We start from the raw sequence: 226,189 nt of genomic DNA, 5'->3' as shown, positions 1-226,189 counted from the left end.
GAACAGCAATTCATTTTTATATATATAAATAGATAAATACATAGATCTTTGGTTTTCGCGCGTAGACATTATTAAAAATATAATTATTATCATTGCATTATTGCCAAAGCGTCGAATACTTTACATTATTCCCCTGCCTATTCGCGGATAGCTTAAATAGCTATTCCAGCTATGCCTGGACGATTAGATCAGCTCACGGGCTCAACCTGAGAGAATTTGCTAACACTTTTACTAGTCCATACCATCTTGTGAGTCCGGACGCGTAGGTACCACCACCCTGCTTATTTCAACCGTGAAGCAGTAATGCGTTTCGGTTTGAAGGGTGGGGCAGCCGTTGTAACTATACTGAGACCTTAGAACTCATATCTCAAGGTGGGTGTCGGCGTTTACCTTGTCTTGTCTATACGTTCCAGTAACCACTTAACACCAGGTCGGGCGTCAGCTAATTCACCCATCTACGCATTAAATAAGAATGGAAACATGATAAGGCTTGCAGTCGATAAAGTATTAAATAGTAAATGAACACTCGCTCAGGACTACGGACAGCTTGTGGAAATGCTCAATTTTTTTTTTTTTTTTTTCGTTCCTACCTACGCTGATAGTCTTGAGAGGCTATTTCAGCTTCGCCCTAGCATGTAGGTGAGCTCACGGGGCTCAAGACGGAATGATGCTAACACTGACCCTAGCAAGAGCAGAGCTTCGCAGAATCTACCACCGGATCGGAAACGCGACCCACGGAGAAAATCCAGCGAGAAACTCAGTGGGCTGTGTCAGTGGGTTAATTCGCTCGTCGAGCCCTTCGTCGCAAGCGACGGGTTCGACGACGACGGCGACCGGTGCTTGTGGTACCTAAAAGCACCGTTAATGGATCGGGAGGATCCGTAATGACGTGTCAATTTTGTTGAGCGAAGGACTTGTTTTTATAGCGCCAAAAGCAATTATAGTTCTATCAGTAGCAACACGATTTAGTACGTGTCATGGAATCATTCAAAGAATCGCAGGTCACGCTATTACATTATAAGATCCTATTATGCAATAATAAACCAGAAACAACGATAGCCATGTGGAATTCGATAAATATTGTAATGAACGTCTGAGAATTCGTTTAAAATAAAGTTTTCACTGAAGATTAATTGCGCTCACATTACGAAATACAAAAAAGCAGACAGCATTAGCATTATGGAATTTAAAATGTGCGAAATTGATTAAGTTGTCAGTAGTAAATGTGGCTACGTTCTTAAATATATGTGTTTAATATATTTGTGTGTGGTTATATAATTACGGTTATACGGTTATATAGCTATGGGCTATACAAAAGTTAAAATAAAAAAGTATTTATTCTGGATCAAGTCTGAACTAGCGATTGTTCTACAAATACATTTTTGAGTTAAGCAATTTAATTTTTTACTGGTGGTAGGACCTCTTGTGAGTCCGCGCGGGTAGGTACCACCGCCCTGCCTATTTTTGCCGTGAAGCAGTAATGCGTTTCGGTCTGAAGGGTAGGGTAGCCGTTGTAACTATACTGAGATCTTAGAACTTATATCTCAAGGTGGGAGGCGCATTTACGTTGTAGATGTCCATGGGCTCCAGTAACCACTTAACAACAGGTGGGCTGTGAGCTCGTCCATCAAATGTAAGCTATAAAAAAAAATTGTATATGGTTATATAATTACGGGTATGCGGTTATATAGCCATGGCCATGGGCAAGTATTTATTCTGGATCAAGTCTGAACTAGCGATTCTTCTACAAATACATCTTTGAGTTAAGCATTATTACAAAACGATATACATCTGTTCACCCGTGATTAAATTATGAGTTACTAACGACCCGCCTTTGCTTCACTTCGTTAACTGTAATTTATTATTGATCTTATTGAATTTTCTATTATACAAATTAGGGTCCTGGCAGTAACAAACACGATAAATAAAGAATGTAACATTAGAAGTACTCTTTTTTTTTATTGCTTAGATGGGTGGACGAGCTCACAGCCCACCTGGTGTCAAGTGGTTACTGGAGCCCATAGACATCTACAACGTAAATGCGCCACCCACCTTGAGATATAAGTTCTAAGGTCTCAGTATAGTTACAACGGCTGCCCCATCCTTGAAACCGAAACGCATTACTGCTTCACGGCGGAAATAAGCAGGGCGGTGGTACCTACCCGCGCGGACTCACAAGAGGTCCTACCACTAGTTATTACACAAATTATAATTTTGCGGGTTTGATTTTTATTACACGATGTTATTCCTTCACCGTGGAAATCAATCATGAACATTTGTTTACATATTTCATTAGAAAAATTGGTACCCGCCTGCGAGATTCGAACACCGGTGCATCGCTACATACGAATGCACCGGACGTCTTATCCTGCCACGACGACTTCGACTCGCAAATGTTTTGAACAATTCGTAACATAAGCGTTGATTTTGTGAAACTAAATAATATTATATTGTATTGACTGCGTAATATTTAACGTTTAATTATTGATGATTCTCAATTATTTTCAACTTAAATAAACCTTATCGATACCAGTTTATCACGCAAGGTGACTTTTTGTTCGATAAACCATTTCATTACTTGCTCTGGGGACGCAAAAGCGCTAACCTCTACAAAACTGGTTCTTGGAAACTTCAAATGCCTATCTATTAAAGTGCATTCAAATTCTTTATAATTGTATCCTTGTAAAGAAATCTTATTTAGATTCATTCGCTTTTTTTTTCCTACCTAAGCTGATAGCCTTGAGAGGCTATTTCAGCGTAATCTTAACTAGTAGGTAAGCTCACGGGGCTCAAACCGGAGAGATGCTAACACTGACCCTAGCAAGAGCAGTGCTTTGCAGAATCTACCATCGGATCGGAAACGCGACCCACTGAGAAGATCTAGCAAGAAACTCAGTGGACTGTGTCTGTGGGTTAATTCGCTCGTCGAGCCCTTCGTCGCAAGCGACGGATTCAACGAGGATGGTGGCCGGTGCTTGCGTTACCTAAAAGCACCGTTAATGAATCGGGACATTTACGAAGTAGCTGCACTGGAGTTTTTAGGCCTCGCAGCTCGCGCGCTTGGGCAGCTTTTGGCAAATCCCACCCCTTCGGACTGAGCGCCTACTTGTCCTGTTGAAAGTAGCAAGTTCTCCGGGCTACCAGTAATCCCTCAACCATAACCATAGTGTTCTTTTGACGTCTGAATCTCTTCCGGAATGTAACTGTCTAAATTCCCACTTATCGAAGCTGATCAGAAAAAAAACACCCATGATAGATATGCTAATATTGTCGGAGCGTTGATATTGTACATGACATAAATACGAAGATGAACTTTTATTAGCAAATTTTCATAAATTCATTGGGTATGTTATTTTTAAATGTCTGATTTAATTATGCTCTATTAATATCACGGTGTTAATTAAATTTGTATCGAGCTCATATTCGTCTTTCGTGTAGGTTAGAAACAGTCTAATGAAAACGAAGTTATTATTTTGAAATGGTAATCCTTTGCTTCATTTTTATTCTAGTCAAAATACCTTCATCAAATCTCCTTTTTCTTCTTACCCTCATCTCACATTATTTGAGGTCAGCCAACATATCCTCTTATCATCCTGTATAGGGATTTCCCATGAGTTTTGCGACCAGACGCCTGACTGACTTCAGCCCTTCTTGGGCTCTAAGATGCTATATCTCCACATATCTATTGCAACGAACTATAGTGAGAGGGATTTTTCTGTTTCTTCTTTTGGCGTTTCTTTTACTTCATCCGCTTTTCGATCTATGATTTGCATTTATTATAAACATTTACACAAATATTTAGATTATCATTTAACAAAAGATAAAAATATTTACACTTATTCGTTAAAATACTCGCACGAAATACGAATTAGTGAGAGAATATAATTTAAATTGTCTTTTCTTTGTTTGTTGTTATGTGTTAAGAAGACGCTTAAGATGGATTGCTTGAAAAAAGACGCATATATTCAGACAAAGACTGTTTCAAGGCGAATTTTAAAATAAAGTAGACTAATTAATAACCAAAGCATGCTGTTTCGACTTTATGAACGATTCTCATACACCGCGCACGTATTTTTTCATACCAAAATGAAGTGACGATATCTAAAGCACATTAACATTTCAATCAATTAATTTTATTGATTATAATTATTATGATAGGTCCTCTTCGATTTTTAGCTATAAAAAACTACATCCGCATATTCATTATGTATTTAAAACATTTCAATACAGATATATTTTCGAAGTTTGCTCCGTTTATTGCAGAGAAAAATTTTAATTGCGCTCAAGAAATTCCTTCGTGTTTTCGGCGGAGCAATAAATTTGATTTATGGCGGGTTTCCCCAGTTCTCGTAGAGCACTTTATAAAAACAGCATTCCATGAGAATTTCTTGTTGGAGTGAAAAAAAACCGAAGTTATTTGTTTTTGTATGAACTTTTAATTTTTTTGTTGCTTAGATGGGTGGACGAGCTCGCAGGTCACCTGGTGTTAACTAGTGATCACTGGAGCCCACCCACTTCGATAAAGCGGCACGACACGAGAACCCTCTCATCGTGGCCGCCGGTAACTACATTCCCGATCCTGCGGACAGAATGGAAGGCAGTCGACGTCGCCCAAAACACGTCATCTCGAATCCTCCCGATCCACTAACGGTGCTTTTAGGTACTTCAAGCACCGGTCACCGTTCTCGTCGAACCCGTCGCTTGCGACGAAGGGCTCGACGAGTAAATTAACTCTCAGACACAGCCCACTGAGTTTCTCGCCGGATCTTCTCAGTGGGTCGCGTTTCCGATCCGGTGGTAGATTCTGCGAAGCACGACTCTTGCTAGGGTTCGTGTTAGCATCGTCATCAGGTTTGAGCCCCGTGAGCTCACCTACTAGCCACGGTTACGCTGAAATAGCCTCTCAAGGCTATCAGCTTAGGCAGGAAAAAAAAAAGGAGCCAATAGACATCTACAGCGAAAATGAGCCACCCACCTTGAGATATAATTTCTAAGATCTCAAGTATAGTTACGACGGTTGCCCCACCCTTCAAACCAAAACTCATTACTGCTTCGTGGCAGAAATAGGCAGGATGGTGGTACCTACCCGCGCAGATTCACAAGAGGTCCTACCACCAGTAATTACGCAAATTATAATTTTGCGGGTTTGATTCTTATTACACGATGTTATTCCTTCACCGTGGAAGTAAATTGTGAACATTTGTTGAGTAAGTATTTCATTAGAGAAATTGGTACCCGCCTCGGATTCGAACAACGGTGCATCGCTCAACACGAATGCACCAGACGTCTTATCCTTTAGGCTACGACGACTTAAGCTGATAGTAATAATTTAGAAACGTAATTTTGTAGACGATAAAACGAGATTAGAGCACAGAAACAACAATAGGGCATTACCGTCAATATTGACAAGTGAGGTCTGTCAAGTGTATAGATGATGCAGATAATAATAGTCTCAAGTGCTATGATGTTATTGCTGACAAAACAGTTAAGATCCATTCTCCCGTGCTACTTATGTAACCGATTATCTTTTTTATTTATTTATTAGCCATTTTGACGAGCTTTATTGTTATCAATAATGACAAATTAGAAATAATTATTTTTCTTTCCAGAACATTAATAACCTAGAAAAATAAGGTGGAATAAAAATAAATGTGAAGTAGTTTAAAACGAAAAAACATGTTCAAATTAGTATTTTTTGTCAACGACTAAGAATTAATTTCATTTTTTTAATCATTCTGTTACTGGTCAGGATATTTCAGGAGCGAAGTTAAAAATTATTTTAAATTAGGTGTTATAAAGAGAATCGAAGATCGAGGTAATGAAAAGAATGCGATAAATTATGCTGGGATAGATCTGGACTACGTTTGAGTTTTATCTAAATCTAAATATCGACGAATCTCGAAATAAACAACTTAAATAAGTTCAAGAGATCCAAAGAACTGATACAAATTACATTATGCCAAAAACATGCCTAGCACAGCATCAACGATGTCTCATTTAAATATTATCTGTATCTTACATTAGAATTTAGCATTATGTATGTATATCTAAACCCGTTTAATTTTGTTACAGTTCACAGAATGTTACGCAACATGATATTTGAATAATAACCTAGAAGACAATAACACACGAGGAATTCCAACAAAAACAACTGAGGACTATAAAAATGGCGCCTAAATGCCTAATTAGATGACAGTAAAAGTAATATGGCGTTTTTAAAGACAAATATTAATAAAAGTCAACATTATATCGTTTATATTCATATGAATTGTATTCAAATGTATTATGGAATAAATGGAATTTGGCGACACTGCTTGTTTTGGACGATTTTTAACTACCTGTTGAATAAATTTGAAATAAATCGTCTGTGAATATTGCTTTGTAATATAATAAAATAAATAGAGTCCGGCGCCTGCATGTCAATGCTTATGGAAATTAGATGTATTAAAATTTTAAAATAGAACGTTGCGGTCGCGTGATAGTTCTGGATAAAATGTATCGAATTTGTTTTTTGTAAACACTACAATACTTTAAATAATTTTAGCATTTTCTTGAACAATTTTTGTATTTTTCTTACTGGATGGTGATAACATTTTCGTTCTAAAGTTATTATTCAAAAATTTAGGCCGTTTTTAGATAAAATTTAATTAAAATCTTTCAGTTTACATTCACAAAAATGTATTCTGAATTGGGATAAATAGATAACCATTTTGTTTAATTCAGGTCGTTTGTCAAAACAATTGGCAAGTTGGTTACCGTCAATCTTAAATCGAGTATGAAATTGATTAGAAGTGACATTTGTAAACGTATTTAGATTTAGAATTCAAATATTTTTAAATAGTAAATATTTCCTCATATTTATCCAACGTCAATATTTTTATTTTGAAGGAGGATATTAATTTGTAACGTATATTTTTTTATTACCAACGACATATACTTACCAAACCGGGTCTGGCCTATATAATAAAAAATGTGATAGGCGGTAGCGAAGATTATTTTCGGGTTTGAATACAAAAAGTATAACCCAAATGAAAGTCAACCTTAATCAAAAGTAAGGTCAAAAAAAAATTAATTGAAATATGAAATGTTAGCAGGTTTTGAAAGATTAGCGATAGTTAAATTTCTTTGCATGACAATAATTAAATATATTATCTAATAGGGGTTAAAGTATAAAATTGCCGATTTGTACTGAAAAAATTTAAATTTTTTTTCATTTAACTTATTTATCACGTAGAAAATTGTCCAAATCACAAAAAAAAAAAGGTAGTCCGTTGGAGCAAGGTCTGACGAATACGGAGAGTGACTAATGGTTTCTAATTGCAGTTACTGTAGAGTTAAAACGGTTTCTCGTGCTGTATGAGATCTCGCGTTATCATGGAGTAATAATGGTGAAGATCGATTCATGAGTCCGGGGCTGTTTCACTGCAAGTTTGCTATCATTGCTCGGAGTTCGGCACAGTAGACATCTGCCGTTATTGCTTGACCAGATCGGAGAAAGCTATAGAGAATAACACCATGCAGAGACCATCAAACAGTTACCATTACCTTTTTATTGGTAAGCTTTGTTCCTCATTCGGAACACAGATCGTGTGCTTTGTTGACGATAATGTCTTTTGTCATTTTCTCTTAGAAGTTCTAATATAAGAAAAGTGTATAACGAGTATCTACGCTAGAAGTGTACAAGCGTCAATGTCTACAAACTGTTAATAGCACCACCTTAGAGTTAAGGACATTATTTATATTGTGCATATTTTTTTCTTTTCTTTTGTTATTGCTTAGATGGATAGTCCCACCTGGCGTTAAATGGTTACCAGAGCCCATAGACATCTACAACGTAAATGCAGCCAACTTACCTTAAGATATGGGTTCTAAGGTCTCAGTATAGTTGCAACAGCTGCCCCACCCCTCAAACCGAAATGCATTACTGCTTCATGGCATAAATAGGCAGGGTAGTGGTACCTACCCGTGCGGACTCAAGATGTCCTACACACCAGTAATTACGCAAATTATAATTTTGTGGGTTTGATTATTACACGATGTTATTCCTTCACCGTGGAAGTCAATCGTGAACATTTGTTGAGTACGTATTTCATTAGAAAAATTGGTACCCACCTGCGGGATTCGAACACCGGTGCATCGCTACATACGAATGCACCGGACATCTTATCCTTTAGGCCACGACGACTTCAAAGCAGTTCAAAGCAACTACAACATCCCCTTCGGACGATAGGATAAAGATTCATTCAAAAACATCCCGCCGCAGACCACTTCTATTGATGGCAACCATAGAGTTTACGGTCGTTAAAGTTTGATTTTAAAACAAATCGTTCCACGCATCGTTGCCAAAAAAGTTTTATTAAGAATTTAATTTTTATGCTGGTGCTAGGACCTCTTGTGAGTCCGCGCGGGTAGGTACTACCATCCCGCCTATTTCTTGCATGAAGCAGTAATGCGTTTCGGTTTGAAGGGTGGGGCAGCCGTCGTTACTATACTTGAGACCTTAGAACTTGTATCTCAAGGTGGGTGGCGCGTTTACGTTGTGGATATCTGTGGGCTCCAGTAACCACTTAGCGCCAGGTGGTCTGTGAACTCATCCACCCATCTAAGCAATAAAAAAAATTATTAGCCATACTTACGTCTATGTAATTCAGTATCAATATAGCATTTTCATCCCTCTTCACCATTATTTGTTACACGAATTTTCAATCAATATCGTATAATTTAGAGATTAAAATTTGTTGGTTTCTAATTTTAGACACGAAATATTGTTTGTGTTTCGAACACGACCTCGGAGTTAACTTTGTGATTGACTAATCTTAAAAAAAAAATATCGACAAAAAATAATCGGGTAAAATATTGTCATTGGCAATTTTTCAGGACACTCGGACCCCAAAGACGTCATCAATAGACATCAACCCATCGAAAAGTACTGCGGTGCTATTTCAGAGGGGAAGCTCCACACGGATTTCCTCCCGGATTAGGAGGAGGAATCTCACACCCCCGATTACTCTCTTTAGACAACCCATACCCTGGGCTAGGAAGGTCAAGTACCTGGGCGTTACCCTGGATGCATCGATGACATTCCACCCGCATATAAAATCAGTCCGTGACCGTGCCGCGTTTATTCTCGGTAGACTCTACCCCATGATCTGTAAGCGGAGAAAAATGTCCCTTCGGAACAAGGTGGCACTTTACAAAACTTGCATAAGGCCCGTCATGACTTACGCGAGTGTGGTGTTCGCTCACGCGGCCCGCACACACATAGACACCCTTCAATCCCTACAATCCCGCTTTTGTAGGTTAGCTGTCGGGGCTCCGTGGTTCGTGAGGAACGTTGACCTACACGACGACCTGGGCCTCGAATCAATTCGGAAATACATGAAGTCAGCGTCGGAACGATACTTCGATAAGGCTATGCGTCATGATAATCGCCTTATCGTTGCCGCCGCTGACTACTCCCCGAATCCTGATCATGCAGGAGCCAGTCACCGTCAACGCCCTAGACACGTCCTTACGGATCCATCAGATCCAATAACCGTTGCATTAGATGCCTTCAGCTCTAATACTAGGGGCAGGCTTAGGGACCCCGGTAACCGTACTCGTCGAACTCGACAAAGAGGTCGACGTGCAACCTAACCCATGCATCAGCCCGCTGAGTTTCTCGCCGGATCTTCTCAGCGGGTCGCGATTCCGATCCGGTAGTAGATTCATTCGCGAAACAATTGCTCTTGAGTTGTTAGGTCTCCTTCGGAGGCGCTCGGGCGGTTGTTAGCAAATCCCGCCCCTCTTGGCTGAGCCTTTGCTCGCCCACCTGTCCTGGTGAACTGGAAAGGCCTACGGGCCACCAGTAAACTTTCAATCATATAAAAAATAAAAAAAAAGTCATCAGTGTGTTTAGTGTGAGTTTTGTGACGTTCTCGATAATGTAAAAGTTAATGCTTTGTATGGAATTGTAACGTTTGCCTAAGTTTGCCGCTAGGGGCGCTGTTCCAACTGCATACCAATTTGAGTTAACTTTTACGCGATCGAGAACGTTAAAAAACTCGCACTAAACACACAAGTAAATGGTTAATATAAGTAATCACGGATAAAAGAATTATACATATGATACATATAATCCCTGGTAAGTAATATAGGCTACCTTTATTTCTATTGCAGTACACGACGCAAAGTCACGGGCGGGAAGCTATGTAGTTGTTAATAAATAAATTATATTTTTGCATAACAATAGCTGTGTTTAAAATTGTCAAAACTTTCCCACGGGGACTTTATAAAGATTTGGACTTTCACAAAAATAAAAACGTATGGGTGGGTATGTTTTGTGAGGAATCCGAAATTTCCGGACCAAAAGACCGATCGTCTGATAATAATGTTTAAAAACAAAAATTAATAAGAAAAAATTAAACAGTCTCCACGTTGGTTCGTATTTTAAACCTGAGTTTTCTGTGCCGAATCATTTTCCGGTCTCGTGTTATTACTAATCTCGTTATATCTACCTATTTCATTAACATATTTAAATGTTTCCTTGTTTATAATAATATTGCGTTCGAAAATATATTTTGATCGGTACTAAAAATGATTATTTCGCTAGAAAAAATATGAGATATAACAAAAAAAAAATAATGGCAATCATTGGCGCCAAGCGAAAATGACTTGTTTTCCAAATACCAGCAATCTATAACTATGTGTGAAGAGGTCGTTCGGAAAAAAAATTAGATATCTGTAACTATATAACGACAATATATTAATAATTCACTAGTTGCACGATGTTGTTTACACATTTAATTACAAAAATGTAATACATTTAATTTGTATTTCCGGCTGTTATCAGAATTATATGTGACCCGATATTTCCTTATATGCTCCAGTAGCCTCTTAACACCAAGTGAACCGTGAACTCATTTATCCATATCTTCTTCTTCTATATCTTAATGTATATAAAAATGAATTGTTCGTTAGTCTCGCTAAAACTCAAGAACGGCTGGACCGATATGATTATTTTTAATCTTGAATTATTCGTGGAAGTCCAGAGAAGGTTTAAAAGGTGAAAAAATATCAAAAAGCTCGGAATTATATAGAAACAAACAATTTTGTTTTTCCTTTGATGTGTCCCCTTGATGTGTCTTTTATTTATCGATTAGGGCACTACGAAGTGTCCCGGGTCAGCTAGTAAACAATAAAAAAAGTCCGGTCTACTCATCCACATCCACAAGAGACGAGAACGCACGAATACGTTTTCAATTCAATCATCATATAGCTTTTTGTTTCTATAATGAGATTCGTTAAATGTCCGGTGTTTGAAAAAGTATTATCAAAGAATTTAAGACCGAAATAAGTTTGATTTTGCATAATGTGCTTATAAGTGCTTGGTTTTTATTGGATATCACATGACATGTTTATTATTAAGCAGCTGCCCTTGAGTTGTTAGGTCTCCTTCAGAGGCGCTCGGGCGGCTGTTAGCAAATCCCACCCCTCCTGGCCGAGCCTTTGGTCGCCCACCTGTCCTGGTGAAACTGGAAAGACCTCCGGGCCACCAGTAATACCTACTTGTTTAGAAAAATATATGTTATTATAAAATTTTTGCTAATCAACGCCATAAATCAGTGCAACACATCAATTAGAAAGCGTATAATCGATTTTGAGGTAATTGTTGAGTTTTCCGCGTGCAAATCGAATCGAAGTAAATGAAAAATGTGTTATTTAATATAAAAATGTGTTATTTTTTTTTATTTACCTTTTATATAGTGTACTTCTCTTCGGCCTCTCAATACTGGTTTTATTCCTTGCTCCGCGTATCTCATGGCGTCCGATGCCCTAAGCATGTTATAACGGATTATTCCGATCCATTGACGTTACTTTTAGGTACCTCAAGCACCGGTCACCGTCCTCGCCGAACCCGTCGCTTGCGACGAAGGGCTCGGCGAGTAAATTAACCCACAGACACAGGCCACTGAGTTTCTCGCCGGATCTTCTCAGCGATTCTGATCCGGTGGTAGACTCAGCGAAGCACTGCTCTTGCTAGACCCAGTGTTAGCAACGCTCCCAGTTTGAGCTCACCTACACGTCAAGGAGAAGTTGAAATAGCCTCTCGAGGTTATCAGCATAGATAGAGAAAAAAAAAGTGGGCTGTATCCATAGGTAAGGTTCCATGTCGAATTTTGAAGTCGTCGTGGCCTAAGGGATAAGACGTCGGTGTTCGAATCTCAGGCGGGTACCAATTATTCTAATGAAATACGTACTTAACAATTGTTCACGATTGACTTCCACAGTGAAGGAATAACATCGTGTAATAAAAATGAAACCCGCAAAATTATAATTTGCGTAATTATTGGTGGTAGGACCTCTTGTGAGTCCGCGCGGGTGGGTACCACCACCCTGCCTATTTCTGCCGTGAAACAGTAATGCGTTTCGGTTTAAAGGGTGGGGCAGCCGTTGTAACTATACTCGAGACTTTAGAACTTATATCTCAGGGTGGGTGGCGCATTTACGTTGTGGATGTCTCTGGGCTCCAGAAGCCACTTAACACCAGGTGGGCTGTGAGCTCGTCCACCTATCTAAGCAATAAAAAAATTTATCGTAGTATTCGACGAGCTCGAAGCAACGATGACCGCTGCTTGGAGTTCCCAGAAGCACCAAGAGTTGATAGCGCACAACATTTTTCTTCATCAAGAAAGTAGTTCTTGAAGTTAAATAATTTAAGTACTTAATTAAAAGTAGGAATACGTCCAAAGATGACCATTACATGATTGCGTGACTCGATATGAGTACACCAGGGTTTCTATCACGTCCTGAATGTTTGCCTTTAAGTTTTCCTGTGCCTAATGTTAAATTACTGCGGGTCAAGGCCATCTTTCTTCGTAATGTGACCGAAAAAAACTAAATTCCCAAGGAAGACTGACTACAGATAACATAATTTTCACACCTATATTATACAGATATTTCTACGTTAAGGATAACTAGATTCTAATCCAGACATGGTTTTTCCGGCTATTCTCAGAACAGTTCTTATAATAGCGGGGCTTATGATTGTTTACAATTTGAATTTATATCTAAAACCAGACTTATCCTCATATCTCGCTTAAATGGCGATTTTATATTAAATTGCTCTATATTAGTTGATGAATAAACAGCATGATTATTACTTGATTAACATAACTAATTGCCAACATCCATCTCACAAAATGAGTCTTAAAACTCAATAATATTGTGTAACAGCTATTCTACCCTTCAAATCGGAAGTAATAGGTACCTATGTTGTGATAATGGTACCATAGATTACTTATACTTAATATATTCGAAATGGTACCGTAGGTACATGACTCTACACGCCGCGCTAAATAAATTAATTTAATTATTTAACCAATTTTTTTAAATATTTGTATTATTATTTAACCAATTAATATTAGGAGATTTTCATAAATTACTCGAATGTTTTTGATACGTTTCTCCTTGTAAAACATCTGCCTGCGGGATTTTAATACTGGCATATTCATATTCTGGGCAGGCCATGCGTCTTCTTGAGGCAATATCGACCGGGAACACGCTAATGTTTAAAACGAAGCGTCTTTAAAGTAATGTGGCGCACGAACGTAAAAAAATGTATCTGCTATTTAGTCATAAATTTGTCGATAATATTGAGTTAGCGAGAATTAGAAAAAGAAATTATGAGCTGTTCATATACTAAGTTAAACATATGCGAAGCTTTCTTTTAGCACTTTGCGGATTATCTAGAATTTGCGGATTATCAGTCTGAGGGAGTTCTTATAGAGTCCCTTCTTTATTTCGCCGTAAAGTCGTGTTTTATGTAATTAACACCACAGTTGAAACAATATAAATTTTATTGTTGTAGCGGCATAAACAATTCTAAGTAATTATATTACATTAGTTATTAACAACATTATAAATTATTTTTTACGTTTTAAATTTTCGGCGGTAAAAAGGTCCCGTGTCACAGACTATATTCTTTTTCCCACCTTTTTTTTTTTTTTTTTTTTTTTTATGGTTGAAAGTTTACTGGTGGCCCGAAGGCCTTTCCAGTTTCACCAGGACAGGTGGGCGAGCAAAGGCTCAGCCAGGAGGGGTTGGATTTGCTAACAGCTACCCGAGCGCCTCCGAAGGAGACCTAACAACTCAAGAGTAGCTGCTTCGCGAATGAATCTACTACCGGATCGGAATCGCGACCCGCTGAGAAGATCCGGCGAGAAACTCAGCGGGCTGATGCATGGGTTAGGTTGCACGTCGACCTCTTTGTCGAGTTCGACGAGTACGGTTACCGTGGTCCCTAAGCCTGCCCCTAGTATTAGAGCTGAAGGCATCTAATGCAAAGGTTATTGGATCTGATGGATCCGTAAGGACGTGTCTAGGGCGTCGACGGTGACTGGCTCCTGCATGATCAGGATTCGGAGAGTAGTCAGCGGCGGCAACGATAAGGCGATTATCATGACGCATATCCTTATCGAAGTATCGTTCCGACGCTGACTTCATGTATTTCCGAATTGATTCGAGGCCCAGGTCGTCGTGTAGGTCAACGTTCCTCACGAACCACGGAGCGCCGACAGCTAACCTGCAAAAGCGGGATTGTAGGGATTGGAGGGTGTCTATGTGTGTGCGGGCCGCGTGAGCGAACACCACACTCGCGTAAGTCATGACGGGCCTTATGCAAGTTTTGTAAAGTGTCACCTTGTTCCGAAGGGACATTTTACTCCGCTTACAGATCATGGGGTAGAGTCTACCGAGAATAAACGCGGCACGGTCACGGACTGATTTTATATGCGGGCGGAATGTCATCGATGCATCCAGGGTAACGCCCAGGTACTTGACCTTCCTGGCCCAGGGTATGGGTTGTCTAAAGAGAGTAATCGGGGGTGTGAGATTCCTCCTCCTAATCCGGGAGGAAATCCGTGTGGAGCTTCCCCTCTGAAATAGCACCGCAGTACTTTTCGCTGGGTTGATGTCTATGCGCCATTTTCGGAACCACTGTCCTAGGGCTAGGGCTGCGCTCTGAAGCTTCTTCGCGATTAGGGACTTATTTCTACTAGAATAGTAAACAGTCGTGTCGTCGGCGAATAAAGCTAAATGGGTCGGCGGCGACCGGGGAATATCGTTGACGAATAAGCTAAATAGGAGGGGTGAGAGGACAGAGCCTTGCGGGACTCCAGCTGTGAGAGGTCGTGAGGAGGAGCGGGTTCCCTCGACTCGATATCGAAAAGAGCGGTTCGACAAGAAGTCCCGTATGATGAGCACGAGACTATCCGGCACGCCCATGTTGAATAGTTTGAAAATCAAACCATTGTGCCAGACTTTGTCGAACGCTTTTGCGACGTCGAAGAAGAGAGCTCCCGTGTATAACGGTTTTGGTCGATTAAGCCCCACAAGAATGTGCTCCGTGAGGCGGTGCACCTGTTGAACGCATGAGTGATTTGTACGGAATCCGAATTGTTCATCGATGAGAATGCCCTTGGATGAGACGAAATCTCTGAGGCGCTTGTAGAGCAGACGCTCATACAGTTTGCCTAGAGACATGAGGAGGCTAATCGGGCGGTAGCTCGTCGGATGATTTTTTGGTTTACCGGGTTTATGTATGCCGATAACGTCCGCTTCTTTCCACACCGCGGGAAAGATACAGTTCGCCATAGCGGCATTGAAAATAGATGCCAACATCACGATGAGTTGGACGGGTAGAAGTTTAATAACGCGGTTAGATATACCGTCGGAACCGGGAGCCTTGCGAGGACGTAGGTCTTTGATCAAGTCTTTAACTTCCATCGGGGTGACGGGTGGTAACGTATCCGAGGGTGGCAAGGAGGCTCTGCGTTCTACCTCACTGTCTACTAATTCTACATGAACAGGGTCCACGGATTGAGTGCTGGGCGTGCACTGGGTTTGCAATGTATCGGCCAGCAGCTCTGCTTTTTCGTCATCATCAAAGGCCGCGAGTTGGCCTGAGGGGCCTACGAGGGGGGCATAGTTACTACCGTATCCGATTTGAGAGTACGAGCTAAGCGGTAGTAAGACCTTTGGGAGGGCGCGAGTCCTTCTAAGAAATCAGACCATCTGGCATCTCGGACTTCGGCGATGCGAGACTTTACGTCGCGTTGTAGGGCACGCATTCGAATACGATTTTCCGCGGTAGGATACCTGTCGTAGGCGCGTATCGAGGCGTTCTTAGCTCTAAGGAGTTCCCTAATATCGTCGGACAATTTGAAGCGGTGAAGGAAGTCCTCCGCTACAACTTGTTTCGATGACCTATCTAATGTCGAGGTGATGTGTGATGTTAAGATGTCTATGGCTTCAGCGGTATCCTGAGGAGACGGGGTAGAGTCCGGGTTAAACGGGAGCGATGGTGGATCAGATTCAGCCAGGCTGATGCCCAGCGTGTGCCAATCCACCACAGTCCTCGTGACGGGAACGGAATCGGGAGCGCGACCGAGCTTCATGACGACGGGACGGTGGTCTGAATCTAACTCTGAAACTACTTCGATCGAGTGTAAGCGCAGAGTTACGTTTTTTAATAACGCTATGTCGAGTATATCCGGGCGATGCGCGATATTTAGCGGGTAGTGAGTCGGGGTTAACGGAGCGACGATATCGAAGGCGAGATCATCGACTAACGCGTCAAGCCGCCTGCCATTCGGGGTTGTGGTGTGTGAGTTCCACCTGATGTGTTTACAATTTAGGTCGCCCGCCAGAATGACAGAGCTCCCCATACCGAGCAGCGCCTCAATATCGCTGCTTAGAACGATCTTATCCGGTGGAAGATAAACGGACGCGATAACGATCGGCGCGTGTCCCGTCAGTGAGATTCGGCACACTGATGCTTCGATGTTAGCGAGCGCGGGAGGATCGAGCGGGACACAATGCAGGGCTCTTCTATAGTAAATAACGGTACCACCACCACGGGCAGAGAGCCTGTCGTTCCTGACCATGTTATAGTTCGCGATTTTAGGGTCACGGCGCGCGGGCTTAAGTAGGGTCTCCTGCACTAAGAAAATGTCAATTTGATGGTCACGCAAAAAATCACAAACCTGATCACGTTGATTTGCGAGACCGTAAGCGTTAAAAAATCCTATTGTTACGGATAAGGGTTTTATTCTACTAATGTACGCCATTGATTACCGGCGGAGTGAGGGGAGGACGTACGTATTTAACGACGCGTATACGTCAGCGTATTCTTGCACAACGGCGATGAAATGTTGTGCAGTGGAGGCGGCGCGAATGGCGTCACCCAAAGCGTTAACACGCTCAAAGTTGATCGACTGAAAAAAGTCGATCGCTAGAGCGAGATTTTCGGACGCGGTCGGAGGGCAGGTCGCGGGGGAGGGACGCATCGCGGGGGTGGGACGAGTCGCGGGGGAGAGAGTTGTAGCCGTGTTCGTGTACGGCAACGGTTTAGCCCAAGCCGAGACGCTGGGCACCGACGCCGGCACGAAAGCAGGCTTAGCCTTCGGCACAGAGGGTACCGTGGCTTTGATGTCTGGGCCGGAAGCTCGGAGGCGGTTTTGACGGGCGACGCGGCGATTTATTTTTGGAGCTCGGGGGCATCCACGGTAGTTCGCGGGGTGACCTTGTGTTCGGCACAGGACACAGCTAGGCGGTTCCGTCGCGGTTTTTTGGTCGCGAGCGCAGAGGGCCGTGGCGTGATCGCCCAAACACTTAACACATCGGGGGCGCGCGTGACAGTTACGGGAAGAGTGCCCGTACAGTTGGCAGTTATGGCACTGACTAGGAGTGCCTTTTTTATGGGGACTTCGACGGCAATACCGGAGAGCCTACAGACGGTCCGAATGTTAAAAATTTGCTTACCCTCGGGGGTAGGCTGGAGGGCGACTAAAACCATATTGTATGGCTCCCTACCGCGGCCGGTGTGCATGCGGTGCACGGAATTTACTGGTAGGCCTTGTTCTATCAGATCTGCCTTGACGAGATCGGCATCTAGCTCCTTCGGGATTCCACGTATGACAACGCGGAGTTCGCGCTCCTCCTGGAGCGTATAAGTGTGGAAACTTATACGCTCCTTTCGGAGGTAACTTGAGAGGGCCCTATGGTCGTCGGGTGTCGTTACTTTTATTTGAATCCCGTTGGCGAGATTACGGGCGCTGGCAAAATTAATATTTTTGGCCTTAAGGGCCAGGGAAACTCGGTCCCAAGCTGCCTTCTCTTGAAGGATAACCGGGGGAGGGGTCTGAGTTTTAGATTGCGCCACCGGTCGCGGCGACGGAGTGGCACGGGCTGGAGGCGCAACGGGAGTCTGAGGGCGGGGGCGCGACGCGTTCGCGGCTTTGCTAATTTTAGCGGCCGCGAGAGCTCGAGACTCCGCGGCACGCTTCTTACCCTTTTGTACCAGGGTGAATCCATCCGTCGATGAGGCGGGGGCGAGGTCGACCTCCATCTCCGAGTCAGAGTCGGAGGACGAGGAGGCGGGCGCAGGTGACCTACAAGCAGGAGTTTTGGAGGGCGCGACGGAGGCCGCGGATGATCGCGCTGCTGGAACGGTGGCCACGGCGGACGACGCAGTAGTTTTACTCGCCAGTATAGGCGACGCGGGAACGGCAGGCACGACGGAGGCTGCGGTGCTCGATGTAGACGCTTTGCACGCAGGTACAGGCGACGCAGGAGCAGCGAGCACGGCGGAGTCTTCGAGAGAGCTCGCAGTGTGATTGGCCTTGAAAGCCAGAAACTCTGAGGCGAGCTGTGGGTGACGAAGTCGGAGGAATTCCACGAATACAGCGTCCATGATCGCTGAGTACCCAGGTGGGGCGGCCCCGGGTCTTGAAAACACTCGCCTTGCGGCGAGGCCCCAACTTCTCGGACCTGAGCGGTTCTATTGAACACAGGTGGCAATGCGACGCGATTACTACAGGACAAAGAAAAAGCACAACAAAACAGAAATTACAAAAAGAAGCAAAACAAATAAATACTTGCAGGAAAACACTTTGTCGGCAAATGTTCCACGAACACAAAAATAACTAAAACAAAACAAATAAAAGCTTCCAGGAAACACACTTGGTCGGCAAATGTATCACGAACACAGGCCGCGCGAACAATGGCCGGGCTAACAAAAGCCGGGCGAACAAAGACCGGGCGATCGAGTGGTCGATGAGCACGTCCGCACGTGACGGGTGCCTCTATCGGAATGTTTTTCCCACCTCTCGTGCGTTCCGGCTTACGCATCATAAAAATGTGCGTTCATAAACGCCACAAGTCCATGTGTTAGGACTGTGGAATGTAACCCATAAAACGTCTCCTCCGTCAGACTCCCGCTGAGGCAGTCATCGGAAATCTCAGATGAGGGGAACCGGTCTTGAGTCGGCTTAATCGATAGATCACTTCCTTATGTTTACTTCCACTGTCGCATAATTAAAAAGAGTGCATAAATTTGCGATTATGATTTTATTGCTAGTGGTAGGACTTGTTTCGAGCCCTCAGAAGCTTGTAGCGTCCTTTTTTTTCCTACCTAAGCTGATGGTCTTGAGATCATTTCAGCGTAGCCTTAACTAGTAGGTGAGCTCACGGGGCTCAAACCTGACGACGTTGCTAACACTAACCCTAATAAGAGTAGCGCTCCGAAGAATCTACCACCGGATCGGAAACGCGACCCGCTGAGAAGAGCCGACGAGAAACTCTGTGAGCTGTGTCTGTGGGTTAATTTCCTCGCCGAGCCCTTCGTCTCAGGCGACGGGTTCGACGAGAACGAGGACCGGCTGTAGCGTCTTATGTACTTATATAACAATATAGTCATAGATTCCGCTTTGAACTGTAGAACAGTATATAATCTTGTAACTGAAACTTTAGCGCCATGTTCCAAGGTGAACAGAGGTCTTTACTTTGTCTATGAGCGGTGATTGGTTAACACCAGATGGACCATGTATACCTCCTCAAAGACATCCACAGGGCCCTGAAACTTAATAATTCGTTTGCATCGAAACTAGCGACATCTTGTAGCGGATGCCCCTAAACTTATATGTTGTTAAAGTTAAGGCATTTAATTATTGTATAACTAAACACAGAAAATAGAAAAATAATAAATCATACAACTCTTTATTTGTTATAGACAAATTGAGTAAATTTTATCAATTTGTGGTTTCTGAAAATTTACAAAATCCTTCATTTAAAATTAAAAATATAGGTTATGTAAATTGTTACTGCCATCCACAGGAGTAATGAGAAACTAAATGAAGTGAAGCCATCTAGTGGCCGATGCCCGTAAACATTTCTGTTGAGTGCTTGAGTTGCATAACTAAAACTAATTTATGTCTATGATCTATAGATATCCACTTTAATAAGAGCTACGCCTGATTCAATTTCATTGAGTTGTTATTTATTAAAATGTTGCTATTTAAATCACACAGGCGTTAGCCTTGTTTCAAATGGTTAATCTTGTACACAGCTCCGAGTATGGTGGCAAGTTCAGTATTTTCGTGGTATTGTTTACGAGTAAATGCCACTGTCCTATTTCTTTCGCGACGTCCGGTTTGAAAAAAGTTGTTGAACCTCAGCCTCAGCCTTGGTCTGAGTACTCGGGTATTACTGTCCTTGTTGTCTTTGTTTTGTTTTTAATTTTTTGGAACGAAGTTCCTTATCGCGCGTTGTGAAAGGGGTTTTTTTTTTTTTTTTTTTTTTTTTTTTTTTTTTTTTTTTTTTTTTTTTTTTTTGTTTTTTTTTTTTTTTTTTTATTGCTTAGCTGTGTGGACGAGCTCACAACCCACCTGATGTTAAGTGGTTACTGGAGCCCATAGACATCTACAACGTAAATGCGCCACACACCTTGAGATATAGTTCTAAGGTCTCAGTATAGTCACAACGGCTAGACGGAAAAAATTCTTACGAAAAGTTGTCACGACACTTTTTTAGATCCGTCATTCTGACCAATCAACGTGTAGGCGCTTATCGCGTGACATTGCTCGTATCCGATTGGTCCGCGTAATGAGTACAGTTTCTCGAGATAGCGTTTCAACAATAGTAATTTAGTTCATAGTATTGTTTTTTTCTTCTTCATAATGCCGTAATTTATTATTATAACTTTAAAAAAAATTACAATTCCTTCTTTTTTTTTTTTTTCTTTCCTAAGCTGATAGCCCTAGGGGCTATTTCAGCGTAACCGTGGCTAGTAGGTGAGCTCACAGGGCTCAAACCTGATGACGTTGCTAACACGAACCCTAGCAAGAGTCGTGCTTCGCAGAATCTACCACCGGATCGGAAACGCGACCCACTGAGAAGATCCGGCGAGAAACTCAGTGGGCTGTGTCTGAGAGTTAATTTACTCGTCGAGCCCTTCGTCGCAAGCGACGGGTTCGACGAGAACGGTGACCGGTGCTTGACGTACCTGAAAGCACCGTTAGTGGATCGGGAGGATCCGAGATGACGTGTTTTGGGCGACGTCGACTGCTTTCCATTCTGTCCGCAGGATCGGGAATGTAGTTACCGGCGGCCACGATGAGAGGGTTCTCGTGTCGTGCCTCTTTATCGAAGTGGAATTCCTTCACTAATTAATCGAAAGGAACTTCGTTCCATCCGGATGTCCCTTGACACCTCTGAAGTTTTTATTATTATTAATAGTATTGTTAAATCTCTAATAATACCTAGTCAGGTCATAAATTCTGTCACATGTTTAATGTAAAATAATTGAAACAAGTTTATTCACTATGTAACCATTCATATACCAAAATGAACTTAACAAAACATAGATTTTTATGACACTAAAGTTTATTCAAAATGACCTCCGTGATTTTGAATACAGGCCTTCAATCTGCGCGGCCAGTCGTCTATCGCAGCACGAACGAGGTCCATGTCAATATCGGCGGCTGCCTTAATCAAGGATGTCTTGAGTGACTCCAAATTGGGATGAGGCTTTGAGCACGCCTTTTCCTCCAAGTGTTGCCATATCTTGTAATCTAACGGATTCAAATCTGGACTGGAGGAGGGCCAGTCTTCGTGCCGGATGAAGTCGATTTCACGCGTCGCCAGCCAGTCTTGTGTGCTTTTCGCTCTATGAGCTGGCGCCGAATCTTGTTGGAATACCCAGTGCCTGTTATTGAACATGGTATGAGAAACAGGTTCCACAAGGTTCGTCGGGACTGTATTTTGATACACAACTGCATTCGTTTTTACACCTTTCTCACAAAAATGTACCTCTGTTAAGCCCCAATAAGAAACTCCCAACCATACCATGAGCGAGGATGGAAAATGACCTCGTTGGACACGCGGAATACGGTTGCTTGCTTCTTCACTACTGTGTGCGTACACCTTATCATTTTGTTTGTTGTAGCACTCTTCTACGGTAAAAATTTTTTCATCCGAAAAAAGAATTTCCCGATATTTTTTTCCCGCGTACCGCTTCAACAAAGCGCGGCATCTCTTCAGTCTCAGGTCCATTAGAGGAGCATTCAAACGATGTCCTGTTTTTCTTCGATGTGCCCGAAGCCCTAAGTCTTCATTTAACACCCTTTTCACCGTGGTTCTGCTTAACCCCATCTGAAGGGACAACAGTTTCTGCTTACGTTTGGGATTTCTTTGAATTCGCGCCTTCACAACTTTTATCACTGCTGGAGTCCTAACAGACCGAGGGCGACCACTTCTTGACCTGTCATCTACACTAGAGTCTTCATTATATCGTTTGATGGTACGATAAACGAATCTTTTGGTCATATTCAAATTTTTCAGTATGTTAAAAATTTGAATTGGCGCGTAACCGCAACGATGCAACGCAATAACTGCAACACGGTCTTCTTTAAGCGTCCACTCCATATTTAAAAATGAGTAAAATTCTAAAAGTATACATTTTTATTTTCATGAACAATTCAAAATTTGAATTCAATAAACTTTTTTGTGGCCAGCATTCTAAAAGAAAAGTTTTTACTGTGTGACAATACTTATGACCTGACTAGGTATATTAATGTAATGCACGCTGTGATTGCCTCTAATTAGAGTTGCAGTTATCAATTGCTCTATACATGTCAATGTTATTTTATGTCTTACTGTAAACCCTGTCGGTAATCCTTAAATAAATAAATAAATAAAATAGGAAAGCCAGCACGAATATTTTCTCTACACTATTGTAATAAGTCACAGAATTGTGTTCTAATCTACCTATGTATTGACACAGTCGGATCTTCTCAGTGGGTCGCGTTTCCGATCCGGTGGTAGATTCTGCGAAGCATTGCTTTTGCTAGGGCCAGTGTTAGCAACACTCCCTACTAGTTTGGTGAATGTAGAATAACTTCGAGGTTACTAGAATAGGTAGGAACTAAAAAAAATTTACACATAAAAACTGTTTTTTTGGCAAAAGTATCCAAAAATGAATGCAGTGCAGTTTGAAATTTCAAAGAAAATATACGATTGAGCTAGAATAGATTTAGGTTTGTAAAAATCTTAAGAATAAAACGATTATTCTCGATCGCGAGGTAGGGAAGTTTAGGAGGATTTTTTAGCGGGAACGCCCTCCAAAGATGTTTTAACTGTTTATGGTCTTTATGAATTCAGGAAACCTGGACTTGATTAAAATGTTTTCAGCCTACTTTCGCACATAACTTATTTATTTGAAAACATACTTTTCGAGCTCTTTTCGATTTACATGGTCACGGAATAAAAATCATAAATAGTCAATGATTTTGAATAATTGTCGTTTGGAAAAAAATTTGAATTTCGTTCTAATGTCGTCGAAATTATGACAACCAATGAGAGAGAGAGAGAAGTTTTTTTTTTTAGTTTAAAATTCGACTGCTTTCAAATTCGACTTGTAAATACTTTGTTTGTTTGATTACTATTGGAATTCTAAATAATTTGGGGCCAAATTTTTTTCAAAACCTATACTGTCGCCAAAATCAATGATCATCAAAATCAAAATCAAAATTTGAATTTGCCGCCACTTTTGCAGTAAATTATTGGCAACTCTGAAAGAAGGATAATTTGAGAATTTAGGGTTTGTAAAAATACTGATGCATTAAATATTACGGTACAACAAAGTCTTTTCATTATTAAACAACATTTAAATAGTAAAGAAAGATTTCGGTCCAAAACATTATAATAGCTTCCAATTTTCACTTTGATGGCTTTGTTAATCGCCATAATTGCCGTGTTTGTATTTCAGATAACCCACATGTGATCACAAGCATAATAAATGAACCGGAGCTTTGCACTGTTTGATGCGTATTTTGGGCTGGAGGCTTCATCATCCTTAGTAGTGGGTGGTCAGGCTGATTGATATCCCGAAATGAAAACGCGGTTTTTACTGCCGAATTTAGATGATATTAATGTGGCCAATAAGATTTAAACAAGACGACGTCACAAGCCATACAGCCAGTGAAACAATCCAATTACTGCATGAAATATTTTCAGTCGTCTTCTGCATGTGATTGAGCAAAATTATATTTCTTCTAATGTAGTTTTTGTAATGAAAAGTCCATGTTATCAAGCTCCCGACCACGTACAAGAGGATATTATGCACTGCATCAACGAAATTCAATCACAATTATGCAAAAAAACACGGTCTTCAAAAATCGCGCTAAAAGAGTGTGTACGTACCGGCAAAGCCGTGACGGCCATTTTCTAGATGTGCTATTCCAAAAACAACCTTATCCAACCTACTTTATACTAAAATAATAGTCTAAAGATTGAAAACCGTGCTTTCAACATAATATAAAAACGTGCGTTAATTTTGGATCGCCCTTTATTTTAAAAGATAATGAGTACATAAACATAAAATATAAAACTACATCAAAGTCAACAATATTGTTCCTTCAAGACTTTCCTCAGTATTTTCCCTGATGGATTTTTTGGTATGCTCTCAACGAACGTAACGCTTTTTAATCTTTTAAAAGCGGCCACTTTCTCACTAACATAGTCTAGAATGCGTTTTTCGTCCACTTTTGAATCCTTGTTGAGAACCACGAAAGCCCTGGGAGACTCTCCCGTGATTGGATCTGGTACTCCTACAACGGCCGCGTCGTACACATCAGCATGCTCTTTGAGGACTGCTTCTAACTCAGCAGGAGCGACCTGGTAACCTTTCACCTGAGATTTGAAAAGAGTGTTTAGTATGTTTATGCAAAACATAATCGGGTCATAGAGCATAGTTTCTAATATAGGATATAACAGCCGTAGTTATAATAGTACTGTTGTTGGAACTATACTCCGCTAACTACTTTAAAATATAGGATTCACGTCCATTTGCATTGGGTCTCTTAAATAATTGATGGAGAATTTCGATTGGCCGCTTATGTCAATTGGTCTTAATATGAATGCCGCCACCTTAAGTGATGAAGTCGAAGTCGAGACCTCAATCATATTGCGTAAAAACTGTTCTACCTTTCAAATCTTAATTTATGGCCACTTCGTTAGAAATAGTCGAATTCTTGGTACTTATACATGCTGGGTCATAACATTGCCTAACACGAGTTTTATTTACGCGAATTTATTAACTTTTGCGACTGTGATGGCATTTTTTAGATGGACGTTATTCGTGGCGATATATATCCATCACTTCGGTTTTTTTTTTTTTTATCGCTGGGGAATCCATTTACGTATACCCGGTCGAGAGGGGTAATAGACCGGGTTATGTCGGACTCCGGCGCCTCCAGAGAAGAAGAGGGAGAAAAGGAAGACCAAAGTCCTCCTCTTCTTCCAATTCCTACCGGGAGACTACGCCTTGAGAAAGGCGCGCGAGGCGCTGCGCGGCGTCTACCACGCAGGACCCGCCCCGCAAAACCGACTACCGACTAAACCCCATCGAGCTCCACCACTCCGACTCCACGAAACCTACGGTACCGCACAATGCGCGCCGCAGGCTCGCCGTCGCCGGTACCCATCCTGACAATAGGACGGGATCCAATCCCCGGGAAGATCCCGCAGGACTTCGTCTCGGGAGACACCGTGAGTGGCGCATAGGAGCTACCTTGCGCCGCCTCACCACGAAACCGACAGCAGATATCCACCACTTTGGCCTGAAGTCGGACAACATGAAGCTTCGCGTCAAAGAGATGATCACAGCCTTCCGTGTAGAGCTACTTAAGACATTTTGGATAAGCGAGAAGAGAATTATGAGGCTAGATATGAAATTAGGGCATTAGGTAATAAAGACGGTTAGTGGTAGGAAGCGGCTTAGCTGTGACGGGATTGCTAATATTCCCGAGCGACGATGACTATTTGCCACCAGATCGGCATCAATGGGCCATTTCGAAAAAGCGACGCGTAACGAATACCATTTTGACATGGCCGCCAGAAACTACATTCCCGATCCTGCGGACCGAATGGGTAACAGTCCACGTCGCCCTCAACACGTCATTTCGGATCCTCTCGATCCAATAACGGTATTTAAGTACCCCAAGCACAGTCACCGTTCTCATCGAACCCGTCTTGTGACGAAAAGCTCGGCGAATAAATTAATCCACAGACAGAGTCCACTAGTTTCTCGCTGAATTTTCTCAACGTATCGGGATTCTGATTTGGTGGTAGATTCTGCGGAGCACTGCTCTTGCTAGAGCTAGTGTAAGCAACGTCGTTAGCTTAGAGCCCCGTGAGCCCACTTACTCCTTCGGTGAATCTAGCATGACCCCTCGAGGTCACCAGAATAGGAAAAAAACACCTGGCGGACCTTGTGTTTATCTGCCTACAAAAGCACTAAAAAACCTGTGCTACTACCAACAAATGATGGGATTTAATTGTCTACGTATCGTTAGATTACCTTAATAAGTTCCTTGAGTCTGTCGACAATGGTGACAATCCCATCTTTGTTTACACGGGCGAGGTCCCCACTCCGGTACCAGCGTCCGTCAACAAACACCTCCTCGTTTGCTTTTGGGTTGTCTTTGTACCCTCGCATGACGTTCGGGCCCTTGATGAGTAGCTCGCCGACCTGTTGGTAAATCAATTAAATTAATTGTAACTAAATGTATCTCCCTCAAATTGTAGAATTGGGACCGTGGCGCATAAAATAAAACTATTCCATTGCTGCATTTTTATAGCACTTTTCCAAAATCATCTTTAAATAATTCAAATTTAACTCGCACTTTCTTACGTTAAGTTCATTCAACCGTCTTCGCCATCTTGCTTTTCTCTGTCATTCTTTCTCCCTTTCTTTCCGTTTTCTCTCACTCAAATCTTAACGCTCCGTTCCACACTGTTTTCATACGTTCCGTTCTTACTAATCCTACATTGTTGCTATAAAATGTATTTAGGAATGTCAAACGAAAACGAACCTCAGTTATTTTTTTACTGTTTAAACTCGCAGTTTTTGTAATGTCTATATTATGTTATTTCTGACATTTCGAATACTTTACCATTTTTATTTATGTCGTGAAAACCAAAGAAGGAAACACCAAAAAACAAAACAATTTGAGAGCACATTTTAATTTAACGCTAGGCCACGACTCGCATTGCTGACGTCCATAGCGACGATAACCACTCACCATCAGATGGATCGTATGCTCGTCTGCCTTCACGGGAAATAAGAAAAAGGTTGTGCCCACAACAACAACAACAAGGTACAATGCCCATCGTACGACGCGAGCTCAATTTTAATCTAGCTTTACGTGAAACATACGAGCTTCTTATGTAAATCTTTTGACAACGGCATTGATGTGAAGTCGAACTTCAATGCGGCCTATTAAAGGTGTTTTATACCTCATCCGGGCCTAAATTCTTCATGTCTGCATCAACAACTCTGAGCTGAACATTAGGCACAGCACAGCCCACATCAGAGTAGTTCCTCTCGAAGTCTCTCGATGCTAACGTCACCAGGGGACTGGCTTCAGTCATTCCATATGCTTGGTTGAACTGGATATCGGGCTGGAACCGACAGACAAAGGATAATTAATCTATTTCTCCGGTAAGAGAACCTCGTCCCATCAGATGTTTAATTAATTTGTTCGTGATTGCCCCCAAAGTTATTTACAACTTAAATATTAAGCAAACCAAAAAATTTTAAGACGCCCAACTTTTATTATAAAAAATTTGAATTTATGGACTCCATAGGAACACTGTCAGAAAAAACACATTTATTAGTGAATTTTTGAACTCTTAATGAAAACGGAGACGATAAAAATTCGAATAATGTGATTAGGTATTTATCAAGCTAAGCAATAAAGTAATGGAAAGATAAGTATGAAGCTAAAGGAAAAATGATGACTTAGTTACATGACACGTAACATAGACAAGCAAATGTATGAATAATAATAATAGCTGGGAACACGCATTAATAATAACTGGGAAATGTGTGAATGATGTTCCCAAGATGTTTACCCGCGCTTTCTCTAAAAAATTGTGGATATCTGCTTCAGGTAAGGGCGCGGCGCCCGAAGTTACCACTTTCAAATGCTTTAAATGATCCCTCGTAGCTGCAGGATGCGCACCGAGGAACAAAACTGAAAAGCATTAAGTTTTGAGGGAAGTGCGATATTGATTTTTGCGATCTTAGATCTTAGAGTTAGAATTAATTAGTGTTGCCCTTAAAATACCAGAAATAATTTTTCAGGTTTAGATAACCTCTTTTTTATTAAAATTTCTTCCCCACTTATTCGCTGGTAGCCTGAGGGGCTGGGTAGGTGAGCTCACGAACTCAGCCTGAGAGAATTGGCTAACACTAGCCCTAGCAAGAGCAGTGTTTCGCAGAATCTACCACCGGATCGGAAACGCGACTCACTGAGAAGATCCGGCGATAAACTCAGTGGATTGTGTTTATGGGATCTAGCTTCATAAATATTGGTAAATTAAAGGATCTTTTCAAATTAATCTGCTCAGCAATCTGTCCTACCTGAGTAGCTAAAAATTACCCTGCGATACAAAAAAAGAAAATCACAGAAATCAGTATAAAAATCGTGCTTCCGAAATGAATGATATGTCTTTGATTATGATAAGAAAGTTGAGACTTTTGTATTAGTGGTGGTAGGACCTCTTGTGGTATAGGACCTCGGGTAGGTACCACCGCCCTGCCTATTTCTGCCGTGAAGCAGTAACGCTTTTCGGTTTGAAGGGTGAGGCAGCCGTTGTAACCATACTGAGACCCTAGAACTTATATCTCAAGGTGGGTGGCACATTTACGTTGTAGATGTATATGGGCTCCAATAACCATTAAACACCAGGTGGGCTGTGAGCTCGTCCACCCATCTAAGCAATAAAAAAATTACTGCATGTTTCAAGTAGATATACAACTTCTTCTTCTTCTCAGTCCTGTCACTCTTGACAGAGTGGTTGTGATCGTCATGTAGTGTTGGAAGGGTAGTAGTGTAGTAGTAGTGGCGGTATAACCATAATCCTGGCCAGTGGTCAGAAGAGGCTTCAGAGGCCTTGGGGTTCAAATAACCTCAAAAAGTCTGGTGCAGAAGGCAAGGGGAAACCACTGCAACTACTTTCCCAAGAAAATCGTCATGGAAGTAAACATTATAGATACACAATAGACGACGCATTATCGCTGTGGTTATTCAAAATTTTAAACTCTGACAAATATTGTGCCTCTAATCATAACGGTCAGTATCGTTTGGGTATGCAATCAATATTACTAGTAGGTGGAGCAAGGTACATCAATTCCATCGGATGTTTCAGCAGCGCATCCAGAAAGGTCCGTGGTTGGAAACTCGGAAGTGTTACCAGTTTCAATCCGACCGATAGCTTGTGCATCATCACAATCGAAAGGCCGTAAGTGTGGAACAACGGTAGGAGGCCCAGCGTCGAATCCTGGTTTGTTTCTAGAAAGGAAAACAAAAGATAGGTAATTATCAGTTTACGCTTAAACGTGTCGAACACCAATCTACATTTGCCTCTAGTAACTATGCAATTTTCAACGAATACTAATATTCCATTACCACCAATCCCTCGTCAAAAATGACTAATTTAACTAATTCGGATGTTATTTTCGTGCCGCGCTAATGTTTTGAAATAAGTTTGAAATTGTTAATATTGTTTTTATTTTTTTATTGCTTAGATGGGTAGACGAGTTCACAGCCCACCTGGTGTTAAGTGGTTACTGGAGCCCATGGAACATCTACAACGTAAATGCGCCACCCACCTTGAGATATAAGTTCTAAGATCTCAGTATAGTTACAACGGCTGCCCCACCCTTCAAACCGAAACGCATGACTGCTTCACGGCAGAAATAGGCAGGGCGGTGGTACCTACCCGCGCGGACTCACAAGAGGTCCTGGTCTGGTGGTAGGACCTCTTGTGAGTCCGCACGGGTAGGTACCACCGCCCCGCCTATTTCTGCCGTGAAGCAATAATGCGTTTCGGCTTGAAGGGTGGGGCAGCCGATGTAACTATACTGAGACCTTAGAACTTATATATCAAGGTGTGTGGCGCATTTACGTTGTAGATGTCTATGGGTTCCAGTAACCACTTAACACCAGCTGGGCTGTGAGCTCGTCCATACATCTAGGCAATAAAAAAGAAAAAAAAGAAAATCAGTAGTAGTACTCTAATGATAATTTAACAGCATACCCGCAACTGACCTGTCGTATATTCATATTGCCTCAATTCGGTGTCCTGTTGCGAAAAATTAGCAACTTTATTGGTGTGCGTTAATTCAACTGCCTTAGGGAGTCCGGTCGTGCCACTTGAATAAACCATAAAAGCGATATCATCCGACACCCTTTTAACCTCCTTTAGAATTTCAAAATCAATGTGCTTATCCTCTGTCAGTTCTTTAAATGATATTGTCCCTTCTGGCTGTTGACTGTCGATATTCACAGCAATGATTTGCAGATCCTTCTTTGATAGTTCTAAAGATTTTTTGACGTTGGGAACCAAATCTGGCAGGGTTATCACAATCTTAGCGCCCGACGTGTCCAGCTGTCGTTGTATTTCGTCTAGAATTCGAAGTAGTTATTATAAAAAAAGGATGCGTGTACTTATGTACGCGCGTAAGAAGTTATACTTTTTTTTTTAAATATTAAATAATTGATAATAAATATTTAACGTTAATAATTTAATAATATTTAGTATGAATTATATTAAATAATAATTTTGTCATTTATATTACTAAAAAATGAATGCTAATAACACTTTTTTTACGAGTGTACTTGCGCGAAAGTTCACCTGCGGCTATATTCAGACTCGCCAAGTTACGTCGGTCGTATTGTAATGAGCGATTTAGTAGGCAACTTCATTCTGTTAATTTTGTGTCACGGTGCGCGCGCATCGTAAAATTTCACTCTCATCATTTTTTCATAACGCGCCTAAAGAAGTATACTAGGCTGCACTAAAAGTATCGGGAATGGAATATTTCCACTGTTCCTGTCATATTAAAATCTTTTTAATTGAAAACTCCTTGGTTTTAAAAATCGAATACCATTTATTTATTTAAAAAAGATTCTCGGTCTTGTCACGAGGTTTTGTCAAACTTGTTTAGTCGTTGAGAAAATGGAATTGACTCGAGAAAATTCAAGAGCGATGATTTATTATGACTTTCGAAGTGGTTTAACACAAAAACAGTGTGTTGACCGGATGATTTCTGCATTTGGTGATGAAGCCCCATCCAAAACCACAATTTATCGCTGGTTTGCTGAGTTTCAACGTGGACGTGTCAAGCTCAGTGATGATCCCCGTCAAGGTCGTCCAAAAACTGCAGTCACCCAAGAAAACGTTGATGCTGTGCGTAAGCTGATTGAGGAAGATCGACATGTGACATACCGCGAAATTCAGGCAACTTTAGACATTGGCATGAGTCAAATACAAATAATCTTGCATGAACAATTAGGTGTAAAAAAGTTGTTTTCCCGATGGATATCGCATTCGCTCTGTGAAGAGCAAAAAGCGGCTCGCGTTACTTGGTGCGTCAGAACTCTCGAAAGATTCCACGCAGGAATCTCAAATGCTGTATACAACATTGTATCAGGTGACGAATCCTGGATATATGCGTACGAACCCGAAACAAAAAAATCAGTCACGAGTTTGGGTGTTCGAAAATGAGTTAAAGCCAACAAAAATTGTTCGTTCACGGAGTGTTGCAAAAATAATGGTGGCCACGTTTGTCTCCAAAACCGGCCATGTTACGACTATTCCTCTTGAGGGACAAAGAACTGTTAACGCAGAATGGTATGCTAGCATTTGTTTGCCACAGGTCGTTTCTGAACTCCGTAAAGAGAACTGCAACCACCGCATCATCCTCCATCACGACAATGCGAGTTCTCACATCGCGCACAGAACAAAAGAGTTTTTAGAGCAAGAAAACATAAAATTATTAGACCATCCGCCGTACAGCCCCGACCTAAGCCCTAATGATTTCTATACTTTCCCTAAAATAAAGAATAAATTGCGTGGACAGAGATTTTCATCACCTGAAGAAGCTGTGGACGCCTACAAAAGGGCCATTTTGGAGACCCCAACTTCCGAATGGAATGGTTGCTTCAATGATTGGTTCCATCGTATGGAAAAATGTGTCAAATTTCGCGGAGAATACTTCGAAAAGCAATAAATACATTTTTAAATAGTAATGTTGTGTCACTTCGTTAATTCACGAAATTTTCAGTGCCGCCCTCGTAACTTCAAAAACAATGTATATTTTTCCACACTTGTTTTTATTTTATCAATTATTAGCGAAGCGGACATGTAAATTATAATGTTATATGATGTTTAAAAACTAAAAACTCGGATTTAAATAGCAAACCGAAGCAATTGTTGCATTTATTGTCTTTTTTGGAGGTCCTTAATGCGTGTGCCAGTCTTAAAGTCGCAGTAAATATCTTTCAAAAATTCAGTTAAATACAAACAAATATACACAACTATTTATTGAGAATAATAAAAGTGTAATAAAATAAGAAATCGAATAAATTATCATGTCAAGACAGAGTAAGTAATTAATTTTCTCCCACTTTTAATTCTTATCACCATAAATATGTTATGTATTTCTGATGACTTAAACAATAACAGCTTAATTATACAACCATTAAGCTGATTTGATAATAAGGTTGGAATTTTGATTGTTTGTGTTTATCGGTAGGCGATGTCGCAGGCCATCAGATTTTAAATGGTTACTCTAAGCCCACAGTAACAGCTAGAATTCCGTCACCTATTTTTACCATAAAATCAGTCTCAATACCAGTAATTACGGAAACTTATTCCCAAACAAAAAAATTAAATACTCATTTTGTCTACACTAGGCCATCGCACTCATATATGTGAAGTGGTGCGCAGTTACCATTTCCTTCGTGCGGAGTCGGCAGGTTGCTTCATCAGCCAGGTTCCTTCCAGCAAGCAAATTTAACTTATTAAGACTCTTAAATACTTTCATGAATTTCTAACTAACAGTGCTCGAATGCTGTGTTCGACGAACTTATTTCTGTCTAGCTCAGTGATGGGCAAAGTATGGCCCGCGGAAGTATTTAATCCGACCCACCAAGAGTCCATCCATCCTAAATACTCTAGTCAACATTTTGGCGCGTAAAATAAAATCTGACGTTCATAATTTAAAATCTTCGAATTTTGAATGAAAGCTGCAATCCGTCAGGGGTGTTTTGAGCTTTCATTATCACATAATTAACTTGCCATCATTATAAGCACGGAGACTATACACTATTCCGTGATTATAAGTATCTCGGCATTCTGTCACAGGTATTAGTTTATTTATTGGAAAATAACCATTCCTTTCTCTTATCTATCATACGCCTCACGTCTCACACGCCTAATAAGGCGTAAAAGGTATTTTGTTTATTAAAAATGTTTAATACAAAAAAAAAATATAATTCGGCTCTGCTCTAGAATTTCTTAAGCTTTGTGACCCGCCATTAATAATGTTTGCCCACCACTGGTGTAGCTCAATACGGCCAATCAACAATTGTCAATTTGTGTAACCAAAACCTCATTCAACTGAAAATATACTCACATGGCGTGTAAATTGGGTTTATAGTTGTGACTATACCCCCAGCAGCTAGTACGCCAAACACGGACACAGGATACTCTGGAACGTTCGGTAGAAGTATTGCGATGACGTCACCGTCTCTTAATTTGAATTTCTTTCGCAGATTGGCACCAAGAGTACGCGAACATTTGTAAAGTTCTTCAAAGGTGTAGGCGCGGTTTGTGACGCCACATACCTGTGATATCAGATTTGAAGCTGTATAAACACAACAAATAGATCCTACAATCACACTTAACGATGACTCTTTACTGGTGGTAGTCTTGTGAGTCCGCACGGGTAGATACCACCACCTGCTTAATTCTGCTGTGAAGCTTTAATGCGTTTCGGTTTGAAGGCCAAGGCAGCCGTTGTACAGGTAAAACTGAGGCATTTTAGCTGTTGTTTTAAGGTGGGTGGCGCATTTACGTTGTAGATGTCTATGGTCTCCGGTAACCACTTAACATCCATCAAGTGGGCCGTGAGCTCGTCCACCAATGTAAGCAATAAAAAAACATGCATAATGCTATTCTTTCATAGTGGAATTCGTTCGTAAGCACGTCTTAAATTAGTTCGCATTTATTTAGAAAAAAAACCTAATGACGCTCACAACAATCTTAACTTTTTAGTTTTCATTACATTAGTAAAGTTTAGGTCCGATCGTCAAAGGCATCGACTTTGGCATATTGCACACGACAGAGCCGAACTTGTAATGTTATTTAAAATGAATGACATTGTTTCTTGTTTCAATTGTTTGGATCGTGTTCAATTATTTGCTACTGGTATTAAAATTAAATGGCCATCAGGAGATAATTGTAGACAAGATTATTTATCAAATCGTAAGAAGACGCTGCCATGCTTTGCTTTCGTGAAATGTGTGATATACAGTATCAATTATTTAAGGTATTTCGTATTTTGATCGTATTTTCCGAAATTACCAAGAACTGAACCTGTCAAATTTCGAATCGGTCGAATAAGCTCCGCATGAACGCTTGTGGTGCATTATGAAGCAAAGCAAAACAAACGTGGTGGTGGGACTGGTGATAGGACCTCTTGGGAGTCCGCACGGGTAGGTACCACCACCCCGCCTATTTCCGTCGTGAAGCAGTAATGCGTTTCGATTCAAAGGGTGGGGTAGCCGTTGTAACTATACTGAGACCTTAGAACTTATATCTCAAGATGGGTGGCGCATTTGCGTTGTAGATATCTATGGGCTCCAGTAACCACTCAACATCAGGTGGGCTGTGAGCTCGTCCTTACAACTAAACAATTAAAAAAAAAAGGACATACATTATATAAATTAGGTGTAGTGTGGTTGGATTGAAGATACTGTAAGCTTTGTTTTGTTCGCGGATATCGCACCGTCTCCTTCGAGGCGGCGTGTGTTTTGGCGGGGACGCCGCCATGGGAGCTGGAGGCAGAGTCGCTCGCTGCCGACTATCGGTGGCGCAGCGAGCTTCGTGCTCGGGGCGTGGCGCGTCTCCCCGAAAGTGAGCTGCGGGCGCGGAAGGCCCATTCTCGGCGGTCCGTGCTCGAGTCGTGGTCGAGGCGATTGGCCAACCCCACGTGGGGGCTACGGACCGTCGAGGCGGTTTACCCGGTCTTTGATGACTGGGTGAATCGTGGCGAAGGACGTCTCACCTTTCGTCTGGTGCAGGTGCTGACCGGGCACGGATGCTTCGGGAAGTACCTGCGCCGGATAGGGGCTGAGCCGACGACGAGGTGTCACCATTGTGGACACGACCTGGACACGGCGGAGCATACGCTCGCTGTCTGCCCCGCTTGGGAGGTGCAGCGCCGTGTCCTGGTCGCAAAGATAGGACCTGACTTGTCGCTGCTTGGCGTCGTGGCGTCGATGCTTGGCAGCGATGAGTCATGGAAGGCTATGCTCGACTTCTGCGAGTGCACCATCTCGCAGAAGGAGGCGGCGGGGCGAGTGAGGGAAAGCTCTCCTCACTACGCAGAAACCCGCCGCCGCCGAGCAGGGGGTCGGGACCGGGGTCGTATCCGTGACCTGGCCCCCTAAGAGCTAGGGGTCCCACCCGTTTTGCGCGGGGAGGGACCCAGACGTGGGGTGGCGTGCTCTGCACGCTCACCCGCAATAGGAAGCCGGGTGATGGTAGACCGCGTTCCCCCGACCGCTCTGGGGGAAGGTGTAACGCGGCGCCATCAAAGCGGGCTCTCGGCCCGCTGAACGAGGGAACCGGTGGTCGTGTCGCTGGCGGCCACCGGTCCGGCGTCCGTGGGACGGTGGGATGGATGTAATGTGCTCTGCGTCAACCCTGTCCCGCCGTTTCAATAGCCCCGACTGGGCTCCGGCCCGGTCCGAGGTAGGGCGCCGGTTGTGAGCGACAGGAGTTTTTAGTGAGGTTCAACTCCCACATACCCCACCTGCCGCGCGGGTGGGGATCCGGCGATTTTCTCCTGTGGAAAAAAAAAAAAAAAAGCTTTGTTTTGTGAGGCGCGGAACCAATCTCCCACAATGCTCTAGTCGAAATGGCGCTCAGAGAATTTAAGTTTTCAACGTATAAAGCGTTCCACTAAATGCAAATTATGCAACTAATTAGTTTAACTACTGTTATTATAACGAAACTCCTTTTTTTTTTTTCCATCTCTCTGGTCGTTCTAGGTAATCTTCGAAATGGTTGTATACTGTCGCATGCCTGATCTAATAAGAAGTGATTTGTATACCTTTATTTTAGAAAAAATATTTAAAATTTCCACGTCGAAAAAAAACCCATCAAATCGTGAACAAAGTCAAATTCAAAAAGGGAATGTTTCTTTTTTTTTCTAGCTATGTTGATATCCTTGAGAGGCTATTTCAGCTTCATCCTAGCATGTAAGTGAGCTCTCGGGGCTCAAACCGGAAGTGTTGCTAACACTGGCCCTACCAAGGGCAATAATTCGCGGAATCTACCACCGGATCGGAAACGCAACCCACTGAGACGATCCCGCGAGAAACTCAGTGGGCAAAATTTTATGCTAAAGTTGGTTACAATTGGGATATCACAAAATGTCCTTCAAATAGCCAGTAAACAAAACACAAAGTGCAGTAGTTTACTTAATTCGGTACAGTTTTGTACTTCTGTTGAGGGTATCACATCAGTTTTTTTTTTATTTCTGTCCGTCATGGCGTCCATCAATAGTGTTGCCACATGGAAATCCGATAATTGTATTAATTTTATAAGTCGATGACTGACTACACAATGTAGGGCTTTAAACTTCATTAACCAATACATTATACAAATAATTTAATATAACAATAACAATAGACAACGAACTTTAGACGCTTATTTAAATTTAGAATCGGAAAATTAAAATAATCACTTTCTCTTCATTGATCTTATCTTAACGTAATATATTACGTTAAGTACACTTGTATGATGCGGTAAAAGATAATAAACAAATTTCAAGACGTTTATCGAATCTTTTATTTTTATTTTTTTATTACTTGGATGGGTGGACGAGCTCACAGCCCACCTGGTGTTAAATGGTTACTGGAGCCCATAGACATCCACAACGTAAATGCGCCACCCACTTTGAGATGATATAAGTTCAAAGGTCTCAATATAGTTACAACGGCTGCCCGACCCTTCAAATCGAAACGCATTACTGCTTCGCGGCAGAAATGGGCAGGGTGGTGGCACCTACCCGTGCGGACTCACAAGAGGTCCTACCACCAGTTAGAATCACCTTTTTATCTAGTAATTGAACCTGTACATTTATCTCGTCAATTAAAAAAGGTAGGCGCTATCATTAACGTATGCTATCATCGCTATCAGCTTATATCAGTTTTGCACTAGAGACGGGAGAACTTTTGGTTAGATGATAACTCGAGGCCACCCAACTCGAGATACAGATTGAAGTTTATTTGTTTTGAACAATATCTGTCCCATCTATAAAACTTGAATCCATAGTGCCATCCATCTACTCGTTTTGGAAAAATAAAAATACAAAAAAAATCCAAAATTCTTTAGTAAACGCCTCCTGTGTTTTTATTTCTTTGGGTGATCCCGGTATCCACGTGCGAGATTCGAATCCGGGCATAGTGACTCAATGCAGCAACAAATACAATTACTCGCTACAATTTTGTGGGTGGCATCGTAGATGTCTATGGGCTCCAGTAACCACTTAACACCAAGTGGGCTGTGAGCTCGTCCATCCATATAAGCAATAAAAAAAAAAAAAAAAATTACAATGGCACAAGCAAAGTCTTCGTTTTCACAAAAAAAAAAGGTGAAAATATTCTCATTATAATAACTCATACCTTTGTGTGTTGTAATTAATATTTTCCTATATAAATAATTCATAACATAATAAAAACTTATCTATTTGATAAAACAAGATTACAATTTAATTGTATCGGTACGTATCGTAATAGTATAGAGGCTCAATTTAGGCATTTTAGAGAAAGATAAAAAAAAACAATATTCATTTTCATTATCCATTTTATACACAACTAGCGGCCCGCTCCGGCTCCGCTCGGGTCTTTAACCAAAATTTCAACGATATTTGACGTTGTTATATTTCTTTAAATAAAAGAACACTTATTGCGGCATATCTATAATAGTTAGACATATGCTGTCGCGACACTTTTTGTAAATAATAATGTGTTCTTCAAAGTCGTAGTATATTATTTTATTCTATCATCAATAGTTTTCGCAGGGCACGCGATGTAAAGAATATTTTAGGTAATTTTTTTACACTTTGGGTTACATTATTGGAGTCTAAGTAAGGATCCCTAATTCATTCAAAAAAGATTATAAGCCTACTTATGTCACTCGGGAATAGTGGAGCTTCCAAACAATGAAAGAATTTTTCAAATCGGTTCAGTAGCTTCGGAGCCTATTCAATACAAACAAACAAATCTTTCCTCTTTATAATATTACTAGCGACCCGCCCTCGCTTCGCTTCGGAAACATTAAAACATACATGAAACAAAAAAAAAAAAAAAAAAGTTGCCTATGTTCATCAGGGACAATGTCGGCTTCTAATGGAAAAAGAATTTTTCAAATCGGTCCAGTAGTTTCGGAGCCTATTCGAAACAAACAAACAAACAAATCTTTCCTCTTTATAATATTAGTATAGATAGTATAGAAGTATAGATATAATATTAGCCGGGAACAAGTCACTCACGGTCTTCCGAATCCCAATCACGGTTCCCTGTACTATGGAAACCACTGACAGAAATCTATACTAATATTAGAAAGCTGAAGAGTTTGTTTGTTTGAACGCGCTAATCTCAGGAACTACTGGTCCGATTTGTCCGAAAAATTATTTCAGTGTTAGATAGCCCATTTATCGAGGAAGGCTATATAACATCACGCTAAGACCAATGCAAGCGGAGCACCAATAAAGAATGTTTCAAATCGGTTTTTTCCCCTTTTGAGAACTTCCACTGCGTGCGCTGCGGAAACGGTTAAAGTTCAGTTAAAAGTTAGTTAAAAATTATGTATGGCAGAATCATTCCCCTTTAAAAGATCTAAAAAAAGTCCGCGACAGCATAATATGTTTATAGGCTGGCTCACTCTAATCTTTTTTATGCTAACCGAATTTTTTCTAAGCTATAGCATTATCTGTGAAGATGTTTTTATAAAGATGATATTAATCCTTATTCCAATAAATACGTTATTCATTACAAGTATTTAGTTTTAAGGCAATTTGCCCTCACTTCGCTTCACAAATCACTTCAAGATAGGCTTTAAAAATCATAGATTTTTCTGGATTTCTCCAGGATCCCATCATCAGATCTTGATGATTACAGGATCATTCGGGAAGTCTACGCTATCGAACAAAAAAAGAATAAAGAATTATCAGAATCGGTTCATGCATTCTCGAGAAATCGGTGAACATACATAGATATAAAAATGGAGGTGGATTTAGTTATTGCGTCACAAAAACTCGAAAGAAGTGTAATTCGATAGCAAAAAAATCTAGACTGGAATACCACCTTAATTCATGTCAAAGATCACCGATTTATAAAGAATCAAATTAAAGCTTTATTTCGTAGTGGTAGGACGTCTTGTTGGCTTGCACGGGTACCTGCCGCCACCCTACCTGCTTCTGCCGTGAAGCAGTAATGCGTTTCGATTTGAAGGGTAGGACAGCCGTTGCATTATACTATAAATCTGAGACTCAGTACCAGTGTTTCAAGATGCGTGGCGGTATTTACGTTTTCAATGTCTACAGCCTGCGATAACCACTTAACATCAGGTTAACGCCAGACTTTTGCTATACAAAGCACAGGTACGGCCTCGCGTGGAGTATTGCTCCCACCTCTGGGCCGGGGCTCCCAAATACCAGCTACTTCCATTTGACTCCATACAGAAGAGGGCCGATCGGATTGTCGATAATCCCATTCTCGCGGATCGTTTGGAGCCTCTGGGTATGCGGAGGGACTTCGGCTCCCTTTGTATTTTGTACTGTATGTTCTATGGGGAGTGCTCTGCGGAATTGTTCGAGATGATGCCATCATCTCGTTTTTACCATCGCACCGCCCGCCACCGGAGTAGAGTTCATCCATACTACCTGGAGCCACTGCGATCATTCACAGTGCGTTTCCAGAGGTCTTTTTTGCGACGTACCATTCGGCTTTGGAATGAGCTCCCCTCCACGGTGTTTTCCGAGCGCTATGACATGTCCTTCTTTAAACGAGGCTTTTGGAGAGTATTAAGCGGTAGGCAGCGGCTTGGCTCTGCCCCTGGTATTGCTGAAGTCCATGAGCGACGGTAGCCACTCACCATCAGGTGAGCCGTATGCTCGTCTGCTTACAAGGGCAATAAAAAAAGGTGGGCAGTGAGCTCGTCTATTCATCTTAACAATAAAATAACTAAATTTAAAATTAAATGCAATTTTATTTTATTAGACGTCCGCACGTAAAATTTTCATTATACTTGTGCATTTAATAAAATATGTTTAATGCATCGCACAGTGTCATAAATTTCATAATTCAATTTAAAGGCTTAATTATTATTTGGTAAGTCGTCTAGTTATTATTGTATGGGAACAACATTTCTTGGGGACTCATAATTTGTCATTCCTAGTAGTGTGTAGATTCGTCAAGTAGGTTGTTCGTATTGTTGTTGTCTCTAATAACTACGGAGTCGCTGACAGATTGTCTCAGTGAAACCTGTCAATCCAGTAAGCAGCATGTAATCCTATCTGAATTCTACTCAGTACGAATTAAAAAATATATATATATTAAAAATAATTACCACAGCCGTTTTCGTTGCCCATTTATCCAGATTTCTAAACACGTATTCGTGTATTGTAATATCGGGCACCTCTATATCCCGGTAGGGAGAATACACTACATTATCGGGAGTCCATACATTTTTTCTGGCAACACAGAAACTACGACGAATAATTTTAGAGAACATCTCTTTAATGTTTTTTTTTTATCACAAGTTATCGCACTTAATAAAACTTTTACACACAAGAAACACTTGTTTTATTAGTTTTACTACAGCTACGTCCTAGAGTCTAGACTACAGCTACCTACGTTCTATATATCATCAATTTATATCTAATATATTTTTTTCGATAACTAAAGACGTGTTCGAAGCAACGCGCGTCGCTGTTGTATGCATAGGTCTCATACATATGCACTAACTACGTCATACCCTGAAGGCTTTGTCAAACAGAACGCGTACTTAGCGCGCGTCAGAACGCTAAACTGACGGCGCGCTATGACGCCGAGATGTGTTGTACCACTGTGGTAACATACCGTCAAACAGAGCCCCAGTGCTATAAGTACGCAATGCTCTGTCGCGGCGTTAGGACGCTTTGACGTCAGGCGTTGTAATTTTTTACAAATTTCATTTTAGCGTCCGAGTGAATTTGTATTAAAATACTGGATAATTCCCTAAAAATTGATAGAACTAGTTAGAAAATAGTCATGCTTATACAATGTCACATTTGAAACACTCGACATCTTAATACTTTTAAATTTTCACTGCTATCGAAAGGCACTATAATTTGGCGAATGCGTTGCGTCAAGGAGCGTTGGGCTCATCTAGTCAATTTGTGTGACATGAAAAGAGCGCGACGTTAAAACGCAGCGCTAAGTACGCGTTCTGTTTGACGAAGCCTTGAAGTTTTAGCGTATTCAAGTTCAATAACATTTTAAACACTCATTATATAACATTGCGATTACATCAGCGGTTGAAGTTCGATTAAATTCACTGGCAATTTAATATTTCGATTCAATTCACGCATTGGATATTCTGTTTTAGTTTTATCGTTGTTTTTTTTTCTATTTTTATCGTATCGATTAAATTAATTAGCAATTTAATATTTGCATTTCATTCACGTATTGGATATTCTGTTTTGGTTTTATCATTGTTTTTTTTTTCTATTTTTATCGTATCGATTAAATTTACTGGCAATTTAATATTTCGATTTAATTCACGTATTGGATATTTTGTTTTGGTTTTATTGTTGTTTTTTTTCTATTTTTAGCGTAGATGCGAAATTACCTGTTTTTAAGTTTTTTTTTTCATGTGATGCCTAACTAAAATTCATCAGTGGCCACTAAACAAGATAAAAACCGGTCTAACATAGCAGATAAAGGGGATGTTTGGGATCTGCCTGTTTAAATATAGATATGTGTGTGATATGTATTTTCGCATTTGAATGCGAATTTTTTGATTAAATTTTTTTTATTTGTGTATTTAGAATTGAAATTTTTTTTTTGAAGTGAAAACTTCTTTAGAATCCTTGTGATTTTAAACCGGATGCAACGGAAAAAACGACAGGTAAGAGACACAAATACAAAAATGAGACAGAAATATACATACTATTTAATACAGCGCCATCTGTGAGATTTTTTAATACTAACGTGTGTATGAAAGCTCTTGTAGTGAATTTTAATTTAGGATTATACGTGAAATTAAAATATCAATTCACAGAGGGCGCTACCTTACAATTATTTACTAATGACAAAATTTTACATATACTAAGACGTTTAGGATAATTGTATTTTGATTTTGGAAGGTTTCACTTCTACCACGTGTGAATTGCACACATGTAATTTTTTATTGCTTAGATGGGTGGACGAGCTCACAGCCCACCTGGTGTTAAGTGGTTACTGGAGCCCATGACATTCACAACGTAAATGCGCCACCCACCTTGAGATATAAGTTCTAAGGTCTCAAGTAAGTTACAACGGCTGCCACACCCTTCAAACCGAAACGCATTACTGCTTCACGGCAGAAATAGGCAGGGTGGTGGTACCCACCCGCGCAGACTCACAAAAGGTCCTACTGCCAGTAAAAATGTATCGCTGGTTGCGGTGAGACATTCGCAAAACCCGTCGTGTCAAGAATGAATGTTTTCTGTTACGGGCTTTTAACTTAGATGGACAATTAAAGCCTCTTGATTTACTAGTCGAAGCCTTTAGCTATCAAACTTAGAATTGGCACACTCGGAATACACGAATACACTGATGATTGTTTGAACAAGCCACGTGGTTGTAATCTTAGATAATAGCCTCGGACATGTCTACACATTTATTGTTCTTTTTTTCTAGTAGTTGTGTTTTTTTGCGACTCGGAATGGTAACGGTAGGCAGCGGCTTGGCCCTGCCCCTTGACATTGCTGAAGTCCATGGGCGACGGTAACCATAATCACCATCAGGTGGGCCGTTTAATCGACTTATTACAAGGACAATAAAAAAAGAAGCTGGTTATTATAAACACCGTCATTCAAGACCTCGTTGGAAGATTATTTTAGCTTACAGTGTAGTAGTTTTAAAGAAAAATAATATTACATAATAAATAAAAAATATATTTTAATTAATTATTATTTTTTAAAATAAAAACATCAAACAAAAGTGTAATTATGTAAATATAATATCTGTTTCATTCGTGTAATCAGATTATAAAGATAAACAGCCGCTTAACAACGCACAACATTTTCAAGTATTTTTTAATGATTATATTGATAAAGAGTAAAATATAAACTAGTAAAAAAATAATCATGTATTTCTCAATGATCTTAACGATGGTGACTTCGACAAAATCCTGTGAGAGGGACAGAGAGAGAGAGTATTATTTATTGTACACCAACAAAAGAAACAATGTGAAATATTAAATACAAAAAAAGTACAATTGGCGGTCTTATCGCTAAGAGCGATCTCTTCCAGACAACCATCAGGTGGAAAAGAATCGTTTGGAAACTAATTACACGCGGTGTATCAATCAATTGAAATATATATATATATATATATATATACAGTCAAACCTGGATAAGCGAGAGTTCAAGGGAGCACAATCTCATTCTCACTAACCCGAGTTTCTCGCTAATGTACTCTCTGAATTTCATTTCGCGATTTTCCGAATTCAAACACATTCACTATTTTAAGTTTATCACTTAATGACAGTACTTCAATTTTCCGTTTTGACATGATGCAGAACAGAACTTTCCTTCGCAATTGATTAACGATAAACTGAGTAAGTCCGACAAATAGGACGGTACACAGGCACACGTGTCCATTCGAAAAGAATGCGATAAAATTACAACGTTATTTAGTTCCACGAAATAGAGTAGGTTCAATATTGACGAGAAAACAATATAAAAACAATGGTAGGAAGTTCCACGAAAGTTAAGAATGAGTCATAAAATAGCAGATGTTAAATTTGTAATTGGTTTTGTCATTTGTTCCTCCTAAATAATATAAATAAATAAAGCTCGACTGTCGCTTATAGAGGTGTAGATAAGTAGGAGTCTCACTTACGGAGGTCCATGAGGGAAAAACGACTCTCTCTTACAGAGGTTTCTGTTTCTCGCTAATAGAGGTTTTGGGAGCTTAAAATGACGGGTCCTGGCTATTACTCTCACTTATAGAGTTTTCTCACTTATTCAGTTCTCACTTACCCAGGTTTGACTGTATATGTATATGCGTCTATCTTAATAGAGATCTTGACTCGAAAGTACTTCTTTGTTTAAATCAGTCTTTTAAAATGTGTGGAAATTTTAATTAAAAGCCAATGTTTCAATATTATGACTATTACAATATGTATATGTAATATAGAAAAATATATTTTGATAGTTGGCAGAGTTAGTTGGCACAATATACAAACATCATCGAAAAATATTTCAGTCGTGAAGTATTCGATGTGCCGGATATCATACATAAGAGATTAAACTATAATATATTAGTAGCTATAATACATAAGAGATTAAACTATAATATATTAGTAGCTGTAATACATAAGAGATTAAACTATAATATATTAGTAGCTATAATAATATCTTGATTCGCGAAAACCGAAGATAATACTAAATATTTAAATAACAATGAAACGAGAACCTCCTCATTTATTTATTCGAAGTTGATTAACAGTTAAATCGTTTGCAAGAAACCATCGCGCCCGCCAATAGCAATGTACGTGGTACGAAGCTAACGCAAATTTTCTTTACTAACATGCACTTTTCTTCTTAGTGCGAGTTATTTAACGTTCACGATAGCGTAAAAGTTAGCCGAAAGTATGTGCAGTTGAAACAGCGCCCCTAGCGGCAAACGTACGCAAACGTACCAATCCATACAAAATTGTGTTAACTTTTACGCTAGCGAGAACGTTAAAAACTCGCACTAATCACACAGAAACTTTATTTTTATATTGAGGAGTAAAACACATAAACAACAACAACACCCTTCTAAAACTTTAAAGTCCACTTTACAAAGCTTCGAAAAGTTCATCGAAATCTTTCACGAAATTAACAATCCTGTCTCATCCTGTACACATGATATAATATATTTAATTATCGTACAAATATATTTTATATTAAAAATAGTAATTTGATCTGCTTTTGTTAGCCATTTAGTCTTCAAGCGCGATTCCTCTTCTCGACCACCACCAACCAACATCGATCATTCGGAATATTATGAATTATTGGTACATCATTGATTTCCCTCAGGGTCACCCTCGATTCATTTTCGTATAAAAAAAAATCCATTACACGCTGCATCAACCAATTCTTCGCCTAGCAGCAATATTGCTCCTTCAGAACCTTCCTCAGTATCTTCCCCGAAGGACTTTTAGGGATGCTATCTACAAACTTAAAGTCTTCTATTCTCTTGTAAGCCGCTACCCGCTCTCGGACGTAGTCTTTCAGTTCTTCAGAGTTATCGTTGAACCCTGGTTTTAGGGATATAAATGCTTTAGGGGTCTCCCCTTTGGTTGGATGCGGGACGCCTATGACCGCAGCGTCGCTGACGGATGGATGAGAACGAAGGACGGCCTCCAGCTCGGCCGGTGGCACTTGGAATCCTTTGACCTAGGAATGTGAGTCCAATTTTAGACGGTGCTCGTTTTGGGACAATATTTGCTAAACTGGGATTCAAGTGGGACCAAATAGGATCGTCTTTTTTTATCATGATACCAGCAGTTGTACCTATACTGAGATCTTCGAACTTATATCTAGCGGTAGGCAGCGGCCATGCTCTGCCCCTGGCATTGCCGAGATCCATGGGCGACGGTAACCACTCACCATCAGGTGGGCCGTATGTTCGTCTGCCTACAAGGGCAATAAAAAAAACCTATTTGCTAGTAGCCTAAGAGGTTATTCCAGCTACACGCGGATGGGTAGGTGAGCTCACGGGCACAACCTGAGAGAATTTGCTAACACTAGCCCCTAGCAAGATCAGTGCTTCTCAGAACCTACCACCAGATCGGAAACGCGACCCACTGAGAAGATCCAGCGAGAAACCCAGTGAGCTAGGATCGTAGCCTTTTTAAAGACGACTTAGTTTATTGCTTGCATGGGAGAAAATAAACTTGGGAATGGTCATATGGGAGTTTGCATTATGACAATTTAATTCGTTGTACGGAGGTATCGAACAGAATTGTATTTAAAAAATTAAATAATTGCTAATGGAGGAGTCATCTAAAGGTATATCTATACTAATCTATACTAATATTATAAAGAGGAAAGATTTGTTTGTTTGTTTGTTTGTTTCGAATAGGCTCCGAAACTACTGGACCGATTTGAAAAATTCTTTTTCCATTAGAAGCCGACATTGTCCCTGATGAACATAGGCTACTTTTTTAATTTATTTTTTATTTATTTTTTTGTTTCATGTGTGTTTTAATGTTTCCGAAGCGAAGCGAGGGCGGGTCGCTAGTGGAAACTATACCTATTTCTGGATAGTTGGTCTCTGTCCGATTTACCTGGTTTTAAGTGGTTACTGGAGCTCATAGACATCTACAACGTAAATGCCGCTGCCCACCTTGAGATATGAGTTCTAAGGTCTCAGTGTAGTTACCACGGCTGCCCCGCCCTTCAAACTGAAACGCATTACTGCTTCACGGCAGAAATAGGCAGGGTGGTGGTACCCACCCGTGCGGAATCACAAGACTTCCTACCACCAGTCCTACGACAGCGGCATTTACAGTGCGGTCGTGAGTCTGTCTGTGATGACAAGTAATACCTTGATAAGTTCCTTGAGTCGATCAGCGATGGTCAGCGTTCCCTCCTCATCCACGTGTCCCAGGTCTCCGGTCCTGAACCAGCCGTCCGCGGTGAACACCTCCTCGTTAGCTCGCGGGTTGTTCTTGTATCCTCGCATCACTTGCGGACCGTGCACCAGGATCTCGCCAGTCTGGGATGCAAAATAAAGTAATCTCATTATCACCGACATTTACAAAGTCCAATACATTTTGATATTAATTGAAGACATGAGTGGATGAAGGGGTTATGTATCATTTATAAGATTTTTGAGTTTTTACATTGAATGAAGGTGTTATATGCCCATATTCGACCTTAAAGCTTCACGTTTAAATGCTATTTTTAGAAAATGCATGTGATGAAGGAGCTATGTCCGAAGAAATGTACAAGTAACAAAATGTTTATTGACCGTTTTCTCAAAATTAACAATTTTTTTTTAATTTTTTATTGCCCTTGTAGGCAGACGAGTATACGGCCCACCTGATGTTGAGTGGTTACCGTCGCCCATGAATTTGTATTGTATCATATCCCCTTCATCCACTCATGTCTTCAATTTTGATTAGTTTTAGAAAACGCGTTAGACATTATAGCAAAAAATTGGGGCTAAAAGACTAAAGTCCAGGTTAAAGTCCATATTAGAAATCTTTCATCTGGCGGTAAAGTGTCTTACGCGTCTGCACGGGTGAGTGCCGCTCTGCCTATTTCTGCCTTGAAGCATTAATGCGTTGCCATTGGGAGGATGGCACGACTGTTATACTTTACATTATTGAGTCTTACTTAAATTAGGAAGTCGTCGTGGCCTAAAGGATAAGACGTCCGGTGCATTCGTGTTGAGCGATGCACCAGTGTTCGAATCTCAGGCGGGTACCAATTTTTCTAATGAAATACGTACTCAGCAATAAATGTTCACATCGTATAATAAAAATCAAACCCGAAAAATTATAATTTGCGTAATTACTGGTGTTAGGACGTCTTGTGAGTCCGTACGGGTAGGTACCAACACCCTGCCTATTTCTGCCGTGAAGCAGTAATGCGTTTCGGTTTGAAGGGTGGGGCAGCCGTTCTAACTATACTTGAGACCTTAGAACTTATATCTCAAGGTGGGTGGCGCATTTACGTTATAGATGTCTATGGGCTCCAGTGACCACTTAACACCAGGTGGGCTGTGAGCTCGTCCACCCATCTAAGCAATAAAAAAAAAAAAACTCAAGTTGGTTGGAGACTTTCAGGTTATGATGTCTATTGGTTCAGATAACTACTTAAAACCAGATGAACCGTGAACTCCACAGATCTCCTTCTCTCGCTATGAGTTATGTAAAATTTCTTGTGACCCTAATAATAGATGTCTATGGGCTCCAGTAACCACTTAACACCAGGTGGGCTGTGAGCTCGTCCACCCATCTAAGCAATAAAAAAATATAAAAAAAGTTGCACCAAAATTTTATCACAATCAAATGATTAGTTTAAAAACTTACAGAGGACAAAATATATGAGATGTACCTATGTATGTACATTCGGACAAACATTTAATATATGCATGTAGATCAGGGGCTCCCAAACTTATTTTGTCTACTGTCCACTTTGAGAATAAATTATATTTTAGCGCTCCCATTTTTTCACCAACATAAAAACTACTATAGCGATAGCTCAGTCGGTGTCTAAGAGTCCTCCTAGATGAAATTACAAATAGCCTACCAAGCCTCTACACAACGCCCCCATTTTTTTCTGGGTCTCTTACCGCCCTCCTTTAGGATTGCAGCGCCCACAAGGGGGCGTTGTCGCCCACTTTGGGAAAGGCTGATATAGAGAGATAGAAGACTAGAAGGGACATTTTGAGGTTTTCGAGTTAGAATGTTGAAAAAAAATGTTGCATCGTGAAATTACTGTCTCGTCTAGAAATTACCTGATTAGGTCCGATATTATTGAGGTCGTTGTCGACGATCCTGAGCCGAGTGCTGGGTATGGGAGGTCCAGTCGCATCGTAGTTCTTCTTGCAGCCTTTAGGAGTCAATGAGATCGTAGGCGATGTTTCCGTCAACCCGTACCCTTGACGGAAATCAATTTTTTTCTGAAATAAAAAGTGTATTCGTTACTTACTATATTAAAGTGAAACTTTTACTTTTACTTTCTCTCAAACTTTTTCGTCTGTGTGTTGCATGTCGCGTGACGGTCGGCCGCGGAGTAGGGGTAAAGTGAAAGGCGCTCGTCAGCGCAGCTAAGGTCAATATGGCGGCGCCTATAGTTCGCAGCAGCTGACCGTGTAGTGTATAGACTACTCATCTATATTACTTGTTTGTGCCAGTACCCCACGCTATTTTGTTTGTTTTTGTCAGTGTTTAATGTAAATGTTGTTTGTCAGAGTTAAATGTCTATAATGTGAAAAAAAGTTTCACTTTTACCACACAATCCTTTTTTTTAAGTGAGCATTAAGTAGATAATGGTTATATGGTACCACTTGGTTAAGTATATCACGACCTAAAAACGCCGTTAAACTTGAGACATGAGGTTAGAGTATTATATTATTATAACAGTTGTCCCGTCCTTGTCACTGGAACGAGTGTCGGTATGCAGTTGGAACAGCGCCCCTAGCGGCAACCGTAGGCAAACGTTCCGACTCCATACAAATTTGAGTTAACTTTTACGTTATCGAGAGCGTTAAAAAACTCGCACTAAGCACACAGAAGTCTTACGTTAGCTTTCTCAAAGAATCTGTGAGTGTCGGAGGCGGAGAGAGGCGCGGCGCCCGACACCAACACCTCGATGTACCGAAGAGACTTCTCCGTGGCCGCCGGGTGCGATGCCATCAGAAACACTGAGAAAACGACCTTATTACAATGAATTTATGCTCTCAATTACTAAAGCTTAATGAAATGCAGATTATCCATGTACTAAATGCAGACTAACCATGTTGTTTTTGACAGTTGAAAGCAATGTAGACTTTATGACGGGAACGCGAGGAGTGAAGTTGTGTGATTTGTTTTATTTTGTCTATATAGTGTTTCTTCATGTTTAAAATGTGTAATAACGGCGGTTTATTAACTGTTTAGAATCTGTGAAAGTGCACAATTGTGGGAAAATGAAACAAAGCAGGTGGACGTAGCTCCTCAGGATCCTCCAATAAATCCACTGAAAAAGTCTCAGTAAATGACCACCTTTTACTGAGATTATATTTCATCACATATCATTTCATTTGTAAATTTAATTCGTTTTTAATAATTTATGTTATGTCGCGAATAGTTTCCTTCGTTTTTTATTATTCATAAACGGTAAATAATTAAAACGGCGAATTTAAAAAAAATATGACTTGACGCTGGCTAATGCACGAACCGTGCCGGAGCTAAAAGACAAAGAAGAAGAAAGCAATATAGCAGCGCGCTTGCTCATTGTATGGTCCACAATTCTGCTTATTTCTACTGATTGTTAACAACGCGTGCAAAGCACAAATGCTAGTCAAATTTCATGAATAATGATGATTCGAAAATTGAAAGCATCCAATAGCACAAAAATTAGTAATTTCTTGGGTGTGTTTGAATACGGGAAACATATACACACAATACAAACACACTCAGGCGTCGAATAGCCAATTCGATTACACTTTATTCTGATCAGGAATATAATTTATATTATACCCAGATAATGTTAGGTTACTAATTGCTTAGGTGGGTAGACGAACTCATGTCCCACCTGATGTTAAGTGGTTACCGGAGCTCATAGACATCTACAAGGTAAATGCCGCCACCTACCTTGAGATATAAGTTCTAAGGTCTCAGTTTTAACCCTATATCGACTGCCCCACCGTTCAAACCGAAACACATTATTGCTTCAAAAAAGATAAAGGCAGAGTGGTAAGCTCCCGTCACAAGACGTCCTACTACCAGAAGATTTCTACCACCATTTAAAAAAAAAGTCAACATATAAGCTTCATCTCCTGTCTCCGACTTTTAAAACTAGCACAAAGAAAATGTGACTTACTTAATGGAGGAGCAACAAACAACAGATTAGTTTTGTAGCCTTCGATTGCTTTGAAGTAGTCTTCAGGAGTGAACTTCTTCACGGTCACCAATTTCGCTCCTTGGGCCATCTTGTGGAACATCAGCACTGATGCAGAGTAGATGTGGAACAGAGGTAGAACGACCAGCACCTTGTCCTGATGTGTTTCTGGAGATCAAGAAATATGAGTCCTTAGTTTTGGTATATTAATTATTTTCCGACTAAGCCACTGAGCAACGGAGTGAGACACCTCAAAAATCGGTTGTCTGTAAAGTCGGTTTACTAACGATAGTTGAACGTGACAACGTCATAAGAAAATACTGATGGAATGGTTTCATTTTTCAATTATCGCAATTATCGTTGCTATAAACAATTGACACCACATTCACTTTTCACTGAGCTTCATACTTGACGAAAACATGTAAATGTATTATTGTATAGCAGCTGTCCACGCGGATGCATCGCTTACTCAAGTAGGAGAGAGACAAATGTCGAACGCTGCCAAACGCGGAGGCAGATTGTGCCTCTTTATGGCTCGTTGCGCGCTCTCGCTTGCAGTTCAAGCCTTAAATGGAACGCCTCAGAGCGAGGTCACGCCGCATGAGTCATGTTTTTTCGTGCGTGCAGCCGGCTTCATCGAATTATAAGACGTTGTCACGCCAAAAACTCTCCAACTGTATGTTTAAGCGGTATTATTGACTATTTAACTATTGTAAATATGTACTATAAGATCTGGAAAATACTATCATTATCCTGCCCTTCTCCCAGTCACCTGGGGTCGGTGCAACATGTTTTCTCTTTCCATACTCTTCTATCATATACCATTTCTTCGCTCACTCCCTTCTTACCCATATCGTTTTTCACGCAATCCATCCATTTCTTCTTAGGTCTATCTCTTCCTCTATATCCTTCCACATTCATAGTTAACATTCTCTTACCAACCTCATTTTCATTTCGTCTCATAACATGTCCATACCATTCCAAACGCGCACTTCTCAGCTTCTCGGTCACAGGTACCACTTTCAGACTTTCTCTAACATATTAATTCCGTATTCTATCCATTCTCGTTACTCCACACATCCATCGTAACATTCGCATCTCTGCTGCATGCAATCGCCTAATATACTAAAATATACTAATAATATCTATACTAATAATATCTATACTAATAATATCTACTAGAGGTCCCGCATTAGTCAAAATTCGACTATAATTAATTGGAAATGTAAGTTTGTACACTATTATGATTGTATTTTATACTTCTATAATCACAAATTTCGCCAAGACCACACTATAAAAAATATTAACAAAGACAAACAATATTTAATCTGAATTTGACAACAGACGTCAAGAACAAAAGTTTGACAATAAATAGTATGCATGCGTGTGGGCGTCAAATACATGGTATGTATTGTGTGTAATGTTTTCTTTATTGATTTAATGTATCTTTTATGCATTATTTTAAAATAATATTAGCATTGTGCACTTCTTCTCTATATTATCTATAAGTGTGGAAAATTTCATACTCCTCCGTCCGCGCAATTTTCGTAAAAAGGGATACAAAGTTTTTGCTTCACGTATTAATATATAGATACTAATAATGTCTATAGTGTCTATACGTATAATATTTGTTTCGAATTCATTCAATAAATATATTTTTGGATACACCTTGTAGTTCTAAATACATTTATAATATCACTAGCGACCCGCCCTCGGTTCGCTTCGTGGACTTAAATTTATTATTGATTTTATTAAATTTTCTTTTATACAAATCTGAACCTGAGAAAATATTGTAATATAGGATATTGTATAGCGAATTGTATGTAGTACCACCATGAGGATCCAATAGCAAAGATTTGTTGTAAAATGTTCAATTCAGTTTTTTTACATCCTCTTTGACGATATTTGCAGCACGCATTCTGTCAATGTTTTGTCATAACCATAAGGTTACATTAGAAAAAATAATATGGTGATTAAGTTTTCCAAATTTTTTTTTTTTTGCGCGCACGTTCATTAATATATATTTTTTTACAAGAATCTTCTAACAATAATAAACACGACAAAAAAAAGAATTTTAAATAACTTGTTGACTACGTTCTAAATTTATGCGTATACATACATTACGCAGATTTATTTTTTTATAGATGGATTACGTTACACTTGGTTAAACAGAAGGCGGTGAGGAATAATAAATTAAGTTTACATTAGTAATTGGCTTGCGGTGCAAATATTGGTTATTGAAACTACCAAAGTATCATAAAACGTTTTTAATTTATTTGTATGCTTTGAAGATGATAAATATACTTTAGGAAAGGGCTGGTGAATGTCACTTGTCTGTTAAATAAATCGATGTTAGTCGATTCTAGCTTCTATCTTTTCGATATCGATTGATAAATTTTGTAACTGATATACTACGATGATGAGACGCAGCCCTGTCCATCGACAACTACGACTACTCCGCCAAGAGTATCTGACTAGGAAGACGAAGAAGAATATTATTACGTAATCTGGTTGACAATAAAACTATTATTTTAGTAATAATACCTAGCCGGCGTGTTGACGGAACTGCGAAAAGTGTATTTGTGAAAGCGAATTAGTGGCGTCATCAGAAGAGGAAATGGAGGAGCTGCTGCGACGTCTGGTTATAGTTAGCGAGGAAATGGGACTAAAGATCAACCAGTCCAAAACAAAGATCATGATCGTGGATAAATACGGCACCCTTAACGAGAATAATATTCTTGGCCAATACGACATCGTCAAGACTTTCGTGTACCTCAGCTCGATTATTTCCAATAGAGGTGGATCGGAAACCGAAATAAGGCGACGCATCGGAATGGCCAAATCCGCTATGAGCCAGCTAAACAAAATATGGAGAGATCGAAACATACTCAAGAAGACGAAAGTGCAAATTGTTGAGACGCTCGTTTTCTTAATCTTTTTGTATGGGGCTGAGATCTGGATCTTGAAAGAGTCTGACAGGCGTCGCATAGACGCGTTTGAGATGTGGTGCTGGCGGCGCATGTTGCGCATCCCTTGGACGGCTTTCCGGACGAACGCTTCCATCCTCAACGAGCTAAAAGTTGACCAGAGGCTATCCCCCAAATGTCTATATAGAGTGCTCCAACACTTTGGTCATATAGCAAGAAAACCCTCTGACAACCTGGAGAGACTCATAGTGACGGGTAAAGTGGATGGAAGACGATCCAGAGGCCGTAGCTGAAAAAGATGGAGTGACCAAGTGTCTGAGTATCTGGACATGAGACTGAGTCACGCACTTCACTGTGCCACTGACCGACACAGGTGGCTAAAAATTACAAAAAAAGGTCACAGGTGGGCGCATCACGATGCTCAGCAATGAGCGATCGACTGAAGGAGGAGGAGTAGGTATCCGCTTAGCTTGTAATTTATTTTTCTATTATTATTTTTAACTGTATTTTCCTGGCATTTAGAATTGCTTGTGTCAATTTCAGGTCCATAAAATATCACTGGATTTGAAGTTCCATTGGTACGTGAAATCGCGAACCAAAGAACATAATATATGTACATAATAATATGACATATACACCAAGACGCATCCGCTCAAATGCGTCCAGAGCTTCTTTTTTTCCTACCTATGCTGATAGCCTTGAGAAGCTATGCTAGCGTAACCGAGCGAGTAGGTGAGCTTTCGGGGCTCTAGCCTTGGGGCGTTACTAACATTAGCCCCAGCAAGAGCAGAATCTACCACCGGAAGGAAATGCGACCTACTAAGAAGATCCGGCGAGAAACTCAATAGGCTGTGTCTATAGGTTACAAGTAGCACAATCTTGTCTATTCCCACCGCAAAGACGTTAAGAAACTTCGAATTCATATATTTTTTTATTTTTTATTGCTCAGATCGGTGGACGAGGTCACAGCCCACCTGGTGTTAAGTAGTTACTGGAACCCATAGACATCTACAACACAAATGCGCCACCCACCCTGAGATATAAGTTCTAAGGTCTCAAGTATAGTTACAACGGCTGCCCCACCCTTCAAACCGAAACACATTACTGCTTCACGGTAGAAATAGGCAGGGTGGTGGTACCTACCCGCGCGGACTCTGGTGCGCTGGTGGCATTCACATATATTAGCTCCGTACCGTGAGATCGTTGATTTTTCCACATAAAAAGTACAGTATTCCAAATTATGAATAATAAAAAGTAGTGTCAGATGGAAACAGTTGAAATAATACCAATTATAAAATCTACAACCGAAGTAAGTCCGTAGCACCGTCCAAGGCAATATCAACACTTTTGAAATGCCAAAGTCAACCCTCATCTTACGAAAAGCTGCACCATCTGGCCCATGACTCACACGTGATTTCCTCGAATCTTCGTCAAAACATAATTTAAAATGCTACCACAGTTGCCCGTGTGCCAGTTATAAAAACTACTCAAATATGGAACATAAAAAAAAAACAAAAAGAGGTTAAATCATAGTCAGCTGGTCTCTGAAACTATCATTCCTTGATATATGATATAGGTACTATGATATAGAGACAAACATGCATATGATTCTATGCAATCTTATTAAATTTCTAGAATTGAAACCTGCAGACAAAGAGCAAACAAACGTAAAACAACTGTTTTTACGGTCGAGGTAACGCTAATCGCTTAGCAATACAATAGTCTCTTGTAATTAAAAAAAGTCATTGGTAGTGTCTAATAATAATGTCTCATAGCGGATGGAAGAAGACCACGACATAGAGATCCGACACGTTGGGCTGACCACATCTGCACTACTCTCGACACCATTTGATTTTTTCCTGCCTATGCTGATAGCCTTGATAGGCTATTTCAGCTTCGCCCTAACATGTAGGTGAGCTCACCGGGTGTGTTAGCAACACTCAAACCGGAGTGTTGCTAACACTGACCCTAGCAAGAGCAGTGCTTCGCAGAATATACCACCGGATCGGAAACGCGAGAAGATCCGGCGAGAAACTCAGTGGGCTGTGTCTATGGGTTAATTCGCTCGTAGAGCCCTTCGTCGCAAGCGACGGGTTCGACGGGGATAGTGACCGGTGCTTGTGGTACCTAAAAGCACAGTTTATGGATCGGGAGAATGCGTAATGACGTGTTTTGGGCGACTCGACATCAGCGACTCGGCGGCAGATAGGACCAAATATCGTAGAATGATCCAGACTAAGCTCTTGTTGCGAGGAGGTGGTTACGACCCTCAGTATTGACAAAACCGAAGCGAGAAGAAGAAGAAAGTATCTAATGTAATGTTATCGCTTAAAATGTAAACGCTTAAAATTTCAACGCAATCTCGTCGAAGCTGATAAATGCTCGTAAACACACGGACAGATAAAACTTACCAGTAGTCTCGTTATGGCACGCGATCAACGGTTCATTAACCTGTTCACAATTTGCAATCAAATTCCTGTGAGTAAGTTCGACGCCTTTTGGAAGGCCGGTTGTTCCACTCGAGTACGGGAGGAAGCAGACGTCGCTTGCACTCCTCCTGACCTCCCTCAAACAGGATTTGTCCACGTGTACGTCTTCCGTCAAATCGTTGAAGAGTACTGTTCCTTCCGGTGTCACCTCCCCATTTGTTTTTATGGTTATGATTGGAAGATCTATTTTGGCCATCTTACAAGCCTCCTTTATAATGGCCACTGTCTCCGGCAATGTAACCACAATTTTGGCTTCAGACAATACAAGTTGCCTTTGGACTTCATCTGAAAATTTGTATGGGATATTGTTGAGTTAAATCAAGGATTTTTCTCATTCATACTATGATTATATCCAGATTCGCTGATCTCGAAGCTCTGTAATTTTTGAAGCGACCAATGGAGCCTTCGAGTTGATGTCTTTGTGGTGATCGTGGGTTTATAGGCTTCGATGATCGATCGCTCCACACTAGGCAGCATATGAACTCATCAACGCTGTGAAGCCAAAGACTACAAATCTTTGCCTTTGAGGATCATGCTTCTATTATTTTCGTGAAATAATCAGAACGAACAAGGATGAGCAGAATATTTGCTGTCGAATAATTTAAAATATAATCAGATATATTAAATTACTCGTTTTTTTTGTTGTTTACGGAGCTGGAAGTAACTTACGCGCCGTATAAATCGGGTTTATAGATGTTATAATGCCTCCAGCTTCTAATATTCCCATGGTCACAAGGGGATAATCTGGGACGTTTGGTAGCATCACGGCTACGACGTCTCCATCGCGGACTTGGAACTTCCTTCTAAGGTTTGCTGCGAACGTGTTAGAAAGTTTGAAACCTTGCTCGTATGTGTACCCACGGCCTGTGGTGGCGCAGACCTGAAATCAAGTGAATGGTTATCATAATTTTATTCGCACAGAAGCACACCGCTTTCCTTATATCAATCGGTAAGGCGGGCTTCGGATAGCCTGCCGACCGAGAGGTCTGGTGGTCGTGGCGCCGACGACCGCCGGTCCGGTGTCTTGAGGGGGAGGGTGATGGGAGAGATGTGCTCTACACTAAACGATTCACTTTCCCCCCTTTGCCTTTTCATGAGTTCTGTCTCATGCGAGGTTCGGACGTGGCTTGTTGAGCGACAGGAGGTTTTAGTCAGTTCGACTCCGTCATGCCCCGCCCTCCATCCCCAGTGAAGGATGGAAGTCCGGCGATTTCTACCTGACCAAAAAAAATATATCAATCGGTAAGTATTGTGAGTATGGTCTAAGTATTAACTGATCTATATTTTAAATAAATAGGGATAGTCGCTGCTGTGTGTTTCATTTCTGTAATTGGGATACGTATTCATGATCCATTCGGTATTGAGCTAAGAATGTGAATGCCGAAAATCTTGACACATGAGGTTGAGGTCTTTACTGCATAGCAACTGCCAAATACTTCATACCAGAATGAATGTTTAGTCTGGTACTAGAGGTAGCATTAGGGTATGCTGCTACCTATTCCCTGGTTTTTACTCATTTTTAATTCACGAAAACGGTGCTGTTCTAAGACGAAGTCTAAGAGTCAATCTTTAGACCAGAATACGATTCGATGTATGTACCTTCGACAGCAATATTAATTATCGCATTATAGTTAATATTAATCAAAGTTATAATGACTGGAACGGCCTTCATAAGAATGGCTTCATAAGAGAAGCAAAAATAATTCATGTTAATTAAATTCTATTTTTACAGCAACTGATTAAGTTATTACTGTTTGATGATTCAAATTTCCATTAGTTTAATGCAATCGTGACTTCGTATTCGAATCGTACAGGACTCATTACAAAATTGCAATAGGATTGTATAATCTGACGCGGTCACAACGGAAAAACAGCGTTGGACTGTTTTTTATAACACAGGACAATCATATGTGCGAATGAACATATTGAACAGAATTTTGAAGTCATCGTGGCCTTAAGGATAAGACGTCCGGTGCATTCGTATGTAGCGATGCGACGGTGTTCGAATCCCGCAGGCGGGTATCAATTTTTCTGGTGAAATATGTACTTAACAAATGCTCACGATTAACTTCCACGGTGAAGGAATAACATTGTGTAATAAAAATCAAACCCGCAAAATTATAATTAGCGTAATTATTGTGAGTCCGCACGGGTACGTACCACCACCCTGCCTATTTCTGCCGTGAAGCTGTAATGCGTTTCCGTTTGAAGGGTGGGGCAGCCGTTGTACTATAAAAACTGAGATCTTAGAACGCATGTTTTAAGGTAGATAGCGGCATTTACTTTGTATATGTTTATTGGCTGCCGTAACCACTTCATCTACATCAGGTGGGCCGTGAGCTCGTCCACCCACCTAAGCAATAGAAAAAAAAATACGGCTACTTTTAAATAATTGCAACATGTTTGAAGGAACTGCAGTGAACAGATCGCCTTTTTTTTTTTCCACAGGAGAAAATCGCCGGATCCCCACCCGCGCGGCAGGTGGGGTATGTGGGAGTTGAACCTCACTAAAAACTCCTGCCGCTCACAACCGGCGCCCTACCTCGGACCGGGCCGGAGCCCAGTCGGGGCTATTGAAACGGCGGGACAGGGTTGACGCAGAGCACATTACATTAGGAGTGGGTGATATAAATCGTATATAGATTCAATATCTATATATCGCAGCAATATCGTTGAATATCGCCCCGCACGAAATCTATATATCGATATCAGCCGATACACGATATCGCTCGATGTGATGCGCATCGGCATAACGTACCGATTCGTGAATATCAGCAATATTCGTTTGGTTTGTATCGAATCGGCCAGAGTGAGTGAGCGCACGATAGGGATATCATGTGATGAATGAAACAGAAACAGGCTTTATCCATACAATTGTAAACCTTATATTTAAGTCCATATGTTGTAGATTATTCTTAGCGTATCAGCAGGATACAATTTAGGAAAGAAGTTTCAACTTTCGACCGTAACTTGAATGCAGTATTAGCCTATTTGCATCGTTGAATTTAATTTCACGGGCTTTGACCTTGAACTAGAATTTTTGGACAAGTGTTTATAAATACTTAAAAGTTTTTTGTGTTTGATTTTTAAAGTACACATTTTTCTATTTTTAGTTGAATCCAAATAATTGAGTTTATTTCTTGTGTTTGTATTAAACTTTTGAAATTTACACTCTTTTGGTATATTTTGTAATCTTAAATTAAGGCACAAAATACTAAAAACTGAAAATAATGTAGCCAGTCCTAAGCCTGGTAAAAGCATGAAGGAAAGTTTTTTTGATATTTTTATTTTCATGTCCTTTTTATTACTTTAAAATCATATTATAAATTGATATCAGAAAACCAACCGTATAACGTTGACTTAAATCTATATCTACTACGATATTATATCAGCGTATTAGTCTAGTCAACAAGTTCAAAAACGTGTTAAATAGACATAAAGCTCCTAAAAATATGTACGATAGCTCATTGGATGCGGAATGATGTCTACAAAAATGTTTTTTAAGGCTTATTAGCACATAAAAAATTGCGATTGTTATAAACAAAATAAGATTTAAAAAAAAAAGGAATTTGGTTTTTCCTTAATAATTTCTAAAATAATGGTATTTAAGGAATTTTGAAAAAAGATCCTGAAAGAGGAGGAAATTTCCAATAAAAAAGTCCCAACTCCCGGAATTCTATCTCTATTATTTATAAAAAAAAAATAACGCTGAAAATAGCGCTCCGCGCGGTCGCTACGGCATAGGCGCGCAGTCTAAAAAGCCGGTATATCGCCTAAAATAATTTTTTTATAGTATTAAATAACAATTAAAAAATTTGAATAATTTATGGTGTAATCTAAACACTTGAAGGAAAAAAACCTCGGTGAAAAAAAAATTTAACATCGATTTATCAAAAATTTACACCATTGTTAATTAACTAACTTTTTTCCAATCTCTGTTTTTATAAATTACGGTATAAAAGTTACAATAATTCATCTATAAATTTTTCCCTTCGTGGAGCTCTTATCATTTAAGTACTTAATAAAGTTAAGCAAAAAAAAATTTTTAATCTTTATTATTTTGATAATTATAATTTTTTTTAATTAACAAAAAATTTAATTTCTAAAAAATGTTATGAAAAAAATTTTTTTTTCGTAATATCTTAATATTGCTGTTTTTGCATCTACCATAGGTTTTAATTAACATTTAAAAAAAAAAAAATTTACGCTATTTGTTAAGAAATTGTTTATAAATAAATAGACTATTTTGGGATTTAAAAAAAAAAAAGAATTACCGTCTTATTGTATAGGTGAAATAAAGATTTAGAAAAAAAAAAAATCTTAAATAAATGTTTTAATTGTTTAAAATTTTTTTTTTCATATTTCAATTGTTTAAATAATTAGTTAAGAAATTATTTTTTTCTTAAAAAACATCATTGACTCTTTTCAGCGGATTAACAAAGAAATACATTTTTTTATAAATAATTTCATTGTTTATTAACTTAACAATTTGTTATAAAAAATTAATATTAATCGTTATATTTTTTTTCGAAAACTACAAAAAATTATAAAAACAACCATATATATAAAATATAGAATTTTTTTATTTATTTTTTACAGAATTTTTAGATATTATATGATAATGAAATTACAGCCGTTACATAATTTGTCAAGCTATAAATTGTTATAACTTTTAAACTATAAGAGATACGGTAAAGGACACTCAGGTCATTTTTATAAAGGATTTATTTATCTTTAAAATAAATTCAAAATCGATCCTGTAACTATTGTTTATCAGTTATAAGCATTTGTTTATAAAAAATTATGATTTCTTTGATATTTTTTGGAATTTCATAGCTTATAATTTGTTGAATAATATAGATACAGCTACGGACCCAAAAACTTTTTTGTTCTATGATAAAGTATCTTTCTAATTACGTATAAATCATAGAAATATATAATTTTGTTTAAATAATATACTAGTTTTAATTTATACTTACCTCATTTACATTCTGCTATCGATCAGTTTTCATTTATTTATCAAATGCTTATAACAACTGATAAACAATAGTTACAGGATCGATTTTGAATTTATTTTAAAGATAAATAAATCCTTTATAAAAATGAGTGTCCTTTACCGTATCTCTTATAGTTTAAAAGTTATAACAATTTATAACTTGACAAATTATGTAACGGCTGTAATTTCATTATCATATAATATCTAAAAATGCTGTAAAAAATACAAATTTTTTTTTTCTATATTTTGTTATGTATGGTTGTTTTTATAATTTTTTGTAGTTTTCGAAAAAAAATATAACGATTAATATTAATTTTTTATAACAAATTGTTAAGTTAATAAACAATGAAATTATTTATAAAAAAATGTATTTCTTTGTTAATCCGCTGAAAAGAGTCAATGATGATTTTTAAGAAAAAAATAATTTCTTAACTAATTATTTAAACAATTGAAATATGAAAAAAAAAATTTTAAACAATTAAAACATTTATTTAAGATTTTTTTTTTTTCTAAATCTTTATTTCACCTATACAATAAGACGGTAATTCTTTTTTTTTTTTAAATCCCAAAATAGCCTATTTATTTATAAACAATTTCTTAACAAATAGCGTAAAAAATTTTTTTTAAATGTTAATTAAAACCTATGGTAGATGCAAAAACAGCAATATTAAGATATTACGAAAAAAAAAAATTTTTCATAACATTCTTTAGAAATTAAATTTTTTGTTAATTAAAAAAAATTATAATTATCAAAATAATAAAGATTAAAAATTTTTTTTTGCTTAACTTTATTAAGTACTTAAATGATAAGAGCTCCACGAAGGGAAAAATTTATAGATGAATTATTGTAACTTTTATACCGTAATTTATAAAAACAGAGATTGGAAAAAAGTTAGTTAATTAACAATGGTGTAAATTTTTGAAAAATCGATGTAAAATTTTTTTTCACCGAGGTTTTTTTCCTTCAAGTGTTTAGATTACACCATAATTTATTCAAATTTTTAAATTGTTATTTAATACTATAAAAAAAATATTTTAGGTGATATACCGGCTTTTTAGACTGCGCGCCTATGCCGTAGCGACCTCGCGGAGCGCTATTTTCAGCGTTATTTTTTTTTAATAAATAACAGAGATAGAATTCCGGGAGTTGGGACTTTTTTATTGGAAATTTCTTCCTCTTTCAGGATCTTTTTTCAAAATTCCTTAAATACCATTATTTTAGAAATTATTAAGGAAAAATCAAATTCCTTTTTTTTTTAATCTTATTTTGTTTATAACAATCGCAATTTTTTATGTGCTAATAAGCCCTTAAAAAACATTTTTGTAGACATCATTCCGCATCCAATGAGCTATCGTACATATTTTTAGGAGCTTTATGTCTATTTAACACGTTTTTGAACTTGTTGACTAGACTATATCGTTTCAAATCTCAAATATCATGAATCGAGAAAATCTACTAGCATCCATCAATATATAGATTCAGAAAATATATAGATTCAATATCCGATATTGATACTCGATATATAGATACGATTCGATACGCGGCAAAACCGATATTACCCACTCCTACATTACATCCATCCCACCGTCCCACGGACGCCGGACCGGCGGCCGCCAGCGACACGACCACCGGTTCCCTCGTTCAGCGGGCCGAGAGCCCGCTTTGATGGCGCCGCGTTACACCTTCCCCCAGAGCGGTCGGGGGAACGCGGTCTACCATCACCCGGCTTCCTACTGCGGATAAGCGTGCAAAGCACGCCACCCCACGTCTGGGTCTCTCCCCGCACAAGACGGGTGGGACCCCTAGCTCTTAGGGGGCCAGGTCACGGATACGACCCCGGTCCCGACCCCCTGCTCGGCGGCGGCGGGTTTCTGCGTAGTGAGGAGAGCTTTGCCTCACTCGCCCCGCCGCCTCCTTCTGCGAGAGAACAGATCGCCTTAGTAGTTTCTCAACGATTTATTATGCTGTTTTTTTTTTAATTGTAGTTCATGACTCACACTGACGGATCACGGGACCTAAATCCGTTTCGCAGTTGTGTTAAACCTTTTTTAAATAAATATCAGACATTCGAAGTGTGGCTGACGTTCTTGTCTCTTTCTGGCAGAAATCGTCCATTAAATGCCGTTTTTTAATTCAATGCATGCCATTAATGGCAAATGTTTTAATTGCGGTAATTATCTCCTGTAATTTACAGGCAACGGCAGAATAACAGCGATAGTTTCACAAAGCTGAGCCGCGGCCTTTTTATCTCCACTGTGTTAGTATAATATATTGTAATATTGTTTAGAATTAGGATTTTGATGTCATATTAATTGAAATTTTATTTGTATTTGTATTATGGAGTAAATAAATGCAATTATTATTATAATTATCTAATCTTTGGCGATCGCCGGTTTCACCAACCACGTTGGGGGGGCGCTTGAAGAAGATCCCTTTATTGATCGCCTAAATCTCTATATATAAAAATGAATTGCTGTTCGTTAGTCTCGCTAAAACTCGAGAACGGCTGGACCGATTTGGCTAATTTTGGTCTTGAATTATTCGTGGAAGTCCCGGGAAGGTTTAAAAGGAGAAAATATAAAAAAGCTCGGAATAATATAAAAACAAACAATTTTGTTTTTCCTTTGATGTGTCTTTTATTTATCGATTGAGGCACTACGAAGTCTGCCGGGTCAGCTATTATAAATTACATACCGCCATAGTCCTCTCGGGCCATCTCTCCAAGTTCTTCCATACATATTCGTATAGCGTACTGTTAGGTATTTCCACGTCTCTGTACGGAGAACTTATCTCATTATCAGCACTCCAAACGCTTTGCTTACGAATTAACTTCGAACTTTGAACCCATTTTGTTAAAGATCTTTTTATGAAATTCTTCGACAACATTCTCCAGACTTTGTTCCTATGATAAATAAATAAACATATTATCAAAAGATAATTCTTATCTGTTACCTATTTAAATATGAACCTTACGCTTAACGAAAATATGGAGCGCGTCTTCAAAGTCAGAATTAATATATTACTGCAAACGACAGTTTCTTATATAAATAAAAGATAAAAGGAATAGTGAAACAATAACGCGAACACATTTGCCTTTTTAATTATTTTCATTGTTTCATTATTCAGTCGTATCACTTTCAAAACATTATAAAACAAAACGTTAATTCAGAATTGAATGACTCATGCAGAATTTACACGAAATGCGTTAACAATAATAATGTACTTTCGCTTACTTTGTGCCTTAGTGTAAATCCTACAAAATTCACTTAAGCTAAACATTAACCTAAAAATGTAACTAAGCTACCGTTAATTACACTGCCATACTGACTTAAATCTACCATCATAGCAATAACAAATGAATGAAGTTGTCCCATTAGCGGGTTGATCGAAAGTATTATAAAGAATGCAAAGGTTAAGTAAGCCCTTTGGAACCAGTCAGACGAGAATGCATCTTAATATACCCACTTAAATAATAGAAATATACAGATTCTCGATACTCGACTGCTCCACTATTCAATTACGAATGAATAAAGCAAGTATTAGCCAAATACTCGAACGAAAGAAATGATAGTGAAACTACAAAAATACCAACCTCAGATCACGTCAAGCAAATAACAGACAACTTCCAAACAATTTAATATTTGATGCACTACTTGAAACAGTTATAAAACACATATAAGATTAAAATGGTACAATATTGAAACAAAAAGTAAATATTGTTATCACGACGAGCCGTGCGGCTCACTCTGTTTCAATCTTAGCACTAAACAAACCACAACAAAAAACAGTGTACTACTATGAATGCGTGCGATATATTTTTGTCGACCGTCTCGCACGATATCACGTTTATCAACAACAACAAAGTAGTAGATCTGTGGACGCTTTGGCATACTTTACAGAAGTATTTAAAAGAAACCAAACAAGTTTTATATGTTACTTTTATTCGTTAGCTATAAGAATGAACTGAACAAACATTAGATGAATTTAGGTAAACATTCGGCTACATTAGTAGTATTTACTTTATTTAATCAGAAGCCGGTTCCGCGGTGAGCTTGGGTGCTTTAAAATGTGAATTGTGGTTTATAAGGTACTCGATGATGACCGGGACTCTGTGGTCAGCTCTAGTGCGAATATCACGTGGTTGTCATCGCGGTCTATTAAATATTATTCTTGCATGTTATTTGTAAATATTTCCTTATTTGTGAGTGTTTAACATTTATTTATTTAGTTTAGTTTATGTTTCTCGGTGTTGGTAAGTAGTTTTATATTCTTTAAATATCATATTTTCTTACTTATTATAAATTAATTCTTTTTTATGGTGTACCCTCACTTATAAAATGTAATATGAATTCTGACAAAAATAAACCTCCCGATCCGGGGATACCAGAACATGATTCTGAATCCCGGGATAGTGAATCCCTAGGATCTCCAAGTTTTTCAACATTGACAGCTCCTTCCATTCGGTCAAGTTCTTCCTCACCTATTCCTGACGTCGAGCTATTACCAAATGAAGCCTCATCGCGGAAAAGAGGCCCAATCGCAGATGATCAGTCCATTAGACACAAAATAACTAGGATTGAAAATTCGACAAAATCATCGAAAAATAATCAACCTTCGACCCCGGCATACACTCGTAAATACCTATCATCAGATTTGGGACCTTTTGCAGTACATGTTTCTAAGATTGAAAGTGACCCCTCTTCAGGAGTATCAATCCACCCTGTAAAATTTGGTCAATTCATCTTTAAACATAACATTCCACATATCAGTAAAGACGGAATTAAAAAATTAGGCGGTAACAGGATAGTTGTGGAATTTACGATCTCATCTGCTGCAAACGATTTCCTAGAAAATAGTCTCCTACTTGAAAAAGGCTATAAAGCTTTTATCCCGTCTTATCAGGTAACTCGTATGGGAATTGCCAGGGGCATTCCCACAGATTTCTCTAATGAAGAGATACCAAACTATATAGATGTTCCATTAGGTTGCGGAAAGGTAGTTAAAGCTAGGAGGCTTAATTATAAAGTTAGGAAAGAGACATCCTACGAATGGCGTCCTAGTGAGACAGTAGTTCTGACTTTTGATGGACAGCGGCTCCCTCGCTACGTTTATTGTTTCTATAACTCTATTGCCATAGAACCCTATAAATTTCCAGTGATACAGTGTTTTAACTGTTGTCGTTACGGCCATGTTAAAGAAGCGTGTAGATCAAATCCACGTTGTCATAAATGCGGCGGACCACATTCTAGCAATAGATGTTATATTAACGATGACTCACTGTCCTGCATTTTTTGTTCAGGCACACATTCCGCTTTAGATAAAAATTGTCCTGAGCAACAACGTCAACGCGAAATCAAAACACGTATGTCAGAAGAAGGAATATCTTTTCAGGAGGCTGCAAAAGGCATTGCCGCCTCTCAACGTCCATACTCAGAAGTTCTAAAACAAGCTCACGTTACAAGAGTGCCCACCCAAGATCCAATAAATCACATTGAGACTAATTCTTACAGAAAAACCGTTTTTTTAAAACCAAAACCTAGAGCCCCAATTCAAAGGGGTTATGATAAAAAAGCACATGAAAATATCATTCGAGAATTTAATATACCTACTCCTGAAAACGGTTGTGCTCTGCAGAGTTCTAAAACTATTTCCAACTCTACAGATGTCTCTAAAATATCAGATATCCTTGATCTACTACAACAAAGGCTAGTTACCTATGTATCCACCAATCAAAGTTTACCGTCCAACGTTGCCGAAAAACTATTCGAAATTACCCAACTTTTAATCAATCAAAACGGAAACCATTCTACAATGGAATATCAGGAGCATAGTTCATAAAAAAAATGAACTATGCTATCTGATTAATAAACACGAACCATCAATAGTCGCAATATCTGAAACATGGCTTAAGCCGTCAACGCCTTTTTATATTCCACAATACGCCACTTTAAGGCACGACCGCCCGGATGGATGGGACGGCGTGGCCCTATTATTCAGAAACTGCGTAAAATATATTCAAATCTCTTTACCGTCAATTGAGAATGTTTACATGCTAGCTGCCACTGTGTATTTCAAATCTAAAACTATTACATTACTTTCTATCTATATACCGCATCCTACTATTTCTATCATAACTGAACTTAGTAGTATAATTAACTCCCTTCCACCCCCAATTGTTATAGTCAGCGATTTTAATTGCCACAATACTCTGTGGGGTTCATACCGAAATGATAGACCAGGAGAAAAACTCTGTCAAATACTAGATGACGGTGATCTAGTTATTTTAAATGATGGCCGACCCACGCGTAAAACTTCTCCTCTTCAAAATCCTTCCGCGGTCGACTTGTCCATTTGTTCACCCTCTCTTGCACCTCTTTTATCATGGAACATAGACCAACACACTTATTGTAGTGATCATGCCCCCATTAAAATTTCTTTCCCCTCTTTTGGAAAAACTATGAGCCCTCCCTCTCTTTTTAAATATCGATTGAATGCGGCCAATTGGAGTGGCTTCCGAACCTGTGTGGAAAATGAAATAAGTTTAAAAGAAAGCGTCACTAACGCCAATGCACTCGAATGCTATGAGAATTTTGTCGATGTTCTACATTCTGCTAGCTCAACCAACATTCCATTTAAAAATATATCATCCAGAAAAATTCCCTCTCCTCCATGGTGGGATCAACAATGTACGGAGGTAGTCAAAGCAAGAAAATATGCTGAATTAAATTTTAATAAAAATATGACATTAGAAAATTATATCTCATTCCGTAAAATTGAAGCCAAAAGTAAAAGACTGCTAAATAGGAAGAAACGCACGGGTTGGCAATCTTTTTGCCAAAACGTTTCACCATCTACGCATCCAACTGTAATGTGGAACATGCTAAGAAGATACAAATCTAGCAAACTAGCCATCCCATCGCCTAAAACAAACTTAAATAGCTGGACCAAAGAATTTTGCAATAAGCTAGCCCCAGCTTATGTGCCTTGGTTTTCTGAACTCCCCATGTCCTATCATTTTACCCACTCTACTGATCTAGATGTTCCGTTTTCTATTGCAGAACTAAAAATGGTATTAGGCAATTTAAAAGATTCTACCCCAGGATTAGACGGTATCCCTTATTCCTTTGTAAAAGAATGCCCAGATAATGCTCTTTATCATCTCCTAACTATTATAAATTCATTTTTTGACACCGGTTCCACCCCGCCATCTTGGAAACACCAAATTATCCTCCCAGTCCTAAAACCTTCAAAAGACCCACTACTATCATCATCATATAGACCCATAGCCCTTCCCTCAACATTATGTAAAATCACAGAACATCTTCTGAAAAATAGATTGGACTGGTTTGTAGAGAGTCAAGGTATCCTCTCTCCCAGCCAATTAGGGTTTAGAAAAGGTAAAAGTGTTATGGACTGCCACGCGCTTCTAATATCTGACATCCAGATTGCATTTTCCAATAAACACTCGGTCATATCAGTTTTCTTAGATATAGAATCGGCCTACGACAACGTACTAATTTCGGTGCTCAGGAACAAACTGTTCAAGCTGAGCATTCCCTGTAAAGTAGTACAATTTATATGCAATTTACTGGTAGAACGTAAGATCAGCTTTCGTATAGATGGCCTCTTATCTACAGAAAGAACTGTGTGGAAGGGACTCCCTCAGGGTTCAGTTATTAGTCCATTATTATTTAATATTTATACTTCGGATATAGGCTCCGCTCTCACAAATAACTGTGAAATTATTCAATACGCAGATGATATCTGCATCTATCGTGTGCACGAAAATATCAATGAGGGTTCACTTGATATAAATGCTTGTTTGGACTCTGTTGGCAACTGGTTATTGGACCACGGCTTTGACGTAGCTCCAATAAAGAGTCAAGTAGTATTATTTTCAAGAAAGCGTTCTCCCCCTAATATAAACATCGTATATCAAGGATATAGTATTCCACTAGTAACAGAGGCAAAATTTCTGGGTCTAATACTAGACGCCAAGCTTACGGGTTCGGCACACGTCGATAACACAGTAAAAAAATGTGAAAAAAACATCAATGTGCTACGCGCACTATCTGGTACATGGTGGGGTGCCCATCCCTATAGTCAAAAACTCCTTTATAATGCTCTAGTTCGCAGTATTATAGACTTCGGCTCAATTTTCCTGCAGACCTCAACTAAAAGTATTCTGTCTCGATTAGACTCAGTTCAGTTCAAAGCCTTAAGAATAGTGCTGGGTGCAATGAAATCCTCCCCAACTCGAGCCCTACAGGTCGAAAGTGCAGAGCCGCCCTTAAGCCTGAGACGACAGTATCTTTCAGATCGATATACTCTCCGTTTAGCTCAAATACACCCTAATGCTATTATATCAAAATTATCTGCTCTTCAAAATTGTATGACTTCAAACTTCTGGAATAGTAGGGAACAGCCCTGTCTCATTAAAAGTGTAAATTATATTGATAGCTTCCAATCTCCCTTAATTCAATCCGACACCCTCCCTATTTTCAAAATATCATTTAAGGCCCTCTGCCATTCCCCCACAGTTTATCTAAACATAGGTTTAGAAAAAAATACAAAAAACGCCAACTTAAAATTTTTAAACATGGTAGAAGAAAAATGGCCACGGTGGAATTTATTTTTCACCGATACCTCGAAATTAGTTTCAAATGGTAACACTGGTGCTGCCTTCTATCACCCAAACGCAAATCATTACAAATTGCACAAACTACCCCCAGAAACCTCAGTATTCACGGGCGAGTGTATTGCATTGATAAGTTGTCTAAAGTTCATCATGCAGCACTCAATTAACTACTCCGCGATATTCAGTGATTGTTCTAGTGCTATTCAAGCCATTTCAAAGAATCCGATAAAGAATTGTTTAGAAAATCCGCTAGTTTGTATAATCAAAAACCTGTTGTTCACCTGTCATCAAAACAACATTAAAGTTGAAATAGTTTGGATCCCTTCACATACAGGAATTCTTGGGAATGAAACTGTGGATCAAATGGCTAAAGAAGCAACACATAGTGGTGATTGTGAGTACTACGCGAATGTAAGTCGTGATCTTATTCATAATATTAAACTTAATCTCGTATCAGACTGGCAAAAGCAATGGGAAACCTACAAATATCAATATTCTAAAATAAATCCTAGTGTCTTTATCAAACCTTGGTTTTATAAGTTCAAAAAATTCAACAAGCAAATAACTAGTGTACTTATCAGGCTTCGATTGGGTCACTTTTGCTCACCACAATTTTTATTTAAGCTAAAAATTAAACCTTCTCCTATGTGTAGTTGCGGTAAATCTATCGGTACTTTAGATCATATATTTCTGGAATGCGCTCTTAATGTTGAATGCCCACCACTATATTGTTTACTAACTAACAATAACATCCCGTTCCCAGTTAATATGAACTATCTCTTAACATTCCCTAATCCTAAAGTTGTAAATGCATTAGCTTATTTTATTTCCCGCAATAACATTAAACTGTAAAAATATTTACAAATTTTTCTCCAGTTCTTATTCATCTCATCTATATCTATCTATATCATTGATATTCTATCTACCTGACATTGGCAGAGTAATTCGTAAAAGAAGAGACTCGAGCCATAAAAAAAAAAAAAAAAAAGATGTCCGGTTTTTTTTGATAACGCCATCTTGTTGTGTCTTTAAAACGGTTAGTTGCCCTCAATTAAGAAAAATAGTATTATTATTCGCCAATAGATGTCGGGAAGAGTTGATTATTGAAAACACGAATAAAACAACATTTTCTGAAAATAAATCGTAGCTAGATCGATTTATCGCCCCCGAAATCCCCTGTAGGTACCTATACTAAATTTTATAAAAATCGTTGGAGCCGTTTCCGAGATTCAGATTATATACATATATATTAATATACAAAAATTGCTCGTTTAAAGGTATAAGATAAGATATTATTATGTACATAGCCTTGATATTTATTTTATGTTTGAGGTCACCGAGCTTCGAATACGGCACTCGGCAATTCTCGTTGATGGAAAACGTATTTGCACCGCATTCGTAATTGAATTAGGGTTACTACTATTATCAGATATAATGTTTTGTATATTGCGAAATTTGAATGTTGAATTTTTGTATATTTTGCCGAAAACAACAGACAGGCGAAAGTAGCGCGAGGTGACTCCGGTTACCGTTCTCTTTGAACCCGTCGCTTGCGATGAAGGGGTCGGCGTGAAAATTAACCCATAGACACAGCCCACTGAGTCACCGGATCTTCTCAGTGGGTCGCGTTTCCGATCCGTTGGTAGATTCTCCGAAGCACTGCTCTTACTAGGGATGGTGTTAGCAACGTTCTCAGGCTAGACCCCCAGGAGCTCACCTACTCCCTCAGTTACACTAGTATAGCCTCTAAAGACTACCATCAGCTTAGGTAGGATTTTTTTCTAAGGTGGTAATACTATAAGACAGTAACGACTGCACAGATAACAAAATAGGTCTAAAATCAGACGAATACATACATTTTTAACTCGTGAAGTGAATTGTGCAGGGATCTAATCAATCCCATAGACATCATGATGGGAGTACCACATGGGTCGGACATCTGTATTTTTTTAGGAAATTGCTCTTTAGTGTTTTTTTTCTTCTATTTACCTGCAACTAATATCAACAAAAAATACTATCATGTTGTTTTGATATTTATTTATAAATTAAACATGTGGATAAACATTAATTAACAGTCTATTAAATTTTTTACAAGATTATTGAAGACGTCTGTTTCATTACATGGTTGTGCCTGGAGAAAATTTGCGTCTATTGATACTTACTATTGGTCCAAAACGACAATATGACCTTGGTATGCTGGTGACGAGTGATGGTTGCGTTTAAAAAGAACTCCTGATGTAGCAACAAAGATAAAAAATATATTTAACAATCGAACTTGATATTGTGAACTAAAGGCGTCTCTTGCCCATGTAAATAGCGCCCGTGTGTAATCATTACCCTAGTGCTTACCAGAGAAGCGCGCTGTAAAAATGGAATAGGCACAAATGTAACAGTTTCATTGAAAGTGCCGAAGCTAGCGCCTCCGATCCGGTAGTAGATTCACTCTTCAGTTGTTAGGTCTCCTCCGGAGCCGTAACTGGCAACGTTTACATAATCCTACGACTCCTGGTTGAGCCTTATATCACCTGTCCTGAAAAGGCCTTCGGGCCAGTTATCCTTGAATCATAAAAAAAAGCAGGCGCCCCGACTGACTATGATATATTCGTATACAACAAATACCCCGCAATATAGTCGCCTCTGTTACGGACAACCCTAGAGACGAAATGGCGTTTACACACGAAGTTAGCAACAAACCGAAGCCGTTACCTACACTCCAGAGTAGCTACGACACTGTGGTTTGAAGTTATCAGCGTAATTTTATCTATTGTATGAATGTTACTTTATGGATTGCGAATTAAAATTTTATATTTATAATAATCAAGGACAGCGAGTTAATGACACCCAAGCTGTTGTGTTGTGAAGCGGCATAAATTGGCGTGACGTCATTATTTGTTTGTTATTGTCTGACCGGTAAAGGGTAAAAGTAATATACATACATATTATATGTGTGTAAGTATAATAATATGTTGTTCCCTCACAACAAATGACTGTAGAATGTGGTAGTTGTGGTACCTATTTAGACATTTTGAACGTCTTAACACAATGATATAAGGGTGGTCATAGGACGGCATTGTAATTAGATTCATTGTGGGAGTGACACGTAATACATACGTTTGGTTAAATCTAAATTATATACCTACGTTTAATAATTATTTTAAGGTACGTATATTAGTGTTCATAGATAAAAAACGGTGGTATATGATGACGAACGAACAATTTTTTTTCCAGATTTCATCTGCGCTACATACAATAGATAGATATAACAGACAGTGTATTGGGCGGTATCCATAGATAATACACATACATGTTAAGTTATATCGGAGCCATTGTACATTGCACCTGAAAAAAAAGTCCTTGAACTTTCGCGTGTCATATGTATAATTAAAACTTAATTTACTTTTAAATTTGGCGTTTTCCATTGTCATTATAATTCGACAGGTGAAAGGCTATTTGATTTAAACGACATTTCGCTTAAAACGCGACATTTATCTTTGTAATTAAAGGTGCGTTTTATTTTGTATTAGCATCAACAGTTCGATGTTTTTAATTGAACTTCAATTAAGTTTACTGTTATCGAGTAACACTTCCGGCCTCACATAATATGTGAACCATTATTTAATCATTATTTTATAATATAATTAGTGATTCTATAATCAAGTGAATAGTTGATTCATACCGGCGCAATAAGCCCTTTTGTTATTTAAGTTATTAATTTTGATATTATTAAAATATAATTGTACGTAAATAATCAACAGAATAATTACGATAAACAATTGTTATCGAGTAACACTTCCGGCCTCACATACTTAATATATGAGCCATTATTTACAAACTAGTTCAGGTACATCCTAATGTTTAGGTAATATAATATATAACTTATTGATGTTTTATAAATAGTAATTTTGTAATCAAGTAAATAGTTGATTCATATTTCTTTATACTTATAATATTTTATGGCGCCTCCCGCTTGACAGCTTCCGGCGCCGCGGCGTAATAAACCTTTAATGTTATAAAATTATATAATCCGATATTATTAAGTAATAATTAATAATTGTACGTAAATTATCAACAGAATAATTAAGATAAACAATGTTTAATATTACCTATTAAGTTTGTATTAAAGTAGGTCAAGACGATTGTATAAATACCGGCGGTTAGCATATTTCAACCCCTTTTTGTACTCTACCCGTCGTAACGTGCATTAAAGAGAACTTATCTTCGTGTCTCAATTATCGCCGCCACCCTGATAATCCTTCAACATTACTCAATTCAAATTATTATTATTTTTATTGCCTTTGTAGGCAGACGGGCATACGGCCCACTCGATGGTGAGTGGTTACCGTCGCCCATGGACTTCAGCAATGCCAGGGGCAGAGCCAAGCCGCTGCCTACCGCTTAATACTCTCCACAAGCCTCGTTTGAAGAAGGACATGTCATAGCGCTCGGGAAACACCGTGGAGGGGAGCTCATTCCATAGCCGGATGGTACGTGGCAAAAAAGACCTCTGGAAACGCACTGTGGATGACCGCAGTGGCTCCAGGTAGTATGGATGAACTCTACTCCGGTGGCGGGCGGTGCGATGGTAAAAACGAGATGCCGGTATCATTTCGAACAATTCCTCAGAGCACTCCCCATGGAACATACGGTACAAAATACAGCGGGAACCGAAGTCCCTCCGCAGACCCAGAGGTTCCAAACGATCCGTGAGAATGGGATTATCGACAATCCGAACGGCCCTCCTCTGTATGGAGTCAAATGGAAGAAGCTGGTATTTGGGAGCCCCGGCCCAGAGATGGGAGCAGTACTCCACGCGAGGCCGGACTTGTGCTTTATAAAGCAAAAGTCTTTGTCCGGGCGTGAAGTACCGCTTCGCTCTGTTAAGGACTCCCAGTCAGACGTTATCCTCTTGAACAAAAGCCAATCCCGCAAATTATAAAAATTAAAAGTGTAGACTGAAATTTATTTCGACCCGTAAATCTCAAACGAACTTTTTTATAGAAATATTTATTTATACTCCCGAAAATAGCGTAAATATTTATGAATGGGCGGTAAAAAATTAAAGAGCCTCCAATTAAATTTTAGTTTCAGATTTTACTTCGATTATCTAGAACATTCCGAACTCCGTACCTACTGTGGGTATGAGGATATCTTTAAAAATAAAACAGGTAACAGAAACAAATGCGTTTATTTCTTGAACATTTTAAATGATGTCAAGTAAATCATTTCTAAAGTATAAAATCATTTAAAATACACGCAAGTAAAACAAAATAAATGCACCACAAATACCTAAATTTAAATTTCAAATACAAAAATACTATGAAATTTTCATTTTATTTAAAATTTAATAATAAAAAAATAATTAAATCTAAACCTAATCCAACAATAATAAGATTTAAAAAAAACAATCAATAACCTATAGGTACATAGATAACATAATTTAATTTGGCCAAATAAAAACAATTGGACGGAAACCTGTTTGACATTACCCTCACCATAACTTTTTGCTGTAAAATACAGAGTAGAGACGACTCATCCCATACTTTAGAATGGTTCTCTTATTTAAAAAAACAAATGGCTCATATCTTCAATATCAGAAACTCAATCTCGTCACGTCACATCTTTTTTTTAATTTATTGCTTAGACAAGTGGACGAGCTCACATTTCACTTGGAGTTAAGTGGTTACTGGAGCCCATAGACATCTACGACGTGAATACCGCCACCCACTTCGAGATATGAGTTCTAAGATCTGTATAGTTACAACGGCTGCTCTACCCTTCAAACCAAAACGCATTACTGCTTCACGGCAGAAATAGGAAGGGCGGTGGTACCTACCCGCGCGGACTCACAAGAGATCCTACCACCAGTATAAAATCTTGGACATTCCCTCAACTGCAACGGTATTGTTTGCGATCTACGCATACATCTTCTTCAAGTCCTTCCTCAGTATCTTCCCGGAGGCTGTCTTTGGTATAGCATCAACAAAAGCCACCTCCTCTATCTGCTTGTACACGGCCACTTTGCTAGCAACGTGGGCTTGTAGCTCTTTCTCCGAAATGTCGTGACCGTTTTTACGGATGACGAACGCTTTAGGCGTTTCACCGTAGAACTCATGTGGGACTCCTATGACGGCGGCGTCGGCCACGGCCGGGTGAGAGCGGAGGAGACTCTCCAGCTCGGCGGGGGCTACCTGCATACCCTTCACCTGCAAGTTTTGTAGTACCAGAATATCATCAGTGACAGTTTTTTTTAATCTTTTGAAATTTTAATACAATCCGCTGTACTGTTTATTCACTTGAGACCATTTCTTACATTACTTCTCTAAATTAATTGGGACAAAATTTTGTATTCTTTATTTTTTATTGCTTAGATGTGTGGACGAACTGCCTCACCCTTCAAACTGAAACGCATTACTACTTCACGGCAGAAATAGACAGGGTGGTGGTACCCGTTCAGACTCGCAAGAGGTCCTACCACCAGTTGTTGTCGGATGTGTTTATATCCTTTTTTTATGTATAACGAAATACAAGAATTTTTATTTTTTTGCATGCATAGGTCGCCGAAATCACCATAGTTTACCTGGTATTCAACATGTCTCCCACTAAAACATTGTTAGAGATAATGGAAATTCCATTAAATTTGTCCATCAGAATGGGGAACAGTAGAAGCAGCCAATTAGTTTAATAACTAATAAGTTAAGGGGAACAGTAGAAGCAGCCAATTAGTTTAATAACTAATAAGTTAATGCTAGTTCTTCCTAACTTCCCGCAAAATTATAATTTGCGTAATTACTGGTGGTAGGACCTCTTGTGAGTCCGCGCGGGTAGGTACCACTACCCTGCGTATTTCTGCCGGGAAGCAGTAATGCGTTTCTGTTTGAAGGTTGGAGCAGCCGTTGTAACTATACTTGATACCTTAGAACTTATATCTCAAGGTGGGTGGCGCATTCACGTTGTAGATGTCTATGGGCTCCGGTACCCACTTAACACCAGGTGGGCTGTGAGCTCGTCCACCCGTCTAAGCAATAAAAAAAAAATTCTATCCGTACTAATATACAGTTTTAGGGTTCCGGGCCTCAAATAAAAAAAAAGTAAGCCGTCACGGGACGCCTGGCAGATGTGAAACATCGAAATTATTTTTTAAAAGTCATATGCAGAAAAGAACAGATTGTGATAGAAACTAAATACATTATGTTATAATGATAAAATAAAATATTACGAAAAAATAATTTGTTTTCAAGTAAAACACAGGTTATGTGTACTGTAGTAAACAACACTGTATACACTATGGAGTATACACTATAGGTATCCGAGCTCATTGTAGCGAGAGATGGCTTAATGCCGGATCGAGTGGGAGAGAATCGCACAGTCGATTGCGCATGGCGACGCGTCGCCACACCGTACACACTACTGCATATAGACTGTATTTATACCATCATATAGCGTGGCGACGCGTCGCCACGGTATGCGTCGCCACGCCAGAAATCGGTTTTACGTGCGGCTATAGATGTTTCACATAAAAAAAAACCGTTATAAGGTCGCTTTGTTGTCAGCCTATCCGAAACTAAAGACCGTTTTTCTTAGGAACGCGGGTAGGCGTACGTTTTTGAAATTAATTTTACCTTAATGAGTTCCTTTATTCGATCAGTGATGAACAGACCAACGCCCGGCTTATAATATCCGAGATCACCGGTCTTGAAGTATCCGTCTTCCGTGATTGTATCCTTAGTCGCAGCAGGGTTCTTGTGATAGCCCTTCATCACTGTAGGACTCTTCATGTACATTTCGCCTTGCTGCAACGGGAATTTAAAATGAAAAGCTAAATTTCAATTGCGGTTGGAACAACAGCTTCACGGGAGCAATAGGTAATATTCTGAATACGATCTCGGATCTGTTAATATGAAAACTATCAGAAACAAAAACAAGGAGGCAAAAAGATAGGAAGTAATTGTTGTGGCTATCATAAATACCGACATAAGCCTTAAGGCCTCGTTAACGACATTTAAAAGATAAGCCTACATGTATAATAATCCCGAATAACAACATTTGGAGCGCTTTAGTTAACCGAGTAACCATACTATTTATTCCCTCTGTCTCTAGATCCTTATAAATCTCAAGGCAATGTCAAGAAAGACTTTTCATCTATTTAATTTAATTAATCTAACAAAGAGCACTTGGTTGATTTGTGATATAAATACTCACTACTTCACGAATACCAATATCGAATCTGAAAACCGATTTTCACCATTCACCATCGAAAAATTATTAGTTTATCGATTCTGCTGTATTAAGTAGTGGCTATTCTTATAAGATAAAATTAATATTTCCTGCATAGACAAAGATCAATCAATTTTGATTTTTATAATCTCTGCGTTTTCGGCGCTCCATTGTAGTATAGAACGATAGATAGTTAATAGTTATTTCGCGGAATCGGTGATCTACCATTGATCCTGTTCGCAAATGCGTCACTTTAGAATTGCGACAATTTTTACATCCAAAGTCGGAGTTTAACAATTTAACTTCAGTATTTATTATATGACTAGCTGACCCGGCAGACTTTGTAGTGCCTCAATCGATAAATAAAATACCTAAACTTTTGTATAAAATAAACCTAAAACAAACAAAAAGAATCCGTCCGACGCGGCGACGGGGGACACATCAAAGGGAAAACAAAATTGTTATTTTTATTTAATTCCGAGCAATTTCATGTTTATCCGAGCAATTTCATGTTTACCTTTTAAACCTTCTCTGGACTTCCACAAATAATTCAAGACCAAAATTAGCCAAACCGGTCCAGTCGTTCTCAAGTTTTAGCGAGCCTAACGAAAGCAGTTCATTTTTTAGGTAGGGTAAAACCCCCAGAAGTCAGCCCCGCACCAGTACTCAGCCTTTATAGGTTTTATTTTGGTATAAATAGTGTTGAAATGGACTTACACCATTGAAATAACGTTTAATCAAATCTATGTTCTCTTGTTGGTTACTGTGCACATCTAAGAACCGATAGCGTGACAGGTTGATCCTCTGTACTCGTTCATTTCCACTGCCGCCAACGAAAGGACAGGATGTGTCACTTTTGCTATTTTTTTCGTAAGGAAACGTGTTCGAGGTTTTGGTAAGTTTTTCTATGAATTTGTTGTAATTGCTGGTAGATTTTTATGTTATGTTGTTGTATAATGTTTTTTCTACGATAACATTGAGCATTAGAGGCATTTTATATGTTTATTTCGTTTCAATTTAGGGGGCCGACTTCTGGGTTACGATTTGTTAAGGTTGATCCAGAAGTCAGCAGCAAGGGGCTGACTACTGGTTTTTTACGATTTTCTTAGAATTCGTCGAAATTAACACAGAGAATAGTCCTTGTTATTTGCTTTGGATTGAATATAACTCTTAGATGACCAAAATATTATTTTACCAGTAGTCAGCCGTGTATAAAAGTAAAATATATGCTGAGGGCTGACTAATGGACTATTAACTCCTATAGTCGGCCGTTAGTTCTATTGTGTAATATTGAACTTTAATGCATTTTAATAAGGATCAAGTTAAAATCTTATATTCTAGAGTTTCATAATGTCAAAACGACCAATCCACCAGTACAAAGAAGAGCAGTTGTCATAGGCTATGGCCGCGATCAGAAACGGGATGAAGATTAGAGAAGCTAGTCGAGTTTTTAGCGTACCACGAGGGACTCTACAAGATCGCCTGCATTTAAGAGTCCCAGAAGCACCTCGTAAAATGGGATCAGACTTAGTACTTACCAAAGACGAAGAAACTGCCTTGAAAGACTGGTGCATTGCTTTGGCAGAATGTGGCTTCCCTTTAAATGTGATGATCCTTTATACCGTCAATAATATTACTTCCCAAGAAAACAGACCTAACCCATTTGTAAATAATAGGCCAGGGAAGAAATGGAACTCATTTCTTAAACGAAATCCGGAGTTAAGAGAATCAAAATCGCTATCGATGTTTTAAACAGAGCAAAGAATAGGGTCGGTACTGAAAGCCTAAATTCTACAGTAAATTCAATTAGCCAGGCCGTCCAAATCGATACCTCAAGTTCTATTGATTCTAAAAATAGCGTCAGAATCAGTTGAAATTCTTCATGTTAGTTTGCCAATTATAGGGGATTGCACATTGGACAATAATTTCATTAATTTAACCGAAAGTAAAGTACCCTTAAATGACTTCAAATTCATAACAGACTTCGAAGTCTTGCAAGAAAGTCATGAAGTCCAGGAAACAGGAGCATCTGAATTTAATACGCAAGAAGATATAAACTGCGTCGAAGCATGTTCATGAACAGAAAAAGAACGAAATATTGATTAAAAAGCAGAAAAGAATGAAAGCTAAAAAAAGACTGAAGAAGAAAGACAAAAGAAGGAAGAAGAATTACAAAAAAGGAAAGCTCAAAAGTTTTTGATGTCCAAAAAAGTATAAGTAAGAAGAAAAGTACGACATGCACAGTAAACAGAATAAGATGCGATTCGTGTGAAGAGGAATTGACTAATGACACAGATATAAACGACTTAAAAAATATTGGTTGTGACAATTGTCTTGCGTGGTATCATTTAAAATGTACTATATTTGCAAGTGAAGACTATGAAAATGTCTATAATAAAGAATTTGTATGTCCAACGTGCAATAATAAGTAAAAGGCTGACTATTGGGTAAGACATGGCTGACTTGTGGAGAAATGAGGCTGACTACCGGTAAAAAGTGCCATATTTTGTTTAATATTGATTTTTTATATAATTCTAACAAAATTTAAAAAAAAATTGTATCTCTTTAGTAAAAATAATAAACAAACTTTCTGTAAAAAAAATTTTTTTCGTTTAAAGTCTTTTATTTTTAAAAATACAGGTGAATCAAGTTAAGAATCCCACTAAAAGGCTGACTACTGGGTGTTTTACCCTAGATGACACAGAGCATGCTGATATAACACGTTATCAGCCAGCGTAAATACCGAAATAGCGTAGTCAATTCTGTAGTTCGATGAATCTTTGAAAACTTATGTAATTTTGGGAATGGCTTATAGAAAAGTCCTTTAGTTCTAGTTAAGAAGGAATGTGGTGGACATGTTTTATTGGCGGATAGTGTAGTGATTACACGGAAACCTGCAGTAGAAAACCACATTATACAATACAATAGCTAGCCATTTAGATGCTTGTAAAATAATCATTAGGTGCCTTATTTAAAATAGATCAAAAATCCATTATCTAGCATAGGAACGTTCAATGGGCAATATCATTGTTGTTCTTATGTTCTAACTCTTCAAAGTGGTACTTTTAAAATGTCAAATCTCTTATGGATCACGATATTTTGTCTTCTTCTGCACTTAGTTATAATGGATTTTCCTGGAACGAGTTCGGACCCAAATAAATATGTAAGTTTGATGAATGATAATCGAATACTGGCTTACTAGCGGTAGGACCTCTTGTGGGTCCGCACGGGTAGGTACCACAGCCCTGCCTATTTCTGCCATGAAACAGTAATGCGTTTCGGTTTGAAGGATGGAGCAGCCGTTGTAACTTGAGACCTTAGAACTTATATCTCAAGGTGGGTGGCGCATTTACGTTGTAGATGTCTATGGGCTCTCCAGTAACCACTTAACGTCAGCTGGGCTGTGAGCTCGCCCACTCATCTAAGCAATGAAATAACTTAAAGGACGATGTTCATTTTGTTGCTTCTCCGAAAGCTCTGGACTCATGGTTAAAATTCCCGGAACTGTTTGGAAATCCAAATACTTGATCCCCTTGAAAACTTCAAAAGCTATTCCCATATATTTATCAACGAAATAGTATGTTTGTTGACTATACACGTCGTTGACTATACACGTTGATATATTATATTTATTAAATTTGGAATCATGATATAGGATCTTGATCTCTTAGTTCTAGAACTGTGACAGATAATCGTGTGAAATTAATTATATTTTATTCATATGATCTCAGCCTCTAAAACTACATATATTATTAAAAAGGTTTTGAATATTCAACGAAATCTTTGTCAAAAAAAATATGTAACAAGTATCGCAATACGTTAGATTTCCAATTGAAACTTCACCCGAAAGCTTAAATAATTGATAGCTGACATTAATACTTACAAAAAATATATATTGAAAAATAGACCGCCTTCCACCATTTTTTACAACTTCGTGGGTGGTGTTCTTACGTGTAGCTTCTGTTTGCGCACGTTTAAGAACAAGACAGGCTACTGTAGCCATATTAGAGCGCATGAGAGGTGCGGACATTAGCTTTTAAGTTATTAAACTGAAAAATTTGGTCGCCGTGGTCGAAACCGGCTTGAAACCATGATGATCGAAATTCAGCTAATTTCTTAAGACGTATTTCAGTTTCAAAAAACACAACGTATGCAGCTACCCAACTATATATCAAAAAGTGCCTGACTTTACATAGTAATTTCATTCTCTCTATTGCATCAGGGTCCTTATATCGTGCAATTGAAAAATTACGAGCCGTGTCGAGGATCGAAATCAAAGAACTTGACCTCTCAAAACGTGAAGATTATATCAGATAACAATATCTGCAAGTTGTTTATTAACGTCACTTGTTTTGTTGCGACGCGTATCAACGAGGTAAGATTATCTATATTACATTGGAATTAGAATGCCTATAATATTTTGGCTTAACCTTATCTTAATCTAATGCTTTAGTTCTGCAAACAGTTGAGAAAAATCGGTCGTATAAACCAATCTATAAGTGGGGGCTTAATTAATTGACCTTGTAATCTATAAAAGCGATTCACTGAAGTCCTTTTTACTAGCATTTGTGGGTAGGAAGGTTAAAACTCCATCTGGTTTTAAGCGACTAATTATAGCCACAGATGACATAATATGAATAACCCTGCTCATCGTAAGAGAAGAGGTAGAAGTATCAGTTGCATCAGAACAATTTGAACCTTTCCCAATCTTAACTCCCGCTCTTAATCCACCCAATCCTATCTCAAGGGTTAAGTGGGTTAATAAGAAAATGATTAATTATAGTGACCGCGGCGAGGATACCATTGCTGTACCCTCTGGTAAGATCTAAAAATAAATAAACGAAGAAATAACCGTGTTCCCATTTTAACCACTTTGAATGTACAGGATTATGGATTTGGCACCATTAAAAGCACACGGTCTAAAACGGGTTAATCAATCTAAATTCTGTAGGCAGGATAGTGGGAACACCCTACTTCTTGAATCCTGTCTAAACTTTAAAAGTTAAGTAATACCTTTAGTAAAATTATTGTACAAGTTAAGGTGCATCGTCCCAAAATTATCACCGAACTTTTCAAACTAGAGTAGCGGTCTTTGAGTTTAATTATTTTAAATGAAAATCATTACAATTCGCATTCATAGTGCCTTCATTTATACAGATAAAGATACAGGTATACCTCGTGAAAAATGATCAGGGCAAAAAGAATTTAGTGTGGAACTTTAAATTGGACAATCCCTGTCAGCACTTCGCGTTCGGCGACATACTGCAGAACAGTTTTGGAGCAACGAATTGTTATTTAAAAAAAGTGAGTGCATGATAATCATGATATCATGAAGCTCTATGGATAATTTACCTAGTCAGGTCATAAATTCTGTCACATGTTTAATGTAAAATAATTGAAACAAGTTTATTCATTATGTAACCATTCATATATCAAAATGAACTTAACAAAACATAGATTCTTATGAAACTAAAGTTTATTCAAAATGACCTCCGCGATTTTGAATACAGGCCTTCAATCTGCGCGGCCAGTCGTCTATCGCAGCACGAACGAGGTCCATGTCAATATCGGCGGCTGCCTTAATCAAGGATGTCTTGAGTGACTCCAAATTGGGATGAGGTTTTGAGCACGCCTTTTCCTCCAAGTGTTGCCATATCTTGTAATCTAACGGATTCAAATCTGGACTGGAGGAGGGCCAGTCTTCGTGCCAGATGAAGTCGATTTCTCACAAAAATGTACCTGTGTTAAGCCCCAATAAGAAACTCCCAACCATAGCGAGGATGGAAAATTACCTCGTTGGACACGCGGAATACGGTTGCTCGCTTCTTCACTACTGTGTGCGTACACCTTATCATTTTGTTTGTTGTAGCTCTCTTGTACGGTAAAAAGCCCTAAGTCTTCATTTAACACCCTTTTCACCGTGGTTCTGCTTAACCCCATCTGAAGGGCCAACAGTTTCTGCTTACGTTTGGGATTTCTTTGAATTCGCGCCTTCACAGCTTTTATCACTGCTGGAGTCCTAACAGACCGAGGGCGACCACTTCTTGACCTGTCATCTACACTAGAGTCTTCATTGTATCGTTTGATGGTACGATAAACGAATCTTTTGGTTATATTAAAATTTTTCAGTATGTTAAAAATTTGAATTGGCGCGTAACCGCAACGATGCAACGCAATAACTGCAACACGGTCTTCTTTAAGCGTCCACTCCATATTTAAAAATGAGTAAAATTCTAAAAGTATACATTTTTATTTTCATGAACAATTCGAAATTCAAATTCAATAAACTTTTTTGTGGCCAGCATTCTAAAAGAAAAGTTTTTACTGTGTGACAATACTTATGACCTGACTAGGTATATTAGGAACAATCTTAGTTTTCTGCAATTTACGATTTTATGACGGATCACTAACTTCATCCGAGATACTTTAAATGAAGTCCCTATTACTAAGGCCAGTAGGTATTTCAACGGTGTAAGAGGTTAAGAGGCAATGATGCCGAGTAGTTTCGGATAATAAATTGTAGGTACCTATTATGTTCCAACTCGTTTGTTTTTTTAAGGTCCTAAGGCCCGGCGGTTGGCCAGAGGACTTAACTTATATCTGACTTAGGATATACCTCGATCGGTCTTGGGCTAGCTGCTTTACTTTGGCCCATTAGCTTCATCTCTGCTACCACAGTGCGCTACCAAGTCTGCTTGGGACAGCCTACTTTCCACTTGCACTGGGGGTCCACTAAAGCTTGCCTCGGGATGAATGTGGTCTTTATTGAGACTATGGCCTATTCATCTCCGTTTGGGACGCATGAACTCACTTGTCAATTGTCATCTCTCAACACGCCTCCCACAGGCGTCCGTTGAAGATCTTCTCAGGCCATACGCTCACATATCTAGTACTTACGATACGTATACAGATACGTGCGATATCTTACGATATGAAATGATTTCTATTTATACACTGGATGTTACTTGCTTTACGATATTCAATTCTATAATATTACTAGCTGACCCGGCAAACATTGTTTTGCCATATATAAGATTTCTAGGGAATTTCTAGTGTAGAAAAAAAAACTAACTTATTGTAAGTGTGTAAGGATGTGGTAGATGAGTGAAAGAGGTATATAGTGCTGTGAACGATGAGGGAATATATAATAAAAATAACAAAACCTCATTCAACCACATAATACCTCATTATAACACAAAAAAAATGTCCAAATAAAAAAATATATGTTAGGGGTGGACAACCCTAATCACGTAGGGGTATGAAAAATAGATAGTAGCCGATTCTCAGGCTTACTGAATATGCATAAAAAATTTCATGAGAATCGGTCAAGCGGTTTCGGAGGAGTATGGGAACGAACATTGTGACACGAGAATTTTATATATTAGATTTTACCTTATTTTTACAGTCACACATACATACACACATACATACATACATACACATAATTAATAAAAGAATACATGTTTTTCAGGAAAACTATCACAGCGCCATAAACCTCAAGGAGATGATAGATAAATTTTTTGGAAACTCCTTTTTTTACGGCGAATTCCAAGTTAAGACGATGTTTTTGGCTCGCGAAGGGAACTTGGGCTGTTTCAGCTTACAATACGAATTCAAAAAGAAAGAAAATTAAAATGTTTTTTATGCTACTATCTATTATAAATTTGTTTAAATGTTAAATGTGTGTAAATTCTTTATCCAACCGTCCTTAAGTGAACTGAACGAAGAATTGTTTTGAATGCACTTTCAGACACCGAATCGAAACTGTTAAATATTTCATCGAAGTGATTTCTATTGAATTGTGTAATTTATAATCTAAATATGCTATCCAATTAACGAATAAAATTAACACTTGCTCCATTGTACGAATCATTTCAGCAGCGAATCCTAAGAAAGAAGAAGAAAGTGGTTCGATTTTTTCCTGATTATTAAATGATTACCGGAACGTATTATTAATATTATTTATACACGATATTTATCTTTGTAATTAAAGATGCGTTTATTTAGTACTAGCATCAACAGTTCGATGTTTTTAACCTAACTTCAATTAAGTTTACCGCATTAAAACAGTTGAACAAGTTTGTTTGCTAAGATATTTTTTCCAAATTTTAAACTTTAAACGGCTTCGCTGTAAAGTTGTGAAAAAATGTCGCTCATAACAGTCTTTCGCCCCTCGATATGATTACTTATGTTTTAAAATTGCTAATTACTAATATAACTACACTAATGTAACTTTGTGCCAAGTGTCAAGTCAATCGGATGCATGGTTCAGTAGTTATAATGGAACATCCGTAAAAACCAATGCAAATTTATATATTAGTATAGATTCATGTGAACTCACTTCGCCGATCGGTATAGGTTCACCAGTTACAGGGTCAGCGAATTTCAGCTTGAAATTGACCATGGGCATTCCACACGCAGAGTAGTCTACATTAGTGGAGCCTTTGAAGGTCGACGTGCCCAGTGACGTTGTTTCTGTAGCTCCGAAACCTTGATTGAATTCGATGTTTTTCTGGAATTTTAAAAGAAAACATTGAGAAAACATAAGCTTAATGCAATCTATACTTAGTCTGGCCATAAATACTGTTACAATTAAAAATAAACAAAATATTACATTTGAATTTGGAATCTGTCATTTTTATATGATTGCTCATTGAGTTTTCTCATTTTGGCGCCAATACATTGTACAATAATTTTGCGATATTAAAATGGAGTGGGGTGATAAAGAGAACCGAATCGCTGTGATTGCATTACACAAAGTAGGTACGGAGCCAAATGCAATTTTTAAACCTCTCCATACGCTTGGTATTAGTAAAATGTTTGTGTACCGGGCTATTAATAGGTGCAATGAGACCTCCTCTGTTTTTGACAGAAAAAGATCTGGCAGTCCACGTAGTGTTCGTACGAAAAACGTGGTCAAAGCAGTCAAGCAGAATTCGAAGAAATCCTGTCCGAAAGCAAAAGATTTTATCTCGGGTGATGAAGATAGCACCTAGAACCATGTCGCGTATTTTAAAAGATGACTTAGGACTTGCATCCTATAAAAGACGTACTGGTCATTTCTTAACTGATAATTTAAAGAGAATAGGGTGGTAAAATCGAAACAACTACTGAAGCGGTACGCAAAGCGAGATCATAGAAATTTTTTGTTTCCGTATGAGAAAATTTTGACAATTGAGCAACATTTTAACAAACAAAATGACAGTATTTATGCTCAACGCTCTAAGGAAGCTTCCCAATTAGTCGACAGAGTGCAACGTGGGCACTATCCGACTTCAGTGATGGTTTGGTGGGGTTTTAGCTATCAAGGAGTGATTGAGCCATACTTTTGTGAAAAAGGTATCAAAACATCGGCACAAGTGTATCAAGATACCATTCTTGAGAAGGTAGTGAAGCCCTTTAACAGCACCATGTTTAATAATCAAGAATGGTCCTTCCAGCAAGACTTGGCGCCAGGTCATAAAGCTCGGTCTACGCAGTCTTGGTTAGAAACGAACGTTTCGGACTTCATCAGAGCTGAAGACTGGCCGTCGTCTAGTCCCGATCTTAATCCGCTGGATTATGATTTATGGTCAGTTTTAGAGAGTACGGCTTGCTCTAAATGCCATGATAATTTGGAGTCCCTAAAACAATCCGTACGATTGGCAGTGAAAATTATTCCCATGGAAAGAGTGCGTGCTGCTATTGATAACTTGCCTCAAAGTTTAAAGGGCTGTATTGCAGCCAATGGAGACCACTTCCAATAAGCTTTTTATACTTTAAATTGTTTTTTAATTATGTATTAAACTAACACACTCTAAAAGTAATATATGTTATTTGCAATAGATTTTTTTTATTTTTAATTGATCAGTATTTATGGCCAGACTAAGTATATATAAAAATGAAGTGCTGTTTGTTAGTCTCGCTAAAACTCGAGAACGTCCACTACCGATTTGGCTAATTTTGGTCGTGAAATTAAATAGAAAATAACAATTTTTTTTTCTCTTTGATGTGTCCCCCGTCGGACGGATTCCTTTTGTTTGTTTTAAATTTATTTTATACAAAAGTTTAGGTCTTTTATTTATTGATTGAGGCACTACGAAGTTGCCGGGTCAGCTAGTTTAATTTAATTCACTAGCAAGAACACAAGAGAACACAGAAGCTGAAGCTTATTACCGGTAGTAGGACCTCTTGTGAGTCCGCACGGGTAGGTACCACCACCCTGCCTATTTCTGCCGTGAAGCAGTAATGTGTTTCGGTTTGAAGGGTGGGGCAGCCGTTGTAACTATACTGAGACCTCAGAACTCATATTTCAAGGTAGGTGTCGGCACTTACGCTGTAGATGTCTATGGGCTCAGGTAACCACTTAACATCGGGTGGGCCGTGAGCTCGTCCATCAACCGAAGCAATAAAAAAAGCTTTCAATGTTTTAATTAGCTTTATGTGTGATTAATCGATTAGCGAAGTGTTTTAAATAAACAAAAATAATCCATTCGGAATTTCAAAAAAACCACATGAATGTTGAAAAGAGATCCACAAAAATTACAATTATTGGTCAAATTGGAACATTGATACATTTTTTGATGACTAAATTTTATGAAATTATTCAGTCCATAAATATAGGTGAGTTAGTTTTGAGATTAAATAAATTAATTTAGTTCATGGCAATAAGCACAAATATTATTTAGACTGGTTACGCATTAAATCTGGCAATACTCACTTTACTCTTTTCCAATATGGCGTCGACATCTGAAGCCGCCAACGGCGCGGCCCCACAGATTATATTACGAACGCTGCGGAAATGTTCTGCCTGTACATCTGGATGTTTACCCAACAATATCGCTGAAAACAAATTAGTAAGTCTTTGATTCTAAGACAGAGGCAACAATACGATATACTTAACTAAAATTAGTTGAAGTTAACCTAATGTTTCTTTAATGTTAAAATTATTGATTAACTATTAGAGGTACAACACATGGTCGGTATTTAAGAGAATTTCTAAATAAGATACCCGCGTTTTTCTGCTATAAATACGAGTGGCCATTATCGCACCATTCAACACGTCACTTCGGATCCTCCTGATCCACTATCGGTGTTTTTAGGTATTCTAAGCACCGGTGACCGTTCTCGTCGAATCTGTCGAATGCGACGAAGGGCTCGACGAGTAAATTAACTAATAGACACGGCTTACTGAGTTTCTCGCCGGATCTTCTCAGTGGGTCGCGATTCCGATTAGATGGTAGATTCAGTGAAGTACTTCCCTTGCTAGTGTGAGCAAATTCACTAGGTTCAGCTCAGTGAGTTCGCCTAAATGCTAAGTGAAGTTAGTATAAATCCTCGAGGCTACTAACGTGGGTAAGCAAAACAACGCACCATTCATTCTGGCTTGAGCAGCCAAAAGTCGGTAATGCTGACGTCATTATTTTAAAAAACAACATGGCATCAGCAGCGCCGCCATAGGTAATGTAGATGTAGCCATGAAATTTTAAAGCAATTCATATCGTAGTGGTTTAAAAAGCTACATCTGTAAAGGCAGTGAGCTAGAGTTAAACTACTCACCTATAGGAGGCACTATGTATAGTAAACTAACATCTTGGTTCTTCAGTACATCGAAAAAGAGATTGGCCGAAAACTTTGACATTGTGACCAGTTTGCAGCCTTTAGACAAATGCCCCATTAGACTTATCACGAGGCCATATATGTGAATGAAAGGGAGGATACATGGAACAATGTCTTGATTTGATAACCCTGAAAATTTAAGGTTACGGATTAGATTTTGGTCTATTAATCTTAGACGGTAATCCGTGTAGTTCTAATAATAGGTTGGGGAAAAAGTTTCTTCGAATTTTTTAAGTAAATTCCCAAGATTTTTTAATATAGTTTTGCATTTTTACCTTTTTTGTAGTAAAATATTAAAATGAATCTAATTTCTTCATTAGATTCACTCATCTTGACAGTATGAAAAATAAATAAAAATCGCACATTTTCCTAATTTGAATTTGGAATTATCTTCTTTAAAATTTAAACCCTTAATGATACCATAACCAGCCTGATACAAATAGTATATCCAAACAGATTTTATTACATGTTGATACGTACTATAATCCGAAAAGACTTTTTCCCCAACCTATTATTAAAAGCCGGATAATTTCTAATATTTATTTTAGTAAATTCTAATAAAGATACATTTCTCAAAAACTGTGCAAGCTGCCAAGGAAAATAACAAACACCATATTCACAAGAAAAATTACAGGACTATCATCCAGTATTGGCAAACTGTTACATTATTCTGAAGTAGATGTTCACGATTCACTTCCACGGTGAAGGAATAATCGTGTAATAAAAATCAAACCCGCAAAATTATAATTTGAGTAATTACAGGTGGTAGGACCGCTTGGGAGTCCGCACGGGTAGGTACCACCACCCTGCCTATTTCTGCCGTGAAGCAGTAATGCGTTTCGGTTTGAAGGGCGGGGCAGCCGTTGTAACTATACTTGAGACCTTGGAACTTATATCTCGAGGTGGGTGGCGCATTTACGTTGTTTATGTCTATGGGCTCCAGTAACCACTTAACACCAAGTGGGCTGTGATATCGTCGACCCATCTAAGCAATAAATAAAAAAACCAACCAACTCACCTGTCGCCAACTGAGGAAAACAGTTTTCTTTCATATGCATACAGACCATTCCCGCAATAAGGTTCCTGTATGTGATCTCTACACCTTTAGGCATACCCGTAGTTCCACTAGAAAAAGGTATGCACGCAACGTCGTCGTCTTTCTTTTCGATTTTGTCTAAAACACCGTTATCTATCTCGGCTTTTTCAGCTAGTTCGGAATATCTGATTGTGCCGCTAGGTATCGGTGAGCTTTGATCGTCGATCAGGACTATTTTGGCATCGCTTTTAGCGAATTTCAAAGCTTTCGTCACGTTATCGTAGCATTCGGCAGCCGTGATGAACAGTTTCGGTTCAGTTATTGCCACTTGATGACCGATGTCCGCTGTAAGAGGTAAAATTATTTATAAATGTCCATTAGTATTAGAGATTGTTGAACTTTAATTTGATGGACTGGTTTTAGCGAATATTATCCCACAGACGATAAAATAAGACAAATAAATGTTCGTCAGTATTAGAGATTGTTGAATTTTAATTTGATGGACTGCTTTTAGCGAATATAATCGCACAGACGATAAAATAAGACAAAAACAACATTTTTGTCCATTGTTCTCTATGTGAGAACCTTCTAAGAAATAAATAAAATATAAGTTTTACATTTCGCAATTACAATGATATGTAAAATAGTGTATCTCATTATTCAAATACAATTCAAAGATATTTTAAACAAATAACATTTAATTATGGCAACACTTTGAAATTAAATTTCTCTTAAATCTTGATTTCTTAAAAATCCCTATTTACTTACATTACCTAATGCAAAACATACCATCCTTACATCTTTCAAAGCAATCTAAAAGGTGATAAGATATTATTCGCTGCAAATAAACTGTTAGGTGTAATAATTATCAATACCGCCTTTTATGACTAACACGATACCGATAACATTTACTATGAAAAACACGTTGATACAAAGTAAAAAGATAAGTAAACACCAAGTTCTCTTATTTGTCATCAAATATATATGTAATTACTAAAAGTCGTGGTAGAACTGTAACTTTGAAATTTTTTCTCCATAAATTACATAATATGACATGCTAATATTTGACTTTGCGTATCCCGTTGTGTTTCTCGCCGGATCTTCTCAGCGGGTCGCGATTACGATCCGGTAGTAGATTCACTCGCGAAGCAGCTGCTCTTGAGTTGTTAGGTCTCCTTTGGAGGCGCTCGGGTAGTTGTTAGCAAAACCCACCCCTCCTGGCTGAGCCCTTGCTTGCCCACCTGTCCTGGTCAAACTGGAAAGGCCACCAGTAATCCTTCAATCCCATAAAAAATATTTGCGTATTTTAGCAAGTACTATTTGCTTGGAACAAGCAAACCAACATATATCATATATAAATAATTTTTTTTTAATTTCTTATATACCTACATTAAGTAAAAAGAGTGTCGGAAATGGATAATTCGTTTACGGTTCCAAATTGTTTTTTGTTGTGTGTTTTTTTTTGTTTGTTAGTTTGGCACAACTGTTTTCCGTTTTGCCGCCGAGTTTGAGTTGCATCTGTTATTTATATTAAACCCTGTACTGTTCTTAGTTATATGATGTATAGTGTGTACTGCGAATGTTATACTGGATAAAAAAATCGAACATAGAGTTTGTCTGACACTAAAAAGGCTTACTGTGAATAGACTCTGTCAAAATTTCCCACTGAGTTTCTCGCCGGATCTTCTCAGTGGGTCGCGTTTCCGATCCGGTGGTAGATTCTGCGAAGCACTGCTCTTGCTAGGGTCAGTGTTAGCCACACTACGGTTTGAGCCCTGTGAGCTTACCTACATACGTTAGGGCGAAGCTGAAATAGCCTCTCAACCTTTGTAACTAAAGTTAACATCGCAAAAGTGAAGGAAATAGTAACTGAAAATCCCCGTTCAAGTTTAAGAGAGATAGCCGTTGAACTTTCTATGTCTCACAAGTCGAACCATAGTATTAAATAATCACTTTGGCATGAAATATGTTGCCGGTCGGCTATCCCCAAAAGACCTGATGTTTCTCCAAAAAATTCAACTGCATAAGAGTCGCTGAGGGCATGAGTAGTACGTGTCAATCCAGATCGAACATTCACAAAACGTATTGTTACTGATAACAAGACGCGGCCACGAGTTTGCAATGCAAACTTTTTTTTTAATGATTGGAAGATTACTGGTGGCCTGGAGGCCTTTCCAGTTTCACCAGGACAAATGGACGAGCAAAGGCTCAGCCATGAGGGGTGGGATTTGCTAACAGCTGTCCGAGCGCCTGCGAAGGAGATCTAACAACTCAAGAGCAATTGCTTCGCGAATGAATCTACTACCGGATCGGAATCGCGACCCGCTGAGAAGATCCGGCGAGAAACTCAGCGGGCTGATGCATGGGTTAGGTTGCACGTCGACCTCTTTGTCGAGCTCGATGAGTACGGTTACCGGGGTCCCTAAGCCTGCTCCTAGTGCTAGAGCTGAAGGCGTCTAATGCAAAGGTTATTGGATCTCATGGATCCGTAAGGACGTGTAACATGCAAACCAGTCAGCAACAGTCAGTGACAGTTCGGAGAGACGCCCTCCAACTGAACTGAAACCGAAAAAAACACACCAAAGTTGATCAAAAGTCAAAGTCATGTTGACTGTTTTTCTTTGATTATCGCGGTGTTGTAGGTACATTCGAATTTTTGCGGTAAGGTCAAACACTAAGTAAATAATATTATATTTGAGCGTTATGTGGCGTAAAAGAGTGCAAATTCGATGAAAAAGGGCAGATTTGTGGAAAGAAAATTCTTGGAGTTCGCACAACGATAACGCGAAAGGCCGTCATAGTGAACGAATTTTTGACCAAAAGCTCAACAAATACCATCGAGCAGCCGCCTTATTTAGTAGTCTTCTTTTTTTTGCTAAACTAAAATTTCCACGTGTTCGTGACACCGGTTTTCATTCGGTAGAAGAGATAAAAGAGAATTCGCTGCGAGACGTGAACTCAATTCCGGGAAAACCGCTTAAAAAAAGTTTTGATAATAGGATTATTATTTGGCGTTTGTGTGTTGTTTCTGAAGGCAGCAGAAGAAGGAAGCATACTTTGAAGGTAATAAAACAAATTTGGATGAATAACATTTTGTGTACTATTGACCTTTTTTCTGGTATTCTCTTGACAGAATAGAATTTCAATAGATTGTGTGATGAACTCACGGTCCACAGACCAACAAGACTACCACCACTTACCTTAATAATAAGATCGAAATTTTAACTATATTGGACAGCGGCTGTTCCACTCTTCTGATCGAGGCGAGTGAATGCATGATGGCAGAATTAGGCAGGTTACGATCTTACAAGACTCCCTACCATCACCAATAACTAAAACTTGGGATTTGTTTGAGTTTTATCATTATTAGCTATTACATTATTATTACTTTGTGGAAGTTGTTCGTGAATACGTCAAGTGAGTAGTTCAAATATTCGTTCAAATAGTGAGCTACCAACAATATTCTAGACCTTACTGATGGTAGGTACCATCACCCTGCCTATTTCTGCCGTGAAGCAGTAATGCGTTTCGGTTTGAAGGCTGAGGCAGCCGTTGTAACTATACTTGAGACCTTAGAACTTATGTCTCATTTATGGCGCATTTACGTTGTAGATGTCTATGGGCTCCAGTAAAAAAAGACTATATAAATGTGATAGAAGATAAAGTTCTTAGGGGTTCGTTCTTTGCAAAAAATTTCATAACCACTCCCGAAGCAGTATGAGGTCGTGAGGGAGAAACGAAACTGGAAACTGCGTTTACAAGCAGAAAGCAATATAGTAATTTGTATTTTTTTATTGTCTTGTAGGCAGGCAGACGAGCACACGGCCCACCTGATGGTGATTGGTTACCGTCGCCCATGGACTTCAGCAATGCCAGGGGCAGAGCCAACCTGCTGCCTACCGTTTTTGCAACATTTGCAATTTAAAATAAATACTCCTTATCTTAGTATATACTATTACTATATATTACTATATAATATTATATATATAATAATATTATAAAGAGGAAAGATTTGTTTGTTTGTTTGTTTCGAATAGGCTCCGAAACTACTGAACCGATTTGAAAAATTATTTTTCCATTAGAAGCCGACATTGTCCCTGATGAACATAAGCTACTTATAAAAAAAAAAAAAAAATTTTTTTTTGTTTCATGTTTGTTTTAATGTTTCCGAAGCGAAGCGAGGGCGGGTCGCTAGTTATTTTATAAACTGATTATCGGCAGTCAATTCAAGCGATTTGAATACTAGCCTGCGTGGTTAGTTATAACACTTAACCAACCCACAACTATGTATTTACGCAGTAGTTAAAACTCCAATAAACTCCATAATGTAATCGAGTCTAAACAAACGTTTAACGAAAATTAATGTACCGAATGTTCTTTTTAAATACACTCCATTATTAAAAGTGTTCTTATTTAAACACTAAAGTAATTTATGGTATAATTTTAAAGTAATTTATGGTATAATTTTAACGTACCTACTTACATACAGTTGAATACAAAAACACCGAGACCTATGATATCATAAAATTCATAATCTTTACCACATACAACGAAAAATGACGAATATTGCCGTATGCTTGTGAAAATCTTTTAATACGATGTAATCTGTAAACCAAAGTGCAGAAAAAATTTTTTTTTTTTGGCTAGTTTAGGTAATAATGATATAGATCAGCCTTTCCCAGCGCATGGGACTACGCCCCCACGCCGCCTCTTTCCTTAATCATCGCCGTAAAAGTCGTGATCACCCTTCTTATCGAATTACCAGTAGCCTAGAAACTTCTGGTTTTGTCGGCCTGGTAGGCGGGTTCACAGTGCTCAGCCTGAGAAACTGGTAGCATCTGACCTACCAAAGGCAGTACTTCGCTCACTCTACCACCGGATAGGAATTGCGACCCACTGAGAATTTGCATTGATTATCTAAAATATTATATTAGAGTGATACCTAATTAAAACACAAGATTAACTATCATCACGTAACTATTCATTCTACTAAATTTATTTCATACAAGTAAATGAAATACACTAATCATGCAAAATTGCATAATTTTTACATGTATGTTTGTGTTCTTATGTGTTTATTTTCCTGACATAGTAAGAGTTACAAGTCGCCATCGAAAGTAAGAAGTCAATGTATGAGGCGATGAGTAAATTAACTCTCAGACACAGCCCACTGAGTTTCTCGCCGGATCTTCTCAGTGGGTCGCGTTTCCGATCCGGTGGTAGATCCTGCGAAGCACGGCTCTTGCTAGGGTTCGTGTTAGCAACATCGTCAGGTTTGAGCCCCGTGAGCTCACCTACTAAAGTTAGGGTTACGCTGACATAGCCGCTAGGGTTATCAGCTTAGGTAGGAAGAAAAAAAAAAAAAAAAAAAAGTAAGAAGTAAGAATATCATTAACATTGATTGATTGACTCATCAATTAAATATGCATTATATTATATTATAATTAACTTACAGCACTAATGGTCAGGTCGTGATAAAATATCAATGGAACCACAAGAGAATTAAAAAATCATCAATATCGATAAACCTAGAACAAAGTTTTGAGGTAGCACACGCATGAAAGAATACAGACAAATTGAGAACCTTCTCCTTGTTTTCGGATGAGTTGTTATAAAAAAATACATGGAAACGAGACATTCCCCGATTAATCATGGTAATACAATAATCGGAAGAGGGCCAACCCAGCTCTAATAACAGACTATTAAGCTTTGAGATTTATCGATACATCTGTTATAGAGCACAGACATCATTTACCACGATATATTGGACAATTTTTACAAGTATAAGAACATCCAGTGAAATGTTTTGCGACGAGTGCTGTTGGACGTATGTCGGTAACTCTTGGTTGCTGTTGGTTACCCGTAACTCTGTAGTGGTTCAAAGCGGCCAAATGCGTGCTGATCTAACACCTTAGCAAGAATTCAAGAGCTCACCTTCCTTGTAAAGAGGATTGACAGTTGTCAGTATACACCCAGCCTGCATTGTCCCGAAAGCAACGACAGGAAACTCGGGACAGTTCGGAAGCATTACCGCGACCACATCGCCTTGATTTAACTTCAACTTCTTCAGCAGGGAAGTGGCAAATGCTGATGTGTTTCTCTGAAGCTGTGTGTATGTGTACGTCTTCTTTGTTTCCGAACTTTCCTGGAATTGTTAGTTCTAGTTAAATTTCTTTTTTGTAATTAGCTGGGTAGATGAGAATACATCATCTTATGATGAGTGATCGCCGTGACTCATGGACCAAATGCGACAGAGGTCATCGAGCCCTTGTCTGCAGCTGTTTGACTGTGTATTTACACGATAGAGGAGGACAAATTGATAAAATAGATCTGTCCAACGACATTGCGCGCCATGTGGCGTGATGATTCAACATTATTCAGACAGTATGGCCGGTGCACAAATTGATAGCAAAAAGTTTAGACCTAACCTTTTCGTTTTCCAGATGGGTTAAGGAAACAAATGCAGAAAGCGGTCATTCTTCACACGGCATATATCGTGAAAGGGAGAACCTCACTTTAGAGCCATAAGACTATAACAAATATACTTACTGCATGTTTTACTTAATAATCTGGTATATTCTTTATGGTTCTATTTTTTTTGCTCATATGGGTGCATGAGCTCACAGCCCACCTAATACTAAGTAGTTACTGGAGCCCATAGACATCTAGAACGTAAATGCGCCACCCACCTTGAGATATAAGTTCTTAGATCCCAGTATAGTTACAACGACTGCCCCACCCTTCAAGCTGAAACGCATTGTGGCGGGTAGCCATCATACAACGCAAGATATTTGACAGATGCCTGAATCTCGCTTACGACATTTTCAAGATAAGTTTGCATAATATATACAAGTTCCGAACAACAACATTTGGACCGTCGGTCTGCCGAGCAATATCACCCGCTCGGAGGAAGATCTTCCCTCCGTCGTTAAGCCTTCCAAACTGGTGACCCCGACGTGATCACATCCAAGAGATGTCTAGTTCGAGTGGAAGTGATACAGAGAAATCGCAAGTTAACACGCGGCCACGGCGACACGGTAAAATGGCGTCTCCGATCGCAGCGACAGACTTAGCAACTATTTCGTCGCCACCCTTTACATTCACGTATCCCACCTTTTTGGTCTGAAAAACCAGCTATATGGTTCGCCCAAGTCGAAGGACAATTTGCAGTGATGCGTATTACCGATGATGCGTCCAAATTTTACCACATCCTGAGTACCTTAGACAGGCAGTATGCAGCTGAAGTTGAAGATATTCTTACCGGCCCACCTGACCACAATCGACTCAAAGATGAGCTCATCAAGAGACTGTCAGTGTCGCGGGAGAATAAAGTTAAGCAGTTGCTCATGCACGAACAGCTCGGTAGACCGACGGTCCGAATGTTTTTTTTTTTTTTTTTTTTTTTTTATGATTGAAAGTTTACTGGTGGCCCGAAGGCCTTTCCAGTTTCACCAGGACAGGTGGGCGAGCAAAGGCTCAGCCAAGAGGGGTGGGATTTGCTAACAACTGTCCGAGCGCCTCCGAAGGAGACCTAACAACTCAAGAGCAATTGTTTCGCGAATGAATCTACTACCGGATCGGAATCGCGACCCACTGAGAAGATCCGGCGAGAAACTCAGCGAGCTGATGCATGGGTTAGGTTGCACGTCGACCTCTTTGTCGAGTTCGACGAGTACGGTTACCGGGGTCCCTAAGCCTGCCCCTAGTATTAGAGCTGAAGGCATCTAATGCAAAGGTTATTGGATCTGATGGATCCGTAAGGACGTGTCTAGGGCGTCGACGGTGACTGGCTCCTGCATGATCAGGATTCGGGGAGTAGTCAGCGGCGGCAACGATAGGTCCGAATGTTGTTGTTCGGAACTTGTATATATGTAAGCTTATCTTGAAAATGTCGTAAGCGAGATTCAGGCATCTGTCAAATATCTTGCGTTGTATGATGGCTACCCGCCACATTATTCCATTAACATTGTTTTGTGTTTGTAAACATAGCGTAAATGTAACTATAGTTTCTTTATTGTGAACTAATAAAAATTAACGACTTCATGTTTTTCAGATAAAAAAAAAACAGATAATTGTTAATATTGGTAGCAAGCGTTCCTTCTCGGGCTACATTGTGATACGTTAAGATAATTATATATTTTATTATATATTTCCCTAAAATTTAGAAATGAAGTATGAAATTCAATATTTATATTCTTGAATACCTCCCGTCCACCTGTGTGTTCAGTGTGAGTTTTTGAATGTTCTCGATACTGTGAAAGTTAACTCTATTTTGTATGCAGTTGGAACAGCGCCCCTGGCGGCAAACGTTTCAACTACATATAAATTTAAGTTAACTTTTACGCTATCGAGAACGTTAAAAAACTCGCACTAAGCACACAGGTCGTTAGTTCTTACGCCCGTTAACAGCAATGAGTAATAAATTTCAAAAGGTGGTAATCGTATATTAAGTCAATTAAAACTGTCCTATGCACGTATACGATCTGCGTCTCCTCAAGTACTTCGGACACGTGGCCCGACAAAATCCTGAGAACTTGGAAAAATTAATAGTTGTAGGTCACGTGGAAGGAAAGAGAAGTCGAGGAAGATTGCCAACCAGGTGGACGGACATTGTCAAGGAGGCCACAAACACCAGCGTCCCGGGCGCCATTAAGCAGGCCGAATGCAGGCAACATTGGAGGAAGCTGGTGCAAAAACTGGACCAAGGTGGTCACGACCCTCAAGTAATGAGGAAGCGACAAAGAAGAAATACACGTATATTATTTTAAAAGACCGTTAAGTTTCTCTATATATAGCTGAGCGGTTGACATCATCGCGTATGCCAAAAACGCAGAGTAGAGATGTAGGCACAAATTCAAAGACAAAACCGTGAATAGAAACTTGATTTCGTACAAAAGCAGTGTAAAAATTACCACAAATAGAACGGCTCTGTTTTTATCGTCTATTAGAGAAATTAGGTTTTAGACGTTCAACAGAGTACATGTTGATTCTCTTAGTTTGCCAGTTAGCGCATGAATAAATAGGTCGATCAAATTTTTTAAATAACAAACACTGTGCTACTCTCACTTTCGATAGAAAACAGTCAATGAACTTGTTTTGGGTCGAAACAGTGAATAAAAAAATTGTTTAAGTATAATTGTTCTAGATCATTAGAAAACGTTCAACTCGATTAGTCTCTGAGATAACAGAAGGCATACGTGGCTTGTTATTGTAACTATACTGAGACCTTAGAACGTATATCTCAAGGTGGGTGGCGCATTTACGTTGTAGATGTCTGTAGGCTCCAGTAATCACTTAACACTAGGTGGGCTGTGAGTTCGTTCAGCCATCTAAGCAATAAAAAAGAAATTGGCTTATTGTCTCGTTAGTTAATTGGATATTGAACAAGCAGCAGCGGTAGGCGATCATATTATTTTTTCCCTACCTATTTTCTAGTAGTCTCATGTGCTACACGCGGATGGGTAGGTGAGCTCACGGGGTCAACCTGAATGAATTTGCTATCACTAGCCCTAGAAAGAGCAGTGCTTTGTGCAGAATCTAGTACCCGGATCGGGATCGCAACCCACTGAGAGAATCCGGCGAGAAAATAAGTGGTCTGTGTCTATGGAATTGAACCTAATCTAGTACCAGACTCGAGACGGATTCTCGGTCGGAGTTACTATTTTTATTTTCTATCATATTTCACCAAGAACTAAGCTAATATTATCTAAATCGCTATTTTGTCAAACTAATAGTTTTTCAAAGAAAATATTATTTTTTGTTGGGCCAGTATAAAATTCTGACATTTGGTAGAACTGTCAAAAAATGCAAAAAAAAAATATTTTTGGACAAAACTACAATTAAAAACAAACATCTCGATTAGTTATAGTTAGGCAAAAAATCATTGGTTTCAATTTGGACCATTACCATAATTACGGGACACCCTGTATATATGTATGTATGTTATTGCACACGGTTCTGCATTATTCTTCCACTGCGCAATCACGTGTCTCTGTCTTGGAGCAGCATCGCCGTTAGACTAATGCAACAGAGTTTTCTCTGTTTGAATAAAATTTTCATTTATTTCTTGTAACAAAAGATATTGATTGTTTAGACTTACAGGTCACCAGCTGCGAGGCCAGTAGCTGAAGGTCATTGAAACATAGCGTCGTTCTAAAGTCCATGGCAGTCCATTCGGAGAATATTCGATTGTTTTAGTGTAGAAACAGATACGAAGATACAATACGTTTTTTGTCTCATGTCTCAAAGTCAGGGACGATGTAACACCGGGATTAAATGCTTATCTATCCTTCTACAATACTATTAAAATCGACTTCTCTGTTTGTTACTGTACTGTCTGTTATATATTACAAAAGCCTTTTAACAGTTAGCTTCGTATAACAATTCCACAATCAAACAGTGAGGATGAAATTTCGAAGGTCAGCCACAGATACTGAAGGCCAATGACCTCAGTGATAGTCGATTACGATAAAAATAGCCTACGTTAGGCATACGTAAAGTTTATTATGTCTTAGTGTGTATATAATTCAGCAGTAAGACCCATATTTTGGTTCGTTCTTGTAATATACCAATGAGGGAGTCCGTATAGAGTTCCTTCTGTATTTCGCGGGAAAATCGTGTTTTGGATCACTCGTAATTAACACCACAGTTGAGACAATAGGAGTTTTATTGTTGCAGCGGCTTACACAGTTTTAAGTTGCATCATTATATTTTCGTCCCATGTCCTTTTTAAATTTTTGGCGGTAAAATCTTCTTTTTCCCACCTCTCGTGCGTTCCAGCTTACGCATCATAAAAAGGTGCGTTCATAAACGCCACACCAACATATCTGATTCTATCCATCGGGATATTTTTGTTGTTGTTATCAAAATTGTATTAAGGTAGCTACTAGGAGTCACTTTGAGACATTAAATCAAAGTCTTCCGCCTTCAAACTGAATTGCGCTACCACTGCGCGCCAGTAATACAATGTTTTTTCCCCTACCTATTGGCTGATAGCCTAAAAGGCTATTCCAGCTACTCCCAGACGGGTAGGTGAGACTACGGGCTCAACTTGAGAGAATTTGCTAACATTAGCCCTAGCAAGAGTAGTGATCCGCAGAAACTACCACCGGATCGAAATCGCGACCCACTGAGAAGATCCGGCGAGAAACTCAGTGGGCTGGGTCTATGGGTTAGTTCGCTCGTCGAGTTCGACGAGGACGGTGACCGGTGCTTGAGAGGCCTAAAGCACCGACAGGACATGTTTCGGACGCTGGTGGCTTTGCGTTGCCCCGTCGCGGTCGCATTAGTAGAATGGTGGTACAGGCTAGCGATCCGCTCTACCAGTACACATATACACAGTGGATGAAGTAGGCAGGGCAATAGCTCCGACCGACCGATAACTACGTCAACACTTATTCCATACTATGTCTTTATTTATTTGCCTTCAACGCACCAAGCGACTTTTATGACGCACGCTTAATAATGAAAATTGAATTAAATTGTGATAGATCTAATTAATTTGTGTACTTGTTAGCGTTATATTTGTGTTCTTGTTGATTTTGATATATTCTTATTATTATTAACTAGCTTGATTATCTCGTTTTTTTTTGTAAGCAGAATATTGTATAAATTATTTTCTGTTATTATAATCATTATTGTAAATCGACGATTTTTTGCTGCTTATAAGACTATAGTGGTAAAAAAGCATCAACAACAAACAGCAGTTAATTAACTATTTTGCTGCGGATCCTGGTTCAAAACTGATAGAATTTGGACACAAAAATAAACAAATTTTAAGTATCATAATTGCTTACGGTAATGTTGTCAAAAAATATTGTTTTATAAAAGAAATAACTAAGTTTTATACATGACAAAAACAGATACATAAAAAAACCGTGATTTTTAGTCAGGGCTAACCATAATTAATACAAACGTCTTAAACATGGCCCCTTTTATAGATTTCCAAAGTACAAAAAACAGCCATTGTTAAGTTAATCTCACAAGGTTTTACTCGTCGAATATATTTTTTGAAAATCGCACCTATTATATTTTAATAATTATTTACAAAAATAATTGAATTCGCATTTAAGTTTCTTGGCTCACGTAATGTATGTACATAATTATGTACAATTATTGAATTAAGACAGTACATTCGACTCTGGATTTAGAGTTTCACCTTCTCAGACAAGTGCTAATTTCTTATCTCTTGTAATTTGGGGTTATTCCAGTTTGGGAGGCACTTTTTATTCTAGTTTTATCTTGTAATCTTTAGCTGGTATTTAGATTTTGTAGGAGTCGGCGCCGTTATCGAGAACTTGTTGTCAAATTGTAGACTTGTTTATCCGGTTATTCTTGACATATAAAATAGCGGTGTGTGAATGTTAGTTTTAATAAAATATATAAACCACATATAAAATAAATAACATATAAAAGTATATCTAACTCTTTATTCCATTAACATTGTTTTGTATTTGTAATCACAGCGCTAAAATGTAGCTATAGTTTTTTTACTTTATTGTGAACTAATAAAATTTTACCAACTTCTTGTTATTAAGATTTTAAAAAAAACAGAAACTTGCTAATAGGTATTTGTAGCAAGCGATCCTTCTCGGGCCACATTGTGATACGTTAAGATAATTATATATTTTATTATATATTTCCCCGAAAATTTAGAAATGAAGTATGAAATTCAATATTTATATTCTTGAATTCCTCACAGTCCACCTGTGTGCTCAGTACGAGTTTTTTAACGTTCTCGAAAGCGTAAAAGTTAACTCAATTTTAAAGGCAGTTGGAACAGCGCCCCTAGCGTAAACGTAGGCAAACGTTCCGACTCCATACAAATTTGAATTAACGTTTACGTTACCGAGAGCGTTAAAAACTCGCACTGAGCACAATGATGTCAAGCACTTATCGGAACAACAGACATCTTTTTTTTTCCTACCTAAGCAAAACAGCGTGGGTTGCATGTTATCAATAGTTATAAATATTTTATGAACAGATATGAGTAGAAGGGTTATTTTGATAATATCCTGAAAAGCACCCGACGCTTTTTTTTACAATAAAACCTTTTTTTTCTTACACTATTTTTAATTCAAATTTATTAAAATTTATATTCTGTTTTTTTAGTTGGATATTCTATAAAAGCGTATTTTTTTTGTTTTTTTAAACTTTTATTTATTTCTCTATTTTTATATGTAGCGTTGAAAGCTTACGGCTGTCTTTATAGGGCTTGTACCGAGCTCAGAGGTTTCACCGACTAAAATTTGTAAAATACGAGATTTCTCCTCTTTAACAAACTGTTTTGTTATTGGTACAATGAATTTGTGTTCATTAAAATTCGCTCGGCTACTGAGGCGAGACGATACGATTAAAATGAATTTAAAAACATACTTTCGCTGAACTCTACGCGTTTTTACGTCCTGTTAACTTCTCTGTCTCTCATTAAGACGAACTTTAAATAAGGACAAACAATCCGTCTAGGATACTTTGCGGGATCTAATAGAATAGTAGGTGTGTTCAGTTTGAGCACGCATCAGAATCCGACGAACTAAGAGCAAGCGCATATTATTATTATTAAAGTTTAATCTATATATGTGAATAAACCTTATTTTTCAATAATTAAGTAACTTGTCTCTATCGTGAATATTTCTAGTCTACGATCGTTTACTGAGGTGATTATTTTTTAATCGAGAATCAATTAAAATAACATTTATTTTATATCAACACGTTTGTTTTAGCACATAAGGCATCGGAATAGAAAAGATACTCCTTTTAAATTACTTGAAAGAAGTTATAGAACACTTACGATGGCAATTAGATTTTTGTAACTTCCCGATTCTTTCCACAAATAGTCGATGAATCTTGTCTGCGGCAAAACTATATCGGGAATCGGTGAGGAAACGATAAATTTGTCAGAGTCCCTAAACGCAGAACTTAAGCACAGTCTCCTTTGAAAGTTTACAATTTTTAGTTTACGTATTAAAAGTTTTCGCGCCATATTTGATGAGGACATCGTGAAAGCGCGCGAATCTCACGAAGGTTGAGGAGCGACTAATGTTATGAGCATAGATAATTAATACACTTAAATAAAGTGAAACTACTTTGTTTCAAGGCACCGCCAATCTTTGCATCGCTGATGGAGGTTTCGCGTTAACCCGAGTTTCTGGCTTAAGCAGGTACAGAAATCGTTATCATCACTCATTGATGTTAAATAAATAATACAGTAAACATGCAGTGGATAAATGTATATGTATAATATGTATTCTATACTAATATTATAAAGAGGAAAGATTTGTTTGTTTGTTTGCTGGACCGATTTGAAAAATTATTTTTCCATTAGAAGCCGACATTGTCCCTGATGAACAGGCTACTTTTTTTTATTTTTTTTTGTTTCATGTGTGTTTTAATGTTTCCGAAGCGAAGCGAGGGCAGGTCGCTAGTCATTAATAAAAATAATTCATACTCTTAATTATAGTCGAGAAAAAAGAAAACAAATCTTTATTTTTTATTTTTTTCCGTTCTTATATTTTCTACATGCTTTTTTAGTTCGTAACTCACACTGCCGCTAGTGGTGGAAACTTCGGTATCTTGGTAAACCGCCACAGTAGCACGATTTATAAAAGTAAGGATGAAATGTGTGCAAAGATTTTAGCACACTGAGTTTCTTGCCGGATCTTCTCAGTGGGTCGAGTTTCCGATCCGGTGGTAGATTCTACGAAGCACTGTTCTTGCTAGGGCCAGTGTTTGTGACACTCCGGTTTGAGCCCCGTGAGCTCACCTACACATCAGGGAGAAGCTGAAATTGCCTGTCAAGGCCAGCTAGTGAGTCTGAGTCGTCGTGGCCTAACGGATAAGGCGTCCGGTGCATTCGTGTTGAGCGATGCACCGGTGTTCGAATCTCAGGCGGGTACCAATTTTTCTAATGAAATACGTACCTACTCAACAAATGTTCACGATTGACTTCCATGGTGAAGGAATAACATCGTGTAATGAAGATCAAACCCGCAAAATTATAATTTGCGTAATTACTGGTGGTAGACCTCTAGTGAGTCCGCGCGGGTAGGTACCACCACCCTGCCTATTTCTGCCGTGAAGCAGTCGAGACCTTAGAACTTATATCTAAAGGTGGGTGGCGCTTTTACGCTGTGGATGTCTATGGGCTCCAGTAACCACTTCACACCAGGTGGGCTGTGAACTCGTCCGACCCATCAAAGCAATAAAAAAGAATAAAAAAAAAAAAGCTTACCATAGGTAAATAAAAAGTGCGCTTAGACGATGTACCTACAAGTACATAAGTTCCACGAAATTTTAGAAAACATACATGGTACAGCTGCTATTTATGACTCATTGCGAAATTCAGAGTTATTAGATAATATGTAGTAAACATAAATAAATAGTGACCACAATGTGCGAACAGGTACGACACGATTAGAATTATAAATAAGCAGCAGTCAGAGTTACACATAGAAGCGCATGTGTAAATATTTGGGAATCCTCAAACCTCTCATTTAGAAGCTTCTATTTCTCATTTAAAGAGATTTTAGAGGCTAAATTGACGGGAACAGGCAAATACTGCCACTTAAAGAGCTCTTGCTTACCAAAAGCTCTTTGAGTCATATCGCACACGACTGTATTACGGGAAAAATACGTAGGATGGTAGAAACCGTGACAGAAACATAACCTTTTCTCTACCTAATCGTTGGTAGCCTAAGGGACTATTCCAACTACGCGCGGATTGGTGGGTGGGCTTAAGGGCTCAACCTGAGAATTGATCCTAGCAAGAGAAGTGCTTCGTGGAATCTACCATCGGATTGAAATCGGGACCCACTGAGAAGATCCGGCGAGAAACTCACTAGGTTTGCAACGTAACAATAATATTCTGCTTTCTTTACAGATTAAGATTAAGTAAGATTTAAAATGCTTTAGTAGCGCCTGAGACTAAGGTTTGTTCAGTAGTGTTGGTTAGTTCTTGAGCTAAGGAATATATCTGGTAACAACGACAAAAACAATCAATGTTAACAGATTGTTATTTGTTTACCTTTGACTTTAACCCCAACCCGACGTGCAGATTTAAATTATTGCTCTCTAGTTAAAGCAGCTAACAAAAAATGTACATTAAAATGTAATTTTAACTTTACGAGGTAGGTATGTAATCTTTTGAAAGCAAAAAAAACCTCACAATGATATCGTAAAAAAGTATTTTTTGTTGGTAAAATAAATTTATGTTATTCTTTTTTTATTTTTTTTATTTCATTTACTTCAGATTTTGCATCCTTATTACACTCATTAACATTTCATTTATACTAGAATTAAATAATTAATATATAAATAAATAATAAAAATTTAATTATTTGGTATTTCGTTGCAAAGATGCAAAATTAGTTTTGGATCAATGGGTAAAGCCGATCACAGTTGGTAATGAGCAGAGAATTATTTTATTTTTATTGCTTGGATGGAGGAGCTCACGGCCCACCTGGTGTTAAGTGGTTACCAGAGCCCATAGACACCTACGACGTGAATTCCGCCACAAACCTCGAGAGATGAGTTCCAAAATCACAGTTTTTAAAGTAAAACGGCTACCCCACCCTTTAAAATGTCCTACTACCATTAAAAATTAATAATAACAAAATAAATTGCGGACTTAACTAGTTTTAAGAAACTATTAAACATACATATTCTTTAAATTATATGTTTTTTTTTTAATTAATTAAATAGTTATCGCATTTCAAGGTCTTTGTTATTCACAGCATTGATGAGTGTTGAAATTCGTGACAATAAATTAGAAGTGTTTTGAAGTTAACCATTAAAATTATGATCATAACCAACACTGACATTTGAGTTTTACACTGATATATAAAAATATAAGCTAAAGTATCCGTTTGAATAAAGCCAATCATGACGTCCGTCAATTTAGGACAAGTGAAGGCTAATTGCTTAAAAATTGGCAATTAAAGACTCGTTTTTATTTAAAAAATTTCTGTAATTAGGGAGTCTATTCCTCGTAATTGTTTTCTTATCAAAGAAATTAAAAAAAAAACTTCTTATTACTTACTCGATATCATTCCTTCATAGTAGGTAGGCAGCGGCTTGGCTCTGCTCCTGGCATTGCTGAAGTCCATGGGCGACGGTACCCACTTACCATCAGGTGGGCCGTGCGCTCGTCTGCCTACAAAGGCAATAAAAAAAATAGTGGAAGTTGTTCTTGGGCGTTTGTTAAAAGCGTGCTTCATTGGAAAGATTGATACCTTCCAGAGAATTTATGGCTTAAGCACATTGCTTAATACAATTATGTCGTGTGGCTTTCTTTCCCTTTAGGCCACAATGAACTTTGTTGAATATTATTATTGGCCGTCTGTTCCAAACTTTACCAGAATAATTTAATAAACATAAATAACTGGGAAAGAATCACGCATAGTCATCCGGTCCCAAATTAGGATTTCCCGTGTTATGGGTACCAGAGACTGACATACGCACTTATATAAATTTAAATATATACATAATAACATTTAGGTAATAAACACCCAGACAAGGAGCAAGCAAACAGGGTCGCTAGCTACTATACCACCGACTTAATCAGTTGTTAATCGATATTGACAATGAATGGTCATTAATTATTGGTACGTCTATTGAAAGTATAAAGTATTTCTTTCTTAAAATATAAATCGTGTTTACTTGGAGACGAAAAAATAAAATATCACTCCACGAACTTCATACATAGCACAGGAAAAGGTCAATGTAAATAAAAAAAACAATTGTTATGTATTCTTTAGTATTTATAAAACTTAAAAAAAAACTTAACAATATTGGTCCCAACAGTTATATAATGCAATCAATTTCATTCATAAAACCTGTTAATAAACCGATTTTCTTATAATTTTATCAGACTAGTTATAATATTGCAAATGATTTAAGTAACAAGGCACGTGGTTTATTATATACAGACATCAGCGAGTGATTTTTTCATACTGGCAGCTCCGATTTTCAATAGTATTTAAGATTTTTATGCGGGCAACACTAAATGGGATTGACATGAGCCAGACCACGCGACTCTGACTATATCAATCCGATGCATATATTTAGTTCTGTACAACCGTTAAATCCAGTACTGTTGTCTGATCTCTCTGGTAAGCTATATATCGATATTCGGATAATCGGAATTTATATATCGAGGGATGAAAGGTAATTTGGTATTAAGGTAAGATAATTTTGGTATTAGTATGTGTAGTATGTGTGGTAGTAGTATAGTACATATAAGTCATATATTTTGTAATAATAGAGGAGTATTAAACCGACACTCGTGTTAAACGGCTTAAACGACGAAAGGGAAGAACTTCCACCGAGCGGGTGATATTTGCTCGGTAGACCGACGGCCCGAATGTTGTTGTTCGGAACTTGTATATATGCAAGCTTATCTTGAAAATGTCGTAAGCGAGATTCAGGCATCTGTCAATTATCTTCGTTGTTTTCATTCGAACAAGAGACTCCCTTCATGTTGGTTTAATACTACTTTTCTTATTACAAATTACATGACTTATGGTGACTACACTACAAGTATCAAGAATACTGTTATACGGATTTCTCTTCCTTCTAAAAGGAAAATATCTTTTAAAAAAAGATTTTAATAATGAAATAGACTTAAAAATATTTACGACGACAATGACAGCAACCGTGCTGTGTAGAATTAGGAATAGGACTGACTGGATAGGGAGGGGATTGTTCTCTAATAAAGGATCATGAGTGCTGATGCTATTCGGGAAAAGTAATGATGGAAGCAAAGCTAGAAACCAGAGGATATCATAACAATTCGATGTTTTTAATTGAACTTCAACTAAGTTTACCCCATTCAAAGAGCTGAGCAAGTTTTTGTGGTTACGTTATTTTTTTTCCAAAGTTTAACATTAAACACGAGCTTTTTCTATTACATACAAAAACAATTTTTCCATAGTTTTTTTTTTCGGGTCAGGAATCACTAAAATTACCATCAATCGGCCTTCGATTACGAAAAATATTTTCAATACACCCTGTGACCGAATAGTTTCTCGCATTCGTTGACTATAATAATTCGATTTTTAACAAACAAGTGAAAACATTTCTTTTGTTTCGTGTCTTTGCACTAGCTTTGGTGTTACCAATAATAAAATAAATTGAACAAAATAGTTTTATTTAATTCAAAAGAAAAGATTGCGCTTTCTTTCAACAGATTTCCTTCTTTTTTGTTCGTTTAACATCTATTGATGAGTAGCAGTTTTCATAAAATAAAAAAAAGGGCAAAAGAAATATTATGAATTGATAAAACGAATCTAAATATGAATAGTGGTTTCAGTGATTATGACCGAATTCCAACCAGTGGATGAACGCTAGTTATAGTTAGGATAAATCAAATGTAAAATATCAGTATAATATCATGGAAAAACGTTTCAATATAATCTGCAAATTTGTAAAAAAATTTTGTTGATTACAAAGTCCTTACCCTATCTAGGGGTGAAAGGCTCCCCTCGATATGTGTGTTTGTAAAAAAATATCAATATAAAAATATGTTACATTGAGTATTACATACGCAATTTAACACAATATTCAGCCGACAATTAAATTCATATAAAAATATATATTTAATACTAAAAACATAATATTGACTTAAGACCACATTAATCATTCATAATGGCGTAAAAAATTTAACCAACTTATACATATAACTCTGAAACACAATTATTAATCTTATGATAATTTTTAAAAACTATAATTATGTATATAAAATGATTATTATTAACATCTTATTAATAATATTATGTCATAGATATTCACATATCGTCCTTTCGCATTAAAAGTGTACAATTTCCAAAAATATTCGAAATTGAGTTAATAAGCGGAATCATTTGGTATCACCAGTATTTTTTTCATAAATACTGTCAAAAGAGCGTAGTTTAGTTTTAGTTTTTTTAGTTTACCTATCTTTTACTACTATTAACAAATTTAATACATAATTTTATCTTACTTTAAAAGACAGATACATAAAGTAAATTGTAAAAAAAAAAAAGTATTGCAAAGATGATTAATATTAAAAATATCACATGTTAAACCTTTAAAACGCTCTCCTGTAAAATTTGTAAGTTTTGAGACTATACAGTTTTAATGCGAGAAGACGATATGTCTTCAGCTATGGAAACTGAAAACTCTGTGAACTTCTTTTTCTCTATTTAAAGACCTAAAGCTTATTATAATACAAAGGAAGACAAGGCAGACAGTCATAAGGGTCATTTTTGTTGAGCACGCGGGAATCCAGCAAAATCCTAACAATATTTTTCTTTCAGCTGCTTCCTTAGGATCTTACCTGCCGAATTCTTGGGTATTTCTTCCACGAACTGGACTTCCTTGATCTTCTTGAAGACGGCCACTTTGCTGTTGACGTACTCTAACAACTCATCAGCGTCGAGGGTCTGACCCTGTTGAGGGACTATAAAGGCCTTCGGTACTTCCCCCGTTACCGGGTCCGGTATGCCCAGGACCGCGCAGTCTAGGACCTTGGAGTGCGTTCTGATGACGGTCTCCAATTCAGCAGGCGGTACTTGGAAACCTTTGACCTGTATAAAGTAATTATTAATTGAAGACATGAGTGGATGAAGGGGTTAAGTACCATTTTTAAGATTTATGAATTTTTAGGTGTTATGTGCCTATAAACCTGAATAGACCTTAAAACTCCTTATTTAAAGGCTATTTTTATAAATTGCATGTGATGAAGGAGTTATGTACGAAAAAAAAGTACAAGCAACAAAAGTTTGTTGTCCGTTTTCTCAAAATGAACAAATTGTATCATAACGATATGCGATTAACTAATTTCATGAAAGCTTCAGGGTAGCTGCGTTATCTTTTTTTTTATTGCCCTTATAGGCAGATCAGCATACGGCTGACCTGATGGTGAGTGGTTACAGTCGCCCATGGACTTCAGCAATGCCAGGGGCAGAGCCAAGCCGCCGCCTGCCGTTGAGTACTCTCCACGAGCCTCGTTGTGTGACTTGTTAGACAAAATGATACATACCTTGATGAGTTCCTTCAGTCTGTCAGTGACGTACAGATATTTGTTCTCGTCGTACTTCCCAATGTCTCCGGTTTTGTACCAGCCATCCTCCGTCATGACCTCCCTGGTGGACTTTTCGTCTAGATAATAACCGGACATCAGGTTTGGGCCGCGACACCAGATCTCGCCTTCCTGCGGATAAAAAAAAGCTACATTTTAGTAAATTGCAAGGTTCTAGAACATGGGCGCCACCTGTCCTACGTCTATGGCAGTGTTACGCCGATAAGTGTAACGCCATCTATCGTTGAATAGCAGAAACGAATATCAAAAGAACTAGTAAAATCGAGAACGCTCGAGAAGTGTAACGCCATCTATTAACAAATAGCGGAAACACATATCGAAACGACTGGTCTTGCCGTGAATGTTCTCGATAATTGTAGAGATTTCGTGTCGACTATTAAAGCGTTGCAGAGATGACACGAAGGCAGTTAGTAATCGGATCTACTCGAAGCGAAACAGTGAACGGATCACTTGAAGCGAAGCGGAAGAAGTGAATTACGAATTGTAAAGGGTTCTAAGTGGGGAAGTTTTATTTATCCCGAACCCCAGCGCGTAACAGTACTATAACAAATGCCTTCACTGGTATGCGAACGATGGCTTTACGAAGTTAATCAGGCTAACTACAACTTCAATTACGAACAAATAAGGATACAATCCATAATCTTTATTTATACTAGCTTCAGAGCGACGATCAAAATTCTACCATAATCACTGATAGCTCAGGGGTTACATTTGATGTATGTATTCTCTTTTGATATTGACAATTTGGAGAAAAATTTTGAAGCAGTTGCTCTGGAGTTTAGGTCTCCTCCGGAGGCGCTCGGGCAGCTGTTTACTGGTGGTAGGACCTCTTGTGAGTCCGCGCGGGTAGGTTCCACCACCCAGGAATAGGCACCTGCCGTGAGTAATGCGTTTCGGTTTGAAGGGTGGGGCAGCCGTTATAACTATACTTGAGACCTTAGAACTTATATCTCGAGGTGGGTGGCGCATTTGCGTTGTAGATAACCACTTAACACCAGGTGGGCTGTGAGATCGTCCATCCATCTAAGCAATAAAAAAAGGCTAATCCCACCCCTCCTGACAGAGCCTTTGCTCGCCCACCTGTCCTGGTGAAACTGGAAAGGCCTCCGCGCCTCCAGTAAGCCTTGAATATAAAAAAAAGAAAGAATATTAATATGGATGTGTGAGCCCTACCTGCCCCACGCCCAATGCTTCCTGCGTGTTGAGGTCAGCTACCTTGACCTCGCAGCTGCCGAGCACGTGTCCGACGGCCGCGTGGTTCGTGTCATCATTCCTACCGACAGTGACGGCTCCATTGGTCTCGGTCAGGCCGTAACCTTGCCGGAATATTATGTTTTTCTGGAAGTAAACAATATCGAGTGGTTGAAAGTCTATTTGGTTTGAGCGACATTTTTGCAAATTAACAAAATTAGCAATTAACGTCCATAAGTCGAGTGGGCCAGACGGCATCCCTGCGGTGGTTCTAAAAACGTGTGCCCCTGAGCTGACGCCTGCGCTAACGCGTTTGTATCGCCTCTCTTATTGCGCTAACAGGGTTCCGTCTTCATGGAAGACCGCCCACGTCCACCCTATCCCCAAGAAGGGTGACCGGTCGGACCCATCGAGCTATAGGCCTATCGCGATAACTTCCTTGCTTTCCAAGGTGATGGAGCGAATAATTAATATACAACTCCTGAAGTATCTGGAGGATCGCCAGCTGATCAGTGACCGACAGTACGGTTTCCGTCACGGTCGCTCAGCTGGCGATCTTCTTGTATACCTTACTCACAGGTGGGCTGAAGCCTTGGAGAGCAAGGGCGAGGCTCTTGCTGTGAGCCTTGATATCGCGAAGGCCTTCGACAGGGTCTGGCATAGGGCACTTCTGTCGAAGCTACCATCTTACGGAATCCCCGAGGGTCTCTGCAAGTGGATCGCTAGCTTTTTGGATGGGCGGAGCATCACGGTCGTTGTAGACGGTGACTGTTCTGATACCATGACCATTAACGCTGGCGTTCCACAAGGTTCGGTGCTCTCCCCCACGCTTTTCATCCTGTATATCAATGACATGCTGTCTATTGATGGCATGCATTGCTATGCGGATGACAGCACGGGGGATGCGCGATATATCGGCCATCAGAGTATCTCTCGTGGCGTGGTGTAAGAGAGACGATCAAAACTTGTACATAAAACCAAATAATATTTTTTACAATTTTTGTCTGTCTGTCTGTTTGTTTGTTCCGGCTAATCTCTGGAACGGCTGGACCGATTTTGACGAGACTTTCACTGACAGGTAGCTGATGATATAAGGAGTAAATTACTTACTTACTTTTTAAGACTAGCTTTGCCCCGCGGCGTCACCCGCGGTACGACAATAACCGCGAGTAGCTTCGCGGGTAGCATAGCTAGTACTAAATAAAATGCACCTTTAATTATTACAAAGATAAATGACCTTTCACCTCTCGGTAGACTAATTTGGCGATCGTAATAAGGGTCTCCGATACGACGTGTGTACTCGTCATAATACGATTGATTGTGGTCGTGGTAGTGGTGTGTTTGTTTGGTGGTGGTATATTCAGCGAAACACTGCTCTGGCTAGGACTAGGGTTAGCTAGTTCTCTCAGGTTGAGCCAGTGAGCTCACCTACCCGTCCGGACGTAGCTGAAATACTGGAATAGCCTCTTAGGCTACCAGGGAATAGGTAGTGAAAAGAAAAAAATAACAATTCAAGAGTGTTCTGTAGCAGGAAGCGGCATAGTGTCAACATAACAACAACAAAAAACCTAAATGACGTGAGGACGCTTATCTGACACGATGAGGTCATTAAAACTACACCACGTGTAAAAAACAAACATTATTTGATATATGTCATTCAATTTATTGCATACAATCGATTATGCGGTGAATGATTAATATTAGAAATATGGTTTTGATATCGGTAAGCCCAAGAAAAATAATAAATATTTTTATTTTTATTGCCTATTGCCACCAGCCCCCTGGTGTTACGTGGTTACTGCAACCCATAGACATCTACAACGTAAATGCGCCACACACCTTGAGATATTAGTTCTGTTCTAGTATAGTTACAACGGCTGCCCCACCCTTCAAACCGAAACGCATTACTGCTTCACGGCAGAAATAGGCGGGGCGGTGGTACCTACTCGTGCGGACTCACAAGAGGTCCTACCACCAGTAAATGAATTATTCGTAGTAAAGTATAAATGAATTATTTGTAGATGCGGGTAGGTCGGAAAACAATTGCCACTTTAAATCTGATCTCGATACATACTTTCTGCCAATTGAACTCTTTTTAATTCAAATAATTAGTCTTGACATTAATTACGGTGACACATTACACGACCCCCACAGGCACAGAGATTGATGTGAACTGCCTAAAATACGCCTCTGAAAATGTTGTTCTAAATAAATTATATCGTTTCTCACAATATAAATAGTCACAAAGTGTACCGAAACAGAACACCGAAAACTCAATATCATCATTGCGTCTACCAAGGAGCGAAGCCAAATGAGATATAGTTTAAAATCTCCGCCGCCTAAAGGATAAGATGGCTGGTGTATACATATCGACGATACGAAAATGTCGGTGTTCGAATCCCGCAGGCAACTACCGATTTTCCTAACAAAATACAAACGGATGACTTCCACGATGAAGCAATAGGATCTCTTAATCAAAATCAAACCAGCAAATATTGTAATTCGCATAATTCCCACACGGGCAGCTACCAAAACCCCACTTGTTTCTACAGTGAAGTGATATAGCGTTGTGGTTTGAAGGGTGCACAACCGTTATACGATACAATTTAGACCTCATGCCTCAAAGTGGGCGGCGGAAAACACGTTACGTCTATCCATTAGCTCCGTCAACACTTAACGCAAAATTTTGACCAAGCGGCCGTGAGCTGTATGCTTAGTGCGAGTTTTCTAACGTTCTCGATAGCGTAAACGTTAACTCAATTTTGTATGGAGTTGTGGCGGTAGCCATCATAGAACACAAGATATTTGACAGATACCTGAATCTTACTTACGACATTTTCAAGATAAGCTCGCATATATACAAGTTCCGAACAACAACATTCTGACCGTCGGTCTACCGAGCAATATCAATATCGCTTGGTGGAAGATCTTCCCTTTGTCGTAAGCCCCAAAGAGTTAAAACGTTTACCTGCGTTTGCCGCTAGGGGCGCTGTTTCAACTGCATACAAATTTGAGTTAACATTTACGCTATCAAGAACGTTAGAAAACTCGCACTAAGCACACTGGTTCACCCGCCCATGTAAGGTGTGGCCAGTTTAAGAAAGATCAAGATAGTTTAAGATACCAAAAAAAATCCTAACGTATCCCTTGCTCCCAGGTTCGATACTAGTTTTAATATAGTTCTCGCCTAAGCTAATAACAATAAACATTATCATCAATCGACGAGCGATACAGAGCTACAAGTACAACAAGACTTTGGACCTTTCATAATTCGATAAGATATAATAAATTGTTATATTATCATCAATACGGGCGCAACGTTATTAAGATAAACTCAAGTGCGAGGGGTCGTCCTATCTGGACAGCGTGTCCGGATAATAACGTAATCGATGCCCACTATGATAAAAAGAAAACTTTGATCCCGAGAGTTTTTCATATTAATTGATTAATATAACGGACATTGTTGTGTCCAAATTTCATCGAATACTAACCCAACTCATTGGTTTTATGGCGATTCTTGGTGAGCATAGTAATTCCAGTAGGACCAGCCCTATGAGACGTTAGGGTTGACAAAAGCGGCTTATTCATTTTCTGTCATCTTGACAAACAGATAACTTTGTTTCAGTACAGTCCATTCAGTCCATTTCTTAGATGATACGTCCCAGGTCGATTGGTATAAATTATATCACAATACACCTGCGACTTTTATAGCTTTATTATTGCACTTTTCTCTCGTATGTCAATCTAAGCTAGTGAGCATGCACGGTTAACTATCATAATTTTTTTTTTTTATTGCTTAGATGGGTGGACGAGCTCACAGACCACCTGGTGTTGAGCGGGTACTGGAGCTCATAGACATCTACAACGGTGGTGGAACACCCGCGCGGACTCACAAGAGGTCCTACCACCAGTAATTACGCAAATTATAATTTTGCGGGTTTGATTTTTATTAAAACACGATGTTATTCCTTCACCGTGGAAGTCAATCGTGAACATTTATTGAGTACGTATTTCATTAGAAAACCCGCCTGAGATTCAAACACCGGTGCATCGCTCAACACGAATGCACCGGACATCTTATCCTTTAGGCTTAAACACTTATAAACTGAATAAGGGCTTCGACCTCATGTCCCAAGCCACACCAATGTAGTTATCACCATGAACTCCTGTAATCTCTTGACCACAGCCGTCTACATTTGAAGCAAAAAGATACAAAACGTTATTCATTTTGTTTCTATTATTTTATTATCGTCTGCCAACTTAATTGCTCAATGATAAAAAGAAATCGTTACGTTCGTTTTGTTTTGTCTGCTCACGAAAATTAGCTTTAATTATAAACTTAATATTGACATTTTGAATTAACATTGTACGTTATAATCAAATTATTAATTCAAGGCTTTCTTGAATGTGTTGTAAGCTTTAATTGTAAATGATAAGAGATGGAGTAAGACAGTAAGGGAATGGTGGCCAAAATTAAATCGTGGATGTGTCGGAAGACCTATGGCCCGATGGACCGATGACATAGTCAGGACGGAGGGATGGAAAAAAGGGGAGACCTATACCCAGCAGTGGGTATTAAAGGGCTGAAAATTAAGGAAAAAAGTATTGTTGTAAGCTTATAAGAAAACGATGTCAGATGGTCCCTAAACGATAATCAAGAATAGATAACAAAGAAAAGTACTAAATTTGAAATTTCAGTCAGTGCATACTTCATACGATATTTTTACTGTACTATCCGTGCCCTTTAAGGGAAGGCTGTAAATTTCAACGTCACCATTTAGTTAACTAAGATTAGTTACAGTTAACTGTTTCCATAATGTTAGGCGTGTAAACAAATTGTCAACGACGCTGACGTCATCATTTAAACAACACCATGGATCTAGCCTATCCGTCATAGACAATTAAAAGCCAAAGGACGCTGCCTTTGCTTTACATTGCCTGTTCACGAAATACAATACTTACAACAAATTGTTTTTTAATGAATAACTTTATAGACAGTAAGTAATTCATTGCAGTTTCGACTTCGATAGCTGAACCCAACTGAATATTTTCATTTTATTTTTATTTATTTTTTTATTGCCCTTATCGGCAGACGAGCATACGGCCCACGTGGTGGTGAGTGGTTACCGTCGCCCATGGACTTCAGCAATGCCAGGGACAGAGCCAAGCCGCTGCCTACCGTTAAGTGCTCTTCACAAGCCTCGTTTGAAGAAGGATATGTCATATTCGAAACTGTTTTGGAGAAATTCGGGTGATTTATCAACGTTTGACGGTAGTTGAATGATTAGAACTCACGTTCTTTTCCAATACAGCCGCAGCATCCGCGGCCGAGAGCGGAGCGGCTCCGCTGATCATGCCCTTGACGGTCGCCAGATGTTCAGGTTTAACCGCCGGATGCTTACCCAGGAATACCACTGCCGAAAATAAACATACTACAGTTCTCAGTTTAAGTTTGATTTTGGATCAGATCTTAATTATAATCCAACGACTATTGAATTTGGTTAAGTTAATGCGAATACTTCTCAATATTCCATTGAATGTAAATGATGATAGGGTATATTGTGAGGACGACGGAAGAAGCTACCGTCCTCTGAACATCGAAGCACTCACGTTTTAGTTAAGTTAATGCGAAGAGGCTGCAAATCGGTAGGCAGCGGTTTGGCTCTGCCCCTGGCATTGCTGAGGTTCATGGGCGACGGTAACCACTCACCCCCACGTGGGCCGTATGCTCGTCTGCCTACAAGGGCAATAAAGAGAAAAAGAATAGTTCTGAATGTTCCGATTGTAATTAAAGTACGTTGAATGTAAATAATGATAAGGTATATAGTGAGGACGACGGAATAAGCTACCGACCTCTGAACATATCTACCAAGAAGCACTCACGCATTCTGGTTGGAGGAATATGGTAAGTTTAACAACCAAACGTACTTTATAAGGTAAACCATTTTAGTTTTCGTAGCTTAGTTTTTGTTTTAATTGCTTAGGTGTGTGGACGAGCTCACGGCCCACCTGGTGTTAAATGGTAATCGGAGCCCACAGATATCTACAACGTAAATGCTACCACCCACCTAGAGATATGAGTTCTAAGGTCTCAGTATAGTTCCAACGGCTGCCCCGCCCTTCAAACCGAAACGCATTACTACTTTACGGCAGAAATAGGCGGGGTGGTTGTACCTACCCGTGCGGACTCACAAGAGGTTTTACCATTAGTTGTTTAAGCCAGTATCGTTTGCTGTTTGAATGACGGCAAAAACGTTTTACTAATGTGAGACTTAATCGATCAGCTCCTACTATTACAAAATCCCTCCTATTTAATACCAACATATCCCCTAATACCTAATTCGAGCCGGTATATGAAGGTTACGATAAACATACCAAACATCACGTACATTTCGCACTTACATTGTAAATTAAGCAACGTCGTTCACAATACGGCGTCTATGAACTCCGCAAACAACTTAGAATCATTATCGTGAACTGTTCTGGTGTAATAAAGCAACATTGCAGGCATTACAAGTCAAGTCACGTAATGAGAGACGTGTCCACGAATACCATTGGTAACACATAATAGCCATTGTTAACGAAAAATGATTGTGTTGAATCTGTTCGCCTAACTACCACCCTGCACCACTAAATGGCCTCCATAGACACAGCCCATTGAGTTTCTCGCCGGATATTCTCAGCGGTGGTAATGCTGCGAAAGACTACTCTTGCTAGGGCCAGTGTTAGCAACACTCCCGGTTTGAGCCCCGTGAGCTCACCTACACGTCAAGAAGCTGAAATAGCATCTCAACGCTATCAGTATAGGTAGGGGAAAAAAAAACTAAATGGCGGGAGGCATTGGGTCGGCGGTGGCCCATAGCGTCATCTGTCTACAATGCTAATAATAAAGGCAAAACTGGAACATACGTTTTCTAAACAGTTTTAACTATAATAAAGGCTGTGTAATTTATCTTACCCATCGGCGGAACAATGAAGAGCACTTCCGCCTTGTACTTCACGATGGTCTGCAGGAAAAGATCCGGTTTGAAATACGGCATCGTGACTAATTTCACGCCCTGCGCCATTTGGTTCATCATTAGGGAATTGAAACCGAATATGTGGAAAAACGGCAAGATCGCTGGCAACACTGACTGGTGTGTTGCTGCAAATAAAAAAGTTACGTCTCATGACTAACCTCTGTTATCAATTCGAATTTATACAATAAATAAATTCGCCTTAAAATACAACCGCCTCTATCGTCGTCGAAGCGATCTCTCGAAGCGACAAATCGCATCTTTAGAATTATAAAGACCCAACTCGAAAAAATGTGTTTTTTTGGAAAACATCGATTAAACTTCTCAAACCGAAAAAAACGTAAAGGAAGGGGACGGAGTGAAAGAGACCGATGTATAGCTTTGTCCCTTTATAAGCTACTTCTGGTCATCTGATTACTAAGAGTCGCTGAAAAGGGTCGTTCTAGGTCCGTTTTTTAATTAAAGACGTAATCCGAAAAATTTCGAAATGGGTCTCTATAATTCTGCGTGGTATAAAGGTGCGAAATACTTTACTACATGTGTTGAAAACTTTACCGGAAAAAACTTAATATTTCTAAGACGACAATAGTAAAAACCATATTGTACATTTTTCATTGCACGCAATGTACAACATACAAAAAATTAAAATGAAAATCGAAAAAATCTAAGCATTGACATTAAATTATGATCCTGCAAAAAAGACCACTACTTAAACTTTGCTTCGGTTTGTCTTAGGAATAATAACTTCTTACCGGGTGCTAAATACGTTAAAATGTTATACAGCAAACATAAATTGGGTTTTAAAAACAAAGAACACTAAAGATTATAAATAAATAAATATTTACTAACAATCACGCCACGTTAACTGGTCCCGCGATAAGTTCGTAAAGAACTTGTGTTACAGGTACCAGATAACGGAAATAAATGTAATATTTTTATTATACACATACATATATTTAATATACATCCATAACCCTGGAAAAGACATTTATATTTATCATACAAATATCTTCCCTTGGCGGGATTCGAACCCGCGACCCCCTTGTGTAGTGACCATGTCACTTACCACTACACCAGACGGCCGTTGATTTTCAGAAAAATATCTATTAGTGAATGTGGATGCAGTTACGGATGCCGCGTAAGATACAAATATTTCTACAAATTACAATTACAGTTCTACGACCGATTTAAATCTATATATGTATATCTAAAGAAAATCTATAGATAATACTGAAAACTACACAAGTCTATACATAAAAGCGATTTTTGTATAGATCATTATGCAGAGATTTATTCAAACTACTTGGGCGCTACTATATTATGTACCTTATTTAAAACATTTACGCCATTTTTAAATGTTACTTTGTTTGAAACCCAAACCATGAGTTTCTTGCCCACTCTTCTGTAGTGAAACTGCATTTTCTGTAAAGAGCTTATTTGAATAAAACTTTTTTCGATTTTAAAGCACGTCAAGAATTATTATTATACTTAAAATCGTCCCTATTGCCAATATAATTGTATAGAATTTTTTTATATAATTGTATAGAATTGTATAGAATTTTTTAGAATTTTATTTATTGTTTTAAATACATAAAGAATTAATATTAAACGAATAGGTTATTAATGATCGTGCAATCTGCCTTTAGATTGCTTTGTAAAATAAATTTGAGATTCAAGAGAAAAATTGTATAGAATTTTAACACAATTTCAAAAACAAATGAGCGAAGGCATTGAAAACAAAAAAACAAAGCCACTAATATGCATATTTATATTTGAAATTATAATATCAATTAGTATAATTAATTGAATCATTCAGTTTACTTGTTAAATGAATACAAAAACGATTTTTAATTCATTAAATGTTATTGTCAATTTATCTTTTATATTAATTAATTAATTTTATTGAAACAAATGAAAGACAATACGAATAATGCTTGTGTCTAGAATTATTTGCGTGAAAATTTAAAATTTATTTTAATTTCGATTGTACGTATGTAAATTTATTTAAATAATAACGTGAAAATTCTTTAGTCGCATCACAATGTGTTATTATCTATAGGTTTGTTTCAAACATAAACTAGAAATAAAATATTAAACAGAAAGTTCCACTATTATTGATCGTAAGTGTTTGTAAAAAAAAAAGGTGTTTTTAAGCCGCGCAATCGTCATACTTTCCTGTTTGTATGATGGACCAGCCATTACACAATTGAGATTTCGACGGTGGACCTCATGACGCGAGACGAGTGGGTCTGCGTGGTCACCTCCTTCGAGCGAAGCTAGCGACCGTCACACTAGTCAAATTTGACGTTCAATTAGATGGAATTGCTGAAGTCCATGGGCGACGGTAACCACTCACCATCAGTTAGGCCGCATGCTCGTCTACCTACAAGGGCAATAAAAAAATTTGCTTCGACGGAGGTGAACATAACAATCCGATTAAAGATGTGGATCATGGGCGCCTAAAGATAACGATAAACCAAACTGCACTATAAAAAAATATTTTCATACAAACTCCTAAATTAATACTTAGTATATCTAATCTCAACACTGCATCGTTAAACGTAGCATATTATATTTCAAAATCAATAGAAACTTAACATTTTTAACCTATAAAAAGTTTTTAAGCACGTAAGCTAAAGACTTACCGGTGGTCTCTTCTATCACAACGATCTCCGGGTCTATTATCATTTGGTTCAAGGCGACAACGCCTCCGTGATCGAGTACCACGGCCTTGGGGAAGCCCGTGGTTCCACTGGAGAACGGCAGGATCGCGACGTCTTTGGGACCCCTCTGCACGGACTTCAAACAGTCAATGTCGACGTTGAAGTCTTCGGCTAGTTCGGCGAATTTTATCGCGCCCTCGGGCAGACCCTCGTTGTCAACTAGTATTATAGGCACGTTGACTTTCAACTCGTCCAGTGCCTGTTTTATGTTCGCGTATGACATTTTGGAACTGACGATAGCTTTACAATCGATCAGCTCCAATTGTCGTTTTAATTCATCTACAAAAGAAAACTATGTTTCATGTTTCAATTTTAACATGGGCTTAAGTGTACCAGTTTCGAAGACAACTTAAGCCGTTAATGCAATAATTATGCAATAATAAGACGTCTATTTTCAATCGTATAAAAAAAAAAATAAGTATTGTGTCGACAATTTTATTTCCTTCAAATATTACTTTGATTAATTCTTCTAAGATCTTACAAGTACTTCATTTTAGAATCGCCCGTAACTAGGATGCCCATAATATCTGATTTAGTTAATCATAATTAACTCGCTAATTTTTTTCGTTTACAATATAATATTTATTCGCGTACATTGCCTTTTATCGTTCACTAAGCCAGTCGTGAAGACACCAATATGTACGATTTTTTTACTTACGAGACGTGTAAACTGGGTTCATCATGCTGGCAACACAGCCAGCCTGCAATATGCCCAGCAATGTACAGGGATATTCTGGTAAATTCGGCAAGATAACCGCCACTTTGTCATCATTCTTCAGTTTCAGTTTCGATCGTAAGGACGCTGCGAATGTTACCGACATCCTGTGCGTTTGGGCGTAAGTGTACCCGTGACCGGTCAGCGCGCATACCTGGGAAGAATCAAATGGGTCTCACAGCATTTCGTGTGTCAACTCATAGTACTTGATTGAGTTAACCAAATATTTATCGCGAAATGAAGCAATGTGTTTTTTATTGGTAGTTAATCGGTAACAATATCGCAATGACATAATATGAATGCCACTGCTTATTTTAAGATGTTAAATTAAAATCTTAATCATTTAAAATGACTCAAATTATTCAACCGAAAATTCACGATTGCTTGCTTATCGTAATAGACAAGAAGGTATCAAAACATTCTATTATCATGATTTTATCATGTTAGTTTTTGCTAGTGACGTGGGGAATTCTTGAGAATTATCTTAGGACTACACTTTACACCATAATGGGTTTTTTTTTCGTATTTCCTTCCTTTCCATACAGGCTATGGTGTGGATAAGAAAATACGTATCTACTAAGGGTATGCTAGCATAATACATCCAACTAAGCTATGTAACATTGTCTAGTAAATTCAATAAATTCTCACGTTACGAAACTGGGACGATTTTTTTTTTCTTGTTTGTAAGACTATATTATGTCTCTTACGATACATTCGAGTGTTATAAGTAATTATAGTTAAGAACTACCAGTCTACACACTTTTATATATTTAGCATAAATGGACAGATCAAAACATTTGCCTATTGTATATTGCCGAAGTTCACAAAACGCATGCTTGCCGAATATACTGAACCGACTGACTTGTGTTGGCTCACAACGTAGGATCGTTAGTTCCGCAAAAATTTATGCGAATTTATAATTTTACTCTAGCGTGATTGCGAACAACAATAATCTTAGTACCAGTATTAGATGATCCAAAGTTGGACCAAAGGTGAACCAAAGTTATCGACATTTTATTTATTTATTGATTATACTGGTGTTAAGTGATTACTGGAGCCCATAGTCAAGTACGTATTTCATTGGAAATATTGATACCCGCCTGCGGGAGTCGAACAACGTTGCATCGCTAGATAGGAATGCACCGGACGTCTTATCCTTTAGGCCACGACGAACGATAAGCTGAAGTGACAATGGACTAGACATATTAGCCGTATAACCGATAACCGTTGGGGTAAACGTGTTCTTGGGTGGATACCGCGAATTGGCAAACGTAGTACAGGACGCCCTCAGGCTCGGTGGAGTGACGATCTATGCAGGGTGGCAAAAGCTGGATGAGAGAAGCCGAGGATCGTGCTGAGTGGCGTGCAATTGGAGAGGCCTATGTCCAGTAGTGGGCTGCTATGGGATGATGGTAATGCTGAATGATCTTAGGATTTTCGAATTTCACGAGTCCGAAGCATAATTAAAACTACTTTTACGCTTTAACCTTGCGTTTTTAATTGTCAATATTTTCTATTCTAACACCTGGAATCTTGCTATCGTGAAGACGAAAACCTTACGTTCGACTATTAGTTGATTTTGTGTAAAAAATATTAATAATTAATGGTCTAGGTTTTTTTAAACAGACGCCTTATTATTAAAATATATGGACTCAATCTTGAACAGTCTAATGTTAATTTAATTATTAAAATCTTAATGATATTCGATTTGATTACAGCAAATTTTTACAGTTTAACCTCATTCAAAACGCATTCAAAATTTATCAAAAAAATAAATAAAAGTCTACGTTTATCTGGACAGAGTATGAATGAACTAGCAGTAATTTAATAGTTTGTTGAGTTCAGGTTTCATCTTGATATCCCAGATGAATCCCAATTTTTAGTAATCATAAGTATCCTGCTAGTTAATAATCATAAGTTCTGAATAATAATTTAATTGGCAAAAACTAAAGGTTTTTTTTTATAATTCATGTACGCACACAAAGTTTAGAAAAAAAGAGCAGTACAATTTCAAAACATTGTATTCGTCAGTAGCACGCGTGTCTTTAGTGAATTGTCTTATCTTCAGTTAGCCTTATCGGCTTAAATAATGAAGCCTGAAGTACCGAAAATATTAGCCTGATAAAATTCACTTAAAAATGGACTGTTACTGATGGCTAAAAAATGTATTATTTTCCGTACCTAATCGTTGGTAGCATAAGGGGGGCTATTCCAACTTCGCGCGGACCGGTAGGTGAGCTCACGGGCTCAACCTGAGAGAATTGCTAACACTAGCCCTAGCAAGAGCAGTGCTTCGCTGAATCTACTACCGGATCAGAATCGCGACTCACTGAGAAGATCCGGTGAGAAACTCAGTGGGTTGTGTCTATGGGCTAGTTCGCACGTCGAACTCTTTTGACTCTTCTGACGAGTTCGACGAGAAGGGTGACCGGTGCTTGAGGTACCTAAAAGCACCGAGAGTGGATCCGGGGGAACCGACAAGACATGTTTTGGGCGACGGCGGCTTTGCTTTGTCCCATCGCCTGGGTCGGATATGTAAAAATGTAAATATTTAATTCCACTGTATTGTGCTGGTGTGCACAGTGGTCAAAGGCGGTGATAGAGGGAGCGCCTTTCTATTTGGTTGCCCAGCTGTGACCGGGATTAACTATCCCCATCGCCTGAATACTAGTCCCACTCCTTCCCCTCATATAAACTTGTCTAAACGCATCTTACACTCTATACCAAATGTCACTTTGCCCTCCTGCCTGCTTCGGTTGAGTTCTGTCTAATACATGACTAGGTCGCGGGTTGTAGAGCGAAAGATATATTTTAAACGGTTCAGCTACCACCACCAACTCAATGATTTTATATTGAACCAACAAATTTATTGATGTGCAAAGGCCTTCAATAAAGAACTTGAACCAAAGTCCACTTTTTTTTCTTCAATTAAAACACACAAGGCAGCAGTAATTAAATACACAGCTTTTGCAGAATCAAAATTAATTAACCACAGTAATGTATTGTAAAATGAAGAACCAATAAACTAATGTGTAAATTTTCTGTAGCAAAACGTCCCCTGGAGTTCCAATGACAACTAGTTTTAGGTAAAGAACTGCTGCATGTATGCATGCATACTACAATTAAATCTATTTTTTTTTTTCTAAACCATTTTTTTTTTTTTTTGCTTAGATGGGTGGACGAGCTCACAGCCCACCTGGTGTTAAGTGGTTATTGGATCCCATAGACATCTACACCGTAAATGCGCCACCCACCTTGAGATATAAGTTCTAACGTCTCAAGTATAGTTACAACAGCTGCCCCACCCTTCCAACCGAAACGTATTACTGCTTCACGGCAGAAATAGGCAGGGTGGTGGTACCTACCCGCGCAGACTCAGAAGAGGTCCTACCACCAGTAAGAAGACAGATTGTATACCAAGCTCTCTAGCTAGGCATTGAATTAACAGTCTATGGACATTGAATGCTAACACCCACCTTGAATCACCACGTTTAAGTCACAATTAAAATGTGTAAAAACTGTCAGCAGCTTTTAAGCTGGAACAAACGACTAGTTGACAGCAGAAAAATGTAGAATCTTTAAATCTACCCATAAGAACCCACAATATTTCAACCCAGTTTTTTTAATTGTATCTGTATTCATTACAATATTTACTTATCCATCTAATTGAAGTTATGAAAACAACTCAAACAATTGCAACAATATACTTTTTAAATGATTGCACCACAGAAATTAGTTTGGTAATTAACTGAAATAAAATGCTTTTTGTATAGCTTCTATTTGGTTATTAGTTTTTCCAAACCCATCTATCTTTTAATAAAACTTGATAAATTTCTAAACAAAATATTAATTTTAACTCAAGATAATACACAAATACTTGGTATTTATGTCTTCAGGTTGATTTAAGATGAGCATGTTAATGTAGCAACGGAATGTGAATTAGTCTTCCTTCATAATATAAGTATTGTTATATACTTACTGTAGCAGTCTTGTCGGGCCATCTATCCAAATTTTGCCAAACAAAATCATTGATCGTCATATTTGTTACAGGAATATCCTTGTAGACAGATGTCAGAATGTTTTTTTCTACTGTTTTTTGCCTTATACTTGATGTTGCAGTTGCATACTTATGTGTCTTCAACAATTGTTGTGCAGTACGTCTCAATGTATTCGACATTTTGATCTACAAATAATATTCATATATTTGCAGGCTTTAGGTCAGGGGAGCTTAATGTTAATAGTCTGTCGGTTTGAGCCCTCAATCTTGTGTCTCAAGGTGAGAATTGACTGAGTTTGATAGTGTCATATCTTCAAGTGGGCAATGAACTCATATTATCTAATAAATAGTTTTAAATGCTACTGGTCAACTGTGTTGACACATCAAATCGGTATTAGAATGTGTAATTTTTTTATTTCTTTATTAATAGTTATGATTGAACAGTCGACTTCCTAAAGATGCCGAAATTATTATTAATTAAAAATTAAACAAAATCAGGTAAATTTACAGTTGCATTCTTAAACAATTTATTTGCGACATTTACAGACAAAAGGCTCACAGACTTAAAATTAGTAACGAATATACATGAATGTAAATTTTAAAAACATTTAACTAAGCCGCTATGCAGGTTTTATTATATAGAACAAATAAATTAACATACAGTGTACAATGATAACGAATTATTACTTATTGTAAGAAAATATTATCAGGTAATTATGTAAATTAAATTGCCAAAGGTAAATAAAGTTACAAAGGCTTTAATATAAAATTCACTGTCCTTATCGTATAGAAGTTCGTGCATAATGTATTGAAGATACTTATTATTTATCGAAGAAATACGACTATGCACGCTCTGTTGTTAATGATTTAATCAACTTACCTTACGTCTCCGTTACACGACTGAGATAGATTAAAAACTTTACTAAATAATGGTTTAACACTGTTAATTCTACCGCCGCTATTTAATAGCAGATTCATATGTTCACAAAATATTAATATAAATCTTATCGATGCTTATTGTAGTATTAAGTGACACGCCTTTTTGTATATATTTTTTAATTTTACGAAACAATGCGTTGAACTTTTGCGCCCTTGGACTTTGATATCAAACATCGAACTTTCACTTGTTTTGTTTTCAACTTGTAAGTGCCCTAAATGTATTATCTATGGTGCCTAGCATAGCTATGACATAATTAAACAGGTGCCAGTGCCGCCAGTGCTGCCAGATGACCGTGTGAATTTCCCCCAACTTTTTTCGAAAACCCCCCGAATGTAGCCTTTTTGAAGAAAAAAAACCCCATAACAAATTTTACTTATTTTAAAGAAGAAATAAAAAACCAAAAGGATTCTTTTATTTTTTAATCAAGCTGCCCCTATAACTTCAACCATCTCTAAACAATTATTACAATCATATTCACTTTCGTTATTATTATATATAGCATACATACACGTTTTCGAAGTTAAAGATATTTAACATGTCCGATGTGGGAACAAAATTTATGCATCTATTTTGCAGTGAAAATCGAATCCTGAGAACCGCTTCGGCAGTTTCTATTGCCATTGGGTTGCATAATTTGTCCTATATAATATTGACTTGTGAATAGTATAGTAGACTATAAAATTATTTTAATAGTAATTGCGAATTGTGTTTGTGGATGAATTATTGATACTCAAAAAACCTCCGAAATTTCTCCCAACTAACTCTTTCCCCCCGAATGTCCCTCAAAAGAATCTTTCCCCCCCAAGGTCGAAAAACCTCCCGAATTTGCAGGGACTTCCCTCATCTGGCAACTGTGACAGATGCCAACAAATTTTGTTTGAGTAGAATTTGATTTTTCTTACAGGAAAGGCGAAAGCATTATACTGTACAGCCTAATCTTTTTTATATTTAAAAAATGAAATGGAGCGAAACAAGGTGAAGTAATTAAACGGGGTGAAATTAAATTAAATACGTGAAATGGGACGAAAAAAGTGGATTTTTTAGAAGAACTCGTGACGCCACGATCAATAACTTTGAGACTTAACTAAAAGATAATTTTATAATTTTGTTTTGTTAATGGAAATTGGTATCTGATAGCACTGAAAGAAAATGATGTGAATCCAGAGATGCCGAATCTTCAACAGAATACATTGTAAATTGGGGGAATAGGGTCCAGGGGGGTAGGATAGGGACAAATCTGGGTTGTCACAATACCAATATTTATTGTTATTATATTCTATTTCTCAAATACTGAATTGGACGTTCTACGACCACTAGACATTCTGCGACCAGATGATTTTATTTAATATACCTATTAATTACATACCTATTTATGTTCGATTATAATATTTATAAAATAAAAAAGACAGTTTTTCTGAAGTTCTACTTCTTTTGGCCTTAGTTTGATCCATACATATATCAGGTAGGTAGTTAGTACTTACCTACCTAAAAACTAAACACTGCTAGTCGTATTGTAAAACTCTATTGTCCCTCATACATGACCATTCTCCCCAAAACAAAGAAGAATCAGGTCAAGCTAGTTTTTTTTATTTTTTATGTATGTATAATTTCCTTAGAACTATATAAATTATGACATCGTACATCAAAATTTACACCTCCGGAATCATTTTAATCTCAATTTTATTGGTATTACCCCAAGGAAAACCGTTGCCAATTTGTGTTAAAATTAGAGTGTCCCAACTCCCCGCAATCTACCGTGTTCCTACTTAATGATTGCATGTGTGTATTGCGTGGTAATTCTGAATTGTCACGAACTTTACTTTAGAAGCATTGAAGAACTGCAATAACCATGATAATCCCTACAAAGCACAAATGTAAGAGCTTTAGATATAATTTTTCAAGGTAATGATCCCATCAGGTTGATCTGAAGCTTTCGAAGTCATTGTCTACTAGTTCGATGTCACTTTTATGTAAATAAGAGGACAAGGTTCCGGCCTACTTGATAGCTGATACCGGAACCCCTGGCCCCTTAAACAAATCTTAGTTGCGAATATCCTACAGTTCAAACTGCGATCCATGGAGGAAGAATGAATCCGAATAATTTTTAATAGTAATATAGGAACTATATTAAATGTGAAATTACCGGTAAAATGGGGCGATTAGGGATTGAGAGGCGAATCGGGAAAAAACCGGGAAAATCTTTCGACGCTCAATATAAGTTTTATATTCGTTGCAAAATCTTCCATTTTTTGTAGTTTAATAGTAGAATGTTGAAAGTTCACAAAACAACTCTGAATATGCATGATAATAGCTGCTAACTTATAAAAAATCGCGTTTCAAATTAACTTTCTGTGGTGGTCATTATTTTAGTGCTAGAAACTTTGCTCTCTTTTATTTATTTGATAATAATAGAAGACGACTATGATTTATAAACGTTATTTAGTATTTGAACCAGCATATATATTAAAGGTAAGTCTCAGTTGTTATTGGTTTTAATGTATTTGATTAAATAAAAATACATGTAAAAATCTGTTGTTTTTGGGGATATTCGGGACGTCTTAGGTATAAATAACAACGAAAAAGGGGTCAATTGGGATGAGAATACGTGAAATGGAAACGACCTAAGTATAAATAGGTACAGGTTTGTAGGGTTGTCTATGTAGTTATAACAATATTTTTTAAATTTGTTGGTAAAAATCTGGTTTATTCGAAGCGAAATTGGGAATAAGTCTTTAGTTGAAATAGATAAGCAATTTAATGTAAGTAAGTCGATTTTGCAGAGACATGTAACAAGATCAATGAAATCTCAAGGTGGACAAAAATGTCTAAGTAATACATAATAAAATATTTAATATTTGTTCAGAGTGGGGGTATTCATCTGATTAATCCATGGAATAACCGACACACCTAATCTCTTAACCCAGATAGAAATATCAGCCCCTAAGTACTTACCAAGAACGGAGAAATATAAACCGTTTCTAAGAAAGCCCACTATATATGTGTATATATATATATATATATATATATATATATATATTTAGTTGTTAATGCACTGTCGATTGCACTTATAATTGAGGTGATGTCTGCCATGTACTTTTGTCAGTTTTTCAATTTTTTTTATTGATGATCACTTTGTTGGTGCAACTAAATAAATAAATAAATTAAAACTATATATAAAAATAAAAGTAGTGCCAACCCTAGCAAATTTCTCATTTCATCCCAATTAACCGCAATTTTCGGGTAAATAGGGATTACACCTATTTTTGCATTTTTTGCTTAAACTGGAATGCTAGTTGCATAATTTTAAATTAGACAACAAAGATGCCCCCAAGACTCAATCATTTTGATCCTGATATAGCATTATATACATCAACAACTACCTTAAAATTGCTCATAAAGTTGGAATTTGTCCCTAATCGCCCCATTTTACGGTACTTCTGCAGCACTATGAGAACGCAAGCATTGCAGATGACAGTGACGTTATTGACATCAGTGACAGTTCCGTGCGTTTTTGCGGCAAAATTTCAAAACTTTTTAAACAATTTATATTTATGTATATTATCTAGGTATATTATGTATAAAAATGTTTAATAATCAAATCTTTATCGAATTTATTTATTGTTCTCTTCAAAATACTGTTTGGCACAGCACAAGTTGAGACTGACTAAAAGAATTGTGCCAAAATTACAGTATTCCTTTACAATCTACGTATCGAAATGTAAACGAATGCTTTTGAAAGCCCCTAAGCTAAACTTTAAACAAATTTTAAATTAATAAGGTGTGCTAATTTATGTACCTATCTAAAAATTAAATAATCGAACTTTTTTTACAATTCTATATGGATTATTTTATCAAGGGATCGGCAGAACCTGAACAGGAAAAAGTAATTAAATGCTATTTTTTTTTAAGTTACTTTTAATTTTCAAAATGATTGATTATGAGAAGAAAAAAAACAACCAATGTAGAATAACATTGACTAGTAAGCTAAAATATTTTTGGCAACATTCTATAAAAAGCCAAACAATTAATAGATCAGTGTGATCTCTTATACGCTAAGGTGTTCCATGTAATATGAATTAAAGAATTCTAATTTTGAACTTGCCAGCAACTCAACCTTGTAAATACGAACAAAAAGTATTTATTGTATCCAAATGTAATATGTACAAACTAATCAGTGTCGATCTTTTATGGTTTAAAATAAATTATTTTAAAAACTAAACGATTGATTCAAATTTAGTTTTAAATTTTTTTTTAACGTTAGTGTACTTCACTTACTTACCCAATAATTGTTTTGGAAACCCTTGATAGAAAAAGAAAAAATTAAAACATCAAATTTTTCAAGCATGTACTTATTTCAACTATTTTTAAATGAGAATTGACGGACAATTTACATATTTTAATAAAGTATTTATTACTTTTTTCTAAATAGAACAAAAATTATAATTAGTAAGTTGGATGAATGAGATTTAACTTGTTTTTCTTACCTTACACTGGCAGTCGCAAGCAGTTAAACAGGCGATCGTCGCCATCTTTGATATTAGGTTTACCGTGAGCGCCAGTGAACATAATACAAATTATTAAGACATTCGTAAACTGAAAATATGATAGCAGATCCAACCGATAAGTTCTTTTAATGGCACGGCGTGTTTTTCAGAACGTCGATAACAAGCAAAACTAACAATAATAACATACTTATTTTAGCTTGGTATGTTTATTTGTATATAATCCAATCTTTGCACTTCATTGAAACAGGATTCACGACCTTTGGTTGACATGAAAATTTGCATCAAGGACCGATAAATAATAAAATAATTTTATAACTTCACTCTGGCATGATTAAAAAAACAGAAATTATTTGTTCGGTTTGCTTTTTTAGCGGGCTTATTTAGTTTTGGCCTGTACTTAGGCGTACGACAAAAAGACAATTACGTTGAACATTTTCAATTTACGGTTTTTTTTTCTTACTTTTGTAGGCATTATGATGACCAATACTATCGACTTAAAATTTAGACGACGAATTTGGATAGAACATAGTTGTTTAATCAAAATATGCAAGCGAGTAGCTGACTTGCATCTTATGTCTTATTCAGATTTATTTCCACGGCCTTGTTTGGTCCAACTTTGAATTTCGATTCAATGAACAATGGAAGTAATTTTTGTGGTATGTGTTGCTCCACTGAAACAAAAAAAAAAACAAAATGTTAGATTTTTTATAAAATTTTCGAGTTTATTTTTATGTCGTATTTTAAATACGTCTGTCATTAATTTTATTAATAATGCGACTAGCGTAATTCATATTATAACAAATCATACGAAAGGATGTTGTTTTATTTTTGCCTAGTTATGCTAGTAGCCTCGAAGGGTATAACCCTTCACCGGACTTCTGAGCGAGCTCACAAGACTTAGCCTGAAGCCTTTGCTAACACTAGCTCTAGCAAAAGCAGTGCTTCGCTGAATCTACCACCGGATCGCAATCGCAACCCACTGAAAAGACGCGGCGTGAAACTCAGGGGGCTGTGTCTGTGAGTTAATTTCCACAATGAATTCTTCCTTGCACTGTTAATTTACCATTTAGCGGTAGGAGGGGCTTGGCTCTGCCCCTGGCATTGCTGAAGTCCATGGGCAACGGTAACCACTCACCATCAGGTGGGCCGTATGCTCGTTTGCCTACAAAGGCAATAAAAAAAAAAAAAACAAAATTTAAAAGTTCCATACTATTTCATACCATGTAAAGTCGTGGCCTAAAAGATAAGACGTCCGGTGCATTCGTGTTGAGCGATGCACCGCTGTTCGAATCTCAGGCGGGTACCAAATTTTCTAATGAAATACGTACTTAACAATTGTTCACGATTGACTTCCACGGTGAAGGAATAACATCGTGTAATAAAAATGAAACCCGCAAAATTATAATTTGCGTAATTACTGGTGGTAGCATCTCTTGTGAGTCCGCACGGGTAGGTACCACCATCCTGCCTATTTCTACCGTGAAGCAGTAATGCGTTTCGGTTTGAAAGGTGGGGCAGCCGTTGTAACCATACTGAGACCTTGCAACTTATATCTCAAAGTGGGTGGCGGCATTTACGTTGTGGATGTCCATGGGCTCCGGTAACCACTCAACACCAGGTGGGCCGTGAGATCGTCCACGCATCTGAGCAATAAAAAATAAAATTTCGAGGAGGGAAAAAACTCACATCCATTTACTGGAGATTTCCGATTTCCACCTCAAACAACCTTTTACCGCCTTTCAGGAACTTCTCGGAATCTTTGCCGTGCTTGTTTATGTATTCCTCGAGTCGGATCAGCCACTGCGCCCAGTGCTCCCTCAGCTTGTCGGTGGACAGGTGGAAGACGTCCGCCTTCGAGCCGTCCGTGTACGCTATGACGAGCAGCGCGTCGCGGACCTTCATGTGCTTGTAGTTGAGGTCGTTGCAGACCGCACCGAAGTAGGCGGCCAGCTGCACCGGGTTGTCGTAGGTCAGGGCTATGGACTTCCTCGGCTTATCAGACTTCTTCCACTCGATTAAAGTCGGTTTGTCTCTGGAAATTCGAAATTTTAATTTATTTAATGCACGATTACAGATTCATATTTTGTCTTTGACGTTTCCATGAACGAGTGCCGGTCACTGTCCTCGTCGAAGGGCTCGACAAGTGAAATAACCCATAGACACAGTCCACTGAGTTTCTCGCCGGATCTTCTCAGTGGGTCGCGTTTCCGATCCGGTGGTAGATTTTGCGAAGCACTGTTCTCGCTAGGGTCAGTGTTAGCAACATTCCCGGTTAGAGCCCCGTGAGCTCACCTACACGTCAAGGAGAACCTGAAAAGGCCTCTTAAGGCTATCAGCATAGGGAAAAAAAATGAATGAGTAGAGTTCGGATATAGACATCGGTAATGTCAGGGGAAGACCGCATCGATCTTTTCTATTGAATACTCCTAAGTGCTCTAGTTTGTTTTTATTCCGCTAGGTACGTATGTACGGAGGTCTCGTAATTGGAGCCCATAGGCATCACAAAGTGAATTTCTCCCTAAGCCTTGAGACGCGAGGACATAAAAACTCAAAAATAAAACAAATTTACAAAAAAAATTATACAAACTCCATTCAGTTTTATATTTATATAGAAGTAATCTTTTCACGGAATAGCGTTAACGCGCTGAGTATTTCACTGTAGCCATTGTAACGAAAACTACAACTTCCTAAACAAAGCTTTTTGTTTTGTTTCTCGTCGATCATTCAATATTAAAATATTATTATTAACTATGAAAAATAAATTCGGGTGGATCGTGATAATAACGTACAGAAATTGCAATAAACCAAATCCAGATTATAATTTTCCTATTATCTACATCAACTTGACGTTTAGCAGTTACTGCAATGCTTTGATATAAAAACGCTGTCCATCTTTAGAAGCGAGACTCGTTTAGCTAATCTATCACGACCCTTCGAGTTCACTAGAATAGGTAGGAAAAAAAAAGAAGCGACAAAGACATTAAGGCGTTCGGGTTCAATGACCAACAACGGTCAATGACAAACAACTGTTTATTTTCTTTCTATAATGCTTCATACATTTTAATTGAGTCAATTTCAAAGCATTATTCATACAAAGCAAATTAATTATGTAGGCTTCATGATTTTTTTTCAACTATAAATATGTAGGTATATATACAAGCCAGTAGTACACTTGCGATAACCTTGAGACTTTCCTTGACATTACAATTCAGTTATTCCGAATCTGTAATGTCAGCGACTGATTATTTTGAGCGATAGCCAAACAGAGATATAATACAACAAACAGAACAAAAAAAATTTTTTTCGCATTTTCTTCCAGGTACAAATTATACCGTAGTGTTTTGGACATTACTATGTTCTTTTTTCTCCTACCTACGCCGAAAGTTCGGTTTTCCTCCCGCTGTACAGGAAAGAAAGTCTAACTTTTCCTCCCGCTGTACAGGGAAGAAAGTCTAAATTTTCCTCCCTGGGTACTGACATGTGCGCATTCGCGTTAGTGTCTACGTCTGCTCTCACGCACCTAAAATTCTCCGCCATTGTTGTGGTCGGGTAATTTGTAATATTGTGTTTAGTCTAAAAGTGAAATAAACAAAAGGCAATAAGATTTAATAGTGAAGTATTAAGCAAAGATGAGTTCATCAGACAGTTCTTATTCAATTAGTAGTAATTTATAGCCTGGTAGGAGAAAAAATATGTACTATTTTATTATTCCCTACGTATTCGCTGGTAGCCTAAGGGACTATTCCACGGGTAGGTGAGTTCACGGGCTCAACTTGCGAGAATTTGCCAACACTAGCCCTGGCAAGAGCAGTCCTTCGCACCGGATCAGACTCGAGACCCATTGAGTAGATCCAACGAGAAACTCCGGGACCCGTGTCCATGGGTAAGTTACTTATGTTTTTGTTATTACGTACTAAAATTATATGAAATTCTATATATTCGAATCTATTCTATAAATTTCCAGTGACACCGGGTAGAAGCGGCCCGAGTCCAGACCGTACTGGAATCATTTCATCTATTCCCTCGTCATTGTCCGTTTTATTATCGTGTGCAAATTGGTAAATTGGCGGTACGATTCAATTTTATATATCAACTGGTAGGGTCGCTCAATTCAATCAAATCAATTATTTATCTGTTTGAGACGTACTTTCAAATAGACGAACGACGCTTTCTGTAATCATTAAAGATTGACGGAATTGCCGCATTTCTTTCGATTTTTTTTAAGGGAATTTATGACCTGGTAACTAAGACCTTTTAGGTCATTTCTTATTTTAATTTATATTCTTATTTTTATGAAAAATGATAATATGGAGTGAAATGAAATGAAGATGATTAATTTGAGACATTAATCAACTGGGATGAAATAAAATGAAATGAGAAGAGATGATATGGGACGAATTTTAATCTCAGTAAAATGATGGTCATTTACTGATATTTTTTCAGTGGAATTTTTGGAGGATCCCGAGAAGTTACATCCAGCGGCTGTTTATTTTCCCACATTTGTGCATTTTTACAGATGTTAAACAGTTAATAAACCACCGTTATTACACATTAAAGGGTTGATGGTTCCTTTCTCGAGTACTGAGAAACCCATGTCTATTAGATTTTATTCGATGAACAAAACGGACATATTACTACTATTACGTTTTCGACAATTTTAGGCCTATTACACTACCACAAACTATGAATGTACAAGAAACGATAAGAAATACGAGAACTAATAAAACATTATGTATTCAACAGTTCAATGACATATGGATATCAGTGATAGTGTGAATCGGAGTGAAGTGAAGAAGTGGCAGGCGCTTCTCAACCTAAAGTATTCCACCTAATTTTTACGTAATTTACTAACAGAAATTAAAATTTTTGTGGCCGTGAAAATCGTTTCAGGATACAGTAATCAGCACGAGTGGTGAGCTCTGACCGTGACATGCGCAGAATTACATTATTGGGTCTGTTTGGGGGCACGAGGCGAGAACGGGGGTGGCGTCGGCCATTTGGATTACGTGATTGGATCGTCCAGCGTCGCGTCACAAACCGTCAGTTGTGATTCGTTCCTTGTGTTGTGCAGCAAACTACACTTTCGTGCGATTTTATTAGCCACAAATTTTGCATTAACCTCATTAAATTTTTCCAGACACCAACTTCTTATGAATAGTTTACTATGAATAAATTTACATTTAGCAACACAAGTATATACATAATAATATATTATTTAATACTTTTTAGTAAACGTTGAGGGATGAATTGACTTATCGGAAGTCGGATATAAATAGGGTTACATATTTCTGACTATAATACGAGCGAAGCCCCGGACAAAACCATTATAAAATTACTAATCCATTTTAAATCCTAAATTGAACGAATTTAATATAATTAAAAAAAGGGTAATAAAGGAGTAATCCATTTAATTTTACCCAAGTGTACGATGCGCAGACGACCCCCCCTCTTTTATCGATAGCTCACGACTCGTGCCTCCTACTATAATTATTTATTTAAAAATTTTAGTTTGCTGAGTGTCGTTAGGGCGATTTTCGTTTGTTTATTGTTTCAAAACTATAGGTATATGATTCATTTGTATTATCATGTTATGATCACCAATATCCCAAGGTCACAGGAATACGGTATCGCACCTTGAATGCTCCATAAATAATTATCTAAACTATTCAGGTGTATTTATAGTTAAAATCTAGATATAAAAAATTCTGCAGGTATATTCAACGTCAACGCAATGTTTTATTTATCGTATAGATTGTGACGAATATTTATCACGTATACACATACCTAGATAATGGTTGATCAAGAATGTTGCTTTGGGGGCGGGGCCCCACATATAAACGTATGAATGGTTTTTTTGCAAATTAAATTGTTTGGTGGGCTGTTCTACAATTGATTTGTTATTTATGTGTTTAACCTTTAAATAATAATGAATAGTCAATATTTCGGTTATGCATATTTGCAATGCTTTCCAATTGTTTTACGCTTCAGATAAAATACCTAAATATTATGTGTTATTTTTATTATGGTTTATGATTTTCCTGAGCTCATACTTCATAATGCTGTAAAGAAACTGAGATGTTGAATATCTGGCTTGTGTCTCCAATCTTCAGTTTTAAAGTTAGTTTTTTAACTGATTTTAAAACAATCACTGAGTTAACTTAATGTTATCATCTACATCAAGCTGGTAAAAGGAAAATTTTTATATTTCGTTTTCCTCATTTTATGAACTAGGGGGATAATCAGTGCATTGCAAAAATAAATAATAAAAACCAGGTACAAAACGATCATCTGCCACAAAAATATAATCATAAACATACTTATTTCTTTATATATATAAATATTTAGGTATTACACACACAGACAAAAAGCAAATAAACTTGTCAAAAGTTGGAATTGAACACACAGCCCTCAGCCCAGCAGTCAGGGGACTAACTTCTGTGCTACAGACTCAGTGAACAATTGAAAAGAAATTACAATGTGATTACGATTATTAATTTAAAGCAAAGGCTTCGATGTACATGTTTTCAATTTATTTGGTGAACAATGTTAAAACTACTGGTTGCAATTTAAAAAAAAGGACTTACTCATAATCAGCAATGGCATCAAAAATTCCCCTATACTTCAGTACGGGGTGTACAACATTCGATTCTATGGCTTTTGGAGAAGATATACTTTTCAACACATCTGCTACAGACACCCATACGCCCTCCACTTCCTTCTCTATACGAAGCTGGCTACGAGGTTGAGTGAAGTAATCCTTTAAAGTGTTGTGAAACTTGGTACCGACTGCCATTTGAGCTGAAACAGTTAAAATAGTATAATTATCTTGTGAAACAGAAGACGAATTTAAATTACAAACAAATAATGCAATGCAAGTGGAAATCTTTGTGCTATATTATTTGCCACATGGTTTGGACAGTCACATTATACAATAAAGAAAGACTTAAAAAAAATACAATAAGTTTTGAAACTTAAAGTTGGTCAGAGATTAAAACTATATGCGTGAAACACTTAAATATATTACTAGATTACATTATTTTTATATCAAAGAGCTTTTTATATCGAACTTCCAAATAAAATTGATTGTAATGTCGTGAACAGAACTATAAGCCATTATCTACTGTTTAATTATTGTTTATGTCACCCAAATACTGAGAGAACACATTAAGATGGCAAGCGTGCCAGAATATGAATAGATTGCACAAGTACCTTTAAATTGCTTGGTTTAATGAGAGCTCAAATTCAATGAGGGTTGTTAAAAATGATTTTCTGTTCATTCAACCAAATTTTATTTTCATTAAGTAATTCGTCCATTTTGTAATAATAAAATAATACTTTAACAGATTGCATGTTTTTGGGGTGTGTTATTTAAATCTGGTGGTAGAACCTCTTGTGAGTCTGCAAGGGTAGGTACCACCACCCTGCCTATTTCTGCTGTAAAGCAGTAATGCGTTTCAGTTTAGGGGTAGGGCAGCCATTTTGTTTTATATAACATTATTTATGATATTTTTGTTGCCCTTTTATTTATAGTTTTCCAATAAATTATGTACATAACATTACAACTAGAACATCTCACAGATACATGTCTAAGTCTATTAGCAAGTTTTATTTTTAACATGTCAACAATCAATGTAAATCATCCACACAGCAACCGGTAGCTGCACCAACTATTTGTTTGGCTTCATTATGCAGATATTTATAAAAGAAAATCAAATCAGTGCCAAGCTACAAATGATGATAATATTTGAACTTTGATTGTTATTGTTTTTGTGTTTATATATATTTTGTACCAATATGCTTAAATTATGCAATTTTGTTTATTTCCATAATAAACTCATCTAATAAAAAATGATTTTGTCACTCATGGGAATTTGGAATCTCGTCATAATCGATTTGAACAGATGAACCATATGGTTAAAGATATTTGGAAGTTGTAGTTCACAGATAGCAGAATTTGTTAGGTATTCAAATGGAGGCATACAATCATGTTTTATTTTTATTAATGACTAGCTGTACCTGTCCGCTTCGCTGGGCATTTAAAATTAACATTAATATTTTTCACCTCGCAATGGGTGTAGGGAGTCCAACACTCATATAAATATTAGCCTATCCATTAAGTACATGTATTTTCTACATGGATATCAAGTTTCAAGTCAATCAGATGCACGGTTCAGTAGTTATAACGGAACATCTGTAAAAACCACTGTAGATTTATATATAGTATAGATTTGAAATTTATATAAAAACAAAGTTAAGAGCAATATGAAGTATACATGTGGTATAAAATTATGTCTTTAACATTGTTGAGATTTTTATTCTGCACAGATTAGCATCATGATCCTGCCTACTCCTGCTATTTTCTATTAAAGCTTTACCTTATTGTGTACTTTAATCTTATGAAATTTCTGTGAAATGTAAAATATAAAATAAAACTCATGTAAAAAGGTCCAAATAATGTTAATCATTTTTTAACCAAATCATTATTGTTGTTTGTACACTTTTTGAATAAAAACTTGTTTTGTGAAAGCTGCCACAAAATTAGTAAAATTCACTTAACAATAACAGTTTCACTTACCTTGGTAGAATCTATTAAATTCTTCAACTCCCATTTCGGCAATCCTCTCTTGTTTCCACTTCTCCAAAGCCAACCTAGACTCTTCAGTCATTGTTTTGTTTAATATTAGTGTCACCGATGGGTATTGTTCAGCATAATCATTTCTGTGGTGTTTTATTTGCAAGATTTTATCTTCACTGGGATATCCAGGTTGCGCTGGTGAACTTTTGGCTGTACCACATACTACAGATGTTTTTAAGCCACGTATAGCTGTGTTATTTAAAAGAACTCCAAAAATATTCAAACAGTGCCTTGTATTTTGCCACATTTTGTTATTTAATCCTTGAATCACTGTACTGTGTGCAAACGGTCGAATCACAGCATTATTAATGACAAATTTCACCGTATTTTCTTTAGTCGTTCTGTTGTTTTGTTGCGTAGTATTTTTAGCTGTAACACAAGCGATAATGAATGCGTGTGGGCAATGCGGCGCCGAACCGTAACTGTCATAGGATTTAATTGGCAAGATATCGAATTCATCGAAAGTTGTCAATGTAAGCAACCATTAGGACGGCCAGCAACAATTACTTGGCCATTGAGTGTATGGAAAGTAGTTGTCACAAGGTTAAAATTTAAAAAACGCAACGAATACCTTCTTTTTGAATTCGCTGTTTCTTTTGCTTGCTCGTTTCTAATAACGGACCGAATAATTCCTTATTTTCTTTATTGTACAATTTAATTTTTTCTGCCGGTTTCAGTACAGAAGTGGGCTGTACCACTTTGTTTCTGACAAATTCTTTACTTTTACATTCGAATGATATAATCTGCCCGATTTTGTTAATTGGTCGAAACATTACGACATAATGTATATTTTATTGCTTTAATATATTACTAAACAGATAAGTACATACGGACAGAAATGTGTAATTTGATTGGTGACTTCGTAATACTTCGTATGCTTTTTACTTCTCTCAGTTTTATCATAAATTCTTCGTCGGTTTTTTTTCGTTGTCAATTGTCATTTTTATTAAATGTCAATAATGTCTGTTGACAGTTAACAGCCAACTTTGACAATAGAAGGAGTTTTGAAAATACGAGTCTGTGTCTGTGCTCTATAAAAAGTTTGGTTAATGGAATAAAACTATCTCAGATTTGTTCGTAGTTTATTTAAAATAATGGCTAATAGCATTGGTTTGGTGGATTTACATGATTAAAATGTGGAGTAAATATAAAGAAGAATGGAGTAGTTGTAAATTGTATACTTGAGTATTCTGAACTTGTATATTATTTTTAGTTTAAGGTTAGGAGATGAATTGAGGTAGTACGCTGGTTCATGCTGTTTTTGGTTTAGGATCGGCGTATTAAAACTATTAAATATAAATTGCTTGAATTTTATTACATTTAGCGTGCGTTTTTGCAGCGTTTGTAGCGATTTTGTGTTATTAAATTATGTCCTTCTTCAAACAAGATTAGAAAGAAAAGCTGTTTCAAGGGGTAAGGTCCATAAGGACATTGTTTTAAGTCCACAAACGACGGTTTTATTTATTTATTAATTTTATAAATGATTGAAGTATTACTGATGGCCTTGAGGCCTTTCCAGTTTCACCAGGACAGGTGGGCGAGCAAAGGCTGAGCCAGGAGGGATGGGATTTGCTAACAGCTGCCCGAGCGCCTCCGAAGAAGACCTAATAACTACAGAGCAGCTGCTTTGCGAATGAATCTATTACCGGATCGGAATCGCGGAGTACGGTTACCGGGGTCCTTAAGCCGCCTACTCCTAGTATTAGGGGTTAAAAGAATGAAATTGCCGATTTGTACTGATTTTTTATTATTTCAATTTTAAAAAAAATCTTGTTTTTGAAAAATGAATTTTTCTAATGAAATACGTACTCCACAAATGTTCACGATTGACTTCCACGGTGAAGGAATAATATAGTGTAATAAAAATGAAACCCGCAAAATTATAATTTGCGTAATTACTGGTGGTAGGACCTCTTGTGAGTCTGCGCGGGTGAGTACCACCACCCTGCCTATTTCTACCGTGAAGTAATAATGCGTTTCGGTTTGAAGGGTGGGGCAGCCGTTGTAACTATACTTGAGACCTTAGAACTTATATCTCAAGGTGGGCGGCGCATTTACGTTGTGGATGTCTATGGCCTCCAGTAACCATTTAACACCAGGTGGGCTGCGAGCTCGTCCACCCAACTAAGCAATAAAAAAAATTAACATACTTATTTAATCAAAATATCTACCATTATTATCTATAGATTGCTGCCATCTAATAGGATGGTCATTTATGTCTTTGCGATAGAACTCCGGTGATCTACATTCTACAAACTGTGTAAAAGCATTTTGTACTGCCTCCTGGGAAGAGAACTTTTTTACTTTATCACGTCGAAAATTGCCCAAATCACAAAAAAAATTGTAGTCCGTTGGAGCCAAGTCTGGAGAATACGGAGGGTGACGAATGGTTTCTAATTGCAGCTCCTGTAGAGTTAAAACGGTTTCTCGTGCTGTATGAGGTCTCGCGTTATCATGGAACAATAATGGTGAAGATCGATTCATGAGTCGGGGCTGTTTCACTGTAAATTTTGCTATTATTCTTCGGAGTTCGGCACATTAAACATCTACCGTTATTGCTTGACCAGATCAGCACCATGCTGAGACCACCAAACAGTTTACCTTTTTATTAGTAAGCTTTGTTTTAGGACACTGCTGCGGCGTTTGACCTGGGGTCAGCCATTGCAACGGCAACGATAAAGCGGTTATCATGACGCATCGCCTTAACAAACGACATTAATCTGTTAACCAGCACTAAGTAGTAAGTAGTACCTTTTAAAATAAACACAGAGTAAAGTATTACATATAAAAAGCGACTTAATATTATGATAAAACGATGGAAGTAATTTTTGTGTAGTTACAGTTTATTAAGATATCCATTCCTCATCAGCTAATACAACCATGCATGTCATTGCGATGAAACTTGGTACAGTTGTTATTGATAATCCAGAGTAAGTTTATGTTTTTTTTTATTACTCCTGTAGGCAGACGAGCATACGGCCCACTTAATGGTGAGTGGTTATCGTCGCTCGTGGACGTCAGCAATGTCTACAGTAAAATGTTATGATACCATCAAAATATATGCAGACAGTGTGCAAAGTGCGAATTTTTTAACGTTCTCGATAGCGTAAAAGTTAACTCAAATTTGTATGCAGTTGGAACAGCGCCCATAGCGGCAAACGTTCTAACTCCATACAAATTTGTGTTAACTATTACGCTATAGAAAACGTTAAAAAACTCGCACTAAACATCAGAGCTTAATTGGATTTAACCAAATTGATCTATGCCAATAATAGATAAAATTATTACCTGTAGTTTGTTATTAAAAAATGTAGCACCACGAAAACGATACAGCTTTATATTAAGACTAGCGACCCGCCCTCGCTTCGCTTCGGAAACATTAAAACACACATGAAATAAATAAATAAAAAAAAAAAAATTAAAAAAAAGTAGCCTATGTTCATCAGGGACAATGTCGGCTTCTAATGGAAAAAGAATTTTTCAAATCTTTCCAGTAGCTTCGGAGCCTATTCGAAACAAACAAACAAACAAATCTTTCCTCTTTATAATATATATATATAATATATATAATATTATATTAAGACTAATTGTATCGTTCATGAAGAATTATGAAAAAGTAATACGACCCTGGTTCTTGATTACCATCTCGCCTGACAAGCCTCCATTGGTAGCTAATAAAGACATTCGGATACTCCCGTTAGGTATCCATTCCATTAAGAATATCGTTATGAAGGAAGGCATTAATTCGCGATGACCCACTTAATTGGGGCGGGCTATTTAATAATTTGGGAATGACCTTCGTAGTATTTTGTTTCGCGTGCGAAAGATCGCACGGATCAAAATAGAACTACCTAGATAGTCCAGAATGATAATTATTGGAATATTTATTGTGATCATCACGTTTTAACATCCACGCCTAATTCATATTGTTGAGCAAAAGTTTTTTTTGTAAGTTGCTTTATCTAGTATTTATTACAACTACTTTATAGTACACTCCTGGCTGAGTTTTTTTTTATTGCTTAGATGGGTGGACGAGGTCACAGCCCACCTGGCGTTAAGTGGTTACTGGAGCCCATAGACATCTACAACGTGAATGCGCCACCCACCTTGAGATATAAGTTCTAAGGTCTCAAGTATAGTTACAACGGCTGCCCCACTCTTCAAACCGAAATGCATTACTGCTTCACGGCAGAAATAGGCAGGGTGGTGGTACCTACCCGCACGGACTCTCAAGAGGTCCTACCACCAGTAATAACAATAAAAGTAATTAAACTGTTATAGTAGTTCTTTTTAATTAGGTCTATAACTTGAACTTAGACAAAGAAAATGTTAAAGACGTCATCTATATTATTATACTAATACGTGAAGTAAAAACTTTGTATCCCTTTTTACGAAAATTGCGCGGACGGAGGAGTATGAAATTTTCCACATTTATAGAGAATATAGAGAAGAAGTGTACAATGCTAATATTTTTTTAAAATAATGCATAAAAGATACATTCAATCAAAAATAAAACATTACACACACTACATACCATGTATTTGACGCACACACGCATGCATACTATTTATTGTCAAACTTTTGTTCTTGACGTCTGTTGTTAAATTGAGAATAGATTAAATATTGTTTGTCTTTGTAAATATGTTTATAATGTAGTCTTGGCGAAATTTGTGATTATAGAAGTATAAAATACAATCATAATAGTGTACAAACTTACAATTCCAATTAATTATAGTCGAATTTCGACTACAGCGGGACCTCTAGTTAATGTAATTGTATGTAAACTGATCATAGTAATATGAATTTTATGCACACACATTGTCAATAAAATTAATTAAGAAAATATAATAGTACCTAAGTCTTTTAGATACTAATATTAAAAAGACGGAAATTAAGTATTCCGTTGCCACAAAAAATTACTAAAATAAATCTCCAAGCTGCGAGCGCCGGACATTTTAATTAAAATTCCACTCTCGCGGTGTGTGCCCTGGACGATTTAATTTTTAAAATACCATTTACCGTCTTATCGCTGCCCGGACAAACTTTCATTACGTTTCAGCGAAGTAATTACTTACTTGTTTCTGTTAATTAAATAAGAGCTCCAGTTTTGAATAAACTCTACACTTTCTTGCTTTAAAAACTGTTTCAATTTACCTACCTAAATTCATATTCTGTGTGTTTTTGTTATGTGCAAATGATACATTTTTAAAACGCGTTTTCTCTAAAACTTTTTAAACGTGAAACCAGACTCCTATAGAATTTGGCAGGTTTAATACGCACAACAAGGCAATAGATTTTAATATTTTTTAATTTAGACTTGGCGTTAGCTTAAGTTTATCCCATAGCTTTGTGCATAAGCTTTAATGTTGGTATTTACCCAATGATATGCAGGCGAAGTAAAATGTCCCTTAGAAATAAGGTGACATTCTACAAAACTTGCATACGCCCCGTCATGACCTGTGCAGGTGTAGTGTTCGCTCACGCGGCCCACCCTCACCTAAAATCATTCCAAATTATTCAATCCCGTTTTTGCAGGATAGCCGTTGGAGCCCCGTGGTTCGTCAGGAACGTCAACCTCCATGACGACCTGGACTTAGAGTCCATCAGTAAGTATATGCAGTCGGCGTCGATGCGCCACTTCGATAAAGCGGCACGACACGAGAACCCTCTCATCGTGGTCGCCGGTAACTACATTCCCGATCTTGCGGAAAGAATGGAAAGCAATCGACGTCGCCCAAAACACGTCATTTCGGATCCTCCCGATCCACTAACGGTGCATTTAGGTACTTCAAGCACCGGTCACCGTTCGCTTGCGACGAAGGGCTCGACGAGTAAATTAACCCTCAGACACAGCCCACTGAGTTTCTCGCCGGATCTTCTCAGTGAGTCGCGTTTCCGATCCGGTGGTAGATTCTGCGAAGCACGGCTCTTGCTAGGGTTCGTGTTAGCAACGTCCTCAGGTTTGAGCCCCGTGAGCTCACCTACTAGTTAAGGTTCCGCTGAAATAGCCTCTCAAGGCTATCAGCATAGGTAGGAAAAAAAAAGTTGGTATATAATAATATGAGTTATCTAGCCCCTGAGCAATACCATGTATACAACCTATCTGCTTAGTACTACTAAGAAACAGATCTTAGACAACAGAAATCTTAATTCTTCAAAATTTATCTATACTGACGTATTTGCCGATAGTTGGGGAATACTTTATTGGAAAATAATTTTATTTTTAGCATAATATTATAATAGTACTTAATAATTTCAATAATGTTTTTGTGTTAACGAGTCAGGCGTTTTGGTGAAAACTGACTTTGTATTTAATGCAATAAATAAATAAATAAAAACTGAGTTGTTTGTTGAAATTTACTATACTTTATTGTAAATAATACATGATGCTAAAACTGTCTTAGGTTATTGCGAGTTGTAGATTTTAAATGAAGTATTTTGACCGTTCTCATTTTGATATAGATAAGTTACTCACTGGTGGTAGGACCTCTCGTGAGTCCGCACGGGTAGATACCACCACCCGGCCTATATCTGCCGTGAAGCAGTAATGCGTTTCGGTTTGAAGGGTGGGGCAGCCGTTGTAACTTTACTGAGACCTTAGAACTTATGTCTCAAGGGGAGTGGCACATTTACGTCGTAGATGTCTATGGGCTCCAGTAACCACTTAACACCAGGTGGGCTGTGAGCTCGTTCACCCATTTAAGAAAAAATAATAATTATGTAGTGTCTTTATCTTAGAAGACGTTCTTGAACACATATGGGGTACTTAATCGTATAGATAATGTGGTGTTTAGTTGCGGTTAGATCGGAATGCGACATTGTCGTGTTCCAAGTACCTCCAACGCTGTACTTATCTGTCGCCGCATTGCATATTCAAACTTTAGTCACACTGAGTTCGTGTCACGTTCGTCCTCTCCAGCGAATTCCCTGGAATTTCATGGCGACTCAATTAAAACTTTCGTTCGGTTAAAACTAAAGTCAATTTCGCTTGGATGTCGGATACGCTTCTTAGTTTCGTGTTCACAGCGAATTCGGAATTCCTTGTTTTACTTCAGCTTCTTTACGGATCCGTGTATGTTCATATATGAACCCCTGTTTTAGATTTGTTGAAGAAGATTCGTAGCATAAATAATAGGAATAATCAAATATTTTTTAATTTCAGGATTGAGACCGGTACAGTTTGATAATGCCTATGAAATCATAAGGAGCAATGTTGAAATTTTTATTTATGTTTACCTACACCATTCATACTTCATTAAAAATCGCCGTGCCAAGCTAGCTTGTTCACAACATAAAAATTAAGAAAAAACCTGTATAAAGAAAATACAAGCTCAATATCGATTTGGAAGTTTTATTCAAGAAACCCAAGCATCCAATAATGCATTCATACCCAAAGCGAAGATGGGCGTAGCGATATTTGAAGCTTTTTTTTCACATATTTTAAATTTCCCCAATCAGGGATTGTGGAGTATTGGATTACAGAAAAGTCGATTTGAAGTTTCCGATGGAAATCCCAGTTGTACTTTGGTCGAAGGCGCGTGGCCGCGACCCGAGGTACCCAGTCTCAAGGTGACCAGGATAGGGACATGCTGGATGCTCAGGTCGTACAGCATCTCTTGTGTAATTTGGAATTTCAAAATCCAATAGCTCGTTACATAAGCAATGTAAATATTATAGCCAAACCATTGATAAGTCATTATCAGTCTATAAATATAACGGGTGTCTCAGAGTGTTTTACGTTTTTAGATGTTAAATAAAAAACAACAATATTTATTAAAACTCGTTTTATTTCTTGTTAAATTAAAGAGCAGTTTTTGAAGTTTATTTATGAAAAAAACAACCGTTTGCAAATGCGCACCATTCACTTGTTCACACTCATTTAACTTGAAGCTAAAATTTTCAATCACTCGCTGGAGCATCGCTCGTGGAATAAGAGTTGACTTCTTCCGTGATTCTTTGCTTCACAAAACATTCAAGCTGGGTGGCAATGGATTGTAAGCTTTACTTTTTAGGTAGCCACATAGAAAAAATCAGCTGGCGTTAAATCAAGGCTCCTCGGTGGCCAGTTGATGTCTCCTCGGCGACTTATCACTCTTCCAGGGAATAAGTCTTGAAGAGCAGCTAATGAGTCATTTGTAACATGAGAAGTGGCTCCATCTTGCTGGAAAAAGGTGTTGCGGTTTTAGCCATACTGGTTTTGCATTTATGTAGCCAAAAAAAGTCCGGATCATATGGCAGTATCGAGTAGTCAATTCAAAAACGAAAAACATTCTGAAACACCCTATTTAAGTATATAAACGCAGCATGCATGATGCAGCGGCATCCTTATCTAACCTTTCAGAAGTGCCGCCCCAATGTTATAATGATGTTTATTCATTTCAAAACAAGGTCCATTGTTTTGAACAAATTTATTGTATTACGGAGAACGAACAATTGAATTAATATCTTACACGACAGTAGGATGTCCGGCTTTTTTAAAAATCTTAATGCCCAGACATTAGAAACAAAAGATTGGTATTGATCACGTAAAGAAAATTATTTGTGTGCCATGCTTAACAACACATCATTTTTCCTAAGAAAAACATAAGACAATTAGCTTGTAAAGCAAATTACTTGAACAACTGCTTGTAGCATAATAATATGATGTAATCATTTTACTTGGAATAACCAAAACTATTTGCATCCATGTTCATGTTTACTGAGTAAATTTCCATGAATATGTATTGTATTTTGTACATATGTAATGAACTAGTAGCTTGAATTAAATGAATCAACAATTTTAACGTTTATAGAAAAAAAATGTTTTTCTAGTCTACCGCATGTAAGATTGAGGAATTGTTCGAAATGATACCACTGTCTCGTTTTTACCATCGCACCGCCCGCCACCAGAGTAGAGTTCATCCATACTACCTGGAGCCACTGGGATCATCCACAGTGCGTTTCCAGAAGTCTTTTTTGCCACGTACCATCCGGCTATGGAATGAGCGCCCCTCCACGGTATTACCGAGCGCTATGACATGTCCTTCTTCAAACGAGGCTTGTGAAGTGTATTAAGCGGTAGGCAGCGGCTTGGCTCTGCCCCTGGCATTGCTGAAGTCGACGGCGACGGTAACCCCTAACCATGAGGTGGACCGTATGCTCGTCTGCCTACAAGGGCAGTAAAAATATTTTTTTTTATTAATATTTCACGTGCCAAACTCACACATTGTTTCTCTTTTACTTATTTATCAGCAGGATGCATGTTTCCCCCACCATAAACAAATTATTTATCTAATTATGTTTCATAGTTGACTGGAATTTTTGATCGAATTTGAATACTATTTCCTATCTAATTAAAATCTTTATTTCTAAAAATCACGCGTAAAATCATAGTTGCCAGTGTGAACGAACTAAAAACTTTAAATATAACATGCAAATTAATTATAACTAAAAAGTACTGATCTTCTTACATATCTTCAGCAAGATTGTCGTTAATTTTTCATAATTGCAGCTTAAATCAAAACGCGAAGCTGTATTTCGATTGAAAATGACCGGTTCTAGAATGAAGTGGTTTTCACGGGTTTCATGAACGCTATGACTTGTAACTACACAACTTTTAACGGGAGTGACTTGACTGTGCCTCTTGGCATTACCAGTATACAACAGCGACGATGACACCTCATCGATTAGATGGACCGTATGGTCGTATTCCATTGGAAGGCAATGAAAACAGTACTAAATGTCCATATGACCTTAGAACTTATATCTCAAGGTGAGTGGCGCGTTTACGTTGTAGATGTCTATAGGCTCCAGTAACCACTTAACACCAGGTGGGCTGTGAACTCGTCCACCCATCTAAGCAATAAAAAAAATATTTTTTTATTGTTAATTGTTATGCCAATAAGGGTCACGTGGCCGTGATTGGTCAAAAAAAAAACATAAATCTCAACTCAAAAGTAGTGTAAACTAAAATGGTCTAAGACGTAGGCCGCAGTTAAAACGCTGACTTTGCACAAACGCTGCGCATCCAGCTCATGCTGATTCCTGGTACAAGGTCTCGTATATATGACTATATAACTATACTGAGACCTTAGAACTTATCTCAAGGTGGGTGGCGTATTTACGTTGTAGATGTCTATGGGCTCCAGTAACCACTTAAAACTAGGTGGGCTGTGAGCTCGTCCACCCATCTAAGCAATAAATAAAAATAAATAAAATATGACAGTTCGGTAGTCTTTATTGTCCGCAGTGCCAGTGGATGGAGGTAGTTTTTTTCAAAAAGAAGTCAGTGATAAATTAAAGAGCGGACGGTTAGCGTGGTATGGACATGTGATGCGTAGAGAGAAGATGCATGTGACTAGGAGATGTATGGAAGTGGTAGTGCAAGGTAAAGGGGGAAGAGGTCGACCGAAGAAGACATGGATGGGGTGTATGAATGACGATATGAGAGAAAGAAGAGCGAGTGTTGAGATGACGGCTGATAGAGGAAGATGGAAAATGGAATAGAAAAATTCGCTGTGCCGACCCCACCTAGTGGGATAAGGTGGATACAAAGAAGAAGAATCATCGCCTTGCCAAATATGCGGCGTATGCGCTTTGTTTTGATTCGTTGTTACGTAGACTTTATGAGGTCCACGTATTTCTTATTTTCTTGACTCGCTTACTCACTGCCAATATATATATGTCGTGGTTAACGACTTTTAGTAATAATAAGACGTTGTTTTGACTATTATTCTAAATGATGAAATGTTAATATCACAAAATGCAGGGTAGACTCCGTTCATCCGACTCCGACATTCAGTCCGTATCAGACGGTCCGTCCGTCTTAGTCAGTGAGTCTCTGGCAGTCAGTCAGTCGGTCTGTCGGTATGTGGAACGAAACTGTCGGTTTACCCTGTCATTGTGAAAGTTGTGTGTGTTGAGTTTCAATAATTATTATTCAAAAGGTTTTATTGACTTTTTATAAACTGAGCTCAACTAAATACGAGTGATGGCGGAAACTACCGCTTAGCCATCCCTGACGTGCACCGACATATATATATTTTTTTATTGCATAGATGGTTGGACGAGCTCACAGCCCACCTGGTGTTAAGTGGTTACTGGAGCCCATAGACATCTACAACGTAAATGCGCCACACACCTTGAGATATAAGTTCTAAGTTCTCAGTATAGTTACAACGGCTATCTCATCCTTCACATCGAAACGCATTACTGCTTCACGGCAGAAATAGGCAGGGTGGTGGTACCTGGTGGTACCTACCCGTGCGGACTCACAAGAGGTTCTAGCACCAGTTCAATCCTACCACCAGTTCAGATAATTATGCAATATCTTCTAATTAAAAAAACACAATAAACTGATTCGAAGTAACGTAAATATTGAGACTGCTCGTGGACACACATTTAAACGGGTTAACTGTTGGTTAATAAACTATGAGTGCTTCGTCATAGATTACAGTTTGCATGAGGTTTTTTTGTAATTGCCCACGCAAGCTGATGAGAGATTTATTCTAGTAAGTACTTTAGCTGTAGAGATGAAATTTGCAGTATTTTCTCGTGTGCTCAATGTTTTTGGCAGACAGTCTGTAATACATTCTTGATATTATTATGATAGGTATGGATGGATGCCGATGTTACAATTCTAGATCTATGAATCTCTGGGTCAGTGGAAAATTTCGGCGCTTTTTTTTCAGTGCATTCTACGGGTTGTTCAAATGAGCAAGGAAGTGAATGAGTGAAGAGATCAGCTGATTCGGGATAAATAAAAATTCTACTGAAGTATGTACAAATTAAAACTGTATTAACATTTACTTACAGAGCACTTTGTAATTGTTAATTCCCTTCTTCCCCTTCGCTTAAGGTGATCCGTTCGCTGTTTCGCTTTTATAGTCGATCACCACAATTATCGAGAACGTTCTTGACAGGTCAAGTAGCTTCGATATGTATTTCCGCTATCTGACAATAGATGGCATTGTACTTTTCAAGCATTCTCGATTTTGCTGGTTCCTTTGATATTCGCTTCCGCCATTCGACAGATGGCGTTGATCTTACCAGCGTAATACTAATATCTAGAACTTTACCATCTGGCCTTGGAATTAACTTCATAGCACGATTATTCCCAACGAGACTTCTTAAGCAAGGCTTGAAAATATTCCTCAATAGAAGACCGCAGTTTGTTTGTCTCTTTATTATTGCTAATATGCATGAGTGACAGTAACAAGTCACCATTAGCTCGACCGTGCCAAAAACTGTGACAAGTTTAAAAAGGGTCATGTGTGCTGTAATCAGAGAAACGGCACATTTATTGAAACCTATTCTATGAGTTCTAAGAAAATGTTGTAAATGACGGTTAAAATTAAACTTTTGCGTAACATTGCGCACGGAATTCCAGCTTGTGGGAAACAGATGTAGATTGTATACGAATGGAAGTCAAGGTTTCACAAAACAGGAAGCATAGTACTCTGTATACAATGTGATGATTGAATCTATGTTTGACCGAAAATATTGCTTCTTAATTTGTAAAACTTGTATCTATTTTTTTCTGTAAACGAGCCGGCCAGCTCACGGGTCATCCGGTGTTAATGGATAGCCGTAGATAAATAGATAGATAGCCAGTAGATAGATACAGTAGATTACTCGTGGTAGGACCTCTTGTGAGTCCGCAAGGGTAGGTACCACCACCCTGCCTATTTCCGCCGTGAAGCAGTAATGCGGTATGAAGGGTGGGGCAGCCGTTGTAAGTAGGTATATTGAAATCTTAAAAAACTCATATCTCAAGGTGGGCGGCATTTACGTTGTAGATGTCTATGGGCTCCGGTAACCACTTAACTCCAGGTGGGCTGTGAGCTCGTCTACCCATCTATGCAATAAAAAAAGATAGATAGCCCGTAGATATTAAAATTTTTTTGACAAGTCATTTGAGATATGAAATTGAAGTTTTATTAATTGCAAGGCATTACTGCTTAACAGCAGAGATACGAATCCAACATATGCAGACTTTGATGACGCCCCACGCTCAGAACGCAACAATATGTGTTCTTCCAGACGAAGCTCAAGGTATTTTCACAATACTTCGGAATTACGTAACTTTTTATAAGAAAAAAAAGCAACTGTCGGACTGAAGTTACAAAATTATTTTCGATACAACGCAGAATCATTCACGTTAACGTAATGTCAAAGAATTGAAATATTAGTTTAAATTCACACCTAAATTATTTACAGTCGTCGGTGCAGTCTTGTCGACATTAATAGGTCAACGTTGTGGCACAGTGAAGCAGGTCAAACACGGGTCGAGCAGACTTCCAAGTCGGGAACAACACTTTAGCGTACGCCCTTACCTCATTTACAACATTTTTAATGTACTCTGGTATTTATATCTAAAACAATACTATTCAACGGCTTACAATTTTTTTTATTGCTTAGTTTTGTGTACGAGCTCGCGGCCCACCTGGTGTTAAATGGTTACCGGAGCCCATAGACATCTACAACGTAAATGCGCCACCCACCTTGAGATATAAGTTCTAAGGTCTCAGTATAGTTACAACGGCTGCCCCATCCTTCAAACCGAAACGCATTACTGCTTCACGGCAGAAATAGGCAGGGCGGTGGTACCTACCCGTGCGGACTCAAGAGGTCCTACCACCAGTAAATCCATTCTGTCACTTTCTTAATACTGCGGAATGTATAAATATCAATGTAGCTTCGTGACGGACGGTTAGATAATGTTTAGTATTATAGTAACACTTTAACAATGGAATTTAGATTTTGCAGAAGCGGTAAATAATATTATTTGATATTCAAATCCGCTATCGCTGTCCGCTTATTGATATAGATTATAGAGTTTGTAGCGTTTAACTGACACTTCAATGTAGCTAAAGTTTTTGGATGTAATTGTTATTGCGATCATACATTGCATGTGAACTACTACAGTGAAAACTTTTGGATATTGAAGTTGTAACTAAAGCTAGCGGCGGTATTTAGCATAACGTCGGCTTATTGCAAGAAGTCATTATGTGACATATTCAATATTTTGGGAAAACGGCATTTTAGTTGGAATTAGTTAGTGGTTATGTTGATTAGCCCATATTATCCTTCATACATAATTACAGTGAGAAAAATTGAATGTTTTGGATTGCTTGATATGTATATTAATTAAAACAAGTGAGAGTCGGTAGTCATATAACATTATATATTATTTATATACTAAAACTAAAAGTTAATGACTTCTTGCTACTGTAAGTCGGTTTTATATGTGAATTCATTATTTCTTAAATTAAAATAAAACAACAAAATACTTATCAAACCTTATTGAAATAAACAAAAACTAATAATAACATAATAATCAAAAACAATTTTTTCATAACAGTTGACGTAAGAACTTGCAATAGCTAATATTGCCAAGTATTCACGACAACTTCGCAGTCTCAAAAGTTTTACATAATAATTATTTTTATTTTATTGCTCAGATGGGTGTACGAGTTCACAGCCCACCTGGTGTTATGTGGTTACTGGAGCTCAAAGACATCTACAACGTAAATGCGCCACCCACCTTGAGATATAAGTTCTAAGGTATCAGTATGGTCACAACGGCTGCCCCACCCTTGAAGCCGAAACGCATTACTGCTTCAGGCGGGCTTGTGGTACCCACCCTTACGGACTCACAAGAGGTCCTACCACCAGTAATTACGCAAATTATAATTATGCGAGTTTGATTTTTATTACACGATGTTATTCCTTCACCGTGGAAGTAGATCGTGAACATATTTTGTTAAGTACGTATTTCATCAGAAAAATTGGTGCCTGCCTGCGGGATTCGAACACCGGTGCATCGCTAGACGAATGCACCGGACGTCTTATCTTTTAGGCCAGGACGACTTCAATAATAAACTAAAATTAATTTTCTTCTCCCTGTTAGTCAATCACTCATGTATTCATTCAATCATGTATTTTTTAATGAAAATTAGGAACTGAGCTTAAACACCATACAAAAACATAAAACAAATAAAAAAAGATCTAGGTTAAAAAAAGCTGTATCAGAAGTTTCTTCTTCAGGAATATAATTTGGACCTTCTTTATCAGGTATATTATTATACCAATGGTGTAGCTCTGCAGGCTAGGTCTTTAAAATTGGAAACGTAGTCATACCTATATTGAACAATGTTAGGCCGGTTTTTCCAAGCTTGAAGCATTTAACCTTCAAACACTGTAGATTCTCTCCTACAGCTGCAATTGACTTATTATACATTAATTTGTTTCTCAGCTCGTTTATGTTCAAGATATCAGAGTGGCTCATAGATTCATACGGCTTCTTTGCTGCTTTTTTCTTGTTTAGCTTTCTGTTCGATCTAGTCAATCTTAAAACATTACAGAGGTCTATCATAGAAAAAATTGGCATAAGACGCATTTGATTCTGGATAGAACTATGTATATTATCGACCTCCATATTATGTGTATGGCCCAATTCTAACTACTTATGTTCAATCACCTCAAGGTGGGTAACTTGAACTAAGTATAGCATAACTAAGTATGTATAAGCATAACAGAAACTGATTACGTTTTTGCATCAGCTCGCTGAGTTTCTCGCCGGGTCTTCTCAGCGGGTTGCGATTCCGATCCGGTAGTAGATTCATTCGCGAAGCAGCTGTTCTTGAGCTGTTAGGTCTTTTTCGGAGGCGCACGGACAGCTGTTAGCAAATCCCACCCCTCTTGGCTGAGCCTTTGATAGCCCACATGTCCTGGTGAATCTGGAAAGGCCTCCGGGCCACCAGTAATCCTTCAATCCTAAAAAAATATAAAAAAGCCTGTCTGGTGTTACAGTGATTACTGCAGCTCATAGAGATCTCAACGTGAATGCCACCACCCAGATTGAGACCCGAAATCTAAATCTAAATTGTTCCGTATGCTGCTTCGCTTCGATGGTGGTACCAACTCGTACGGGCTTGCCATACGCCATACCAACCATCCTATTAGTAAATACAAGTTGGCAGTCGTAGTCCACTGGTATGATTCTCAGATAACGATGTTGCCTGTTCTCCAGTGTATCATTTAACGTCTTCTACACTCGTGGAAAGAATGATGCTATTGTAGGTCAGGTGTTTGCTAGGTTGTGCGAAGGTTATTCGGAACTTCAATTGCTCCAACATCTTGCTTCCTCGTCCTTGTTTGAAACATTTATTTCGTTGCATTTTGTCAGAAATCATTAACTTCTATAACAGGCGTGGTAATCAACGTATCTCGCCGCAAACTGAGTGAGCGAGGCAGTACTGTTTCGTCCCGCGCAAACCCACCCTCACCCGCGTTCGTCGGGTTCGTCTTATGCCCCGTGTTCCCTAGACAAGCTGTTTTGTCGCATTTCACCAAACCCTATAGAACTCACTAAACTACAACCGAGAAACCTCGTAGCCTGCAAGAAGTTACTATGTTCTTTTAATCGATGTTAACTTATTAAAATCATGCCATCCACAAAATGGAAAAAATAATGAAAAAGAATAAATGATTTTATGGAAATCTTAATATTATGATTTATATTATATTAATATCGATAAAAATCATTAAGATTACTTATTGTGCATTTCTGATGAAATGATTCATTACAGAAACTAACTAAATGTAAATAATGAATTTTATCGAAATACAATTTTAAGTTATATTTTACTACACTGTTTTGATAAAATTAAATAGATGGTGAAAATGAGTTCTGTAATGTAATGTATGCTGTTTTCAAATAATTATCCATTTAATAAAAATAACTAGTGCTGCTTAGTGAATCTTTGTAAATGCCTGACTTCCAAAGTTGCAATTATCAATTTTCTACCAAAGACGTAACGGCTAAAATTGGCCAGCTAGAAATTAGTGTGTTTTTGCATTTTGTAGAATATGAAAAAATGAGCCCATTGTAGATAAAAACGCATTTAGTGATTTTTTGCAGTTAATGAGTTCTTGCAATAAGCCGACGATAATAGAGTTCATGATCTCATAGTATAATGGTTAAGCGTCTGATTTAAGTTTTTGACGTGACAAGGTCTTATAATTCGATGGAGCCGGCTGCACGCACGAAAAAACAAGACACATGCGGCGTTACCTCGCTCTGAGGCGTTCCATTTAAGGCTTGAAGTGCAAGCGAGAGCGCGCAATGAGCGACAAAGAAGCACAATCGGCCTCCGCGTTCGGCACCGTTCGACATCTGTCTCTCTCCTACTTGAGTGAGCGATGCATCCGTGTGGACAGCTGCTATAAATAAATAAATAAATAAATAAATAAATATTTACTAACAATCACGCCACGTTAACTGGTCCCGTGATAAGTTCGTAAAGAACTTGTGTTACAGGTACCAGATAGCGGATATAAATGTAAGATTTTGTTTATACACATACATATATTTAATAGACATCCATAACCCTGGAAAAGACATTTATATTTATCATACAAATATCTTCCCTTGGCGGGATTCGAACCCGCGACCCCCTTGTGTAGTGACCATGTCACTTACCACAGACGGCCGTTAAACTATACAATAATACATTTAATGTTTTCGTCAAATATGAAGTTCAGTGAAAAGTGAATGTGGTGTCAATTGTTTATAGCAACGATAATTGCGATAATTGAAAAATGAAACCATTCCATCAGTATTTTCTTATGACGTTGTGACGTTCAACTATTGTCAGTAAACCGACTTTACAGACAACCGATTTTTTTTCTTTAAACAATCTTCATTGAATTGGAGCGCGTCATCACTGTAAATGCACACTTAACCTACAGTTCATCATGTTTACGATCGTATACGACGTTCGTTTGATTGAGCTCGGATTTTAATTAGCACTCGATGGTCGACCGTAATAATTGTACAATTTTATGGCCCGTTTTAAGTTACGTTACTGAGAAACACATTATTTTTCTTTCCTATTTTCGTTCCATTTTTCCTCGTTCCAATTTTAGATTGTGAAAATGAAAGCGGTGACGTTTTTCCAGTACTTGGGTGTTCTAATTATGACCTAGAAGGATACCTGTGTCGCGTAGTGGAAGTGTGTGGGGCGACGATGATGATAAAGCGTTGACATTTGACATTTAACGAATTTAGTAAATGAAATAATGATTTTGTTATTTCTGTGAATATATTATCGGCGGCACGGCGCATTGTAACCTCGCAGAGGTTTGTACGACCATCTATGCCAATTTTTTCCGCTAAACAATCCAGCGCTGCGGCATGAAAGGGTGTTATATATAAAATAAATAAATTTTCGACCTTATAACCCAGAGACACAGCCCATTGAGTTTCTCGCCGGATCTTCTCAGTGGGCCGCGTTACAAGGGCTGCCCCACCCTTGGAACCGAAACGCATTACTGCTTCACGGCAGAAATAGGCAGGGTGGAGGTACCTACCTACGCAGACTCATATGAGGTCCTACCACCAGTAATTTCGCAAATTATAATTTTTGGGGGTTTGATTTTTATTACACGATGTTATTCCTTGACCGTGGAAGTCAATCGTGAACATTCGTCAAGTACGTATTTCATTAGAAAAATTAGTACCCGCCGGCGGAATTCGCACACCGGTGCATTGCTCAACACGAATGCACCGGGCGTCTTATCCTTTAGGCCGCTTCGACTGCGCGTCACTCACATTATGATGTCCATGGTCTCCGATAACCAATTAACACCAATTGGACCGTCAGCTCGTTCGTCCGTCTACGCAATAACAATAAAACAATTGAAAACGTAAATTTCAAAGCGGCTTTAGTCACTAAACAAAGACAACCAGTGCGTGGGCCATGTAGTCTCTACTGTATACAAATGATAACTGTCATCGCCGCGAACGATGGTATGTGTCAATGACGTCACCACCCTGTGTCGCAAAGAAGGCTACTCGTGATCATGTCGATACGATTGCATCATTCTTATTAGACGCAAACAGTGTGGGAATTCAGAATTCAAACTTCTTCTTTTTTAAGTATGGCAATCGGCTTCTTCAGACGTAATCGTTGCCAGAGTCGAGTTTAGAAAAATCTTTAATTAATAGATATTAAATTCATCCGTATTCTGTTAAATGAAAATGAAATGTAACAAAATGAAGTTAAGTTGATTAATTTGAAATTAATTTACATACAATGAAATTAAGTTTCAGTAAAATGTGTTTATTTACAGAGACTTTGGGGTGACGAGACAAGGGTGATCGCTTAACGTGGGCCGTGAGCTCGTCCATCCATCATAACAATATAAAGAAATAATAATAAAAACAGAAGTGTGGTGTCGTGGGACACCGGACAGAAACGAAGATCCTTATTATAAAAATATTAATTTTAAGTTCTATTCGCGGTATAAAGAAAATAATTATTCGGGTATACATTTTTTATTATGATTTTTTTATTGATAAAGATAAATAAAAAGTACTTTACAAAGTTATAAACTTTATTTTATTCACAATGATTTATTAAAAATATATATAAGTTATATTATAATATACAATGAAACAGTTCAATGAATAATAAAAAATGTGAGCCGTCACGGGACGCCTGGCAGATGTGAAACATCGACATTATTTTGTAAAAGTAATATGCAGAAAAGAACAGATTGTGATAAGAACTAAATATGTCCTATTGATAAAATAAAATATTACGAAAAAATAATTTGTTTTCAAGTAAAACACAGAGAGAATCGCATAGTCGATTGCGCATGGCGACGCGTCGCCATACCGTACACACTACTGCATACAGACTGTATACACCATTATTTTATAACTAGTACAAAAATTTTAAGGACATATTAGGGAAGACATTATTATCATATATGTGACGGAAAAATCTCATAATACCTTTAAATAGCAAAGTTATTATCATTTGTTTATTGTAAAAAATCTCACTGAAATCATGGACATATTACTTTACAATCCATTCATTAGTTCATTGAACTTCATTGATGGTATTCCATCCTACTCATTCGCATTCGTACTGTCGCACTTGTGACGTAGATGGCCTTAGACAATAAAATGAAACAAAAGAACATGTGATGTAGTTACCAACTTTATTTAATTTTCTAAATTCTAACCTCTCCTTCATATTCATCCGGGCTTAGGACCGGCAAAATTACCTTTTTACAATTAATTAAATACGTATGTGATTAGAAAACAATAAACAAATATTACAATAAAATAAGGTATTCTGTACTAAAAGAAAAGAGAAATTTTGGCATATTTGTGAAGTTAGAATCAGGTGCTATTTACAATAATTATTTACATAGGTATTATTTACTAAACTTACAAGTATTTCAATTGTCCTTCGAAATGTCCGCCACTATTGTTAATACACAGACGGGCTCGTTTCATCAAATTGTTTTTAACGAGAGAAGTACGCTTCTCTGTCTTTTCACTTCGTGAATAGCGTCCAATATGCGCTGTCTTAATCATTCGAGCCTAATTCGCTCGCTTCTGTGCACACGTCTCTTAATTTCACTCCACAAAAAGAAGTCCATGGGCGTTAATTCTTGAGAATTCCTGTAGTGATATGGATGTAATGCAGCCTTATTAATAATCTTCCAGGCACAGGACTGGCTGATGTTAAACCGTCGATCAGCGTCATTTGTACTCCGCCGGGGAACCTCTTCAAAATACGCTAGTAGGTACATCGTCGTACAGATTTTGTGACAACGCCGGTCTTCTTTGTTCTTGACGTACGTAGGTGACCGTGCGTGGAATGAACCGTGATCTAGTAAACGCTGGTAAGCATTTACCACGGTTCGCACATTTGGCTGTCGAGCGTTTGGGTGTCTTCCCTGTACATACGTACAGCTGCACTCGCGTTTTCTCCACTCAAAAAGTACGCACGAAGCATAGCTACATACTCCCGTGATGTGAACTGATAAGCCATCGCGTCAGGGAAAACTTAAACAAACAACTGTTGCAACGAAAAAAAGCATGCGCACACTTCCGATAACAATTTAGCACTGTTTTTTGTCGTTGTTGCGTCGGGGCACGGCGCGGGCGCAGAGGGACAAGGGGTGGTTGGTGGGCTTCGACTTGAGTTTCCCGGAATTTATCAATGGAGCAGCGCCCCGTAGGTACCCAAACCCTGCCGCACGTACCTACTATCGGTCATTGATTGATTTTTTTTATAATTATTTAGCATTTACCAGTTATTACGTATTTTTGTGGACAGTTTTGAGACTTAGTGTTTTTTATTTTTTAACTACACAAATATGATTAGTTAAAGATACTTAGAGCCTAGTTAAATTTTTTGTACTAATTAAAAAATAGGGGTGTATAACTAGTCAGGTCATAAGTACTGTCACACAGTAAAAACTTTTCTTTTAGAATGCTGGCCACAAAAAAGTTTATTGAATTCGAATTTCGAATTGTTCATGAAAATAAAAATGTATACTTTTAGTATTATATTTTACTCATTTTTAAATATGGAGTGGACGCTTAAAGAAGACCGTGTTGCAGTTATTGCGTTGCATCGTTGCGGTTACGCGCCAAATCAAATTTTTAACATACTGAATTTTTTTAATATAACCAAAAGATTCGTTTATCGTACCATCAAACGATACAATGAAGACTCTGGTGTAGATGACAGGTCAAGAAATGGTCGCCCTCCGTCTGTTAGGACTCCAGCAGTGATAAAAGCTGTGAAGGCGCGAATTCAAAGAAATCCCAAACGTAAGCAGAAACTGTTGGCCCTTCAGATGGGGTTAAGCAGAACCACGGTGAAAAGGGTGTTAAATGAAGACTTAGGGCTTCGGGCATAACGAAGAAAAACAGGACATCGTTTGAATGCTCGTCTAATGGATCTGAGACTGAAGAGATGTCGCCCTTTGTTGAAGCGGTACGCGGGAAAAAACTATCGGGAAATTCTTTTTTCGGATGAAAAAATTTTTACCGTAGAAGAGAGCTACAATAAACAAAATGATAAGGTGTACGCACACAGTAGTGAAGAAGCGAGCAACCGTGTTCCGCGTGTCCAACGAGGTCATTTTCCATCCTCGCTCATAGTATGGTTGGGAGTTTCTTATTGGGGCTTAACAGAGGTACATTTTTGTGAGAAAGGTGTAAAAACGAATGCAGTTGTGTATCAAAATACAGTCCTGACGAACCTTGTGGAACCTGTTTCTCATACCATGTTCAATAACAGGCACTGAGTATTCCAACAAGATTCGGCGCCAGCTCATAGAGCGAAGAGCACACAAGACTGGCTGGTGGCGCGTGAAATCGACTTCATCCGGCACGAAGACTGGCCCTCCTCCAGTCCAGATTTGAATCCGTTAGATTACAAGATATGGCAACACTTGGAGGAAAAGGCGTGCTCAAAGCCTCATCCCAATTTGGAGTCACTCAAGACATCCTTGATTAAGGCAGCCGCCGATATTGACATGGACCTCGTTCGTGCTGCGATAGACGATTGGCCGCGCAGATTGAAGGCCTGTATTCAAAATCACGGAGGTCATTTTGAATAAACTTTAGTGTCATAAGAATCTATGTTTTGTTAAGTTCATTTTGGTATATGAATGGTTACATAATGAATAAACTTGTTTCAATTATTTTACATTAAACATGTGACAGAATTTATGACCTGACTAGGTATATACCATCATATAGCATGCGTCGCCACGGCATGCGTCGTCACGCCAGAAATCGGTTTTACGTGCGGCTATAGATGTTTCACATCAATAAATCAAGCCTAATTATAAATTATGTTCTATCATAGAAAACCGTCATCACGTAGTCTATAGATTAAACACTGTAAACCCATCATACTAAGACTATACTTAAATAATAAAAATCTTACGTTACGGACGTTTTTTCCCGATTAGGGTACCCCTCCGCGTCGTCCCATAAGGAACTTCGTTCCAATAAACTGTTATTACACATAATTTAAGCTTGAAGAAACAGCAAATTTACAAAATAAAACAATTCACTAAGCTTCGTTCTCCGCTTTTCCGCCAAAAAGTCAATTTAACCTAGGTGTGTGGCTTCATTTGCATTGTAGATGTCTATGGGCTCCGGTAACCACTTAACACCAGGTGGGCCGTGAGCTCGTCCACCTATTTAAGCAATAAAAAAATACGTATTCACGGGTGACCTCCACTATGTTCGAATAAACATGATTTTAATAAGAAAAAAATACATTAGGTATATATGAAGCAGTAATGCGTTTCGGTTTGAAGGGTGGGGTAGCCTTTGTAAGTAATAATGAGACCTTAGAATTTATATCTCAAGGTGGGTGGGGCATTTACGTTGTAGATGTTTATGGGCTTCAGTAACCACTTAAAACTAGGTGGGCTGTGAGATTGTCCACCCATCTAAGCAATAAAAAAAAATATATATATATATAAAAATTGCGTAAATATGCAATACTGTTAAGATTTCATTTTCGGACACATGCCCGAAACATTTATGGTTAAAACTATATGACGTGGACACGGTAGGTAGTAGGTAACTCTAATAAAACGCATAAAGCTCGTTAATGTATTAGTCTACAAAAAGACGGCACTGTGAACAAAAAAATAGACAATACTATACACCTATAGTATTCTTAACAATAGGTTATGTAACATTTAACGAACAGCCACCCACATCAACACGAGCTATTGGTAAATAAAACTTCGTCAAACATTACGCAGTACAACGCAAATGTAAATAAAACCATAAAAGTGCACGCTAAAAGTGCGTCTGTTTATTTTACTTACAAAAGAAAACGATTGATGTATGTTCAAGAAAGGGGAAGCTCTCGGTTTTATTAACACAATGAAGTGTTACAAAAAATGTAGCGAGCACCTAACCGAAGACCGAAATTGGATTGAATCCGAAAATATACTGATCCGATGTACGCTTATGTGTAAGGAATAAAGTTGGTTTTTCTGTAGCTCTTTGTTCGTTAATTGATTTCGTAACGTTTGAAATTGATAAAGAAGGATACAATGCTCCTTATGTTGCTAAAAAAGTTTTAATTATAATCAATGATTAAAGATTTATCATTGTGGACCTTCTTCAAGACTCGTTTGAAGAGGGACATATCGTGCGCTTAAGAAATACGATGGAGGAAAGTTAAGTTCAAGCCGGGTGACGCGTGCCAGAAAGATCTCGGTAAAAATACCGTGGATAAATGCAATGGTGCTACTTACTATGGATGACTTCTGTTAAAAAGCAGACAATAGGATCATCTTGAACATACGGAATAAAACACATAGAGAAGCGAAGAAACTCCGTGGACCCTGAAGAACCAAACAATCCATGAGAATAGAATTTTCAGAAGTTCAAGATTAATAAGGAAACTTAAGCTTCACGTGAGCGTTTATCTCTCGCCAATATATATACTTAAACTAATTAGGTGGTGTAGAACAGGACTTCAAAAGAATGGGTGTCAAAACTGGAAAGAGAAAGCTCATGGCTATATGTGCTTGGAGAGACATAGGTACATGTTTGGAGAGGCAGACTGGGTTAGGGTAAAGTAAGGGTAGCTCTGGGCTGTAAGGCTTAATATGAAGGTGATGATAAACGAACTTTGGATATTCCTAAATAAAATTTGTGTATTGTGTAAGATCTGACGTGAAATATTGTTAAAAAAAGAACATTCATCAAAAGAACCCCAAAGGTGTTTATGTAAACAATCTTTGACAGTGAGATTTATTTACTCTCAAAAATCTAGCAAAAGTAGTCCAAGATAGGAATGGCAAGCGGATAATTGGGACGAATGAAAATTTCTTTGTTTTCTTCTCTCTTTCTTCTTTTTCTTTGTGTTCTTTGAAATTGGTGTTGGGGGCCGAAACTGTTTTCTTAAGCCACTGCATTGATTAGTAATCAACTAGACGCATGTAAGAGCATATTTAAATAATTCAGTAAATGCTATATGGATTTTTGTTGCTTAAGTCAAACATTATTCTGTGTCATGTTGCATATACATAGTTGCAATTGTTAGTATTAACAATTGCAACTATAAGCAAAATGACAAATAGTAACGGTGCTTTTAGGCACCACAAGCACTGGTCACCGTCCTCGTCGAACCCGTTGCTTGCGACTAAGGGCTCGACGAGCGAATTAACCCACACACACATAGCGCTCAGTTTCTCGTCAGATCTTCTCAGTGGGTCGCGTTTCCGATCCGGTGGTGGATTCTGCGAAGCACTGCTCTTGCTAGGGTCAGTGTTAGCAACACTCCGGTTTGAGCCCCGTGAAATCATCTACACACATTAGGGCGAAGCTGAAATAGCCTCTCAAGGCTATCAGCATAGGTAGGGAAAAAAAAGAACCGTTCTTTAAGTATAACGGTGTTTCCGTGTGGAGAGTTATAATACGCCGCTTTAAGCGGTAAGGACCGTATGTGTTAGAAATACTGGGCAACTTCTGGCATAAGACTGGCCGTTCTTTTTGAAATATTCGTGTTTCAATCAATACTCTCTCCTTGAGATGTCTAGATATCAATCAAGAGCTTATTGGTAAAATAGTAGAGATACATTTCTTTCTAACGTGACATACCTACATTTATATATGTGTATATAAATCTCGTATTATGTCTTCCTTCAAAGGAGACTCTAAGGAGAATTTATTGCAGTTGCTTACCAATGATACTATATAAGCAACGACGTGTGTCAAAGGAATGCATATAAACATATCGCTTAATTAATGAGTTACGACGTAAGCGGAACATATTAATAAGCCTCGTAACGTTTCAATAGTATTCATGGATGCGTTTAATTGGTGCATGACAATTCTGGGAGCAGAATTATTACAGCCATTAATGTAAGGCTTAAATGATGGTAAAGGTTAGATTTATTTATGAATGCCGGGGTATGATGTTGCCTATTGCATAAATATGCATTGTTTTTGTTTAATTTTTGATTGAAGCAGATGGTTTCCAAAATTAAAGACACTACAATTTGAGGCATGCTCATGATTTGGTAATTATTGGGTATATATTTTGCAATGCGTCAATGGCATGGAAAATATCTGATATAATAATATGATGTCCGGTTTTCACTACCGTTATACTTCTTTACTCAGCATACTTAGAGTACTAGCTGTATTCTCATTGTCTAAAACTAAAGCTTTAACTTAAGGCGATTGCATCATGATTTGCTAATAAATGACCAAGAAATGTTGATTTAATATAAAACTGCAAGCTATATCATATTACGATGTCCAGACGCTGCGATGTAATCCTAATAGACTAGCCTGTAATTTTTTAGGACATAAATATTTACGCAAAAAGTGTACAGTAGAGATCCAGGAATACGGCAATAAAACATCTTTTTTTTTTTTTTTTTTTTTTTTTTTTTTTTTTTTTTTTTTTTTTTTTCTATTTATTAAAAAAAAAAAAAAAATCTATTTATTAATTATAATGCTCTCTAATTTGACTGTGTAGTTTCTAAGTTTACTGGTGGTAGAACTTCTTGCCAGTCCGCACGGGTAGGTACCACCACCCCGCCTATTTCTACCGTGAAGCAGTAATGCGTTTCGGTTTGAAGAGTGGGGTAGCCGTTGTAACTATACTGAGACCTCAGAAATAATATCTCAAGGTGGGTGGCGCATTTACGTCGTATATGTTTATGGGCTCCAGTAACCACTTAACACCAGGTGGATTGTGAGCTCGTCCACCCATCTAAGCAATAAAAAAATAAAAAAAGCGGTTACAAAGTTTAGATATCAATTTTTTTCTTTGGCTTGTACCAAAGAAATCAAATCAAGGCTGTATTCTTCACAAATCAAAACCGTATTATTCGCAAATCAAAATGTATTCTCCGTTCAATCTGGAAGGGCCAATTTTAGAGATTTATATTGACAAATGAAACCCTAGCCTTGTAGAGCAAATGGTTAGTCGTAATGAATCAACTTGCACAATACTTGGAATAAAATAAAACGAGCAATTAATCCCAATGCTGTATTTAGGTCATGAGTGAAATATTTAGGGTGATAGGTTATCGGGTTTTGAGGTTGCGTATTATGAAATAGGTTAACGTATTAATTCTAGTTGCAATCATTGTCGGCTAAGCGCATTAGAGACTATGATGGTAATAATTTTACCGCTTTGATCCTACTCTATAGTAAACTTCGATTTTTTTTTGCTTTAAATACCTTTTTGCACCAAGACGCAAGCGCGGTTATCGAAGGTCATAGATATCAACGTGGATGCTGCCACCCAGGTTGATATATTATTAGGTTGAAGTTTGTTGTTTTGTTTAAGGTCTCATATATCTTCCAAGCCGGATCGCTTGACTGCTCTGCGGTAGAAATACGCAATAATGTTACTTATGCTATTTCTCACATTTAATTTTATTTTTTATTACTTAGATGGATGGACGAGCTCACAGCCCACCTGGTGTTAAGTGGTTACTGGAGCCCATAGACATCTACAACGTAAATGCGCCACCCACCTCGAGATAAGTTCTAGGGTCTCAAGTATAGTTACAACGGCTGCCCTACCCTTCAAACCGAAACGCATTACTGCTTCACGGCAGTAATAGGCAGGGTGGTGGTACCTACCCGTGTGGACTCACAAGAGGTCCTACCACCAGTAATTACACAAATTATAATTTGCAATCCCATTCACACTGATAAGAGAGGTGTTAGTGTTGATTGTCGTAGATTATATAGAAGATGGAGCGAAGTGGTAGGGAACAGTACGTTTCCTACCGACAGGAAACATAGCTGACACAGAAATAAAAAAATAAAATTCAAGTAATTGTTATTAAATTGCCCTAGTTAATATTTAGGCAGCTTACAAACGTATCGTATGAGATTCATTCGCTAACAATTTGTAGTTAACGTGAGTACAAAACAAATATTAAACGTTCACACGGTTGTTTACACTCTAGTTACTATTGTTTGTTAAACAAATATTTTCGCTAATTACGTCTACTGGTTAGATGTAATACGAGTTACTAAGTAAATTTGGGCGGGTGGTTGTTTAGCGTTTATTATTGACGGCAGCGGATCATTGGGTTATAGACTGAACAGTCACTGTGACATATTATTATGTCTATTGTGACTTTCTTCTTACACTTATCCTGCATTATGTGGGGTTGGCGTAGCACGGCGGGGTGGCGCCGCGTGTCTGGTTGTAGTGTTGACCGCGGGAACCCCCCTACTCTGACGGGTTTTAACGCCGAACGGAGATCGGACGTCGGGTGTAAGAGTGCAGGGGAATCGTTTTGTGGGTGGGCCCTAAAATTCCTTGGGCCCGCGGTCTGCTCTCAACACCTGCAGACCGTTGAGTCTCACATACCCCGCGCGCCCCCTAGGCGCGGGGACCTCGTAGGAGGTTCGGCCAGGGCACGAAAAAAAAAAATATGTCAAAGTGGTTGGTAAAGACTGGATGAAAAAGGCAAGAACCGAAGAGAATGGGGTGGATTCGAAGAGACCTACACTCAGCATTGGATGGACACGGGTTGAAGAATAGGTGCTCTTATCATGCTGTATAGGGATAGATTGTAGATGTCTATTGGCACCAGTAACCCCTTAACACCAGATGGGCTGTGAGCTCGTCAATCCATCTAAGCAATAAAAAATAAAAATTACATGAGCTTAAAGACCGGCTATCTTCCTGTCATGAACTATCTTTGGGTTATATCTCCAGTTGAATTGCAACATGCCACATGGTGGAACTTCTATTGTTTCTTCTTTTGGTATCTCTTATACTTTATCCGTTTTTCGTTCTGTGATTTGAATTTCACTATTACGAGTATAAGCATTTACACTAAAATTTACATTTTCAAATGCCAATAATTGTCTATCGTGACTCCAAAGTATTGAATATGTTTTACAGAGTCTTAACGATCAAAAAACCAGATGATTTTCTTTGAGCACATATTTTGGAGACCTTTAGCGCAGAGAATCTGCCTTCTGAAGAATATAACTGAGGTAAGAATTGGGGGATCCCTAGCTTGAGGTCATTCATTGTGACATTTAACTTTTTTGACAATCTGTTCTCTGATTGATCAACGCTCTTTCGATCTTTCCTGCAAAATAACTTACTTTGATAGTGAGTTCGCTAAATCAAAAGATTGTTTTAGGGAAATGAAGTTAATTTACGCAAATGGCTTTTAACTCGAGCCTATTACGAGCCTCCCGGGACGAGGGTGGACGAGGCTACCCCCCGGGGAACCATTTAACTGTACTTGTTAACGATCGGCCTCACTGTTACTGATGCTTCTCATTTACATTAACTGCATTTAGAATTCAATTGATCTAAATAATCAGCTACAATAGGCTTTGAGTTTTATGGAAACGATAATTAAGTTATTCGATATTAAAAGCATATAAAATCGAAGCAGTTTTTTTTATTTTTGATGAATTTTCAAAACTTTTTCTTCTTGAAACTTTACTTTTACTTTTACTTCTTGGTCTTTTTTTTCCTACCTAAGCTGACAGCCTTGAGAAGCTATTTCAGCGTAACCTTAACTAGTAGGTGAGCTCACGGGGCTCAAACCGGAGTGATGCTAACACTGACCCTAGCAAGAGTGGTGTTTCGTAGAATCTACCACCGGATCGGAAACGCGACCCACTGAGAAGATCCAGCGAGAAACTCAGTGGGCATTCTTGGTCCACAGGTGGTCGTTATAATAAAGAAGCATCCAATGATCCAATGATGACATTTGATTAAGCCGGATTTGGGGTAAATGGGGTAAATTGGCATATGGGGTAAATGGGGTAAATTGGCATATGGGGTATCTTATCGGTGGAGAGGATCGAGGTTCATGTCCACCTGCCATACCGAGTCCTGCGTGAGGCTGGCATTGATTTGCACAAAACAATAACAGTATTTGATAATGCTTTCTGATATCAGTCTCGGATACGCGATGGTGCTGTAGTGTTTTCAACTATAATAAATAGCAAATACCATCCGACATACATAAAAGATGGACCGAGAAACGGGGGACAGAGTATTTATATTGTTTATTTTTATAGAAATAGATAGACTAGTTAAAAATATATAATTTTTTTAAATCATTAGGAGGCGTAAATGATACAATTGATTATGCGTCCACGAAATTGCAGAAACATTTAATACGGGTATGTTACGAATTGTAATAAAACAGAGATGTTTTAACGTAATCCAGTTCAGTATCAGCGTTCTTGCTACACTATTCAAATTATCTGTTTAGTGTACCGTGAGATTCAGGGATCTACTTGTAAGCTTAACAAACTAAGCACCTGATAACTTGATAATGTTGATTCATGCGTTTTATTTCATATTATGTATTTGTGCCTAGAACGATTTTATGAATTATTTGGCTTCTGCGATTGTACGTAGGTAAGAAAATTGAAATAAGATTGATACAGTTCAAATACACTTTATACAATGTTACATTGTGAATGCTTTTAGGGTTGGCGAAAATCGCAAATATTAAACTTCCTTAACTGTTAAAATTTCCGTATCTTTAAGTTGCCATTGCTAATTCCCCGTTAAAAGTTCGTGGTTGTGGTATTACTTCATTCGATAAATGTATAGCGACCCTGGTAATCGAACTCATCGAATTCCTCAAAAAGTTAGACTTGAAACCTAATCCATACATCAGCAAGCTTAGTTTCTCACCGGATCTTCTCAGAGGGTCTCTCCGCCCTTGAACTGTTAGGTCTCCTTCCTAGGCGCTCAGGAAGCTGTTAGCAAATCCCACCTTTCCTGGCTGTGTCCGTGCTTGCCTATAATTATGTCTTGGTGAAACTGGAAAGGCCTCCGGGCTATCAGTAATATCTCCTTCAAGTTCAAAAGTTAGGGTATTATAGGAAGCCAATGGGGCGAGGTATACTCATTGTCCAACCTTTCATTACGCGTATTGTGCTTACTGCTGCTAAATATTGTAGAACATTAGTGGGTTTCTTCGGTGGAATTTCACATAAGCTGCTTGCCCTTTGAGCGTTGACATTTCGAAGAAAATTAGGCTCGAAGCCCAAAAAGAGCCGTCTTCACACCGTTAAAGGAAGTACTACAATATTTCCACTTAACCTAATAATCGTTTTCCAATACATTCGATAACAATTTTCCAATACAGTCGAACCTTCAATCAGTTTGGAACTATGGACATAAAATTAATATTTAGCAGAAATTGATTTAAATTAATTAAATTTCTTTAATATTTTCAATCTACCCTACCCGGCCCTTAAAAATCATGGTGGTACGAAGTCCGTTTTGAAACAGATTGACTGAACTTTTTTTTTTCCGTGATAAACATTATTTGTGTCTGACAAAACATTAGAATCAGAAGACTTCGACCGTCCTTAATATGCTCAAATCAACAAAGTATTTTATGTACCAGTACCGAAATCTTACGTGATATCGACAATGCTAAGAAAGCGACAGACTTTGGATCTGTGAATCATTTTATAGTAACGTCAGAACGTGCTTAACAAATGTGATTTGTGCATGATTTTACTGTATACGCTAATTTGAGTATATCGTGAATTTATTGCGCCAGTCGAAATGTGGATAGTACCTCGTGAAGCCCCTTTTATTGGTTTTTTTAAGGGATTTTATGACCTGGTAACTAAGGCCTTTAGGTCATGTCTTATTTTAATTTATATTCTTATTTTTATGAAAAATGATAATATGGAGTGAAATGAAATGATTATTAATTTGAGGCATTAGTCAACTGGGATGAAATTAAATTAAATGAGATAAGATGATATGGGATGAAATATAATCTCAGTAAAATGGTGGTCATTTACTGAGATTTTTTCAGTGGATTTTTGGAGGATCCCGAGAAGCTACGTCCAGCGGCATTGTTTCATTTTCCCACATTTGTGCATTTACACAAATATGAAACAGTTAATAAACCACTGTTATTACACATTAAAACCCAAAGAAGCACTAAATAAACAAAATAAAACATATCACACAACTTCACTCCTCGCATTCCCGCCAAAAAGTCCCCCTTTTATTGACAGCAGCTGTTAGCACAGAGTAGAAGTGCAGTAAAGAGGCCCCTTGCGCTGGTTCGAGCGCATTTTTAAAACTGTCTCTGAAATTATTGGTGCTACATACGTATCTCCGATCTCTGTAGTTTTGGTTTGTTTGCACTGATTTTTGTTTATTTTCTATGCACAAAGCTTTGTATACCATTTTGAATCTTCGGCACCAAAGCGTGTAAGTAGTCTGTGTGTCAAGACTGAGTGATCCAGGTATGATAAATTTTCCTTTAGAAAACTTGTGTTTCCGACAGCAGAGAGAAATTTGACCAGCGTATCTTTAAAGATATTGTCAAAATTAGTAGAATTTTTAAGCTATTGCACAGCTTCTATCGCGGGCCTTGAGCTAGGCGACTGAATCAAGAAATTCCGTAACGAAAATAACCTGACACCCCCACTACGCCTACTATGTAGCTCGCGTTCAACACATTCACACGTTGCGCTGGTGTAGTGTTTGTGAATAAGCGCGCGGCGTGACGTCGCACTGCATGAGCATCGTGAAAAGTCTGCCCATCTCTCTCTCACGCGGTCTAGCTTATGAGTGTGAAGGGGACAGTTAATGTTTTGCTCTTGTTAATGTTTATAAATATAGCGTGGTTTTATTTTTACTATTGTTTTAATATTAAATTATTATTGTCTAATTCTAATTGCATAAGTTGATAAAAAATGCTTTGCAATAGCTTTACCGCGGCAGTCCCCGAATGCCACACGTCTTTTTTTTTCCCTTTTCAACCTTACAATGTTTGTGTTAAACAGAAAATCGCATTTTGATTAAGCGTTACAAATGACTATTATTATACTTTTTTTATTTACTCGGCACATAATCCTACTTCCGATTTACAAGAAAACGTGTGAACTTTTATGAACTCCTGCACCCGATGCCAATACTATATTATAGGGTTGCCATTTAAAATGTTAATTTATTTATTTTTATACAAATCCTGTGAGTATTGCTGTGCATTTTTGAGAACAACAATCCGAGCGCTCTTTTTGGTAATCTGTGTTTAATGCCCTTGCTTTAAATTAACGGATTTAAAAAAAAATTTTGCTCTATTTCGTATCTATGTTATTATGTACTTTGAGCTCTTTCTCTATTAATGTTTTAATTTTTTTTAATTACCGCTGTCGACAGCCGAAAATACGACCCAGTTGTGGTAAGTAGTCACAGCTCCTTCGACCGAGATTGATAATTATAATATTATACTCTTCACATACCTACCTACGGAAAAATTTCTATTCCGAAAAAAAAAAGTAGTCACAACTAAGCCGATGTTTTTTTTTTATTGCTTACATGGATGGAGGAGCTCACAGCCCACCTGATCTTAAGTGGTTACTGGAGCCCATAGACATCTGCAACGTAAATGCGCCACACACTTTGAGATATAAGTTCTAAGTTCTCAACTATAGTTACAACGGCTGCGCCACCCTTCAAACCGAAATGCAGTACTCTGCTTCACGGCAGAAATAGGCGAGGTACCTACCCGCACGGACTCACAAGAGGTCCTACCACCAGTAAATAATTGTCTGAAATGTTTTTTTTTTTACCTTTTTATTTAATATGTGGTTATTTTTAAATGTAAATTAATGCTAATCGTTTCGCACAGCCCTGCGGATAGTGTAGGTGTGAGCTTTCGTGTCTATGATGAGTCACTGTCTTGATTTCGTCTTCGTTTATATCGGCAACGCGCTTACAATTGTTTAACGTATTTCCATCTTCAAATCTATTCTTAAAGTACAATCATTTATCAAACAGGAACTAGGTTGATTTCGTTTGATTAATATAGAATTTGCTTCGGTTTACAAGGTACGTGTAGATAGTTCAAATTGCCTAGCTATGTAATCGTGGATAACTAATATGTTATTCATCGACATAACCATTTTTATTTTTTTTATTTCTTAGATGGGTGGACGAGCTCACAGCCCACCTGGCGTTTAGTGGTTACTGGAGCCTATAGACATCTACAACGTAAATGTGCCACCCATCTTGTAAGGTCTCAAGTATAGTTACAATGGCTGCCCCACCCTTCAAACCGGAACGCATTACTGCTTCACGCCAGAAATAGGCAGGGTGGTGGTGGTACCTACCCGTGCGGACTCACAAGAGGCCCTACCACCAGTAAACATATTGTGCTACCTACTTATTGTGCTAACATTAGAAGATACAAATCTAAGTAAATGACCAACAGAAAAAAAAACAAAAAAGGGTGATCCAGATACATAATATTGTATACCTATTCGTTACGACTATAAATATACACTTCTGCCTACGTCATTTACCATAAATGATTTTATGACTAATATAACACGTTACCATAACATTACAAGATAATTTTTAACGTTCACGCCAACACGGCTTAAAGGTAGTAAATGTTTCATGAGTAATAAATACTTAATAATTAATTCTAAACAAATCTGTCACCAAAAATGTAACTTATCTAGTGTATCTTTTGGTTGTCTAGAATTTTATGCATGCAAGCAGTTCTATGCATGCCATCAAAGGTTACTAGGAGCTTGACGCCTTCAGCTCTAAGACTAGGAGCAGGCTTAGGGACCCCGGTAGCCGTACTCGTCGAACTCGACAAAGAGTTCGCCGTGCAACCTAACCCATGAATCAGCTCTCTGAGTTTCTCGCCGGATCTTCTCAACGGGTCGCGATTCCGATCCGGTAGTAGATTCATTCGCGAAGCAGCTGCTCTTGAGTTGTTAGGTCTCCTTCGGAGGCGCTCGGGCAGCTGTTAGCAAATCCCACCCCTCCTGGCTGAGCCTTTGCTCGCCCACCTGTCCTGGTGAAACTGGAAAGGCCTCCGAGCTTCCAGTAATCCTTCAATCATAAAAACTAGAAGAGAATGTGCAGTCGCATACTCTGAATATTATATCCGACCTCATGTTTCAAGATGGGCTGTGCCATTCACATTTGGATGTCTGCAACAAATCAAGTAAGAGCTATTCTATCCTAAGAACATGATTGAACAGTTATTTTTATTGAGTAAATAGGCAGACAAACTCACGCACTCTCGGTGGCCAAATAGACTTTTAGAAATAGGCTTTTATGAAAATAGATGACGGGTTCATTTCGAAAATTTTCTGAGAACACTAAACCTGGAACATATATCACAGAACACAAATCCGAAATCCCTCGCCGACCCAGAGATTCTAATGTCCATTATTTATCACTTAATATGCTTTCTATAAAAAAATATGCTTATTTTTGTACGAAAGTGGTCACAATGGCGTCAAACATTAATCTATTAATACTCTTTATGCTACTTACCCGGTCGCGCGAACCTGGAATAGCCTTACGTAGTAACTATTTATTAATCTGTGCCCTTACACTACCAGGAATACGTAGGGGACTTTTTGGCGGGAACGCGAGGAGTGATTCACTGAAGTTGTGTGATTTGTTTTATTTTGTCTAATTAGTGTTTCTTCAGGTTTAAATTTGTAATAAAAGTGGTTTATTAACTATTTAGTATCTGTGAAAGTGCACAAATGTGGGAAAATGAAACAAAGCCGCTGAACGTAACTTCTCGGGATCTTGCAAAAAGTCCACTGAAAAAGTCTCAGTAAATGACCACCATTTTACTGTGATTATACTTCATCCCATATCATCTCATCTCATTCCATGTTTCATAATAATCAACTTCATTTCATTTCATAATATAATTTTTTATACAAGAAAGTTATCATTAAAATTAAAATAAGACTTGACCTAAAGGTCTTAGTTACCAGGTCATAAAATCCCTTAAAAAAAAGGAATACGTAGGAAGAAAAAAAAACTATACGATGAACCACTACTTGAATTACATATTATCTGAACACGAAATTCAGTTCTTTAGAATAGAAGAATTATTATCGCGCTTCCCTACCGCCCCATTAACACCAAATTTCGTTAAAACAGTTCAGATTTTACGCGTGATTTCACCCCTTAAAGGCCGAAACGTAGCGATTAAACCTCACCTCGGAATCGGCAGTTCCCTACCTGGTCCCGATTTATATTCCGCTATTCAGAGCGTAACGAATCGACTATAGGTACTTTCCGATATCAAATTTCCCTTCCGATGAATTTCGCATATTTTCATTTGGATTCCGCGAGAACGAAACGAGAATGACGGATGGTCCGAGATTGTATTCACTCGTTTCGCATGTAAATGTTTTGACCAAATGGGAAATCGAATAAAAAAAAAAAAAAAAAACTTTAGCTTTACCCTGACGGAACGTGATTGTATAAATTGCGTCGGTTTTATAAAAAAAAAGTCTTGCGAATTTTAATTTTTTCGAAATAAATTGGATGGACGTTTGTATAATGTTTTTTTTGTTTTCATAATTAAAATAATTCTAAATTCCGTTCATGATTTCTATCACAAAACGCAATCGAATGAATGTTTTTCGAACGCATAGATAATTTAAATTCAAAATCAGAAAACCAATATGTTCAACAATAATTATTTTAGTAAATACACTTTTACGTTTTAAATTGTAATGAATATCTCTAAAAATTTTTATGTTTCATTAATCATTTTATGCATTAATTATAAGGCTACATGACGCCAACATTTGCAATTTAAAACAAAGCATCAATGGTACAACATCGTCTGTACTTGTTGTTCTTTTTAAGCTATTGCATAGCTTTTATCGCGGGCCTTGAGCACGGCGACCGAATCATGAAATTCCGTAACGAAAAAAACCTAACACCCCTCACTCCGCCCACCGTGTAGCTCGCGTTCAACACATTCACACGTTGCTCTTGCGTAGTGTTTGTGAATAAGTGCATGGCGTGACGTCACACTGCATGCGCATCATGAAAAGTCTGCCCATCTCTCTCTCGCGCGATCTAGCTTATGTTGTGAAGGGGACAGTTAATGTTTTGCTTTTATTAATGTTTAATATAGCGTGGTCTTGTTTTATTATTGTTTTAATATTAAATTATCATTGTCTAATTATAATTGCATAAGTTGATAAAAAATGCTATGCAATAGCTTACCGCGGCAGTTTCCGAGTGCCACACGTTTTTTTATTATTATTGCATAGTTGGGTGGACGAGCTCACAGCCCCCCTGGTGTTAAGTGGTTACTGGAGCCCATAGACATCTACAACGTAAATGCCGCCACCCACCTTGAGATATGAGTTCTAAGGTCTCAGTATAGTTACAACGGCTGCCCCACCCTTCAAACCGAAACGCATTATTGCTTTACGGCAGAAATAGGCAGGGTGGTGGTACCTACCCGTACGGACTCACAAGACGTCCTACGTTCTAAGCCCAGCCTAACGCTGTAATTATTATTTTGAATAATACGTTTATTTCTTTATTAACATCAGTGATAGGGTGCATTTATACAGCAAATCACCGCCATCTTTATCACATACGATTTGGTTTGATGGGTGAAAATATTAAATATGAGTCTCTTTGAAGGATTAAAAAAAAAAATGATTTTCGTGAATTTTACACTTCGGCCGATCGCCTCAACGTGGGTTTAATAGACTTTGCTAACCACTCGAGCGAGAATCGGTTCGCTCGTCAACAATAAAAATATCGTACAATAAATAGCCTAATGCTCATGAAAATCTAACAAAACGACAATAAAATGAATTTCAAGACCCTTACGTTCTCGATACGTCGAATCAAGGGCGGATCCAGCTTTGGCGCCAGGAGGGGGTCACATAGTCGTGGGCAAGTTAAGAACTTATAATTTAACTTTGATAACAACAGATAATAAATAAATCATGATGTTCTTCAATTAGTCCAAGTTAGTTCAAGTCCTGGAACTAGCTCAGGGGGGGGTCATGACCCCCATGACCCCCCCCTGGATCCGCCGTTGCGTCGAATTCCAGTCACGTTCTGTGTCCGAATGTTTAAACTACCACAAATCGAAATCGTGATTCGGGAGGATTAAAAGGATAACCGTCTGTTTGCGTAGATTTGCTTCTTCGATGTGAATTTTAACGCACTAGTGGTCGCCAGGTTTTTTTTTTTTTTTTCACTGGGAAAATCGCCGGATCCCCACCCGCGCGGCAGGTGGGGTATGTGGGAGTTGAACCTCACTAAATACTCCTGCCGCTCACAACCGGCGCCCTACCTCGGACCGGGCCGGAGCCCAGTCGGGGCTATTGAGACGGCGGGACAGGGTTGACGCAGAGCACATTACATCCATCCCACCGTCCCAGTGGTCGCCCGGTAGTCGAAATTCGGCTATAAAATTAATTGAAATTATAAGTTCGTACATTATTAGGGTTCTGTTGTCAAATACTATTTATTATACTTCTATAATCACAGATTTTGCTAAGATTACACTTTAGACAAATGTTAAATAAAGACGAACAGTATTATATTCTCAAGTTGACCACAGACTATAAGCAACACATGCATGTGCGTGTCACACACACACACACGTGTGTGTCAAATATATGGTAGTGTGTGTAATGTTTATTGATGTTTTATTGATTTAATGTATTATTTATTCTAAAAAATTAATTCTAAAAAATATTAACATTCTGCACTTCTTCTCGATATTCTCTATAAGTGTGGGAATTTTCCAACTCCTCCGTCCACGCAATTTTTGTAAAAAGGGATACAAAGTTTTTGCTTCACGTATTAATATATAGATAACAATTTTGCTTGTTTGAACCGGAGGCAAGAATATATCGCTGTTTTTATTGACGTCACGAAAACAAAAATCCGCATTTAATGCGTAATCCGTATTAAGATTAAGTCGAGTTTGTTTCCTTAAGCCCGCCCGCTTTTTTGGTTCGTCATAGATTTTGTAGGTATGAATATTATATACTCAAATTCAACTTTAGAATTGTTGAAAACATTTGGTATGACTTAAGATATATGTCGGATGTGTAAACTAACTTCTACTACCAGTACTAATGCCAAAAAGAGATATTACTGAACAAAAAAAAAGTGTGGTGTCCTGGGACACAGGATAGGAAAGAAGTTCTTTATTATAAAAATAATAATTTTAAGTTCTATTCGAGGTATCAAGAAAATAAAACTGAAGGTTTCGCAACAACCCACGGGCATTCGGTAACGTGCGAACTTATTGTGGTACACTTCATTCACCGTGGTTTGCATTAGAGTTCGTGTATTGCGCAAACGAACGCTCTGAGATCGTGGTCAATGAATGATAATAAAAATATGTTATTTTTTGTACGTTATTACAAAGTTAAGTCGTACACTGTGTGCATTACTAATAAAAATCTTACGTTACGGACGTTTTTTCCCGGTTAGAGTACCCCTCCGCATCGTCCCATAAGGAACTTCGTTCCAAAAATATTTTTTGGGTAAGCGGAATTAGTCCGAATTCCGCCGACGGGTAGGAAAAGGTCTTTCAATGTGCGCAGGTTTGCTAATTTCATGCCCCGCGTACCTAGGCAGGGCATTTCGAAGTTGAACGTTTGGTTAGCACCAGCATCAGTAGGAAGATGCAGCAGCTCACCCAGTTCACTTGTTCGCAGTTCACCCATACCTGCAGACCTGTTCAAAGGCTTGAAACGTAGAAATATATTAGGTACATCTTTCCTACATTTTAGTGATGGCTGGAAGTCTTGTGAATACGCACGGGTAGGTACCATCACCCCGCCTATTTCTGCCGTGAAGCAGTAACGCGTTTCGGTTTGACGGGTGGGGCAACCATTGTACTATACTGAGACTTTAGAACTGACATCTCAAGGTGGGTGGCGGTATTTACGTTGTACATATCTATGAGCTCCGGTAGCCACATAACTCCAGGGCCGTGAGCTCATCCATCCAACTAAGCAATAAAAAAAAGTTAAAAAAAAACAACCGCAATATCAAGATGTGAGACATGCTATATTCACAGTTTTACGTTGTTAAAATTTTAGTGGCAACAAACGTTAGTGATTTATGTGCTTTAAGCTTTAGTTGCGATCGTTCATTTTAACAGTGGAATCCTTACTCTGTCTAATCCGGCCGCAGATCAGCGATTTTTTTTATGTGAAACATCTATAGCCGCACGTAAAACCGATTTCTGGCGTGGCGACGCATGCCATAGCGACGCGTCGCCATGCGCAATCGACTGTGCGATTCTCTCCCACTCGATCCGGCGTTAAGCCATCTCTCGCTACACTGAGCTCGGATACCTATAGAGTATACTCCGCAGTGTATACAGTGTTGTTTACTACAGTACACATAACCTGTGTTTTACTTGAAAACAAATTATTTTTTCGTAATATTTTATTTTATCATTATGACATATTTAGTTCTTATCACAATCTGTTCTTTTCTGCATATTACTTTTATAAAATAATGTCGATGTTTCACATCTGCCAGGCGTCCCGTGACGGCTCACATTTTTTTTGTCTTTCAAGCGATTTCACTTCTCAAAGATTACTTTGTCAACCTACCGTGTCGTGAACGCTTGCAAGTACACTTTACGAGTCTTTAGGGATTAGATGGTGGTCGGACATAAAAGCGAGAACAATGCATCTCACATTGATGCCTTTTGTAACCACTAAGATTATTGTCACGTAGCTCTTTGCCTTGAAAATTTTACGTACATAAGTCCTTATATTATGTAGACGTCGAAGTATTGTGAAATTCTTGTTCTAGTTTCGTTATTTTTAGAACGATTTGAATTCTATTTTGAAAAAATGAAAAGTCTAAGTAATTTTTCTTCGTTAAGTAACTGATTCGCGTTTTATATTAAATACATGCTTCATCATTTCAGCCTCTCCACTGTCCACTGCTGAACATAGGTCTCTCCAAGTGATCTCCAGTGCGGATGGTCCGTTGCCACCTGTATCCAACGTGACCCAACGATTGTTACTAGGTCGTCTGTCCATCTCGTAGGTGGCTGTCCCACACTGCGCTTGCCAGTACGTGGTCTCCACTCGAGGATCCTTCTGCCCCATGGGCCGTCCGATCTTCGCGCTATGTGGCCTGCCCTCTGTCACTTCAACGTGCTAATCTTAAGGGCTATGTCAGTAACTTTGGTTCTTCTATGGATCTCCTCATTTTTACATACATGTATAATGCATGTTTTAATAACAGTAAATGTTCATAAATGTTGTTGCTGTTCTCATTCAAACAAGACAAAGACTTCTTTTGTTCAGAATCGGTTCTAGGTAACTACAAAATCATCGAGATTATTATTTCAAGTTTTATCTCTACAAACGACAACTTTGTCGTGTGATATTTTAAGTTTTGCTGTTATATGTAAAGAAAGTTATTCCTTTCTTTAATTTGAATTATGTCACGCATGCGCTGTCGACATGTAAAGTCGAGAAGCCTTGACAGATAAACAATATGTCATTGTGTAAAATTTTCTATTTAGATAGGTACAAGATTATAAAATAAACTTTAAATGTCGTTTCTTTGTTCTTTCGGAGCAACACATTGAAGTTTTATCTTAATAAAACAACATACCTAATAATCTTATATATATATTTTTTTTTTAACTTCCCCTTATCTACCGAAGAGTTTTTTTGTCTTTTTCGTAAAGAAATTTTACCCGTGTCCTTTTATAGAAAACACTACATACTGACTGACGAAACTTATTGTCATTGTTAATTTTACATTGAGATAAGATAAGCTGGGAACACGAATTATTCACAGGTTGATAATAAATGTGCATCAATTTGAGAAACCTAAAATTAACCAGTAATATATTGACAAAAATAAAATCAAACAGCTTACTATATTATGTTTGTTGGATAAGTTAATAAATTTGAATAACCGGTAAATCCTTTTGCCGAGCAAGTTATTGCGTTGATTTCACTTCGGCGGATCCAATCCAATTGTGTTCTCGCCTCACGGGATTTATTGTCGGGATATCAGCAAACGTGACTTACTTCATAAGATTAATATGTTGCGAGGGTGATCCAGAAGACGTTACGGAGAATTTTTATATCCGTATTAATCTGTGTACAACAAAAGTAACAATCAGAAACATACAACAGCTTGAGGTTTTATTATAAAATTGTGTAGAATGGTATGATGCGGTACGTTAAAAATATACACGGATATTTTGTACTAACTGTTGTTACATCCATATTTTGGCACATCGTTAAGCGGTAGGCAGCGGCTTGGCTCTGCCCCTGGCATTGCTGAAGTCCATGGGCGACGGTAACCACTCACCATCAGGTGGGCCGTATGTTAGTCTGCCTACAAGGGCAATAAAAAAAATTCGTCAATTTGAAACATATCTTGGTGGGTGTGTCGGTCGTGATCGGATCAGTGGGTCGTGATTCTGATTCAAGTGTGTATTTAACGAAGCTCTACTCTTTCTAAGGCAGGCTGAATCCTGTGGGTTCGCCTATCGGTCACGGTAAAACCAGAATAGTCCCTCGGTAGATAGGTAGGCGAAAAAAAAGCGAAATAGCAAGTAGGTACGTTGGCGTCAAGTAATCGCGGACTACGAGTTCGTGGTAAATAAAAAAAATTACAACTTTGTGTACTTTATAAAATCTTGCAATTAAACTTTCACCCTCTACTGATTATTAAATATCGTGGCCTAAATATATAATATATGCCTGGTATACTTGTATTAAAGGATAAAAATATTCCAGCGTTCAAATATATTATAAAAACTTTATATACCTAGTCTTGCCATAAATACTGAGACAAAGGAAAAAAAAACTGTTGCAAATAACATTTATTACTTTTACAGTGTGTTAGTTTAATACATAAATATAAAACAATTTAAAGTATAAAAAGCTTATTCGAAGTGGTCTCCATTGGCTGCAATACAGTCCTATAAACGTTGAGGCCAGTTATCAATAGAAGCACGCACTCTTTCCATGGGAAAAATTTTCACTGCCAATCGAACGGATTGCTTTAGGGACTCCAAATTATCATGGCGTTTAGAGCAAGCCGTATTCTTTAAAACTGACCATAAATCATAATCCAGCGGATTAAGATCGGGACTAGACGACGGCCAGACTTCAGCTCTGATGAAGTCCGAAACGTTCGTTTCCAACCAAGACTGCGTAGACCGAGTTTTATGACCTGGCTGAGTCTTGCTGGAAGGACCATTCTTGATTATTGAACATGGTGTTGTTAAGGGGCTTCGCCACCTTCTCAAGAATGATATCTTGATACACTTGTGCCGATGTTTAGATAACTTTTTCACAAAAGTATGGCTCAGTCACTCCTTCATACCTAATACCCCACCAAACCATCACTGAAGTCGGATAGTGCCCACGTTGCACTCTGTCGACTAATTGGGAAGCTTCCTTAGAGCTTTGAGCATAAATACGGTAATTTTGTTTGTTAAAATGTTGCTCTATTGTAAAAATTTTCTCATCCGTAAACAAAAAATTTCTATGACCTCCCTTTGCGTACTGCTTCAGTAGTTGTTTCGATTTTACCATCCTATTCTCTTTTAAATTATCAGTTAAGAAATGACCAGTACGTCTCTTATAGGCTGCAAGTCCTAAGTCATCTTTTAAAATACGCGACATGGTTCTAGGTGCTATCTTCATCTCCCAAGATAAAATCTTTTGCTTTCGGACAGGATTTCTTCGAATTCTTTCCCTTACTGCTTTGACCACCTTTTTCGTACGAACACTACGTGGACGGCCAGATTTTTTTCTGACACAAACAGAGGAGGTCTCATTGCATCTATTAATAGCCCGGTACACAAACATTTTACTAACACCAAGCGTACGGAGAGTTTTAAAAATTGCATTTGGCTCCGTACCTACTTTGTGTAATGCAATCACAGCGATTCGGTTCTCTTTATCACCCCACTCCATTTTAATATCTCAAAATATTGTACAATGTATTGGCGCCAAAATGAGAAAACTCAATGAGCAATCATATAAAAATGACAGATTACAAATTCAAATGTAATATTTTGTTTATTTTTAATTGTAACAGTATTTATTTATTTATGGCCAGACTAAGTATATGGTATACATTTTTTCAAGAAACTATGGACTTGATACATAGTCACATTTTCGCGATGAAGGAAGTGTATTAAAAATTCAATCAAATCCAGTTAAATTGACTAATTTGCCTGATTACTTTTTTTTTGGGTCATATAAATAAACCCGTATAGATAATTATCATCGTTTTGTTCTTTTCTGCCGCAAAGCAGTTATTAACTTTAATTTCGAAAGGCGAAAAGTCGTATTTTACAATATTTGAAATTCATTTCTCATAGTGGATGGCGTTATTAACATTGTGGCGTTTAGAGGTTCCGATAACAGCATAAAGCCAGTTGGTCTGTGAGCTCGTTCACTTGCCTATGCATCAAAACAAAGAGTCACCAACATGAATGGACCTTACCGATACTGGAGAACAGCAGTCCTATTGCCAAAGAACTTAGAGACAGATTTAATCTCAATTGAATTGGTACGGATTCTGCTCGAACTGATCGCTTTGTGGCAGAGATGGACAGGATACACATCCAGTCTTGCACTGTGTCCTAACACCAGTACCTAGAGACTGAGGATTAGGAACTTGAGAGCTACATTTGGATATTTCACATTCTTCTACTACAAGGTGCTAATAAATAATAGGGACGTGGTAACAAGAGTTTGAGGGTATCAAATACGGATAATTAATGCACGAATATACCAATATTATGTCACTTGGAGACAAAAATGTCCTCTGAACTGAAGTTTTATTGTTTGCGAATAAATTAATATAACGACAGTCAAAACTATTAATTTATGCCAATATAAATTTAAAAGGATTACGGAGAATGGAAATCGGACAACCCTAAACCCGATGTCGTAAAGTTTCAGTGTCACAACCCTTTGAGAAAATATTTATTTAAATCCGTTCGACCGTTTTCGTATTTTGAGGTGGGCGATGGGGTGGGGCCTGGCCCTCGGAGGTCAGACGTTCTCAAGTTTTCCAATATTGTCCCTCGTCCTTCAGAAAGTTTCACCTGAATTCACCTGACTTATTTAATATTCATCTCTCCCTCGTCAGTTCCCCTGAATCTTTATACAAATTAATTTCGGAGAAATAGTTTGCAACGGGTAGCTTTTTTCTTTATATTTATATTACATATTTAAGTCTAGTCAAATATGGGAAGAAAGTAATATAAGTTTTCTATGAAACGGGATTGATAGTACAATGGTACTAATCTTGGCACATGGTATTTACTGGTGGTAGGATTTCTTGTCAGTCCGTACGGGTAGGTACCACCGCCCTGCCTATTTCTGCTGTGAAGCAGTAATGCGTTTCGGTTTGAAGGGCGGAACAGCCGTTGTAACTACATTGAGACCTTAGAACTTATGTCTCAAGATGGGTGGCGCATTCACGTTGTAGATGTCTATGGGCTTCAGTAACCACTTAACACCAGTGGGCTGTGAGCTCGTCCACCCACGTAAGCAATAAAAAAAATGTATTGTCTCTTTCTAACGTGTTTTAACTGTCAATACAAAAGACAAGTAATGGTTTGTCTTCTATTAAAGCACGTTTATTCCTTTTTTTCAGATATCTGATCGGATGGAAGTTCATATGTCATTAATGAATGCTAATACGGAAGCTAAAATCTGAAAGAATGTGTATGGTTAACAATTTTAAATGCATTTTTTTTGTGCAATGTTACTAACCTTTTTCGACCTTTTGATTAAATACGTTTTTTTATGATTGAGGGACTACTGGTGGCCCGGAGGCCTTTCCAGTTTCACCAGGACAGGTGGGCGAGCAAGCGCTCTGCCAGGAGGGGTGGGATTTGCTAACAGCTACCCGAGTGCCTCCAAAGGAGACATCAAGAGTAGGTGCTTCGTGAATGAATCTACTGCCGGGTCGGAATCGCGACCCGCTTAGAAAATCCGGCGAGAAACTCAACGGGCTGATGTTTAGGTTAGGTTGCACGTCCAACTCTTTGCCGAGCTCGATGAGTACGGTACTGGAGTTCCCAGGCCTGCTCCTAGTGTTAGAGCTGAAGGCGTCTAATCAAGGGTTATTGGATCTGATGGACGCGTAAGGACGTGTCTAGGGCGTCGATGGTTACTGGCTCCTGCGTGATCAATAGATCAGTAAGTAGTTGTAATCAGCGGCGGCAACGATAAGGCAATTATCATGATTAAAATACTATTGGTACTCACACGAGTGAGGCGGTTGTATTCACTTTGGGCTAACTATGGGCTTCGTGAGGTAGCGCGCCCATCTAAAGCAATAAAAAGGTCATATTACCACTGTTTCTCCCATATCTAATCTTAGCAATTTTTTTTTAAATGTTTTAATAGATAGTCGAGTGTTAGTAAATGCATATCGATTTCACCTATAGGTCAATGTTAAACACGGCTGAACAACTGCCTATCGCTTAGAACTTTTTTGAAACCTCAAAAGACTTCTCGTAGCGCTCAGGAAACACGGTGGAAGGGAATTCTATATGGAACGAGATGAGATGTGGTAAAATAATCTCATATAATTAACTCGTAACTGCCACCTACTGTTGCCGCTCCCAAAATTCAACAAAGCGGTCAGTGAAACATCAAAAATCAAATTACAAAATAATCGGCTGTATTTAAAAACCATATATTGTAGTAAACGGCAGATTTGCGCTACTCAAGCCTGCCTTTGAAGTATTTGTTGAAACTTTAGAAATACTGCGGACAAAATGAAATTCTGAAAATTCTAACAAAACTACCTGGGTGGCTCTCCGAACTATCACCGACAGTAAGTTATCCAATATGAGCTGGACATTGTGTAAAAATACGAAAGTTTTAAATGAAATCCTCTGTGACAACGTTGTGGCCGCACGAATAGGGTGACCAAGCTGTGGTTTGCTATAATAAAATGTCGGTAATTCGAAATAAATTAGAATTTTTTTCATTGGTGGTAGAACCTCTTCACTGGTAGTAGGACCTCTTGTGAGTCCGCACGGGTAGGTACCACAACACTGACTGTTTCTGCTGTGAAGCAGTAATGCGTTAAGGTGAACCCCACCACGGTGTTTCCCGAGTGCTGTGACATGTCCTACTTCAAAGGATGCTTGCGGAGTGTACTTTATGGTAGGCAGAGACTTGGCTGTGCTCCTGGCATTGCTGATGTCCATGAGTGACGTTAACCATTTACAGGTGGGCCGTAAGCTACCACCAAAGACAATTAAAACAACACGAAAAGGTTGATAATTGTCTTCTTTATTTAAAATAAACATAATTATTAATAAAGACTGCCGTCGTCTACGTTATCAAATTGATTCACATATCGATCAAATATGATGTAATGTGAGCACTCATGAGTTTTTTAACTAGCTCTCGCAAAACTGTGACCATAGGGGTTTGAATATGTCCGAGTCATATCCACGTGGTCAATCGTAAATTCGCAGAAACACCAAATTTCATTTCTTTGAAAATGATGTGGCCCCTAATATTGTCCAGATACCTGAGGACAAGTTCCGACGCGACTTTCATAGTTTTAAAACATCTAACAAGATAACAATAGTTCGTCGTCGGCTACAAAGGACCGATCTAGAACAATAAAAAATAATTAACAGCAAAAACCGGTAAGTGGATTCTAAATTAAAAATACCAAGTTATCTAAAAAAACGAAAAATAATAACTAATAAAATAAATATAACTTAAAGGTTAATAAACGTACTCCTGCCAGGAGATTTAGGTTATAAACAAAAATGTATTTATTCTTTTAAAAAAATATATATTATCCTCCTTTGGCATAATAATAAAAGAATAATATTGAGAAGCTCTTGAAACAATTTTGTTGTCGGTGTAAAACAATCGCGCGGGCGCGGACAATGCTATAAATCTTTCATATAAAAGTGTATTTCCCATAAAACTGCTATTTTTACAGTTCCGCTTTACGAGTTATTAGACTTGCGTTCGGTGTTTTATTATTTTAAGCCCTTAATATCGGATGTTTTGCCATCTGATTTCAGGCGTAGGTATTTTGAATTGTTTTATTTTCATCTGAATAGTAATGCTACTTTTAATTTTTCTAGGTTTTGGACATTTAAAATACGCGACGATGTTCATGATTACGGACGACAGTAAACTGTATCATCATATCATTTAAGAAATTTGCAATTATTTTTATGAAATACAATTGAACGTTTACATACAATTTTCATGCAATATAACTGTAACTCAGAGTTACAACTGTCTGAAAAGATAAAAAACATAATAAGTAAAAAGATAAAGAACGTAACTCAGACATACAATGTTTGTCACTGTAGCTCAAGTGACTTGACTAGGCATTGTTTTTCACGTAAGTCATGAAAAGCCATGAAAACAACTTTTTTTTTATAATCTTAAAGTACATGTACAGTATAACTACCTTGAGACCTTACAACTTATATCTCAAGGTGGGTGGCGCATTTACGTTGTAGATGTCTATGGGCTCCAGTAACCACTTAACACCAGGTGGGCTGTGAGCTCGTCCAACCATCCAAGCAAAAAAAAAAAAAAAAGAAAAAAAAAAAACATGACGATAGTGCACATTAAAAACATAGGATAATAACACTTTCAAAGATTGCAGAGTGAAACCTTGAATAGCTATGATATTTTGAATTTTCATTTTACTCTCACAAAAAATCTCAAAAAATTAGTTACAATTTAATGCATGGAGGTGTCGATATCATATCATAACTCTTGAGTACAAAAAGCCTTTCGATACCCTTTCACTCCCGAAATAGATGAGGGATTAAAAACGATTGGCAACGTAACCCGGCCTGATAAAGATTAACCTCTGACAGAGCATCGCCCAAGGCTGGAGGCTACCCCGAAATAATTTAGCATATTCTATACATCCAGTAATCTTACTTGACAAGCTATAAATCATCACGGCTCACCGAAATATTTAAGACAGACTTTCTCGGCCATAATATTGATATTTCAAACGGAAATTATTATCGTCGTAACGCGTTCATCTACGCGGATAGATATTTTTGGTAAAATGAAAACGTGACGATATTAGATGTCGATCATTGGTGATTAATAATGTTAGGTCGTGATTTGTCAATGCGTTCTTCTATATGGTTCCCTCACTGCTGAGCTTTACTGGTGGTAGGACCTTTACTCTCTTGTGACTCCGCACGGGTACCACCGCCCTGCCTATTTTTGCCGTGCAGCGTTTCGGTTTGAAGGGCGGGGCAGCCGTTGTAACTATAGGTATATTGAGACCTTAGAACTTATATTTCAAGGTGGGTGGCGCATTTACGTTGTAGATGTCTATGGGCTCCAGTAACCACTTAACATCACGTGGGCTGTGAGATCGTCCACCCAACTAAGCAATAAAAAAAAAGTTCGCGACCACATGTGACGTCCCTCCACTATTTTCGATCATGGGTGGCATGGACCGCATGGTACAGACTTCCACAAAGTGCTTCTACTAGATCTGATCATCTGGCTAGTATTCTGCCCACGGCACGCTTGTCCTCTATGCGACCCGCAATTATGAGCTTCTCTAATCCATGTCTGGGAGACCGCATGATGTATCCGAAGAAGCTCTTAACACGTTCCCGGCAGATGGAAGAGAGCCCTTTTCGGATGTTTAGCTGCCTTAGAATGGACTCGTTAGTTCTCATGGCGGTCCACGGTACAATGCATTGCTGGTAGTTATTAGCGCTATCCGCAATGTAATATATAGAGCTATTCACACGCGGAGTCAGTTTATTATTGTCTTGTCTTCAAGCTTATCTGCTTGCAATGACAATGAAAAGTTCCCTATTTCCATAAATGTGACCTTTATATTATACATACATAATAAAAAAGAACGTAACAAACAAACAAAAAATGTAATCTTTCCTCTTCTTATATTAATGTTTCACTATTTTTACTTTCATACAATTTTCATACCTCTCTTTTCCCAGAACATCCCATCCCACCCTTTCCAACCGTTTTTTCGCCTTAAAAAGTTTCTTAGGATCTAGACTATCTGTGTACCAAATTTCATTTAAATCGGTTCAAAGTTCTGGCGTGAAAGTGCGACAAACAGACAGAGTTATAATATGTATTAAGTATGGATTGAATTACGTAATTCGCGTAGGCAAGATCGCCGAACCAGTTTGTTTATATTTACGTCATTTTAATAATAACGCTCCTTAATCAAATAATTCTTCAATAATGTATTATTAATAGTACACCGCAACATGTATCTTTATCTTTTCCGGAATTTCTGTTAATGAAACGGTTGTCTGGAAGAAATCGCTTTTAGCGATAAGACCGCCTATTGTACAAAGGTATCTATCTATCTGCTTGTTGACTGTTTTTTAATGTTAATTGTATTTTGGTGTACTCTCTAATTTTTTGGGTCTGTTTATTTGTTAAGCAAGTCGTTAAGTTCAAACCACTGTGACAGATATCACCATCTTCCTTATTCCCCTGGTTTCCGTGTTCAGGCAGTTATTGTACAAATGCCATCTAAATTTTTATCCCAACGTAAGCAATGGTGATTATTTTTAATGTCTAACTGTAGCCGCTTAGATTTTCTTATTGCGTAGCTCAGTGAAGGCGGCCCGTTTATTGAAAAACAGTTATTAAAGCACATAACGTCATAAGATCCATAAACTTCAGTCTAATCAGTCTAAGTAAGAGAGTATCAGCAATATATGTATAGTATAGCTAGACGTCTATCACGAGAACAAAGAAACAATTGTCAAACGATGACACACATTGAGTTTTTTCGGTGTGTTTAAGTTGAAACTAACCCCACCTAAACATATTTTGTAATGTGTAAACATCAAACAGACAATGAGACGCCGCTGGAGTGGAATTTGTAATAAGTTATTTAAAATCAACAGCCGAATCGCAGTGAGAATTTTTAATACAAAAACATTTGGTACACTCAATGTTGCAACGGACGTGTTTATTTTGATTTGTTTCTAAATATATTACAATTAATGATTAATGGATGAGTTTTTTTAGAAAACGTTACAGTGTGTTAGAATTTGTGTAACACATACAGTTATATTTCCCATTCCGCATTACGCGTTCGTATCGGGAGGATGTCTTAAATAAAACTTTTACAAAACTATTATTTTTAAGCTATTGCATAGATTTTATCGCGGGCTTTGAGCGCGGCGACTGAATCCCGAAATTCCGTAACGAAAATAACCTGACACCCCCACTACGCCTACTATGTAGCTCGCGTTCAACACATTCACACGTTGCGCTTGTGTAGTGTTTGTTAATAAGCGCGTGGCGTGAGGTCACACTGCATGCGCATCATGAAAAGTCTGCCCATCTCTAGAGAGAGACCGCGCGAGAGAGCTCGCGCGGTCTAGCTTAAGAGTGTGAAGGGGACAGTTAAGGTTTTGCTTTTATTAATGTTTAATATAGCGTGGTCTTGTTTTATTATTGTTTTAATATTAAATTATCATTGTCTAATTATAATTGCAAAGTTGATAAAAAATGCTATGCAATAGCTTTACCGCGGCAGTTCCCGAGTGCCACACGTTCTTTATCTATTTAAAGAAAAACATGATTAAAAACTACTTGTCATTTAAGTTCAATTTCGCATTTATTATTTTATATTGTACCGCTGCTATTATGAATATTTCCAATGTTACGAATAATTTACAGTTTTTATGATTTCACGGACCATGACAGATTTATGTCTACGACTCGACTTTAAAATAAAGTACAAAGAAAAAGACAGTTAGTCAATGACAATAGTCTTCTTTGTTTCTAAACCGCTTTTAGTAGCTTCTTTTTTTCCCTACCTATGCTGATAGCCTTGAGAGGGTATTTCAGCCACTCTTTGACGTGTAGGTGAGCTCACGGGATTCAAACCGGGAGTGTTGTTAACACTGGGCCTGGCAAGAGCAATGTTTCGCAGAATCTAACACCGGATCGGAAACGCGGCCCACTGAGAAGATCTGCGAGAAACTCAGTGGGCTGTGTCTATGGGTTAATTCACTCGTCGAGCCCTTCGTCACAAGCGACGGTAGAGTTTGTCGCAAGCGGGCCGCGTGAGTGAACACTACGCTTGCTTATATAATGACGGGGCGTATGCAAGTTTTGTAGAGTGTCACCTCATTACGAAGGGACAGTTTAATTCGCTTGCAAATCATGGAATAAGTAGCTTCTCTTCGACTATTACTACTATATACAACTATTTTTTTTAAACGTTTTTTCTATATAAGGGTATAACTATTATCTCCTCTTCAAAGAGGAGAAAGAACTCTGTTTATCTCTTCTATAGCTTATTATTATTATAAATAATAATAATAATAAGCCTTTTATTTCATGCAAATAATAGGTTACATACACGTTTCAAGTATGAAGAAGAAATTATAAAGAAGAAAAGAAAAAAGAAAAAAGGAAAGAAAAAATAATAATAGTGATGCTGTTTACACTTGTTTGCCCTTTTCTCCTTTCTCTTCTCATCCCTCTTCCCTCCCTCCCCTCGTTTAAAAAAATATAAATGTAGATAGTGCTTTTTATAAAAAGTTTATAGTGTGTAAATATAAAAGTTTGTTTACATGAACCCTCCTCAAATGAAGGTGAAGGCCTCCTCTAAAGAATACCATGTATCTTTATCTTGGGCTATTTGTGGCCAGCGGGTACCAGCTATTTTTATCAGCTCGTCTGACCATCTCATGTGGGGTCTGCCTTTCCGGCGTTTCCTATTGGACCCTTCCACGTTGTTACCCTGTTGGTCCATCTCTCATCCTTTAGCCTCGCTACGTGCCCAGCCCACTTCCATTTTAGTTTCTTAGGGTAGATTAGAGCATCCGTCGCTTTGGTGGCTTCTCTAATTTTTGTGTGACGAATTTTTTGCATCTTTTTTATATTGAGCATACTTCGTTCTATTCCGCGTTGGCAGCTAGTAATTTTGCTTTTTAATTTACATGTAAATTTCCAAGTTTGACATGCATAGGTTAGACAAGGTAGGAGGCATTGCATCATGACTTTTGTTTTTATATTTGTTGGCATGTTACTTTTGAATATCTCTTTTAAGGACCAATACTTGTTCCAAGTATTTTGTACTCTTCGTGCTGTTTCTAGTTCATTTTGTTTTCTGTTCAAGCCAATTTGTTTTCCAAGGTAGATGTAATTCTCTGTATATTTCAGAGTTTCGTTGTCCACTGATATTCTTCTTTGTAAACTATTTGTCATAACCATTGTTTTAGAAAGATTCATTTCCAGTCCTACCTGCTTACTAGCTGTGTTTAGTGAATCGATCATGTTTTGTAATTGTGTGCTAGATTCTGACAGCAAAACTAAGTCATCTGCGAGGCATAGGTGAGATAAATACTTGCCATTGATGTTTAATCCTGTCTTTTCCCAGTTGAGTCTTTTTATTATTGACTCTAGGAGAGATATAAATAACTTTGGAGATAGCGGGTCGCCTTGTTTCACGCCTCTTCCGATGGAGAACGTAGGGCCAATGGATTCTAGTTTTATTTTTGCTGAACTACTTTTGTAAATGTTTCTTATTATATCTATATACTTTTGTTCAACTTTTTGAGCTTGCAGGGCGGTCCAGATACTTGAATGTGACACGGTATCAAAAGCTTTTTTATAATCAATATATGCAATGTATAACGTTCTTTGCTTCTCTTGATATTTTTCCATTATTTGTTCTAGAGTATGTATGTGGTCGATTGTTGAAAAACTCTTGCGAAAACCTGCTTGTTCTATTGGTTGGTTTGCTTCTATTGTGACACTTATTCTTTTGTTAATTATGGAGGAAAACAGTTTGTAGATACATGAGAGTAAGCTTATAGGCCTGTAATTTGTGATATCTTTTGAGTCACCTTTTTTGTAAATTAAAATTATTTCCGATTCTGCCCACTGCGATGGTATTTCAGCAGTTTTTAATATAAGGTTAAATAAGTGTATTAATGGGAGAGTCAGTAGCGGCCAAGCAGCCTTTATAGCTTCATTTGTAATGCCGTCTGGTCCTGGGCTCTTCTCTAGCTTTAGCTTTTTTATTTCTTGTGTTACTTCTTTTTCAGTTATTGGTGTTATGTCTCCGCTTTTATTTGTAGAGTTAATATCATTTGCATAGCTATGGCTGGTACACTCGTTTCCTTGTGCTTTATATAGTGTTTTATAGAAATGTGTTGCTACGTCTATGATTTCTTTTCGATTATTTACGGTTTTGTCCTTACAGTTTAGGCTGTCTATCCAAGATTTATTTAATCTTAGTTCTTTAAGGGCCTTTTTTGAGCTTCCTGCTTTTTCCAGATGTTTTTCAATAGTCTTCAATCTGTAGCATTTGTAGTCCTGTTTAATGTGTTTACTTATTAGTTTGTATAGAGCTGATAGTTCATTTTTTTGTGTCTCGAGTTTTTATCTTAGTATGTTGTAACTCTTGTCTTCTCTTGATAAGTTCCAGTGTATACTCCTTTAAAACTTTATGGTTACTTTTGATATTTCGTTGGAGATTCGGGCGTCCGGTAAGCTCTGGGTTATGGCCATGGTTAGTGTGTTATAGAAAGCCTGTACTGATGTTTTTTCTTGGGCTTTATATAAAACCTGTAATTGTGATGAAATGTTTTGTTTAAAAGATAATATTTCTTGTTCAGTTTTTAGTGATGTATATCGATTGCTTTTATAGGCTGTGCGCTTTTTCGTCTGCTTTGTGATAGACATTATTGCTCTGATTGCCCTGTGGTCTGACGGGTAGTTCAGATTTAAAACTTCTATATTTTAGAAGATGTTTGGTTGATTTGATAATACGTAATCTATTTCATTTTTGTATTTATCGTTCGGTGATTGCCAGGTCCATCTTTGGTTTGGTTTTTTATGAAAGAAAGTATTTAAGATGGCAAGTTTGTGTTCGAGGGCGAAATCAATTAGCCTCTGACCTCTCTCGTTTCTTTCATCATATCCGTTTGGTTTCATTATTAGATGTTCATCTTTTCTTGGTTGACCTATTTTCGCGTTAAAGTCACCCATTATTATATAGTTTTTGTAGGCTTGGTCTACTGCTCTATTGACATTTGTGTAGAAGGTGTTAATTTCTTCTTCACATGCCGTTTCAGTTGGAGCGTATATCTGTATAATTGACATGGACAATCCTTGTATATTTAAGTTTAATAATGCTACTCTATCATTTATTCCCATGAAACTTTCAATCCAGTCCTTACGGGTTTTATTTATTATGAAACCGACTCCACGTTTGCCAGGTGTGTGTCCTGTGTGGCATAGTATGAAATTATTATATTCTTCTATCCTGGTGCCCGTCCTCCTTATTTCACACATTCCAATTATGTCGTATTTGATTTTAATGAGAGCTTCGCTAAGTTCGATTAAGCGTTCGTAAGTAGATAAGGTTCTGACGTTGTAAGTTAATATGTAGAGCTGATCTTTCTTCTTTTTAGTTGAGTTAAGTATTTCTTGTGTTAGTGTTCCATTTCTTATTATTGAAGGAGTTTGAGATGTCTTCTTTAGAGGGTTTTGGTCTTGATCTTCCACGGTGACCAGCCGGATTGGATGGAAGTTCTAATATGAAATGCTAAATTTTACTCTCCTCGCACCTTACCAGAAGACAAGTTTTAATATAACTAATGTTATAAATGAATTAAGACAGAATTTTCCACGCTTCGTATTCGCAAAATTTTCGAGTATTTCGTGTAACAATTGTTTCAATTACTCGGCGAGCACGTTTGTAATATTCCGATGTGTGTTTATAGAAACTAACATTGATAATATCGAATTATGATCTGTTTTTGCGTGTTTGGACTTTTTATTTATTTATTTTTTATTGCTTAGATGGCTGGACGAGCTCACAGCCCACCTGGTGTTATGTGGTTACTGGAGCCCATAGACATCCACATCGTAAAAGCGCCACCCACCTTGAGATATAAGTTCTAAGGTCTCAAGTATAGTTACAACGGCTGCCTCGCCCTTCAAACCGAAACACATTACTGCTTCACGGCAGAAATAGACAGGGTGGTGGTACCCACCCGCGCGGACTCATAAGAAGTGCTACCACCAGTTATTATGCAAATTATGATTACATTTACAAAATTTACGAAATAATCCAATGATCTTCGAATGACTATTCAAGTACGGTCAAGTACATCAGCTTCAGAATAATTTTTCTTCGTGATCTTATCCTACAATATGTGTGGTCAGCATCTCCACTTATCATGCTGCATAGGAATTTAGTAAGGGTATTACGACCGGTCGCCTTCCAGATGTCAGCCCTGCTAGTTTAATGTCTCCACATTTTAAACCCATTGCAACGTGCCATTAGGAGAAACCTTCTTTGTTTCTTTTAGTTCATCCGTATTTTGTTCAATGATTTGCATTTTAGCATCATAAATATTTACCCCAAAAATTTAGCTTTTCAAATACCAAGAAAGAATTATCCTTTTTCTATTTAATCGCTAATAGCCTTGAGGAGCTATTCCAGCTTTACAGGGCTGGGAAAAATCTAATTTTATTTATTTACATGTAACTGGGAACTTTAAAATAAAGTACCAAACTCATTTTTCATCTGTCGGACATTCCCTAACAGCTCAACATTCCCGACATATACACGCAGACTCGTTAGGATCAATGTAATACTCAAGAACATTTTCACGGTAATAATATAACATAGAATCAGAAGTGATAATTTGTTCAGCTGTTTGTGCATGCACTGTTTAATATTAAATAAGGATGTGTGTGAGTCACCGTGAATCAAGTTACGTGATGGATTATAGGTCCTAAAATAACTGTCATATAACATGTCATCGCATGACGCATAATTCAAATTGTTTTGATGCGCTTCTCACAGTTTTTCAACCATTTATTGTTGTGACCGAGAATCGTTAGAGTTAGCGAGAACGTAGTGACATCATAGTCGGTATTCATTACCATTATGTGATAATTTGACTTATATTTGGACTGTAGGTAGAAGTATATATAGGTAGATAGAATATAGATCCCCTGCATATACCCGAAAACAAAGTCACGAAGTCACGCGATAGACATTGAAGCCGTAGTCTACAGCTCCTCATCGATGATTTTTAACACTCGTGCAGTGCTCGTGAAAGGAATGGGGGAATCTGAGGAGGTTCGGTAGGAAACTGACCGTGATATTATATTACTAGGCATACATTTTAGTAGTTGGAGGTAAAATTGTTGTATTTGCTATCCTCATTGCGGGCTGCTGTTAGCCCCCAGGGTTGATATCACTCTCCTGCCCATTTCAGCGCTTTGAAAACTGATAGTTTTTTTTTTTTCAATACATTTGAGATTTCGATGGTTTCTGGTAACCACTTCACATGAGTTGGGCAACGAGCTCTCTTATCCATTCTTTAAATATAAAATATAAAAAATAAGTTTCTGACCTCAGTATAACCTCGAAATCTACATGGTAACACGCAAATCAACAGATACGAAAACCCATTAAATAATTTACCCACAAACAATTTTAGCGGCTGCTACGTTCGAACTTTGTTTATATTGTTGCCGAGGTCAAAGGGCTACAAAAATAACAAATAAACTAGCGTTAGATGTGCAACGCGAACGGATGGTAACCATACACAATGCACGATATTTAATATTTTCAAACAGTCGGCCTATATTATGAAATCTATATAGTTTATAAAAATGAATTGCTGTTCGTTAGTCTCGCTAAAACTCGAGAACGGCTGGACCGATTTGGCTAATTTTGGTCTTGTAATTTTTTGTATTCTTTGTCAGGCAGCGCAGGACCGGTCTTTGTGGCGAGGCTTGGGGGAGGCCTATGTCCAGCAGTGGACGTTCATGGGCTGATTGGATAGGTCTTGAATTATTTGTCGAAGTCCAGAGAAGGTTTAAAAGGTAGATAAATATAAAAATGCTCAGAATTAAATAAAAATAATTTTGTTTTCCCTTTGATATGTCCTGCGTCGGACGGATTCCTTTTGTTTAAGTTTATTTTATACATAAGTTTAGGTCTTTTATTTATCGATTGAGGCACTACGAAGTCTACCGGGTCAGCTATATAGTATAAAACAAAGTCGCTTTCTCTGTCCCTATATCCCTATGTATGCTTAAATCTTTAAAACTACGCAACGGATTTTGATGCGGTTTTTTTTAATAGATAGGTAATTGAAGAGGAAGGTTTATATGTATAATAACATCCATTAAATAGTGGAGAAATCAATGATAAATTACAGTTTACGAAGCGAGGGCGGGTCGCTAGTTATGAAATAAAACGGAGTTATAAGTTTCAGTTTTTACAGTAAAACGGCTTCTCTATCCTTCAAGCCGAAACGCAAACTGCTTCAGGGGTGGAATAGGCAGGGCTGTGATAACTAGCCGTGCTGACTGACAAACCCTACCACCAGTAAATATGTAAATAATTTGTGATCATGTGTTTTTTATACGATGTTGTTCTATCACCGTGGAAGCCAGTAATGAACATTTACAAAAAAAATTATTGTATATGATTATATACGTATATACTCGTATATTAAGTACGTATGAGTATTTCTTTTGAAAAATTTGTACCTGGAATTTAAACAGCGGCACAGTCGCATTGCTAGATACGAATGCACTGGGCATCTTATTCTTTAAGCCACGACGACTTCATTTTCAATTTAATTTATATATTTCACAATTTGAATGTTTCGAATATTTCAGTTTACGTAAGTGGTCCAGGACGGTTTTTTTTTTAAAGTAGCATCTATCACCTCTGATATGTGACACTTGTGTATTAAACGGGATGAAATGAATAAAAAACAATTTTGCAATTTTTTCATTACAACGTTGCTTATGTTAAATTCAGGCTAGATTTATTCCAACTAGTTCTAGATCTATCTGATATCTTAAGATTCATTTGATTTTTATGTTTTACATTATATCTTTAGGATTAAAAAACTGATATTTTACTGTAGTAAAATATACTAATACTGTTGTAAAATATTAGTATCTGAAGAATTGAAAACATATTTATTTTTTCTTAGCCTATTAATTTATAAATATTTTGAATAAAAGGTAAATCGAATGTGGACAACGAGACTAACATTAAAAGAGTCAACATTAGCTCATTACTAATGTTATTCTACATAAAAAATTTAATAAGGTTGAGTGCACAGAGGATCCGTCTTCGTAGCCATTTCATTTGGCCGTGTAAGCGTTTTTGTTATCAACTGTAATATATTGTCTGGTCTTATTACTGTGAGCGTATGTGATGAAGAAGTCTCGCTGAAGATTGTACTAGATGATTTAGTGACCGTCCAACAAATAAATGCTTCGCGGTAAACTAACTGTCTTACCACTGTCTGGCTGACGGCCGCCAACCACAACTTTAAGGGATTTTAATGCTTAAATATAGCGTTGCCAAACGTAATTCCGATCTTTTTGTGATCTGTGACGTCATGGTGTGACAATAAAGACATAAAACACGATGTATGTAAATATTAACGGTAGCGGCTGTAAAGTCCTCTGATGTGCGAAAACGAGGTCAGCTATTGTAATAAAAATCTTCAAAATATGATGTCACTACTGAGAAGTCTATTGCGTTGTGCAACATTAATCATTCGCGTGAGTAGAACAGAAAATGGCGTTATGTAAGCTAGGGAGTGCTCTGAGAGGTTATTCGAGATGACCCCTCCATCTCTTGTTTACTATTGCACTTTCCACCATCGGACCGCAGTATGCTATCTGAAGCCGCTGCGTTCATTCACAGTACTTTTCCAGAGCTTCGAGAGCTTTTGGTTTTCAACTGAAAAAAAAAGGGGTTGAGTAGAGATGGTAATTTTATTGTGCATATTTAAATTTCATATCGTATATCATACCAATATCATACATCGTGTAATAAAAATCAAAACCCGCAAAATTATAATTTGCGTAATTACTGGTGGTAGGACCTTTTCTGAGTCCGCACGGGTAGGTACCACCGCCCTGCCTATTTCTGCCGTGAAGCAGTAATGCGTTTCGGTTTGTAGGGTGGGGTAGCCGTTGTTACTATATCTTAGAACATAAATCTCAAGATGGATGACGCATTTGCGTTGTAGATGTCTATGGGCTCCAGTGACCACTTAACATCCGGTGGGCTGTGAGCTCGTCCATCCATCCAAGCAATAAAATACTGTGTAATCTCACCAATACAGACAAATGAAAGTTACATGAAAATTTGCAATAAAATTCTAAAAAGCAATTCAGTTCCAGATCTTACTAACGTTGATTACTGTAATACACATCTACTTGATATAGTTATCTTTAATTTAATTCTCAAGTGTGAGTTAGGTCTATAACCGCTCATAAACTGAAGTATGCCAAGGAGGCGATAAACAAAACGGTGACTGTACCTATAGTTTGGACTTTTAGACGAACGATTGTGAATATTGCAGTTGTGTGAGTTTGACGTTATATAAAAACAATACATTTAAGATTCTCATCGGTTCTCTGCGGAGCGAAAACCAAAGGATGTTGTCTTGTATTAGAAATTAAAACATATTTTTTCCAATGAAATACGTACTAAAATGTTCACGATTGACTTTCGTGGTGAAGGAATAACATCGTATAAAAATAAAATTATAATTTGCGTAATAACTGGTGGTAGGACGTCTTGTGAGTTCGCATGGGTATGTACCATAACCCTGCCAATTACTGTCGTGAAGCAGTAATTCGTTTCGGTTTGAAGGGTGGAGCAGCCGTTGTACTGTGAAAATTGAGGCCTTTGAACTCATATCGTCGTATTCCTCAGTTCTGAGGGTCGTGACCTTTACTAAGCACTTTTGTTAGGACTATGTTCCTCCATTCACTTCGGTCCTCCGCGCAGTGGATAGCGACATTCATGCTGGATTCCAAAGTCGTCTTAATCTGATCGGACCAACGCATGGGATCACGCCCCCTAGGCCTCTTTCTTTCTACTTTGCCGGTGATGAGAAGTCTAACGACTTACGTGACGGTATTTATGTTATAGTTGTGGACTCTGGTAACCGCTTCACATCAGGTGGGTCAAGAGCTCGTCCATCCATTTAAGCAATAAAAAATAAATAAATAACCAATAAACGCAATGTGTTATATCCTACTGTCGTTACAGAAGTCGATAGACAAGTGAATGTCACTACTTTGAGACAGTCGAATTCTCAATTTTATTCTAATGTAGTTTTATTTTTTATTCCGAAACGAATGGCTACACCGCACACATACGTGAGTACGAATTTTGCACAACACGTTTTTTTCCTGTTTTGCTCATTTCGTAATTTTCTGGTTGATTTCTCGTTCTGATTGTACCCACGGAAACGTAAAAAAGAATTTTTAAGTTATCAGTAGATTTGTACATTTCTTTTTTTCAAAAAAGATCTAAAGGTAAGCAAATTTGTACTAAAAACTTTTTAATAAATAGAATATTTTGATCGGATTGATCAGTTAGTATATACAGTAAAAAGCTTTTTATTCGCGGGGTATATGTTCCGTAAAAATGGCGCGAATACAGAAAACGTGAATATTGTATGGTAGTATGATAATTTACACATATTATTATGGTATTACAATGGATACGTTCCTACATGACAAAATGAAAAACAATTACATAAAAAATGACTTTAATTGAAGTTTTGGACCACATACTTTAGGCATAGTTGTAATAAGGTTTATTTTAATTTTTATTAGTCCGTTTGATGACGCGTTTTTATAGGATATTCGGTTCGATACACTACATATTAGAATCCTTTTTACCCATACGTAGGTACCGATTTACCGATCAGATCTGTGAATAAAGAAATCTTTACCTGCGAATATAGGAATTGAGACTTTAAATCAGTAATTAGGGAAAACGCGAATGAAGGAAGCACGAATAAGGAGTTTTTACTATACAATATCACCACTACCCGCAGGAAGATACCCTTGCCCTTCTTGTTAGTGTCATGTTATTTTATTTATCTGCTACTAATTGCACTAACTTTATAAACGCACTGGCTAATTGATTGATATTTAGATAAATTTTCACGCATTATGCATTTAAGGGATTTTCATTAAACATCAGAATGTTTATTAATAGTAGTTATATAGTCAGAATAGTTCATGAGCTAAAATATAGTGTAATGAAAATACGAAAGAACGAAGGCATGCGAGTAGTTTCAAGAATGTTTTTATTACATTTAGCGATAGTCCCAGCGGAGTGTGACCTTTTTTCACCTAACTATTTGCTGGTAGCGTAAGGGGCCATTCCAGCTACGGTCAGACGGATAGGTGAGCTCACGGGCCCAATCTGAGTGAATTTGCTAATACTAGCTAATACTACTGAGCAGGGCTTTCAGAATCTACCTTTTATTATTATTATTATTATAATATTTATTTCCTGCCTAAGCTGAGAGCCTTGAGAGGCTATTTCAGCGTAACCTTAACTAGTAAGTGACCTCACGGGGCTCAAACCTGACGACGTTGCTAACACGAACCTAAGAATCGTGCTTCGCAGAATCTACTACCGGATCGGAAACGCGACCCACTGAGAAGATCGGGCGAGAAACTCAGTGGGCAGCGACTGTGGGTTAATTTACTCATCGAGCCCTTCGTCGCTAGCGACGTGTTCGACGAGAACGATGACCGGTGCTTGAGGTACCTAAAAGCACCGTTAGTGGATCGGGAGGATTCGAAATACCGTGTTTTGGGCAGAATCTACCACCGGATCAGAATCGCGACCCACTGAGAAGATCCGACACGAAACTCAGTGTGCTAGAGCTAAGAAGCAAAACCAGAGCATCTTACCTATCTTACCTTCAATTGTGAAACTGCATTCTGAAACAATGGTAAAGTCATTAACATTTGTTATAACTCTAAATTCCTATTTTAAAAAATAACGTCTTTAATTTCATAGCCACAAATGTCAGGAAATCTGACCTTTATTTACAGTTCCCACATTAATTTTCATGTCACAGAAATCATAAAATTAATCGTGACATCAATATTCAAAGGCGCGTTTCTTATTTCGAAAAGTCATATGTGATTGTCTTTTCCATTGTGTTTACGCTGTATGGCTGGTTCAGTTACGGCTTTTTAGTGTTGAAGCTTTGAAAGTGAACGATAATGTGTTCTGTGAAATTGATGGAACGAAATTTATTGTTCATTGACAACTATGACATATTTGGAGATGTATTTAAATGGTCAACGATGTCACCGTGTGACCATCTCTGGCTTAGATTAGTTTGTTGTACTACATTTTAATATCGGTTTTCCAATGCTTAACGATTTTAATATGTGCTCATGTTTTTGGTTACATTTTAGATTTTAATAAAATCGTGGCTGGCCAAAGGACATTGATTAAATTGGACATGGACCTTTGTAGCGATTATTGGAACACGGAATTCTAAAGTACCAGTCAATTTGGGAGTTTTGAAAATAGTTTGTTGAATCTTTACATTGTCCTTTCATGAGCAGATGGAGTTTAAAGCTCTGACAGCAAATCTTACAACAACAGGACCATTTCTGACCAAAGTGGTCTTGGCCTACATGTCTTATGGGCGGTGTGAAGGCGAAAAATCAGGAGTCTTATAGTTGTAGTGAGGGTGTTAGCTAGTACCTGATGACAGTGAATCGTAAATTCACCAAATATACCAATTACGTATCGAATTTATACTAATAGTATATATTAGTGATGCTTTGGCAATGTTCATGACGTCTTGTCAATGATCTTGTTGACATTTACGAATGAACAGAAACGGGCTTGTCATATATAGTATGTACCTATCTAAAGCATTATTTGAGTATTAATCCAACGTACTGTGAACGCTGTAAAATTACTGTTATAGGATAGGGCGTATTACAAAGCCCAATGGATAGGTATAATCTGCAGCGACGCAGCCACGCGCTCTGATTTATTGGGTGGGGTAGCCGTTATATAATGGAAACTGACATTCAGATTGTGTCTTTGGACTCCGATGACCTATGAGTAGTGTTCGAAGCTAGCCACGGCTATTTTATTAAGTTAAATATGAGTTTTTGTTTTCTTGGTTAATTCGTGAACAATTAATAAAACACAAATACGGGTAGATGCCCCATCGTTCTCTCGAGACTGTAGTTCCCATTCAGCCAGCTTAATAATGCTATCAATCTAAAGAACACAACTTTTTCTTCTTGATTTACTTTAAGTTTAATTACTGTCTTCATTTCTGAAGGAATCCGTCCAAAATACAAAAAACTTATTTCCCTAAACTCTTAATGGTATCGAATAACAAAAAGATTCACGTTGTTTCTATTCTGGCGTCCGCTCGTCAATCATAGTTTACCGATCGCTCTATAAGGGTTATGTTGCAGTCAAGATTTGAGGCGTTAAAATTTGAATAAACACAAGGGCAAGTTTTTTTATATTGCTTAGATGGATGAACGAGCTCACGGCCCACCTGGCGTTAGGTGGTTACTGAGGTTCATAGACATCAACAACGCAAATGCCGCCACCCATCTTGAGATATGAGCTCTAAGATCTCCGTTTTCACAATACAACGGCTGCCCCACCCTTCAAAGCGAAACGCATTACTGCTCCACGGCAGAAATAGGCAGAGTGGTGGTACGTGTCCATGCGGATTTACAAAAACTCATAAAAATTTTCATAGAAGGGAAACAAATTCAAATTCAAATTCAAAATCATTTATTTCAACTTAGATGTCAGTATGACACACTTGTTGAATGTCAAAATACAAATAACAATGTTAACTCTACTCTAAAACTACACTCTAAAAAAATTATAATAATAATGAAAAATGAAAAGGCCAGGAGCGAGCGTCTCATTCCCACGTAGTGCCATCTAGTAAATAATCCTTAACTTTATAATATGCCTTGTTGCAACGTTCCTTGACAGTTTTCTTAAATCTATGAACAGGTAGTAATTGAATGTTTAGTGAGATCTTGTTGAAAAGTTGTACACCCAGCCCCCTAAAAGAGTTGCTTATTTTCTTAATTCGAGCCGCCGGCAACATGAAAACCTATTCAGATACAGGAGGCAACATGAGCTAAACGTTTTGAAAAGCCCTCATGCATTGAATTAGTCCATTAAGTAAACAAAAAAAATACAGTCTTGTCATTTTAATAAATTCATATTTAGTCAGCCTGCAATATAATTTGTATACTTCCCGGCAGTGCTTGGTGGTTTTGAAGAACTGTGCAGCTTATTGCTCAAAAACAAAAAGTGTAAGTAAACATTTCTAAAGCACCCTATTTACACACTGAAAATGCAAGTATCAGCTAAAATATATCATAATTTATAGTTCAGCATTTCGTGTACAATAGACTTTATTTGTCGCATAGGTCGCAGGTGTTCCGCACTTCAGACGTTTGTCGCAAAACTTACAACAGTTCTAACTTGTCAAGTGACGGAGGGATATTCGTGAAAACTGTCTTACTATATTTCTTGTTTCGTGTGCCGTAATAAATAGGCCAATAATAGGAAACGATATGGAATTACAACTTTCAAATTATAATATTACAAAAATAAGTATAATATATAAAACTACACATAAATAATCTTTGGTACAGTCTCAAATCTTCGCAGTTTTTGGTCATGTATGCTCCTATCGGGTGGTTATTAAGCGACTTGCGATCCGGGGAAAGGTTGAGGGTACCAGGCCACGAGAAAGATTGCCTATGAGGTGAGGACTGACCAGATAAAAGCGGCAGTAAATTGCTTATCATCACTATACGAAGGCACGAGGAGGCGACCATCAGAAAAGAGTGGCGGAGTAGTGTCACTAAAGTAATGAACACGACCGCTCCGTCAAGAGTGATACCGAAAAAGAAGAAGGAGTTATGTAAAAGACGCAGGGAGGAGGAGGAGGACCGCTTTTTTCAACGAATCCCTATGACTTTTCTATTTTCTATTTACACCAGCAAGAACTAGATTTAGATTTTTATTTTAGGCCTACCAGGGCCAAACGAAACCGCAATTATTACAATTACTGGTTGAGTTTGAATAGCAGTGGGAAATTAGCCAAAACCAATTTCGCTCCGACATTAAAGATTTGCGAGAGCAATCAGATATTTTGTATTTTTCTAATTCTAAACTTATACCAGCTACTAATCGTACAAATAATGTAATTTGCTGTACAGTTCTATGTATAAAAATATTATTATTATTATTTACTATGAATGAGGGACTACTAGTTGTCCGGGGGCCTTTCCAGTTTCACCAGGACATGTGGGCGAGCAATGGCTCAGCCAGGAGGCGTGGGATTTACTAACAGTTGCCCGAGCGCCTCCCAAGGAGACCTAACAACTCAAGAGCAGCTGCTTCGCGAATGAATCTTCTACCGGATCGGAACCGAAAATTATTATTCGCGTCATAACGAACATGTAAAATCGAATTTTGTACATAAGGTAAGATTAACACCTAAGATTAGCCCGAGTGCTAAATATAACTAGTCAGGTCATAAGTATTGTCACACAGTAAAAACTTTTCTTTTAGAATGCTGGCCACAAAAAAGTTTATTGAATTCGAATTTCGAATTGTTCATGAAAATAAAAATGTATACTTTTAGAATTTTTCTCATTTTTAAATATGGAGTGGACGCTTAAAAAAGACCGTGTTGCAGTTATTGCGTTGCATCGTTGCGGTTACGCGCCAATTCAAATTTTTAACATACTGAAAAATTTGAATATAACCAAAAGATTCGTTTATCGTACCATCAAACGATACAATGAAGACTCTAGTGTAGATGACAGGTCAAGAAGTGGTCGCCCTCGGTCTGTTAGGACTCCAGCAGTGATAAAAGCTGTGAAGGCGCGAATTCAAAGAAATCCCAAACGTAAGCAGAAACTGTTGGCCCTTCAGATGGGGTTAAGCAAAACCACGGTGAAAAGGGTGTTAAATGAAGACTTAGGGCTTCGGGCATATCGAAGAAAAACAGGACATCGTTTGAATGCTCGTCTAATGGACCTGAGAGTGAAGAGATGCCGCGCTTTGTTGAAACGGTACGCGGGAAAAAAATATCGGGAAATTCTTTTTTCGGATGAAAAAATTTTTACCGTAGAAGAGAGTTACAACAAACAAAATGATAAGGTGTACGCACACAGTAGTGAAGAAGCGAGCAACCGTATTCCGCGTGTCCAACGAGGTCATTTTCCATCCTCGCTCATGGTATGGTTGGGAGTTTCTTATTGGGGCTTAACAGAGGTACATTTTTGTGAGAAAGGTGTAAAAACGAATGCAGTTGTGTATCAAAATACAGCCCTGACGAACCTTGTGGAACCTGTTTCTCATACTATGTTCAATAACAGGCACTGGGTATTCCAACAAGATTCGGCGCCAGCTCATAGAGTGAAGAGCACACAAGAATGGCTGGCGGCGCGTGAAATCGACTTCATCCGGCACGAAGACTGGTCCTCCTCCAGTCCAGATTTGAATCCGTTAGATTACAAGATATGGCAACACTTGGAGGAAAAGGCGTGCTCAAAGCCTCATCCCAATTTGGAGTCACTCAAGACATCCTTGATTAAGGCAGCCGCCGATATTGACATGGACCGCGTTCGTGCTGCGATAGACGACTGGCCGGGCAGATTGAAGGCCTGTATTCAAAATCACGGAGGTCATTTTGAATAAACTTTAGTGTCATAAGAATCTATGTTTTGTTAAGTTCATTTTGGTATATGAACGGTTACATAATGAATAAAATTGTTTCAATTATTTTACATTAAACATGTAACAGAATTTATGACCTGACTATGACACTTATGACATTATCATACTAATAGCTAACAAGAAAAGTTATTGACTAAGAGGCACAGCGGAGAGCGAGATTTCAAAGGTGACTTCGAGCACAGAGGAAAATGAAGGATAATTTCATTTACGGAAGGTTAGATCGACTACATTATAGAATACTCTTCGTGAAACATAGACATATTTACTACAAAGCTTAAAAAAATTAAAACAAGGGAGTTAAGGGAGATCCTTAACTCTTTTTTTTATTGCTTAGATGGGTGGTCGAGCTCACAGCCCACCTAGTGTTAAGTGGTTACTAGAGCCCATAGACATCTACAACGTAAATGCGCCACCCACCTTGAGATATAAGTTCTAAGGTCTCAAGTATAGTTACGCACGGATATTCAAATTTTTGCCAATGCAAAGGTGATTCAAGTTTTACTATAATTATGTAGGTTTCGATGCCTATTGCAAGTTATAGCCTAGATATAGCCTATAAGCAAAACAATCTATAACAGATTTAAAATGGTTGATTGGAAATCAAAATTGTACTCCACACGGAGTACGGAGAAATAATTTAAATTTATAGTTAACAAAATTGTCAATACAAGACTGAGTTATTCAAATTGTGTACATTGAAATAACGAATGGCTTAATTAATTATTGTTAAGACAAATGTAGAGTACAAAGAGCATATGAATTTTTTTGCCAACAAACTGCTTACTGAATTTGCGAAATTTTATCACTTTAATCATCAGAATTTAATTATAGAGATGCAAAATCCAAGTTTATTATGTTGCGCCAACGGAACCAAGCCGAACAAGATACCGTTTCGACTGGAATTTCAAATTAATTACAGCAAGAGTTCGAAGGTATCCTACGATTTTCTTTTCGAAGAAAATTAATTTGTTCTCTTTTATTTACGAAGATGATATAAATTAGATTATTCGGCGTGTTGATCCCTTCATCTCGTTTTAAATATCGCATCACCCGGCATCGGAACAGAGTTCATTCACAATGCGATTCCAGACCTTTTATTGTCATTACGGATCCTCCCGATCCATTAACGATGATTTTAGGTACCACAAGCACCGGTCACCGTCCTCGTCGAACCCGTCGCTTGCAACGAATGCATTGACATAGCCCACTGAGTTTCTCGCCGGATCTTCTCAGTGGGTCGCGTTTCCGATCCGGTGGTAGATTTTGCGAAGCACTGCTCTTGCTAGGGTCAGTGTTAGCATCATTCCGGTTTGAGCCCCGTGAGCACACCTACTAGTTAAGGTTACGCTGAAATAGCCTCTCAAGGCTATCAGCTTAGGTAGGAAAAAAAAGACCTTCTTTTGCCATGCAACAACCAGTTTTGAAATAATATCTCCTCCGCCTTATTGGCTAGCGCGGTGGAGTTTCCTCCTTTTAAAAAATTTGTGGAGATTCCTCAGTGTGGTCCCGGCATTGCTGATGTCTATAAACTACGGTGACTACTTATAATAAAGGGAGGGGCTAAAAGTTCGCGAGCCTCTCGTGGAAATAAGTAAAAAAGGATGCCACTATATAATCTCAAACGTTAATTGAACACTGAACCTTGATTTTTATTGATTGCTTGATTCAATACTCAATCTTGTCGCCCGCAGATAACCACGGCATACCTGTAACGTGTAAAAAAAGTAAAATAAAAAAGCATAATATTAAAAATTATACATCTAAAAATTCTCATCATAAACATTCGTTTTTTTACACAGCAACATCCGATTCCATTGTTGTAATCGTATTTGTGGAAATGTATACCTAGCTGCTACATAGAATCCTAATTGTAGATATTCCCGTTCATCCATATTAATTGCTTCGTATTCAAGGCTGACATCTTAGCCAGAAAGTTTATCTTTATATTTAGATAGGAGCAGTTTTATATTATGGTGATTCAAATATCTAATTTTATTTTTCCACGGACTAATGGGCGTTGAATTTTAATTAATTAATAATAAGGTTTTCTTTTGTTTACGAGTTTTGAGGCGAACCGTAGGGTTTGTTTTTCTTCAAACTATGGATTTTTCTTTGATTTCTGCGCGTTTCTATTTATAAATAATTTTACGGTTTAAATTTTGTAAATTTAATAAAGTTTACTGAGTACTAGATTCTCAAATTTCGATAAATAATTAATTAGTCGTAATTGCTGACGCGAGCGACGTCCAGGAGCGACGGTAACCACTCACCATCAGGTGGGCTGTGTGCTCGTCTGCCTAAAAGGGCAATAAAAAAAAACACTACAATTCTACACAAAAATTAACCACTATTTTCCCTTTTTTTTTATTTTTTTATTTTTTTTTATTGCGCTTTTAGGCAGACGAGCATACGGCCCACCTGATGGTGAATGGTTACTGTCGCCCATGGACTTCAGCAATGCCAGGGGCAGAGCCCAGCCGCTGCCTACCGCTTAATACTCTCTACAAGCCTCGTTTGAAGAAGGACATATCATTGCATTAATTTCAGATATTTCAGCGCTATTACAATCACCGTGATTAATGTTATGTTAGAGGTTCACAGATTAGTCTACCCTCTTCTTAATTTGTTTTTTTTTTTCATACCACTGAAACTAGATGACTCGCCCCGAAAGTATAACATACACTTACATACGTCTCTCCAAATTTGTCTCAAGATGAGTGACACCATTGACATTGTGACGGTGTTCAATGGCTACCGTAAACGTGCAACAGCCAATGAGTTCTAGTCTCGTATATTATCAATTCCTATAACAGAAAAGCGATTAGGATGGCTTTGTTTTTTGACACCGTGCACAATAGTGCACAGATACAAGTTACTGAGTTTCTCGCCGTATCTTCTCAGTGGGTCGCGATTCCGATCCGGTGATAGATTCTGCGAAGCACTGCTCTTGCCAGGGCTAGTGATAGGAAACTCTATCAGGCTGAGCCCCGTGGGCTCTCCTCTCAGCCCGTAGGAGCTGGAAGATCCCACGGAGTCCACCAAAGATTAAGTTGAAAAAAAAAAGAACTCTGTACTGTCGGTCTGTACTGTATTTAGTGCTGGCGGTCAAATGAAAGACTCGGCTTTTTTTTTCGTAAACAAAACACATATGCGTTTCCTGTGCAAGCTTTTGGAGTGTAGAATTTGCATTCTGTCCATAGCTCGCAAAAAAAATTAGTAGGTTATCCGCGCGTCTAGCAGTCTGATTAAACGGGAATGGGTATATTAGTTCATCCGATACGATAATCGGAACACCAAGAAATGACCGATCTATTAACGGTGCTTTTAGGTACTACAAGGTCACCGTCCTCGTCGAACCCGTCGCTTGTGACGAAGGGCTCGACGAGCGAATTAACCCATAGACACAGCCCATTAAGTTTCTCGCCGGATCTTCTCAGTGGGTCGCGTTTCCGATCAGGTGGTAGATTCTGCGAAGCACTGCTCTTGCTAGGGCCAGTGTTGGCAACACTCCGGTTTGAGACCCGTGAGCTCACCTAAATGTTAGGGCGAAGCTGCAATAGCTTCTCAAGGCTATCAGCATAGGTAGGCAAAAAAAAAGAAATGCTTAAATATGAACACGAATGTTATCGATTTCTACGAATTAGAATTCCTTACAACCAGGGAATATTTGGATAGTTCGTGACAGCTATGCTGTATAATTATTCCACATGAAACTTATTATAGCCATGTACGAGTATTTTGAGATGATAGGGCGTATAATGAAGAATGTGTAGTTTGGATACCACTTTCTTTAATAAATATTTTCGGAAAATTGCGACACATCTACCGGTAAAATAATACTTGATTGAATAAATACTCAATAAAATGATACAGCTTTATTAGCTTCCTATGAAATTGGTAGCAAGTAAATCGTATCACTTAAATAAATAAAATAAAACAAGTTTCAAAACGCGTAGTTTACGTCTCAATCGGAACAGCTTTAACGTCGTATCCGTCGTACATTATAAATGAGTACAATAGTTGTTGCATTCTGAATGATGTCATGCCACACCAATTTAGAAATCGAGCTTATATTGGCGAGGCACTGGCCTATATTGTCACGAATTCACATGTGCTCATGACGCAATTGTTTCCAAACAACTTCGAACTGAAATATTGTAAAATTGTATTCATAAAGTGCTCCGCAAAATACAATTATAGCTTAAAAATAAAAATAACACTGACATTGTTGACAACGAGCTTATTAGCTATTCGTCTGTTTTCGGTATCGGCATTTTAGCTACATATTTATACTTATTACATAATTAAGTATTACATAATGAAGCTGTTACTAAAGAATACCGATAGGGATATTTTATATTGATTTATATTTTTTTTCAATCATTGATTAACACAGAGCAAACACTACTAGCGAACATCAAAAATGTTTGCTTTGCCCTTGTAGGCAGACGAACATACGGCCCACCTGATGGTGAGTTGTTACCGTCGCCCATGGACGTCACCAATGCCAGGAGCAGAGCCAAGCCATTGCTTACCGTAGTCAAGCCGCTGCTTAGAGATGTCGATTGTAAACGTATCGACCGAAGCGACCGAAACTGGCTAAAAATCCCACAGATAGGTACTGAATTTTTTTAAGGAATTATATCTCTATCATATGCTCACGATAATCATCCATGATGAAGGAATAATAAAGTTTCCACGACTGATCGCTCCAAGCTACGATTCAGTCCTGTTATAAAGATACTTGGGTATCTGGTATTCTCTTCAGTTCTTGCGAGACATTTTTCCTTTAGCAAGATAAGTCTACGGTAGATACTCGTAACGGACCCAGGTTTCGATGTAACAATATTCCAAAGACGACGAAGATCACCTTGGTCGTCTGCAACCACGAAAACTGTAAAAAATTTCGAACAGAAACGTCGGAAACAATTTAAAAACAGTAAAGAAAATATATATTTATTACTTTTGGGTGTTTTACAATAATCTAACTCGTCGATCCTGGGTGACTCGGAATTAAATACCACATTTTTCGGCTCCAACAACCCTTAACAAAACAATAATGTTCATTAATTTCCTCGACTATTTATTTATAAACAATTAAGTTAATGGATGCTGTTTGAAGCGCCATCTCCAAATTAATTTCTTTAAATAAACTTTGATGCTTCTCATGAAACCACCAGATGAACTGTTCGACGTTTTAAATAATTAATCTCACAAGTGAGAGGCTCAGTAGTAAAAGGGCTTAAGTGCTACAGTTAAACTTGTAACGTCTTATCTCTTGTCTCAATAATAATAATAAAATAGTGACGTAACTGCGACCGGCGAATGTATTTATCGATAGAGGGAGAATCTTTTATGTGTTGCATAAGTATTAAAGTTTTTTTTTTTATAAATTATAAATTTGAAGCGTCGGTTAATGTCATTTTGTACATCTCAAGCGTGCATGCTAATACATACGTTTCTCATTTTGCTTCCACGAAAAAAATTCATGATGAATGTACAGCATTGCTTAATAAAATGAAATTAACTGTGTTCATTATTGATCTACATAACTGTTTCAAATGATCTGTTTCTGTTCATTTATCAATTTCATAATGTTGAGAACACTATATTTTATAAAACAATTAAATAAGTACTAGTGGTCCCGCAGTAGTCGAAATTCGACTATAATTAATTGAAATTGTAAGTTTGTACACTATTATGATTGTATTTTATACTTCTACTAGCTGACCCGGCAAACGTTGTGTTGCCTTAAATAAGATTTCTAGGGAAATTCTACTGTAGAAAAAAAACCTCATTTAACCACATAATACCTCATTATAAACAAAAAAATATATCCAAAAAATTAAAATAAAAAATAAATGTTTGGGGTGGACAACCCTTTTCACTTAGGGGTATGAAAAATAGATAGTAGCCGATTCTCAGACCTACTGAACATACTATTGATACACAAATAAAACCAAAAAAACATGGCTGAAAAATGTATAGTATTGTATAGCTCTCAAATTATATATTAAGTGTATAATCTATGATGTATAGTGAGTAAGTAAGACAGGAGACCGGCTTCGTCCTCATCCCTACTACGTGATGTTTGCTGGATGAGTGGTGACACCTGGCGGGGATAGCTGATCAATTGATAGTTGATCAGTAGTCGACCGGCGAGGGCGGGAGATCAAATTCAATTTAAAAAAAATCATAATTAAAGGAACTTGAAATTATAAACTCTGAATAAGAATTTATCGTACTACAATTATAAAATTTGATTGCCATCTTGCAACCTTATTGCAGATCTGTGCATAGAAAAAAAAATATTAATCGGGGTGGAAAAATAGGGGTTGATCATATAAGAGTGAAAATTGAGAGTAATATGATTTTTTTTATTTTAAGTCATAACAAAATTAAATAAAAAACTTGCCAAAAAAATTAAAGTTTATAATTAACAAATAAAAAATAGCGGTTGATCATAGAGGGATGAAAAATTGAGAGTAACATCAGATTTTTTATTTTAATTAATGGCGAATTAAAAATAAAAATGAAAATCTTGCCAAAAAAATTAAAGTTTATAATTAACAAATAAAAAATAGGGGTTGATCATAGAGAGGTGAAAATTTCAGAGTAATATGATTTTTTTTATTCTACGTCATGACAAAATAAAAACAAAATACTCGCAAAAAATTTTACATTTTTTAATTAGCAAATAAAAAATAAGGGTTGATTGTAGAGGGGTGAAAATTTAGGGTTGTATGTATTTTTGTATGCTGTATCATAAAAAAATAGAAATTAAAAATTTTGTCTAAAAAATAAATAAATAAATTTAGGGGTGGACTACCCCTAACATTTAGGGGAATGAAAAATAGATGTTGGCCGATTCTCCTAGATACCGGATAAGCACAAAAAATTTCATCAAAATCGGTCAAGCCGCTTCGGAGGAGTATGGCAACGAAAACTGTGACACGAGAATTTTATATATTAGATAATCACAAATTTTGCCAAGACTACACTATAAAAAATATTAACAAAGACAAAAAATATTTAATCTATTCTCAATTTGACAACAGACGTCAAGAACAAAAGTTTGACAATAGTATGCATGCGTGTGTGCGTCAAATACATGGTATACACACACTACGTGTGTAATGTTTTCTTTATTGATTTAATGTATCTTTTATGCATTATTTAAAAAAAATATTAGCGTTGTGCACTTCTTCTCTATATTCTCTATAAGTGTGGAAAATTTCATACTCCTCCGTCCGCGCAATCTTCGTAAAAAGGGATACAAAGTTTTTGCTTCACGTATTAATATATAGATAAAAAGTATCAAGCATGAAATTTAAGGTAAGAAAGAAATTAGCTACTGTATTTGTAGCTTGCCCATAAATATTGGTAGGTGATAGCGTACACTTATTTCTACTGGAAAAGAGCATTCCGCTTCTAGCTCATATTTCGCATGAGCCGCCTTCGATCAACAATAGTAACCGCGGCATCTACATTGTGATATTTATCGACTTAGGAACAACCCTCGGCAGCAGGCGGACAAATCAAACATATATCGAATCTTATGTTGTGCAAAACATTTCTTTTAGTTGAATGTAAAATTCCTAATTGAAATCTTATCGATACAAAACTATCCCATCACTAAATTATTGCTTTGGAAGTGAACACGGTGAACGTTTTTGTGGCAAAGGGGTGACGACCTCACAACAAGGGCTGTTGTTTTTAAATAGATAAAATTAAATGAATAGTTATAAATTATTACGGTATCTGTTGTCGCTTAGCGTATCATTTATTATTTTATTTTATTTTTATTTACCACATTGGATTAGGTCTGCATAGTCTGCCAAATCTATTCGTAATTTTATGAAGACAGCATCAAAACGTTATTTCGCACGACGATAAACTCCCAATTATGGGAGTATCCCAGTAATTATCGGTAAATACCCCCAATAATTATGCTTAATTCAATATTGCTCGTTTCATTTTGGGCTGCTTTTTTATTGTTTAACTGGCAGTACGAGCTCACAGCCCACCTGATGTTAAGTGGTTACCGGAGCCCATGGACATTTACAACGTAAATGCTGCCACCTGCCTTGAGATAATAGTTCTAAGGTCTCAATTTTTACAGTACAACAACGGCTGCCCCACCCTTCAAGCCGAAACGCATTACTGCTTCACGGCAGAAACAGGCAGGCAACAAGCATATTAGTAGGCTACGAGTACTTCTACTTACCAGTACTAATAAAAATGTATTTACTTCTACGTCAACATAAACATCACCATAAAACAATGGAACAGATGTGCTAATGAAAAAGCACTGTGACATTCAAGGGTACATATTTTTAGCGACGTGCCGAAGTTTGTTTTTAGTTTAAATTAGCGGCCCGCTCCGGCTCCGCTCGGGTCTTTAACAAAAAATTCAACGATATTTGACGTTGTTTTATTTTTTTAAATAAAATAACACTTATTGCGGCATAACTACAATAGTTAGACATAATATGCTGTCGGGACACTTTTTGTAATTAATAATGTGTTCTACAAAGTCGCAGTACATTATTTTATTCTATCATCAATAGTTTTCGCAGGGCACGCGATGTAAAGAATATTTTAGGTAATTTTTTTTACACCTCGGGTTACATTATTTGAGTTTTAGTAAAGATTTCTAATTTTTTTCAATAATAAGATTATAGCCCTATGTCACTCGGGAATAGTGTAGCTTCCAAACAGTGAAAGAATTTTTCAAATCGGTTCAGTAGTTTCGGAGCCTATTCAATACAAAAACAAACAAATCTTTCCTCTTTATAATATAATAATAATTATTATAATTATAATTAAAAATAATAATAATAATAATTATAAGTGTATAAGTATAGATAACCTTATAACAGTAACAAAATTTTATAGCTAACAGAAAAAAATTATAATGAAATATATATTATATTCACGAGGCCACGGCCTGTAGGTGATTATTGAAGCCCACAAAGATAGAAGATTCAATTGGAATTAAAAAGGGCTGCCCCATCATTCACATCTGAACTCTCTCTTTAGATATTCACGTCAGAAATAGGCAGGCGGTGACACCCACTCGTGCGTGCTCGCAATGCGTTCTATTATCAGTAATTAATTTGTTCCGCGAATTTCACTTGTGGGTTTGATTTTTAAACGATAGTGGGAGTCTCTCGTGAGCACATGTTAAATACTAAAAATGCCTCAGGATTATCAAGTCTGTTATAGATATATCACTCGAAATGAATACGACCGTCTCACTTATTAGTTGACGGATGCTTCAAAACTACGGCTCTCTCGGAAACAATTGACCGAACCGTAATTTTTTGACTGTTGTAACTTATTTTATCACATGTGTTCGCCTCACATGTGCGGTAGGCAGCGGCTTGGCTCTGCCCCTGGCATTGCTGAAGTCCATGGGCGACGGTAACCACTCATCATAAGGTGGGCCGTATGCTCGTCTGCCTACAAGGGCAATAAAAAATAAAAAAAAACATTCCTTTAAGTAATTCATGATGCAGCTTAGTAAGTTACATGAGCAACTTAAAACAATTAAGCATTATTATTATTATGGGAGCTTGTTATGTGAGAAATGTTTATGCGGGTGTCGATTTAGTGGCTCCATTCACTACAATCAGTCATAATTAATTTCATTCGAAAAGTTTGTCTAGGGCAAAGAGATATATGACGGGTATCCGATTTGAACTCAGTTCTTTTTTGTAATTCCTATTTGAGTTTATACTAAGTAATGATTAAATAACAAATAAAGAGTCAGTCAAATAAAATAATGAAAAGATTCAACGATTCAACAATAAAAACGAATAAAATTGGTATTTAGATTATTTTCTGGAGTATTAGTAAAATAAATATAACAACACTATTTTATTATTAAAATATAAAATATGATTATTATTTTCTAAAAATTGACGGTATGTCGAATCTATAGTTCGACTGAATGTTCTGTTTCCTAGGTGATTGGAAAGTGCCTCAAAAATCACTTAAAAAAAATGTCAGTATTTGGTAAGGTTTTTTTTTATTTTTTATTGCTTAGATGGATGGACGAGCTCCCAGCCCACCTGATGTTAAGTGGTTACTGGAGCCCATAGACATCTACAACGTAAATGCGCGACGCATCTTGCGATATAAGTTCTAAGATTTCAGTATAGTTACAACGGCTACCCTATCCTTCGAACCGAAACGCATTACTGCTTCACGGCGGAAATAGGCGGGGTGGTGGCTACCCGTGCGGACTCCCAAGAGGTCCTACCACCAGTGAAATAAATGATCTTTAAGTATTGACGTTTGTTTAAAGGCGTGATAAAAAGACTCAGAAAAACAAGTCGAGTACATTGAGAAATGAAACTCAAAACATTTGACTGTACAATTTTATTATGAGTATTTACAATATTCAAGTATTCTTGTTTTGTAAACCACAATTTTCGACTTCGTTTTAAAATGTCGTGTTTCGTACTAAATTTTGTTACACAAAGTGTGTTTATTGGGTCGTTAACTTCCAAATAACCCAATGTTCACACCGCACTATATTTTTGTATAATGGCTCGTGCAGTTTGTTGGCTCAAAATTGTACTGTAAAGGAACGACTATGCTATGGTTGTTTTGGAAACACTAAGCAAGGTCAAAACAAAGTTTTTGTACAGCAAAGCAGATATTTACAATTGCTTGAAATAGTTCAGGATCAATGAAACATAATCAATTTTTGGCTGCATAATATTGCACACAAAATCGATTTTAAACAAGCAATGAGCAAATAGTCCCGTAACGGTCAAACGTATCTTGGTTTCCACACCCGGCCAAGTGCGTTCCTGTAATACCCTGTTGAACCCGCCAAAAATGGATCTGAAAGAGCGGCTTTCCATCACCGAGGTCCTATTTATCACAATTAAGCCCGGAAAGAGAACACTTTGTTTACAAATGCCACTACGATAGTCCTAAAATCGATATTGAACCTGTTCTCATTCTCCACTCGGGCAGAAGCTCTTTATTTCAAAATTTTTATTTTATTTTATTGCTTAAGTGGGTGGACGAGCTCACAGCCCACCTGGTGTTAAGTGGTTACTGGAGCCCATAGACATCTACAACGTAAATGCGCCACCCACCTTGACATATAAGTTCTAAGGTCTCAGTATAGTTACAACGGCTGCCCCACCCTTCAAACCGAAACGCATTACTCCTTCACAGCAGAAATAGGCAGGGTGGTGGTACCTATCCGCGCGGACTCACAAGAGGTCCTACCACCAGTAAAGATTCTATCTATCTATCTATTCTATCTATCTATTCTATCTATCTATTCTATCTATCTATTCTATCTATCTATTCTATCTATCTATTCTATCTATCTATTCTATCTATCTATTCTATCTATCTATTCTATCTATCTATTCTATCTATCTATTCTATCTATCTATTCTATCTATCTATTCTATCTATCTATTCTATCTATCTATTCTATCTATCTATTCTATCTATCTATTCTATCTATCTATTCTATCTATCTATTCTATCTATCTATTCTATCTATCTATTCTATCTATCTATTCTATCTATCTATTCTATCTATCTATTCTATCTATCTATTCTATCTATCTATTCTATCTATCTATTCTATCTATCTATTCTATCTATCTATTCTATCTATCTATTCTATCACTCGATCCAAAAAGAAACTGCAAACCCAAATATAAATTTAATGTAACAAATGTTTCTTCGTTCATCCATCATTCCTTCTTGAATAAATTAATACTTTTAATTTCTATAAGTCGGGTAGAGATTTTCTAAGTTTGGACACGAAGGAATACAATTGAATAGGTGGAGCCATCACAAAAGTTGTGATTATTTAAAACAATCCTCGGCTTAAGTTATGATTTGAAACGAAGGCATTCTTTGAATGATATCGAAACAGCGAAATGTTTTGAGGAAATTAACGATTTTAATCTGTTAACAAAATTTAGCTTTGGTATTTCGTTGGATTTTTATGTTTAAAGCTAGCGACCTACCGCGGCTTCGCACGGGTATTGTATTTGTGCACAATAAATTACAACAATAAACAAAAACAACATTATGTGTGTATTATTTATAAAAATAATTTCTAAGCATTTTTTAAGGAAATATTGAATTGCGTATTTATTCCTTTCAAAGTAAGGAACTTCCTGTATACAGTTGCTTTAACTCCTAAAAGGTGATATTTCCAAAAATCCCTTCTTAGTAGATGCTTACAGCATAAAATGTATGAAGTGCCCAAACTTGAAGTTTATAGCCCCAGAAGCTTAGGATCGTGATTATGATGAATCCATCAGCATGAGTAATGATTTATGTATAGACAAAGTTCATTGTAATTTGCTGTGCCCACTGTAAATCCAAATTCATCCAAAAGCCCATGTCCATTCCGCATATTTCTGTTTGGAAGCTGTTAAGTCTTCCTGTTCGAAGGGTGGGACACTCAAGAAATAAATGACTTCGACCTCATGTGTCCAGGTATGACATCTTTGAGGTACTAAGCCCCAATCATTTTAAATTACGAATAATTTATCATCTCGAACATTATCCATCATCTTTCACGCTGTAGGGATATCCCTTAAATGAAACTTTCCAAGTGGTTATAAATTTTTTAGTGTTATATGGCTAAAAGCGTTGCTCTTAAAGTCCACCAGTTATGGGTTGGTGTTGATGGTTAAGTTAGTAAGTAAGCACGTCAAGAGTGAAGATTCTGTCACTTAATTTTTGTTTATAATAGTTAATAATAGACGTCCCGCAGTAGTCGAAATTCGACTATAATTAATTGGAATTGTAAGTTTGTACACTATTATGATTGTATTTTATACTTCTATAATCACAAATTTCGCGACGACTACACTATAAAAAATATTTACAAAGACAAACAATGTTTAATCTATTCTTAATTTGACAACAGACGTCAATAATCAAAGTTTGACAATAAATAATATGCATGCGTGTGTGCGTCAAATACATGGTATGTAGTGTGTGTAATGTTTTCTTTATTCATTTAATGTATCTTTTATGCATTATTTAAAAAAAAAATATTAGCATTGTGCACTTCTTCTCTATACTCTCTATAAGTGTGGAAAATTTCATACTCCTCCGTCCGCGCAACTTTCGTAAAAAACAAAGTTTTTGCTTCACGTATTAATATATAGATATTAATGAATGAATAATCTAATAGCCTATAGCATGGTTCCACTCTAACACGAAAAGAAAAAAAATCTCCAAAATCCTTTTATAACACGCTACTTCTACAGCACGATAACGAGATTTTTGTTTAACATTATTTCGAAAATTAAATTATGGACTATGAACACACAATATAATAATATGGGAGTTAACAAAATGTTACTGCTTATTTTTCTATATAATAGGTTAAAATTTTAACATACCTAGTTATAGCCTATTATACCATAGTTGAGATGTTTCATTCAGAAAAAAAACTCTCCTTTTTATTAGGGACATGAGTATTTGTCCGATATTGAAATCGAACTCACGACCCTCAGCGCAGTAATCAGCTGCGATAACTACTATCGTCAGTCAAGTTTGTGTACGCTATTAGCTTTTTTTTAAAAGGATATAATAGGCACTGTGTCCTAGTAGAGTCCCGTCAGCTCGCGTACCCACCTGGCAAAACGAAAAGCTAACTACTGCTAATTAGATAGGAAAAATAAGCATTTTAAGGAGCATTTCGTAGTATTAATGCTGGGATTACCAAGCAAGTAAAACATTACGAGTAAAATCAATTATGTTCATAACTTGTAAGGGGCTGAAGGTGACCGATGCGCCGTCTGTCTGAACTAAGAGCCCAGTTTTACTACTGCTATCAGGAAAGTCAATAAAGAAGACATGTTCCACTGAAATATGGGGTGACCATGCTGTGTCCTAAATATATTGGACGTTTTCCTAACTTTAGAGTCAAAGGTGCGTTTAGTGCGAATTTAGTTTTAACAAAATAAAATAATACATACACTGTTGGAATAGAAAGGCAATCCGGTGATATCATTGCGGAACATTCTCTTTTAAGAAGGGCATCATTAAAAAAATTAGAAGATTAAACTAATTCCCAGTAACTTTCTTGTTTATCGTATGACTCAAACAAAAATTTTAAGTGTTAGTTTTTATCTCTTATAGTTTTAACGTATTGAATTATTGCATACTTCCAAATACTTTCGCGTTCAAGAATCAAATGTCATTTATTTTACGTATTCATATATACTCATAATTACGGATATTGTCCACTGAGTTTCTCACCGGATCTGCACGGTGGGTCGCGTTTCTGATTTGGTGGCAGATTCTGCGAAGCACTGCTCTTGTTAGGGCCAGTGTTAGCAATACCTCCAGTTTGAGCCCCGAGAGCTCACCTACACTCTAGGGTAACGCTGATATAACCTCTCAAGGCTATCAGCATAGGTAGAAAAAAAAAGTGGATAATATAGTCACCCTATCGTGCACTTAGAAAGACCACGTATCCGTTTAATATTAGGTACATTCTTTATGTTGGTCTTGCGTTTGATGGGCTCACGTCCGGCTTCATTCTACGATTGACGACTACGTTCTAAAGAGCAGAATTGTGAGGCAAAACTGTATTTTTTTAAATGTTGATAATTTTCCGAGGTTGAAATTTTGATAATTTTACAAGATAATTTTTTATGGATGTTATGTGAGTGAATTTAGGAAAGACATGATCAAAGGCAAGTAAGTCGTCCTAGTCATTTTATTATTACTAGGAAAATTAAAGTTGTCGTGGTCTAAAGGATAAGACGCTCGGTGTAAGCGTTTCCAGCGATGCGATTATGCCGATGTTCAGACACCGCACGCTGCTACCATTTTTTAATCACGCTCACGAAATAATACCAAATCAAATCCGCAAAAAATATAATTTTCGTATAGCTAAACTATATATACCATTGCGGCATAGATCGCAAGTCTTAAGGCGGTGGGATTCGCAATTTGCTGTTATTCGTGATTTAGTTCACCCCTATAAACAATAAAAAAGCACCATAAACCATTCCATTTACTTTAGATATTTATGAATCATATTTTGTCCGATCAGATACTGTGTTTGTATCAGTTATGCTAAATTTTACTAATATTTTATGCGACATATAACAATATAACATGGATACCAACTAATTGATTGTGTATGCCATACCAACTAATATATTATGCGCTTTGTGAGTCCATCCATGTATGAACCAATAAGTTGCCTATTACTGTCGTATATCGAATTTCAACGTTATAATGCTTATAAGCTCCCTATATTAAGTTGTTTGAAGGCCCATCTCTATTTATTAAAGCAATAAAAATACCTCTGCAGACCTCCTTTAAAAAGGCATATATACATAGTAGACATAGTACTTAATGGTAGGCAGCAGGTTAACTCTGTCCATGGCATTGCGGACGTCCATGGGCGACGGTAACCACTCACCATCAGGTGGGTCGTGTGCTCGTTTGCCTGCCTGTGTGAGGGCAATAAAAAAATCGTCATAAAATAGGAAACAGGATTAATACAAGAATTTTAGAGGAATAACTAATTTTCTATACTCCAAAATACAGATATGCTTTATAAAGAAAATTGGCAACATTGGCACCAATTAATCGAGCGAATACCAAACTATAAACCGTTAATCATATCTTTTGACGCATAAATTATTTCGCATTGCAAATTTACACCTACGGTAGTGGAAGTTGCATCTTAACTGTGAGAACCTAGTCTTAGTTGAATCTAAAACACGTGGGCTACGGTAGGATAGCCTTCGAAACTGAATAGAATAGGCAAGATTATGATTTATTGTTTTTAAAGTATTTAAATAATGTCGCAGACAAAGGCAAGGCTCACCTGTCATTTACAGCTCGTTGTTTTTGTGATTAGTGATCCTGAGTAGCGTATCTTTTTTTTATTGCTTTTGTGGGTGGACGAGGGAAGAAACGAAAGATCCTTCAAGCAGGAAGGCATGACTACTCCGCAATAGAGATAAATGAGATTAAGCCATAAAGTAATATTCCTATTATTTTTATTGCTTAGATGGGTGGACGAGCTCACAGCCCACCTAGTGTTAAGTGGTTACTGGAGCCCATAGACATCTACAACGTAAATGCTCCACCCACCTTCAGATACAAGTTCTAAGGTCTCAGTATAGTTACAACGATTGCCTTGCCCTTCAAACCGAAACGCGATACTGCTTCACGGCAGAAATAGGCGGGGTGGTGGTACCTACCCGTGCGGACTCACAAGAGGTCCTACCATCACTAAAAGCACCAGTATGCATAAAGCTCGTGAAATCCAAAGAAAATACTGCAAAGGTGTACCCACCCTTCAAACCGAAACGCATTACTGCTTCACGGCAGAATTTGGGGGGGGTGGTGCTACCTACCCGTGTAAACTCACAAGAAGTCTTACCACCAGTAAAACCAACAGTATGCATAAAGCTCACGAAATCTAAGGAAAATGCTGCAAAGGTGTATGTATGTATTCCATGATTTTTTGTCTTAAATCAGTCTAGCTCTTTAGTAGCTGACAACGGTAGTAATGCGTAATAATGTTACAATTTTTATATACTCAAAACACCAATCGCTTCTTTCGCAACCGCATGCACCGACCTGTAACTGAGAAAACATTTAGTGTGAGATTAATCTATGCGTTACTTGGTTATGTTCACGTGGTTGTCTGTGTTGTAATGTTGGTAGCCCATGTAAAAATAAATGAAACATAATTTGGCCTTCCGCCTATTACATACGTGTTGCGTATTGCTGTTGATGCAGAAGCAGTCATCAGGCCGCGAACTTAGTGCTGCTGCTTGACGAATGGTGTACTGAAGCAAGATATCAAGATTCATACCAAATCCAAATAGGACTCATAATATTCTATTCTATATTTCAAAATAGGTATGTTTCTTAGGTGTTTATGTTACTTTTTAATTATTGAATTAATTTTAAAAAAGGAAACAAGAAATTTTCAATCATCGGTTC

At 37.8% G+C, this 226,189-nt stretch overlaps 6 protein-coding genes and 2 long non-coding RNA genes across 11 annotated transcripts; 3 read left to right on the top strand and 5 right to left on the bottom strand.

The window, feature by feature from the left end:
• Positions 1-24,649: 24,649 nt before the first annotated feature.
• Positions 24,650-42,059, bottom strand: LOC114252507 (uncharacterized). The gene is made up of 8 exons (XM_028186987.2): positions 41,032-42,059; positions 33,806-34,016; positions 30,435-30,791; positions 29,490-29,675; positions 28,234-28,355; positions 27,616-27,780; positions 26,678-26,848; positions 24,650-25,008 (listed from the first exon to the last, which is right to left on the bottom strand). The coding sequence occupies exons 1-8, from the start codon at positions 41,194-41,196 to the stop codon at positions 24,718-24,720; spliced, it is 1,668 nt and encodes a 555-aa protein (XP_028042788.2). The 5' UTR covers positions 41,197-42,059; the 3' UTR covers positions 24,650-24,717.
• Positions 42,060-45,110: 3,051 nt separating this feature from the next.
• LOC114253497 (uncharacterized) lies at positions 45,111-65,519 on the bottom strand. Of its 2 annotated transcripts, none has more exons than XM_028188433.2 (9): positions 65,262-65,519; positions 64,364-64,571; positions 57,342-57,552; positions 56,595-56,957; positions 51,239-51,424; positions 49,957-50,078; positions 49,170-49,334; positions 47,250-47,420; positions 45,111-46,096 (listed from the first exon to the last, which is right to left on the bottom strand). In XM_028188433.2, the coding sequence occupies exons 2-9, from the start codon at positions 64,553-64,555 to the stop codon at positions 45,803-45,805; spliced, it is 1,704 nt and encodes a 567-aa protein (XP_028044234.2). In that variant the 5' UTR covers positions 64,556-64,571; positions 65,262-65,519; the 3' UTR covers positions 45,111-45,802. The 2 variants fall into 2 exon arrangements, with proteins under 2 accessions (XP_028044234.2, XP_089590947.1); XM_089734821.1 differs by lacking the exon at positions 65,262-65,519 and adding an exon at positions 64,903-64,989.
• A 7,530-nt stretch (positions 65,520-73,049) lies between these two features.
• Positions 73,050-74,523, top strand: LOC149501031 (uncharacterized). Its single transcript, XR_016324619.1, has 2 exons — positions 73,050-73,466; positions 73,536-74,523. It is a non-coding gene; the product is annotated as an uncharacterized LOC149501031 (long non-coding RNA).
• Positions 74,524-75,478: 955 nt separating this feature from the next.
• LOC114253410 (uncharacterized) lies at positions 75,479-105,201 on the bottom strand. Its single transcript, XM_028188313.2, has 8 exons — positions 104,945-105,201; positions 97,090-97,300; positions 91,138-91,500; positions 90,060-90,248; positions 89,221-89,342; positions 86,863-87,033; positions 77,927-78,097; positions 75,479-76,510 (listed from the first exon to the last, which is right to left on the bottom strand). Exons 1-8 carry the CDS (start codon positions 105,149-105,151, stop codon positions 76,220-76,222), a joined length of 1,725 nt encoding a protein of 574 aa, XP_028044114.2. The 5' UTR covers positions 105,152-105,201; the 3' UTR covers positions 75,479-76,219.
• Positions 79,923-86,300, top strand: LOC149501030 (uncharacterized). The gene is made up of 4 exons (XM_089734936.1): positions 79,923-80,186; positions 82,714-82,896; positions 83,679-83,825; positions 85,993-86,300. Exons 1-4 carry the CDS (start codon positions 79,923-79,925, stop codon positions 86,152-86,154), a joined length of 756 nt encoding a protein of 251 aa, XP_089591062.1. The 3' UTR covers positions 86,155-86,300.
• Positions 105,202-108,890: 3,689 nt separating the features above from the next.
• On the bottom strand, positions 108,891-129,054 carry LOC114240279 (putative 4-coumarate--CoA ligase 1). Its single transcript, XM_028170752.2, has 9 exons — positions 128,754-129,054; positions 127,856-128,059; positions 123,820-124,030; positions 123,084-123,440; positions 120,381-120,566; positions 118,718-118,836; positions 113,405-113,569; positions 112,172-112,342; positions 108,891-111,716 (listed from the first exon to the last, which is right to left on the bottom strand). The coding sequence occupies exons 2-9, from the start codon at positions 128,051-128,053 to the stop codon at positions 111,426-111,428; spliced, it is 1,698 nt and encodes a 565-aa protein (XP_028026553.2). The 5' UTR covers positions 128,054-128,059; positions 128,754-129,054; the 3' UTR covers positions 108,891-111,425.
• Positions 129,055-133,146: 4,092 nt separating this feature from the next.
• LOC114250346 (mitochondrial genome maintenance exonuclease 1) lies at positions 133,147-143,590 on the bottom strand. 2 transcript variants are annotated; one of them, XM_028184216.2, is made up of 5 exons: positions 142,525-143,590; positions 141,894-142,322; positions 139,903-140,116; positions 135,005-135,350; positions 133,147-133,989 (listed from the first exon to the last, which is right to left on the bottom strand). In XM_028184216.2, the coding sequence occupies exons 1-4, from the start codon at positions 142,724-142,726 to the stop codon at positions 135,011-135,013; spliced, it is 1,185 nt and encodes a 394-aa protein (XP_028040017.2). In that variant the 5' UTR covers positions 142,727-143,590; the 3' UTR covers positions 133,147-133,989; positions 135,005-135,010. The 2 variants fall into 2 exon arrangements, with proteins under 2 accessions (XP_028040017.2, XP_089590948.1); XM_089734822.1 differs by having other exon boundaries at positions 142,784-142,914.
• On the top strand, positions 142,955-149,294 carry LOC149501029 (uncharacterized). 2 transcript variants are annotated; one of them, XR_016324617.1, is made up of 2 exons: positions 142,955-144,693; positions 149,116-149,294. It is a non-coding gene; the product is annotated as an uncharacterized LOC149501029 (long non-coding RNA). The 2 variants fall into 2 exon arrangements; XR_016324618.1 differs by lacking the exon at positions 142,955-144,693 and adding an exon at positions 148,721-149,025.
• The last annotated feature ends 76,895 nt before the right edge of the window (positions 149,295-226,189 follow it).

This window comes from Bombyx mandarina, chromosome 18 (genome assembly GCF_030267445.1).
Source record: "Bombyx mandarina strain Sakado chromosome 18, ASM3026744v2".
Lineage (NCBI taxonomy): Eukaryota > Metazoa > Arthropoda > Insecta > Lepidoptera > Bombycidae > Bombyx > Bombyx mandarina.
This window is presented reverse-complemented; position numbering and strand designations above follow the sequence as displayed.

Coding starts and splice junctions, on each gene's coding strand:
- LOC114250346 (XM_028184216.2), bottom strand. CDS start 142,726: ATGTTTCGACCAATTAACAAAATCGGGCAGATTATATCATTCGAATGT. Junction 142,323..142,524: donor ACAGCGAATTCAAAAAGAAG/GTATTCGTTGCG, acceptor CTTGTGTTACAG/CTAAAAATACTACGCAACAA. Junction 135,351..139,902: donor GATGCCATTGCTGATTATGA/GTAAGTCCTTTT, acceptor TCGAATTTCCAG/AGACAAACCGACTTTAATCG.
- LOC114252507 (XM_028186987.2), bottom strand. CDS start 41,196: ATGTTCTCTAAAATTATTCGTCGTAGTTTCTGTGTTGCCAGAAAAAAT. Junction 30,792..33,805: donor AAACCCAATTTACACGCCAT/GTGAGTATATTT, acceptor TTCGAATTCTAG/ACGAAATACAACGACAGCTG. Junction 27,781..28,233: donor ATTTTTTAGAGAAAGCGCGG/GTAAACATCTTG, acceptor TGTCGGTTCCAG/CCCGATATCCAGTTCAACCA.
- LOC114240279 (XM_028170752.2), bottom strand. CDS start 128,053: ATGTCGAATACATTGAGACGTACTGCACAACAATTGTTGAAGACACAT. Junction 124,031..127,855: donor GGCCCGACAAGACTGCTACA/GTAAGTATATAA, acceptor GATTCTTCCCAG/GTATGCGCGCTGACCGGTCA. Junction 113,570..118,717: donor CGGCTGTATTGGAAAAGAAC/GTGAGTTCTAAT, acceptor GTTTACTTCCAG/AAAAACATAATATTCCGGCA.
- LOC114253410 (XM_028188313.2), bottom strand. CDS start 105,151: ATGTCCTCATCAAATATGGCGCGAAAACTTTTAATACGTAAACTAAAA. Junction 89,343..90,059: donor ATACATAGTGCCTCCTATAG/GTGAGTAGTTTA, acceptor ATTTGTTTTCAG/CGATATTGTTGGGTAAACAT. Junction 76,511..77,926: donor GAATAAAGGAACTCATTAAG/GTAAAATTAATT, acceptor CAAAACTTGCAG/GTGAAGGGTATGCAGGTAGC.
- LOC149501030 (XM_089734936.1), top strand. CDS start 79,923: ATGGCCGCGATCAGAAACGGGATGAAGATTAGAGAAGCTAGTCGAGTT. Junction 82,897..83,678: donor TTGCGACGCGTATCAACGAG/GTAAGATTATCT, acceptor TCATTTATACAG/ATAAAGATACAGGTATACCT. Junction 83,826..85,992: donor CGAATTGTTATTTAAAAAAA/GTGAGTGCATGA, acceptor CATGTTTTTCAG/GAAAACTATCACAGCGCCAT.
- LOC114253497 (XM_028188433.2), bottom strand. CDS start 64,555: ATGTTGTCGAAGAATTTCATAAAAAGATCTTTAACAAAATGGGTTCAA. Junction 47,421..49,169: donor ATAATATCGGACCTAATCAG/GTAATTTCTAGA, acceptor TTTGCATCCCAG/ACTGGCGAGATCCTGGTGCA. Junction 46,097..47,249: donor GACTCAAGGAACTTATCAAG/GTATTACTTGTC, acceptor TCACATTCCTAG/GTCAAAGGATTCCAAGTGCC.